Raw genomic sequence first — 288358 nt, 5'->3', positions numbered from 1 at the left:
CGTTTCTTCCATTCAGTGGTGGTACTCGGATTTGTCTAGGTAAATCGTTGGAAGTGATACCTTCAAAGAACGAATACTAACGATTCCTTTTTTCAACAGGCTGGCGCTACGCCTCATTCAGCATGAAAGCGGTGATGGTTCATCTGGTGAAGAATTTTAAATTCAGCTCGAAAATCAAGCCAGAAGATATTCGATTCAAACACGATCTGACGATGAAGCTGCCGTTCGAGCACTTGGTTCAAATTACCAAGAGAAACCCAGTAGCAAATTAGAATTGTATGATTGTTTATTTGTAATTCGAACAACTTTTTAGAATTTCAATTGTTGTTAACAAGTATGAGATTAAGAATAAATAAGCTAAAACAATAAAACATGATATCCTTAGCCAAATTTTTGAAGCCGTGTTAAGATTTAGATATCGTCGTTTATAATATCGGAGCTGAATTTAACATGACATTATCATGTTCGAATACCTCTTGCTCTAACAATGGCTTGTTGAGGTGGGCCCAGATAGCCGTAGCGGTAAACGCGCAGCTATTCAGCAAGACCAAGCTGAGGGTCGTGGGTTCGAATCCCACCGGTCGAGGATCTTTTCGGGTTGGAAATTTTCTCGACTTCCCAGGGCATAGAGTATCTTCGTATCTGCCACACGATATACGCATGCAAAAATGGTCATTGGCATAGTAAGCTCTCAGTTAATAACTGTGGAAGTGCTCATAAGAACACTAAGGTGAGAAGCAGGCTCTGTCAAAGTGGGGACGTAACGCCAGAAAGAAGAAGAAGAAGGTGAGTATTGTCAACATAAAATTTGTTCGATAAGAATAATTAATTTAATAACCAAGCGGATTGGATTACCGAACAGCTCAATATAAGCGTTAATTTAGGAAATTGTTACTATCAGCTCTGAGATAGTTGAAATTTTAACAAGAAATACATTATATGTTGAGAAACAATTGTTTTTCTCTAAGAGCATGCAGAGGTCTCTGCAACTCTCGTCCACGCTTTCAGAGAATGTCAGATCGTTAAACAATTTTTATGTACGCAGATTTTGCGTAACAATCAGGCGAGTATTCTGCTGGGTGTAACTAGGTATCTGGTCAATTATTCTTGTAAATTATCGGATGCGTCAATTTCGTCTAAGAGGCAGATTTCTATCAAATATGTGTCTATGGTAACTGATGAGAAGGAGGCAACCCTCATATAATGGTCTTGGGCTGGGCGGGAGACACCGATACTACACACTAAATATGCAATAAACTTCAAGATAATTCTAGCTCGCCAACGACAATCAAGGCTGGCTCAAGGGTGGAGGGCGGCTGTCAAATGGGAGTAAAATTGAAAAGCCACCAACCTAAGTCCAGAACCAGTTTTAAGGCTTAATGCGGAATAGTAAAAAATATTATTCTCAGGATTACAGGTAATAAATGCGTCTGAAGAATATTGTTTGCTAGCAATTATTTGCTAGTAGCACGTAACTACAGTGCGCTGTTGGAAACTTAATCAGAAAATTCTGCTGAGTTACCAAAATGGATGTTTTCGACAAAATTGATTACGCCTTTACCATTGTTTGGTCGTAATTTTGTATAGTTTACAGTTTAGAACCAGCTACACGTTGGGGTAGCGATAAAGAGCCGCCAGTACCACCCTTGGGCTGGCTTGGTTAAAATCACCAGTTTCGTTTTGATGTGTGCCTTCGGTCTATCCGGACCACATTTCTCTATGCGTTTAATTTCACTTATTATAGAAAAAGGACGGATTTCACGCCAACTCGAAACGCGATTGGCAGCACCCCTTCAGAATTCAATGAAACTTTCTGGGTGTGAAGACTATGCGAAACTAAGATACTTTACATACTTCGTTTTTTCAAAATCGATCTAGACTAACATTTGGAAAGGGTCAAAATTTTTTTTACTTTTTTTATAAACCCGTATAACTCGAAAACGGTAAGACCTACAAAAAAGTGTTGTATGGGGGGCTGTCGTGAAATTTCCTGACGTTTTAGAAAAAAATGTTGAAAAAATAAAAACACATTTTCTACACTGAAAAAAAAGTATGATTCAAAACTTAAAAGTCGATTTAAAAAAAAAACGGCCATTTCAGATTTTGATCATCCTTAAGCAAAAAGTTTCGTAATTAAATTTACTAAAAGTCGTCCATACATTGCAAATTGGGCATATCTAAGGGAAAAAAGTTTTTCTAACAACGAATTTTTCAAGTCCAAAACTGATTTTTTTTTTCAAAGATTTTGTTCTAAACCGTCAAATATGATCGTGTTTTCAAGTGATAAATGAGTTTGAATCAGAAATAAATTGTATTTTTTATTGAGAATAGTTAAAAAACGGAATTATGCAGTGATTATGTTTTTTAAATGAAGGCAATCTATGGATTTCGCCTCTGCCTATGAGAAAATCAACTCCGTCTAACAACCCGACGGATTTTTATGGTTCGAAAGATTGCAAACATTGAAAAGGAACAACCTGATCCATACCCCATTAAATTTTCTTCTAGAAAATACTACTAAACGTACCTGTGTTACAAGCCAGATGAATAATAAATAATGTTTGTATTGTTATCTACCTAAAATGTCCGTTAACGACCTGAGTTACTCAACAATCACCGCGTGAGTGTATAGAAAGATAGGTATTTAACTTATAATTGTCGTTCTACCTATGCATATAACTATTTAAGCTTGATGTCAATAAAACTCTTTTCATTTTATCTAAGTCATTTGTGAATAGAAGTTAAAGATGGATCAACAAGATTTATCGCGCATTAACATTTCGAGATGTTGCGCCGGTATAAACAATCCTAAGTGCAGGCGTAGCCAGTTGCGAAACTTGTCACCCACCAACAATGATCGAACACATACGTGCTATGGGATATAGGGTAGAAGCGCCGGTTTTGGCCATACGCCTGTTGTAGCCATAGTGGATTATACACCGTTTTACATAAGCAATCAGCATGAAACCTTTTGTGTTCAGTAGATCACATTCATATGATAGAGCTACATTCATTTACTCGACGAAATTGATTCAAAACATAAGAAAAACAATTCATTTTCATTATAATTATAACTCCCATACACCTAATTTGGCCAGGGCACTCCTAATTTGGCCACTCTCATGAGAAATCAATGCAATTGGCCAATTTGGGAACCGAAGTTAAATCTCTGGCCGAAACTGGTTCCGTTGGCCTATATTGACCAACAGGATTTTCAAAACTAAAAAATGGTTTTAGCTCAGTTTTGATATTTTACACACATAATATGGAATGAAAGCTTGCATTTGACATATTTCTAGTATAAATATAGCTTCCCATTTAATTTTTATTGACATTTTCTCTTAGGCTTAGTTAGTAAGAACGACTGATTGTTTTTTTCGAGAATGTGAAAAGTGTAATTCCAAAGAAAATATTACAGGAGAACTAATCTCGCTTTTAGAGGAAAGCGACAAAGAAGATGTAGTTTTTCAGCAATGGCTCACCACCGATCGCTGTAATTTAGAAACTATAATAAAGCCTGTTGAAGAATTTGTTACGTATTTCGTGGAGAAAGTTGATAAGCTAATAACTCATGATTTTATTTGCAAAGAACAGTCTTCTTTTCTACGAAACAAAAAAAAAACTCCTTAAAACAAGTTGAAATACTGGTAATTAGCGACTTTTATGAAAATTATAGTTTTATCATACATAACGCTGCTTAAGGATATCACTGGAATAATTCCCAAGCAACGATACACCCATTCGAGATTTACCATAAAAAAGATAATAAATTGGAAAACGTTAGTTTTATTATAATATCAGAAGTGTTGATGCATGATACAGTAGCAGTTCAGCTATTTATTTCAAAATTGATAAATTTTGTTTAACAAAAAATAAATTTCTCAAAAGTTATTTTTATGTCAGATGGAGCTGCAGCTCATTATAAAAATAAAAAAAAAAATTGCCAGCTTATGTAATTTCAAGAAAATATATGGATTGGAAGCAGAATGGCACTTTTTTGCCACATCCCACGGCAAAGGCCCCTGTGACGCTATTGGTGGCACTCTCAAGCGAATGGCAAAAAGAGCAAGTCTTGCAAAAGACTATGGAAACACAATCGCAACTCCGCGAGAACTATTCGACTGGGCAGTGAAACAAACTGATACATGTATCACCAAATTAAATGTCTGTTATATATCTAATGAACAGTATGTTAAAATGTCAGAGGAATTGATGGAATTGTTTGATGAGGTTAAAACTGTCCCTGGTACCCAAAAATATCATTGTTTTATGCCTATTAGTGATACACAAATTGCAGCCAAACGGTATACCAATTCAGAGGATGAACCAAAAATATTCAATTTATTCAGTAAAGCCCAAAAATAATGTAAATATTCATGTGCAGATACTACGTTTCAGGATATATAGCAATAATAAAAATAATGATGCATGATAAAAAAAACACGACTTTTTTTATAAGCATAATATTGACCCTTTCCAGACACCTGTTAGGATTGGCTTTGACCAAATAAGAAATAAAATATTATTGTGATATCTTTCCAACCATTGCAAACCCATCAGATTGTTAGACGGAGTTCATTTTCTCATAAGCGGTTTGGTGCGAGATCAATTGTATTTAATTAAAAAAAAAACTCTGTATAATTCCGTTTTATTTCTTTTAACTACTCCCAATAAAACAAATATAATCTATTTTGTGATTAAAACTCATTTATCACTTCAAAATATGAGCATACTAAACTATTTAAAGCGAAATAAAAATAAATAAAAAAAAAATTTGGGTTCAAAAAATTTGTTGTTAGAAAAACTTTTTTCCCTAAAATATGCCCAATTTGCAATGTATGGACGACTTTTAGTAAATTTAATTACGAAACTTTTTGCCTAAGGATGATCAAAATCTGAAATGGCCGTTTTTTTTTTAAATCGACCTTAAAGTTTTGAATCATTGTTTTTTCGGTGTAGAAATTTTTTTTTTATTTTTTCAATATTTTTTTCTAAAACTTCAGGAAATTTCACGACAGTCCCCCATACAATACTTTTTTGTAGGTCTTACCGTTTTCGAGTTATACGGGTTTATAAAAAAAAAGTAAAAAAAAAAACTTTGACCCTTTTCAAATGTTAGTCTATATCGATTTAAAAAAAAAAAACAAAATATGCAAAGTATCTTAGTTTCACATACTTTTGACATCCAGAAAGTTTCATTGAATTCTGAAGGGGTGCTGCCAATCGCGTGTCGAGTTGGCGTGAAATCCGTCAAAGAGTAAAAATATGCATATTTCACTACTGTTTTTTTAACCCTCTAATACCCAACCCCGCCTTTAGACGGGGTACACTTTGGAATTTTGTGTATTTTTTCGTAGCTCGGAAATTAAAATGATTTTATTTTTGGCCTAAACCTTGACTCATAACACGCATATAAGAAAAGTTTTTAAAAATTTTTGAAACTTTTTTGTATTTTTGAAAATTGTTTGAAAAATTGTATTCTTATATAACCTACAAATGCCTGGGATTCATTTAACGTGTATTATGAAAAATCGTACCTTTTATATTTTTCTACGATCCATCTATTACAGAAGAAGAGCCTGATGGTATTGAAATGATTTCAAATTTGTTTTTCCGTTAGTTACACGGAAAATAAAAAATGTTCCAGAAAAAAATTAAAAAATTCATATTTTCAAAAGTATAGTAAAAACTCAAATTTTTATTATTGTCAAAAATCAGTAACCAGAAGAGGCTTCAAGAAAAAATTGAAAAGGATAGGGATGTTCAAAAATAAAAATAATAAAAATCAAAAACCAAAATTCAAAAATTTGCGAAGAAAAATAAATCATTGCCCAAACCGTGTTTAGAATGATTTTAGATATCGAAAAATAATATTTAGATCGAAAACAAAAATTTGGGTATTAGAGGGTTAATTCAAATCAAAAATGCTATTGTGACATTGCTTTTGGATGTGTAGAAACTTTTTTGTCGCTCTCAACAAAATGCAAAAATATGCTTTTATCATGTTAGTCCATTGTTTTAGTAGGTGGCTCACACTGACAGTTCGTGACACCAGAATCTCGGCTCACCTTGACGCACACAAATTTCGTATTGGTTTCTCCCTCTCAGGTCTAGGGTTGTAGGTACTAAGGACTGTTCATTTTATAAAGTGGACACCTTGTGCATGCTGTATCTTTTTAATTTATCAATGAACTTTCAGTCGGTTTTCTGCACATAGTTCAACTAGTATTGTACAATGTTGTAATAATAAAAATTCTCCAAAATAATTAAATTTCACACGAATATGGAACAACGATTAGAACGGTCGATTTTTGGAGGTTATCATAATCAGTGATTGTCAGAAATTGGCTGGAAAATTCGACAATTTATATTTTTTATTTTCAAAAAAGGCTTGTTCTTCGAAAGCATTATCAATCAGAAACCTGATGGAAAAAATCAAGTTATTTTTGGAGTAACAATTTTCAAGATATAGTTAAATCATTTTTTCCCTATATTTTTTAGAGAAAAATATTTAAAATTTGAAGGGATCTGATATGAGTAGAATTTTTTGTGTAAAAGTACGTCCTGACGGAAGTGCTAATATAGTATTAATATGAAAAATGACTTACGCTTTCAAAGAGTCCTTATTTAGTTCCCACGTTACATTTGAAGCACAATATAAACACAATTGCTTTATTCTTAGAAGACCTTTCAAAGTACATTCACAATCTTCAAAACTGGCAATACTGCTATAATAAAATCGATTTTATTTTCCACATATTATCTTCATAATATGTTATTCTGAGATTACCAATTAAAATATTCGGAGAAAACCATTTACAATTTGCTGTAGATCGATAAATATGCGTAAATGATTTTAAAAGTATGAGATTTTTTTTAGTAAAACTACTATAAAGAGTAAAATTTATACCTAAGACTGTGGTTTAAACTCACGATTTAGCTCTCGTTTGTACAAATAAAGATTCTTTAGTAATCCAAACTAGTTTTGAACACGCTTTTTACTTTTCTCTTTTGCTGGGAGTGAAAGGATGGTGTATCAGCAAATTTAGCCAGAAATGGGTAAATCACTAAAGTTACGTCATGTCAAAGAAAGGTGGAATATAATTGTTTTTTTTTTTTCAAGCTATTAGCTGTAGTAGAATAATAAAGGATACAAACATACAATTTGTTTATAAAAAATTGGGTTTTTGTTTTGCGAAAAATAATTGTAAACTTCGACTAACAGCTTTTCTTAGGAGTTTTTCGAAAAACTTTTTAGCTCTTCAACCAAAAGCATTTTCTGAGATCGTATATTTTTGTAGCATTGTAGAATAATAGTAGAACGATGTACAGAAAACTGACTACGATTTATCAATAAATAAAAAAGATATAGCATAAACAAAGTGTCCACTTTATAAAATAAACAGTCATTACCTACAAATGTTTAATGCTTATGCCAGTGCTTATGCTAAAACCTCACAATTGTTTTCTATATATATTAGTTTATGATATATCGGAAGGAAATATCGATATCACCGATAGGGTGATGTGCTAGCATCCATCGTATTAAGCATTGATCAGTGAGAACTGTAATTTTCCCAGTATTGCAGTGAAAGATGCTGATACAAACCGATGCCAAACAATTCTTTCTCAAAACGGCTTCAGCATTGTACAAAAACATTTTGATAAATCTTGATCTCTTTTTGGAAATAATGCAAAGAAAATGCATCTTACCGTATTCTCAATCCGTCGTATCGTTTTCAACTCCGTCGCAATCAGTTTCCAGATTCGTCTCACAACTTACGACTCACTGTGATGTATTGAGTGGTTAAAATACAATATATCAACGCTATAATAAAATGTTTTACTAGAATATATAGATCTACGGGCATCTCTCTCCATTCTTTCAGCATGGTGGAATATACTAATTTCCTTTGAAATTAATTGTTCGTCATCAAAATTCATCCCAAACATATGAACACAATTCCTTTTGACCGTACAATTATGGCATTTGCTCACAGTACAGCGACAACAACACAATCAAAGGAACCGTATTTTTACGTCGAGCGTCGCGCACACATTGATTCGCACAAGCTTTTTTTTTCTCAGTACGACGAATTGAACTTTGTTTACATTCTCAATTAAACGCGGCGGTTGAGGAAATTTCGTAAAATTTGGTGATTTATTGAAGTTTTACGGCATGTGATTGGAATGAAATCCTTCAATGAAGAAGTACGAAGGTTTCCATAGTGAAAATAAGTGCCTGGCGAAGTAAGTCACCCACGGGGGCGGGAAGAAACTTGTGTTGGAAAGTGGTGTGGCTCAGTCGATCGTTAAGCATTTCTCTCAAATTCGTGTTCGTCCATGCGGTTTCGATGAAAAAGTGCAAAGTGGATAATTGAACTACCGAAATACAGTAGTTTTATTGCATTTTTGGTGTACAAGTGTACAAACCATAACAGCTTTCACAAAATTGCACTTGAAATGAATCTATGTTGCAGGTAAGTTGGAATATCCGCCGTAGTGGAACATTTAAAGTTTGATACGACGAATAGTAGTGCTTACGACGATGTAGAACGAAACCCTATATTGAATAAAAAATATCGATACCAAAATATCGAACAAGCAAACTAGAATAATAACATACCATTCTGACGCGAACATGAACATACGTCGTGATAAGTTTCCAATGGATTCCACGTCACGGTTCACAGGACACATTAGCTGCGCTGAAGACTTTGCGTGTCGCATGTAAATGTTACCGTAGAGCACATTTGCATGCTTCAAGATTTAATTATACAACACGATATTCAACTGTCTGGTTGTGTTTGAAAATATAATTGGCAATTTTGAAGGAAGTTTAGACTGAAGGACAGTTCAACTGAATAAAATAATGTTAATGTACTACCGTTAGAAAGAATGAAAAAATGACTGTATTTTAAATTTAAAAAAAGTTACATCGTTAATTCAGGTTAATTATGAGAACTCCAAGTCTGCAACACTTCATGTAAGAGCTTATGTTCCTGTAGACAGTATTGTGCGACCAATAATGTACAACATTTTCATCTCTGACTTAGATAGGTTAACTCACGAATGTCAAAAATCTTTGTTTGCGGATGACACAAGCCTCTTCGTCAAAGGACGAAGCCTGCGTGTCATCTATAGTAGATTGTACAAATGTTTTGGAGATTAAAAAATAAGAGATACAAATTATTTAGATTAAAATTGTTGCAATCTTTCATCGCCACGATACGCTCCTAATGTAGGTTAGTTTAGTTATAAACATTTTTTTCTCTTCCAAAAATATCTGCTACGACAAATGAAATGTTGTATGTTGTTAACAAAATGGTAATAATAGCTTAATCCAATTTTGCCGAACAAGGATAATAACGTTATCCTACACAGAACAGGTAGATGTGAATATTGAATGTAATGTTTGAATTGATACAAATAAAAATTGCCAAAGAAATTTCTTAATTCATAACTGTGAAAGCGCATCGTGGTATTTCTAGCTGAGAAGCAGGCTCTGTCCCAGTTGAGAAAGAGGAAGAAAAAGAAGAAAAGGTTTCTATAGTTTGAAATTCTGATTGTGAGACTTTAAAAAAAAGTGCCTAGAAAGTTCACCTGTGTTGGATTAATTGATATCCAGAAACATATTCCTGAGTGCTTTTTAAATTGGATTCAAACACTCTGAATGAAACATTGGGTGTATTGGCACTTTGTTCCGTCATCAATGCAAATCAATAAAAAGTCATAGATATGCCTACGATCAATAAGACTCACGAGCCAATCGTCACATAGGCAGATTTGTTTGCAAACTGGTCGTGCCGTGAAGATCTAATTAGTTGGCACACATTCGATTGACGGTTATCGCATTATCGCACCCATGCTGTGAGTCAACGTGCAAAAGTCTTCCCCCCACGCTCAACGGCATTATAGTTCCGCAAAATTTCCACCGCCAGTGGCGATCAGCAGTTGGGGAGGGTGGATCAAAATGCACAATTTACGCTTTCTCAAGAGTTGATGTCATTATAGCGCAAATTTATGTAACTAGTGAATTGGCATAGCTAGTTCCAACGGGAGCATTTGTGGGATGGACAAAATTTCTAATTTCTATAGAAATCGACACTTTTTCGCAAATATCGCACATTTTGATGTGTATTCTCCAAAATAACTAAATTTTGCAATGCCACTATTATTTGTAATTATGTTTTATTCTGACAAATGACCCTGGGGTGACTGTACCATGCATTTTCGAACATTTTTTTTCTGATACACCTAATGATTTTTGCAAAGCTTCAGCAAACGATCGCATGAAACATTTTGCACCACCACCGCCCGATACGATCATCATCCCGATAAGCGCATTTCCGTATTGATATCGACTTCGTGCCCCGCTTAATAGCTAAATTCAATTACCAAAAAACCCACATCTTCCACTACTGCGGGGGACAGGTTTGCGAATAGTTGCCCCATGGCCCTTCCATATTGTTGACCTAGAGAAAACGAACGTAAAAGAAAAATCACTTCCCGCCTAAATGCCACAGTGCGTTGAATGTGCGGAGCTGCGGGACATAAAACTGGAAGACCAAGCGATTTCAGTTCCTTGATATGGAAGGGGAAGTTGTTCTTGATCGAGAGATCTTTAATTGACGCAAATGGCACTTAATATACGCATAATCGCAAAACTATCACAGGCGCCAATTTCATTATTTTCCATGAAAAACTTACAAGTTCTATTCAAATCACAGACAAACAGACATAACACTGATATTTAAATCACCTTACAACAAAATAGTACTCAATTCTAATATTTGGTAGTGTTTCACATGCTCACTCGTGGCGCTCGTATTGCCTTTGTTAGAGTTTGACGTTTGTGCACTACCGCCACCTAGTTTCCGTAATGCGAAAATCAGTATTTTCAGCATTTGTTGTTAAAGTTCACGGTATTATTTCTTAAATTGATTATTGTTCTAACTGTTATGTCTGTGCTTAACTTGCTCATAATGACGTAAGAATTTATTTTCAAATATGTGTCTTTTTAGCTGCAAAAGTGACTTATACGCCTAAATGCATAAAAGTCGCATTATTTTCGATTTTCCAATTTCTGATATTAACCCCTCTACCGGCAGCTTCATTTTTAAATATTCAAAGCTTTATAATTTGTTTGTTTCTTGATATGCACCATTTTTTCACAAGTTCTCAAAAATCTCTTCTAGTTTAAGAATCCATGTTGATATCTGTCATTGGTGATTGAGTTTAAAAGATATTAAGATATTCATTGGGGGACTGACATGCTCCATATAAGATGTCTTTGCCGCCTTTTTTTTACGTCAATTTATCAAAAAATAAAATGTGGGTTTGTATAGCTAGATGATAAGGAGCTACTCTGAAAAATCATACAAATCGGTTAAGTATTCTAGGAGATATCTGAAAATTACGATGTGAAGTATTTTGAATTGTTTTAAGATCTTCATTTGGCCAGGATATTCGGAAGCACACCTGGAGGAATCCAAATGGTGATATTTGCAACCAGATAGACCATATTCTGGTGGATGGCCGACATTTCTCAGATGTCATCGATGTTAGGAGTTTCAGGGGTCCTAACATTGACTCGGATCACTACCTCGTTGTCAGTAAAATTCGAGCGCGGTTATCAACTGTAGCGAATTCAAGACCACAGCGAACAATGCGATTCAATATCCAGTGTTTCTCAGCAGACGGTGTTACAGCTGAATACCACCAAAAGCTGGACGAGCGGATAAGTGAGGTCAATGTGAGCGAAAACCTCAACAATCTATGGGATGCAATCCATGGAGTGGTGAGTGAAACAGCGCGAGAAGTGATAGGTACTGCTCGAAGACGCCCCAGAAGCGGATGGTTCGACGAGGAGTGCCAGAGGGTGACGGATGAGAAGAACGTGGCCAGACGTCGGATGTTAGTGTCTGGTACCAGGCTGAACAAAGAGCGGTACAGGGAAGCAAGATCAGCCGAAAAGCGAATCCATCGCAGGAAGAAAAAAGAGTTTGATGAGAATGTGATAGCCGAGGCGCAAAACTGTATGGAACAGAACGATATGCGACGATTCTATGAAACTGTCAATGGCGTGCGGAGAAAGTAAGCGCCGTCTCCCGTCATGTGCATCGACCGTGAAGGTAATTTGCTGACAGATAAAATGGTGGTGGCTGCCAGGTGGAAAGAGCACTTCGAAACTTTACTGAATGGAGGGAACGATAAAGCATCGAAGAACAGATGTTCATACATCGACAACGACGGTCAAGCTGTGGAGCCTCCATCTCTAGATGAGGTTAAGAAGGCGATTAAAAAGCTGAAGAACAACAAGGCTGCTGGGAAGAATGAGCTCCCGGCCGAACTTCTCAAGCACGGTAGTGAGCAGCTGCATAGAATAATTCACCATATACTACTAAGGATATGGGAGGAAGAAGAACTACCTGCTAGCTGGATGGATGGCCTCATTTGCCCTCTCTTCAAAAAGGGCATAGATTGGAGGAATAACACTCCTCAATTCGGCGTACAAAATAATGTCACGTATTCTGTTCAACAGATTGAGACCGCTTGAAGAGTCCTTCGTCGGCGAATACCAAGCTGGTTTTCGTGAGGGCCGATCGACGTCGGATCAAATGTTTACCCTGCGACAGATCCTCGATAAATTCCGGGAGTACAACTTGCAGACTCATCATCTGTTCATTGATTTCAAGACCGCGTACGATTCAGTTAAAAGAAACTTGTTGTGGGAAATAATGATGGAACATGGCTTTCCGACGAAGCTGATTAGACTGATTCGTGCAACGTTGGAAGGATCGAAATCAAGTATACGTGTTGCGGATGAGATTTTCACATCCTTCGTAACCTTAGACGGATTGAAGCAGGGCGATGCACTTTCAAACCTATTGTTCAACATAGCGTTAGAAGGAGCAATAAGGAGAGCTTGCGTGCATAGGAGTGGCACTATTATCACACGTTCGTATATGCTCCTTGGTTTCGCGGACGATATCGACATAATCGGGATTTATCGCCGAGCCGTGGAAGAGGCATACGTGCCTTTTAAAAGGGAGACAACGCGAATTGGGCTCATTATCAATACCATGAAGACAAAGTACATGGTCGCTGGTAGACATCGTGGACCCATAGGTGATGTTGGTAGTGAGGTGGTGATAGGTGGTGATATTTTTGAAGTAGTTGATGAATTTGTGTACCTTGGAACTCTAGTGACTTGCGATAATGATGTTACCCGCGAGGTTAAAAGGCGTATTGCAGCTGCGAGTCGGGCTTTTTACGGACTTCGTAACCAGCTAAAGTCCCGCAGCTTACAGACGAAGACCAAGCTCGCGTTGTACAAGACTCTAATTCTTCCGGTAGCTCTGTACGGCTACGAATCTTGGACGTTGAAAGAGGTCGACCGGAGAGCTTTTGGGGTCTTTGAACGTAAAGTGCTGCGAACAATACTCGGCGGTAAATTGGACAATGGCATCTGGCGGCGTCGCATGAATCACGAGTTATACCAAGTCTATAATGAAATGGATAATGTTAAGCGTATAAAACACGACAGGCTGCAGTGGGCTGTGCATGTAGCTCGCATGTTGGAGGAACGTCAAGCTAAACACATATTCAGCAGAGAACCAGGGAGAGGCCGTCGCCTCCGTGGAAGGCCGCGCACCAGATGGCTTTTTGCAGTTGAGGAGGATTTAAGGTCGCTTAACGTTCAGGGCGACTGGAAGCGATTGGCCCAGGACCGGGTCCAATGGAGAAGGCTTCTTCATTCGGCGTAGATTCAACGCAATAGCAAGGAATTGTTGCCCATCAAGTATCAAGTAAGTAAGTAAGTCAGTAAGTATTTGGCCAGCATGGTACCAGACACATGAATGCTCATTATTCAAAGACGAGTGCACCAAATTGCTTCATTTTTTTCACAACATACACAACATTAACATATTGTTCCGAAGTGTGAATATCCGAATACGATAAAAATTTTGTAGCCTGAAAAGGATGGAAAAAATCGTCTCTAGCGGCAAACAATACGGTATTTGAACGGTCTAAGAGGGCCGTCGCTCTTGAAGCAGTATGATTTGAACACCTCATCACGCGTGCATTGTACCGGCATATGGAGCATCTGATGCATTGTTTTTCGCGGGACAATGAGTTTATCGGATGTTATTACAAGTAGCGATCAACTTGAATCATGACGCATTCACGCTATTATTTGTTACTAAAACCATGCCCGAATGATTTTAGACTCTCAAACAATATATCTGAAGGGAAATCTACAGATAAAAATGGAACAATCCTCAGAATGATCAAACTATGACTCGCGAATGCTTAATCACTAGCACACATGCAGAACGATGCATTAATCGCGGAGCGTAGTTTGTTGTGATATCTTAACGACAAAAGGTTAATCGTTGTTGCTACGATCGCACGACAAAGAACAACCGCGATGCATCGTGGATTTTGTCATGATCACTAGATTCCCATCCTTGAGCCTGAGATATTTACGTGGGTTGTATCTACGCGTCGGTCCCCTAAGGAGTTTCGGAATATCTCAGGATCCTGTTGACCAATTATCAATATCGAGTTTTTTGATAAGTTGTGAAAAAATGGTGCAAAAATATCGAGAATCAAAAAAGTTATCGAGGATTGAATATTTGTATTTCGGTAAAAAAATGAAAGAAGCCGGTAGAGGGGTTAAAATCGAATAACATATCGACAGTAGCATTTAAAATATTATAATCTTAAACAAACATCCTGTCTGGAGTATTGTCTGGTTCAGTCAACATAACAAAGCCTTACAAAATGTATTGAATTTTATCGCAAATAATGCATTTTCTGACTGATGATTAGGAAGTATGCCTAAAAATAATCAAAAATCTCGTTGCAGATAGTCGGAAGTCGGCAGAACTTTTTTAGTTGTTCATCAAAATTATTTGTTATTATTCCATAAGATGAAAGCCTCTCGTAGCGGCCTTTCTTAACCGAGTGGTTCTCCAGGATCTTTTCGTAAAGGAAATTTCCTTGACTTCCCTGGGCAATAGAGTATCATCGTACCGGCCACATGATATACGAATAGGAAAATGTCAACTTTGGCAAACGAAGCTCCCAGGTAATAACTGTGGAAGTGCTCATAAGAATATTAAGCTGTGAAGCAGGCTTTGTCCAGGGAGAAGCCTCTTGTACTAGTTAAAGAGAATGTTAAAAACATGCGACAAAATTCATTTGTTGCTACTCCGACAGCTGTTACTTTTGACGCTTGTTATAATAGTTGTGATCTAGGAGGTGCGAACTCGATATCAACAAGTAGCCAGGCTGCTGTCAAGCTCAAATTTTCATCAAAAAGATCCGAGTATGCCTAGAAGTGTGCGATCATTATTTCTTCACGCTGAAAAAAATGTTACACATTTAAATGAGATAGAAACAATCAACTGTTGATAAAACGTTTTACTTGGTCTTATTCATGCGTAATTATGCTAGCATACGGTCAGAAACCATATGTTTCAGCTGATTCATTGGACTCATTGCCCTCATCAAATTGCAGAAACTTAGTGTAAAGCATTTTAAGTGTGCCCCTTGAAAATGGTTTTCTGCGGTACAAGCAAACAAACAACGGTTAGCACTGGTGGAAAAAATGTGTTCAAATTGAATGATCAAAATGTTCAAGACCGCACCCCTCAGGTTGAGATGCTTTGTATAGCTTACCCAGAATCTCAATATAGCCTTATGGTGGCCTTAACAAACCGCAATTTTAGCGTCCTTTATTCAAAGCTCATTATTTAAATTGCACAAGTGTGCGAGAAACAGTTCAGGTAAATATCAACAATTATTTTTGGAAGTCTAGAGAGCCTTCTGTAAGAATTTACCATCGGAATTCGAAGTATAATGATAAAGTTTAAGTATCAACTAAAAATTAAAATATACAGTAAAACCTCGATATGACGTAGCTCGTTTTTAATTTTCATTACGTTATAATTAGGTAACGTTACTTCGATTTTTTTTCTAGTTTTCATTCAATATGTATTGTTGAATGAGAAAATGGGTTTGACATTGATATTATAACATATCAGGCATTTTCAGTCTTTCTTACATATTTTTTTTATGTTTATAAACACAGATTTTATTCTTTTTTATTTTCATTCTTTTTTAATTTTTACGTCTCTATCGCAATAATCCTTAAAGAAGTGTATTCCGAAAAAATCTTTTGAGAAATTCTTGAACAGTCGGAGAAGATCTAAAATAATTTTTTAAATTAGATAAAAAAAAATTTAAATTAGAAAAAGGTAATGCTGAGCAGTCCGTGAAGCAGTCAATTATGAAACTTTAAGCATTTGGTTAGGAGGAACTTGTGGTAAAATTCTTAAAACAAATCCTTACGTAATCTCTAGACTAAACAGAAGAATGACTGTCCCAAGAATTCATTAAAAATGTATAAGGTAACTCATGAAGAAACCACTAGAAAACTCCATTAATACAAGAACTATCCTTGAAGGATTTTCCATGGAAAAGTTTCTGAACGAATACGTGGTGAGATTATCGGCAGTATTCTAGGAGAATCATCTGGGGGATCTGAAATTTTTTGAACTTGTAATAAAATAGTCCATAGAAAAATCTCTAGACGAATTACTTGGAGAACTAACTGAAAAAAAAATCATAGAAAACTTTCTTGAGAAATTCCTGATGGAAACTATGAAGGATTTCGTTCCACATAGAATTCTTGAAGAAACTTAAATAGTACATAAAATGGTCCTTGCTTAAATATTTGGAGAAAGTTCTGCAGAAATCCATAATAATTAATGCGGAAATTCACATTCCGAGAAATTTTTTTTCCTGGTTGTTAGACGAATACCTGTATATTTTTTTTTTGGAATAATTTGTCCAATAATCAATGTCAATAAATCCACAAAATTCCTACAGAGATTCATATCACGGTGCTCCCCTAACCGTTATTATCAGAAAAAAATCTCCATCAAATCTGTGCTCACCAGTTGTTTCCTATAGCTAAGCTGCATGTCTGGGCAAAATTTTAAAAAAATCGAAGGGCCCGTTTTGAAGTTACGCCCTTTTGATTGTTTAAGTCCACAATTTCAAAGGAAATCGGAAATATTTAAATGGGGTTTCATTCACCGTGATTATCAGAATAAATATATTGCTATAATTTGAATCAAAGTTGGTTTATATAGTTATTTATAACTTATGGGCGAAGTTTGGATAAGAAAACCCAAAAAATTTGGAGTTACGCCCTTTCGGAGGTGTAATCATTAAAAACACTAATGTGAAATAGAATTATCAGGCATTCTAATATCGTTAATCATGTTCAAATGTATTCAATGACACATTGTACTTATATGCCGCCAAAGTGTTTCACAATTAGCTGATTTTACTTAGGCTCAAGTGCTATAAGGCATTACGGAGCCAATTTCACAATGTAACCAAATTAGTTTTTGTAGCACAATATTCTGGCTAGTTTGGTGAACCCATATACTTACGATTTAGATTAGTTTTCATGGAAATCATTGGTACATGTTGTGTAACGAAACGCATGTATACGTACAGTGGGGGACCGAAATCCGTACAGGCTCCGAATACTTCATACAAATAGTAGGCGTAATGGGTAGCAGTAGTAGAACAAAATTTACAACGTAGAAAGCAGCGATACAAAATGAAAGAAAAAAATGCAAAGTTTAGAGCATCCATTATCATTTTGTTTAATGGAATTTAAAATCGCAGCACTTACAGAGCTTAATTATAATTATTTTGTCTTCGTCAGCTTGGGAAAGTTTGGGTCGCGCCCAAAGTATGATTTTTGTTTGTGCAGGGTTATAGCAGCTGGTGAGTTTTTATATAGAAATCTTCAGTTTGTGTAGGATTCAAATCATGTTATGATTTGTAGACCAGCAAGTAACCAACAGGGCCACAGAACAATTTACAATTTTTCGGTAACCTATACTGGGATTTACGCAGAATTCACGAAGAACTCTGTTTTTACCATATGTTATAATTTTTTTTTAAATATACCCCTTAACTTTGAATTCCATTACCCCAAACACTATAAACCTGAAGACCATCACATTGGGTTCCAGTTCGTTGAATGGTATTACTTCGAATTCCATTATCACGGGGCATTTCAAAGTATTTATATATTCCGGTCAATAGCATTCAGCGTAAAAGTGCGTTCAGTGTGATGTCACTTGGATTAATGATATTCGGGGAAATGAAATTCGAGGTTAAGTTATAGAATCATCTCAAGAGAGTTTTGATTGTTAAGGTAGACAAGTAAAATAAGGCTTTTACTACTGTATTTATCTAGGACTTTTACGTGTTTGTGTAATTGGAAAGACCGGGGAACATTTATGTAAAGTTGTAGATTTGTGAAAAATCTAAATGAATTTGTAAAAAATGCTATAAATGATAACATAAGTATTGAAGTGGTCTTGAGTGACATAGTTTGGTCAATGCTACATTACTCGGCAATTGAAGTTTATGTTCTGGGGTAGTACAAAGTTAGCCGGAAAAGCCGATGGGATAGCTAGTTGAGCAGTTCATACATACACAGACAAACATACGTAACACTCTATTTTTTTCATTACACAGCAGAATAGCGCCCAATTCAAATATTTTGTAGTTGGCCGACGTGCCAATCGTGGCGCTCGCATCACTTTTGGTCGTGTTTGACGTTTGCTCACTACCGCCACCTAGTTCGCGGTTGGCCATATGAAGTATTGTTAGCATTGGCGTAAATGTTCACGTGACTATGATTTAAATTGAACATTGTTCTTATTGTTACGTCTGTTTGTATGTTGTACATAATTGGCTCCGTAATGCCTTATAGCACTTGAGCCTATGAAAAATCAGTTAATGGTGAAACACTTTTGCTGCATGTAAATGCAATGTGCCATTGAAAACATTTGAACATGCTTAATGTTATTAGAATGCCTAATTATTCTATTTAAAATTAGTGTTTTTAGTTATTACACCTCCAAAAGGGCGTAACTCAAAATTTTGTTGATTTTCTCATTCAAAACTCCACCCATAAGTTACAAATAAATAAATAAAGCAACTAATTACCACATTTTGATGGTATATTGCTTCTGGTAGTCACGGCTAATGAAAACCCGTTCAAATATTTCAGATTTCCTTTGAATTTGTGGAACTAAACAATCAAAAGGGCGTAACTTAAAAACGGGCCCTACGATTTTTTTTAAATTTTGCCCAGACATGCAGCTTAGCTATAGAAAACGACTGGTGAGCACAGATTTGATGGAGATTTTTTTCTGAAAATAACGGTCAGGAGAGCACCGTGCATATCAAATGGCTGGAAAACTCCTCAGGAATTTCTATTTAAGACATGTTTTCAGGGAGTCCTCCTAGGATTTATTAAATTTATTAGTCCGTAAAACAAATGTTTCAAGCCCACTAGCGCCGCCTGGTGGTCAAAAGGCCCTTGAGCTACTGAACAACTTTGCCGAAGACTCCATCTACCTAAGTAGTCATGCTCCTGAGATATCTGCAAAACAAAAATTTCATGCTCACTAGCGCCGCCTGGTAGCAAAATTTTGAATGAACTTGTTGGAACAACGATAGCCTTTGGGTCACTGAACAACTTTGTGTCGAAAATGCCATCTTTCTAGACGGATAGACTCCTGAGATATCTGCCAAACAATAGTAAAAGTTTCATGTACCCTGGTGCCACCTAGCGGTCAAATTCCGAATTAAATGAGGTACCATCAGACAGCGCTCCACCTCCAGAACAATTTTACTGAAGACCCCATGTTTTGGAATTACCGGGGGTACCCCCGTTTGTTTGACCACATTTAATCTGGATACTTTTTAATTTGTACCCCGCTAATTTGCACATCGCTCAGATTAAAAATGGTTCAAACGTCATTTAGCTCATGGAACGCAGTAAAGTGAAATGGAACGCTGTGGAACGGAACGCAAAATCAAAACAAAACAGTAAAAAAGGGTTTCTGGTAACACGATTTTAGGATCACTAGATGTTCAAATTGAAAATGAACTCCGATAGTTTGCATGAGGAACCGTTCAAATTAGCGGGGGTGCACGGTATTTCGATTTTGAGATACATCGGTTTCAAATTGTAGTAAAACCGAATATAGTGCGTTTATTATAATGCGACTTTTATGTACATTTGTTGATTTTATCGCATAATAAAGAGTCATACTGTAAACAAAAACTGTTGAGTATTGTACCGTAATCCGGGGGCAAATTGAACACTGGAGTGAATTTGATCAGGTCGGTATCAAATAGCATTTTCATTCAAGGATGCTTAATACTTCCTTCTCATCACAGACATTCCATGTTTTCTAGTTCATGGATGTCTAATGATGATTACAAACTATTTCTTTTTTTATCAAAGTCAGTTTTGCATTGAAATATCCACAGCTTTTGAATGTGTATGCAATACTGTTGGAAATGTCGGTACTTAATAATCTATGTTACTAAGCCTGCATTGAAACTTTGGGTGTTAAAAATCGTGTAATTTTGAGTGTGAATTACTGAACTCATTTTCAAAATCGTACAGCATTTCAAGAATAGTTTTATTTAGGGTGTCCCAGAAAGTATAAGCACGACTTTGATAATGAGAATCATAACATTTTTCAAAACACATACATATTCTTAAATTTTTGTATTTTTCCTTGGGGCATTTTAAATGCAGTCTGTGAAAATTTTGTTTGATAAAATAACCTTTTACATTGAAATTTTTGATTTTAGAAAATCAATTCTTATCTATCCAGCACAGACCCTACTTTTGTGTTTTGTTGAAACGTAACCAATAATGAATGTTTTTTATCTAAATCCTTCGATGTCGTGAGTTCAAGTACATTGTACTAATATGTTCTACCAGAATTTTTGTTTCAAGTTTTATTTGGTTTTGTAGAAAACATTTGACAAAATGGTAAAATTTTAAAATATCACTAGTTTTTCGCCCTACATAGAATGATTTTTCGAAATCATAGCGCCTCATGTTTTTTCGATATGTATTAAATTAACTCATTTCAGATTTACTTATGTCAAATCCATACTTTTGGATACAACAATTTTAGAATTTTACATTTTTTAAGGTAAACAAGCACTTAGTTCTAATCCTTGCAAAAATCAACCACAGTTGAAAACGGATTTTAGTTTTCATTCAAATTTCATAAACTTAAGTAGCATTACAATAAGTGATAGGCTGATTATAAATCGTATCGGCAATGATAAATATATTTATTCAGATTTTTATTGTATACACTTTTCGTCCTAGCATAAATTTCGTACAACAAAATCGTTCAAAAAAAACGCGATTTGTGCAAAACTGATAAGAGGAGCTTCTAGAAATGTAACATTATCAACAAACAAGTCGCGAAAAAATATCGCTCAAAATTCAAAAACTGCTCTTGATAAGTGGAAGAATAAAATGTGTAAAATCAGATTTTTTATCTAGACTCAAAATACCAGTATGCTAAAGTCGTACCCCTACTTTCTGGGAAAGCCTGTAAGATCGTTTATTGTTAAATAACGTGCATATATCAAGGGATGTATGCAATTTTGGCGTATTATGCAGATTTACAAAGTTCAATTTTGGAATAAAATGATGATATACACGAGTTGTAAAAAATTTGACATAATTTTTAGATTTAGGAGACCCAACTTTAGTAGATAGGAAAATTTTACATTCTTAAATATGCTTCACTATATAGTGATCAATTTCGACCCAATGTGTCATTTTTGATTTTTGGTTAATTTTTGATATTAAAACTAATTTTATGTAATGTTAAATTTTATTTCATAAAAAATCGGTAACATTAACTAATACAGATCAACGAATCAACGAAACTGATTTTAACGAAATAAATTTGACAATGTTTGGATTCCAAAGGATAACATGACAAAAAGTTGTGAAATAGTGAACAATTTGCCCCCAGATTTTTGAGAAATACATTTTTGTTTGTCGTCGATAGATATCTTTGTTGTAAAATGATAGCACATAAACCACAGCTGTTGTATGAAGTAAGTAATTTAACTTTTTACTGTGACGTTGTAGAGACTTGAATGTTCGGCAAAGCTGTTGAAAACAGTAGGCTGTGGAATTTTGACGTCTTCGAGAGAGTTGTTTATTTTATCAAAATTAACAGCTTTGCCAAACATGTCAAGCCTACAGAACGTCAGAGTAAAAAGTTAGATTGTGGCGCCACCTATTCGGACGATTTACGAACTATCCGTTCATGTCAGTAGATGGTCTTCATTGTTACAAAAAAACTTTGCCGAAAACACCAAATGCAGGAAATGCTTCCTTACCCAGTTATTAATTTTGTCCCGCCAGATTACGTCCCTGGCCTATTTTATTGTTATATTTTATTTTATAGTGCATTGTTACTAGAGTCCGAGTATACCTCTGCATATCTATAGTTGTCATGGATAGGATATTGGGTTAGTGGGATAAGGTTAAGATCTGGAAATCACCATTGCAATGCTTGGTGATGCGATCCATGATATAATCACGCCTAATCTGATTTGCGATATAATTCGATAATCGCATTGTGCGCCGAACAAGTGATCAGCACTCGCCCAATCAAGAGCAAGCGACGCGATCAATAGATCAAACACTACTAAAGATTCGCGGCGCTTTTTCATTTCACTACTCGACCGATGTTTGATCTTGCGACATGTTTGATCTTGCCCTCATCGCCCGCCCCCACAGGAGCCTAGCATCAAGGTCGAAGGATCAAACACAATTAGCAGATCGCGGCACTTTTTCGATAATTGGTTAAAACTGCTCATGGCAGATTACTGTAAAGTCCTAATTACTAATAAGTAATTTCTTGGAGAATTTTTACTTAAAGCAATCTTAGGAGATGTTCTGACTGATATTCCTGGTTTGGTGTAAATTTTGTAAAAATAATCTCTGGAATAATTCTAAAACGATTTCGATTCGATAAGTTGCAGGTTGAATTTGATCAAAAATTTCTAAAAAAAATTATGGGAAAGTGGATTTTAAAGGCCTTTATATGCAATAACCCAAGAGAGTCATCAGGATTAATATCTAAAATTCTGTGTGATCACTGAAGGTGTCTGAAAAAAAAAACTAGACGAACTGTACGAGGAACAAAAGTTCCTCGAGTTCGAGAGGGATTGCATAAATCAAATCTTTAAGAAACATGTAGAAGGATTCCCGAGGGTGCCATCTTAGACTAGTACTTGGACGAATCCCTTTATAGTTTCAAGCACATTCTTTGCTAGAAATACTAGAACATCTCCTTGTATTTTGAACAAAAAAGTTAACAACATCTGTTTCCATAGATGAATTCTAAAAGGTGCCCTGAGAGAAATCTTTTGCGATTTTTTGTACAGATTTAGGAATGAATTTATGGTTAAAATACTGGCAAAAAATTGAGAAGCAGAATGCTATCTATATTGAAATATTGCTGAGGACTTGATAGAGAAATTCGAGATAGGGCGATGTGCTAATTTCCATCTTATTAAATTTTGATCTGTGAGACCCTGTGTAGTGAATGATGCTGATGTAAACCAATACTAAAACATTCTTTCCCAAAACGGCTTTTGCATGTGAAACAAGATTTTGATCAAACTAGCATCGTTTATTGGACAGTTTATTATCACTTTCCGTTGCATATATCCGTTGCATCCGTCCTCACTGGGACAGAGCCTGCTTCTCAGCTTAGTGTTCTTATGAGCACTTCCACAGTTATTAACTGAGAGCTTACTATGTCAATGCCCATTTTTGCATGTGTATATCGTGTTTTTTTTTATTTATTTATAGTAGGGTACAAAAAAGCTTCAAAAGCCTGGCCTGTTGTGTGTTGGCACGGTGTGGGACTCACGTTAGGCGTGCTTAACCACTAAAAAACTTTCCCTACTGCTCCTGTGCCTCGATCCCCCCCGGAACTACATCAGGCAACTTCATCGGGGGAGGGCTGTGCTCATGCACTTCTTCAATCTCAGCCTCTAACTGTTCTGCTAGTTCGCTGTTGGAGCGTTTTGCCCAATTGGCGGTTGATCATCTCGCCGGGACTTTGGACAGCTTTCTGTGCGACGACGCATACTTCCCTTAGGCTGGCCTCGCGTCAGAGCTCTGTTGATCTTCTACTGGATGCTCATGTGCACTTCGTTGCTCTACGACGACTCGTTCTCCGCTGCTGCTGTTCGAGCTCTCCTTGTTGACCAACTGGTCGGTCGGTCCAGCGACTCCGGTTGGAGGATGACTTCCGGTTCACTGGCGCCCAGACGACCCAAAACTGGTTTGTGACGATCGATGCTATTCGGCTTAGTCCCCGACGGTGGAGCTAGCCTACTCCGGCTACGCGCTTCTTCATGATTCGATACTGGCCGGTGGAGTGCCGAAGTCGGTCCAGCGATTCCGGTTGGAGGATGGCTTCCGGTTCGCTGGCGCTCCGACGACTCTAGCCGGTGATACGCTACGTACTACTCAGAGTAGTCCCCGGCGGTGGATCTATCCTACTCCGACGAAGATTTCCCCGGCGGCGGAAGATCTCCCGAACCGATGCTATCCGGGCAGATGCCGAGGTCGGTCCTGCGATTCCGGTGGAGGGAAGCTTCCGGTTTACAGGCGCCCCGACGATCATTTGCCGGTGCAACAACGCGATCTACTCAACTAGTCCCCGACGGAGGATCTAGCCTACTCCGATCGCGACCCGGAGCTCTCTGGTCTTCACGCCATCTCCTTTGCAGCAACGACATAATCGCTGTTATTCCCCTGTTCACCGCATTCCAGGTGCTTTCATGCTGGCACATGTTCTGCACGATGTTGTCCGGATTTAGAACGCTTGCGGTTTCTGCCATCATCTCGCTTCGTATATCCCTGAATCGAGGGCAGTAGAATATAACGTGCTCCGGTGTCTCTTCGATATTTGGACAGGCCGGACAATGTGGAGATTCTGCGAGTCCGAATCTGTGCAGATATTTCCGGAAGCATCCATGGCCTGACAGAAACTGAGTCAGGAAGAAGTTAACTTCTCCATGTTTTCTGGTCGTCCACACCGACACGTTAGGAATGAGCCTGTGGGTCCACCTTCCTTTCTCCGAGTTATCCCACTCCTGCTGCCACCTGGCCATTGTGTCCAACCTAATGGTATTCCTCACATTACTGGTGTCCCTTTGTTGCTAACATGCGATGTCCTCAGCCAGAGTGATGCAGATGGGGATCATTCCGGTGATAACGCACACTGCCTCCGATGATATAGTGTGGTAGGTACTCGCAACCCGTATAGCCATGAGCCGGAACGTACCTGCCAGCTTATCTCGATTACGTTCGGTTCCCAATGCTGCAGCCCAAGCCGGGACTCCATACCTCAGTATAGACGCCTCGTGCTGCTTCTTGGTCCTCCAATGTTGGGCATGATCCTGGCTACGGTGTTAGCAGCTTTCGCTGCCTTTTCGCAGGCATAGTCTACGTGGCTGTTGAAGTTTAGCCTGTCGTCGACCATTACTCCGAGATGCTTTAGAGAGCGCTTCGATGGGATTGCGTGCCCTCCGACGTTGATTTCCAACTGCTGTACCGCCTTGCAGTTGCTGACCAGCACCACCTCCGTTTTATGATGAGCCAACAGCAGTTTGACTCCAGTCATCCACGATTCGATGGTGTCTAGCGATTCCGCCGTCAGCATCTCCACCTCCTCCGCAGTCTCACCAGTTATCGCAAGAACGACGTCATCTGCGAACCCGACGATCACGACTCCATTCGGCAGTGACAAGGTTAGCACTCCATCGTACATCATGTTCCACAATGTTGGACCAAGTATGGATCCTTGTGGAACTCCCGCCGTTACTTCAATTGACATCCGTCCCTGGTTTGTGTCGTAGACCAGTACCCGGTTCTGAAAGTAACTTTGCAGAACTTTACACAGATATCCGGGAACCCGCATTCTGTGTATATCGTGTAGCAGGTACGATTATACTCTATGCCCTGGGAGGTCGAGAAAATTTCCAACCCGAAAAGATTCTCGACCGGTGGGATTCGAACCCACGACCCTCAGCATGGTCTTGCTGAATAGCTGCGCGTTTACCGCTACGGCTATCTGGGCCCCTAAAATGTTTACCTAGAGTATTTAGATCTTCGGACAGTACTCACCGTTCCCAGAGCATGATGAAATATGTGGATTTCCTTTAGAATTCATTGGCCCCATTTTAATACAGCCAAAACATATATGCATAATTGCTTCTGACCTAGCAAATGCATGACGGCTAACAGTGCAGCAAAAACGATCACAATCAAAGGAGTCGTTTTCTACGTTGAGTAGCACGCGCATATTGATGCGCACAAGTTTTTTTTTCATCTCAGTCCGGATTAGACTGGCCTTAGCCTCTTGCCCAGCAACTCCTATCCCTATCTCCTCGCGGTACTGGCCGGGGTACGAGTAACCTTAGGGAAGATCGGGTAACCAACCCCCGGTGGGAACTTTGGTCGTATGCTGACAGGGAAGGGGGGTTTGCTTCTGCAAACCTTGAGCGTCTGCACTCCATGTTAGGAGCGGCTCACAACAGCGTCTGTTCCCCATGTCAGGGGCGGCTGATCATCGTCCGAGTGCCAGAGAAGGACTCTAAGCTAAACTGCGCACTATGGCCCTCCGAACATTTAGGGGGAATGGTCCTCCGGAAATCTAGGGGGTTGGTGTCAGGCCCTGCAAGCCAACCGTAAAAACACATCAGCACAGGAACGTCAACGAGAGAATACGGACCGGAACAATCGGCAAAGACCACAGCGACGGAAATGGACTAGCGATTGGAAACTCGGTACGTGGAACTGCAAATCTCTCAACTTCATCGGCAGCACAAGCATACTCTCCGATGTACTGAAGATCCGCGGTTTCGACATCGTAGCGCTGCAGGAGGTGTGCTGGACAGGTTCGATGGTGCGAACTTTTAGAGGTAATCATACCATCTACCAGAGTTGCGGCAACACGCGTGAGCTGGGAACAGCTTTTATAGTGTTGGGTGATATGCAAAGGCGTGTGATCGGGTGGTGGTCGATCAACGAAAGAATGTGCAAGTTGAGGCTCAAAGGCCGGTTCTTCAACTTCAGCATCATAAACGTGCATAGCCCTCACTCCGGAAGCACTGATGATGACAAGGACGCATTTTACGCGCAGCTCGAACGCGAGTACGACCGCTGCCCAAGCCACGACGTCAAGATCATCAGAGGAGACTTGAACGCTCAGGTTGGCCAGGAGGAGGAGTTCAGACCGACGATTGGAAGGTTCAGCGCCCACCGGCTGACGAACGAGAACGGCCTACGACTGATAGATTTTGCCACCTCCAAGAACATGGCCATTCGCAGCACCTACTTCCAGCACAGCCTTCCGTATCGATACACCTGGAGATCACCACTGCAGACGGAATCACAAATCGACCACGTTTTGATCGATGGACGGCACTTCTCCGATATTACCGACGTCAGAACCTATCGTGGCGCTAACATCGACGCTGATCACTATCTAGTGATGGTGAAACTGCGCCAAAAACTATCCGCCATCAACAATGTACGGTATCGACGCCCGCCTCGGTATAACCTAGCGCGACTGGCCCAACCGAACGTCGCTGCCGCATACGCGCAGCATCTCGAGGTAGCGTTGCCGGAAGAGGGCGAGCTTGACGAAGCCCCTCTTGAGGACTGCTGGAGCAACATAAAAGCAGCTATCAACAACGCAGCCGAGAGCATCGTCGGGTACGTAGAAAGGATTGGTTCGACGAAGAATGCAGGCAGGTTTTGGAGGAGAAGGATGCAGCGCGGGCTGCAATGCTGCAGCAAGGAACGCGACAAAACGTGGAGCGATATAAAAGAAAACGGAAGCAGCAAACCCGCCTATTCCGGGACAAAAAGCGCCGCCTGGAAGAAGCGGAATGTGAAGAAATGGAACAGCTGCGTCGTTCACAAGAAACGCGAAAGTTCTACGAGAAGCTAAACGCATCCCGAAAAGGCTTCGTGCCGCGAGCCGAAATGTGTAGGGATAAGGACGGAAGCATCTTGACGGACGGACGTGAGGTGATTGAAAGGTGGAAGCAGCACTACGATGAACACCTGAATGGCACGGAGAACACAGGCGACGAGGATCACGACAGCAGAGGAAGTGACTACGTCAGCACGGCTTCCGTCGTCTATCACCAATAACAAATGAGTTTGTGGGAAGTTATCAAGTTGGTTTCATCAACGGTCGCTCGACAACGGACCAAATCTTCACTGTACGGCAAATCCTCCAGAAATGCCGTGAATACCAAGTCCCAACGCATCACCTGTTCATCGATTTCAAAGCGGCTTATGATAGCATCGACCGCGAAGAGCTATGGAAAATCATGGACGAGTACAGCTTTCCCGGGAAGCTCACAAGACTAATAAGAGCAACGATGGACGGTGTGCATAATAGCGTGAAGGTTTCGGGCGAACATTCCAGTTCGTTCGAATCCCGCCGGGGACTTCGACAGGGTGATGGACTTTCGTGCCTGCTGTTCAACATCGCGCTAGAAGGTGTCATGCGGAGAGCCGGTTTCAATAACCGAGGTACGATTTTCCCAAGATCCAGCCAATTTGTTTGCTTCGCGGATGATATGGATATTGTCGGCAGATCATTTGGAATGGTGGCAGACCTGTACACCCGCCTGAAACGTGAAGCGACAAAATTCGGCCTGGTGGTGAATGCGTCAAAAACAAAGTACATGCTGATAGGCGGAACCGAGCGCGACAGAGCCCGCCTGGGAAGCAGTGTTACGATAGACGGGGATACTTTTGAGGTGGTTGATGAGTTCGTCTACCTCGGATCCTTGTTAACGGCTGATAGCAACGTTAGTCGTGAAATACGGAGACGCATCATCAGTGGAAGTCGCGCCTACTATGGGCTCCAGAAGAAGCTGCGGTCGAGAAAGATTCACCCCCGCACCAAATGTACCATGTACAAAATGCTTATAAGACCTGTGGTCCTCTATGGACATGAAGCATGGACCATGCTGGAAGAGGACCTGCAAGCACTTGGAGTGTTCGAACGAAGGGTGCTTAGGACGATCTTTGGCGGAGTGCAGGAGAACGGTGTGTGGCGGCGGAGAATGAACCACGAGTTCGCTAGGCTCTACGGCGAACCAAGGTTGCGAAAGCCGGAAGGGTGCGCTGGGCAGGGCATGTTGCAAGACTACCGGACGACAATCCTGCAAAGATGGTGTTCGCGTCGAATCCGGTTGGCACAAGAAGGCGGGGAGCACAGCGAGCGAGGTGGCTTGATCAGGTGCAACAAGATCTGGGGCCCAGATAGCCGTAGCGGTAAACGCGCAGCTATTCAGCAAGACCAAGCTGAGGGTCGTGGGTTCGAATCCCACCGGTCGAGGATCTTTTCGGGTTGGAAATTTTCTCGACTTCCCAGGGCATAGAGTATCATCGTACCTGCCACACGATATTACGCATGCAAAAATGGTCATTGGCATGGTAAGCTCTCAGTTAATAACTGTGGAAGTGCTCATAAGAACACTAAGCTGAGAAGCAGGCTCTGTCCCAGTAGGGACGTAACGCCAGAAAGAAGAAGAAGAAGAAGATCTGGAGAACGTGGGCCAAAATCGAGGTTGGAGAGACACAGCCATGGACCGAGTAAATTGGCGTAACATCGTTAACGAGGTTTTATCAAATAAATTGATGTAACACCAACTAAATAAATAACAGTATGGGAGAAAAATAAAGTTGTATGATTCCACGGGGCACCCTCCAGGATTATTTCTTGGGGTTAGAGGAAACCTTTCTGAAAAATTTAGCTCATTTGGTCGTTACATGAGCTGGCGCATTTGAATTGAAGTTAATATGGGATTTTCAGCTCAAACATATGAGCAACAGCACATCATCTTCTGTTTGGTTCAGGAAAATTGATGATCGCGTTCAATTGGACCCAGAATTTCAAAAACACTACTTGATATAATAGCGAAGAATATTGTAGAAGATTGTACCATGATCAAAATTAATAAAGTTGGTGTTTTAACCATCTGAAGTATATCACGCAATGCTGCTTGTCACGGTGCCCCAATTACCGTTATTATCAAATAAAATATAACATTCAAACGGCAGTCAGCAGTGGATTCCTGACGTTGTTCTGCACCTCTGGGTCGATTTTGAAAAAAATCCTTAGTCAGAATTTTGAGTTACGCCCTTTTGAAGTTTATATGATAGTAATCACATAAAATATGCCATTTTTACTTGTTGTTTTTTTGTTTGTTCGACTTTATAGCGTTGACAGGTCTGTGAAACGAAGCTATGCACAGACACCGACGCCAGCTCATTATGTCAGCCTAGTCCTCGACCAGTCGCATTGCAGAAGTCTTTTGCATGAAACTTGGTGATATGATATTTCGAAGCTTTTATCAGACTCTGCTCTTCCCAGCTCTCGACAACCCAGACAACCAAAATGTATAACGAAATCACCTGGAGGCTTTGTATGTGCAAAATTTCACTTATAAGATGTCGCGAAAAGGCCTTCTACGTACAAAAGTGGAGGCGATATATGTGCATATATTATGTAATGAGTAATACCATACAATGCGAGTGTATAAATTTTTCTACCGAACAAACTTGTGATCTTATGCGACTTAACTTATGATAACAAATGGTGATTTGACAGCTGCTACGGATTGATTCGACTAACCTTGTACGAGTGTACGTGACGAAACGAAATGTTCAAATGAACTCAGATAAAAAGCGTTTTATGCAAGGAAACTCATCAATCTGACGATTGTATCCACCGTGCTTTGCGGGTTTGATGTAATTTGTATGGATAAACGAGTTATTACGTGAACTTTGATGCGATTTCTGGTTGTCTGGGAAACTTGTTCAAATTACCTTTAAAACGAGGATCCAGCTCAAATGAAAAGCATTTAATACAACATGCTTCAGTTCCTTAAAATACATAAAAACTATCATATATAAGTTGAAACCCTTATTTGCACTTCCTGTGAAATTATAATTCAAATCTTCATTTTTATGGATGATATAAGAAGCACGCATTAGGAGTCAGAATCTGGGCACAGCATTTTTTTTTTGCAGAGCTGTGAGCGCTAAAAAGCCGTACAAATATCGAAAGTGTACCGTTCAAATATTTTGCGCGTAGTTGTTAATTAATACAGTGTCCATTTGTAGAAATATATATAAGAACAAGTAGGGGGGATCAGAGTAGAATAAATTTAAGTAGAGTATACATAAATTGAATAGAACAGATTAGAATAGAAAACAATTAAATAGAATGGAATAGAATACAGATGTATAATATAAATACAGATAAGTGATATTCGAGTGTTTCGGTTAACTTTGATACAGTCATTGTTCAGCTATATTGAAATGTGTATATTTCAATTATACTTTGGTCCTTTTTCAATGTCAGTATAGACAATATGTGTACGTGTAAATTTGGAATCGTTCAAATATTACGTAACGAGGGGGTTCGGTACTGTTACGGTTCATACATTGTCCATAAAAAAGCTGTAAAGTGGGGAGGAAAGGGGGTCTCAAATTGGAAAATTCTGCGTTACATTATATTTGAATCATTCTTTCTGTGCAACTTGCTAAATTGAACGAAATAAGAACAACCGCAAAAGTGTAATGATTATGTATGCACCTAGCTAATCGTTGATTATAGATGAAGCAGAATCCACTATATTCCATATTCTTTCCATACATTTCAAAAGGGCGTATCTGCATATCCTGTCCAAGAATTTTTCATACAAATTTGATCGCTTTGGACAATTTCCCAAAATCACTCCCAGGCGTTAATTTGGTAGATATCATTTTTCGTGTATTGGCTTATTAGTAATAACTAAACATAGCATTGGCCCTTTTCAAAAGTCGGTCGAGCAATATTTTTGAAAAATGTATTTTTTAATATCTAAAATAATATGAAAAATTAAAACTACAGAATTTTATTTTAATCTCTTTGTTTAAACAAGTTAAAGTGGCATATTTCGTGTGATTTCTATCATATGAACTTCAAAAGGGCGTAACTCAAAATTCTGACTAAGGATTTTTTTCAAATTCGGCCCAGAGGTGCAGAACAACGTCAGTAATCAACTGCCGACTGCTGTTTGGATGGTATATTTTATTTGATAATAACGGTAATTGGAGCACCGTGGCTTGTATTTCTTCAACATAGCTTGGAGGTAACCACTAAGCGCATCATAGTCGCCTATGTCGCTGGGCGAGCTGAGGCACATGTCGCATGCATATAAGTGACTGTACGGGAGTACTGATCTAAGCCTAACTTTCAACAACTGAAAAAGTAATGAAAATGAGACTAAATTCAGATACAACTGTCTGCAATTATGTTTATTAGGGTATCAACTAGTGTATTTGTCATTCTGGGCTTATTTGAACGCGAACAATTAGTATACGGAACGAAACAGTGACATAGGATCAATTTTCAATATATTTGAGACGAATATCCCACACAAACTTCATATCGATTGCGCCAGCTGGTAGAGCAACCAATTGAGTTGAAATTTTGAGAGAGCGTTTTTCTTACCCTAAGGCTCATATTTAGGGGGTGCCCCGTTAAGTTTAACATTTTGTTGTTTAAGGGCCAGTCTAGTCCGGATGGATGAAAAACTTTGTTACCGTTCTCAAAAACATGCGGTCGTTGAGGAAGTTTCTCAAATTTTCGTGAATTATAAAATTTTTACGGCCTGTGACTGGAATGAAATCTTTAGTGAAAATGTACGAAGGTTTTTCATAGTATAAATAAGTACCCGGTGAAGTAAGTCAATGAAGAAATGATCGGCGTTAAGTCAGAGGGGACCAAGTACAAAACTTGGGAAAATTGGATTATTCTCTCATTAGACGTGAAATTACTTTACCTCCGTTGCACTTTGACCAGATTTGACGAATGCTGTAAACTGCGAGAGATATGTAACAAATTTACTTTGAATGATCAATAAAAATCGATAAAAGTGTGCAGTCAGTGTGGACCAAGTACTTATTACCATAATAGCATAAATGATCAGCGCACTGAGGAACGCGAGGAAATGAAAAACATTTCAAGAGATTTGTCAGATTTTTCGACATCGAATGATTCTTCGACTTATCCATCAAAAGAAATTTATAATTATTACTTAATTCGATGCATTTGATTTTGATTTTTGACCATTTACCATATTTGGATGGGTGATCAGAAATTGCAACAATTTCTGTGCAGACAGAGCGGACCAAGTGTTGAAAAGCAATAAACTGATTGATTATTGCAATTTTTGAGTCAATTTCAGAGTTCCATAGAAGTTTATGGTAGTTCTATGGTGTATGTATGGGATGTGCTAGAACCCGCTTACTGGGGCAGTATATTTTAGTCGGTACTCAAGATTTTCACTTGGTCCACTCTGACTGAACACATTTTTGAATTTTTCTGGTCTTCAATGCCTTGACCCTACAAAACCTTAATTTTCAAGCTACCATAATGCCACTGATTTCGGTATTGGCGAATGGATTATTGAAGAATTTACGATACTGGTATCGAAAGGTCTTGATAATCTGCTTATCTTAGAGATATGCACCCAGTTTGAGCATGCAAGTATTAAATGATTGTTATTTTCCTAGAAATTGTTCAGTCAGAGTGAACCAACTCACTGAACGGTGGTCTTTAGTTCAGTCAGAGTGGACCAAGTACACATTAGAGTGGTTCAAAAAATCGTTTTTGCTCCACACCACTCATTCGATTCTAGATCAAATTCTAAGTGTCCTCCCAAAATTTGAGCTCATTCGGATGAAAACTGAGACTGCACAAGCCATTTAAAGTTTATATGGGAATTACTATGGGAAAACCAAGCAATTCATTCAATCGATCATAGTGTTTGCCCATGTGCTCTTGGGGATTAGAACTACGTTGATACTGTGAGATACATTCATCTACTACAACTTTGCCGAAGACCGTTTCCAAATCGGACGCCTCAGTAATTAGTTATTGATTTTTGAATGTGTTGTAAAGCTTTGGCTATAATTATTGGACTGTTCTGCAGGCATCTCTGGTTATATGCAGTAAAACATAGTAGCCATGAGCAAAAACGGTTTTTTGAACCACTCTAGTACACATAGTCCATCAAAAAATCGTTCTATCAGAGGTTTGGATTATGATTTTTCATGATTATTACTTCACATTATATTGTTTGAAAGTAATACAAAGATGTGGAGAAATATTGAACCAAAATTTAAACGAGTTCAAAAATTACAGAGCGTTATACTTTAAACCCATTTTTCTCAAAATATGAAAAATGTCACTTGATCCACTCTGACTTAACGCCGACCAAATAGTAATCGTAATGTGGCGTGGCTCAGTCGATCGCGAATCAGATTTCACTCGGTACGTCTTCGTACATGCGATTTTGGAAAAAAAAAGTGCAAAATGGATAATCGAACTGAAGTTATTTATCGAATTACATTAATTATATTGCATTTTTGGAGTACGAGTAGACAAACCTTAACAGCCTTCACAAAATTTGGAAAAGGAATCAACGTGGCACGTACGTTTGAATATTCGCCGTAGTGGAACATTTTAAGTTCGACGAATTTTAGCGCTTGCAACGAAGTAGATCGGAACCCGACAATCAGGAAACATAGTGAAAAATAGAGAGAAATCTCAGAAGGCATCGCTTGCAAACATCGGGTTCCTCGATTTCGTGGATAAATTTATTTCAGCCAGGAATTTAACAGATGCTTGGATAAAAACCTTTCTTGTATGATCTTTTATCTTTTAGTTTTATTTCGTCTGACCCCCTCCCCTCCCCCCTTCTTGCCCCCTTCTGGCTACGACCATAATAGTAGATGACATTTATAAACTCTTTGGTATACTTATTATCGCCGAAAAACATAACATGAAATTTGCTTTTTGACTACGGAACAACGCACTGTGCATCGTTCTATTTTTGGGTAGCGGCAGGTTCATCACATTAGATGCATCTCTGGATGATAGCAAACTAGAATTTAGCGCAACGTAAAATAGATGTGCGTCGACTGCAGTTAGAATCTGGCATCCACCGGAATAAGAAGAGCTACGTGACTTTGCGACGAATGCTATCTGCAGTGCTCTGCAACCTATAAGTGGATGCAGTTTCTGCGTTAAATTTTGGATGTCCTTGATTACCGGCGTGAGTAATCTGCACTTACAGATAGACGTTCACGCGTAGCTGCTCTCGAGATCTTGAAAGGGACCGGTCACGGTATGGCCACTTCTAGTTGTCACGCTGCAGAAGATCGCGGAGGGAGTCAACTGTAACGCATAAATTGAGGGTTGCTTGTTTTTGGGGGCGAAGGTGGCGAAAAAAAACACTGTTGAGTTCATTGACTAGAGAGCTAAGTAGCGGTTGTGTCGTCTTCGTCGGTGGCTGTGGATTTATCTAAATTCTGACCGAGCGATCTTCGGATAGGTACATGTTGCGTTGTCATTGAATTTCACGTTATCTAGGTGAGTGCAGTGTTGTGAAAAATTTATGTGTAATCGCTACAGCTCGTCGACGGTTGATGATTAGCGAGCTGGTGTCACTGCGGAAGATTAGTTTTGCACGAGACGTCGACGGGATCGGATTTCGGAATGCTGTTAGTGCTAAGTGTATTCGTCGTTATACTCTGTTGTGTGCTTTTCGTGAGCCATCGACGGAAGTACAAATTCGCGGATGCTGTGCCAAGCTTGCAACCGGTGTACCCTTTGCTGGGAAATGCGGACATTATGTGGAAAAGTGATACCGAGAGGTTCGAAACTATCGTGAAGATATTTAGTGAGCATGATCGGATGGTGAAGGTTTGGGCAGGGCCGCAGATGTTGCTCTTTACGTGCCATCCAGATCTGGTGCAGCAGATTCTGTCCAGTAGTGATTGCTTGGAGAAGCCGTTCCTGTACAGCTTTGCCGGGTTCGAGAGAGGACTCTTTACATCGAAATGTAAGTACAGTGTTCAAGAGTTTATGTGAAAAAAAAAACCGTTTATAATCAATGACGCAGACTTATGATGTACCAAATTGAGCAGTTTATTCATATTAAACTGCTCAATTTGGTACATCTGAATTCCAACGATGAATGCATTCATACCTCTCGAGACGCATTGTTTGAAGCATTTTTACTGCATGTGAATAAATTCTCATTTTTAAAGTATCTACTTGTTTTTGAATTGACTTAAATCATTTACATTTGATTTCTCATTCGTTATTATACGATTCGAGAATCTTAATTTGACATCATTGCTAATCTCTCGTTTCAATTTGGTGCTATTTTTAAAAACAATTTGTAGAATCCCACATTAAATTCGAGTTCACTGCATTTTTTGTCGAGAAGTAACAATGAATCAATAAAAATAAAATCAAATAGCAGCTTAAAATATGTGTATTCGAACCACGTATAAAAATTTTAATTTGTGTCATATCATATGCTAGCGAAAAAATATGGGCAAAAATCAGTTCGGCTCGCGGGATGCACGAATTTGTCGACCTAATTGCATCGATAGTAGAGTGTCCATTTTGGTTGTCCCTGGATTCGGGACAAATATCGATACTTGTCCCGGGAAATCTCGGGATCCCGGGATTTCTAAGATTTTCAATAAAACTTTTTTTTTTTTTGTTGAAATGGAAGTGAAATTTCAAGGTAATGACGGTTTTTTCAATTGATACTGAAAAAATAGATTGTTGTACAAGATAAATAGTTGAAGTAAATGATTAATTACAACACAATTTATTCTTATGAAGCTCCTGAACAAAAATTAGTGATTAAAAGCTTTTTCCATACAAAATACCCAAGTTTGGAGAGCTTCTGGTAGTCTGTATAGCGTCTGCAGTTTTATTTATACTGAACTCATTGAATTTCATTCATTTTCCAAAGAGTTTCAGAGGGTTGTTCAAAGAAAAAAATGAGTAACAAAGAGAATTTTGAATTTAATTGAAAAAACAGTGAGTTGGTTAGTTTGTTCGGTAAAGTTCAGCACCTTAAACAGTTACACAAACTTGCAGAACACACTAACCACTCACAACTTACCACACAAAACTTCAGATGATTTGAAGTTCGTCATCCGAATTTCATACAATTCGGACTACCAGAAGCTGAGATACAAATCTCCAAACTTGGGCATTTTGTTTGAAAAAAAAAAAAAAACATCATTTGGGTACTAACTTTTGTCACTGACTGTAGGTTATGGAAGTTTACAAGTTCTCTATTATAAATGAAAGAACGGCATACATTAAATTCATAATATAGCAACAATTTGAACGATCTTCCAAGCAGAAGACAAAGCAATTCAAATCATTTAAGGTACTGTAGTGGATCATACTAGAAGTTAATTAAAGTTGTCCCGGCATAGGGTAAATTATGTATTATGGACAGGCTAAGGATATGTCTGGAAACAGCGATCGATTAACTACCTTAGATACTAATATTTTATTATGTTTTGATACTTATATGCTTAATGTATTATTTTTTTTCAGTTTCTGGAGAGAAAAAGCTTACAAACTGTAGCATTAGCTGCCAAAAAAGCGTTTTTTAATTGTCTGTCTGTTATACATTTCGGACATCAAATATATATATATATATATTGGACACCCTCATGTGAATATAATTTGGACAGGGGCTTTATCTCACTATCTATTCAATGGTAATCAACCGTAATCTATTTTGGACACCACCTGATTTATGCCTTACATACTCATGTTAAGATTTTAGATGAACTTAGCTTCAATTTTAGACATATTTTATCATATTGCCGCCTTTAAACTTTTTATAAAAGCCTATTCTGAGCGTTATTAGTGCGTTTAATGTATGTTCTTGAAACGTACATCCTCTTGCATTCGTAGGTTTCACAGGTGTTCTGTTGATACAATTTACAATTTTGATGTTTTTGAAGCCAATTTTTGATTGTTATGAAAACGGCCGTCATTAATAAGTAGCATAGTGTATTAATAATGCAATACATGGTATTCCGTACATAAATTCCTCATCATCTCATTGTAAATGAGCATAGAACAACTAGCCTGTCCAAATTATATGCATGTCCAAGTTATATACGTTACCCTACTTGGTACTGCCCAGTAGGCTTTTGAGTCGGCTATGGAAAATACTCACACAATATGGCAAATTTGTTTTGCCGTTTTTTTTAACTTTTTCGGTAAGTTTTTTACAAATAGAATTTTATACAAACACGTCGCAACTGCGAAAGAAGCATTTGAATCCGTTAACTCGTTTTGAGCCATTTCGTGACATACAAACACCATTCCATTTTTATTTATATAGATAGAATAGGAATTTATGGGATTAAAATAAGTCTCAGATTAGCTTCACATTAGCCTTTTCATAAAAATACCCATTTATTATTTTTCCTTCATGATGCTTTTATATTTTATCGAATAAGGATTGGCTCTGAAAAAAAAAAAAGATTTGACTTACAATTAACTGAATTTCATCAAATGTTACATTCATCTCGGGAAACCCGGGATTCCCGGGACGGCATAATTCAAATCCCGGGAAACGGGAAATCCCGAAATTTCTCAAATCCCGGGATTTTTTTCCCAGAATGGACACTAATCGATAGCATACAATTGTTGTACTCCGTTTGGCATAAAGTCATTTGGCAAAAGTCGTTTGGCATAACGAGTGATTTAGAATGAGCAAATTCAAAAATAATATACCATACCTTTGAAAATATACAAACTTTTTTCATTAAATATCGTCATTTTTTGAAGCCTTTTACCCAAATCAACAAAACTGAGCCTTATCATATTTTTTTGGTAGGTACTCAACAAGCGTGTCATTTGTTCAGAAATTTGCCAAGCCATGGATGTCAAAAATTGTTGTTACATTAAAGAGTATTACTGAATACAATTCGTGGCAGGTGTGATGGAAGATCTTTTAAGAATAATAATTTCACTACATCCCAGAACATATAGTATCTTTGAGCTTGTTGTGATATACATATTTGAAAATAGTAAATTGGCAAGGAAGGTTTACAGTTAATAATTAAGGGAAAGCTCATAAAACATTTCGCTGCGAATCAAGCTCTGTCCCAGTTGGGACGTAAAATTTGATGAAAGAAGGGAAAATTTATATATATATAAATAGAAATATATAATATAGGCAGTATGTTAACCAAACAGCAAACCTCTCTGCCATACCTTTCCCTCAACCCATACACTTCCGCATGAACTGTCGTAGATGCAGTCGGACTCCACGGTCTACAGTGGGCCAATATAAGTCCCAAGTGACATTTTTAGTTTATTCATTTACTCATTAACTGTTGTTACCACCATATCGTTAAAACTCATTTTAGAACTTATTAGTCTTAACAACCTTAATAAACCTTTGATAAAACTCCGTCAAGCCTGAAAAGGCTCACACTACAGGAGGTTGTTGAGACTATACCTTAAAGCCGTTTCTATACTTTTTAGTTTTGTATCGTATGAATACATCTACCTTTGTAGTGTACTAAAAAAATAAGAGCTATTGTATTGCCTTATTGAGATCAACTAGCGGTATTAAATCTTTAACGATATCCTAAAACACGGAATAAAACCAATGTTAAGAGCTTATGATTTGACAAACATCAACTAATAAGTTGTTTATAAACCATAACCTTTTTTAATGGACCAATGCACGAGTTCATTATTTGAAGGTTTAACGGTGCCGTGTTATTTATGTGGCCATGGAAACCAGTGAATTCGGCACCGCTCAAACGTCAAATTAGTGAACTCGTGCATTGATCCATATTAAAACCATCATGATGTCTGCCGACTCATAATAATTAATTGAAATAAGTAGACGAAAAAACCGAAATTAGTACTATACCATTTAATTCCACTAGAGTTTGTATTCTTTGACAGATACGCGTATTTCGACCTCAACTGTAAGGCCGTCTTCAGTGTCGTCTACTAGACTCGACTTCGAGTCGTTTTGTTCATGGTACATTTGGTGCGGGGGTGAATCTTTCTCATCCGCAGCTTCTTCTGGAACCCATAGTAGGCGCGACTTCCACTGATGATGCGTCTCCTCTCCGTATTTCACGACTAACGTTGTTACCAGCCCTTAACAAGGATCCGAGGTAGACGAATTCATCAACCATCTCAAAAGTATCTCCGTCTATCGTAACACTTCATCCTAGACGGGATCTGTCGCGCTCGGTTCCGCCTATCAGCATGTACTTTGTTTTTGACGCATTCACCACCAGGCCGACTTTTGTCGCTTCACGTTTCAGGCGGGTGTACAGGTCTGCTACCGTTCCAAATGTTCTGCCGACAATATCCATATCATCCGCGAAGCAAACAAATTGGCTAGATCTTGTGAAAATCGTATATCGGTTATTGAACCCGGCTCTCCGCATGATACCTTTTAGCGCGATGTTGAACAACAGGCACGAAAGTCCACCACTCTGTTGAAGTCCCCGGCGGGATTCGAACGAACTGGAATGTCCGCCCGAAATCTTCACGCTATTCTGCACACTGTCCATTGTTGCTCTTATAAGTCTTGTGAGCTTCCCGAGAAAGCTGTACTCGTCCATGATTTTCCATAGCTCTGCACGGTCGATGTTCTCATAAGCCGCTTTAAAATTAATGAACAGGTGATGCGTTGGGACTTGGTATTCACGGCAATCCTGGAGGATTTGCCGTACAGTGAAGATTTAGTCCGTTGTCGAGCGGCCTTTGATGAAACCAGCTTGATAACTTCCCACAAACCCATTTGCTATTGGTGATAGACGACGGAAGATAATCTGGGATAGTACATTGTAGGCGGCATTCAGGATAGTTTACACATTCCAGTTTGTTGCCCTTCTTGTAGATGGGGCATATGACCCCTTGCTTCCACTCCTCCAGCAGCTGTTCCGTTTCCCAGATTCTGACAATCAACCGGTGCAGACAGGCGGCCAACCTCTCCGGGCCCATTTTGATGAGTTCAGCTCCAATACCATCCTTACCAGCGGCCTTGTTGTTCTTGAGCTGGTTGATGGCATCCTTAACTTCCCTCAATGTGGGGGCAAGTTGGTTTCCTTCATCCGCCGTGCTGACGTAGTCACTTCCTCCGCTGTCGTGACCCTCGGCGCCTGTGTTCTCCGTGCCATTCAGGTGTTCATCGTAGTGCTGATTCCACCTTTCAATCACCTCACGTCTGTCCGACCTACCTCGCATCGCTACATCATGCGGCGGCGACGTTCGGTTGGGCCAGTCGCGCTAGGTTATACCGAGGTGGGCGTCGATACCGTACATTGTTGATGACGGATAGTTTTGGGCGCAGTTTCACCATCACTAGATAGTGATCAGAGTCAATGTTAGCGCCACGATAGGTTCAGACGTCGGTTATATCGGAGAAGTGCCGTCCATCTGTGGTCGATTTGTGATTCCGCCTTTCAAATTTAATTTTTTTTCCGAAGTTTCGATATCTTGCATAAGACAATTGAGATTTAGGAAGGCTCTAACATGGCTTAGTGCAGTCTTCGAAGTTTAATCTATGTCTTTATAAGACAAGGAAGAAGAGGTTTTAAGTATAAGTTTTAACAGACACTATTCAGCTCCTTCAAAATATAATTTATTATCAACAAATTTGCCCGGCAAATGAGATTTAATGGAAGCTCTTATAGATATCTTCAAAGCATTTTTAAAGTGGCTTTTTCCAAAAAGAACGTTTAGAACTTTTCAATGCTTTATTAAATCTGTTAGGAATGAAAGCAGCGCTGATAAAACCTCCATAAATAACATCAAAGATCAAAAAGCACTGAAATTGGTACTTGGGGTGCAACATCAATTCCTCTCCCTTCCCCTCATTGGTCTGCATTCTTACGTGGCAGGCGTCATTGTTGCATAAAACAGAAGGTCACCTGCACGTTTACACTGAGGGTGTCTGTAAGTCCCAAGCAGTCATCTAGTTGATTTCTTGTGTAAGTGCAGCTGATCTGGCGATACTGGAGTATACAATTTTATTGTAACACAGAGTCCCGAAGTCCTTTCTCATATATCGGACTATTACTGATTACTGATTACTGATTACTGGGCAGGCCTGTTGTATAGCTTGGCCGGGCTTTAGCGAGGGCTCTTCACGTCGAATCATGAACCAAAAGAATACAATTTTATTGTTACACAGAGTCCCGAAGTCCTTGTTTGGGACATAATGAGATTAAAAATTGCACAGTTCAATACCGATTTTGTTGAATTTTCGAACATGGTTGCAGCCTCTATACAAAATTCGTCTTTTTATACATGGACAGATAGATAAAAATACTGTTTTAATAACAAAAGTATTACAACTTCGTTTTTTTTTTTTTTTTTTTTTTTTTTTTTTTTTTTTTTTTTTTTTTTTTTTTTTTTTTTTTTAATTTCTTTATTAGTATCATTCCAAACATTACATTCATTTCTTATATATAGGTGTTCTGTGTTATTAGACAACACTATCATCCTAATTTGGTAAAACAAATTTAAGATTTAATTAACATTTTGTTAACAACATATTACATTTCAGTTGCCGTAGCAGTTCAGTTTTTTTACAGGTGAGTTGATTTCACTTGCTTATAAGAGAAAAAAAAAACGTTTTTAATATACTTAACCTAACTTAACCTAAACATATAACGCATTAATCGTGGCAATAGAAGATTGTAACGATTTTTGCCTGAAATTATTTATTATTTTATTTGACATTTGTTCCAATGTTTCAACATTGGATATTCTATGTAACTCATTGGTACTATACCAGGGAGGAAGTCTCAGAATCATTTTCAAAATTTTATTTTGAATTCTCTGCAGAGCTTTCTTCCTGGTATTACAACAGCTAGTCCATATTGGTACAGCATACAACATGGCTGGCCTGAAAATTTGTTTGAATATCAAAAGTTTGTTCTTAAGACAAAGTTTTGATTTTCTATTAATAAGGGGATAGAGACATTTTACATATTTATTACATTTGGCTTGAATGCCCTCAATGTGATTTTTGAAAGTTAAATTCTTATCTAGCATGAGCCCTAGATACTTAACTTCATCTGACCAATTTATTGGAACCCCTCTCATCGTGACAACATGTCTACTTGAAGGTTTCAAATAAAGAGCTTTTGGTTTATGTGGGAATATTATTAGTTGAGTTTTGGAAGCATTAGGAGAAATCTTCCATTTTTGCAAGTATGAAGAAAAAATATCCAAACTTTTTTGCAATCGACTAAAGATGACACGCAGGCTTCGTCCTCTGGCGGAGAGGCCTGTGTCATCCGCAAATAAAGATTTTTGACATCCCTGAGGTAACTCAGGTAAGTCAGATGTGAAAATATTGTATAATATTGGTCCCAAAATGCTGCCTTGAGGAACACCAGCTCTTACAGGAAGTCTTTCAGATCTGGAGTTTTGATAATTAACCTGAAGTGTACGATTTGACAGATAACTTTGAATTATTCTAACAATGTATGTTGGAAAATTAAAGTTTTTTAATTTTACAATCAAACCTTCATGCCAAACACTGTCGAATGCTTTTTCTATGTCTAGAAGAGCAAGACCAGTAGAATAGCCTTCAGATTTGTTGGAACGGATCAAATTTGTTACACATAAAAGTTGATGAGTGGTCGAATGTCCATGGCGGAATCCGAACTGTTCACTGGCAAAAATTGAATTTTCGTTGATGTGGGCCATCATTCTGTTCAAAATAACCTTTTCAAAAAGTTTACTGATGGAGGAAAGCAAACTGATTGGACGATAGCTAGAAGCTTCTGCAGGATTTTTGTCTGGTTTTAAAATTGGAACAACCTTAGCATTTTTCCATTTGTCAGGAAAATATGCTAATTGAAAACATTTGTTAAATATATCAACTAAAAATGATAAGCTACTTTCTGGAAGTTTCTTGATGAGGATGTAGAAAATTCCATCATCGCCAGGAGCTTTCATGTTTTTGAATTTTTTAATAATAGTTCTCACTTCTTCCAAATCAGTCTCCCAGGCATTTTCGAAAACGTTCTCTTGATTGCGAATATTTTCGAACTCCTGAGTAATTTGATTTTCACTTGGACTAGTGAGTCCCAAATTATAATTGTGCGCGCTTTCAAACTGCATAGCAAGTTTTTGAGCTTTTTCGCAATTAGTTAGTAATAATTTGTTTTCCTCTTTCAATGCCGGTATTGGCTTCTGAGGTTTTTTCAAGATTTTAGATAATTTCCAAAAGGGCTTAGAGCCAGGGTCCAATTGAGAAATCTTATTTTCAAATTTTTTGTTTCTTAATTGAGCAAAACGTTTCTTGATTTCTTTCTGCAAATCCTGCCATATAATTTTCATAGCAGGATCGCGAGTGCGTTGAAATTGCCTTCTCCTCACGTTTTTAAGACGGATCAAGAGTTTAAGATCATCGTCTATAATCACGGATTCAAATTTTACTTCACATTTTGGAATTGCAATGCTCCGGGCTTCAACAATGGAATTTGTTAAAGTTTCAAGAGCATTGTCAATATCAAGTTTAGTTTCTAAAGAAATGTTAACATCAAGATTGGAGTCAACATCTTCTTCTTCTTTCTGGTGTTACGTCCCCGCTGGGACAGAGCCTGCTTCTCAGCTTAGTGTTCTTATGAGCACTTCCACAGTTATTAACTGAGAGCTTACTATGCCAATGACCATTTTTGCATGCGTATATCGTGTGGCAGGTACGAAGATACTCTATGCCCTGGGAAGTCGAGAAAATTTCCAACCCGAAAAGATCCTCGACCGGTGGGATTCGAACCCACGACCCTCAGCTTGGTCATGCTGAATAGCTGCGCGTTTACCGCTACGGCTATCTGGGCCCCTAACAACAACGTTTCATATATATTCCAGTCGGCTCGTAAATAATTGAAAGTGGAGCTGATAGGATTGAGAATCGCTTCTTGGGATATTTGAAATGTAACAGGGACATGATCAGAATCAAAATCAGCATGAGTAATCAGTTGGCTACAAAGATGACTAGAGTCGGTTAAGACCAAATCAATCGTAGATGGATTTCTAGAAGAGGAAAAACATGTGGGGCTATCAGGGTATTGAATTGAGAAATATCCTGAAGAGCACTCATCAAATAAAATTCTGCCGTTGGAATTACTTTGAGAATTATTCCATGACCGATGTTTGGCATTAAAGTCACCAATGACAAAAAATTTTGACTTATTGCGAGTCAATTTACGCAAGTCAGTTTGGAGCAAATTAACTTGCTGCCCAGAGCATTGAAAAGGCAAATAGGCAGCTATGAAAGTATATTTACCAAACTGTGTTTCAACAGAAACACCTAAAGTTTCAAAAACTTTAGTTTCAAATGATGAAAACAGTTGATGTTTTATACGCCTATGAATGATGATTGCAACTCCCCCACATGCCACATCAAGTCGATCATTCCGATAAACAAAAAAGTTAGGATCTCTTTTGAGTTTAGATCCAGGTTTTAAATACGTTTCGGTAATAATTGCTATATGCACGTTATTAACCGTAAGAAAATTAAACAACTCGTCCTCTTTACCATTCAGAGAACGAGCATTCCAATTTAAAATATTTAAATTATTATTTGGATCCATTAGAAAAACGTAATCCAATAACAATTTGATTTGTAAATTTTACACCTACTTGGACAGCTTCAGTCATAGTGGTGGCTTTGAACATTGCATCAATCATTAGATTCAATTGTTCAGTTAGAAAATTAAAATCAGAGGCAGACATGTCATGTGATTTCCCATTGGAATTTCCGGTAGACGAAGAAGCGGAATTACCTGTGGCGGTAGGGTTTTTTCCATTTAATTTGAAACAAGTAGAATGGGTACCCATGGATCGAACAGGGGAGGAGGTAGAATTTCCTGCTACGATATCGGCAAAGGATTTACCGTGGGTAGATACATTCGAAATAGAAAGATTCGAACGGCTACCCGACGGATTAAAATTAGTTTGTGAATGAGCATGATTATGATCTTCCTGATGGGTATGATTCATGATCAAGCGATCGTTAACTGAAAAATGAGCATTGTTCGATACTCTACCAGGCAAATTCCGGAAACGACCGTTATCGTAACGGATATTATCTTTCATCTGCCTGGCACGAGCCTCAATGACCTTTTTGCGTGAAGGACAATTCCAAAAATTGGACTTATGGTTAGCCCCGCAATTACAACATATGAATTTGGTGGTATCTTCCTTCACTGGACAGACGTCTTTGGCGTGAGAAGAACCTCCGCAAATCATGCATTTAGCATCCATGCGACAATTTTTTGTACCATGACCCCACTTTTGGCACCGACGGCACTGAGTGGGGTTCTGGTAATTTCCTCCAGGTTTCTGGAAATGTTCCCATGTCACACGGACATCAAACAAAAGTTTTGCTTTTTCTAAAGCTTTAATGTTATTTAGTTCTTTTTTGTTAAAGTGAACTAAATAAAATTCTTGAGAAAGCCCTTTCCGAACAATGCCAGATTGGGTTCTCTTTTTCATAATGATTACTTGGACTGGGGAAAATCCAAGTAAATCATTTATTCCATTTTTGATCTCTTCAGGTGATTTATAGTCACTTGAGAGACCTTTCAAGACAACTTTGAACAAACGTTCAGTTTTGTCGTCATAAGTAAAACATTTGTGCTTCTTCTCTTCAAGATGTTTGAGAAGAAGTTCACGATCTTTAAGAGTTTCCGGCAAAACGCGACAGTCTCCTTTCTTTGCGATTTGGAAGGAAACCTTGATTCCCCTAATGGAGTTCAAGATCTCCTGCCTAAATCCCGCAAATTCGGAACAACTGACCACGATAGGCGGCACTCTTTGCTTCCTCACTTGAATCAAAGAGCCTGGGCTAGAGGCTGCATCAATTTGGTGTTCGGAAAATTTGTCTAGAGCATCGAACTGATTGCTCATTTCGATACAATTATTCATTTCACCCTTGGAAGAAAGTTCGCATTCCGGAGAAACGTCCTTTCTTCCATTCTTGCCACGTGTAGTGACAGTTTTAAAACCCACTTTTTTGGAAGGAAGTAGTGAATTCAGAGATTCACCCTTCCTTTTGTTAGTTGTTGATACCATGTTTAGTTAATAAACGAAAGAAGACGTGACCTTCGAGAGGTTTTTTCCCTAGACGGTGTCCAAGAAGGATTACCACCGCTAGCTTTCGCCAACGGGTCCAACGAAAAATCGAAGGCACGGGTCCAAACAAGGATCGTAAAGGGATCAATAGTAGAAAAAATAGTACTGAAAAGTACTGTTTTGGTAGCACTGAAAAGTACCGTTTTTAATTTTAGCACTGAAAAGTACTGTTTTTGTAGCACTGAAAAGTACTGTTTTATTGCTTTAGGTAGTTTTTAAGAAAACTTCCAAGAGCAGAGAGAATTCGTGTACGCACAGCACGAAGGTACGATGCGCACTGTTACAACTTCGTTGATTCTTATTCCTTAATACCTATAAACTGATTCCTTTATTACAATTGACATATAAATCAACATAAGAGAATGTAAAATTGCATGCAATCGATAAATAATACCATTTAAACAGTTAATATCTAAAAAACCAGACGTGCTCTGACATTGTTGAAAGCGGCAATAGATTAAACGATCTTATCTAAGTCAACAACAATAATTTTGTGCTTGGCACAAATACTTGTTTCACTGTGTAATCAATGACACAAATTTAGAGCAATTTTAATATGGTTTTCAGGAGCACCTTGAGCCGGGTGATGCTAAAATTAAAAGTGCTGCAATATTCAGTTTTGGAAGAATTTTTCAAAATGACCAAAGAGCCCTTAAACCCTTTCCAAAAACACATTTTTGATTCTGTTCAAACGAATCATCTTGTTTGAAACATCATTCATACATGGACCTTTTTTTTCTTATAGATTGAAACATTAGACAGAAATCGATAATCACTATGAGCGGTACCTCATGCAAACCGTTGGGATTCATCTTTAATTTGGCTGTTTTATTGTGGCTCTGCATTTCGTTTCACGACATCCCATTCCACTTCACTCTATTCCATGAATGACGTTTGAACCATTTTTAACTTGAGCGATGTGCAGATAAGCGAGGGTCATATTGAAAGTGTTCAAACCAACAGGAATATCCGATATATGAAAAGATTTTGATTATATTCAGTAAAAAATATAATGACTCTTATCATCTTTATTTGATTTCTTGGTCAGTAATGTTATAGATATTACGTTATAATTGCAGATCTTCTTTTGTCGTCATTGTGAATCACTGATTCAATGTGATGCTAATTTTTGAAAAGAGTGTGTAGATTGCGCATAAAGTTCGAGTTCAATGCTTGATAATTAACAATGAATCGATAAAAGAAAAGGCAAATTGGCGAATAAAACAGTGGAACAACCTTTTTTTTCTCAAGCATCAACATATATGAGTCAATTTGAATCGACTCATATACAAGTCTTCCTAATCGTACAGGGGATAGGAAAACCGATTGAGATAGGCACATTTTTGGCTAATGCGTCCGAAAAATTGATGAAATTGGATGCATCTGGAATAGACTGGCCCAGCTCAGTATGGGAGAAAAATAAAGTTATATAATTCCACGGGGCACCCCCCAGAATTATTCCTTAGGGTAAGAGGAAGACTTCTTGAAAATTTCAACTCATTTGGTCGTTCCATGAGTTGGCGCATTTGAATTGAAGTTAATATGGGATTTCCTGCCCAAGCATATGGGAAACAGCACATCATCTACTGTTTGGTTCAGGAAAATTATTGATCGCGTTCAATTGAATCCAGAACGTCAAAAACACTACTTGATACCATAGCAAACAATATTGTAGAAGGTTGCATCATGATTAAAATTGATAAAGTTGGTGTTTTAACTATCTGAAGTAGATCTGCAATACAGCTCTGTTTTTCTTCAACATATCATGATGGTTACCACGAGACGCATCATAGCCACCTATGACGCTGGGCGAGCTGCTGCGCAAGACGCATGCATATATGTGAATGTACGGGAGTTCTGATCTAAGCCTAACTGAAATGTTAATGAAAATGAGCTCAACATAAGATACAACCTTCTGCAGTTATGTTCATTAGGGAATCAACTAGTGTATTTGTCATTCTGGGCCCAATTGAACACGATCAATTAGTATTCAGAACGAAACAGTGACAAAGGGTAAATTTTCGATATATTTGAAACGAATATCCCATACAAACTTCGAATTGAATGCGCCAGCTGGTGGCGCAACCAATTGAGTTGAAATTTTGAAAGACCTTTTTTCTTACCCTAAGGCACATATCTAGGGAGTGCTCCATTGAGTTTTACAACTTTTTTTGTTTAAGGGCCAGTCTAATCTGGAAGCATTTCGGGGTAGTGTCATAGAGTCTGTTATAAATATCTCGGGTTTACAATTTGACTTCGTGGGAAACCAAATAAAATCATTTCCCGGGAAATTCCCAAAATGTGGGGATAAAGCTAATTTGATACATTTTGTAAAGTTATTCTTCGTATTTCATGTATAATATATTTTATACCCGTAAATTTTTCTTTAAAACAAAAAAGTTCTTAGAATAAATCTAAATTCTATGCAATAAAAATGAAAGTGCAGCTCATTCTTGAAAAATTATATAAAGTTGAAATTATAATTATATTTATGCTGCAGTGAAACGCAAGTCAGTCCCATCTGCATCTTCACAACCCATTTTCTCAATGCTTACTTTTTACAGATGGGACTGCAACAAAATCCATGAAGAACTTTATATATTTCTTGAGGAGAAAATATCCTTAAAAATATATGATTTTTATTGGTTAATACTTGATAAAGAAAAACAACAAATAAATACCTAAATATGAGATCACAATTGGCGATTTTAATATAATTTGTCTATTCTTCCAAAAAATATAACTTTCGGAAAAATATAAGAATCTCGGGAAGTACAAAAATTCCAGGAAACAAAAAATATTTCCCGGGAAACGGAAATCCCAGGAAATCTCATTTTCAGGGAATTCTTCCCGAGATTGGAAACTATTTTATCATCATCAGTTTCCGAATAGATTCAGAAACCACCAAAAGTTTGCCCACGATGTTCAACTTCAAATTGAGACGCAAATAATTACATATTACAGGTCGGACTCGATTATCCGGAGACTCGATTATCCGGTGACTCGATTATCCGGGATTCGATTATCCGGAATTTTCGACCCGATCATCCGGATTTTTTTTTATATTCTTGTTTTTCTATTTTTATGCATAAATCTGAGAAAATTTGGTATTGCAATATACAAAATAAATAGTTTTGCAGTTTTGAACGTATTTGGGTATGAAAAAGTGTTTTTGTGTATGCTGATCAAAAATATTTTTTCTTGTATAGACCCCTACTGTTCCCAGGGGCCCAGATAGCGGTAAACGCGCAGCTATTCAGCAAGACCAAGCTGAGGGTCGTGGGTTCGAATCCCACCGGTCGAGGATCTTTTCGGGTTGGAAATTTTCTCGGCTTCCCAGGGCATAGAGTATCTTCGTACCTGCCACACGATATACGAATGCAAAAATGGTCATTGGCACAGTAAGCTCTCAGTTAATAACTGTGGAAGTGTTCATAAGAACATAAGCTGAGAAGCCGGCTCTGTCCCAGTGGGGACGTAATGCCAGAAAGAAGAAGAACCCCTACTGTTCCTAGAAATAATTTTTGGCTACGACACCGCATCATATAAACAAAACAACGAAAAATGATAATATTTGAGTTCTTTTATCGAAGAATTCAATTTTTTTCTTAGTAATTCGAATATCCGGAATGAAATAAAAATCGATACTCCGGATAATCGAGTCCGACCTGTATTAAATTTTGATCTGGATGCGGTTATTTACGGTGTCATCTAGCAATATTTCCATTCACATATAATATTAAATTCATCAGTGAATTAAACTTTAAGATTCCAAACGCAAAGGGGTGTAAGTGACATTATGGTCAGTTTTGAGTTGACTATACTGAAAAACATTACTGGTTTCAAGTTTTTTAATAGTATTTTTAGGTGATTTCTTCGTCGAACAGAAAAAATGGCATACCGTAAATTCGGTTGAAATTGATCACCGTGTCATTCGATTTTATTTCTTCCTAATAGAGCACAAATATTAATACAACCTGCAGAGAATCAACGGTGTTTGTCGTAAATATTGTGTGTTATGAAGTTTTTTGTGTGGTAAAGTGGAAATAATGTAAAATTTAAAAATCATGTACGTTGTAGTATTGACAAACATCCATAAACTTCTAGTTCTAAACAAGGATTTGATCATTTTATCAACCTGAAAGTTTGTAAGGATGCTTAAAATATATCCCCGAGCCCGATTTCATTTTTTAAACTCGTACCGGTTGAAATAATTAAATTTCTGTTAGATATCAGGGGTTTTTCTTGGGACTACATTTAGGCGTTTTCATAGCAATTCTTGAAGTTAACTATTAGAGTGGTTCAAAAAATCGTTTCTGCTCCACACCGCTCATTCGATTCTACATCAAATTCTGAGTGTCATCCCAAAATTTGAGCTCATTTGGATGAAAACTGAGACTGCACAAGCCCTTCAAAGTTTATATGGGAATTACTATGAGAAAAGCAAGCAATTCATTCAATCGGTCATAGTGTTTGCCCATGTGCTCTTGGGGATTAGAGCTACGTTGATACAGTGAGATACATTCATCAGCTACAACTTTGCCAAAGACCGTTTTTAAATCGGGGGCGTCCGTAATTAGTTAATGATTTTTGAATGATTTGCAAAACTTTGGCTATAATTATTGGGCTGTTCTGCAGGCATCACTGAATATGTGCAGTAAAACATTTTTTTTTCTGTTTCTGTTCGGGATGAACCACTGCGACCAGTTTTCTTTGATCTTTTGTGGTATACCCGTGTCCTGTTGTTTGGCATTTTCAACATTATTGAAAACAGACAAGAAAAACCGTGAAAAATGATCAATTTTACCCGAAATTACGGTAATTCGTAGAAGATTGGCTTGTTTTTATTTTGCTCCCATACAATTTGTAAGGAACAGAAAATTACACCCCTTGGCTATTGAACCCCTCACTTTATTTCACATTCCGTTACAAGAAATTTAATTCAGTAATACTTAATTTCTTATTAGATCGTCCACTAATTACGTAAGGGTTAATGAGGTTGGAGGGGGTCTAAGATTTCTTACGCATCATACAATTAATTTTTAATTTTCATACAAAAAATCATACCAGAGTTGGTGTCTCTAACCCCACAGTTGCAATGCACATAAAAGCGCAAAAGACACGGTACAATAGTTGTAGGATATTCTAGTCCATCTAAACTGCCATCCCAATCAACAAAAAATGCGGATCAGTGCTGTGAAAAGTGAAAATAATACAAATCAAATGCCAGTAGCACTCTTTCAAGCCGAATATGAAATCAACTCCAATTGGTTGATTGATAGTAATATTGAAATAGTCCCCCAAAAAATGATATTTTATCGATCACATTTTTTAATTATTGTCAACGTCACGTAATATTCGTTTCAAAACACTGGTTCCGATAAAGAGAGCTTGTTATGGCACAGCTTATCAACGGATCATGGAGATCATTTGGATTATTCTATGTAGATTACTTTTTACGTTATTGTCCAAATTTTCAGTTCACGAAACGTTTCTTTGTGCTGCTATAGACAATGAATCAAAACGGTAGCATACCATGAAAGGTTTGTCTAAGTCAATGATATGATGATTCTTATGTCCTACCACAAGACTTTGACAGCTCTAGTAGAACTTTGCGGCTACCTCAGAACTGAAATTTCCTTAACAGACTTATGGCGTTATTGAACAACTGACAAGTAATAAAACTGTATTTCATGTCCACTGTAATTAACTTTCCGGTTCAATTGACCATCACCAAAACCATCTTGCTGATGCTTTGTGTACGAAATTGACGCTAAATTGGCGATTAAGTTCAATTTTACATCTGCTCTACATTAAGCCTAGCGAGTAATGCGAAGACGTCCAATCCGGTTCGTCCAGATCAAAGCCTTATCGAGTGTGGACATTTTTCTACTTCTTTGTGCTTGCCGCACAATACACGATTCCATGCGATGGTGGGAAGAACAGTCACTTCAATTGTAATTTGTTGAAATACTCATGAGAATAAGTTGAAATGATAGAGCCACTAAAATGCATAAAAAAAAGGAATGAACTATAGTACATCATCCTACGCGTTTCTCGAGCTTGAGCCATAAACCAAAAGTTTACTTAGCTCTTTGTACATTTTTACCGGCTACATTCAGCTGGTGACCTCAAAGTTCTCAATTTTTACCACCAATATGGAAGAATTGGGTTACAGTGAGAAATGTTTAATCACAGGAGCCATGAAATTCAAATTTATTACTTTGTGGTTACTCAGTTGCTCCATTACACAAGTGGTATGAGGGTTCAGGTCGTAATGGACACAATAAACAATTGTTTATTCTAGGACCATGCAATGGTAGTAGTTATCAGTTATCCACATACAGTCTTCAATTTTTTTTTTAAATTCAAGGTGCTGCATAAAATTATGTACTTGTTAAATAAAATCAAGTGAAATGTCAGGAAAATGTGATAGAAAATTGGATCCAAAACAAGACTGGTAAAAAAATCAGGGAATTATTAACACTGTTGTGGAATTAAGTGAAAACATATTATTATGTTAATAATGAATGTCAATTGTTCTGATATGTAGAAGAGCTGGTCCTCAATCATAGTAGCAAGAAAAAAAAAAGTTTATGAACTCATTACTTTGCTCAAATATTGGATTATTCCACAACCTTGCTTATATAGCGTAAAATATTGTGAAGTTGAACATTGTTGATTCCGTTCAATAAGATCTAGTGGGATACATGTATTATGGTTCAAATATTTCACAAATCAGTGGTGATTAGAGTGTCCATTTCTCGGTCATTTTGCTCGTCCCGGGATTCGGGACAAAAATCTATGCTTGTCCCGGGAAATCCCGGGATCCCGGGATTTATCAAATTTTCAATAAAATTTTCGGTTAAAATGGAAGAATAAATTTAACAATACATTTTTTTCCAATTAAATAAACAGATAATATAACTTTTTAAAATAATATGGTAATTATTTCTTAAAGTTTTATCTGAAATGTTATTTGCTACATTTCAGATAAGACTTTCTTATTTAGATTAAATAACCTAACAAAATTCAAATCATAGCTTGTAATTACGGGTTTGTTATGTATTTTTATTCAAATTTTCTACCGTAAGGACGCCATTCACCGCCCATTAAATTGTTTTGATAAATCTGAACAAATTTTCGCAATAAAAGTCATTAGCATCATTTATGAATGGAATGTAATGAAACATAAGTCATACTTTAAAAGCAATTTGCTTCAAAAATTTCAAAAGTCATAAAAACTTTAGAACAAAATAAACGATTGAAGATCATTGAAGGTATTGTAGATTATGCTATAAGTTAATTACTGAAAATCATTGACTAAAATTTACTGCCGTAAATCGCAAGCCAGTCTCATCTGCATTTTGGTCTAAATTAAGTTGATATCAGTTTTCATTTTATCTTCTAATAATTTCTCAGTTGCACTAACGAGAAATTAGTTTTTGTTCAGTAAAATTAGGAAAACTTGGTGTATAGTCAAATTGTCCTATAATGAAAAGTAAACGCATGTCAGTCCCACTGTAGATTTTCGCATCGTGTTACACAAAGAAGAATCGTTATTTGATCATCTTTATATGTTTCTTGAAAAGGCAACGAAGCAAAAAGCAAATTATGAAAGTTTCATTGAGATCGACACATGTTCCAATCTCTTGGAAGTTTTTGAATACTTGTATGGAAAACGATATTGAAAACCAATGTTGTTGAACAACGATCGGAAACGGGAGGCACGATGAATTTTCGTAGGCATCAAAACAGAATCTGCGGATAAACACAAACAACCGTTCGGGCGCTTCATTCGTTCGTGTTTCATTTTCGGATCGCTGTTTCTCCCGACGCTATCATCGGATGATTTTCCATCGCTCGGTAATGTGAACGATACGATCCACGCTGCCTGTTCTTCGCGAAGAGCAGGAAAATATTCATTTCGATCATCTTCATACGGGCTCGCAACAATCACGCTAAACTAGCTCCGCTCAAAAATGAGTGCCGAGCGCACAAAATTGGCCTCTTTTCATCAATTATTGCACAGATTCTGTGCAAAGGGGCTGTATACAGTTTTGTGCAAACGGTGGTAAACAAAACTAAATGAGTGAAATGAGCACAGAGAATGGAATGCGGAATTCACTTCCAATTTTAAAGTTTTTCAGAGATTTTTTCATTTGAATAGCCGAAGTGGAAGCAAATGGGGAAAAAACTTTCGCATTTGCAATCATCTTCCGGCTTTTCGCTAGAAAACATCTCAGAAAACTCCCCATCTTACCAACGGCCAACTGTTTGCTGCCGCGCGGGAGATCATTGACAGTTCCGTTTCCATCGATCCCCGCGCAGCCGAGGGCCAAAACGTCGGCAACTCACAGAATGAGTGCGACCTACACCAGGGTGTCGACTCAATTTTGAAAATAATATTCCCTGACTTTCCCTGACCTTCCAGTCATTTTCCAGAAAAGTTACAGACCACTGAGTTGGTTAATTTGAACCGAAATAAGTAAGATTTTTACAAGAAGATACATATTTGTTATGTTATAGGTCGTATGAATAAACTGATCAAAAGCTTTGTACCTGCCAGATGACATTTTTGACCGTTTATTCAAGTTGATATGATAAAACTGAACAACTGAGAATCTATTTACTTTTCAAACTTGAAGATCCGTATGAACAAGGATGTTCTCGGCTAGTGAACTACCTTAGACCTAATTTAAAATTTTAAGCATGAACGAAAATTTTGGACTCCTTCCTGATTATAACTTTTTTATACAAGAGGCAACACTATTACGATCATCCACCATACTTTTTTTTGTTGGAAGAAAGCTATCCTCAAATTTGGCTATTTCTTTTTCCAGGCTAAATTCTAGCCAATGCCATAGAACTTTCTTGGAGAATTGTTTCAAGGAATTCCACATAGATTGCTCAGCAATTCTTCTTGAAATTCTTAAGATATTTTTCCAGATATTCCTTAAATACTTCTCAATGAACTCTTGAAAGATTTCCTCTAGAAGCTCCTCATCTCCAAGATTCTCTAAAAATTGTTAGAGAATTTCTTTCAGTCTTAAATATTTCTAAAAATAGCATTTGGATATCCTAGAACTATTTCAGGAATGCTTATAAAAATATTTTCCAGGATAACATTTTTTTTTATATTTTAGGATTTCGATATGAATTACCCCTAGTTTTTCTCCCCGAAAAAAATATCTAAATATTCTTAACACAATGCATTCAGGGCTTGAACAATGCGCTGATTAGAAGGTTTCTAATGTTTCTCTTGTACTTGTCGTACCTTCAGCAATGCTCCGAGGAACTCTTCTAAGAATTCATCTACGAGTATCTCTAAGTAATATCACAAATTGCCAATAGCAGGGCTGGGCAAAAATCTAAAATTCACTCAACAGTAGCCAAACAAAGCCAATCACAGTTTGCGAAGCCAGTGAAACTCACGTCCATCGCTGTTGTAGGCAAAAAGCCTTGAAAATTGCAAAACACCCGTTACTAAGGGCAACCCAAAATTACGCTGCATTTCCCGCATTAAGAGCCTTCAATGACACTAACGTTTTAGAAAATTCATACACCCAACATAGGCTACTTGATGAGATTCACGTTTTTGAACTACTGTACTGGGAAAGCCACGTGATTTTCGCGAAATTCAAGCCTACTACTATTACCATTCCCAGCACTGGTCAATAGATTATCAAGATTATTTCAAATGATATTCCTGAAATTTCTGCATTTCAGTGATTTTCTGGATTACTAAAAATATTCGAGGAACTTTGAGAATCATCCTCAGAATTTCTGGAGAATTTTCTGGGTCCTGGTTCCTTAGTCGAGTGGTTAGAGTCCACGGCTGCAAAGCAAAGCCATGCTGAAGGTGTTTTGATTTAGCATGATCAATACCTTTGCAGACAATAAACTCGTTTGATGTTGTAGTATTGATATTTTTTCCCTTACCTCAAGTGAAATTCCCTGATTTTCCCTGACTTTCCAGGTCAAAAATAAATTTTTCCAGGTAGTCGACACCCTGTACACAGAATTTTCACTCAGTCTGCCAGTTCTGCATTGGTTGCCTCATTCTGTGTAGTTTTAATACATGCGCTGCGTGGAGCTGGCTTAGCGTGGAGTGTTTGCTTGACTTTACGAGAAGAAGCAACCTTGCAATGAATCACCAGAATGAACAGCGCGTTGATAAATGAATCCTACGAGTGGAAAGGCTTCGCGAACCACTTATCGGTGTGTTCATTTAGCTTCTTCGGCGCAGTGTTGCCACATTTTTTCCGAATCTCATCTGTGATTTCGGCCGAAAAAATCTTTTTTATCTTAGGTCAACCTCCAAAAATCTTGGTAAAAATCTGTGTCGTGCAAAAATCCAAAATTTATGTTTTTAGATTGAGAAGAACCTTTGCAAACGTATTACACGCTATGAACTAGACTGTCGAAATGCATACATTTTGCCTTATGCAAGGTGGAATGGTTATCGCAATACGAACGCTTTATGTATCGTTTTAGCATCAACTCACATCGAGGCGTCGTTAGGCGCGTTGTGTACGCACGGGCCTAACGATCGAAAGGTCCTTGGTTCGATTTCAGGTTGCCGCGAGAACATTTTATCAAAGATAGTTAGAAGGAAAAAGATAACCGACTCTCGTCTTAGGCGACATGAATAGTAGAGATGGTCGGGTTTCACATTTTTCAAACCCGAACCCGACCCGTACCCGACTTATTTTATTTTTGCAAACCCGGGCCCGACCCGAACCCGAGGCAATAATTGAAAAGCAAACCCGGACCCGACCCGAACCCGAAAAAAATTCGCTGTTCAAACCCGAACCCGACCCGAAACTCGAAAAAGTTTTATACGAAAAACCCGCATAAAACCCGAGTTTGAAAAGATGATTAATTCATCGTTTCTGATGCGTAGGGAAGCTTTCAGGTTGTTACTATGTTCACAATTCTCACACAAACCCGACCCAAACCCGATTATACCCGACATTTTTCAAGCCCGAACCCGACCCGTACCCGATAATTTTGTAACCTTCAAACCCGACCCGAACCCGAACCCGAAAATTTTAAAATTTTCAAACCCGAACCCGGCCCGAACCCGTCGGGTTCGGGTTCGGGTCGGGTTTCGGGTTTGAAAACCCGAGACCCGACCATCTCTAATGAATAGCGTCGCTCTGGTGAGTCAAAAGCCAACTAATATGCAACGTTCTCCTAGTGACCACCAGATGTTGAAGTGTTCGTTTATGACATTCACGCTTGCAAAAAGGTACGCAGCTCAAACGGGGATGTTCGATATTGCCAACCATCTCTAAATGGCAAAAAATTTAGAAAAAGAAGAAAAAAACAGCACATGAACATTTTTTAGTATGTATAAAAATTACTCAAATTTTGTGTTGGTCCAGAAAAGCCTGATGTTATGTGAGTCGAACTCACTTCTGTGTTACAATTTTCAACCGTGGTTGTTTTGATTTCTTCCACTTTTCGTTTTTTGGTTGCACGATGATTTAAATTCAGCTGAATATAATATTTACGCGCTTTTGACTCAACAGATGGCAGTAGTGTTACTTGAATAACGTGTCGTCGGCAAAATATATGACAAAATAAAGAGTCGATAATCTTTTTCCTTTTAACCATCTTTGATTTTATTGTTTTCAAAGTTTAGTTTCATAAGTGGTTCCTATGCATTTCGATAGCCCATTTGCCTGAGTGTAGTAATTTAAAGATACATTATTGCTTCTTAAAGTTCAAATAGTTAAATTTTTGAGAAAAAATAAACAGAGTAATGGCATTTCTGCTTTATATCTTCCAAAACTGGGTGCTTAACTCGTGAAATATCCTAAAATCTTAAAAATCTTTTTTATCCCAAAAATCTGTGATCTGTGATCACAGATATCTGTAGGCAAAAACAGAAAAATAATCTGTGTAATTACAGATAAATCTGTGTATGTGGCATCACTGCTTCGGCGTTGCATCCGTTCGCTTTTTGCGATGCTCTTCGTGACGCAAAAATGAAAAATAAATTTTGGCGAATGTTGGATCGCGAAGATGCGTCGATCATTGTTCACGAAGAAGATCCATCGCAACACTGTTGAAAACTTCTCAGTCGATTTTCTCAAAGCCTACTTTTTACAGATAATACTGACTTGCGGCAGTTCAGCTGTACTTTCCAATTTGTTATCTCAGCATAGGCTTATAAAAACGGCTAATGTTGAAAAGAAAAGCATTAAAACTTTGCAACTAGACAAATAAAAATATGTGGTTCTTACTTGGTAAATTGATCTTTTCATGAAAATAGTTACTCATTTATTCTTTTTTTTCATTATGCTTTTCTACTTTATCAAATAAGGGTGATAGTGAGTGTTGGAGCGCCGAGGGTGATTCAATCACGGCACTGATTTTTAGAGCAGATCGAAAGTCGGGTTTTTTGTTGATCAGCTTAAACTAGAATAGATTTATTAATAATTCAATTATTTCAACATATTACACTAGTACTCACAAATCTCAGTGCTTCTTTCCGCTGGGTTTCAAACCGCATATCCAACTGACCTATCACTACTTTACTACTTTACTCTCATCACCGATCTCCTATCTTTAACGTTCTTCCTGCTGGACTGTGTTTAGGGTTACCAGTCATTACTGCCACGCTAACATTCCCACCCCCGTAACACTACATAATAGATGGAGTTTTACAAAATTTCCAAGAGCGTGCATTGCACTGTAACCCTATCGATCTCTCACTTGATGCAGTGATGGATGGTGTAACAGCTGACATCCATCTATTCCACACTCGTATGCATTTGGGCAAACACTAGAAGAATGACGACTAAGACAACACCTACACAACTTCAATTCTCCTACTAATCGCCAACGGTTACAAACATCGTACGACTGAAATTGGTTACAGTTCTGCACACGGTGATTTCTTCCCCTACAAACAAAACAGTTGGTATTCTGGTTCTCCAATATCAACTCTCTTCTCGGTGTATCATTCAAAGATGTTTCTTCGTTGCGCGCTCGACTGAATCGAGCCCTTGAGCCTGTCGACGTAACTTCGCATGCCATTTCCACTATCTCACTCATAAAATCATTCAATGTCTTCAGTGAAGCTGGAGAATTCTGGCGCTTGTATTGGGCCCACTGCATTTTCATTTCACCAGGAAACTTCGCTTCTATCTCCTGGAGAAGTGAAGGATTTCGGAGGTGCTCTTGCTGCCTCATTGCTGTCATATGATCATACAGATTCTGAATTGCCATTCCATAATTAATTATGGTGTCAAGAGATTCCATCTCAGGCGGTGACATGGCTCGCACTTTGTCTATCATTGAATTTATAATTACTGTTGGTTTTCCATACAACATTTCCAGTGTGTCAATGACCTTCGGAACTAACTCAGGTAGAAGCAGTCGGCTGCGGACGTATTCTAACGCTTGTCCTTTCAAACACCTTTGCAACCTTACCAGATTCTCCGAGTTGCTGTAACCACATGCTGCGGTCGTATTCTTATACTGGCTATAAAAAACTGGCCACTCTTCTGGATCTCCTGCAAATGTAGGTAGGTCCACCGGCATTACCTGTCTAGCACACACTTGTTGGGGCGATGGTAAACACTTTGATGTCAATGGTGAGTTCATTGATGGCGAACTACTGATCGAAGGGGCATACTGGAAAGCATCAGGAGCAGGCATTTCATCTGAATTAATAGCAATATTGTCCTCGTGTACCTCATGTGCGGCATCTTCATCGAAATTGTTTTCACCACAATCATGTTTGAGTTGTAAACGGGACTTCATAAGGTAGTAGCTTTTTCGTGCTACTGCTAGCTCAACAGCCTCTCTATCGGCTATGGCCTTAAGTTTTATCGTTCGCTCTCGCTGTAAATATTCCAATTCAAGCTCTATTATTTCAGCAGATAGCGTAGCTACGGGATCCTCTCTCGAGGCATTGTGCGTCTGATCCTTCTTCTTAGGACCATTTTCATTGCGTTGGTCAACAGATTTCTTTTGTTGCTTTTTCATTTCGCTTTATATAGCGGGTGAAAATGAGATTTTTTAAGTTTGTTGGAGCGCCGAGGGTGATTCAATCACGGCACTGATTTTTAGAGCAGATCGAAAGTCGGGTTTTTTGTTGATCAGCTTAAACTAGAATAGATTTATTAATAATTCAATTATTTCAACATATTACACTAGTACTCACAAATCTCAGTGCTTCTTTCCGCTGGGTTTCAAACCGCATATCCAACTGACCTATCACTACTTTACTACTTTACTCTCATCACCGATCTCCTATCTTTAACGTTCTTCCTGCTGGACTGTGTTTAGGGTTACCAGTCATTACTGCCACGCTAACAGTGAGGAAAAATGTCATTGTTTTTCATTGAAATTTAGTGGTTTTCATCAAATTCTACGTACATTTCTGGAATTCCGGGATTCCCGGGATGTCAGAAATAAAATCCCGGGAAACGGGAAATCCCGAAATTTGTCAAATCCCGAGAATTTTTGTCCCGGGTAGTCCCGGGATGCACACTTTAGTGGTGATTGGAAGTTTAATGAAGCGTGAACAAAATTTTGACAAAATGCTATGTGAAAACAAGTTTTAAAAATCAAAAAGTAAAGTTTTTGATTTCGGGATGAAATGGTCGGCGTTAAGTCAGAGTGAACCAAGTGCAAAACTTTGAAAATTTGGGTTATTTTTTCATTAGATGCGAAATTACCTTATCTCCATTTCACTTTGATCAGATTTAATGAATGTTGTAAACTGCGAGAGATATGTTACAAATTTACTTTGAATGATCAATAAAAATCCATAAAAGTATACAGTCAGAGTGAACCAAGTGCTTATTACCATAACAGCGAAAAAGATAAGCGCTCTGAGAAATGCGAGGCAACAAAACACATTTCAAGTGATATGTAAGATTTTTACATATCGAATGATTCATCTTCTCATCCATTAATAGAAATTCATAAATATTACTTAATTCGATGCATTTAATTTTGATTTTTGACCATTTACCATATTTGGATGGGTAATCAGTAATTTCAACAATTTCTGTGCAAACAGAGCGGACCAAGTGTCAAAAAGCAATAAACTGATGGAGTATTGCATTTTTTTAGTCGTTTTTGGAGTCCGATGGAAGTTTTTGGTAGTTCTATGGTGTCTGTATGGAATGTACTGGAACCCGCTTATTGGACCAGTATATTTTGGCCGGTACTCAAGATTTTCATTTGGTCCACTCTGACTGAACGCATATTTGAATATTTCTGGTCTTCAATGTCCTGACCTTGCAAAACCTTAATTTTCAAGCTATCGTAATGCCACTGATTTTGGTAGTGACGATATGGATTATTGAAGAATTTACGATAATGGTGTCGAATTGTCTTGAAAATATGTTAATCTTAGATATGTGCACTCAGTTTGACCATGCAAGCATTAAATGATTGTTATTTTCCTAGAAACTGTTCAGTCAGAGTGAACCAACTCACTGAACGGTGGTCTTCAGTTCAGTCAGAGTGGACCAAGTACACATAGTCCAACAAAAAAACTTTCTATCAGATGTTTTGATTATGATTTTTCATGATTATCACTTCACATTACATTATTTGAAAGTAACATAAAGATGTGTAAAAATAATGAACCAAAATTTAAACGAGTTAAAAAATTACAGAGCGTTAGACTTTGAGCCCATTTTTCTCAAAATATGAAAAATGTCACTTGGTCCACTATGACTTAACGCCGACCAAATAGATCAATTACGGCGATAGGTTTTAAAACATAAGTAGATATGCCACGAACTAAATATGGGGTCACCAAGTCTGAATCACGTCTTGAAAATTTAACAATTTGTTGATAAATTGGTAATTTCACAACATTTAATTACAATGTTGTGAATAGCAAAACAAACCACAATGAACTCCTAATGGTAGGCAATTTACTTTGAATTTTGTGACGATGTTCGATGCTTCAAATAAATTTTCCGAGTAACAAATAAAAACAACCTGGTACTAGTTAAACCTTTTTAACTAATTATGTCAGAAATTTGCATAAGACATTTTAACAATATTTGACCACAAAAAATAGTGCTCAAATCGAGAGTGCCTACTTTTTGCACCCTCGCACAGTGTAGAGGAACTGCATGCAACAGACAACCGATCGTAAAGATGGATCGGCCACGATATACAACACGCTTCATTTCGCGCTACTGTAGGTTTTGGGTGGCGATGTCTGTAATATATGCAGAGTCACTTTTAAATATTTATGGCCCGAGGCAATTGCAATAAAATCTATCACATACTGAGATTTTTCGCACCTTAGACCTGTGATGTTGCCGGAGATAGCGACATTGTGCATTCGGAAATAAATTATTTCGGAGCAATCTTGTTAATTATCACTTGTGGAATTTTTGATGAACGATCAATTGTTTCAATAGCTGCAGAACAGTGCACTGTGCATGCGCATCACACACTCGTGCTGTGTGTAGGGTAAGTAAGTATTGCTTTTTGCGTTTGAGATGCAAAGCTTGGCTAAACGTCCTCCAAATACTGTAACAAAAAACAATCAAAGGACACCTATAGGCGAAAAGCACTAATTTTCGACCTACAAGAATTCTGTGCCAATTTTCGGTTTTTCATACAAAGTAGGCTAAAATCGTATGAATGGGTCGAAAATTGGTGCTTTTCCCCTAGTAACGATTTTATGAAACACCACCGCCCTAGCAAGAAAAATCTGTCATTGACGCCGCATTTCTTGTGAAACATCTAACCGCGTATTGGGTGATATTTGCATTTCAAACGCATGCAGCAATATAATACGCCACCCTAAGAATAAATGGAAAATCTATCCATAATTTCAACTTTTGTGATTGCCCATCACGCAAACGAATTATAAAGCTGGTACCAGATAGATGAATTGAAACGTTTTCTATTAATCAACTTTAACAAAAGTTATCCTAGTAATGTTAATGCTTTGGGTAATGCAAAACTTGTGTTATTTTTGTCCGAAGATATCGCAACTATTCAAGAAGCCTAAAGGTGAATAAAATTTGTGAAAGGAGATACCAAAAAGGTTTTATGTCAAAAATGGCAATCATAAATCTATCTTTTGGGATGGCCTTTTACGCAAACAAATTGTAGAGACTTTTACCTGGTAGATGAACGAGAACGTTTATCATACCCGTAGTTCTTTAGGTAAAATCTCCAAAAAATCTTATTCTTCAATTGACGATCGCAATCATACACGCTAAGAAAATAAAATACTGGATAAGTTAAATACCATTCTAAAACCATATTTGGTCTATTCACTCATTGGAATGAATATAAAAGCAATATGCATTGCTAGTATAATCGCTCATTATATTTGAGCATGCTTATATCAAGAATAATCCTTCTGGCTAATAAAGATGAAAAAAACTATGAATTTGATAAAAAACTGTTTTTATATCATTTTGGACACATGAAAACAAAATAACAAAAATGAAAGTGAAAGAAAACGATAATTTTATTCATAATTATGATGTAAAGCACCTCTTGCTGACACGAACATTTAATTATTACATATTGAACTATGCCAGTGAAGGCGTTAAGGACGACCCAACTTGTTCCACTCGTCTACTCTTGCTCAATAAAGTAGTTCGGTAGTTCCGCACCATTCTTATTATCTGCTTAATTCTGCCAGGCAAAATCCTGTCGGCAACGTTTCCGCTGGTGGTGTCCGTCGTTGCACTCCAGATCCAATGGCCGGAACTTTTGGGTAGAATTCTGAATGAACAAAAATGTTTCCTAATGATGCAATTACGGAGCCGCTGAATCAAAGAACTTACCTATAGCAACACATGCTAGTTCCATATGAACAATTTATTATACTTTTCACTTTTTTAAGGGAAACAATTATTAATTTAGTAACGCACGATCACCTGGCTTGAGGACAAGCGAAAACAAAATGTCTGAATCGAATTGGGTGATGTCGGTTATTTCATTAAGTCCCCAGACTAAAATAAGCCGCATAATACGCATTGAAAATAATAAATTATCAAAAATGTTTACAAATGCATAATAGATATTACTGCAAAGCATATCCTTTATTCGTTACAATGAATAAAGATGTGTAAAGATTATAAAGTAATATATATTACACTAATTAGCATTTTCCATTTTATCCGTGTACATACCGCCGGGTAATTTTCTTTAAATCATGCTCATCGACAACATAATATTCGTTCGATTTTATTAACTTCAACACAGCCTCTTCACCAACGGAAATCCAACGAAATGTACACACTTAATTAAGAATGCCGAATCTCGGCTTATTTTAACCGAGATCCGCACAGCCGAGTAGTCGGCAAACAAATTTCCTGGGATCTCAGCAAATTAAAGCCGAGTATCAGTAAATCGTGCTTCGTTGCTAAGCAACCGGACAATTTGTGAGCTGAGTCTCGGTTAAAACCGGGAAACCGAGATTTTCACAGCCGAGCTCGTGAAAAAAATCTAAGTGTGTACATGACTGCCTATGATTTTGATTCCTCAACTGAACAATTGAAACAACTGATCGATGCTGTGTTCATAATCACAACTGTGGCTGAAGTAGTACTATAGTACATCACGGATCCGAGAAATTTCGGGATTTCTTGTTTCCCGGAAAATAAGTTTTGACATCCCGGGAATCCCGGGATTCCCGAAATGATAGTTAAATCCGATGAAAACTGCTAAATTTTAACGCTAAACAAAGATATTTTTCCTCAAACTCAAGCTATATTCGATAAAATACAAAACCAACATAAAGAAAAGGAAAAAAAAGTTAATATTTTCATGAAAAGAGCAAATAAACAAACTTGCATAACATATTTTTATTTGTACAGTTGCAATGGGTGTTTTTTGCGTTTCTCTACATCGTTACTCATTTTCATAAGTCTGGACTGAGAAAGCCAATCTTAAAGTGTCTTAAACTTCTATGAATAATATTCAGTAAGTACCTTTTAGCAAGATCCATTACAATACCTCGAAGGATCTTGAACTGTTTCTTTTGTTCTTCAAAGTTCATCAAGACTTTTCGAATGTCTGAAGCAAACTATTTTAACATTATGTACTAAAATGTTTGCCACACATCCGTTTCTATTGCAGAGACTTTGGACAAAAAAATGCCTGAAATTGGCCAAGATGAGCTTTGAGCTTTGATTATTTACTTCATGAAAGTTAAAGTAAAACATGTATAAAGTACAATTAGTTTTAATTAACTTTGCATCTTGGAAAATTACGTTCTTTTTATGTTTTACTGTAAAAACATTGTATTGTTGGAGTTTTACTTCCATTTCAACAAAAAAAACTAGTTTTATTCAAAATTTGATAAATCTAGGGATCCCGGGACAAGCATCAATTTTTATCCCGAATCCCGGGACAATCAACATGGCCGGACACTCTAAGCAGTACGATATGAAGCATCCCAAGTAACAATGAAAGCTGAACAGCAAGAGTATTTGCTGAATCTTGGCTGATCAATGGTGTACAAGGCTGAACACCGTGACAGCTGAACAATAATTTGAACAAAAGCTTATTAAACACTCTTATTCAGCAGTATACTGAAAGCTGAATATTAAGTTGAACAAACTATTTTTCATCTACAGTTTTAACTTTTGTTCAGCCAACCTGAATGATATTGATTAAAGGTTATTTAAAGCTTTAATCAAATCAACAGCCATTGTCGAAAAATCGTTCACCTGTATGTTGATAAAAATATACATACCGAAATATATACCTACATTGGGTCGAGCACTAAATTTATTATTATAAAACTGTTTCATTGAACAACAAATTTTTCACATCTCGAAGCAGACATGCTGTAAACGCACACGGGCCTATCATTTGTCGAAAAAAAAATGCTGAATCCGGCATCGATGACCTTGTGCAACAACAAGATAGAACACTACACTCGATGACGCAGATTTCTTCGTTACATTTTTAATTAACTGTACGAAATCGAAATCATTACCAACTTGCGTTCACAACAATTGAATAGCAGAAATAAAAAATTACCGAGGATTCTATTTTGAAACAAAAATCACAACACACTTTGACAGCTAACTCAAGTGTTTTTGCATAGCGCTGTTATCACTTCTTCAGCCTCAATGCAGCCTTTAAAATAGCCCTTATTCAGAGAAAACAATATGTTGGTCCCTTGCTGTTGATGATGTTCATACAGTCTCATGTGGAGCAGATGTCAAGGTAAGTGGTTATAAATCAGCGAATCCCAGTTCAAATCTCAATGGCACATATTTACTAATATTCATCTTTAAATTCCAGCACTTGTCTACACTATGTGTTTGAAATTGTTAGTTGCGTTGATAAAACCCAAAACTATAAACCTGTAAATACTTTTTATTTTTTTTTTGGTTAATTGTTGAATAATGGATGAATAAGCGATTGTTAAGCCTCCGAAGGTTGCCATCTGTTCTAAAAATAGAAAAAGGTTATTGAAAGAGGCCTGAATAAGCGCATGCTAGACCTTTATTCAGCCTTCTATATAGCTTCAATTAAGCTTAAGGCTGAATAAAATCGCCAGAATTAGATGTTTAACAGCTGAACAACAGTGAATGCAGGCTATGAACAGCTTTTGTTCAAACAAAGGCTGAATTGAATTAGCTATAAAAGCGTTTGAGCAGCTTCAAATTGTTACCCCGGGATGTGGTGGAGTGGCTATCATCATTCATAGGCGTATAAAACATCCCCTATTTCGTCATCTGAAACCAAAGTTTTTAAAACTTTGGGAGGTTCTGTTGAAACACAAGTTGGTAATAGTAGTTTACGAAACAAGTTGCAGAATGATGATTTTTATAGCACGAGTCGTAAATTTATCCTACAAGGCTTGCCGTGTAGGATAATTACGACGAGTGCTGTAAAAATCGAGTTCTGCAACGAGTTACGTACAACATTTTTTGCAATTTCGTAGAAGACCACTTATGGGTATCAGAAGTGATATCGGAATGCATTCACCTTCATTTTACAATTTCTGAAAATATGTTGTGTTATGATTCATTACGCAACTCAAAACAGTTGCGTAATGAGAAAGCGTTTCGTAATGAATCATTACAGCACTGGTTTCAGTTGCGTAATGACTTTTCCCGCACTGCATACTTCAGTGCAGGAAAGTAGGCCATTTCATGACAGCTTGACGTGATGAAAAACAGCCTATTACGATGAGAAATTGTAAAAAATTCTATTCCATAGCTAACTATTGAAGATGGTCGGGTTTCACACTTTTCAAACTCGAACCCGACCCGTACCCGACTTATGTTATTTCTTCAAACCCGGACCCGACCCGAACCCGAGACAATATTTAATAATCAAACCCGGACTCGACCCGATCCCGAATATATTTTGCTGTTTGAACCCGAACCCGACCCGTAGGAAAAACCCGAGTTCTAAAAGATGATAAATTCATCGTTTCTGATGCATAGGGATGTTTTCAGGTTGTTACTATGTTCACAATTCTTACCGAACCCGGCTCAAAACCCGACTCAACCCGACTTTTTTCAAGCCCGAACCTGACCCGTACCCGATAATTTTGTAGCCTTTAAACCCGACCCAAACCCGAACCCGAAAATTTTCAAATTTTCAAACCCAAACCCGACCCGAACCCGAATCGGATGTCTGCTCATCGACAATAAAACCTCCGTCAAAATGGATTACGGACAGCTACCTGGCGATGGCACGAGATGTTCCTGCCAATTTTAAGTTTGCTTTTACAGACAAAACCGAGTATTTAACGGAAAATTTCAAAAGTATATTTATTTTTCTTTATTCTGCTTGCAGTGAATCTGCTTCAGAAGGTTTCAGGGAGACCTTCAAAGACTATTACGCGATATTTTCACAAAATTTTCAGGAATTGATTTCTAGATTCCTCAAGGAAAAACTTCAGGAATTCTTCTAGTGATTTCTTCAAAGATCTCTTCAGGTATACTTCTGGGATCTCCTTCAGAAATCTTATTATTATTCGACCACCAAGTCTCCCAAAAAAGCATTACAACGCTTTTCTTGACTTTTTCATCATCCCCAGTTGTAACATTAGAAGATCTTCCAAAATGTAGATGAAAAAAACCGAATTTAGTACTATACCATTTAATTCCACTAGAGTTTGTATCCTTTGACAGATACGCGGATTTCGACCTCAACTGTAAGGCCGTCTTCAGTGTCGTGTACTGCCGTTATACGCATAATTGTCCCATGTTCCATGCAATCGAGAAAAACGCGTTTAAAGATTTTAACACATTTAGGCCTCGTATTGACCAGGTGTGTGGTAAATCAAATTAAAAATCTTTACAACAGTATAAAGAATAGCGTGTTCATTAGAGTCAAGAGTTTTTATTATGGGAATAAAGCAAATTTAGCTACGAAATTCAAAGTGGGACTGTTATGCCTAGAAATACAGGATTTTTGGTGAATTTCTACGCATAACAGTCCCACCGATATTAGTGACCAATTATGTGCTAAGCATAATGCTGTAGATGACCGTTCTTACGTATAGATTGTACCGAATGTAGCGGACGTATATCCTCAAGACTATCTTAAGGCATCTAATGACGGCTTAAGTGACATGTGCCAAACGGAGCCGCGTGTGGGGAAGTGAAGAAATACGATTTTATAGAGAAAGAAAGAGTGGATGAGTAAGTTAGAGAGTTGACCCATAACGCGGGTAGATCACCTTTTCGTGGTGCATTATGGGGTAAAGATCTACCAGTGAACCCTAGTCCTGACTGCTTCAAACGAAGAGAACAGGATATTATAGTAATCAAAGGAACATTTTTTAGTCCTTGTTACATTTTTAAACCTTGTTGAAAGTGACAAGTCTCGGTTTTCCCGGTTGCCGAGAATGATCTTGAGACAAGGGAAAAAAATGAGTCGAATACAACAATTTGTTTTCTAATCTTTTATTTATTTAGTTCTCTAGTTTGAAGAAGTAAGGACTAGAATTCTGATGCATGGACAATATCGGTGTAATTTCTTGGCTTTATCAAGGGATCCGATTTTGACTGATAAAGGGGCGCGCCTGTGGAGAGTGTACTCACCACATTCTTCAAAGGATATTAAAAGCGGAACCTTTCAATTAGAACCCTTTCCTGCGATCAAGTTAGGAATTACAACTGTAAGAAAACCGAAAACTTTATCACTTCTCAATAGTGATAATGTAACACGACATGCACTAAACAAAGGACACGGGATATACTACAATAGATCAAATATTGGTCGCAGTGGTTTATGTTCCGAACAAAAAAAAAGTTAGAGAGTTTATAAGATGTTATAAATTAATATATCGACTCTTCCAGCTGCAGGCTTGACAGAAACTCATCTGCGAATTCAAGGTTATTTGAGGAGTAAATATTTAACTCAAAATTCACGACACAAATCTTCACACGATTTGACATTTCTTTGGACTTGGTTTGCAAAATCATGATTGTTGATACATCGCAAATAAAGCTTCAGAACCATCAACATATTTGCCACTTGCATCGAAGAACCAATTACCCAGAATAACCCAGTATGTGGCCAGGTCACCCAAAACCTCTTGAACTATTCTTCTTTTGACATGACTTTGACTTCTTCTTGACTTCATCAAGTTTGATGTGTCGCAAAATAGGTCTCAGAATCGCCAATATAATAACCACCTCTTCTAGAGAACAGGGTACCCAAAATAACCTGGCATGTTATCAAGTTATCCAAGAACCTTTGAATTACCCTTCTTTAGCCTTGATTTGGGAATTTATGTAGTTTGATGTTGCCAGCTAGGTTTCAGAACCGATGGTTTAGAAGCCATTTCCCCCAGGGAACTGGAAATTTGGAACAATCCGACATGTGGTCAAGTTATTCAAATACATTTGAACCACCTTTAGACATGATTTGCAAATTCATGAAAATTGATATGTCGCAAGCCAGGTTTCAGATTCGTCAATATAATATGGCCACTTCCATCAATGAACCGGTATTCGGAACAACCCAGTATGTGGCCAAGTCATCCAAAAACATTTGAACTATTTTTATCTAGACTTGGTTTTCTAAATCATGAAGTTGATTTGTCGCAAGCCATGGACTCGAAAATAAAAAAAAAACAGGTTGTGTTCCACATGGGATGTAAAGCCAACGTAAGAAGGTGTTCAAAAAACGATTTTCGCAAACACCAGCTAATCCAAAACTGCCTACTGACTATTTTGTTCGAGATCAGCGCAGCGAATTGTATAGTGTGACAGTTATGCGTAGAAATACAGTAGTGGGACAAATTGACTTGGCTTGCTTTTCATTGAGTTTCCGAACAAAGTTAATTTTTGGTATATGTTTTCTAAAACTATACGTAAAAATAAACTGTTTAATGACAAAAAGTCAAAATGCACAAAAAGTAACATGGGACAATTATGCGTATAACGGCAGTATACTAGACGATCTTCCAAAGTTTCCTTCAGGAGTTCTGTGAGGAAAAAAAATCATTTTACTGTTCTTAAAGAAATTTATTTGACTATTTTTCCAGGAAGATCTACGAGAAGTCCTATGCCAGTTTCTCCAGTTATCCTTTCGGGCATATTGATATGGATATCTTCGAGGATTCTTTCACATCTACTCTAGGAACTGCTCCTAAAATCATCCGAGAAAATATATTTAATACTCTTCCAGAAATTTGATCTGTGAGTCCTCATGAAGCTTTGTTTCAGAGAACTTTGTGGTAGTTCATCAAGAGCTACTTTTAAACTTATTCAAGTTTCATCAAATGTCACTTTGGGATTTCAGAGTGCTTCGTGAAGCCAAGCAGGACAGTTCGGTTTTGCTCCAAACCTCTTGCTGGGTAGTGCTTCGTGAAGCCCAAGCATGACAGTTCGGTTTTGCGTCGTCCGATAGATTTTGCTGACGGTTTCGCGCGTGTTTTCGTCGCCGGAGATTTTTTCCCCTGTTTTGGAGCGTCTTGCTGGGTACGTATTTGGGAAGGCCCGAGCAAGACGGTTTATTTTCGGGACGCCAAGAAGTTTTGCTGTCAGTGTCAGTTTTGTGTTCAGTCGAGAATGGATTACCAACTGGTGAGTTCGTTTCATGCTTATGATAACACATATTTTCTTGAAAGCGTAACTTTTATGTAATATTAAAACAAACTTTGTATGGTTTGTCACTATAGGTGTCGGCATTATGCTTTTTTCTTATACAATTTGAATATACATATATTTTTCTCTTTTTGACATTATTAAAAATTATCTTTTAAATTGTTCGACATTGTGAATGTTGACGTATTCTTTAAAAACTTCTACCATATCGAGACAAAATGCACAGTAATATTCATATGTAATTTTCAAACAAACTATGTATGGTTCGTCACTACAAGTGTCGGCATTATTCCTGTTTCATATAAGTTAAAATATATACATGTAATTTTCAGTTTTCGTCATTAATAAAAACGTCTTTTGAATTGTTCGACATTATAGATGTTGACGTATTTTTTCCAAAAACTTCTCGAGACAAAAATACAAAACTAGCTTTAAATACAAGTCGTATATTTCCCCCTTGTCCATGGATCGCATCACCGACCAGAGGTGACTCCCAGATCTTTTCCTCCCTCACTAATAAACACCCTTCCCGTGGTGATTGTGGAGATGCAGAGGTATTCTCGGTCTCTAGAAGCAACAATCATTACACCCTAACATTCCTTCCCTATCCCAACTGACTGTAAGGACTTGGCCGGCGCCGTTATTGATCAATAATATTAGATCTGCTAAAATTGCACTTCAAGAGTAAGCGGAAACTCCCATGCCTTATTCATTTGGATCGTAGTGCAATTCTTACCAGTTCCGATCAATCACGGAGTAGCAACCATTGACATGTACAGTCAGTCTATGCTATGCTATGCTATGCTATTCAAGTTTCATCAAATGTCACTTTGGGATTTCATTCTGAAATACATCCCGTAATTTTTGAAAATTTCACCTGAAATTCCTGAAAAAAATTCTTGATCTTTTTTCTGTAGATATTCCTGGGAAAATGATTGGGGAAATTCTTTGAAGACGTCTTTGGGAAATTTCTCTAACAACTTCTAGAAGAATTCCTTAAAGAATCTCAGGAACGATTTCTGGAGTAATTCCTGAAGGAATTCTCTGGATGAAATCTAAACGATAATTTTGGAGGAAATTACAGAAAATCCATGGAGAAAAAACTAGTTGCAATCTTGAAGATATTGCAAACGGGACCTTGGTAGACGCATTAAAAAAATGGTGGTAAAATCAATGGATATAATTTTGGAGCACTTATGATTTCCTTGAAAAAAATCTGAAAGAATTTATGATGGAATCTCTGAGGTGACTTCAATGGTTATTCTTAGAAAAATTCTGCTTTTAATTTTTGAAGGTATCTTATTCCGTTTAAGAAGTTCTTAAAAATTACAAAATGAACTTCTGAATAAAATCTTTGGATTTCATTTGGTTTGAATGTTATTTGAAGCAAATTTATTAATTTTTAAGGCAACTCATTTATCAAGAATTTAAAAATAAATCCCGAATCAAAAACAAAAAAATTAAGAAATGTTAAAATTAAAGCTGTATACGAATCATTTTTTTCAAGAGCAACTTCGCCAGTGTATATTTACTCTTCCATGGCAATTCACTGGAAGCCCTCTCGATAATTTTCAGTAAACTAGGGTAAAAGCACTATATTTCGACCCATGAAACCAGCATATGAGTGGAAAACTCCCAAAAACCCTGAAAAAAAGCATCAACTAATATTTTAATTTTGCAGTCGAATAGAAAAACATATTATTTGTTCATGTATAACTTCTATTAGATGATATTTCATTGCATTTTTTGTATTTTTATAGATTAATGACTTTATCTTTTTGTGCTAGTTTTCGACCCACTGTTTTATTTTTCGACCCATGCATGTGCTAATTTTCGACCTGTACCAGATTGAAACAATATAGGTATATTGTATGAAAAAAACTTGAAACTGTTGAATATTCTTCGATGATTTATTTTTTAGAATTACATTCCAGTGGAAACAGTGTATGTTTCCCATTTCCGTAACGAACTTTATGATAAGCAGTTCAACAGTTATTATCTGATAGATCTATGGAATGCTCCTGAATACCATAAATACTGGTTTTGTATCCCTGTCACATCCTTTGAAGATATTGAATGTAAAACGTTTCGTCAATAGTCTAATAGTTTATTATAGTAAAAACTCAAATTCTTCTCTTAGCTCTCGACTTTGACTGCTTTTTTGGGCTTTGACTTTTATTTAATGGGTCATTTCGGTACATTGTTTTCTTTTTTTTTTCACTATAAATTTTGTTCGAATCGTTTTGCTTCAGCGTGGTCTTGTTTCTTCATTTCGGACTCTCTCTTCAACTCCTTTCTAAGAATATTGCGATATTATTTATCTTGCTCTGTCAATTCACCTGGATGGTTGTCTTTAAAATAGTTTTGCCTTTCAGTAGTATCAAGAAACCCTTCAACATGCTCCAACATTGAGTCACGTTTCACTAGCCATCCCCGTCGCTGACTGCCGAATATTAACTCTTCAAATTCGGTCTCCTCCTCCATTGTGGTCGGTCCAGGACGAATAACGGACTGATAGATATTTCTTCGCCAATGTTGAATTGAATATGTATATGAAATTTCGGAATTCCATAATCGAGTTCTTGTTGACTACCTTAGATGCTATTTATTGGATGTCGGCTTCTGCGTAGACTTGTCTGTACTTTTCTGGGCGCTATAATATGTTAATCCATATGATTTTGATAAAATTGAAGCAAGATCAGTATTTTTCTTACTGTTTTGGTTAAAAACCGTTGAAGCAAGAAATTCAACTCCACGAAAGAACAACCACCACTATGAACGATGTTTACTTTTGATGAAGGGTCGAAAACTAAAACACATCACCTGCTGAAATCATGACATGCTTTTTCGACCGGTCGAAAATTGAAACTTGGTGTTTTAATTTTCGAACAATTTCAAACGCGTAATAAAATTTATTTTCGCTTATGGATGCACAAAATTAATTACAATTTGCTTAAATTTTATCAGGTTTCACCAAACTTTATCGATTAGGCATCACTTTGATCAGTTTTTATACTGATTTGAGCCTCTTCAATATGTGACGAATTTTCATCAATGGAAGAAAAAGGACTGAATCAGACACAAGAAAATCAGGATTTATCAATTTAGGATTAAAACTCCGTTATATAGATACAATTTTTATTGGATCATGATAGATATAACAGCAATGACATATTCTAGTGATTTATAAATGTTTGAAAATCTCAAATAGTAGTTAAAATAACGTTTGTTTTATCAATGGGTCGAAAATAAGCACTGGCTCGAAAATTAGATCCCTTACCCTAAGATATTCCTGAACAAGAATTTAGAAAAAAAGAACTGTAGGTTCATTAATTGACATTTTTGCCATTAAAATTTTTTAACAGCATATCACCGTAAGTTCCATCACTTCAGTCATAGTTTTACAAAATTTGTTCATTGTTTATTTCAAAAGTCGATTCAACATTGACGCCCTTAGTAGATTTTCGCACCGGGCAAAAAATCCTAGCAGCTCTACTAAAAACATCAAGAATTGATACGTTATGTACATTGACGTTGCTGAATTGACCTGGGCATTTGTTTTTGTTCACGACACACCATGAAGTTTGATATGTCGCCTATCTGATTTATAAAGCATTTGGGAATTAGCAACATCCGCTAGGGCATTTGGAACATGTCCGGTGTGACCAGGTAAATCCTGAATGTTCGTTGAACTTTCTAATGACCATTTCCACTCATTATCTGACAAATTCATGGAGTTTATCGCACGAATGGTATGACTGACCGCCTCTCTCAGGGTTTTCGGAACATATCTGCCACAAGTAAACGGATTTCGGTTTCCGTATAGGACACAAACTTGTATATGGTTGTACCAAAGACAAATTAAAGACCTCCATGTCCCTTGCAGCTGCCCAAAATTTTATGGCTCATAAGGTAATCTAGAATGCCGTGTAAAGTGTACTGCGATCTGTCAAACTTGGGTACCTTTTGTACTACCGAGGGACCAAATGCAGTACTAGAAGTGGTACCCAATCTGAGCCCGAGTGTGACGAACCTGGTTGTACGGGGTAATCCCCCAGTACCGGACAGCACCCAATACCGGAAAAAGTTGAAAATTGATAAATCATGGTCCAATCAAGATTTTAGGATTAGAAGAAAAGAGAGCTATATGGAGAGTAATGTTTGCGTAGATTACCACATCCTTGGACATCGTCCTGATGATGGGCAGCATCAAGCCCGAAACCGGTCGTTAAAAAAAAGGTAATTTATATGTCCTTTAAACGTTTGTAAGAACCATAAGTGTTGTGTCCTGTCTCGCGTCGCGTCGTGTGATTGTGATATAGTTCTTACGTTGCACAAAACCAAAAATAATGAGTATGCATGCCTATTTGAAAAAATAGAGACGTTTAAAAATCGTTAAAAAGTTGAGGTGATAATTTGAGCCTAATTTGTAATTATTTGGTTCCCGTTTGGATCCGCAAGCATGATCGAATATAATCATAATTTGAAAGTATGAATGTATTTTGTACCATATTTTAACTAAATGTGATCAATGTACATTTTTGTCAAGCACCTTCTGCCCCACAGTTTCGGACAGCTTGATTTTTTATAAGATATCTTTGTAATTTTTGCACTAGTGTCTCAATTTACATTCATTTTGCATGGATTCCATCGATCATGATATCAAATATACAATAAAACAAAAAGAATGAGGATTCAGAACAATATCGTTATTTTTCATCATACATGAAAGTGTCATACAGTGAAACCTTTATGAGTCGATATTGAAGGGACCATCGACTCATGGAAATATCGAGTCATGGAACAGCAATCCTTTGGAAAGCTGCTTCTATGGACCATCATAGTAAGCATGAAATTTCGTTCTTAGTATGGTTCCATGAGTCGATATCGAGTCATGGAACATCGACTCATGGAGGTATCACTGTAATAATATATTTTAGTTTTGCATTCGTTTCGCTTAACAGAATACCAGAAATTATGATATTTCTTTTAGCATATGGTGGGTAACACACTATCAAAGTTACCCGCATGATCAAAGATACCCCGTTTTACGGTAGATATAAGAAACGAATGTAATGATCGAAATGATAAAAAAATATTGGTTACAGAAAGCACACCTATTTCTCTACCTAGATTATATAGATTTGTTGTATCTAAGCTAGGTGACAAACTGAAAAATTCTAAGCCAATATCATGGTTTCAAAAGGATTAATTGGCATTTATTCGTCAGAACGGCACCTGAGTTTGGATAGTTACCACGCTACAAATATGACAGACAAGCGTCTCATTCAACTGAAACGATATAGAGTTCAATTGTTCGCCAATTCATCAGTAACAATGAAAGGGCGTGAAAACACTCATGACGAGTTGACATCAACGCGAAGTTTCTCTGTGTAGACTGATTAGCGACTATGTAAAATGTCTACGACCAGTCAGTATGATAATCGCAATCGATCGGTTGGCAACATGCTTCTAGCGGTGACGGTGATCGCGGGACTGATAACTATATGGCTGTTTCTAAGCCAGCGGCGCCGATACAGATTTGCCGATAGTCTTCCGCAGTTGAACCCATGGTTTCCGGTCGTGGGCAATGGCGCGCTGATGTTCGGGAAGAGCGATGTGGAGCGTTTCGACGTTTTGGTCAAAATATTTCGCGATTATGATCGGATGGTGAGAGTGTGGGCTGGGCCGAAAATGTTGCTCTTCACGAGTCATCCAGATTTGGTGCAGCAACTGTTGACGAGTCCAGCGTGTTTGGAGAAACCGTTCTTGTATAGCTTTGCGGGCTTCGAGCAGGGGCTGTTTACTTCAAAGTGTATGTATGATAAATTCATTTATTGATTATAGAACAACGATCTACCCCATCACATCGAATGCCATCACCCTGAATTTTACAGCACTGAAAGCACATTTTTATTCACATTCTATTACCTCGAATGTTGTACCATAATTTATACTTTTTTATGTCTGTTTCCATGATACAAAAAAAATACCGAAACATATTTTTGAGTGATTTAAGACCGGTGTCCGGGATTCAAAGCATCCGGACACTTCGAACGAACACGGTAGAAATCTCATTTTTATAAGCTTATAAATATAAGAATCAGAGGCACCATTCATGCATGTAGAATGTTTCTACGAAAAATGTAGATTCAAACTTTTTACGAGCAAGGTTACTCCGGATTACGGTGCTAAAATATACTAATCCTTTGTTGTTGTGAACGTTTCCGCTGAAAGAGCAATACCAATGAGACACCAGTTAAGGAAGCTTAATTTCAATGACCAACTTAAAATGGACAAATATTTGAACATGAATGTGCCATGTTTTTGAGGGCTTGACGCCAAACCTTTAACCAGGTAATTACCAATTAGAGACGGGAGCGAGGAGATAGATGTCACGGAAAAACGTCAATATTCTGTTCAATCTACACGGCAACTTACACAACGTTTTTTTTTCCTCTGAAGATAGCGAAAAGTTATTTTCAGATACCGTAATCCGGGGCAACATTGATCAATTTTTAGAATATTTCTTAAATATTTCATCCAAAAATGTAAATGTCGTGAGTTTTATATTTTTAAAACAAGTACTGCCACCCATAGCTCGTGACTGCATACTGTATTTTGTTTTTTGAATGATTTAAGCATGTTTACAAAAATGTCTTATGTGATTCCTTCATTTAGCTGATATGGGGTAACATTGATCATCCATGTAAACAACGTTCGATAATATTGAAAATGTCGTTACTTACATACACACTTAGATTAAATTACTGGGGTCGGTAAAATTTGACTGGGTTTTGGAACTACCGAAGAGTCAGTAAAATGAAAATTGTCGCCACGCGTAATTGAAAAGCAAATTTTACCATGTTTTATTTTTTATCGATATATGATATAAAAAGAAAGCTCACTGCAAAATTTCAGTAAAAAATCTCTGTTTTTCGATTTTTGACATTTATTTTTAGTTTACTGACTTTTTCGGTAGTTCCAAAACCCAGTTATTTTTACCGAACAGATTGAGTGTGTAAATCATGGCCCCTGAAGTCGAATATGATGTCCAAACGCGTACATCTCATTTACTTTTTGAGTTATTTCAAAATTCAAAACACCTCGAACAGTGGAATACGCCAAAAGGTAGGCAACTTCCTAAGGGAAATCTACATTTTTAACAGTAATTCGTTAATGTTGTGTAATTGAACATACTTATAAAAGTGTTGACAGCGGAATCATTTTTGGCGATGCCAGTTTTAGTGAGAACCGCATTTTCCTTGCTTATATCGCTTGCAGAACTTTTGTGAGACATGAATTTTCGGTAGTGTCATCCTCAACCATTGAAATCATTGTTTCGTAAACTTGACAAATTTACGCATAAAGTTAACGCAAAAGTCTTAATTTTTAATAGCTCATATATATAAGAAAGAGAAGCAACATTCATGCTTTGGAAATGTTTCATCAATAAATGATGATACCAACTTATTACGAGATGAGTCATTCCGATCAATATTACCCCGCTGATCAACGATACCCCGGATTACGGTATCTTCTTTAGAACATGAAGAGATTTTCCGGAAAGTTCTAGAACATTCTCGAACATTCTGTACACAGCATTGCATACGTGGATTTCTCCCTCGATTTTGAGTTATAGCAGCACCTCTTGCATTGCGTAAAATCAACGTTGGATAGTTCATTTATTTTTGGTTTACTCGTTTCATAATTCAAATGCTTATATATTTCTTGGAAAAGTCCATCTTATTTTATAAAGCGCCTATTTGAATTTATTAATTCTAGCCTTTTGATAGATCAAGTACAATTTACTACATTACTGTTTCATTAAAAAAAACAATTCTCATCAAATATCTTTTCAATTACGTAACCCTCCATTTACGTGAACTATCAATCTATTCAGCACTGTTATCATTTATAAAACGCGTATTTGTTATCTGCCCATTGGAAATAACATGCCAACTACAGTGCCCCCAAAGTGACGGATAACCTGCTTTTATGAATCAATGTTGAATTTGAAACAGAATCTCTCATTAATATGATTTCCATTTACCGTAATCCAAGAAAACATTGATCTCTATTTTTTATAATTCCCAAAATTTCAATTTGAAAATGCAAATGTTGCACTTTTTTATTATTAAAACAAGAATCTCCCTGGTACTCATCGCTTCTGACTATGTACCGTGTTTCCTTTTCTGAAAGTTTTTTATCATACTAAAAAATGTTTTATACAATATTTGGAAATTTTGAAAATAGTGTTACAATCCTAGCCTCTAAAGCCGAATATGAAGGCAAAACTCTTACAAGTCATTTAGTTTTGAGTTACTTTAAAATTTAAAACACCTTAAACCGTGGAGTACGCCTAAGGGTAGGCAATTCTCTTAGGGAATTCTGTATTTATAAAAATTCCTTAATTTTGCTGAATTCAACATACCTACATGGAACCCCAAATCAACCTAATGTTGACTTCTTTTGACTCAATTCTGCTGTTCCGTGGGATAGCCCAAATTTGGGTTAACCGGCATATAGCTCTCAGTAGGTAGTTTTCGTTTGACAACAGTGAAAACATTAACTCAGTGCCAGCGTTAGCTTCGAAGTTTCCGCAGTGGGTTAAAACAACTTGAATTTAGGAAAACTCGAGAGAACCCTAATTTAGCTTATTCTGTTGTGTTTAGCTCGAGTGGGTCGAAATAATTTAAGAATGCCTGATCTGTGAACGCATTCCGGTGTAAAATTAAGAACTGGCAACATTGTAAACTACAATATCGAGAGTTGTTGAAATGATTAAATGAGGGACCGAAGTCTCATTCGTTTAGTGCAGGCCTGCCCAACGTACGGCCCGAAGGCCGCATCTGGCCCGCTGCTTCATTTTGTACGGCCCGCGAAGAGCTCTGAGATCTTCCTCATAACTGGCCCTTTTGCAACTCTAAAAACTTGATATTAGAACATTTCAGGACTGATTGTTACAATTTTAGATTCTTTTAATAGATTAAGCTATTGTTATGAAGATTCTTCAAATTAGTTTTTTGATACTTCTAAATTTTCTTGCAGTAATTGATTTAAAAAGTTTCATTTAAAAAATAATGGACTTTTCTTCTTCTTCTTTGTGGCGTTACGTCCCAACTGGGACAGAGCCTACTTCTCAGATTAGTGTTCTTATGAGTACTTCCACAGTTATTAACTGAGAGCTTTCTTTGCCGATTGACCATTTTTTCATGTGTATATCGTGTGGCAGGTACAAAGATACTCTATGCCCTGGGAATCGAGAAAATTTCCTTTACGAAAAGATCCTCGATCAGCGGGATTCGAACCCACGACCCTCAGCATGGCCATGCTGAATGAACTTTTATGAGAAGTAAATACAAGAAATCTTGTTAATAACTTTCTTAACAATCAAGAAACGAAACTGATTTTTATATCAAGTTCGAACAAACATTGTCAATTAAAGTTTATGACCGAACTGAAATTCACTGAATCAGAAGGTTGCTTCTCACTATATCTTGAACATAGAAAATTATATCAAATATTAGTCAAATTAATAGCCCATAATATTTCATACAGAATTCACACAAATTTATGTGGAAAACTCGGACACGACTCTCACAAAAAAGGTAGAACAAGATTTTATTTGAAATCCCAGGATGATTACACAAAATCCTAGACATGATTATCGGCGAATATGGGTCATAATTTTTAGAAAGGTCTTCACATAATTGTTAATGAATTTCTTTCAGAATTCTGAGCAGAGTGGACTTTATAGAACTTTACAGACTTTATAGAAGTTTATAAAACAAAATTTTAAAATGTGTATATGGTTGGGTTCTGACGAAGTGCTGAGAACAGTTTTCGAAGAGTACAAAAACAGGAAAGGATTCTCAAATAATATAAGATTAGATTCTGACAAAATCCCTTAAACATGTTTGATTGAATTTTAAGAATGATTTAGTTCAGGGCAATTTTTTTAAAAGAATCCTGGGTTGGATTCTGCCGTAATCAGGAGCAGAATTCTCACAGAATTTAAGTCTAAATTATCTCGTTTATTAGGAAATTTTCAATTCAAGCGTGTGACAGAATAAGGGCGTAAGTCGGTGACAAGTGCGGGTTTGCTAGCATTTTTCACTTCAGGACACTAGGCAGCGTTGCAATCTTGCGTCCTGTTGTGAAAAATCCGACAAACTTGCGTCTTGTAACCTTTATTCACAGAAAAGAGGATTGATGAAAAGAAATCGATCATGCGACTTACGCCCTTATTCTAGCACACACTTGAATTGCTGTATTAAAACAAGTTTGGCCCGCCTCGCGATATTGTTTCTTAGATTTGGCCCGCGATTCAAAAAGGTTGGGCAGGCCTGGTTTAGTGAATACCAAGTAATTCAAATCGCTTTTCCTAAGAGGGGAAAATACCTCCAAGTTTGACCTAGGCTCGGGATCTAACAATTCCACGCACATTCGGTTTAGAGCGTCTCTTTCTTTTTTGGACAACATCGCAAAACAACCGAATTGTGGGTAAAAAATAAATGCAGTTTACTCAAATTCGAAGAAGAAGTAGAACTTATTTTTTTTTGCGTAGTCTGATTTTCCCGTGTATGTTTTGGCGTATCTTTCAGAAAGAACCCTTATCTTCTATTCATAACTGTGGTATTGTGGCGCCAGCACTAGATAAAAGTCGTTGGTAAAATAATTTACTACACGTAAAACATATTGTCGGAAGTAGTGCACTGTAATAATCATCAAATGAACTGTTCAGCGCTTCCAATGTTATGTTTAACGTTCAGAAACAGCAGCGGAAGTCAACGATCGGAAATCGGAATGTAATTTAGTGCTAGATCCACAATATGGTTTTCAAAGTGCTACAGTTATGAATCAACGCTTGTACGAATATTGTTGACATTTCATTTCCGACGGACGGAGATTTTTATTTGAATTGCGATTCTGTATAGATTCATGGTTCACGTAGGTAAAATATATTCTGCGCACTTGCAACTCTATTTGATGAGATATTCTCCGTTTAATCCAGCTCTAATCAATATCTGTGTGCTATCCATAACTGTGGGGCAACTGTAGCTGTAGTAGTTCTGACCATAATGAATTCAGACAGAAATTTAATCTTGACGGAACCGAACAGATTCTAAAATGCTGGTAACATCACTCGTTCCCTTGTTTTCCAAAATACCCGGCCATCATCGATAATTGTCGGTCACAAGGTAATGATCGATCCTTACACATACAAACATGCCCGGGGGCAGGAATTTGTGGAGGTCTTATTCAGAAATATTCTTAACACTGTTTAACGTACTAAAAGAAAATTTCCATAGGAACTTTTCTGTGTCAAGGTAATTGCCTCAAATCACTTATACACTGCTTTGAAACCTTAATTAATGTTACTTGGGCTCATAAGCAAAACCAGGCTTTAAGATATTATTGAGTAATAAAACTTTAAAACTTGGAATGCACCATTGTTTGATTTTAGGAAAAGATTAATGTCGTGCATACAATTTTAAATTGAAGAATATTTTACAGTACTGGGCTGAATAAAGTACGCATTGATCGTTTTCCTTTACGAAATGGTAGTGTTTTGGATCTCGACTTATTTTTCTTCAATTGATTTGAATTTTTCACTGCAACTTAAAAGTACGGAATCGGATCCTATTCTTGGCACTTTTGATTCACTTGGGCAGTGGGTTTATTTTTCGGAAGCAACAGGGCTCATATTTGGCCACAATATGCGTCGTACTGAAACGCTTATTATTGCAAAGTTTCAGACAATTCGGTCGAGAAAAACCCTACATGCCTAAGTGAATCATGCAAGTCCCAAGTAGTTCTGCACCCTAACTTCAGATTTGTTAAGCTGGAAATTTGGAGCATTTAAAAAACCTCTGTGTGCAACCTTGGTAACCATAGAATAACTGCTCGCTGTAAGGTGCTCGTTTAAGCGAAGTCCGCGGACTCCCTTTTTGAGAAACGTGGGCACAAACAAACTTTTGAGTTATAGGAAATCTAAAATTTTGACAAAAATTCTAATTAGAAATAATTTATAAATGGAAATAGATAGAACAATATGCCCTTCTAGAAATCGTGAAATTCGACGAGACACATCGCATGACGTTTCTCAGTAAATCTTAACTGTTTTAATAACGTTTACAAAATAAATTTATGCCATTTTTTGCAATTAGAAGATCTTCAATCATTTTAAATTTTGTGTAATAAATATTGTGGTATTTCAGTTGAGTAAAGTTCATGTTGTTTCTGAGCTACGGTCAAAATTTATAATTAATCGGACCACTAGAACCCGAGATCCAGACTCCCAAACATGACCATTTTGTATGAAATATGGCCAATGCGTACTATCTTCTGTCCAGTAGGCCCTTTCATCAAAGGTAACATAGTACCGTTGTGTCTCAAATTCCGAAAATGACTCATATTTAGTACAATGGCGATTTCAAAGGTTGAGATTGATATTTTCATAACTTTTAAATGTAGAGGATTTGAATTATTGACAGAGGCGTCCCGTGAGGAATTTTAGTACCTGTGCACTGATTCGCACAAACCGTTAAATTTAATTATGAATATTATTCAATTGAATTTTTAAAATGTATTTTAGTACCAAATTAATACACCTTAAAATGTAATTTCCAATACTGGATGCAATCTTGAAGTGTCTCGAAGTTATTATATTCGTTGCTCATTAGACGTATTTATTTTTATTTTATTTTTTTTTATTCCAATTACTAGTTGTAAGTTTTGAGAATTTTGGAAGATTTTTTATACAATGTTTAGGAACAAGGCACAATGGTCCGAAACCTACAACTTTGCTGAAGGCCGTTAACTTTAAAATCTTGTAAGTTACAGGCGAATTTCGAGTTTTTAAGTGTATTTTTGAAGTGAATTTTCTTAATTTACAAAAATTACGTTCTCACAGTTTTTGCAGCAAAAGTTACCTATTCTATGACCTTTCGATTGCCGCTGAAAGAAAAATTTTATCGAACCAACTCCATAAGTTATGGACATCTAAAAATTTCATATTTTTTCACTTAAATGTGCTTATAACTTCAAAATTACATGATGACAAACATGCGTTGTTCAGCAAAAATGAGTATCATTATTTTCTCTGCAACTCTTCTGAAGACCACGTTCACGTTAAACTGAAAACAAAACAAAAAAGTTAGATCAAAGCAACTGATTTTCGTATTGATTTTGAAAGTTTTAACTTAGGGTGCTAAGTTAAAACTTTCAAAATAAATTCACTTAGCTCAAATGAAAATTAGATTAAAAGTGTCTTCGACAAAGTTTTTCAAAACAATATTTTCTAAAAGTTTGCAGAAGAGCGCGGCCACAAATTTCATCAAAGTTTGAGTCTAAATTTAAACTTTAAGAAGGGCCACCCTATTCAACTTTTTTCTTAGAAGATGCAAAACTCAATTACGGAGCAGTGTTTGATCCTTCGACCTTGTTGCTCGCTCCTGCGGGGGCGGGCGACGAGGGCAGGATCAAACATGTAGCGCGTCATCGCGCACTAGTGAAAAAGTGCCGCGAGTGTCAGTAGTGTTTGATCTATTCAACGCGTCGCTTTTTTTCACTAAAAAATAGCCTTGGTAGTCAAAAAAAACTTGTGGCATATTGAAAAATCTTTCATCGGCATAAAATTGGAAAAAGTAGATTTTTATATTTTTGACTTTTTCCCATGTATAGGAGTTAAGTATTGGGCTATAGGAGATCAGTTTTTAAAAAGAATTAAACTTATCACTTCCACGATTGAATACAGCTTAAAGAACACTTAAACATATCTTGAACACCAATGTATTGTCAGGAATTTTAAATTGAGCATTATTTCTACCTTCACTCACACAATATGACCAGCCCATTGTGCTATGCCGTTTTTGTCGACTTCACTAATTGACATTAAGAGAAAACATACTGCACTTGCTGATTGCTGATTTAATCTTATAAATGTTTTTAATTCTACTGAATAATTGGAATCATTGGAATTCGTTGAAGCTTTCTTAAGATAGTATACTAGGAATGTTAATGAAATTTTATAATAACATACAGCTATAAAAATATACATCTATACAATTATATAAGGCACTGCACTGTTCTGATTTTGTATGACAGAGCGACAGATAAAGTAAGACTTTTAAGCAGAGCTCTATACGATATGTATATATTCAAAACAAGAGATACAAATATAGTAAAATATTGTTACATATACAGAAAATTTAAAATTTCATATGTATATATTCAAAACAAGAGATACAAATATAGTAAAATATTGTTACATATACAGAAAATTTAAAATTTCAAAACAATACAATTGTTTGTTTTCTTATATTATTTAACAATATTATGCAGTATATGTAAGCCTTTATGTAGAATTGCATTGCAATCTTACAGCCGTTGGTTCGAAGCATTTTCCAGAAACTCACATCATTAACCCATCCATATATATTCACCTTCCTAAAACTAAATACTAAAATTTATGTTTTCATGTTAGTTATTAACACTTCAATCGTCACGCTGTTGTATTTTGTACAACACTGTTTGTACAACACTGTTGAAAAAACCTCGCTTTTCGTGTACAACAGCAGCGTGGTGGTTCTGACGGTGACAAACCGCGCGACGACTGGAAGGTTAAAATTGTTTTGTCTGTTTTGCAAACTGTGCTCGCCATAAGTTTGAAGTCGTGCGGAATAACGTCAGATCGATTTGCTATCTTAACCGCATTTACTCTTCATCTAATGACAAATGATTGCATCGAAGACACCATATCGATCCGACGTAATACCGCTTTTTCGTTAAAAATCAGGCACTTTAAACCCCAAATATAATGTACGCAATGCGAAATACATGAGTAGATTAGTGAATGCATAACATTTGTATCATGTTTAGCTTTTTTTTGTAAAATCTAGCTTGAAAATATATTGAGACTACATATATAATAATCGTGTTATAATGAACCCTCTTTCAAGACTTTTGCGTATAAGCACATGAATAAAGACTATATACTGCCTTGTGTAGCTCATGTGTGTCCATTTCTGGGATTTTCTATTCTGATTGGAAAACTCTGCCTCATACGTCAATATATAAGTACTGATCTGGTTCAGATTTTTTGATCAGTCCCATAGGTATGGAATCAATCTAGACACCTGATGAAAAAAACATTTATAACTTTTTAACTACTACATAAAATGTTGTGTTCTTCGTAACTTTGGATATTCGTCGCAAATAATGTTTTAATAATCGTGTCGCTCCTGACAAGATAATTCTTGTGAAGTTTTTTTTTTTGAGTTTAACACAGCATGTTTAATAGCTAACTATTCTGAAGTGAAAAGTAAAATTTTTGATTATATAAAATGCGGCATATCATGATGGGCTGGTTATATTGTGTGAGTGTGCGTAGCAAATGCTACTCATTATAAAGCGGTCGAAAATTCATTTGTGCTAAAGATGTGTCAAACTGGTCATTAAACCGTTGAAATTTGTCAAAATTAGTGTAACTCTATTATTTTCCTATAAAGCCGGCTCCTATAAGGAGCCGGATCCTATTCTTGGCACTTTTGATTCACTTTGGCAGTGGGGTTTTTGACAGCGCCATAGCTCATATTTGGCTACAATATACGTGGCACTGAAGCGCTTCTAATTGCAAAGTTTCAGACAATTCGGCCGACAAAAACACCCATGCCAGAGTGAATCATGGAAGTGCCCAAGTGGTTCGGCACCTATATAAAAAAGGGTCAAAAATACAAAAATCGACTTTTTTCAAATTTTTGCGATGAAAGATTTTGAAATATGCCGCAAGCAGAGTCTATGAATGGAGAGTTGCGCGAAGAGACTTCTTTGAATGGTTGTTCTTCTTCGTCTTCGAAAATAGCCCCTATCTGTTTTGCTGGTCTGCTCGATAGGTAGACGGTTTGACAGTTCGATAGGTAGATTTGGTTTCACTCTTCGCGCAACTCTCCATTCATAGACTCTGGCCGCAAGCTTTCTTTGACTATCAAGGCTAACTTTTAGTGGAAAAAGCAACTGCGAATTTTACGGTCATCTGTGCTCATGCTCAGAAGATGCAAAACTCAATTACGAATAACTTCTCTGAAGACATCGAACGTCTAAAATCGACGAGAACAGGTAAAACACTTTTTCCTGCTAAATGGTCGATTCGGACCATTGTGCCTTGTATCTTAACATTGTATAAGGAATCATCCAAAATTCTCAAAACTTATAACTATGATGTAATGCCCGGATGACCGGGCTTTTTCTTACTTGGGACTTCGATTGACGAAGGCGGCTGATGGTCGGCTCAGGTGATCGGACTAACTAGTGATCCTTTATATGAGAGATTAGCGGAAGAAAAATGGAATGATTTGGCAACAGACCAGCAGTGCTGAGTTTGCTCGGCGTCGAGAATAATATTATAACACGGACATGACTTTCTCATTGCTAAAAAGTGTATTTTGTTTCGTTATAGATCTTTGAGCTACATTTCCAAACTAATAAACAGCAGAAAAAAATACTAACTAAATATCGCATTGACAAACATTCAAAAGAGGTAAATATTTCATATTTTTTGCTCTATGCAAAACAACTTTCACCGAAATAATTTCAAGCGGATTACATTACACCTCAAGAAAAGTTCAAAACAAACATAACGCATGTTCGTTTGGCTCACGCTTTGACAGCTCTCGCTGCTCGATTGGCTCACACTTTGACAGAAATGTCAGCTTCCCCGTATCTCTCTTATAAAGGATCACTAGGACTAACCAAACATTTTCCTCACTTTTTCCATATGTATTTAACGGTCACTCGAGTGAAAAATACCAGGAGTAAAATTCAACGATCTTGCGGTGATGACGGTCCGTATTCTACTACCATTCCTAGTCGTTCCTCTTTTTCTCGTTCTCCTTGTTCTATCATTTTCACCCCGAATATGGGGTTACCCTCGTTGAATTCGTCCTCCTCTATAGATACGTTAGGCGTTATGCATTTGTGGAACATTATAAACGAGGGGCACTACATGCGAAGTTTCACAACTTGTGGGATAAGTCTTTTTTGGTCATTCATGTAGACCAGTTGATCCATTGTTACCGTAAATGGTAACACAGCATCGAATGCCTCTGCTCTTCTGCTTGGATGCTTTCTGCGCGAACCCGATTACCACCCGAATAGCATCCACCGCCGAGGACTTTTGTCCGGAACCCGTACTGCCTGCTGAAGATAACTTTCTCCAGAAGTTTGCCTAGAGTATTTAGCAAGTCTCGAAAACTTATTCATACAGACTCAAGTCAAAAAAGGTATACAAACTATTTTATCGATCCTACGTGTTTCGCAGACGAAATTCTACACGTTTTGCTCTGAACCAACTCGAGTTTTTACTTTTGGAACGTTTAATTTCCGGATTTACAAAACGACGAAAGTAAGATTTTCAACTTTCGCAACCTAACCACTACTTTCGCCGCCCCGCTGTATGGAGAGACAAAGTGACTTAACCACGAATCAAAACAAAACACTACTTGAGTCGATTTTACACTGGTAGAAAAACGTCGCAAGTAACTGAATAAAACGGCTTATAACTTTGTCATAAAATTCTTGTGTGAAATAATAGGAACTCCATAGTTTTTGAACGCGAGCTCATTGTATGCAAAATTTAAGCAATGTACACGTCGAAAAAATGTTTAAAAGGTGATTAATTTTAAAACAGTTTTAGAAGACAGGTTGTGATTCTTCTCAATTAATTTTCTCAAAACCGTATGGAAGTTACTTACGTCGATATGAAAAAGTAATCGAGAAGTATTGCGAATCTTTACTTTAATTCGCAGACTGTCCAACAAGTTGCGCGCCGGTGGCCCATGCGCCGAGTTGTGCGCCAGCCAAAAAGTAAATAAAGAAATGTCAAAATATCTCGCCGAGGAAGTGAATCACTTTTAGGGCTTCAGTCCTAAACTGGACAGCGAGCATAATTGTTTAATCGATAAATAACATATGGAATAAAAATGTTCGTACCTTCTTGTTTTCAAGTAGCAAGCGTTTTAAATCGTTTTGATTGATCACAACCAGAGAATGGCAGAAAACTCGGAGCGGTGCAAAATATGCATGTGCTGCACCCAACTTTTGCGTGTGTCTCCTGTTTTTGTTGAGTGACACAAAAGAAGGTGCGAGTATTGCCCTAACTGTGTGAGAGACAAAAGACAGCTCCAGCTCTACTCTTTAAAACTCATGGAGTAAAGCACAATGCGTTTCGTTTGGTGTTTTTCATTGAATCGAGAACGAATGTGACTGACGGCGGTGTTGAATCATTTTTTGCTTGCTCTTCACTTCAAAATCATTTTGGGGTTTATTCACAAATTTCATAACGCCGAAAATGGCAGCACCCCCTCGTAACGCATTTTGTATGAATATTTTTCGAATTTTGTATGAGCTGTAACATCTTAAGGACACCCACCCACTCCCTTCAGCGTTATGAAATTTGTGAAAGGGTTCTTAAGTAGAAAGCACGTGCATTTGAAACTAGGACGTAGGACATTTCTTACAATGTTCGGAAATTATTTTGTAATCAGAGGCCGTTCATTAATTAAGTAAGAAGTTATGTGTAGGGTGAGTCATGTGGAGGCGGAGGAAGTTGTTTGTTACGTGCCAGACAAATTATTTTTAATTTCATACAACAAATCTTCCCTTGGTAGAGGGCTGTCAAAAAACCAACAAAACTCTTGACACTTCCGTGGAAAAGCAATTCTCGACTTCGCCTTCCTTGTAAAAAATCTTATCGCGTTTGGTCTCCCCGCATTTGATATTTGCGTTTCAAACGCACACAGCAATAACATATGTCGAAATCATTTTTAAACCTAGGTTGAAACTGGCGCAACCCGTTCTGAATCACAGTTTCAATTCCAACCCGATTCAGGTTCGATCGAATTACAATTTGCTTGAAGCTATTTTGTTTATCTGTTGATCACCGACCCAGTTCCTGAAAAACAAAAACGACAATTAACACAACGATCACGCGAAAATTTTGTTAGATATATTGAATCTAATCAAAGCAATCGTTTGTTCAGGAAATTGTCAAAACTCCTGGTCAACACGAAAAGTATACCGAAGTCGTCGAAATTATCGAAGTATGTGTGAGGCGAAATCATGTATGATTTATGAAGTAAACAAACGTTTGTGTGGTTCGTTTGAGAGTGGCGTCCACCCGTACTCCGTCATCAAAGCAAAGTGATGTTATTTGAGCGAGCCTTGCCTAATGCTCAGAGAGATTCTCAGCAACGGCACATGGGAGTTTTAGCACACAAAAATGAATGGGTGCAACACAATTCATATTGCACTAGCACGTCTCTTTCAAATTGAACGTGCTGTCTCCCGGCAGCGCGTGCTGCACCGAAAGAGTTTTGAGTCGCACCCTATCCCTGATCACAACTCGGCGCATGAGCGATCGGCGCGCTACTTATTTGAGGGTCTGCGGTTTTCAGAAAAGATTCGCAAAGTGCCCAACTAGTACCAGACCCTGGCGCGTAACACAAGAAGTAAAGAGAAAGTGATCGAAATGCTAAAAATTCTCGAGAAGCATAATATTTAGATCTATATGAAGCAGGATCTCTTGGAGGTTTTCCCGGTTTTGACAGCAGTTCCAGCTGCACATCTACCATCTGTCTGGGAAGCAGTTATCTTCTAGAATCTTCTACAACGCTGTCATGAATACACCTAGAAACGCTAAGATCGCTACCGTTAGTGCTATGTTAGGGATGTCATCGAACGCAAACGCATTCGTAAGAAGCGGAAAGATACAACTTTGACCAGTGGCAAAGCAGAATACTATCAAAGCCCATCGTTCACATCGAAATCAAGCAGTAGCATTAGCCAGGAAGGCCTAATGTGGAATTAGAAGTTGATGGAGCCCAAAAAGAAGGTCAATGAACAATACGAGTACATGAAGGATAGGACTAATGTGCATCCCTGAATTTGAAATCTAGTAATGAGAGCCGAGGCAGGCTGCCAAATGCTAAAGAACAAACAGTTGCTGACGCGCTTAAATCTCCCAACAAGCCGTCGAAGAAGCGTGAAATAGACACAACAGAAGAAGAAGCGGGCTCGTAAAAACAGAGAAACAAGCAGGGTAACTACGTGCTAAATGAAGCAGGGATCGATGAAGAATGGCAAACCGTCAAGAGCCCGAATAAAAGAAGGAAGAAATAAGGTGAAGGAAGTGAAATGAAAAAGGAGGGTCGAAGAAAGTAACTAGCCGCCCGCGGCGTGAGTGGTCCAATAGGCAAACGACCAAACCACATACGCAGCGATTCTTCTTAAGGTTAGAGATGATCAGAAGCTCTGAAAGACGTAGGAAAGAACGTAATCAGAACGAGGCGTGCTCAGAGAGGAGGAATGATCTTCGAGCTGAAGAACTATCCGATGATCAAGAGCTCGGCCTACCAGGGGTTGATTGCTGAGTCGTTGGCAAACGAGGCAAGCGTCAAAGCTTTAACTCAAGAAGCAGTGGTTGAGTGCAGATATCTGGACGAGATAATATCAAATTATTACCTGCAACACGAGTTGCGATCACAATGCGATATTGGCCATGACATTCCGACTTTCAGAGTCATACGATGCTACACAGTTCGTATACGATTCGGCTTCCAGTGGCCGTATCCGGGCAGAGGAGAATAGCAAGAATAACAAAATTTACTATTAAAATAGAATGTTTGAATAGCAAAATTTGTTTGTTTGAAATAAGAGATAAAATAACAAAAAAAAAAACTGGGTTTGTATGACATAAAAACTTGAAGCCGTTGCTCCATTTTAAATTAATTCATTCAGTTAGACCTACAAATAGGTAAGGTTGAGGTACGCCAAAGCTGACTTAAATAACGACTTACCTAGGTGCCAAAGCTAGGAAATCAGCCATAAAAGCTCATAAGCTCTGAAACGGCCATGAAGGAGTTCTCCGAAGGCCAAGTAAATTTAGAAACTCCGGAGAAAGTAGGGGAAAGAATGAGTCGCGGCCGAAGCCGAACTTGAGCGACCATTCAACATAAACCGTGGCACTCCCGAATTATTTCGAAGAAGTTCGTGGGAAATATCGAACTTCCGTCGAGTTCGGTCGATGGCACCTTCCCTAATCTGAAGATCACGGTTTCACCTCACTTTCGTTCGATCCGCAAATAAGTGTAGAAGTGTCGTTAATAGTTTGTTGAACAAGTCGTTATATGTAAGTGATACTAACGTGGTGATATTTCTGTAACCTAAATTGTTCTTTGTTCCCTTTGTCTCAGTGCGTAGTACAAAGTTCAAGTTAGGAAAAAGTGCGTTAGGGCTTGTGCGTTGCCAAAATAGCAATCAGGTAATGTGCTCGTTGTGCTCGTCTTTAAGACACCCGCGGCTATCTTCTTCCCACCAGCGACGCTTCTCTGCCGTTCGAGTCGGAAATTTCTGGCGATCCAAAACCCGCCAAAGGAAACGGTCCGCCACTACGCCGTTTCGAGCCACAGCCGTGGTCGTCAATTGCCACTGGGTGGCCGCCATCCCGAAGGGACACCTTTCCACGTGGACCCGCTATCACACGTGGGCAAACGCTTGATCCACTGCCTCCGTCGGCGCGACTAACTAGGAGCGCAGGATCACCAGCAAGCAACAGCAATCCAGCGAGGAACCGCAGCCGTCGCCAGTGATAACTCGGTGAGTCGATTCCATTTCGCATCGCTTTTTTTTTGTGGAGTGGGGCGTCCGGTGAGGACGCCTCGGAGTTGTTTTTTGCCGACCTAAGGTCGAGTACCATTTGGACGTCTGGCCAGTAAAGCGTCCGTAAAATGTTGAGGTTGGGTGGATGCTAAGGCCCCAAAACGTGCGCACGTTATTTATTACCGGCCCACCCAACCCTATTGTGTAAGCCACCCGGGTGCAACAAGCTTGCCGCATTCTGCTTGTCGCATCGTCGAGTGAAACCTTGAATGGAGACGAAACAACACTGATAGAGCACATCACGCTAAACTTGTCACGCTCAGAAATGAGTGCCGAGTACACAAAATCAGCCTCTCTTCATGCAGCACAGATTCTGTGCAAAGGGGCTGTACACAGTTTTGAGCAAACGGTGGTAAACAAACCGAATTGGTGATCTAACGCAAAGCTGAAATGCGTAGATGGCGCTGTCCTAGAATGAAGATTAGTGCATCTTAGTCAAAGTGACTTGTGATAACTTTGGAAGAAAAATCACCACAATTATTTTACTGATTAAAAGTTGACAATTTAAAGCACAGGGAAGCGTGAATATTCATTTGAAGTTGCAAAACTTTCGCAACATAACCTCACATTTGATCGCCAATGAGTGAAATGCGCACAGAGGAGGAACGCTTGGAATGCGGAATTCGCTTCCATTTTTGTTTTGCTTCTGAAAACATTAAAAAAAACATTCAAATTTTCAAGTTTTCAGAGATTTTTTCATTCGAATAGCCGAAGCGGAAGCAAATGGGGAAAAAACTTCCACATTTGCGACCATCTTCCGGCTTTTCGCCTGAAAAAATCACAGAAAACTCCCCATCTTACCAACGGCCAACTGTTTGCTGCCGCGCGGGAGAGATTGACAGTTTCATTTCCATCGATCCCCGCACAGCCGAAGGCCAACACATCGGCTACACACAGCATGAGTGCGACTTACACAGAATTTTCACTCAGCCAGAGAGTCCTGCATTGGTTGCCTCATTCTGTGTAGTTTTTACACAGGCGCTGCGTTGAGCAGGCTTAGCGTGAAGCCAGAGTATTCAGAAAGATTAGGCTGAGCAAGTCTAACTGCTTCAAAGAGCTGTTCCGAGCAGCTGATCACGCTTGGCCTGCTCAACGCAGCGCATGTGTAAAAACTACACAGAATGAGGCAACCAGTGCAGGACTCTCTGGCTGAGTGAAAATTCTGTGTAAGTCGCACTCATGCTGTGTGTAGCCGATGTGTTGGCCTTCGGCTGTGCGGGGATCGATGGAAATGAAACTGTCAATCTCTCCCGCGCGGCAGCAAACAGTTGGCCGTTGGTAAGATGGGGAGTTTTCTGTGATTTTTTCAGGCGAAAAGCCGGAAGATGGTCGCAAATGTGGAAGTTTTTTCCCCATTTGCTTCCGCTTCGGCTATTCGAACGAAAAAATCTCTGAAAACTTGAAAATTTGAATGTTTTTTTAATGTTTTCAGAAGCAAAACAAAAATGGAAGCGAATTCCGCATTCCACGCGTTCCTCCTCTGTGCGCATTTCACTCATTCGGTTTGTTTACCACCGTTTGCTCAAAACTGTGTACAGCCCCCTTTGGACAGAATCTGTGCTGCATGAAGAGAGGCTGATTTTGTGTACTCGGCACTCATTTCTGAGCGTGACAAGTTTAGCGTGATGCTAATCATTGGGAGAATGCCTACCGAGTGATAATGGCGAAAATCGTTGACACAAGTCGAATCGTGTGCGGACAAACTGAGAGTCATCGTCAAGGGTCTATTCCTACAGCATGACCCTACAATGTGACAATGGTTATGAAGAGGAAGGAAATGCCGAAGCTCTTCAGGTCTCCAACGATGAGCTTACAGCGGCGGTGAGAACGCTGAAACTGAACAAGGCCCCATATCCGGACGGAATCCCCAACGTGGCACTTAAAGCAGCGGTCCTTGCGTATTCAGATGTGGTTAGGAAGGTTATGCAGTAAATGCCTAGTAAACGCTTTGAACGGGTTATCATCAACATGGTGATGAAATGCACAGAGAGCGAGAACGGACTATCAGAAAGGCTGTTTGAATTCCGAAAAGGAAGGTGACCGGTGAACGCAATTCGGACGGTGCTGAAGAGGGCCGAGAAAGTATTGTTACTGTGTCGTGGTCACGATAGATGTGCAGAACGCGTTCAACAGCGCCAGCTGGGAGGCCATTGTCACAGCGCTGCACAGAATGCGGGTTCCCGATTACTTGTGCCAGATTTTGAAGAGCTACTTCCAAAACCGAGTACTGAGGTTCCATACTGGGTCCAACGCTGTGGAACGGAATGTACGACGGGGTCCTATATCTGGATCTACCCAAGGGGATCGAGATTGTCGGCTTAGCGGATGACGTTTTCCTAACGGTAATAGGTGAGACGCTGAAGGAAGTAAAAATGCTGGCAACGGAGGCAATTGGTCTGGCCGAAGATTGGATGGAAAGAGTGAAGCAGACGATAGCCCACCACAAAACGGAGGTGCTACTTGTTAGCAACTGCAAAGCAGGCATGCTCGCCGAGATCCTTAGTGGGAGGCATGCCATAGCATCACAGCGAACGCTGAAACACCTTGATGTAATGCCAGACGATCGGCTAAACTTCATCAGTCACGTCGATTATGCATGCGAGAAGGCGACAAAGGCACGCCGCTTACAAGAATTGAGCCCAACATAGGTGGCACTAGAAGCAATTCGCGATGACGAAGGCAATTACCACAGTTGACCCTATGTGTGAAGCTCCGATTTCTTTACATGGCAAAGCAATGGAAGTCAATTTTCAAATGCTTCTAAAAAATTCTAAACATAACTTAATTAAATTCTTTGAAGTGTACGGGGTTAGATTTATGATAAGCTGATTTTATAGCAGAATATTGAGAAAAAAAAATATAAAAATCAAAATAATGTGTCTATAATATAGCCCATCAAAAGTGTATCACTATGTACTGATAAGATTTTAAATAGCTATTGTAGTTAATTTTATATAAGCATTTGGAATTTCACTTCCTATACCTTGCCGGGTAAAATTTTTGACACTTCACGCACAAAGTGAACTTTTTTCAGATGGCAGCAAACGTACCTTCTTTAAAGCGAATAAGAGGCGTCTGAGGCGCGGCTCTACAGACCAAGCGGAATCGGGAGAAGTTAATCCGTATAGGCCTGAGTGAAGGCAAAAATTCTAAAACCCTCACCACTCAGAGCATTCTTAATGGATTCAAATGATTTTTTGTCAGTATACTGGTACACATATCTAGTTTCTAAAAGTGGTCAGAGGAACGCGGAAATATTCCTATGGTCGGAGTGATTCCGGTGGATCACTGGGTCAGGTCGGGTGAGAAGGGTACTGTGCGTTTGTGCCCCTGGAGGTAGGCGAATTTCAAGATACAGATAATTTCCGGAATCGGTCATAATGTGGCCACTATATGACGGAATTTCAAGAAAATTGCGTCAGTGTAAACCTTTTGAGAAACGATTGAATCGGATAACTATGAGTTTTGCATTTGATTAATCATACAAATGACCATTTTCGGGTCCCGGGACGCTTCAAACTCACGATAAAGAGGCCAATTTGTATCTGAACATCTGTGTCAAGCTTATGGGAACGCATTTGAGTGCACAATTACGTTTGATTTCTACTTTTCGAGCATTGAAACGGTTTAGTATCCAACGAATCCATAGCCGGTTCTTCCGGGCATTACGTCCGAATGGCCACATCCGGTATATTTTAAACGGTGCAACACTCTTAATTCATAATGTTGAATATCAGATCTTAATGATTTATGCAAATAAAAATGATTGTCAATGCAAATAAATAAAGGTAACTTGGCATGTCCCAAAAAATACCCCTTTTTTACCGGACTTAACCCAGAGACCCACCGGAATAACTCCGGCCACAGGAATATTTCCGAGTTCCTCTGGCCACTTTTAGAAACTAGATATGTGGGCCAGTGAACTGACAAAATATCATTTGAATCCGTTAAGAATGCTCTGAGCGGTGAGGGTTTCAGTATTTTTGCTTTCACTCAGGCCTATACGGGTTAAGATCAAGAGTTGGCTCCAAAGCCATGCTGAGGCTGGTCTCCTTCAACAATGTTTAAGTCGGCCTGGAGAAACAGTTTGCCGAGGCTGCTTCTACTTCATGTGTAAAAGTGTCCATTTTCTAGTTACAATGGGCACGTTGTTGGAGAGCTTAACACTTATTAGGCTAGATCGTGTACGGAATCAACGCCGAACGGCCTGACGAACAACCAGTTAGGATTCAGGAAGGTAAATCTACTCTGGACACTATCCAATCTGTCGTTCAGACTTTCGAGGTGATTATCGAGTATAGAAGAAAGGTATCCATTGCTGTGTGGTTGTCGTTCTTGATTTGAAGAACACGTTGAACAGTCTCCAAGTTTCGGTGTGTAGATAAGTGAGTTTCAAGATTCCTGCCTGATCTTTACTTGCGTCAAATAAATTACCTCATTGAAGAATATCCTCTATATTTAACTTTTATTGACTACAGACTTATTCTCATTTTCCAGACAAACTATGGCGCAGTATGCGCAAGCGGCTCAACTCCAGCTTCAACCTGCGCATTCTGCACGGGTTCATTCCCGTGTTTGTGCAATGCGCCCGCAAAATGGTGGAGGACCTGAACGAAAACCCGGATGGAACTGTGGTCAGTATGCACAAATTCACCTCGGTTTGCACGCTGGAGATGGCTTGTGGAACGACTCTGGGCAGCGACATAACCCGGCGGGAAGGGAAAGAGGAATTCGTGCACGGTTTGGACATGTCTGTTGCAGTGCGATTCGTTTTACTTGGATACATACTCAATGAGCATATTGTTTGTTTGCAGCGCATTTGGCGAAGCGGCCAGAAGAATGGTGAGCGTTCATCTCTATCCGAACATCGTGTACCACCTGACCAAATACCATAGAGAGCTTGTGCAAGCCCGAGGAGTCGTGTGCGACTTTTTTAGCAGGGTGAGCTTGTTTCCACCATTTATTGGGGCAAGCGTGAGACACATCATTGATTGTTGCAAGTTTTATTTTCAGCTTGTAACCGAGAGACGAAATACAATGAGTTTGAATTGTAACAAAAAAAGCAACGAAGAGGAGTTGGATTTCGATCGCAAACCGAAGATTCTGATCGACCAATTGCTGAGCGTTAATCGGGATGGCAAATCCTTCAGTGATACCGAAATCGAGGATAACATCTACGCGGTTATCACCGGGGTAGGTTTAGAAGGATTCGAAGAATTGCGTCTGTAATATTTTATTTGACTTCCCTTTAAGGCTAATGACACATCCGGACTCCTGATTGCCCACGCCTGTTTGTTCCTGTGCTTCTACAAGGACATCGAGGAGAAGCTGTTCACCGAAATCATGGAGTTCATGCCGAACGAAGAGTTCGAAATCAACCCGGAAAGTCTTAAACAGCTGAGCTACTTGGAGAAATTCCTGAAGGAGTGCCTTCGCCATTGTCCCGTGGCGCCGAACATTTCCCGCGAGAACATGTCCGAGATAGAAATCGATGGCATGAAGGTACCCCCAGGGAACATATTCATCATGAACTTCTACGCCTTGCACCGGCGGAAGGACATCTGGGGCCCGGACGCGGACAAATTCGATCCGGAACAGTTTTCGGAAGAGCGATCGCGAAATCGTCATCCATTTGCGTATCTGCCCTTCAGCGGAGGGAATCGGATTTGCATCGGTGAGTATTTCCATTAAGAATATTGTTAACTAATGGTATCATTCGGATGGTTTTGTAGGATGGCGCTACGCGATGTTCAGCATGAAGGTTATGCTGATCTACCTGATTCGGAACTTCCAGTTCGAGACGGAGATTCGGCCGGAGCAGGTCCGCTACCGGCATGATCTGACCATGAAGCTCCCGTTCGAGCACATGATTAAGGTGACCAGGAGGAAGCTAGAGGGTTCGACGGTTATGAGTGATATTTTGAAACACCCCGAGCTGGTGCCGAAGGAGGGTAGGGAATAGGTTTCAATGTGGGTTTCGTGGATGCTTCTATTTTGTACATAGAATATTACGTTTAAGTAGTAAATTTATTACGAAAACATGAAGGTTCCTAATTTTGTATACTAAAACAATCCAAATGAGAGGGCCAAAACTCTATTTTGAATTTGTTTTCAAAATTTTTGAACACATACATTGCCGTGAATTGCATAATCAGTCCCATTTGCATTATCGTAAATCGTTGGTTTCCACTGTCTGCTGTGCTGACGTAGCCTGACATTATGTGCCTGTGTTCTCTGCGCCATTCAAGTGTCCATCGTAGTACTGCTTCCACCTTTCAATCGCCTTGTAGGTCGCTGGCTTCTCCTTTACCAACATCACCGCGTTGACGACGTAGTCTACCAACCGTTTTGACAGTATGCCTCGGGTGCTGCGCTTCTGCTCTTTTCCTGTCGCTCCTGTTCATCATCCCACTCGAAGAAAGTATTTTCCTCGGATTCCGGAGATTGGTTGTTTTGGGATTTCTTCATCCACACACATCTTCGGACGGCTGCTAATGGATTCTACCTCAAAAAAATCATCTCCAGCCGATTGTGGACCACCAAGCACAGGTGTTTTCTTCTCGTGAAATTCTACAAACCGAGCATATGTAGGCCTCCCTGTCACTGCAATAATGAGCGATTCTACCGCTCGGCCACTCCTTTGTGCTGAGGGGAGTAGGCTTCGGTGAACTGCGCCTGAATGCCTTCCTGCTCATAACACCGCTTGAAATCATAACCGGTGACCCCCGCCGTCTGGTGTTATTACTCAAGGAGCCCGACCAAATATGTTATTGACGTGCGCTACATATTTCTTAATGCAATCATCAGCTACATCGCTCTAACGCTTCAGCAAATACACGACGGTGTATCTACTATAATCATCAATGATAGTCATTAAATAGCGAGCACACCCTGGCGTTAGGTTTACGTTACGTTTCAATGCAAGGTTTGGGGGACCTTCCTTAGCCAAGTGGTTAGAGTCCGCGGCTACTAAGCAAAGCCACGCTGAAGGTGTCTGGGTTCGATTCCCGTTCGGTCCAGGATCTCTTCGGAATAGAAATTTCCTTGACTTCGGTGGGCATAGAGTATAATCGTAGCTGCCACATGATATACGAATGTACAAATGGCTACATTTGCAAAGAAAGCACTCAGTTAATAACTGTGGAAGTGCTCATTAAACACTAAGCTGAGAAGCAGGTTTTGTTGCTTTGTTCCAGTGAGGACGTATTGCCAAGAAGAAGAAGAAGAAGAAATCTCGCAAATATTTCGCCAATTCACTTGGTTCATGGCTGCTTCTCTCCATCCTCGACTGCGACCCACATTCTCCAGGTCCTGGCGCACCTGGTCAATCCACGTAGCTCGCTGCGCCCCACGCCTTCTTGTTGTGATCGTATTCGAAGCGAACACCATCTTTATAGGGCTGTTGGCCAGCGTATCCAGCTTTAGCCACCTTCAGGATACTGGGTTCGCGAGCTCGTGATTTATGCACGTCGCCGAAACCTTAGCACTCCGCGTTCAAAAACTCCAAGAGCAAGTTCTCCCCGAGCATAGTCCATGTCTCATGCCCGTAGCAGTCTTTTAACTTCTAGTGATGATGCGCCTTCGTATTTCCCAACTAACATTTTTGTCAGCCGTCAGCAAGGATCCGAGGTAGACGATCTTGTCCACCACCTCGAAGGTATCCCCGTCTATCGTAACACTACTTCCTAGGCGGGCCCTACCGCGCCACGTTCCGCCGTTTTTGACGCATTCACCACCAGTCCGACTCTTGTAACTTCGTGATTCAGGCGGGTGAACAAAACTGCAACCGTTTTAAATTTTCTCCCAATAATATCCATGTCGTCCGCCGCGAAGCAAACAAATTGTCCGGATTTCGTGAAAATCGTGCTTCGACTGTTAAGTCCGGTTCTCCACATGACAACCTCAAGCGCAATATTGAACACGGAAGTCCATCGCCCTGTCGTAGTCCCCACCGAGACTCTAATGAACTAGGGTGTTCACCCGAGATGTTCACGCAGTTTTGCACACCGTCCATCGTTGTTCTAATCAATCTTGTGAGCTTCTCGGGAAATCTGTTATCGTCCATGATCTTGCATAGCTCTACACGATCAATACTGTCGTATGCCGCCTGGAAATCGATGAACAGGTGGTGCGTATGGCATTTCTGGAGGATTTGCCGCACGGAAAAGATCTGGTCCGTTGTCGAGCGGCCGTCGATGAAACCTGCTAGATAACTTCCCACGAACTCGTTTGCTATAGGTGATAGACGACGGAAGAGAATCTGGGATAGCACTTTGTAGCCGGCGTTTAGGATAGTGATTGCACGATAGTTTTCACACTCCAGTTTGTCGCCCTTTTTGTAGATGGCGCATATAACGCCTTGCTTCCACTCCTTCGGTAGCTGCTCCGTCTCCTAGATTCTGACTATCAGCCGATGCAGATAAGCGGCCAACTTCTCCGGGCCCATCTTGATGGGTTCGGCTCCGATGCCATCCTTGCCAGCAACAATGGCATCCTTAACTTCCCCCATCATGGGTGTTGGTTGGTTTCTACTGTCCGCTGTGCTGACGTAGCCATCGCCTTTGCTGTCCTAATCTTATGTGCCTGTGTTCTCTGTGCCATTCAGGTGTTCATCGTAGTGCTGCTTCCACCTTTCGATCACCTCGCGTCCGTCCTTCGAGATGCTCCCATTCTTATCTCGGCACATCTCAACTTGCGGCACGAAGCCTTTGCGAGATGCGTTGAGCTACTGATAGAACGTCCGCGTTTCTTGTGAACGGCACAGCAACTCCATCTTTTGGCATTCCACCTCTTATAGGCGGCGCTCTTTGCCACGGAACAGGCGGGTTTGTTTTTTTTTCAGCATTAGTCTGTATTGTTCCACGTTTTGCCACGTACCATGCTGCAGCATTGCAGCCAGCGTTGCATTATTCTCCTGCAAAACATCTTGGCACTCCTCGACGAACCAATCGTTTCTTGCACTCCGTTCTACTTATCCGACAATGCTTCCGGCAGCGTCGTTAATGGCTGCTTTGACTGTTCTCCAGCACTCCTCAAGAGGGGTCCCAGTGAGCTCACCATCATCCGGCAACGCTGCCTCAAGATGCTGCGCTTACGTGTTGGTGACATCTAGTTGTTTCAGTTGCGCTAGATTGTACCGAGGTGGGCGTTGATACCGTACATCGTTGATGACGGATAGTTTTGGGCACAGGTAAACCATCAACAGGTCAACAGGATTTTCCTACTTACGATTTAACAAAAACGAGATCAGCAGAGAACTTTAGAACTAAATTAAACTATTTATCACCTGTTCAATATACATTCAAACTCGATGAACATCGTACTTATGGAGAATGGAGGACACGATAAGGTTTTTCATAGTTTTTCATGCCTTGTAAAGTGGTTTGAGCATGACCTTCTGGCTCGTGTGAAAAACGAATGAGAATATCTAGGGTGAACATTTTGGGAAACTAACTGTAAGAATTGTAACAAGAAACTTTAATCATTAGAAAAAAATGTAGTATCCTCTATGGCATTTCTGAATGAATTAATGAATAGTTTCTTAAAAATATCAACGACCAACCCTGTATATGTTCTGGGACAAATTTCTGTGAGCATTCTTTAAAGTAATTAATGAGAAGTTTTTGGAACATCCTTAAAGAATTATCGGAAGACTCTTGAATAATCTTTGGAAGAGATTATACATTAATCTAAGACCAGTCGCATTGTGTTATATAAAGCACGAGTGTGGTGGTACTAGCGATTTCTGGAATGCGATCACTCTTGATATAATCTATCAAAGCATTGGTAAACCTCTTGACGATTTTCAGAACAATACATTATAGACCTTCCTGAGTGTCAAGAAGTTCTTGGCTTATTCAGAATTGCAGTAGAAATTTCGGGAAGTAGCTCTATTTCATCAAATTCCCATTGATATTTCCCGGTCTTAATTTTAATGTAAGTCTCTAAAGTCTCTTTTTTCCCTTATTTTTCTTGCATTGGGTCCTGATGTAAAATTATACAGGCTCCTGAGAAACTTTCAAAGATTATATCGGGCTTCCCCGAAGAAAAGCTTCATAAATTATTATAGTGATTTTATTTAGAATATTTTTGGGGTCTCCTCCTAGAGGGACCTCTTCTAAAATTCTTCTAGAGATTTCTCTGCCAATTCTCCCAGAAATTCTTTCAGCGAATTTTCAAAGCATGCTTAGAAGAATTTCTCCAGAATTTGCTTCAGGAAATCCATGAGAAATCCAAAGCTGATGTCTCCAGTAATTTCTTCAGGCATTGTTTTGATTTTTTTCAACTATCCTGGAATTTCCTCCAGGTAAATTTTCACTAATCCTTCAACCGAATTTTCCAGATTTTCCAAAGATTTCCCAATTTTTCTCGAGGATCGCCACAAATGTGTATCACAGAGTTTAAAAAAATGCCTAAGGGGGTTTTTTTTTTCAAGAGACCCTGCAAGAATTGTTCTGCCTGATCATGTGGATTACTTCAAGAATTCATCCACGTTTCCTTTCTGGGACTCAGGAATTCCTTGAGGAGTTCTTCGAACAATTTTTTATGAGGATTTCTCTAGCATTTCGTTCAAGTATTCACCAGCATTCAATCCAAATATTATCATTGCAGTTTTTCCAAATATTCCTTAACATGATTCACAAAACATTCCCATGCAAGCTTCAAAAGTCTATTTAAGTTTTCACATCAGTTAATGCTACAGCAATTTTCGCAAAAATTCCTTTAATCATTGCGGCACAATTTCTTTCGAGATTCTGCCCAAAGCTTTTCGAGAAATTCCATTAGTAAACCAGGGCAATATTACCCCGAGATTCGATGGATTTCTTTTTATTATCTCAGCAAATTATCCATGAAATGTTCCAAAACGTCCTCGTAAGTCCAGGAGTTCCATTAAGGATGGCTTTGAAACTTACGCAGGTTTTATCAGAGGTTAATTTAAGATTTTCTCACTGATCAATGGAACACGTGTACACAGCAGTGGAATGTCAACTCAATGCTACTTATCAAACTCTTTCACGAACCGTTCATCTCAAAAGCTGTTCGAAAACTCAAATTTCAGCCAACTCAAAGGAAGACGAGGGTTGATTGCTTCGTTTTGAGCACGGAGTTACGACAGTCAAAACAAGTTAAGCTTATTAACTCAAGGATGTGTCTTTTAACCTTCGGGCTGTTGCGCTGTTGTACTTTGTACAAAAGTTGTGATTTATATGCTATAATTTTGCAACAAAGATATCTATCGACACCAAACCAAAATGTATTACTCAAGAATTTTATAAATTACATTACTCGACAGTTTTTATTTACAGTAAGACCATTTACAATACGGTAAAATCAACAAATTAAAAAAACAGGGTTCGAGAAATACTTTAATTTTATTTGTTTTAAACAAACTAATGATAAATGTTAAAGTGTTTTCGATTTGATTTAATATCTATTTATACATTTATAAACATTATTTAAAGCATGCTAAAAGCTATTATTAGTTATAATACTAATACTAAGTTTACCGATGTATTAGCAAGCAATCGTACAGTTCGGACCTACAAAAAAGCCAAATCCTTAAAAATATTTTAAATTGAATGATTCGTGTTAATGGTCATTTGCTACATATTTGAGTAGATATTCAATGATGTTTTACGAGATGGATGGATTGATATCTTCATTTGAGATTTTCTCTCTCCGAGAATTTTCCTAAGGGATTCCTCCAATTTTTGTATTGTTTTGAATATATCTAAAGGATTTTTCCAAAAACTAACACTAAGAATACCGCAGGGCTTTCATCAGAAATTTCTTCATATATTATTTCAGATATTTTTCGAAGAAGCCCTTAGTCCTCTAGGATTTTATCCGGTAATTCTCCAAATTGCTCCAATAATTCTAAGAGGTTTCACAAGGAAGTTTAAAAAAAATCTCAAGCATTCATCCAGGAGTTTTCTCCAAGTAAATCAGAGTAAAATTTTCCAGAAAGCTGAGAAATTGTTGAGAAAAATTCGTGACGTATTCCTAGAGCAAATATGTTGTCTTTTGTACTCTTAAAAACAACTATATTCAGCAGTACCAGGGAGGTGATTTTGTTTTGTACAGCTTTACCATGTTTTTTAATCATAATTTATTCAGGAAAATGATCCTTGTTTGATCCATAACTGTGGGGTGACTGTACATGGAAATTGCATAAATAAGTCCGCTATGAAATTCATTCACCCGTCATCTATCAAATTAAACTAAATAATCAGATTCCTTAAATGCATCTTCAAAGGCACGTAATCATGAAATGTGTGAAGTTTGTCTTTGAAACCGGAAAGTTAATTAGCGTCAACACGTTGATTTGGAATAATTTCGCTTGGGATTTACATTAGACCATTTCACAAAAATCAAAATTTCTACCAGCTAAATTTTCATCCAATTTGGAGAAGATTAAAAGGTGCCTTAAGGCCTTTTGGTGCGTCATCACAAAATGGCTTCTTCCAAAATCATTAACATATTGTTATGATAGTATTGGTAATTGCAACATCGATGAAATATAACTGCTTTTCACCTGATTTAATAGATAATTTATGCGAAGAAAAATGCTTCAGGTGGTATTTCAATATTAATTCAACACTTTCAGATACAGCATTATCAATTTAGCGACAATATACATGAGAATTATATTCTCAAAAAAAATCTCCGATTTCATGCCGCATTTCATTGCCTCACACAACTACACTTGTAAATAGAAGGTGCTTACCTTTTCCATTGTAATTCAGCAGCAAGCATTTGTGTTTTGGATTTCATATTGCGTTCACTACACTTCCACTTAACAAATATTTCATTCACTTTCTTTAAAGGAACACATTTCAAACGGGAATCAAATATTTATAAAGTTTTATCAACCGCATCACTCAAAACTATTATGGCGATGGTTTTCACTTGCTGCGAATCGACGCCACCACCGCACACTGAGACATGACTGTGTTCATAGTCTAAAATATCGAACTTTTTTTTCTGTTGTATTAATTTTCAGTGCGGAAAGGTTGGACAAAGCTTAGAAACTTGAAACTCATACGTTGTTTGTTTTTAGATTATCTTATATTACAGAAACCATCTCTACGAAGCATAAAATCATACCAAGTGTTTATCAATTTGGACCACCCAAAATAATTGAAAAGCTCCACAGTGCGATGCGTCGGGATGCGTCGGGACGCGTCTATCGTGTGTGCACAATCATCGCGATCGTTGAGCGCAGTGATGTCAGAGTTACTATCTGTTAAATCATAGCATTTCTAGAAAGATTCGCGAATCAGGCGAAACTGACAAAATGTACACAATTTAAGAAAATATAGCGTTGAAATTGTAGCTCGATTGTCTATTCACTGCACTTGAACTTTTCCCCTATCGATAATTTAACTATTCAAAAAACGCAAATTTGTAGAAGACGAAACTTCACCTCATGCCAAACTACACACTTTATTGGTTACGCCTGTGTTTTTGTTTATCAAAGTGATGGGCGCATCTGAAATCGAAATCAAAACACGGCGAGAGTAAACGGCGACACTGCAAACAAAAAATAAACAAGGCGTACATGGCGGGCTTAATTGAAACCAGAATGTAAACACGGCGCAAAGTAATAGGCGACACTGAAAATAATATCGATTACAGGCTCATAACATTGGGCGATACTGGCATTCTCGAGAACGTTTTAGGCGAAACCTTTAAAGATTTTTTGAGTACGAAATAGTTAGGGGAATTGTAGGAGATGTGTGTGGTATTGATGAGGATTTTAAAACTTAGTTTATGAAATATGTTTTAATGTGAAAAGGTTAAAGTTTGAGTATATTTTCTCCAATTGGGATTTAAAATTGCACATGAAAATTTCATTGATTATTTTCTCATTGTTATTGATTTGTCAGATAGGCCCTAATCGCGAATTCCTCTAGATTTAATGTGGATAGATCACAAAAATCATTGAAATTTTATTGAATCAGTGATCTTGTGATGGAAAACTATTTGCAAAATGATAAGTTTTCATAATATGCAGCTAATGTTCCGAAAACAAGCATATAACAATTGCTAGAAAAATCTGTCACCAATCACCAGGCAACACCGTCATCCCTTGCAAACATAAACCGTACCGATGCATAACAAAAATATGCGATAAATCTAATAAAAAACAGAGAAATTCCATTGCCCTTCATTGAATTGTAATGTTTTCTTTTGATATAAACGATTGAACAGTTAATTTTGATTTCCAATACTCGTCAATCTACTAAATTTCCCATGTGTTTACATAAAAATATGCTTAACACAAATGTTATATATTTTGTTTGTTTGTTTTGAAAATATACATGGAAAGGCGACACTACTACTATTGCATTAATGATGATTCTAATGATTCTTTGAGTTACACGCCGCTTCACCTTAAGTCGAATTTGTGTTTTTTGTATCTATTTTACATATAAAAAATTCTAACGAGAATTTGGAAAAACGCAAATTAAAATAAATACCACCAGTTGAACGTATTATTAGTATCGTAAAATCGGGTGTAATTGATCAGAAGGGTGAAATTGATCATCGTATCACACGATTTTATTTATGCGTAGTGGAGCACAAATATCAATGTAAGCCGCAGTAAATGAATGTTGTTTGTCGTAACTATTGTCGAATTGTGTGTTGTGAAGTTTTTTGCGTTGAAGAATGTTTATTACTATGAAAATAATGTAAAATTTCAAAATCATGCACGGCACAGTATTGACAAACACCTATAAACTTCTATTTCTAAGCAAGGATTTAAACATAGTATAAACCTGAAAGTTTGTGAGGACGCTTGAGATATATCCGCAAACCAGATTTCACCAGCAAAACTCGTATCAATTAGCTCAAATGGTTGAAATAATTGAATTTCTGCTAGATATCATTGATTTCCTTAGGAAATTGCATACATTTAGACGTTTTCCGCGTAATTCTTGAAATTTAACTATTCTTTATTTATATAAATATTGCATTGTTAAGATTTTGACAAGTATATTCGGATTCAGGATGCTCAAATTTATAATGTAGAGTTGTTTTGAAAACTAACAAAAATGGCACTGACAAGTGATCAATTTCACCCCGAAATGAGATCCCCTGATTTTTTATTTTAGAGATATTTGTTAAAACTAAAATGACATTTGTTGGAAAATTTCGGTACATGAGTCGATGAGGCTCACCTTCGTATTTGTTTTCCTGCATTTAGTTGTTTGGCATTGTTAACATTATAGAAAATAGACTAGAAAAACCGTGAAAAAAGATCAATTTCACCCGAAATTACGGTACTTCACAACTTTTGAGAACAGTGTATGCCAATTGGAGATGGTTTCGACCTAATAAAATTGATTTCTGTTCATAGAAGTACTTGTAATCGATCCTCAAGATCGGAAGTCGAGAAGCTGAACTTACTTCATGGCCGCTCGGTTCATGGCCGCTTCTCTCCATTCTCGACTGTGACCCACGCTCTCCAGGTCCTGGTACGCCTGGTCAATCCACCTAGCTCGCTGCGCCCCACGCCTTCTTGTTCCGACCGGATTCGTAGCAAACACCATATTTACAGGGTTGTTGTCCGGCATTCTTGCAACATGCCCTGCCCAACGTATCCTTCCAGCTTTAGCTACCTTCACGATACTGGGTTCGCCGAAGAGTTGAGCGAGCTCGTGGTTCATCCTTCGCCGCCACACGCCGTTCTCCTGTACGCCGCCGAAGATCGTCCTTAGCACTCGGCGTTCGAAAACCCCAAGAGCTTGCAAGTCCTCTTCGAGTATAGTCCACGCCTCATGCCCATAGAGGACTACCGGTCTTATGAGCGTTTTGTACATCGTGCATTTGGTGCGGGGGTGAATCTTTCTTGACCGCAGTTTCTTCTGGAGCCCATAGTAGGCACGACTTCCGCTGATGATGCGCCTTCGTATTTCCCGACTAACATTGTTTTCAGCCGTCAACAAGGATCCGAGGTAGACGAACTCGTCCACCACCTCGAAGGTATCTCCGTCTATCGTAACACTGCTTCCTAGGCGGGTCCTGTCGCGCTCAGTTCCGCCTACCAGCATGTACTTTGTTTTCGACGCATTCACCATTAGCCCGACCCTTGTTGCTTCGCGTTTTAGGCAGGTGAACAAATCTGCCACCGGTTCAAATTTTCTCCCAATAATATCCATGTCGTCCGCGAAGCAAACAAATTGTCCGGATCTCGTGAAAATCGTGCCTCGACTGTGAAGTCCGGCTCTCCGCATAACACCTTCAAGCGCAATATTGAACAACAGGCACGAAAGTCCATCGCCCTGTCGTAGTCCCCGCCGAGACTCGAACGAACTGGAGTGTTCGCCCGAGATCTTCATGCAGTTTTGCACACCGTCCATCGTTGCTCTGACCAATCTTGTGAGCTTCCCGGGAAAGCTGTTCTCGTCCATGATTTTCCATAGCTCTACACGGTCGATACTATCGTATGCCGCCTTGAAATCGATGAACAAATGGTGTGTAGGGACCTGGTACTCACGGCATTTCTGGAGGATTTGCCGCACGGAAAAGATCTCCGTTGTCGAGCGGCCGTCGATGAAACCTGCTTGGGGGCGGTCCATTAATTATGTAAGGGTTTTTGGGGGGAGGGGAGGTTTGATATTTCCTACTCGTCATATAAATTCATTTTTAATTTTCATACAAAAAATCTTACCATGGGGGAAGGGGGGTTGAAAACCTCCGAAAATTGTCTTACGTAGTTAATGGATCGCCCCTTGATAACTTCCCACGAACTCGTTTGCTATAGGTTATAGACGACGGAAGAGAATCTGGGATAGCGCTTTGTAGGCGGCGTTCAGGATGGTGATTGCACGATAATTTTCACACTCCGGTTTGTCGCCCTTTTTGTAGATAGGGCACGCCTTGCTTCCACTCCTCCGGTAGTTGTTCCGTTTCCCATATTCTGACTATCAGCCGATGCAGACAAGCGGCCAATCTGTCCGGGCCCATCTTGATGAGTTCGGCTCCGATACCATCCTTGCCAGCGGCCTTGTTGTTCTTGAGCTGTTGAATGGCATCCTTTACTTCCCCCATCGTGGGAGCTGGTTGGTTTCCGCTGTCCGCTGTGCTGACGTAGCCATCGCCTTCGTTGTCCTGACCTTCTGTGCCTGTGTTCTCTGCGCCATTCAGATGTTCATCGTAGTGCTGCTTCCACCTTTCGAGCACCTCGCGTCCGTCCGTCAAGATGCTCCCATCCTTATCCCGGTACATCTCAGCTCGCGGCACGAAGCCTTTGCGGGATGTGTTGAGCTTCTGATAGAACTTCCGCGTTTCTTGAGAACGGTACAGCAACTCCATCTCTTGGCATTCCACCACTTCCAGGCAGCGCTTTTTGTCCCGGAATAGGCGGGTTTGCTGTTTCCGCTTCAGTCTGTATCGTTCCACGTTTTGCCGCGTACCATGTTGCAGCATTGCAGCCCGCGCTGCATTTTTCTCATCTAAAACCTCCTGGCACTCCTCGTCGAACCAATCGTTTCTTGAGCTCCGTTCCACATTTCCGACAATGCTTTCGGCAGCGTCGTTAATGGTTGCTTTGACTGTCCTCCAGCAGTCCTCAAAAGGGGCTATATCGAGTTCAACCTCATCCGGCAACGCTGCCTCAAGATGCTGCACGTACGCATTGGTGACATCCGGTTGTTTCAGCCGCTCGAGATTGTACCGGGGCGGGCGTCGGTACCGTACATCATTGATGACGGATAATTTTGGGCGCAGTTTCACCATCACCAGGTAGTGGTCGGAGTCAATGTTAGCGCCACGATAGGTTCTGACGTCGATATTCAGTACATCGGAGAATATGCGAGTACTTCCAATGAAGTTGAGAGATTTGAGGTTCCACGTACCGAGTTTCCAATCGCTAGTCCATTTTCGTCGCTGGGGTCTTTGCCGATTGTTTCGGTCCGTATTCTCTCGTTGACGTTCCTGTGCTGATGTGTTTTCACGGTTGGCTTGCAGAGCCTGACACCAACCCCCTAGATTTCCGGAGGACCATTCCCCCTAAATGTTCGGAGGGCCATAGTGCGCAGATTAGCTTAGAGTCCTTCCCGGCACTCGGACGATGATCAGCCACCCCTGACATGGGGAACAGACGCTGTTGTGAGCCGCTCCTAACATGGAGTACAGACGCTCAAGGTTTGCAGAAGCAAAAGCAAAAGCAAACCCCCCCTTCCCTGTCAGCATACGACCAAAGTTCCCACCGGGGGTTGGTTACCCGATGTTCCCCAAGGTTACTCGTACCCCGGCCAGTACCGCGAGGAGGTAGGGATAGGAGTTGCTGGGCAAGAGGCTAAGGACCGCACAATGGGGTCTATTTTATTCCTGCAAGTACGCGAGGTACCAATGGTACGCCATGCCCAGCCATTTACCGCGCCTAAAGAAGCTAAACATCATGGCCTATCATGGCTAAATCACATATGTAACTGCTTAAGCTAAGTATGCTGTTCCGCTGAAGAAAAGTAAAAATTTCTGCCCAAGAAATTGTCAAGAAATTTCCCACAGTGACCTCCATTTGAATTGACATTTCTTTTCAACTGCGTACTGCGATCAAATAAAAATGCTTTTCTTGAGCATTTCTTGCAAGAAATTTCCCACGCATCGAGATAGGCGATTACTTTTCTGTTGAAGTGCATACTTCGCATTAGCATCAAATGCGAATGTTGTTTGAACCACGACTGCATTGATGACATTTGCTAGCTGTATGTTCAATTTTGGAACATTTAAGTGATTGCGCCATTCGGCAGCAGCTCTCAATGTCGGGAAATGAGGAATGTCGTTTTTCTGACGATTTTTTACAATTTATTCGGGTACGAAAATGATGTACTACAATAATGTTCAGAAAAGGCAAAGGAGTATCGTAGTATCGGTTGAATTTTTATGATTGGACATGGGGTTAAGAATTTCGTAGAACTAAAAATTGTAGAGGAAAGTATGTGTTACAGGTACTTCTATGAACAGAAATCAATTTTATTAGGTCGAAACCATCTCCAATTGGCATACAATGTTCTCAAAAGTTGTAAAGTACTAATAATACGTTCAACTGGTGGTATTAATTTTGATTTTCGTTTTTCCAAATTCTCGTTAGAATTTTTTGGATGTAAAAAAGAGCCAAAAACACAAATTCGACTTGAGGCACCTCCTAATCTTCTCCAAATTGGATGAAAATTTGGCTGGTAGTTTATTTTAGTATTGCATTTAGGACTAGGGGGTGACTGGTTGAATCCCAGAAATTTCGATTTTTGTGAAATGGTCTAATATACATTCAAGATATTGGGCCTAATCGAGAAGCCACACGGATCCCACTAATGTGTTACCTAATCAAACATCGTCGCCTTAGGATTTCTACTGGCTTGTCCCGGTTAAGGGGAAAAACTTGTTGCAACGTTGTATACAATCGCAAAATTTCTACAATCTAGTATGTATGGAAAGATGGTCTATAGTGAGACAGCAGAAACAGTGTCAATTTTATTGAAGCGAAGATCCTTATTTGAATAATTTTCTTATACATTCAATCAGACTCAATTGAAGAAAAGACACGAGTCCTATGATGATTTATAGAAAAGAGCTTTTGCAAATTTAAAATCGTTAAAAATCATTTATCACAAATTGTCTAACTTCAGAATGCCTGCCCCTAATCGCACCGGTACTTGCTTTTATCAAGGTAAATTATCAAGAGAGCTTACCTCAAATCAATTGCCTCTTTTGCAGTCAACCTACACAAGACCCATTCAATAACAACGTCTTGCAAGCTTTTCCTTCATTTTAACGTTTCATTTTTCCAAGCTAGAGTTATTTTTCCGCCACTCATGCCCACGGCGTAATATATGGATCCACTCTCTTCGGTACACATTACAAGGACCGATTTGAAATCCAGAGCGATAGCAAGACGATGAATCCAAAGGCATGGCAATAAGTGTCATTAAAAAGAGCTTTGAGAGGCTATCGCGTGACGGAGGGAGCTAAACAAGATGATTGATTTAGTACGAATCCAGGCGACCCGCGTTACTGTGCTGAGAGGCTTGATTCTCACGGCAACATCCAGCAGCAGCAGCTTCTGGTGAAGGGCAGGATTTTCTGCAGCCTACACACCTTGATCGTGTTTACCATATGGAATCGTCTGCCTGCTGCAAAGTGCTCAGAAATAGCTTTCACGGAACAGTTAGAGGCGTGAAAGCCGTGTGCAACTCGGGAAGGTTGGTTCCTCGATGCAACTGTAGGTACGAGAGCTTCGGAAGGACATGGCCATCGACAACCTGCTGCGCTTGGCAAATGCGTTTTTTTTACTACACTTGTGAGACGCCTACCATCATAGCGCACCTACGTCAATAAAGCACTACATACATATAGGGTAGGGCGGTATAACTTTGTTACACGAACACTATGAGCTTCGGAGCTTTCCTATTGAGCAGTGATGTTTGATAGCTGAGACATAGGCGTTTGCAGAATGAACTATGATATTTCTTCGATATTTGTTTTGATGTGAAATTTACCACTCTCTAACAATGACGGGGTTGGTGGTCTAATGGCTACCGCTTCTGCTTCATGGGTCATGGGTTCAATCCCAGGCCCGTCCCTTTTTTCGTACTTTGTACAGTCGCCTCTCCACATCTCGATATCGAAGGGACCATCGAGATATGGAGAGATCGAGACAAAGAACAAATTTTTGATGAATACTAGATTGAAAAATACTCCATTTCCAAGAAAGTAATACACTAACAAACGTCATTTTGCGCTACTAATTTGTTTTGAACCCCAAAACTTTGGTCTAGTAACCTTCGATATTGGTCATATCGACATACGGAGAGAAAATTGAGAACGAAAAATGAACAGAAACACATCGAGATTAGGAAGATATCGAGATATGGAGAGTTAAAATGTATGCAGACTGAAGGGACTTATGAAATCATCGACATAGGGAAATATATCGAGATGTAGAACATCGAGATGTGGAGAGTTGACTGTAGTTGTATCTCTCACTTACTTCTATCTTCCACTCTCAATCTATCACACTCACACCCTACTCGTTCATAGCAAACGCTAGAACCAGAAACGGACAAAGAAACCGTTTCTCTACACGGAGACGGAATTCAACTCAATTTTGGGTTGTTCCAACGCAATTCCGTAGTTGAGCCCAATAACTCAATTTTGGCTAAATTTCCAAGGTCCCCACTAGGTAGTTTAGCTTTAATTCCATTAGAAAAATATACTCATTTTTGGTTTGATTTTTTTTTGAGTTCTTTCGACCCAAACATAAGAAAAGTTGCATTTACCCAAATTTGGCTTATTGGGCCAAAGTACCCCCATTGGGTAGATGCAGCTCTCTCTATTTTTGACAACATTCGTGTGGGAGAAAGAGAAAACCGAGAGATTTTGGGTTGAAACTATAATCGATATACTTAATTTTGGGTAAAGTAAACTCAAAAAATAAGGAAAAATATTTTTTTGTGTACGCTTTACTTTATCATCATTATGGCATGCCTTTCCTTACGCCTGATACATAGGCAGTCTGCTAACCAAATAGCAAACCTCTCTGCCATGCCTTTCTCCCAACCCCTCCGGTATGAACTGGCGTAGATGCAGTGGAATATACGGTCTACGTGGGAACCAGTTCAATGCATCATCAATTCCTCCCCCTTTCCTACATTGGTCTGCATTCTGACGTGACAGGTGCCATTGTGTGTGTGTAATCCAACTAACACCCACTGTCCGGCAATGATATTATGGAAAAAAATGTTTCTGCAATGCTTTTTGATGCTCTTGCAGAAAGCTTTAGTCCAGGAGTTAGATGGTGATAGCACTATTGCAGATCCATGACCCATTTCAGAATGGCTGGAGAGACACGTCCATTCAGAAGTCACTTTCACTAACAATATGCCCTGCATGTGTGCATTACCGTTATCAAATGGATAATGATAATCAGGCATTGCAGGATTCGCTCTCATTTGAGTATGGAGCACGATCAAAGCAAGCAAAGAAAAACATCCTATCTGTTGCGGTCCACGATCGTCATTGTATCGCAAGGTGTAACAAGTCTGATAAATGGAAGCAGCGATCGAGAGCCCCAAAGAGAGAGAGAGAGAGAGATGATAAAATCCATTTTTCTCGCTTGTTTACCGTTGGGGATAGGTGTTTTTCTTCACTTGCACGATAAACAATCCACGAACTTCCAATAGCAATAGTGTCCCCCAGGCTTGGGCTTGTTTAGAGGGGTTTTATCATGCAGTACTATCCCCTCAATCTGATCAAAGTTGTAGCAGTATACGATAAACATTCTCTCCTAATGTGCAGCATGTTAGGGTTTGTTCATATATTTCATAACGCTAAAATTGGCCATTTTGGACACCCACCCACCCCCCCTTGTAAAGCTTTTCGTATTGACACTTTTTTATTTTTGTATGAACCGTAACAACTTTTGGACACCCACCCACCCCCTACAGCGTTATGAAATTTGTGAATGGGCCCTTATGATAGTTACGGAGAGCGATACGTGAGAGATACTCTCAATATACTCAGGATTCAATCCCTGATTATAATACAAACACACTTCCAAATCCAAAGAAATCTCGCGGAACATTACTAAAGGACCTATGTACAAATGAGAGATTCTCTCCTCTCTCGTTCTCTTTCGATTATAACAGTGGAATACTAAAGATTTTGGGAAGTTTTTCACTATAGATCGAAAGTCAATTTCCTTGACTAGCGTTTCATACAAAAAGCGCAACAGTAGAGGTTAATGTGACTCAGTTATTAATGAAAGAGAAAGTAAACAAAGAGAGCCTCTCAATGTTAGATAGGTCCTTTAGTAATGTTCCGCGAGAAATGCTCTTTGGAACTGGCACGTATTTAGTTTATTTTGGTAACAATAAAGATCGAAACAATCTCACCAAATTTATCCAAGATGCCTACGACGCTGTCTACCCAACAATTCTAAGCACTTTCTTCACCTTTCCACGTAGTATACAGACACTCGGTCGTCCAAACGGTATTATTGTGTAACTGTTTCTCGGAAAACAACGAGACAAACATCAATCGTGATACACAATTTGTCTCAGAGCATGCTTCGGATCCGGGTGGCATAGTACCATCCAAAAATAGAAATATAAGTATTAGAAAGCTAGTGGCGCTGTTATCACAAAATAGAATTATTTTATTAATACTTACTCTTTATGTTTTTGATTGTTTGTTTATTGCTTTGTTGTAGAGAATGTTTTATTATGGTTGAAAAATTTGATTTGACACTTATAAGCCCGGTACTCAGACTGTCAGAGCGTGGCAAACTAGATGTTTGTCACACGAACAGTCGCGACATTGGCCTTCTACGGCTCATGCTTCTACTCATCCAAACCACCAACCGCAATCGCAAAACTATAACTTGAAAATCATTCTTACACCAACACAAGACACTACCGATCACTAAAAACTTAACTGATTGACCATCTTCACACGCTGTTATCAATCACAAAGCAGCACTTTACTTCTAAAATGTGTGTCGCGTGGCATAGCACCATCAGCCATTTTGCTCTTTCATCAGTCGAATCGAAAACAACGCGAAACCGAGATAAAAGTGACAGCGAATTCAAAGAAGCAGCCGCTCGTGCGCACGGCCTGCTACGATATCCTAACGTGGCAGGTGCCATTGTTGCCTAAAAATAGAAGATCACCAGCACTTATACACTGAGGGTGTCTGTTAAGCCCCACGCACAATGTGAGCGGCAGCGCGGTACAACGGCATAACGGCAAGCCCATCTTGAGCTACACTCTACTTGTCAAGTCAATGTTGAAAAAAATTAAGTAAACATGGGATTGATAAGTAAAGTGTAGATCAAGATGGGCTTGTCGTTATGCCGTTGTACCGCGCTGCCGCTCACATTGTGCTTGGGGCCTTAGTCCCAAGCAGTCATTCGGTTGGTTCCTTGTGTAAGTGCAGCTGATCTGGCGATACTGGAGTAGCAACCACGGGCACCAATCAAGCTCAAGCTCAAGCTCAAGAAATTTACCACTCTCTAACAGTCTAACATAATCAAAATACCAAATGGCGTCTGCTCTGGCATTCAGAACTGAGTATGAAATGCTGTATATAATTACGCTTTAAATCGGAATGTAGGAAACCATCATTATACTATAGTATATTAGCGTTTCGGATATCGAAACAATAATAAATCTATTCGGATTTTATGCGCAAATTATTAACCCACAAAATGAAAAGTTAAAGCCCTTCAACTCTTCACACAAGCTGTATTCAATCAACCACACAATTAATCACACTGTGAGTCATTTAATTTAGCTCAATCAAGTCCACTGACGTTTTGCACTAACGCAAAAACATCAAATAGAACGTGTCAAGTTTCATAACAGCTGGTGAACGTATGGTGATCTATATGTGTTGTGTATATTTATGAAGTATGGAGCTGGTGAGGATTACTTTTCAAGGTTAAATCTATCAATGCCATGCAAATTCTTCCATGTGTGACAGTTATAATTTATGGGCAGTGAAAACTATACACCCGAACGATTCTATTATGTTTCACAATGTTACATCTCAATTTGTCCAAATTGACTTTTGTGTCTACGACCTTCAGGTTTTTAAAAGGCTTTGCGAAGACCCAAGCTGTCCGAATCATTTTCGCTCAGAGTGTATTTCGGTGGCTTCGTTCGTTTGCCCGGTACTTTACAGAGGCCAGAGCAGAGTGCGTGGTCTTTTGATTTGGTTGCGTGTTCCGATGGAACGTGCGACGGGATCAAAACATAGCGTGTTCGGTTCGCGTCATTCGAGTGCGGACAAAAAAAACGACAATAGTGCGTGGTCTTTTGATTCGGTTGCATGTTCCGGTGGGACGCGCAACGGAGTCAAGACCAATCGTGTTCGGTTCGTGTTGATCAAGTGCGAAAAGCTTCGTGTTCAGCCGAGGACGAAGTACTGGTGAGATCGTTTCATGCTTATGATAATTCATTTTTATCGTTGCTATAAGTAGCTTTTATTTTATTTTCAAACAAGCTATGAATGTTTCGTCACTACAAGTGTCGACTTTTTCGCTTTCAAAATAACCTTTGAATAGTTCGACATTATGAATGTCGACGTAAGACATTTTTTTTGTTGCAACGTAACTTTTTTTTTTTTAATTTTATTTTAATTTTCAAACATACTTTGAATGGTTCGTCATTACATGTGTCGACAATACCCTTATTTCTGTTACATACACTTTTAAAATACGCAATCCTTTTTGTCTTCGTCATTACTAAAAATAATCTCTGAATAGTTCGATATTATGAAAGTCGATTTTTTTTATAATTTCTCTCAATATATTTTTACTGCGATACAAAAATGCAACACTAGTTTTAAGTTTCGTATTTTCCCTCCTAATCCATGGATCGCATCACCGACCAAAGGTGACTCCCAGATCTTTTTCCTTCCTCACTAATCAACCTGTCCCGTGATGATTGTGGAGATGCAGAGGTATTCTCGGTCTTTAGAAGCAACGATCATTACACAATAACGTTCCTTACCCTTCCCAACTGACTGTAAGGACTTGGCCGGCGCCGTTATTGATCAACAATATGAGAGCTGTTAAAATTGCACTTCGAGAATATGCGGAAAATCCCATCTCTAATTCATTTGGATCGAAGTGCAATTCTTACCGGTTCGGATCAATCACGGAGTAGCAACCATTGACATGTACAGTCAGTCTATACTATGCTATGCTACGACCTTCAGGTTTTTAAAATGTATAAGTTTTGTATAAGCCAAGAAAATAGCCTCAAATCCTTTTTTTAGGTAAAGGATGAGAGAGGTAATTAATATTCAAGGTGTATTGACCACCCCCTCACCCCGAATTTTGAATTTGCTTATAAAATTTAGAAGGTTACAAATATTTTTTTTTTGAATTTTAACGATTTTTGAACTCTAATGGATTTCCATAGTCTTCCGTCATAGTGCTTTCCGGATGTAATATATTATTTACTTTGGTTACCAACTTTTCTAGAATGCAACTGTTAAAAATGCTAAGTAATTTTCATGTTTATAATGCTTTTAGAGTCCGTATATTTTTACAAATAGATTTTAAAATATTTTTAAGATATTAGTTGCAGAACATATTATCTCTAGGCTCATTGTACAGATTCCATTGGATTTAATCTAAATTTCAACAGTTGAGCAGTTTGTTGAAGGATGGTACACAAATTATGTCACGCTTATATTAAACTTTCGATCCCTTTTTTTGTCACGCTTTTTGTATGAGTCCTCCGTAAATTTTGTTAGGATTGTCACGCCTGGCTTGACCACAGGACTGAAACGGCTGTCGTCCACGAACAACTGGAGTGAAGCCAAAAATATGGATTTGGTTAGAATTTGGTGTGGATTTGACAGCTCGTCCATAAATACCGTTTTAGACACGAGACACACTAGTTGTGAAATGCGACATTCATATTTTACCTATAATTCTGGTGTTAAGTGCGTATTATACTTTATCCAGTTTTCTGTAATTACTAGATATTTTAGCCACATATTATTAGGCACAATGATAAATGATAATCAATAGTATAATTTTTATCTCATACAGCATTTGTCGCTTTCTTGCGGGGTTTGATGAGGACAAAGCCTAAATTTGTTTACTCAGCACTAGCGCTACAAAGATGGTTGGTTGGGCTTGAACCCCTCCCACATTTGGAGTGTGACATAATTTGTGCATGGGTATGAGCATGAGCATCGATGACCACTTCGTAGTACCACCATAACTCTTTAAGTCTATGGTACCACTCCGTGATTGACCTAAACAATCGAGGTTGCACAGAGATTTAAAGATTAACCAACCGTTCTCAATGTGTACAAATCGAGAGTTCAAATTTTAAAGTCAATAACGGCACAAGCCACGCTCAATGCGGTTAGCGGGGAAGAAAAGGAATGTTAGTTAGACAACCATTGTTACTAGAGACCGAATATACCACTGCATCTCCCTAGTTATCATGGGAAGGATATTGGGTTAGTGGGATAATTGTAGGTGATGCGATCCACGATATATTCATGCCTAACTGCACAGTACCAAAAAATAATGTGATTTACGTCTTTTGGGATGCACATAAAAGAAGCGAGCCGAATGACGTAAATTTGAGTCCAATTTCAAAAACGTTAGTGTCTGATTTGGGAAATGTCGATCACAGTTCCATCGTTTTCGTATCCTTTAACATGTAAAATTACATTTTATGTTCAATACATCTTCAAGGACACGTTTTTGTGTCGTTCCATCACTTACATCATGTGTCATTCAGTCATAACCAGAATTACGTCCAGAGTAATTTTCATTATTTTTAAGAGTGTGGATTCCCGATGTTATTCGAGAAACGCATTGTACGCTGAGCAAGAGTAAGCGATACGAACAAAAGATCAAACACTACTAACGCGATCCACCACTCTATTTCACCGTACTACGCGAGCAACGCGCAACACGATTGATCTTGCTCACATCACTCATAATTTGTGCATTACCCTTGAACTGAAATACCGTTATTTTGTATCATTTAACAAATTGAAGTGATTTTTGACCGAAAATTGTGAAAACTTACAGCACTACGTTTATATATCGATCTGTTCAGCTATTAAGATTTAAGAAGAAGTCGTAATAAAATGTATTAAGTTTTAATTTCGAAAGATGACAACAGCAGCACAACCCACACCGAGACGGGATTCTACTCAATTTTGGGTTGTTCCAACGCAATTCCGTAGTTGAGTCCAATTACTTGATTTTGACTAAATTTTCAGGTCTCCGCTAGGTAGTTTGCCTTTTATTCCATTAGAAAAATATACTCAATTTTGGGTTGATTTAACGAAAAATTTTGTTTTTTCAACCCAAAAATAAGAAAGTTGTATTTACCCTATTTTGGCGTATTGAGTAGATGCAGCTCTCTCTATTTCTGATAACATTCGTGTGGGAGAAAAAGAATATCGAGAATTTTTGGGTTGAACGTATAAACGGTGAAATGAACTCAACAATTAGGAAAACTTTGTTCCTCGTGCAGCGGATGAATTGACATTTTGGGAGCGAATGGAATCCACTAAAATTTACCAAAGTTAAATGTGAAAATTAGCTGAGCCGATTTGGTTGCTTAGAATAGTTGACTTTGTCACTAAATTTCGACTAGATACATCGTAAAAGCGCAAAATATGTGCAGGAAAAGCACAGACAAACAGACGTAACACTTAGAACATTTTTCTGTTAAAAACCATCGCCACTTCACATCGTCATCATCTAGTGAGCATAAGGCGCTCGCACCCTTTTCTTTCCTGCAACAAGATCAAATGGGATTTTTTGTTTGTTGTTTTCATACGAAAACGGTATCCGTATGAAAACAATCCATATTCGTGCGTGAGCAGGAAACAGAAGGGTGATTAAACGTCATATTGCCTCCAGCGACGTTCGTCGTAGTGCTGCTTCCATCTTTCGATTATCTCGCGTCCGCCCGACAAAATTTTCCCATCTTTATCCCTGCACATTTCGGCGCCGAATGATTCTACAGCAGATTCTCATTTGACACAATCCCACATGCGCATCAGTTTGTTTTTATTTGATTTTGACGACAAATCAGTAAAAAAACTACAACTACTAAACAGTCAGTAAGGCTGATACAAATATTAATTTTCTTTTATGTCACCCCCCCTTCGAAAATCCGAAAACTATGAATGGGAGAATAAAAAAAGATTCATCATTTTCTTGACATCAGTTAGGTTTTTTTTTAGTTTTTAAGGAAAAAAACAAGTAAAATAATGATCAAGAGGACGATTGAAAAATGTTTAATAACTATCATTAAAAATAATAATTAGAAAAAATTACTTGTTTCATTTTAATATTTTGGTCCTAATTTATTTTTAACAACCCCCCCCCCCCCCCCTCGTACCTTCCAAGTGGTCTCGGACATAAAAGAAATTTAAAATTTGTTGTATCAGCCTAATTGTTTTTACTGACTTTTCGGTCTGTTCGGTAATGTTGCAAAATTGGGTCTGACAGCTACCGTAGTTCAGTAAAAAGTAAAAATTATTACTAAACCTCAGATGTTTTCAATCAAAAAGCTGAAAATTCGGTATTTTTTATGATTTACATTTTCCCAGTATAAAAAATTACCGAAAAAGCAAATCGTTACAGTTTTACATAAAATACATGTATTTTTAAGGATTTCGTGTTGCGTTTACAAGATACAGAATTTTTCGTCGGTTTGCTACCTTTTTTTTCCTGCTGTGAGATGTTTTAATATAATAAAAAAAAATAATTGTGAAATAGTAAATGATTAATTTTGTAGATTGTTTTTCGGTAAACTGTCTCAGTCGAGTTTCGAAAACTATAATCAAAAATTAAACCCTATTCGCATCCCATGAAAAATTATACCAATCACGCCTATGATTCGCTTCCCGAAAAGTGTAGGCTGAATGAAACGATCCGCACACAGCTGCTTCCTCTTCCCAGCGACGCACGTCCGGAAAACGCATGCGTCCGGAGAGAGAGCAAAAGAGATTGGGCCCGTGACCGTCAGGAGCGAACCTGATAAACATGTGGTGAAGCTCTATCGATCGCCGTGGAAAAATCAAACTTTCATTTCCCACACGCTTAGAAACAGTTACACAGTGGATGTGTAAGTTTTATGCGGTTGTCAAAATTTCTTGTATATTTTCACGCAATTTTGCATAAGCTTAGATTTACAAATTGATCATGCGTAGATCTACCCTGACGCAAAATTGCATAAAAATACAAAACAAATTTCGGCAACTGCGTAAAACTTCCACATACACTATGTAACTGATTCTAAGTGTGAAAGTTGAGCCTGAGACAGAGAGAGGAAGAGTATAACTTTTATGGTTTGTTCCATCCAGGGAAGCACGACCACGCAAGCACCCCCACTAGGTGTGGAGCGGAAAAGCGGAAAAGCGCAACAGAGTGTTTCGAATCAGCAGCAGCATCGCAAGCAAGCACACCCACCCACGCACAAACCTTGGTGGCTAGTCCAGGGCCGATATAATTTCATTCAGTTTTTTCCACAATTTGAGAGGCGTTGAGGTCGGCGGGAAGCAATCTACGTCATAGCCTTCGGGATCGTTGAAGACCACCACGCTAGGGCACCCCCTCAGGGTTGAACAATCGCAGCCTGGAACCGGAACAGAGCAGACGAGATCCGGACACTGGACACGGGAACTTTCTACGTTCAGTGAGTTCATAGTGCAGAGAAGCAATTTTTGCCTTGATAGGACGAACACTTGAAGGAGAAAAGTTATTGCGATACTTACACACTTATCTGTGATATCGTGGGTGACGTGAATCGTGAATTACCAGGCAGCTCCATGAGTGTTTTATTATCTCTCGGGTCGATTCGATAGAGCCTTCCATCTTCTCTCAGTGCCGTTCTCGCAGTTGCCGTCGAAGCTTATCTATCATTACGCGGAGGATCTCCTCCGAGGCAGAGGGTCTTGAGTTAGTCTTGAGCAGATTTTTCTTCTGGAAAGGTGAAGTGAAAAGCATTGGGACAAACATATTGTCTCTGATTTCACCTGGGAAAATTTCCTCCATTTTTTGGTTTTTCAGTTCTATTACCAGTGAATTTTAGATTTCATTGCATCGAAAAAAGAAAAAAAAAGCACCCAATAGTGGCGGAGAAGTGAAGTAAGTGATTTGGACGGGTGGGGGCCGTCCCTCTGTGGCAAAGTGACAGTGGCTGGCAGGCTGGAAAAGTGCAAGTTTCCAGCGAAGACGATGGGATTAATGGATTCCTGCTAGGCGTTCGCTAGCTTTTGCCTAGGAACGAACAACCTCACAAACGTAACCACACTTGAAGGGAGGAGAAATCCTCGCAAAGTACGTCAATCAGTCGCGAATCCGCTGGTATCTGATTTCGGTAAGTACACTATCCCCTATTGTTGAAGCCCGGAGCCATTTGTTCAGATCCGTCAGCAAAACAGAAGAAGTTGACCTTTTCCGAAGTTCCACCCACGCTAATGGCTGTGGCGACTATTTCTGGTGATCGTCATTGTTCATTGTCTCTATATGACAAGATGGATCCCGTTTCGATAATCCTCTTCCTGCGAGTGTGGCGATTTGCTGATTGAACCATCCCACCTGCTGCTATCGTTTTTCCGAAGTAGATATTTTCCATAACTGAGCATGGATCAAATGGTGGAAAAGCACCAGCCCAGAAGAGTGAGGTCAAGTGAACTGAACAGTTAGTGGGTTATCTATGGTAGTGGTGCTCAAACTGCAGAATATTGCGGTCCAAATCACATTTTCTTATCAGAGCTGCTGGCCGCATGGGAAAACCTACCGTTTTGATTCATGTTACGGACACTTGCGGGTTCAGTGAGGTACAAGTCGACATAGAGCGTATTAAATAAATTATTCTGGATAATTCCTCAGTGTTATCAAGTTTTCGAAATACTTAACTTTCGATTGATGAGTAAAGATTACGTTTCAGTAACTTGAATAATTTTAAATAAATCGGAATGTGTGATTTTTTCATGATTTTTATTCCAGACGTCTCCTTACTTTTGCCTCATAATTTGGACACCTTGATTCGAATTCCGAACAGGTAATGAAAATAATAATTAGAATGCTACAGTCATTGATATTAGAGAGACATCTAAAGTTTAAAATTTTCAGAAATATAAATAGAATAAGGATTATTGAAGCGAGCTTTCAAATTGGAAACTTGTGAAATGTTTTCCATACAAAGTAGAGTGTTCGAAATTTGAAACTATTCGGATTTCGAATCAAAACGGTAAAAAGTTTTCCAAAATTGCATAACTTAAATTCAAAATTGACAGACAAAAATTAAATATTTATCAGAAAACTGGAGTTGCTATTTAAAAATAAATCTCGCATAAATTGGGGAAACACATTGGTAACCAGGTGTGTAGCAAGTTGTTTCTAGCCAAATTAATGAACTAACATTCAAACCACCATCACTGATATATGGACAAAGAATTTTTCTTAATTATAGCGTTGTTGAATAGCTTGTACGGCCAGTCATATGCTCAGAAATAACGAGCTATACATTTGGTTAATAAAAGCTTTTTGGGCGTAATCATAAAATAGACGAGAAAAATACAAACAATGTTTGACTCACCCAGTTTTTTGTTGAAATGGATTAATATATATTTTTTCTGGTCACTCTTAATTTCTGCTTAATGCTTAACACAATTTATTGTTTTATTGCTACGCAAAGAATCAGAAACATTTTCATATTAGTTTTTAGATTCCAATTTATTTAATCAATGAAGATGTTCGGTGTCAATGATTATTAAAATAACAAAATAATTTAGTATTATGACGAACTAATTGTCCATGCATACGTTGTATTGTCAAGTAGGCCGTGCAGTACGCTTAAAAAAACACACACTGCGTGGCTTACAATTTGCATTTTCCGATTTGTCAATTTTCTCGGTGGATTTTCATAAATTTTATTCTAAACAAGCCCCTAAAGAGATAAGATTCTAAAATATTTTTAAAACAGCCAGATTTAAATTCACGATTGTTTTGGGATTTCTTCTAATCTAAATGAAAAATATTCAGAAAAGAAATAAATATCCCATAGCAAATCTTCGACAAATTGATTTAAATTTTGCTGTTTGCTCATGCATAATTGTGTCAAAATATTTACCCAATTTTAGTTAAAACAGTTTTCAAATCTATTGTTTGAAATGAACTTCAAACCTATCCTTCACTGACTAAATCGAAAAATTTCGATACTTTTATGACAGGAATAATTTACAAAACTTAGATAAAACTTGATTTGTTTGGACATTTTACATATGATTAGGCGTATTTCGAAAATTTTTAAGATAATGAAAACGCCTTAGCAAAATAAACGCCTTTTGGTAGAAGTCCACGGCTTCAAAGCAAGACCATACTGAATGTAACTGGGATCGATTACAGATCGGTTCAGGATTTTTTCGTAATGAAAATGCCTTGATTTTCTTGTGGCCATAAGGTACCAACGTGCCTGTCACCCGATTTACGAATGGGAAAACATCAACTTAGACAAAGAGAGCTCTCCATTAACCTCATTTCTGTGCGAAAAAAAGTTAGGTTTATGTGAGTGATATTGAACCCACTGTAACTAGATCTTAGAATGGTTTTAAATTGATGTCTTCGGCAAAGTTGCCCATGAGTCCAAAGGCTTAAGCTAAGTATGCTGTTCCGCTCAAGAAAAGTAAAAATTTCTGCGCAAGAAATGGTCAAGAAATTTTCTACAGTGAGCTCCATTTGAAATGACATTTCTTTTCAACTGCGTACTGCGATCAAAGAAAAATGCTTTTCTTTACCATTTCTAGCAAGAAATTTTCCACGCATCGAGATAGGCGATTACTTTTCTGTTGAAGTGCATACTTCGCTTTACTCTACATGTTTGCTTAGTTCAACATTCTACAATTAGGAGGTGCTATATTTTGAACAGTAGAAGCAAAGACAAATTAAAGACCCCCATGTCCCTTGAAGTTGCCCAAAATTTTATGGCTCATAAGGTAATCTAGAATGCCGTTCAAAGTGTACTACGATCTGTCAAACTTGGGTACCTTTTGCACTACCGAGGGACCAAATGCAGTACTAGAAGTGGTACCCTGGGAGGGAGAAACCGATACGAAATTTCTGTACGTCATAGTGAGCCGAGATTCTGCTGTCACGAACTGTCACTGTGAGCCCGGATTTCAAACAATGGACAAACATGGAAAAAGTGCGTAATTGATCAAAACATTTTTTGGCATTTCATCAAATGTGACAAAAAATCGATTGATAAGCTATTCATGCCTATTCAAAAGTAATGTCACGATAGCACCTTTTATTCTGATTGAATATAAAGTACTTAAATACGCATCATTTTACTTTTTCTAATAAAAACGAAAATGAAATGCATAGAAAACTTTGGCCCTTTTTCAATGTTTGTCCGAAAAGGTGGAAGGTACACAACAAAAGAAAACTAGCGATTTTCATCAAGTCTGCCTTGATTGTCGTTGGCAAGCTGTAGTTTTCTTGCAGTTTGAAAAAAAAATCATGTCATATTTCGTGTGTAGTATCGGTGCCTCCCTCCTAGGTGGTACCCAATCTGAGCCCGAGTGGGACGGACCGCTAATGTCGCGACTTTTCGTGTGACCAACATCTAGTTTGCCACGCTCTGACAGCTTGAGTACCGGGTCTATAAGTGTCAAATAAATTTTTTCGACCAAAATAAAACATTCTCTACAATATGGCTTTAAACAAGCAATCAAAAACTTCAACAATAAGTTTTAATAAAATAACTCTATTTTGTGATAACAGCGCCACTAGCGTTCTACTACTTATAATTCTATTTTTTAAACTCACATATCTCACAATATAGAACATTTCGAAAGTCGCTGTTTTCGGCAAAGTTGTTCGTTAGGTTTGGGACTATGTGCTACATGCTTGGGTGGTTCGGTATTTTATAACTAGGGGATGGTACACAAATTATGTCACGCTAAATTTCGACTTTTTCGACCACCTCCCCCCCCCCTTTGTCACATTTTTTGTATGAGTTTGTAAGGCTTGTCACGCTTGCCTTGACCCCCCCCCTTGGAGCGTGACGTAATTTGTGCATGACCCCTAGGAGGCGCTTGCGAGTATTGAAAATTTAAACATTAGTCAATGTAGTTTTGATCTGAGAGAGAGAGGAGATAGCTGGCATAAATTGCGAGCTCCCAAAAGTCAAGGGAACCTGTCATCAACTGTTGTCTACTAAATATAGTTGTGTGTTGCCAAACTGCTATTAATTGTATATATTCATATCGTTCTTCATAATGAACAACAAGAAGTGAATATTATTTTGACCAAAAGAAGTTCATATGACCGTTGTGTACAATCCAATAATTAAGGAAAGAAGTCAAAGAAGGCAAGAAAACATGCCAACTGGCAGTGTGCTGTCTCCTCTCTCTCAGGTTTTGTTGTAAGAAAACTAGCTTACCCAACGTGGCTAGCCACGTTCCAACGAAATTTTATAGCGAAGAGGTATGCATAATCTTTCAAAGCGCATGACACTTATGCAGAGCAGTTAAATGATGTCACGTGACTTTTACAATTGAATATTGCTGATATCACCCTTCTCTGTAAAAAATGTCATCAGAAAATGTTATTCCCGGTGACCTTTTCCGTATTACTGTGGGTTGGTAATATTTGCTGATGCTATATTTCGCATAGAACAGTGCAGTAAGCATTTGAATTTTTCCAAAATTTTTACATTTAAAAACACTGAACTAATGCCCGCAAAATCGCCTAAATTTATGCTTTGACCATACTTCATGGGAGCACGTGGCCTTAATGTTCTAATCTGAAATTATATTTAATGCTGTTGTAGTGTTTCATACGTTATGAAACATTTCAAAAGTTCCAGTAGATTCTATTGAGGAGTAGAATCTTGCTGAAACTTCTACAATATTCAGCTTTATAATTCATTATCAACTTGAAAAATCACAGTTGTGATGAAGTGACATCGACTACTTCGATTTATGGAACGGGAATAGTTTGGAAAACTGTTTTAAAGGAGCATAAGAGTAACAATAAAATTTGTTTTTTAAAAGCATCCATGAGACGATATCGAGTTATTGAACATCGACTTATGGAGGTTTCACTGGATAAACGGAAAAAAACTCGAATATTTGGCGCACATTCATCTCATATCTTGTCTGCATATGTCGAACGAAGTTCTTACTACACTGTGAAAAACAATGTTTCTGAAAACTGTAGAATATGCTGTTGTAGTGCTCCTCAAATTGTAATTGTAATGGACTAACAATAATTTCAGATTGCTGTTGTAGTGATCAATGAAACTCTTCGGTGAAACATTTCAAAGCGTTACTGACAGACAGACAACTCTGGGATTTTATATACCGTAAAACGGGGTAACTTTGATAGTTTTTTCGAAGAAAACTTCAATATTTATGCATGCTGTTTCAAAGAATTACAATTTATATTTTAAAAACAAGTACTGATATCCTAGCTATCGATTGCACTTGATAGATTGTCAAATGATTTATTCTGAATGGATATATAATTTTTCATATAATCGACAGTCGGTTTTCTGTTTTGGGGTAACTTTGTTAATGGAGTAATCGAACAAGATTGAATGAATTACGGAACATTTATAGGGCGTTGCATACCTCTAGGCGTTTAACGCTATATGGAAATTTCTGACTTAGATTACAAAAATGGTCCCAGTGTGTAAAAATGGTTTTCGCTAAGAGATTTGAGACCGAATTCATGTTCTACTATAACTAGGCTATCATGGGTAAGTGACGAACTCATTATGACTTTATCAAATAGTGGTCGTAGAACAGATTGTTTGTAAGCGTTGCAAAAATGCTAAAATCTTGTAAATTTTTCATATTTGCATAAAAATTCTCAAATGCACTTGATTCCAACGAAAATAGCTTTGAAATGAAGTGTCATGTTAATACTCTTTACTTTTGCATTCGTTTTTCTTAACTAGTTGACAGAAACTTCGTTATTTCGTTTAGTATGTTGGGGGTCTCGCACTACCAAAGTTACCCGCATTATCAAAGTTACCCCGTTGTACGGTATATGATTCAAAAGAAGCGTGGTTCATCGCGGAGAGGGGCTTTTGTGAAAAAATCCAAAAACAACTATTTTGGGTGTATATCTTAGAAGCAGTTCTGTGCTGTTACTTCAATAGGGCCTTACTGATATTAGCGATTTCTCTTCATCGATCCTCTTTTTCGCTAATAACTTCGCTAAATTGAATAAATCTGTAATATTTCTTGTTAATGAAGCAAGATATAGTGATTATTCAACCTAAAGCACAAACATATATTCCGGAAAGAGAATCAGTTTTCTGCAATACTTAATGCAAAGAGAGCAACGATGAAGAGAAATCGATGAATGCAGATAAGCCCGTATGAAAAAAAAAACACAGAGTTATACAATGAGAGTTTTGTGGTCTAATGGCTACCGCTTCTGCTTAGGAAGTAGTTCGTGGGCTGGATGAGGAAGTCGTGGATACTAGGTCCGAATCACGGAGAAGAATCATTCATTATTCTCCAACAGTCCGCGGCGAGCGTCTGAAAGTCAAACCACCAGACGGAAATCTTAATATCAATTAAGAAAAATGGTACGTCATGGCAAGTCCCTGCACTGGTGGTGACTCTAAATCACAATACAATACAATATATCTTAGAATCAGAAGTTATACACACTAAATAGCCCGTCATTCGTTTTAGCAGCCATGTTTACTTTACAGCTCATGTGATAAAACTCAGGGGCCCAGATAGCCGTAGCGGTAAACGCGCAGCTATTCAGCAAGACCAAGCTGAGGGTCGTGGGTTCGAATCCCACCGGTCGAGGATCTTTTCGGGTTGGAAATTTTCTCGATTCCCAGGGCATAGAGTATCCTCGTACCTGCCACACAGTATACGCATGCAAAAATGGTCATTGGCATAGTAAGCTCTCAGTTAATAACTGTGGAAGTGCTCATAAGAACACTACGCTGAGAAGCAGGCTCTGTCCCCACTGGGACGTAGCCGTAATGCCAGAAAGAAGAAGAAGAAGTGATAAAACTCAGGCCCCATTGTTAATATTGATTCAGAAAAGTATTGCTATATACGCTCACATGCAGAAAGTATGCTGATACTTTTTCAGTTATGTCAGTGCAAGGCCAACAGATTTTCTTCAATTCGTAATCCTGTATTTTAGCTGCTATCATCAATGTTGTGTACTAACATCAATGACGGTCTACTTCGCCTTAAGGAAGCAGGATCCGTCATTGACTTCAGAATTTACAAAAGCAGTCTTTTCGTTTAAAATCAAATTAAATTGCACAAAAATGTGTTCACTATATCCTGTTCTTTAACCGAAATACAGTGAACACAATTTCATCGAATAACTTGTCTTGAAGTTTCGATTACGTTGACGGATCATTGAACGTTTAATCAGAATGCCGATCTCAGCTGTGCAAATCTCGGTTAAGGCTGAGTATCCCGTCATTTGTTTTGGCAGCCTTGATGATTTTGCAGCTTGCAATTTCAAAGTGATAAAAATCGTAGGTAATATTGAGTCAGAAAAGTATCACTACTTGCGCTTACATGTAGAAAGTATGCTGATACTTTTTCAGATATGACAAGTGATTTTCTCGATTTGCAATCGGTAGACAAATTAGCCACAATCATCGACGCTCAGTACCAATTTCAATGACGGCCTCCTTCGCCTTAAAATTCATTTGCTTTATTTCAGCAAAAGTGACGTTTGATGTCAACGGCACCCAAAGATGCTGTGTTTAAACAAATTATTTTTAGCTGACATATCAGTTAAAATTCAGTTGCTGACTGCTCGGTTGTGCGGATCCTGGTAAAAAGAATGATAATTAGTCGAGCTCAACTGAGTGTATAATTTCTTCGGTGAAGATTTGTCAATATGGCCCCAAGACACAGACAACGTACTATTTTCATGAATATGATTATAGAACAGTTATTTATGCAACAAGTTTCAAAATGATGAGTTTTTCAGCACGAGTCATACATTTATCGAGTTTTATAACGAGTTGCATACAAAAATTGCTATTTGTTATTACGAAAAAAGCCATGTAATCGGATTGTATCTAGGAGCTAGCATATTTCAAGAAAACCCACGTGGACATCCATGCTTCGTACAGGCTCAATAATTTTCAATCAGATAGGTTGGGATACCTACATAGGGGGAGATCCCCCAGTACCGGACACTTAAGCCACTATATTCATAATTCCAAAAATATTGGTTTTATTTGCTCGTGTTACCCATTTATGATAAGTAGGGAAAGTGTACCAGTTATGGCCATAGTGGTTCCCTATTTGGCCATATGCAAAATTTGGAGAACTTTTATATTTTTAATCTTTTTGAGTGTTTTAACATCAAAATTTATTCTTTAATTTACTGCTAAAACACAAAAGATTTTTCAAAATGTAAAGGCATTCGAAATATCACGTATGGCGAAATAGGGAACCACTATGGCCATAACTGGTACACCTACCCTATTATCATTTTTATAGTGTACAAAAAAATATTTGAAAATATAAATATGAATTTTGACATTGCATTTTGATAATGTATTTTATTACCAAATTGATCGATCTTGAAAGGTGGCACACAATACCGGACACGATGTGGAAACGCCACAAATTCTGTAAATTTGAACATAATTGAATGCTTTTGGTTTACGAATAGTATATTAGTGCCAATTCAGTGCATTTGCAACATTTACAAGAACAATTTGAGTTTTTATTCGTTTGCAAGATGTGCATCAAAAACGTGTTTCATATATGATGAAAAATAGCACATTTTACGATGTTGTTCTGAATGCTCATTCTTCTTAATTTTAATGCATGTTTTATACCATGATCGACGGAATCCATGAAAAATGAATGTATTTAGAGACACTGGTGCAATAATTACAAAGATATCATATAACAAATCAAGCTGTCCGAAACTGGGGGACAGGAGGTTCTTAACCAAAATTGTAATTTGTCCATATTTAGTTCAATTATGGTACAAAATACATTCATACTATCAAATTAGTATTGTTCAATCATGCTTGCGTGATCCAAAGTATTTTTTCCATGTTCAAAATAATTACTAAATAGGCTCAAAATTAAGGCGATACGTCAAATTTGTTAAGATTTTCAAACATTTCTACTTAATTAAAAATACATACATATTTCAAGGATATGTTATTCTACGCAAACATTAGTCTCCATAATAGCTTTCTTTTCTTCTAATACACCATCTTGATTGGACCATGATTTCTCAATTTTTCAACTTTGTCCGGTATTGGGTGCTGTCCGGTACTGGGGGATCTCCCCCTATATACCTGAGAGAGAGAGGAGACAGCTAGCTTTGATTGCAAGCTTCCAAAAGTCAAGGGAACCTGTCACCAACTGTCACTGGAAAACCGGCACATTCGAAGAGCAGAGCGTGAAAATCCGTCAAAATTCAAGTAAACGTTATTAAAATTTCTGGGTGTTTTTCGATATTTTCACATTTTAAAACATTGAATACCTAAATATAAATAAGTTTGCCAAACTTCTATTGATTTTTTTTTATTTTCTCATCCAAAATTAATTTCTCATTGACCAAAATAAGTTCATCTGACCATTGTGCTCAATCCAAGAATTCAAAAAAGAAGTCAAAGATAAGGCAAGAAAACATGCCAACTGTCAGTGAGCTGTTTCCTCTCTCTCTCTCAGATACATACCACATGGCTGTCACAAATTTTCACGCTGAATTGATAAAAACGTGGAAGCTATCAGACATTCGAGGACAGGTCAGATAAGATGCCGCATTGAATGTTATACCTCATTGTATACCCGTTATACCTGTTATACCTAGATATAACCCGATGTCAAATCAGAATCGCACACACGACTCGTATTCGGATCGTCCAATGGCTTAAGATCAAGTAACTAGTAATAGAAAATACAGTTGAAGAATGGCTGTAATAGACAATCAGATATTTTGTTGGGCATTCTCAAAACAGTGCTGAAAAGTAGCACTTTTCTTTTTCGTTTGTTAGGAAAAGTAGGCCTTTACACAGGAAAAAATCCGTTCTCGTGTCCGTGAACAGCAGTCATGAACACGTCAACAAGCAAAAATGCACCGTTAACTAGATCATGTTTATATGAACGCGTTGCCTAGTTCCGAGAACGTTCATGTAAATAGGGTGATACCTCACGGTGTATTTTTGACAGTTTACGGTTTTCATAACTCTTTTTTGAGCGTGCTATATTGCTCATTTTATTGATGAAAAGTACGCTAATGAGAAACGGAATAGCTAATCACTTTAAAATGGAGGAATTCTGTGAAAACACTTTGACGTTGAATGTGAAGGCCTTATTTTACCATGGTGTTCCTGAATTCACCACCTCTCATAAGAAATCAAAGTAAAAACATGGCCAATACTGGTGCAGGTGATTTAGTATTCGCTACCCCTGCATCCTGACCAGTGAATAAATTTGTTCTGCTAAACATGAATAGAAAGCTTTTGTCTAACATATTACAGTAATAAAAGGATTTTTCATTGATTTAAATCTTCCCTTGAGGGCCTACCCTATAAATTTTAGACATTTTGAAAGTTTTCCTGTGAGGTAATAGGGAGCCGTATTCCTATTCTTGGCACTTTTCATTCACTTCGTCAGTGGGGTTTTCTGAAAGCTACAGAGTTCATAGGGTGATGCACTAGTATTCATCGTATTAAGCTTTTATAAGTGAGAGCCTGCAATTTTCCCAGAATTGCAGTAAATGATGCTGATACAAACCGATGCCAAACCGTTTTTTCCAAAACGGCTTTCGCATTATGCAATTAGATTTAAAAAAAAAATCGTGATCGTCTTTTTGGAAATAATGTAGAGTAAAGTAGGGCAAAAGTTCGAGTGGGGCAAGAGTTTCTTTTTAAGATTTCTAGCTCAATTTGAAACAAAACTTATAAATGTTATGGTGGTTTGAATGCTATTCAAGTAAGAGATTAAGATTAGAAAAAGTTATGGCTATTTGTTGTTTTTTGACGTAAATATTGTAATTTTTGGTCGAATTTTCGATGCATGGAACGAAATATAGATAAAATCTTATTCAATAATTTATGTGAGGGCGTTTCTAGACCCATCATAAGGATGCTTTGAGGTGTATTAGTTTTTGCATAAATGCTTGGAATCAATGTTTGGCCCATAGTGGGGCAAAAGTTCGAATCAGCGGGGCAAAAGTTCGACCCATGTATAAACTCACGGAAAATCTTGCAAATTGTCTAAAATCCACATTTTATCTTTAAATTTATCGAAAATCGCCTGATTGTGCGAAAAAGGTAACCAAAATATAACATTTTCACTCAGTTTTGCGAAAAACTGCTATTTTTAGGTATATTACGATTAATCCTTTTTTGGAAAATTTTTTGATGAAAATTTAGTGTGTATTTTTCGGTAAACATAAGTTTACGGCTAATATCAAGTATGCCTGTCATAAAAGTATCGATATTTTGTGGTTTGGCCAACGAACTTTTGCCCCACACTTGATTGGAACTCTTGCCCCACCGGTGGGGCAAAAGTTCGTTTATGACAATCAATTTTGAAACTGTTATAACTAATAATGGGTGAATATTTTGACATAAGTTTGTTCAGCAAAATTATGGCCAATATGTTAGAGACTTACTGTATGGTATTTATTTTGTTTCAATTGCTATTGTTTTTCTGGAAACTTTGATTATACCACTAAGGTCGAACTTTTACCCCACCTTACTCTAATGAAATACTCTAATACTCTTGCCGTATTCTAAATTCGCGTATCGTTGTCATTTCTGTCTCAATCAGTTTCCAGATTCATCTCACAACTTAAGGTGTGTGTGGTCAAAACTCAACTCATAGGGGTAATCAGGGTAAAACCGACACGGATTACCGACAAGGATTGAACTTTGTTTACATTCTCAATTTTACGCGGTTTTTGAGGAAATTTCATAAAATTTCATGAATTATAGAGCTTTTACGGCGTGTGATTGAAATGAAATCCTTCAGTGATGAAGTACGAAGGTTTACATAGTGAAAATAAGTGCCTGACAATGTAAGTTGCACAGGGGGACGGAGAGAAACTTGTATTCGTAACTGCAGTTATTTATCGAAATACAGTCGTTTTATTGCATTTTCGGTATACAAGTGTACGAACCATAACAGCTTTCACAAAATTACACCTGGTAAATTAATCTATGTTGCAGGTAAGTTGGAATATCCGCCGTAGTGGAACATTTTAAGTATGATACGACGAATAATAGCGCTTACGGGGATATAGATCGAAACCCTATTTGGCCGCAATATGCGTCATACTAATGCGCTTTTCAGTGCAAAGTTTCAGAAAATTCGGTCGAGAAAAACCCCCCATGTCAAAGTGAATCATGGAAGTGCCCTAGTAGCTCTGCGCCCTATATGGCTCGAACTTTCGCCCCGCTGATTAGAACTGTTGTCTCACTACAGACCAAAAATGATTTCTTAACGTTTATGCAAAAAACGAATAAGGCAATCCATGAGACAGCTGCGATCGGGGGCACGACGTTAGGCATAAGTACGATAGGCATAAATACGATAGGCATAATGGACGTTTGGCATAATAGATGTTTGGCATAATGGACGTTAGGCATAATGGACGATAGGCATAATTTTCAAAATGAAAACAGAAATTGTTTACTGGAAAAGTGTACTGACTTTTTTGATATATTTTTTTCTATATTTATTAACGAGATTTTAAGCCCTGGGCTAGTTCATCTCGGGACCAACGGCTTTACTTCCCTTCCGAAGAAAGTCGTTACTATGACTTTCACGTCATAAGTGACTATCTCGGGGATGGGATTTGATCTCAGGTCCTCGGCGTGAGTGGCGTGAGTTCTAACCACTATACCAGGCCCAGCTTTAAAGATCTAAAGCGTGTCCTTTGAAATGCGATTGCCTTGCAGTCATCCCATAGTTTTGAATCCTTTGAGGTCAATTTCTAGGACAAAACTTGATTAAACGATCAGCATTATGATGCTGTAAAAGGTCTTCATTACCTTTCTGGCAACTTCTGCGACCATAGAGCAAAGCCATGCTGAAGGTATCTTAGTTCGGTTCCTAGTCGATCCAGGATCTTTTCGTTTTCTTCACTTTCTTGGCCATGAAGCATAATCGTGTATCGTGCACAAATGAGAAAGCCAAGAATAAGAACGACGCTGTACATGATATGTTGCTCATCTCTTGGGTTTGGTTTTACACATATAACTGGCAAATTTTTCATCAGAGATTATCCCTTCTTTAAATTGAAGGCTGTTCTTTATAGTTTTGATGCCAACAAAATTATTGGAGTTAGTGCTGCTAATGTCTCAATCAGAAAATTTCCCTTCTTCTATAAGTAAACTGTTCTTAATTAAACGGCTGGAGGAAAAGACTGTTTGAGGAATCACCTTCTTCCAATATATGTTGTTATTTGTATTCTTGTTTTTCTAATAGTTTTTGGAATTGTAGATGTAAATATTTCCATCCGAAATTTTCGTTTCGACTTGCTGTTGATTGATTATGAGTAACACTGGGTAATCAGATAAGTTGTAAGTGCTCTATGCAATGACATTGGGAATATCATTTTGCTCCTAAATGCATACTGTGCTATGTTGAATTTGAACTTGACTTTTGTAATTAAAATAATATTTAATCAAATTTTACTTCTCAAACTCGACGAATTTCGAAGAAATTGATTGAAAATCATTGAAAATTGTTTGCATAAGTAGCAAAGGAACCGTTCTCACTACATTTAATTGATGAGCAGACTCGAAGTAGCAATATAACGCCAAGAAGATAGTTGCCATACTACCAGAAAATTATTGCTGAAGATAATATCACCTATCATAAATTGTTGACTTGCCTCTCGATTATTGTCTTCAAGGTACTCATTTGCACTGTAAGTATTAATATTTATATGGAAGATTTCCCTTCTTTAGAATTAATTCAATTATGTAAGAGAAATATAACAAAAAAATGGCATATACTCATTAAAATAAACATCTTTAGAAACAAATAACACTTTGATTGCACATCGCAAATTTAAATTGATACTTACAAAAATGGATTGAGCTGGATTTTAAAATGATAACAATGACAACCAGTTTTCTTCCATATCTGTCATTCAGTTTATGGTCACATTTCATAGAACCGAAAAAAGTCATTTAATACCAGCCAATCAATCCACCTCCTCGTAACGCTTTTTGTATGAACATCGCACTTTTTTATGAGCTGTCACACCTTAAGGACACATACCCACCCCCATCATCGTAATTGAATTTGTAAAGGGGCCCGAAAATTTTTCAATATAAGACGAGTTTCAAATGGCACAGGCGCAAGTTATTTTATGCCAAACGTCAATTATGCCTAACGTATATTATGTCTAACATCCATTATGCCTTATGTCTTTATGCCTAACGTCCATTATGCCTAACATCCTTATGCCTAACGTCCTTCCCAGTGTGGCATCCTACGGTATTTAGAAATATTGGAGAAGGTCTTTTCTTTGTAGAGTATCCAAACTATGGTGAGCTCGAGAGCTATCACCAGTAAGGACTCAATAAAAGTCGAGACTCCTTTCCCAGTTTCTGGTTCGTAAGAATCTGTTTATTATTTCGTCGTTTCTGGGTTTATATCTTGTTACAAAAGCTTACAATGTTTAACTGCTTAATCTATTTTCTATTGGTGAGAATGAGACAACTGGAGTCCATACTTAAAAATTATTCATCTTTGCAAATGTGGCATTTTGTATGCCTAGGTGGTCCGTGCCCAAAAATGTGCATCTTGCTATTTCGGCAATTCGTATCTCGGTGGTCCGGCCAGGGCGATGCAATTTGAAACCTTTCGATTTCGTTTGCCCGTCCGTGTAGGGCTCACGCGGAGGAGGGAAAAAGGAATGGAAATAATTCTGGCACTTGGGGTGCGGTTGTCGCATATGGTTGTAATTTCAATATCTTACACTTTTCGAGTGCATTGGTCGGTTTCAGGCGGATGGCCTTTGAGTTTGTTTATGATTGTGGGTTTCGGTGATCAGTGGTTCTCAACCCACGACACCAGACAACCAAAATGTACGTATAACGAAATCAACTGGAGGCTTTGTATGTGCAACATTTCACTTATAAGATGTCGCGAAAAGGCCTTCTACGTACAAAAGTGGAGGCGATATGCGTGCATACATTATGTGATGAATAATAACATACAATGCGACTGTATAAATTTTCTACCGAACTAACCTGTGATCTTATCCGACTTAACTTATGATAACAAATGTTGATTTGACAGCTGCTACGGAGTGATCCGATTTTGTTTGTACGAGTGTACGAGACGAAACAAAATGTACAAGTGAACTCAGAAAAGAAGTGTTTTATGCGAGGAAGGTCATCTATCTGACGAGTTTATCCACGGTGTTTTGCGGGTTTGATGTAATTAGTATGAATAAACGAGTTGTAACGTGAACTTTCATGCGATTTCTGGTTGTCTGGGTTATGCCTAACGTCTTTATGCCTAATGGGGTATATTCGCTGCGATCAGCTGTTTTTTTTGTTTACCATGTGCTTTTGACGTTTCGCGATCGGAGTGACTTTTCGATTACAAAGGAAAATGTAAAGCTCCGATAATACTCGCATGATTTGTTTACTCTTTCATTTCGGTTGCATTCACACTTTTAGCTGTCAGTCCTATCACGAAAACTTCTCATGGATAGCCTTATACACCTCAATACATTCATATGTTAGGCTTAGCAATGTCCTTTCATGAAAAACCAAATCAGAAATATTGCACTCTTTCTGAAGACTTCTTCTTCTGTTTGGCACTACGTCCTCACTGGGACAGAGCCAGCTTCTCAGCTTAGTGTTCTTATGAGCACTTCCACATTTATTAGCTGAGAGATTTCTTTGCCAACGTTGTCGAGTTCGTATATCGTGTGGCAGCGTGACTACAACAGTGCGTAATGGGTAAAGTCATACAGTAATGTTTAGATAGTCAGGCTGCTATTAAAACTTCGGCCAACTCAAGACCGAAGCTTGTTATCACATGTCGAACTCATATTGAGGAACTGAATTCAGTCAACTCTGCTAACATTGTGTGGGTACCTGGCCATTCTTCCATCACTGGAAATAAAATGGCTGATGAGATAGCTTACAATGGAGCATCGCATGACTTCATTGGCCCTGAGCCAGCTATTCCGATTTCGAAGCTTCAGATCAATTCTGTGGCGGCAACTCAGCTCAAGCAAGATTGGAATAGTTTGGAGTCGTGTCGTCAAACAAAATTGTACATTACTGAACCATCTCCAAAATTTGGGAAGTATTTAACAACTCTTTAAAGGCAGAATTGCAGTCTCTTGGTCAGAGCGTTGACTGATCACTGCCGACTCAGCTATCACATGGCATATATTCAGCATGCTGACTCATTTGTGTGTTTGATATTTGCGAATTATGGGGCCTTCCTTAGCCGAGTGGTTAGAGTCTGCGGCTACAAAGCAAAGCCATGTGTCTGGGTTCGAATCCCGGTCGGTCCAGGATCTTTTCGTAATGGAAATTTCCTTGACTTCCCTGGGCATAGAGTATCATCGTACCTGCCACACGATATACAAATGCGAAAATGGCAACTTTGGCAAAGAAAGCTCTCAGTTAACAACTGTGGAAGTGCTCATAAGAACACTACGCTGAGAAGCAGGCTCTGTCCCAGTAAGGACGTAATACCAAGAAGAAGAAGAAGAAGATATTTGCGAATCAGATTATGGAACTAAGTAAAACTGATTTCAGGAGCCTGATTCCATCGGGTAAATGTTGAAATAGGCTCTAAAATGGCGATGGCACAAACTTCCAAATCAGCGGGAAATGTGTTTCTGGATCCAGCCTTCTGTTTCACTTGACGGAGGAGAAATCCTCGTAAATTACGTCAATCAGCCGCCCATCCACTGGTATCTGCTTTCAGTAAGTACACTATCAAAGTATCTATTGTTGTAGCTCGAAGCCGTCAGCAAAACCGAAGAAATTGACCTTTTCCGAAGATTCACCCACGCTAATGGCGGTGGCGACTATTTCTGGCGATCGACATTGTGCATTGTCTCTATATGACAAGATGGATCCCGTTTTGATAATCCTCTTCCTTCGAGTGTAGTTGGGAAAAGCTCAGAGTAGATTTGCGGGTTGAACCATCCCACCTGCTGCTAACGTTTTTTCGAAGCAGATATTTTCCATAACTGAGGATGGATCAAATGGTGGAAAAGCACCAGCCTAGAGAAGAGTGAGAGGTCAAATGAACTGAACAGTTGGTGGATTATCTTTCTCCCAACCACTAATGCTGTTATCTTTCTCAATTGCGCCTGGGGGGGCTTCCTATTGCCATGGCCGTGATCTGATATTTGCGGAAAGCTTTCCCGGAAAAGTACTGATGGATTGAAATAGAAGTGGAAAATAATTAAAGCAGTATAATTAGAAGCTAGCTACGGTTTCGTTCGAAATAGGCGTGAACTTCCAAAGCTGTAGAAAATTCGACAATCCATTCAAATTTCACGAAGTCATCGCGTTTTGAATTTTGAAACAATATGACCCCTAGTTACAGACAATGTACTACCTTAAGAAATCCATGCGCAAATAAAAAAAAGTGGTGGAAACTCAACAACGTATGTGACGAGTAGTAATATGTCACGATACAAAAGACGTGCTTCAAGAGAAAAAAAAAATCATAGGCAAGTGTCAATCGCTGAGTCAAAATTGACGAATAATTAATGCAACAAAAAAAAAATAAAAAAAAGAGTTTAATAATTAACTACACTACTGTTCTTCTACGCATATTTGTCCCACGGCCCATATAGTTTACGTGAGACAAGTAGGCGTAGAAGGGCAGTACTTAAACTCAGATATTTTATACAATTTAGAAAAGATTCAAAACCCATGAAAACGGAGCATTTTACTCCAGTTCTACAAAAGCGTTTCTGAACAAAAGTCCATAGAAATTTTCCCAGAAGATAGTTAGATGCCCCCCTCATTCCCCACCACAAGTCCATTCCCATTAGATGAGTTTCATCAAAACGTGACAAAATGTCAGCGGGTAGGTATGACGTGTTGAACATTGAATGTGCATTGAAATTGTAGAACAGAAATTCAAAGTTCATGCCGTTCACACAAAGTGTGTGCGTGTGTGCCATTTTCCGCATTAGAGAAAGATGGGAAAATCATCACCACATTCAGCTCCGTTGGTGGGCGAAGGAACCATGGGAAAAGTAGGTATTCTGCATAACTACAATGCTTCTCGTTCTTATCGTCATTCCCAGCCATCACTATCTAACACATGGGTCTACGTGCTGTGGCGTTGTTGGGATGCCTCACTGTGCCGTCGGACAGAGGTCTAGGTTTCTAAAAAGCTGGCATTAATCAGATTTTCAAACATATTTTAGTTGAAAAACACGGTTAGATATCCATCTAACATCTGATAGTTAAAACACATACGAAAATTTCAAAAGACAATAATTTTCCTTCATGTCACGTGACTGAAAACCTTAATTTTTGGTGTAAAATCCAACATTTTTTTTAAATTTAAGCTCGTTTAAATTCAGCATGTGTTTTCCGGTCGGTGACTCATTTTTATCTAGATTCAACTTTTCCGGAAATTAACATGTTTTATCTATAGTGACCCTTTAAAAATAACAACTATTATTGTAGGGGAACTTACGTATTGTCGGCAGCCTAAGCAGCTGAACTTTTAAGAAGGCAATTTTACACAACACTAAAGCACAAAAATGAGCAGGAGACACCTGAACTATACTTAAACACTCTTCATTTATTAATTATTATACACAAAACACTATTTTGTTCTCTAAATCATCTATTTGTCCTCACCAAAGTCACGAGGCAATTGTTCTTTTATCGGCAATGCAATTACTATTGTCGGCAACTAAAATGTTCTCTTCGGCAATCCAAAACTGTACAAAAACTAGGTTATGTATTGGTAACTTTTCGTATTTGTTGACAATGCCTGAAATAAAACGTCACTCATTATGTTCTACTCGTTGAAATGCCAATGCAGAAAAATACAAAATACACTGAGAACAGAATTGCATATATTATAGGTATTCTACTAAACAGGTCGAAGATTTATTAACAGAATTGCAGTTATGAATAGAATAGCAGAGAGTCAAATTGAATACACAACGACAGACTAAGGCGCCGTCCACAAATTACGAAACGCTCTAGTTGCGGAAGGGGGATTGGTCGAAAATTGTACATTTTAACGTTACGTCATAAATGGACGCTGCCTAATTTCGTTTTCATTTATTTCTTCCATTTTTTTTGTTGTATTCAATCTCACTATGGCAGCATTTCGGCTGTAAAAATTGCCATGTCATTATTATAAACTTGCAGCAGGTGCGAATCCAACCAAGAAGTTGCAACGTGACGTCATGATTAATTGATTCATATTATTGTGCTCTGCAATCCACGGAACGTGATTTTCGGATTACTTGATTTTTAGATACAAAGGTATCGACCGTGATAATTATATTTTGAATTTGTTTATTGGCATATCGGTCTATTTTGCTCGAAGTAAGAGGGAGCATGGAGAAGAAAGCAATGAATACTATATGGATAGGTACTGTAAGGGAACTGCGAGAGAAATTGGATTAGATGTTGAAAAGGGCATACCATATTAAACAGTATTACTTGAAACGTCCTTCCTTGTGGCTAACGTCCCCTATGGGAACGGCTTAGGTGTGTTTTGCGAATGACACTACCAAGCAGCCAGAGAGATTTTTAGAGTAGCGTTTGAATGGGTTACATGCATGCCCTTATTCGCTACTCGCACATGCGTTAGTGTCTATTAGGGTGCAGCTTATTTTTCAAAATTTCTCAAAACCAAAAGTTCGTGTACTCTTATGAATTCAAATCATATTAGAAGAGAAACCTGAAAGTTTGAGCTAAAAAATTTGGAATTTAGAGGTGGCGCAAGCGTCTTGAAGGTGAATTTTCAAATTATAAAAAATGGACTTTAGTGAAATCACCATAACTTCAGTAATTTCTAACCAATTTTGAAACTTTTAGCACCATTATCTACAAAATTGAATTTATGAAAACTTTGTAGAACATCAAATTTGTCTTAAATCGAAACTAGTCTAAGTTAATAGTAGTTTTCTCAAAATGTTTCCTCATAGTACTCAAAAATTCATATTTGTTTGACCATAACTTCATAAATACTCAACTGATTTCAAATATTTGAAGGAAATTTAGTTGTTTCCAAACTGTTCATACAACATATTTTCAAAAAAATTGTTTTGGCTTAGTTTTGTAACAACACTAAAAAAAAAAAAATCAAAACTAGCTTCAATAATAAGCAGTTTACTCCAAATTTTTCCTCATTTTACTAAAAAAATATCTTAATTTGACCATAACTTCATGAATACTCAATGGATTCCAAAAATTTTGTATTATTTTGAAGCTTATTTAATTGTTTTCAAACTTTTCATACGCCACATTTCGCTAAAAAATGTTTTGACCAAGTTATTCAACAAAAATCGCCAGTTTTTTTTTCAAATTTTTGTCAGTTAAACAGCTGAAACCGGTTTTCTTCATTTGTTAAATCTTTGAAAAGAAGTTGGCAACAATTTTCAAATAATTTTGAAACAATAATATTTTTGCACTTGTTAAAAATATATGCATTATACAACTCGTTAATAAAGCAAGATGCTTTATAAACTTAAGTTTTATAGGAAAAATGTAATTTTTGCGAACAAACTTAAACAATCCAAAGAAATTCGATTTTTCTTTAAAAAATCATGTTTTTGGGTAGTTTTTTGTTACAAAACTAAGCCAAAACCATTTTTTAGAAAAATATGTTGTATGAATAGTTTGGAAACAACTAAATTTCCTTCAAATATTTGAAATCAGTTGAGTATTTTTGAAGTTTTGGTCAAACAAATACAGTCAAACCTTCATTAGCCGATATCTGAAGGGACCATCGACTAATATGGGCTCAGATAGCCCTAGCGGTAAACGCGCAGCTATTCAGCAAGACCAAGCTGAGGGTCGTGGGTTCGAATCCCACCGGTCGAGGATCTTTTCGGGTTGGAAATTTTCTCGACTTCCCAGGGCATAAAGTATCATTGTACCTGCCACACGATGTACGCATGCAAAAATGATCATTGGCATAGTAAGCTCTCAGTTAATAACTGTAGAAGTGCTAATAAGAACACTAAGCTGAGAAGCAGGCTCTGTCCCAGTGGGGACGTAACGCCAGAAAGAAGAAGAATCGACTAATGGAAATATCGAGTCGTAGAAACAAATGCCTTAGGTAACTGTTTGTGAGGACCATCGCAGTAATCATGAAATTTTGTTTTTAATATGGTTCCATGAGTCGATACCGAGTCATGGAACATCGACTCATGGAGGTTTCACTGTATGAATTTTTGAGTTCAATGTAGAAATATTTGAAGAAAACTACTTTTAACTTAGACTAGTTTCGATTTAAGACAAATTTGTTGTTCTGCTGCAAAGTTTTCATAAATTTAATTGCCTCAGGCTGAAAGTCTCGTTAATAAAGATAATAATAATAATAAATTTAATTTTGAATAAAATAGTGCTAAAAGTTTCAAAATTGGTTACAAATTACCGACGTTATGGTGACATCACTGAAGTCCGTTTTTTATATCTTGAAAATTCACCTCCAAGACGCTTGCGCCGCTTCTAAATCTTATGGTGGGCTTCGTAGCCGTGCGGTTAGCGGCGTCAGTCGTTTAGGCGTATTGTGCTACGGAGTGTGGGTTCGATTCCCGCCCCAGTCGGAGAAAACTTTTCGTCAAACGAAAAATTCTTCACTGGTCCACTGGTCATTCCGTGTGTCCGTTGTCTAATGTTAGTTATGTTCAGTCTGTGCAGCCTATGGCTGAAGACGGTGTAAATTGTCTTTTTTAAATATTGTTGGCTCAAACTTTGAGGTTTCTTTTTCTATTGAATAATAAGCCGCACTCTAGTGTCTATGCGCAAAAAAACGCTAAAAGGTAACGCGAAAAATATTTGTTTGGCGAAACACATCTAACGAATTATTTCTCAAATTTGGGAATTATTTTCGAAAAAATATTTGGTATCGGTTGTAGGGGAATTCGGGGCATAATGGACACATCAAGCAAATTCTTTTGTTAAGACCATACAATGAAATTTTGTTCAAATTACTCCCGGCTTGTTTTCAAGTTTGATATTAGTACGACGTGCTATATTCATTCATGGTAATAAAAATTATATCATATGCCAGAAAAGTGAGATAAAAAAAATTACTTCCAAAACAAGGTTGGTGAAAAGGTATCCGGGCAAAATGAACAATTGAATAAAATTTAATTATTTCAAACTATTTAACGTCCGTCAGTCGCTCCGATGTCTAAAAAGGCTCTCCTGCTATCATAAGAGCTAAAAATAACCTTTCTGTTTTCATTATTTTGCTCAAAAATTAGATTCTCCCACGGCCTTGCTTATATGCCACTTTGAAGCAGAAAAAAACTTAAAGTCAAATTTCAAAGGACAATTGAAGCAAAACATAAACTTTTTTTACCGTCAAACATTTCAAATGCAATACAGGTTTCATGCAGGGTATGAACTTTTGATGAAGTATGCATATTCTCAGAGATTGAGGGGGTGTCCATTTCGCCCCGGGTGTTCATTATGCCCCTAATCCCCCTACGTGATGGTAATGACTATCACGCCTACCAAATATTTTTTTCGATTAATGTTTTAATTTACGAGAAATTTGTAGTTAGATGCCTTTCTCCATACAAAATGAAACGAGAAAACTTCTGGTGATCAACTGCTGACAAGAGCACAGCAGGTATTCCGTGGACCAATGCACGAGTTCACTAATTTGACGTTTGAGCGGTGCCAAATTCACTCGTTGCCATGACCACGTAAATGACACGGCACCTCTCAAACGTCAAATAGTGAACTCGTGCATCGGTCATTGCGCGTAAGGGCTCGGCCAGGGTAGACGCGAATTGCGAAGCGAAGCGAAAATTACACAGGAAGGAATAACAATTATTAATAATGAAGTGAGTTTGGGCCAGTGTTTATTTTTACGTTCATATTATTCTCAGTGTATGAGCAAACCAGAATAGACCCTTTGCAAATCAATTCACTTGTGATTTGACACAAATACATCATCCTCTGATTGCCTGTAGAACAACAGGAGTGTTGCCAAAAAAGTTAACCTATTGAAAGACGTATATTTTATATGTTTTACGGTATATTGAAGTTTATGCGCTACATTCTTCAGATAAGGAAAGCATTGAAAGGCTCAATTATTACTAATGCATACCAAATACACCGCAATTGAATATGGCTTTCTGCCAACCTACTCTTGTAATAAAAAGTGATTGCCGAGGAGAACAAAGTGCAATAATATGAATTTGTGATTTGAAGCATAAATATTAAGTATTTTCGAGTGCTTTATAGACAAATCAAAAGTTTAATAGAGCATAAGTGATCAGTGCGTAGCATTTGTGACAAATTGGCATTTTAATCGGAGAATTGGACCTTTAATAGTGGTCAGTTTTTCTTAAGCTCTTCTTGTGTTGTTTTGTTCGGCAGCTCACGAATGACTATAATTTCGTAAGCATTTATTTCATTTAATGATAAAACCCATGTTATATAATATTTTTGTGAAAGATGAGATTTACATGGAAGATTATAGTTCAAGAAATATATTGAGTACATTGCAGGTAATTCCTGTTCCGTACATAAATTTTAACAAGGACGATACGTTAGTGCTGCCGAAAATACCCTCAGGGTGCCGAAGAGATAATTTACCCTATGTCAAATAATAAAAGGACAGCATATTCTTATCATAAAATCATAAAAAATTAGGCGCCTCAATAGCATGGAAAATAACAATTTTGATAATATCTTGTTCTATGAAAACCAAAACATGACGACTAGGCGACTATAGCCAAAACAGGGTCTACGACCCTTAGACATGTTCCACAACACTTGTCATGATCAAATAATCAATATATCAAATAATGAGAAAACGTAATGTTTGTCACGATGTTCAATATCTGTACCAGTGTGCATCGCCAATCAGCTGCTGGTAGCTTTTGTGATAGCTGTTGCTTAGCCAGGGTGTCATAATAAGGAAACGAGGCGCCCAAGGTTGCAAATTTCAAAGGTCCCCCATGAGCACCTCCCCTGTCCCAAGCATTCATACTTCGGGAAGACCCAATAGATAGCATTTTCTCACTATATGTGTTTCTTTTTCACATGGGGGACGATAGTGAAAGATGCACCCAAGTGGTAATTTTTTTTTTTGCTTTGAATACAGATATAAACGGGTCAAAAGCAAATATCGTATACTTTATATTACAGCGAAGCTTGCAACAACACATCTCAAATATAATAGTTATTAATTCTATTTGATAGTTATGGGCCGTTTTGTATCCAATGCCGTGTACTCTGTTGTGGGCATTCAACAGTTCAACATGATACGTTTCTTTTCTCGAATGAACAACTCTAGTGAACATACACATGCACATCGTGTGACACTATCGAAGAGAGAACGGAAGTATTTTAGACAATCAACATCACTACACAATGTGTGACCAGTAGGCACCCATGATAAGTACGTCGATAAAAAGGATTCAGCAAGTGATATCGATTGATTACACTTGTGTGATAACATTCAAGGAATGTACTTAATCAACTGTAATAAAGCCCAGTTTAGGCAAGATGCATTTAAAGAAATTCAATGATATTTATGTCAATATATGGACTGTGTCCACTAATAATGTAGATCTTCTTATACTTAAAATAAGAACTTTCTAATCAATTTTTTCCTTAGCTTCTGTAAAAAGGTGTTATCACAGTACTTAATTTTCCTACGGTGTTCGGGTCAATATGACCCGAAATGCACTTTTAAAGCGTCAAAACTTTTGTTTGTCACTTCCTATTGTTATGCAATTTGATGACTTTAAATCTTTTGTGGAAAACAAGAGTTTCACGTTTGATAAAATTTTGTAGGACAATTCTGAAGGGCTGGACAAAATAAGTTACTAAGGTGTTCGGGTCATATTGACCGGATTTAACATTCGATTTTCGCTGCCGTTTTTTCACCAAATATAAATGTTCTTGCACTCAAAATTATCGTCAAGGCTTATATTTTGTGAGTCTGGCTAAAAATCTTGCTGTGGTTGGACTTGGCCGCTCAGAACCGGTGCCAAAGGACCAAGGTTTGACCATTTTTGCAAGAGCATTTGTAAGAGCAAAATGCATTTGTTGTGAATTGTGAAACATAGTATTTTGCATAAAATGCATGGAAAATGGTATCTAATCAACTGGTTAGATTTTCAGGGCACTACTGGTTACCAAGTGGCCAAGGGGCCAATTCCGGAGGCCATTAAATGGTTCCCAGGGCATCCGGAGTGGCCTATTTATGTTTTCAGTGGAACCAAGCCGTGCGACACATAAAAGGTTGCAGAATTTTGTAACAGATTGATCCAAGACGTTGCTATCTGAGTATGGCAACATTTCCCATATGGATTCCCATGGCAGATTCCCTGGAGGGTCATGGGAAAGTGGCCAATTCATTCATTTGATAGAACCATATCATGCGACCTATCAAAATTTTCAGAATTTCACACAGTATTCATTAGAGATGCCTTCGTCTATCTAAGGTAGCGTTGGCCACCTATTGGTTCCGTAACCGATTCCGGAATTCCCGGAGAAGTGGTCAATTCATTCATTTGTTGCAATCATATTATGCGACACATCAAACTTTTCAGAATTTCATACGTAATTCATGAGATATTCACTTAGTTATCTAAGTCCATATTGGTCAACACAGTGGTTCCGTAACAGGTTCTTGGATTCCCGGAGAAGTGGCCAATTCAAGCATTTGATAGAACTGAGCCGTGTGACACATCAAAATTTTCAGAATGTTATTTTTAGTTATCTAAAGTAACATTGGCTACCTAGTAGAGATGGTCGGGTGTCGGTTTTCGAACCCGAAACCCTGACCCCGGGCTCGGGTCGGGTTAGGTAGCGTTTGGGTTTTAAAATTTAAAATTTTTCGGGTTCGGGTCAGGTTTGAAGGCTATAAAATTATCGGGTTCGGGCTTGAAAAAAATTGGGGTTAGTCGGGTTTGGGTCGGGTTTGGTGATAATTATGAGTAGTACCATCCAATAAAAATTACGCCCCTTTAATCAATAAATTATAACTCTTATCCGCCCACTTTTTATTTTAGCTTTTAATTAAATAATATAAAATGCGCCCTAATGATTCTGGAGACATAACCTAATTCTATTCACTACTCAAAATTCTTCACCAACCGTCTCGTGCAATAGAAATTGCGCCCCATAGGGCATCATAGTTCAGGAATAGTTTCAAATTTATCATTCACTCCCATAAGGGTTTCATAATTTTATAATAATTACGACCCTATTATTCAGGAATTAGGACAACTTTTCTGCTCACCTACTCTTATTGAATAGTATTGTATAACGGAAAATAAGCCCTTATGATTCTGGTATTAACTTCTCAAATATTGCCCTCAAGTTCCAGAAATTATGATTTTTTTCGCTCACCTCCCAATTGTATAAAATCATATTAGGAAAATTACGCTTCTAGGGGTCAAGGGTTCTGATGATTTATTTCATTCACCTCTCACAAGGGTACTCTTCCAATGAAAATTGCGCACCGTTCATTACACAACAGAGTGCTGTTACGGAATGAGAAGTACTCCCCTGTGATTCAGGAATTATGACATTTTTCCGCCCACCTTCTTAAGTTGTATCATATAATGGGAATTGTGCCCTTATGACCTTTGCTCCAGGTATTAAGTTTTTTCATGTTATCATGTTACACAAATTGCGCCAAAATAATCCGGGAATTATGGCATTTTTTTCGCCCATTTCTTTATTCAGTATTATCGTGTAATAAAAATTGCACTCCTATGGTTCAGAAATTATAACATTTTTTTCAGGTCAAATCCCGTTATTGAATATTATCATGCAATGCAAGAAACGCCACTGTGATTGAGTCAAAGGGTTCTTTTTTCTAATAAATTGTGCACCCTTATGGTCCAAAGATAATGATTTTTTGATCACCTACTTCATTGAATTATATAATTTTATGCAAATTGCGCCCCTTTAGGTACAGTAATTTTTTCTTTTTTTTTTTTCAAAAAAAGAATTCATGACATTTGGTCGAAGGGACATTTGGTCATTGCTTTAGGAAGCATATGATATTTGATTCAAATGATTTTAGTCGAAAATATAGTCAAACAAGGTTTTTTTTAGATTATTTTACAGTGTGTCATTTGTTATCAACCGTTTGGGTAACAATGAATTTGTGTAGTGGAAAGGCAAGCTGATGGTTCAGATTAATTTAATTATTATATATTGTTTATTCTGTATTGTAGAAATTATTTATTATATGTCTAAGTGTACGACAAACGTTTGTCTCCACGGTTCAGTGTTTGAGTGATGTTTATTTTACGCTGAGTAGCTGAAGGTGTCTTAATTTATTTATTTTGTTGTTGATTCCGATTGCATTTTATTTATTATCTTTATTATCTATTTATTCATTTGTTTATTTACTTATTTAATTATTTATTTATTTATTTATTTATTTATTTATTTATTTATTCATTTATTTATTCATTCATTTTTGTATTAACAAATTTATTTATTTCCCTGATTTTTTATTTAAATTATTATTCAGATTGTTTATTTATTTTCATATTACATAAATTTCATATGAGGGGATCGCAGCAAGCCGTGCGCGCGGGCGGCTGCGTTTTAAATTTTCTGTCACGTTTACCTCGGTTTTGAATTATTTTGAATTCGGCTGGTGTTAAACAGAATCGGCTGATGGTGCTATGCCACTTGCCGATGTCCTATGGATTTTTTTTACGTGATAAAGGTGTTTTTCTTCGCAGAGTTTTAATATTTAAGATAATTTGTGTCGTTCTGTGTGAAAAAAATTAGGTGACTCTGATGGCTCGACCGGTGCTACGCCACCCGAATAGTTTTTTTCCGCATCCTCGTATTTGGAATCTTTCAGAACTTAGCTTGTGCTTTGAAACAATTTTTTCAAAACAAAACTTTGCGTAGTAAAATTTGTAGGTAAAAATCAACATTAGTGCAAAAAATGTGTATCGGCAAAAGTGGAATAAATGTGCATCTGACGTGTGATCGATCGTGAGCGTTTTCTCGCATGAGTGAAAAGGGATGGAGGCGCAGTAGATGGAAGCTTACAGGACGATGACAGCTCCACCGTGGTCTTCGATAAACTTAGTGAGATTTCTCTGATTATTTTTGTTATTGTTTCAAGTTTTATTTATATATCAAAACAAATAGGGGAAAGTGGTCCAAAATGCCACTTTGAGAATTTGTGGCGTTTTCACGTATGTTCGTTGTGGTTCACTAACATACACTAGCCTAGGCTTTAGAGCCAGGACATACGGGAGAAATACCTGTGTCCCATCCTAGGAAAAAGACAAACAACAATGGAGTGCGCATTAACTTTCTTAGCAACGCCACTCCCAACGATTTTGCCTATCTCCTTAAAAGAAACGGGTTGGTACGGTTGTCCCCGTTTCTTCCCTCACAATATTTCATTTTTTCTTCTGTCTATCATGTTATTCATTCGTGAATAATCTGATCGCTGAAAATTTTCGAATTACCTTCAAACCCCAAGTCTGCACAGTGGGCCTGGCCATTTTAATATTTGTATCAAATCATTGATATGCTGCAAATATTAATGATGACAAGAAAATACTGGAAGAAATTTTAGTATTTCTAGGATGCTTTTCAATTTTGGCTGTGCAAGCACTTAGAATAGAATAGAATAGAATATTACATAAATTTCATATGAATTTATTTACAAAAAAAGGAAAACAAGTGTAAGGTTAAGAAATGTTAAGGGTTTGCATGTAGCCCAATCGGAATTTTAATTTTAAGAATTTTGTTGGTCACCTTGATAACTTAAACATGTTTAGCGTGTAAGAAACTCATCGCTACCAAGACCCACTCATCATTAAAAAGGAAGACGACCCTCTGGGGGTCGCGACCCACAGTTTGGGAACCTATGATCTAGTCAATTCAAAAAAAAAAAAATCCGATGCGTGCAGATAACTTAGCACATGAATAGTGAGTGTATAATTTGGTATAAAATTGCAATCAGCATCTTACCTGGCATGTCCTCGAATATCTGTTAAATCTTGATCACCTCCACGCTTCTATCAATAAAGCGTGAAAATATGTGACAGTCATGTAGTACGTACAGTGAAACCTCCATGAGTCAATATTGAAGGGACCATCGACTCACGGAAATATCGAGTCATGGAACAGCAATCCCTTGGAAAGCTGATTCTAGGGACTATCATAGTAACCATGAATTTGTTTTCAGTATGGTTTCATGAGTCGATATCGAATCATGGAACATCGACTCATGGAGGTATCACTGTACAGTCGCCTCTCCACATCTCGATATCGAAGGGACCATCGAGATAGGGAGATATTGAGACAAAGAACAAATGTTTTATGAATACTAGATTGAAAATCACTCCGTTACCAGGAAAATAATAAACAAGCAGACGTTATCACGTGTTCCAACATTGTTTTGAATCACTAAAACCTAGTCTAGTCACCTTTGATTATGGTCATATCGACATACGGAGAGGTAATTGAGAACAAAAAATCAACAGCTTCACATCGAGATATGGAGATATCGAGATAAGGAGGATATCGAGATACGGAGAGACAAAATGTATGCAGATTGAAGGGACCGAAGAAATCATCGACATAGGGAGAGATATCGAGATATAGAACATCGAGATGTGGAGAGTCGACTGTATATGTATCACAGCCTACCTGATTGAAAAATATTGAGCCACGTAACTTCAAAAACAATTATTTTTGGAGTCTCTCCAATGGACCAATGCATGAGTTCACTAGTTTGACTTTTGAGCGGTGCCAAATTCACTAGTTACCATGGTCACGTAAATAACACGGCACCGCTTAAACGTCAACGAGTGAACTCGTGCATTGGTTCATGGACCGATGCACGAGTTCACTTATCTGACGTTTGAGCGGTGCCGAATTCACTCGTTTCCATGGTCACGTAAATAACACGGCATCGCACAGAAAGAAAAATCCTTGTAAATTTCAGCGTAAAATCATGCACATAAAGGGAATGCCAGATATGTCGCAAATTTACATGTCACATCGTGTAAAAGTACAATAACATCATGTAAGTTTCCGCTACACATCGTGTAATCTAGCATGGACTCTAACCGATTACGCGACAATTCGCTTAAATTTACATGATGCTGATGTAAGTTTACACGATGTGTCATGTAAATTTGCGACATATCTGGCATTCCCTTCATGTGCATGATTTGCGCTGAAATTCACATGGATTTTTCTTTCTGTGCGCTCGAACGTCAAATGGTGAACTCGTGCATTGGTCCATATCATCCAAAATAACTTAATTTTCAACATAATGGGGCTAGACGGCCACCGATAATCATTTTTCACTGAAAACGTCTACCTACGTTCCATCTGCTTCTGCCCAGAAGCTCATTCCCTCGTTTCATGGAAAACGATACTTTTCTGTTTGCTGAGCTATGACCTTCCACTTGATCCGTTGCAAATGGCTGGCAATAATCCTCGTGACTGCTGACTGCGAAGTATAATTAATTTTTACCCTTGTTTCACTCTCGTCTTTCCATATTTTTCCTTTTCAGGAAATTGCAACAGTATCAGTAGCGGCTCAGATTATTAGCTCTAGGTAGTGGATACTACAGACGGCAAGTTCTCTTTTGGATCGTACAACAACCTCGCAAGCAGCTCAGCTCTCGGTAGCTCAAATTCGGAACCAGTTAGTAGTCCCCACCCACTTTCCTACCAAATCCCCAACCTCCTTCGCCACTTCTTCCTCGAATTTCCCATAAGAGCGGAGGTCGGGTCACCGGATCCCCCCCTCAGTTGCGAACCACCCACACGTGCCATCGAGAGGGGAGCAGCATAACTTTAAAGTGATGTAATAAAAGCACAATGTCAAATATTGACATATCGACGACAGTAGCATGGACAAATACTTGCCAACAACTGGTACGACGACATCTAACGGTGGTAGCGGTTCTGATCCTGGCCATCCTCGGAAGTAGCACCAAGGAGCTGGGCGTCTCGGCCGAGGGCAATATCGGTGAGTAGCTTTTTCAATCGCAATCGCAATCGTAGAAATATGGCGTTTGATCTGAGGTGGATTGTTTCTCGAGACGCAGCAGTGCGCCTGCTCCATTTCCGTCCGAGGAGTTTACTGGAATTTTCAACAGCAACAGGTTACACCGTAGGAAAGACCGAGAAAATTCAGATTGAGCAACATGATATGATTATTACATTTTCCACCGTGAATAGAACGAATGGCATCAATTTACAACTTGTCACTCCCAACCTACATGGGGAACCCGGGTATTTGCTCCAATATTCTACAAATTTCTACGTGATTTCATGTGAGATACAAGGCACGAACCGTGACTATGAATATTACCTACAAGGCGGCAGTGACGACGATGATAACGGTGAGGACGACGACGATGACACGGTAAAACCTCATCAATTATTCATCTCTTGCTCCAGAATGGCGGCATGCGTACTGTTATGCGCCGCTCTGAATAATTAGACTTCATCATCCTATCCGTCTTCATTTTCCCGGTGGAGAACATCGTCTCGTGGCACTGGAAATGGCTAATGTTTGCCATACAGAAGGAGGATTTTTTTCACATGAAGACTTGCATAATCTGATTTTTAAAAACGATATTCTTCCTGGCGTTGCTTCCCAACTGGAACAGAGCCTGCTTCTCAGCTTAGTATTTTTATGAAGTCCATGGTTATTAACACTTCAGTCGTCGCGCTGTTGTATTTTGTACAACACTGGTGAAAAAAACTCGCTTTTCGGTCACAACAGCAGCGTGGTGGTTCTGACGATGGCAAACCACGCGACGACTGGAAGGTTGACTGAAAGTCCTGGGAAGTCGAGAAAAATCGTTTTATGAAAAAAAATCCTCGATTGACTGGATTTGAACCCACATCCCTACGCTTGGTTTTGCTGAATAGTTTAAGGCCCCACTTTACGGTTCTATGAAAATCCGCAACATCTATTCCACCTCTTCATCAACGGAAAATCCCAACGGAAATCATCAGAAAATGCAACTATTTCTAGTAACATGTCTTCCTCTAATTTTGAATTTTTAACTGAGAAATTGAATCAAATGATTGACGCAATGTTCTAAACCACCACTACGGCTAATGCTGTCCAAGTTGGTGTAAAATTTATTAATATAATTTTCTCTAATGTATCCAATTTTTTTTAGATGGACTGCTCATTCTTTGACTGGTAAAGAGTACGAGCTGTTTAATTTTCTTACAGCTAATAACACACATATAGCAGTTATTACTGAAACTTATTTAAATCCTCGCTTAATTCAATGTAATCATCATTTATAGGCGTATCAACTTTTTTCGTTATTTGAAACCAATTATTTTGAAACTTTAGATATTTCTGTTGAAACACTGCTTGGTAAATATATATTCATAGTTGCCTATTTGCCTGTTCAATGCACTGGGTAGCAAGTTAATTTGCTTCAAACTGACTTGCAGAAATTGACTCACAATAAATTGACTTTCTCATTGATGATATTCACGCAAAACATCGCTCATGGAATAATTCGCGAAGCAATTAGCTGCCTTTCCCAAACTGTAATTATTAATTTTATTTATTTATTTATTTATCACCGTCTTGAATTAAAAATAAATTCCCCAGACTGTATCTTACTCTAAGTTCCGTATTCTATTTTTAAAATCAAACTTTGAAATATTGAAGTCGAACACAACACTCACATTATTGAACGCACGAATGCTGTAATTAGTAGTTGCTTAGAGAAGCCTGAAGGGTATTATTCTTTATGGTAAAAAAGATAAAACTTTGTGATGTTTCCATATGCGGAGAAAACGAACAAAGAAAAACTAAAGCCCTAAATGGTTTGATTTAATTTGGTTTTTATTAAAAACACGATAAAGATTGTTTTGCATTCATTTTGGTAAATTTCCCTGCTCAAATAACAGCTTATTTAAAAATGAACTTATGTTTAAAAAATATACGATTAAATTTCAACCTTTACACTTTTGTTCATCGTTTTAATGTCAGGTCAAATTTTCAGCTCATTTGATAAAAATTTCAGTATGCTTCAAGTTGAAAATGTGTTTTTGGGCTTATTTCAAGGTTTGAAAAATCATAACTAGCATGTGGAAATTCAAAACTACTTGCTATTACCACTATTTGAAAGCTAATTCTATTCTGTTAAAGTTTGTCGAACACGCTAACAAGATTAAATTGAGTTTTAACATTGTTTGATCCAAATTTGTACTCCGTAGTACCCAGAAATTACAGTTTTCTCAATATACATGGAATATAAAATATGCATTGGTATTATTTTTTCAGGCCCTAGTCAACGGGAATCAAACATAATACATTTATGAATTCATTGACCATCATCAGATTACATGTTGCTAAACTTTAGCAGCTAAAGGCAATAAATTACAATAAATGCCCAAAGATCGAGCACCGCATCGCAACCTGATGATAGTTAAATCATGCATGACACATGTACCGGAAACGAATGAATTGAACAAGTTAGCATGGACCAATGCACGAGTTCTTTTTCTGACGTTTGAGCGGTGCCGTGTTATTTACGTGACTATGGCAACGAGTGAATTCGGCACCGCTCAAACGTCAAATTAGTGAATTCGTGTATTGATCCATTGCTTTTTCTTTCCGAGTGATGATTGTTTTGATAGCATTTCACTGATCATTTGAAACGATTTGAAAACAATCATCATCATCGACTGAACTGAGAAAAGGCAGTGCTAACGTGTTCATTTTTTGTATTCATTGAAGCTCACGGTGGTGCTCTTGGCTCACCCACAGTGGATTTACAAATGTGCTTCATAAATACCTATTTTTTTACAATTTATTTTCGTAAGATAAATGGTTACTTTGAACGGGATTGACTTTTAGATATGCATTGTCATCATGTCTGGAAATTAAAAATCCAAAATTTTCATTTTCAGCCTCAACCAAACTATGTTAAAACTTGCTCCAATCATAAAATTGTGTTCGGCAAAAGTTCGTAGAATTGGATAAACTACTATGTAGAAGTATTTCCGATAAATTTTGAAGTTTCGTTCGGTAGTCATGATTTTTTAAAGCTTGAAAATAGCCCAAAAACACATAATTGATTTGAAGCACAACTAAATTTACTCTAAATTGAGTGAAATTTTGGCCAGAAGTTCATTTCGCAATTAAAAATCAAAGTATTGGTTGACTGAGGAGTTTCCAGACATTTTTGAAAATATGAATAGGTCTAGTGTACACGATGTTTTTTTTATGAACGGTCCCAATGTTTACGTTTCAAAACAACCCGGGCAATATACCCCTCCCATAGAAAAAAGGTCCACAGCGTTGTAGAAATGTTTCCAAGGAGAATTCCACCACCTGTTAATCTTATACAATAGTAAATAATGGGCTTCATCCCCCCTGAGGCTTGCTTATCAAAAGCAAAATTTTAAACTAAAAACCTGATTTTCGATATTTTTAGAATTTCTATTGATTGAAAGAACATATATGCGCAACATCATTTTTTCGCGAATATTTAAGATATGTAGTCGTATTTACGTGTGGAAGAACCCTCAATCCCGTGAAAATAAAGAGGGGCGTATTGTCCCGTTGGGGTGTATTACACCGAGTTACCCTAACAGACGAAAAACAAGTGAGAACCTGTGCAAATTAATTTCTTTAGAACGAAACGCAAGTCATGCATTGAAAGTGTGTGCCATGGTGCGTTTCCTAGGGTTACCAGACGTACTCTTTTTAGACTACATGTACTCTTTTTTGCCTTAAAAATTTGTGTACTATTCTTTTTGCCAAATGGGCTAAAGTGTACTCTTTTCTAGTTATTACTGACGATCGCCGAGTAAATCAAATAATCTTTTGAAAAAAACAGATGTTTCTCATAAAAAACAGGATATCCTACGATTTTCGTTAAATAATAAAGAAACGAAAAACCAAATTTGGTACTATACCATTTGATTCTGCTAGTTTGCATCCTTTGACAGATACGCGTATTTCGACCTCAACCTTCAGTGTCGTGTACTAGACCCGAATTACGAGTACACGACACTGAAGATGGCCTTACGGTTGAGGTCAAAATACGCGTAACTGTCAAAAGGATACAAACTCTAGCGGAAATCAATGATGTAGTACTAAATTTGGGTTTTCGATTATTTATCGGCATAGAGATTTATTATCGTTAAATAATAGCTGAATTGGATTGGAATAATTAGCTCAAAAATGATTAGAATGTATTCAAAAGTTCATATATCTCACTAAATATAGAAACAAGAGACTAGCGGTTATAGTTTCCTGTACAAACAAATATTGTTCTACATTTGTTAAAGAAAATTCTTACTAAAGTACCAACAAAATATTTGATAGACTATAATTTTGCCAAAATTTGAACGGCTATATGTGTGATATTCGTAATCATAAAAAATATATAAATAATTCACTAAGTATCAATGTCCAGTATAGTAATCAAGCATATTATGGGATAAGCGAATGAAATTTAGATTATAATACGTGAAATCTACTTTAGAAAAGTAAGACAAACTTAACTGTGAATGTGGGAAAATTGACTTTGAATGTGATTCTGACATTTGTTTGCATTATTATGGTGAAAAAGACGTATTTAGTAAATATTTCCAAAACGTTGGAAATTGCACTTTTTTCGACAATTAAGTTAATGTGAGCAACGACTTAAGATTTAAACAACACAAACATTATCAAAGCAAATTAAGACAAACACGTTAGTTAAAAATAAGTAATTTCACAATTTGAAGCTTTAAGGATAAGCGTACTCTTTAGTACTCTTTTCGAGTGTTGAAAAAATGTACTCTTTCCGGTGAGAGCAAATATGGTAACCCTAGCGTTTCCCCACAATCACATTTTAAGCATTGACAACAAAAAAAAAACAAAACTTTGAACTGTTTTAGTTGGTCTTCAACACATGTAGGTAGAACCAGGGTTGGGAAAAAATCTGAAATTCACTCTACAGTAGCAAAGCAATGCCAATCACAGTCAGCGAAGCCAGTGAAACTCACGCCCATCGCTGCTGTAGGCAAAATGCCTTGAAAATTGCAAAACACCCGTTGCTAAGGGCAACCCAAAATTACTGTAGAAAAATGTTCTATTTCCCGCTGCATTTCCCTCATTTAGGCATTCCCACGTGTAAACAACGATTTTCCATCAAAACATGTGTCGTCATTCTTATCGTCAAGCATGAGGCCTTGAGGAAGGTAAAGGAGAGCAGGCCTTGCTTTCTTTTGCACTCGTTCGAGTTTGCGATAGGAATGACGTCACTGCCAAATGTCATTTTTCGGAGTATAATACCTTGCTTCTTTTTACCGTGGATTTAGAAAATTCGTGCACCCAACAGAGGCTACTTGATGAGATTCACGTTTTTGAACACGTATATGGCAACCCCAATCCCACCTAATGGATTTGACAGCAGCCAAGATCATTTGAGTATCCGCATTGAAATGCATTTGAGTATCCAACGGTTGCTAAGAACATGTGGGATTCGAAAAGATGGCGACGCCGCATACTGCTGTTTTTGAACTACTGTACTGGGAGAGCCACGTGATTTTCGCGAATATTCAAGCCTGCTACTATTACCATTCCCAGCACTGCACACTGGTCCAGGAAGCTAATTTAGGCGGACATGAGGTTTTCGTCTAGATTTATTGATTTTAGAGCCATAGTTTCTTCTGAGAATATGTTCAGAATTTTCAGTACTACAAAATGTACGAATCAAAAATTTTTTTACGGTGATCGCAAAAGTAACTTATACGCCAACTTTTTTTATTTTAACGAATCGTAAGTTGGTATGTTCAGCAAAGTTGTAGCAAATGATCATAGAAACAACTTTGCCCAACAAACTTTTTCTCGGTTTTGCTTAAGAGCCGAGATAATTAAGTATTTTTTTATTAAAAAATCGTTTTTTTGCTCTTAAGTGTTTTATTTTTTAGTTTTATTGGCCTACTATGTTCTACAAAGTTTTTATACTTATCATTTGCTACAACTTTGCTGAACATACCAAACTTGTATTTCTTATGGTTTTCATGTTATTTGAGTTTTTCATCTTAAAATTAGCTATTTTGTATGCCTTGTATCTTAACTATGAGCACCTCAAAAAAATATGTCTTTCCACCAAATGATTTTGCAGTCTTTCGAGTACATGTGAGCAAAATTTGAAGAAGATGATATTTTTCTACCTCGTTTAAAATCGATTTTACTAATAGACGATATGAGATAAATCCATATTTATTGAATACTAGTGGTCCCGGCAAACTTCGTCTTGCCATCAAGTAGGCTATTGAAAAATGTCCCACACAAATTGACAGTTTCATCCACGCTCGTTTTTTTCAAATTTCCCGGTAAATATCCTGGGATTTTTATACACACAAACACGTCGGAACTCTTAACGAACAAAACGGAGAAAGAATCATTCAGATCCGTTCACCCGTTCGCAAGCCATTTCGTGACATACAAACACCATTCCATTTTTATTTATATAGATTCATACATGTTCAACTCACAAAAGTCATGGCTACCTAAGCACATCAAACCAAAGGAAACACGTGTATTTATGTAGAAAGATAAAGTACATCGTTTTTCAGTTGTTTTCGACTAACTTGGAAGCTTCTGCAAGAAATTTATCGTCTTTTCCTCTACCAATATATAATCTATTCCTAAGCAAGATTATCCGGTTGGAAGTCAACATAAGCCGTATAAAATACATATACAAAATTTACAGTCCGATTGAATTCTGTGGCATGATTTTCCCAGAATCTTCTGATGGATTCCATGTTTCATGTTTTTCTTTGGTAATGCCGGACAACACCAACCCAGTGTGCACTGGGTAGAACCTGAGACGAGACTCGCGAAGACGGTCTTCTTTTTCTGTGATTGCTGAGTTTTTTTCTTATTCCACTTTGTGTTTATACCAATTATGCGCATACTGTTCAAATCCACACATGAATCTCTCAGCAAAAAATGATTGAGTTTGCATCACATCGAATCATAAATAGCCGTTTGTGTAAAATTTCATGCCAGCAAACGTAGCAGACATTAGAAATAATTGATCTTCTGCTAAGATTTATCAGCAACTTTGGAAAAAACTGCTCCACCGACTGAGGTTTTTAATAACAGTTCACTTTGAACACAATACTTTTCACTTTTTCAGCCATAAAAACGGTGGGCTGCATTTGACGTTTCGTGAGAGGGGAATCTGGGCTGCATACTCCACTGCACTGTGACGTCACGCATCAATTTTGACAGGTACTGGTCCTGTTGTTTACAGTTTGGACTTAGTACTTTTTTCGAATCATTCTTAATTTCGTGAAAGTTTGCTGCGAGGAGAGGTCAAATCCACTGCAGATACCCACGGATCGTATTATTCTATCTTTCTACCGTGGAAAATTGTCACCATCAGCATGCTGGTGATAGAAATGCGAAGATAAAAAAATGAAGGAAAAAACGACTAAGTCCGAAACGTAAACAACAGGACCAGCAGCTGTCAAATAAGTGAGGTTAGGCTCGTCATATGCAGCGCTCTATATGACTTTGATATTTTTCCTCTTCGTGAGTCTCTCTCAGGGTAGAACACATACATTTAAGTTTTTCAGTCTATATTTTTTTTAAATCGTTCGTTTTCTGGAAGCTTCTATTGGAATTATGAAATCTTTTTAAGTGGTTTTTACAGAAAACAAAATTTCCAACATGTACCAGATACGACGAAATCCTATGCTAAGGAAAACCAAGGAAACCGACCGGCAATCGAATCCAGGCTTTTTCAGCATTACATTGCTTTGTAGCCGCGGAAGTTACCACTACGAGTCATAGAACTACATAGTACCTACTGCATGCAGGGTAATTTTTCAAAATTGCTGGATTTTGTAACAAAAAATCCGTTTGGAACTGGGGTGGTGTGTTGTACCACACTGCATTTAAAATCATTGGCTATGGTTTCATTTATTTTAAATTTAATTTCTTAGATACAATTGCCTCCTCAATCCAATGAATGTTTTTAATAATTGTGAGCTTGTTCATGCGTCTTCCCTGTAATAATAATGTTTTTGACGAAACTCGCAGTTGAAATTGAGTTTTTTTTTTCTTAGCGGCCACCTAGTCCTCACTTAGTTTAGGAATGTGCGGACATCGGTGCTCCACTGTATCCAATTTATGATCGTATCCTAATACAAGGCTAGCGTCGTTTTATCGCATGGCATTATTTTGCGTTGTATACAAAAAAATGCCAACTTTGTTAGGCAATTTCCGCACATAAAACAAATCTCATCTAATCTTCCAGATTAGCAACACCATTTCCATCGCCGCCAACGCCGTTCGAAGTAGGTATAATGGCAAATTTCTGCTAATGATAATATGTATCGCGGTGTCACACTGAAGCACCCTCATCTCATAACGGCTTACGGAACCACCCAAGAGTGGCGGAATCCGAACGAGAGCTCGTTTGCCACAATAGCCTTCATTTATTCAGTGTGAGTCAATAGTTGTTACACTCTGGTGAAACCCGATACCGACACGTGCTTCCTCGTTCGTTCATGGGTTGGTTGCAGCATCGCCATTTTGCGCCGTGGCACTGCAACAATGTGTCCTGTCTGTAGGCCACACTTGATCCTGGGCCGATGGTTTGGTTATGTTCACTCCCTCGCAAAGCTTTTATAGGCTGTAGGCGGCCGGGTTCCACTAGGCAATTCCGTATGGAGCAAAGCGTGCAAATGGCCATTCTCGTGCTTCGTGATTGATATTGAGTAATTTTGAATGGCCGACGGCTCACAATTTTCATAAAGCAGAATGATTAGAGGAAGATGCCATCCTTTTCTCATTAAGTTGTAGGAGTTTTCTATTTAATTACACATTTGTATTAAATCATCACTCAGTAAAAACACCTGTAATCCCACGGACAAGCTCACGATTTCCGCAGAGCTTATTCGTGTGGGCTAAATTTTCCTAATCCTCTCAGCCCAGACGGTTTTCCGCACATGAATTTAGTCAACATGGGATCGCCGAAATATTATGATCCCCGTAGAAACCTCCAGCTAATATACCTACCCAAACGAAAACCATCACTCATCCCGGCCGGGTCACAAGTTCAACCCACGCGTTCTTCCATGATGGCTGCTATCAGTTTCCCCACACAGAAAGCGTCGTTTTCCCCTTGTCATCATCAGTCGGAGCGAAACTGATGATCCATGTATCTTAATTTCAGCCAACGAACGGTGGAAACAAATTGATGGAATGCTCTCTATCAGCCTACCACACAAGATGGGGAAAACAGCTTCGGGATGAAGTGACGTAAATGCTATATTTAATGTCAAAGTCATGTGACACCTTTCACAAGACTTGTCAGACAGTTACTTAAGGCAAATGGATTGAAGTGTGTTTCTTAAAGACGATGCCTTTTGTTTGGTATTGCTTGTAGGTGATGCAACCTGTTTTTTGTTTTTTTTTGGTATGAATTCAATTGTGACGGATTTCACGCCAACTCGACAAAGGGTTTGGCAGCACTCCTTCAGAATTCAATGAAACTTTCTGGGTGTGAAGACTATGTGAAACTAAGATACTTTACATACTTTGTCTTTCAAAATCGATCTAGACTAACATTTGGAAAGGGTCAAAGCTTTTTTTTACTTTTTTTTAATAAACCAGTATAACTCGAAAACGGTAAGACCTACAAAAAAGTGTTGTATGGGGGACTGTCGTGAAATTTCCTGAAGTTTTAGAAAAAAACATTGAAAAAATAAAAAAAAAAACATTTTCTACATTAAAAAATCAATGATTCAAAATTGTAAAATCGATTTAAAAAAACGGCCATTTCTGATTTTGATTGTTCTTAGGCAAAAAGTTTCGCAATTAAGGCCCAAGTCAGTGGAGGATCTGGAATCAATCGACAATTTGAAGTTTATTGAATGAACATCTTTACCGAAATGAACTAATCACCAAAACATGCGCAAGAGAATGTTTCTCTACCGGAAAAAGTATTGTAATCCCCCACATAAGGAAATGCGACAATATTATGAATGTTTATCCACAATATTTAAATATGTACCAGTACCACTCGGCTCTTAAAAAAATGGCGTTTTTTAATACTTCTATATTGCAATCCAAGGCACCATGGTTTATCATATAAATAATGCACATAGAGGATAGTGCCACTTCATAATTGCATTCCAAGGATTCAAATATCCCGTCAAAACTTACTTTACTTTTGCTGGCTCTACGTCCTTCAAGACATGACCTGCGCCACAATGTTACGCCAACTAACTCGGTCCATGGCTGCTAACCTCCAATTCCTCGATCGCCCCACACTTCCAAGATCCTGCTCCACTTGGTCAAACCACCTAGCTCGTTGCGCTCCTCTTCGTCTTGTACCGGCCGGATTTGAGTTGAACACCATTTTTGCGGGATTGTAGTCCGGCATTCTCACAACGTGTCCCGCCCATCGTACCCTTCCAGCTTTGGCGACTTTCGTGATACTGGGTTCACCGTAGAGTTGCTGCAAGCTCGTGGTTCATTCTTCTCCTCCATACGCCGTTCTCACATACTCCGCCGAAGATCGTCCTAAGCACACGTCGTTCAAAAACTCCTAGCGCTTGCAGGTCCTCTTCGAGCATTGTCCATGTCTCATGCCCGTAGAGGACTACCGGTCTTATTAGCGTCTTGTACATGGTACACTTAGTACGGAAGTGAAGTTTACCAGACCGCAAGGTCTTGTGGAGTCCATAGTAAGCACGACTTCCGGCAATGATACGTCTTCGAACTTCTCTGCTGCAGTTGTTATCCGACGTTATCAATGATCCGAGGTAGACAAATTCGTCCACCACCTCGAACTCATCCCCGTCGATCGTCACGCGTCTGCCTATGCGAGCTCGATCGCGCTCGGTTCCTCCAGCCAGCAGATATTTCGTCTTCGACGTATTTACCTTCAATCCAACCCGATCTGCTTCACGTTTCAGCTTGGTATACTGTTCAGCAACCACCTGGAATGTTCTTCCGACAATGTCCACGTCGTCAGCGAAACAAATGAACTGGCTGGATTTGTTGAAGATCGTGCCCCGCATGTTAAAGACCGCCCGTTTCATAACGCCTTCTAGCGCAATATTGAACAGGAGGCAGGAAAGACCATCGCCTTGTCGAAGTCCTTTGCGTGTTTCAAACGGGTCCGATAATGCATCCGATATCTTCACACAGCACTGTACACTATCCATCGTTGCTTTGATCAGTCTAGTCAGTTTCCCGGGAAAACCATTCTCGTCCATAATCTTCCATAGCTCTTCGCGGTCGATGGTATCATAGGCCGCTTTGAAATCGATGAATAGGTGGTGCGTAGGGACTTGATATTCGCAACACTTTTGGAGGATCTGCCGCAACATAAAGATTTGGTCTGTCGTCGATCGCCCTTCCACAAAACCGGCTTGACAACTTCCCACAAATCTGATTGCCAGTAGCGATAGACGACGGAAGATGATCTGGGAAAGCATTTTATAGGCTGCATTAAGAATGGTGATCGCTCGATAGTTCTCACATTGTAACTTGTCACCCTTTTTGTATATTGGGTATATTATTCCCTCCTTCCACTCCTCCGGTAGCTGTTCTGTATCCCAGATCCTGGCTATCAATCGGTGCAGACAAGTGGCCAACCTGTCCGCGCCCATATTAATAAGTTCCGCTCCAATACCATCCTTTCCAGCTGCTTTGTTGTTCTTGAGCTGTTTGATAGCATCCTTAACTTCACCTATTGTAAGAGTTGGCACGTCTCTCTCATCCGTCGTACTGATGAAGCCATTCCTCCTGCTGTCTTGATCTTCCTCCTCTGCGCCATTTAGGTGTTTATCGTAGTGCTACTTCCACCTTTCAATCACCTCACGTTCGTCCGTCAAGATACCTCCATCCATATCCCGGCACATTTCGGCTCGCGGCACAAAGCCTTTGCGGGATGCATTTAGTTTCTTGTAGAACTTTCGTGTTTCTTGAGAACGATACAGCTGCTCCATCTCTTCGTACTCCAACTCTTCCAGGTGGCGCTTTTTATCCCGGAATAGATGGGTTTGCTGTCTTCGCTTCTGTTTGTATCGTTTCACGTTTTGACGGGTGCCTTGCTGCAGCATCATCGCCCGCGCTGCATTCTTCTCGTCCAAAACCGTCTGACACTCCTCGTCGAACCAACCGTTCCGTCGATTTGCTTCCACGAACCCAATGGCACCTTCCGCTGCGTTGTTTATGGCTGCTTTGAGACTACTCCAGCAGTCCTTAAGAGGGGCTTCGGTGAGCTCTCCCTCTTCCGGCAACGCAGCTTCAAGGCTTTGCGCGTAATCAGTTGCGACTTCGGGTAGCTTGAGCCGTTCCAGGTTGTACCGTGGCAGGCGTCGGTACCGAATGTTGTTCACAACGGAGAGTCGTTGGCGCACTTCAACCGTCACTAGGTAGTGGTCCGAATCGATGTTTGCGCCGCGATAGGTTCTGACGTCGATAATGTCCGAGAAGTGTCTTCAATCAATCAAAACGTGATCGATTTGCGATTCAGTCTGTTGGGGTGATCTCCAGGTGTACCGATACGGGAGGCTGTGCTGGAAGTAGGTACTACGTATGGCCATGTTTTTAGAAGCGGCGAAATCAATCAGTCTAAGACCGTTTTCGTTCGTAAGCTGGTGAGCGCTGAACTTCCCTATAATCGGTCTAAATTCCTCCTCCTGGCCAACCTGAGCTTTGAGATTTCCGATAACGATTTTGACATCATGGCTTGGGCAGCCGTCGTATTCACGTTCCAGCTGCGCGTAGAAAGCGTCCTTATCGTCATCGTCACTTGCTAGGTGAGGGATGTGCACGTTGATTATGCAGATATTGAAGAAACGGCCTTCGATCCTCAACTTGCACATTCTGTTGTCGATTGGCCACCACCCAATCACGCGCCTCTGCATTTCGCCCATCACGATAAAAGCTGTGCCCAGCTCATGTCTGTTGTCGCAGCTCTGGTAGATGGTATAACCATCCCTATACGTATGTATCGTCGACCCTTTCCAGCAAACCTCCTGCAGCGCTAAGATGTCGAACTTGTGGACCCTCAATAATTCGGAATGAATGCGGGTACTTCCCAAGAAATTGAGAGACTTACAGTTCCATGATCCGAGTTTCCAATCGTTAGTCCGTTTTCGATGCCTGGGTCTATGCCGATTGTTCCGGTCCGAATTTATATTGTTTGCATCCTGTACTGATGATTTTTACGGCTGGCTTGTAAGGCCTGCACCAACCCCCTGTCTTGCCGGAGGATCATCGTGCACAGCACTGTTTAGAGTCCCACGCTGGCACTAGGACGATGATCAGCCGCTCCTAACATGGAGAACAGACGCTCTGATAAGCTACACCCTCAGAAGAGAGGAGCCCCCCTTCCCTGTCAGCATACGACCAAGGTCCAAGTTGTACTGCATCTCTGGGCCGAATTTGAAAAAAATCCTTAGTCAGAATTTTGAGTTACGCCCTTTTGAAGTTAATATGATAAAAATCACATGATGTATGCCACTTGAACTGATTTAAAAAAAAAACAGATTATAATAAAATTTTGGAATTTTTATTTTGTCTTGTTTTAGATATTGAAAAATACTTCTTTCTAATATTTATCTAGATCAACATTTGAAAAGAGCAAATGCTACGTTTAGTTATTACTAGTCAGCCAATATACGGAAAATTATATCTACCAATCTAACGTCTGATAGTGATTTTAGGAAATTGTCCACAGCATTCAAATGTGAATGAATAATGCTTGGACAGGATATTTAGATACGCCCTTTAGAAAAGTATGGAAAGAATATTGCATGGTGAATACCGTTCCATCTATAATCAACGGTTAAGTGCATACATAATCATTACTAGTGATCCTTTATATGAGAGATAAGCGGAAGTAAAATGGAATGATTTGGAACAGACCAGCAGTGCTGAGTTTTCTCGGCGTCGAGAAAAATATTTTAACACGGACATGACTTCCTCATTGCTGAAAAAAATACACTTTTCGTTTCGTTATAGATCTTTGAGCTACATTTACAAACAAATAAACAGCAGAAAAAATCAACAACTTAATATCGCATTCACAAAAAATCAAAATGGAATATATTTTATATTTTTTGGTCTATGAAAAACAACTTTCACTGAAATAAGTTCAATCTGATTGCATTACTCCTCAACAAAAGTTCAGAACAAACATAACGCATGTTCGTTTGGCTCACGTTTTGACAGTTCTCACTGCTCGATTGGCTCACACTTTGACAGAAATATCAGCTTCCGCGAATCTCTCTTATAAAGGATCACTAATCATTACATCTTTGCAGTTGTTCTTATTCCATTCAATTTAGCAAGGTAATGAAATTTACACGTACACATATTGTCTAGACTGACATTAGAAAAGGGTCAAACTGAAAAGATGTTCGAAAATTTTATTAATATCAGCGCTATAGCTCATCATCTGAAAAGATGTAATCAAGATCAAAATGAGTTCTTTGACATGGAATAAAACACATTCGACAGCAATATGGCGGAACTGAACAGTGTGACGTCAGGACAACCTCTAGGAAGTCTCAGACAGTGAAAAGCTTATTTTCGTGATCTTCAATCTGATAGGCATAGCCAATTGATTTGCATCTCTGTTAGATCTAAAGGTAGAGAGTTTGATCCTGATTGCTGGCTTTTTGATTATTTTTATTCTTCGTCACCTGTCAGATCAAATTTTGATTTTGATTTGTTAATTAATCAATAAACTTGCCAGATATTGTTTTGATCTTATAATATCTTAACAAGATGTTATTTAATACTTCTTCATATTAATTTTTGATATTATTTTTGATCTTTTATCTCTTATCTCCAACAAACCAATATCTGATTATGATCGTCAGAAATTATTTTAGAACTACAAATTATGATCTCGGTCAGCTTTTTCCACCTGCTCGGGTATCCAGACACCTGCTAAGATTGGCTTTGACCAAATAAGAAATGAAATATTATTGTGATATCTTTCAAACCGTAAAAAAACCCATCGGTTTGTTGGACGGAGTTGATTTTCTCATAAGCGGTTTGGTGCGAGATCAATTGTATTTAATTAAACAAAAAAACAGTATAATTCCTTTTAATTTCTTTAAACTACACCCAATAAAACAAACATAATCTATTTTGTTATTAAAACTCATTTATCACTTGAAAATATGATTATACTAGACCAGGGCTGCCCAAGGTACGGCCCGCAACTTCATTTTGTGCGGCCCGCGGAGGCTTCGAAGATTTTTTTCATATTTGGCCCGTTGACTTTCCTACTAACCCGAAGTTAGAACATACTAACACTATTTAATTTTCAATATAGTGTCAACCTAATAATTTAGCTTGGTAATTATTTAAATTGTTTTTTTTAATCATCTTAGCACTTAATTTTATAAATCATTCAAATTCTAAATCTAAAATTCTGGATGTATCAACAATGTTTGTACCGTGACTTCCTTCGGTATTCAAAAATGCAGCCTGAAAAAAACTTATGGACAAAAGGCTAAATTTGCATACACAATTTTACTGAATCATAAACTAGTATGCTCTCAGAATCCTGGAAATAAATTCTACCAATAGCTGAGACGCAGAATCCTTGTCAGGATTATAAAATAATGGGTTTTCACAAAATCTTGAACAGGATTTTTGAAGAGTTCTGTAAACGAATTTCACGGATAACAATGGCAAGAATCTTACACAATTTTTACCAGGATTCCATAGTCTTCTAGTAAGAATTTTCAATAATTAATTTTCTGAAATCCTGGGCAAGATTACAAAACATAGAAGACCCGATTTTGCCAGCGTTTGCAAAGCGTTTTTCAGCAGTCCTTTGAAAAGTAAACAAGTTATCAGAATTATTTCTTCACTAAGTTATGCATTTTCTTAATAACTTTAATTGAGTTGAATTAGATTTGGAGAAAATTTGATAATGAAACCGTGAGAGCAAAAAATTCTTCGCGAAAAGGGGCTGACAAAATCGAACGCTATGGAAAATTCGGTAGAACCTTAAGCGAATTGATTATGAAATTTAGAGTAGGTTTCTTTTGACACACTTTTTTCAAAAATTTCAAGGTTGCATTTCGAGATGATTATTCAGTGAGCTTTTGAAAGAGTACTAGGCACGATTCTTGTAAAATCCCGGACATTTCGACCAAGATTTTCGTAAAAGCTGATCAAGATTTCAGTACATGTTGGGCCATGCCGGTAATACTAGATCAGATTTTAACAAAATTCGAAGTATGATTTTAATGGAATCCTGGATATCACAGGATCTAAAATTTCGGGTGGTAACTTCTTGAAAATATTTAGGAAAAGATCATTATATAATTGTTAAAGGAACTCTCACATTATGCAGCAGGATGCTTAGCAGCAATTATCTATTTTTTTTTAATTCTTCAAAAACTTCATTCACTGATATTTTTTCAGATTATATGAACATTATTCACTGACTTTCGTCAGACTTCATGCGAATATTTGTGCGTTTTAAAATGTGGCCCGCGGCACAAAATTGTTTCTGCGATTTGGCCCGTGGTTCAAAAAGGTTGGGCAGGCCTGTACTAGACTATTTAAAGCGAAATAAAAATAAAATAAAAAAATCATTTTGGACTTGAAAAATGCGATGTAAGAAAAACCTTTTTCCCTAAAATATGTCCAATTTGCAATGTATGGATGACTTTTAGTAAATTTAATCATGAAGCTTTTTGCTTAAGGATGATCAAAATCTGAAATGGCCGTTTTTTTAATTGACTTTAAAGTTTTGAATCATTTTTTTTTCAGTGTAGAAAATGTTTTTTTTTTAATTTTTCAATATTTTTTTCTAAAACTTCAGGAAATTTCACGACCATACAACACTTTTTTGTAGGTCTTACCGTTTTCGAGTTATACGGGTTTATAAAAAAAAGTAAAAAAAGCTTTGACCCTTTCCAAATGTTAGTCGAGATCGATTTTGAAAAAAAAAAAACAAAATATGCAAAGTATCTTAGTTTCACATATTTTTAACATCCAGAAAGTTTCATTAAATTCTGAAGGGGTGCTGCCAATCGCGTGTCGAGTTGGCGTGAAGTCCGTCTTGCACTATGGCTTATCAGGTGGCCAATAATCAAAAAAGTGATGTGCCCCAAATTTCAATTCTTGTTCGCCATTTCGTTGTAAACATGTCTGCTAAGAAATCTCCAAAATATTAGGGCATGATTTGCATTACACACTCAGATATGAGGTGCCAAAGTTGAGCCTATGGAGAAAAATTTGTTTTTATTAACAAAAACTATGGTTTACTCAAATGAATATAACTTTTTTTCTATAATACTTACGTAAAATGTTTGAAAGCTTAGCAAAAAAGGCTTCCTAGAAACAATAAAAAAAATAAAAAAAAAAGCCTTAAAATAGTGGCTTTTATGATGTATTTTTAAAAAGCGTTTAAAAAAATCGAATAAGCTTATAGTTAACACATCGAGTACTTTTTTGTCCCAAGTTGTCCCAGGCTTAAATTCAGTTCCAAGGGTACTTTTAGATGTAAACTAAAGGATCGTGAAGAATTCAGCTGCACAAATTTGCACTTTTTTGATTTAAGGCTTTTTGAATTCTTCCAATATGTTTAACCATTTTCTATTGAAAACAGCTAAAAACTAATTCAGAAAAAAACTGAATTTCGCTAAATCATTCATATCATCATTTCTATGTAAGTTTTAATATTTATGATGGTTTGCACAACGTTAATCGCATAAATGGCTTATATGCATTATAAGTAATAAAGTTTAATATTTCGCTATAGGCCCTATTCAAAAGTTAGTCTCGAAAAATTGTTTTTGAAAATAAAACATCAAATTTGTATCAAAAAACTCATAAATACGACATGAGATGGAAAAAATATATTTGGCCGCCAGTCTGTATGGAAACCGCCCATAGTGTCTTGTGGTGCAGGTATCCTTTATGCGTTACTCAAAGCAATGGTGCAGGTGACTTTTCGAGATAAACTGTTTCCCTTCTTCAGTTTCGACTTCCGGCTTGAGGATGTGGTTATGGCAATAAAGATTAGGGCAATGGCTGAGATTCAAGCTCTGTTCCAGTAGGGACGTAACGCCAAGAAAAAAAGAATAATAATAAGAAGAGGAAACCTGTTTTCAGCGGTAACATCAAAATTTAACAATAAGCTGAAAAACTCTTTCCACTACTTAAAATGGCGTCAAAATCCAAGATGGCCTCCAGATTATTTCACTCAAAATAATACTCCTCTTCTTCACTCGACTAAAATTCAAAATTCATTTATTTTTTTAGCTTCAAATGAAAGCTACATCTTTTCTCTATACAATGACACTAATTGTGTTTTGCGTTCCAAGGGAAATGAGACATACCTACCACGTGAAGAAACACTTGAGTCAATCAATTCGAGAAAACCGAAACGACCACCCTTTAGTTTTAGCGTATACTAGCGATCAGTGACATAAAATTGGAATGCTATTGCTCCTCTGTAATACTTGTATGGGTACCTGGCCATTAGACTGAAAACTTCCCAGCTACAACTTTGCCGAAGACCACATTTCGATGGGACGTAAGGATAATTTGTTATTTTTGATAACAAAGTCTAAATCATGCTGAGATGATCATTCAATTACTTCCAGAGCAACACTGCTCTTTTGCTGTAGGGGAACTGGGGGTAAAATGAACACTCTAAGCAATTGCTTATGAATTGTTTTCTTGCTTATGAAGCTGTCAGATTCTTCTTCAATTGCTCAGAATTGAAGAAAGATATTTATGCAATGTAACAAGTTGAAATATTCTGATGGAAGTAGAATTTTATCAACATTATTATAGTTTTGAAAATGTTTTTCCACAGAGTCAATGTTCCAAACATGTGGGTAAAATGAACATACCATGGGGGTAATATGATCATATACTTGGGGGTAAAATGGACATACAATGGGGGTAATATGAACATATACTGGGGGTAAAATGAACATGTAGTGGGGGTAAAATTAACATCATTCAAATTGAATGGGTTGCGGCATGATGCTCGGCATCTGGTACAGTTCAATGCTTATTTCACGGACAATCCGGAATCGATGGAACGTTTAGCCGCGACCATTTGTATGGCTGTCCATGTATATCTTTGTGTTTTCTCCGGAAAACTCTCGGCATCTGAAATAGAATCCGGTAGTATTCACCCTGCGATGGTGTTCATATTACCCCCATCTCGAGTGGTTCATTTTACCCCCAAAGAATCAACATCTTCAAATAATGTGTTCTAAGAAATTCTTAGATAAAAATACTTTCAAATTCCGTCTACTTATCATAAATACTTTAAAGATATGATGTGCTACGCAGTTAAATAGATTTTTAATGGTTTTAGTCATAAAAACCTTAAATTCCAGGAGGGAAAATTTACATCATATGAGAAAACGGAGAGGCGTACTTTGTTTTTTTTTTTTACTTTTCCATCTTTTGACAGTTCTAGATCGCGCTAGAGTTGTCGAAATAGTTCCTTAGTCTGAGGACTAAGGATGGTGCAAAGTTTTGCATATATTTATAGCATAATTACTGTAAAACACAAACCTGTTCATTTTACCCCCCCTGTTCATTTTACCCACAGTTCCCCTAGAACATAGTAGCCTGGATTACTTTGATCTATTCTTCCCGCAAAGAGCACCATTGTTGCCTGCCGAACAGTTGGTGAAGCTTACTAAATGCAAACCAAATTTATGATGATGAATAACAATTTTTCCTGAGGTCCAATCAAAAAGTGGTCTTCGGCAAAGTTGTAGCTGGAAGGATTTCATATTAGAAGAATTTGTTCACTTTTGCATAAAATATTATGACGAAAAGATAGAGGGCTGAACACAAAAGATTGGCGTTTTCCATAGTAATCTCCATATAAACTTCAAATGGCGTGTGCACAGTCAAATTTCTTCCGAATCACTTCACACTTTGGGAAGATGCTATTTACCATAATGAAAATCGTTTGAGCATAGGGGAGCAAACATTTCAAAATTTGCATCACTCTACTGGCCATTCTTACCTCGCAAAAAAGAATTGGTTTAAAAGTTAGCTTCTAATGGATCATCCTGAGCCGGCTATTTCAATATCTTACTGCTGGGTGAAGCCCCAAACGAACAATATTTTATGTTTTATAAGTCATGCTTGTCAACTAGAAACCTTATAAAACCTATAAATTTTTCAAAACTATACAAGGCCAGCCTAGCCGATAAAACACTTGACCACATTTTTTTTAGACGATAAAGCTCTTGACCTTACATGTCGATTTTTTGCGTGTTCCATTCAACACGTGTTAGCTTCCAGACTGTAAGTTCGTCGGATCGTTAGCGTCAGAAGGAAACAAATTTAATTTGAAAAATATATTCTCATCATGCGAACCAAACCAACCAGGACGGCTCCACCACCAGGCATGTTATTAAGCTCATATTTAATGAGATTTTCATACGTTTTTTTTTTCGTCTCAACGGCGTGCGGACGGCGTAATGTAGGCGGATTATTTTGGTGCAATGTGATCGGACGGTCTTGGTCAGTAATGGCACAGTACGGGCACTGGTATTAATCCATTATGATGGTATGTTATCGAATGGGCGGGATTACGACAATTACGAACGGAAGGTAAACAGAGCATAAATCGCTATCTTGCTTAGCTACATAGATAAATTGAGAGGGAGATGTGGTCATATAATCGCCATTGATGGATTGGCAGTCCCGAAAATACTTGCTTGATGTTGGGTGTGTATGGTCGCTTGTTACAATTTTGACAGTTTCGTTCCTTTAGTAATAGGGGTATGTAGGGTAGCTGGTCCAGTTTTATTTTTATGTGTATTTTTCTTACCTGGCTTGTTAAAATGATGTGAATGTGTATAAAAATCTTTGAAATTAGTAAGTAAATAGTAGAAAAACATTTGAAAAACCTTAACTTTTCTGCTTTTTAGCACCAGTAATACTGGGAAGTTCCTTTGATAGTAAATTTCAATGGGAAATCAATGTAATCCACTATTATAGGAACAGAAGTTAGCAAATAGAGTAAGGTGGGGCAAAAGTTCGACCTTAGTGGTATAATCAAAGTTTCCAGGAAAACAATAGCAGTTAAAACAAAACAAATACTATACAGTGAATCTTCAACATATTGGCTATAATTTTGCTGAACAAAATTGTGTCAAAATATTTACCCACTTTTAATTATAACAGTTTCAAAATTGATTGTCTTATTCGAACTTTTGCCCCACCGGTGGGGCAAGAGTTCGAATCTAGTGTGGGGCAAAAGTTCGCTGGCTAAAACACAAAATATCGATCATTTTATGACAGGCATACTTTACACCAGCCGTAAACTTAAGTTTGACGAAAAATACACACTAAATTTTCATCAAAAAATTGCCCAAAACCGGGTTAATTGCAATATACTCAAGAATAGCAGTTTTTCGCAAAATTAAGTTGAAATGTAAAATTTTGGTGACAGTTTTAACTCGATCAGACAGATTTAACTAAATTTGATTTTAGGCAATTTGCAAATTTTTCCGTGATTTTATACATGGGTCGAACTTTTGCCCCGCTGATTCGAACTTTTGCCCCACTATGGGCCAAAAATTGTTTTCAAGCATTTATGCAAAAACTAATACACATCAAAGCAACCTTATGATAGGTCTAGAAACGCCCTTACATAAAATATTGAAAAAGATTTTATCTTCAATTGGTTCCATGCTACGAAAGTTTGATCAAAAATTACAATATTCACGTCGAAAAACAACAAATAGCCATAACTTTTCCAAATCTCAATCATTTTTTATGATATTTGGATTGAAAGTCCCTTACTTGAATAGCATTCAAACCACCATGACATTTATAAGATTTGTTTTGAATTGAGCTAGAAATCTTAAAAAGAAACTCTTACCCCACTCGAACTTTTGCCCCACTTTACTCTACCATACTGGAACATGTTTCAGTAATGGAGGATGTGCTTTTTTTGAATTATTCAATGATTTTATCATTCTAAGTTTTTTTTACGTGAAATATCACTGGCACAGACGCCCTACTATTGCGCCCAAAAGTTGCACCGGCCTCCTGAATCAGGACTCAAATACCAACTGTTAGGTGTTGGATGAGCCAATAAAAATGTTTATTTAAAATTGTTTAGTATTGATCTAAGGCAGGCCTGTCCAACCTTTTTGTCTCTTTTTCGACATAAATGGTTGGTGCGTTCGCAAGAATAGACCGATATGAACGAAATTAGTCTCAAATGAAAGTTTTGTAGTATATCTGTCTAATGCATGTTAAGAATTTCAAATTTATATCAAACTCTTCGCTAGCGATGCAAGCAAAGGAAACAGTCAGTCCGGGATCATTTTTTGGACTTATTTGCATCGGTAGCAAAGAGGTTGCTATACATTTTATATTTCCAGCGTAGATTAAACAAATTTAGTACCAAGCTTTCATTTGAGACTAATTTGGTTCATATCGGTCTATTTTTGCGAAAGCACCAACCATTTATGTCGAAAAAGAGCCAAAAAGGTTGGGCAGGCCTGATCTAAGGTGAAAGTATAGAACATCATTTTGATTCAAATGCCGAACACTGTGTTCATTCTGTCTCATATTTCGAACACCTTGATTCAAATTCTGAACAGCACGAATAAATCGCATTCGAATGAATAATTTCGCGAATGAATTTATCTAAGCTAGTTATGCTGGCCTCGAACTAGAGAATCATCACTACTCCCGAGATATAAAGTAGTTTTGAAGATGATTAAATTGAATTGTAATTGACTGCCATTTCCTAGTAATTTGATGACATATTTCAGCGAAACATTTCAACCACACCGCCAGACAAAAACCGAGTGTTCGAAATATGAGTCTGTTCGGAATTTGAGACAAAACGGTATCTGAATCATTTGTGGATCCTTTGACTGAGCAAACAACGCTACAGGAGTATAATAACCATTGTTGGCGTGCCTAGCAACCAACAATGTTTTCCTTTCATTGCGAGTTCACAAAGTGCGTGTCAGTATCTAGTCAAAGCTAAGTATGCTGTTCCTCTCAAGAAAAGTAAAAATTTCTGCCCAAGCAATTGTCAAGAAATTTCCTACAGTGAGCTCCATTTGAATTGACATTTCTTTTCAACTGCGTACTTGAGCATTTCTTGCAAGAAATTTCCCACGCATCGAGATAGGCGATTACTTTTCTGTTGAAGTGCATACTTCGCTGAACAAATAAAAATTCCCTGCTTCTCTAAATGGTGCTCCTGATGTTCTTGTTTAGTATCAGTTGATTTCGTAATGTGTCTTAACAAGATGCCAATGTAATCTTTTTTATTACAGCCACAATCAGTTTCAAAGGTTTTTCCTGAAGAAAATGATGTAGGGTACAAAAAACAAACAGCAACAAAAATAAAGCATAAACAGCAAAACTTTCGGTCCTAAGAGGTCTTATAAAGTTCTGTAAGCATGATGGTTTTAAGGCAAATGAGCGCACGCGAAGCAGCCACAAGATATGATGTACAGTGTACAGTCCATAGTTCGATAATGAAGGGACCATCGAATTAGGGAGATATCGTGTTACAGAATACTAAAACAGTGCAAATATGCGATTCAAGGGATCATCGAGTAAGGGAGAGTTGACTGTACTCAAGAACACACTTCAACTTTCGAGCTGACAAAGAAATTGTGAAGAACTGTAACTGCCGTGAATTGCAAGTCAGTCCCATCTGTAAAAAGTAGGCATTGAGAAAATGGACAGAGAAGTTTCCAAGCTCGAGAAAATGAGGCAGAGAAAGTTTTGGTGGTAACCTCTCGAAGATCACGTCTTCTTTCGTTTATTCATTAAAGATAGCATCAACAACAAACAAAAGGAAGGGTGAATCTCTGAATTCACAACTTCCTTCCAAAAAAGTGGGATTTAAAACTGTCACTAAACATGGCAAGAATGGAAGAAAGAACGTTTTCCCGGAATTCGAACTTTCTTTCAAGGGTGAAATGAATAATGTTGATAATTGTATTGAAATGAGCAATCAGTTCGATGCACTAGACAAATTTTCCGAACGCCAAATCGAAGCAGCCTCTAGCCCAGGCTCTTTGATTCAAGTGAGAAAGCAATGAGTGCCGTCTATCGTGGTCAGTTGTTCCGAATTCGGAGGATTCAGGCAGTAGATCTTGAACTCCATTAGGGGAATCAAGGTTTCCTTCCAAATCGCAAAATGTCGCGTTTTGCCGGAAACTCTTAAAGATCGCGAACTTCTTCTCAAACATCTTGAAGAGAAGAAGCACACATTTTTTACTTATGACGACAAAACTGAACGTTTGTTCAAAGTTGTCTTGAAAGGACTCTCAAGTGACTATAAATCACCTGAAGAGATCAAAAATGGAATAAATGATTTACTTGGATTTCCCCAGTCCAAGTAATCATTATGAAAAAGCGAACCCAATCTGACATTGTTCGGAAAGGGCTTCCACAAGAATATTATTTAGTTCACTTCAACAAAAAAGAACTAAATAATATTAAAGCTTTAGAAAAAGCAAAACTTTTGTTCGATGTCCGTGTAACGTGGGAACATTTTCAGAAACCTAGCATAACCCCACTCAGTGCCGTCAGTGCCAAAAGTGGGGTCATGGTACAAAAAATGGTCGCATGGATGCTAAATGCATGATTTGCGGAGGTTCTTCTCACGCCAAGGACGTCTGTCCATTGAAGGAAGATACCACCAAGTTTATATGCTCTAATTGCGGGGTCAATCATAAGTCAAATTTTTGGTCTTGCCCTTCACGCAAGAGAGTCATTGAGGCTCGTTCCAGGCAGAAGAAAGATAATATCCGTTACGATAACGGTCGTTTCCGGAATTTCCCTGGTAGAGTATCGAACAATACTCATTTTTCAGTTGACGATCGCTTGATCATGAATCATACCCATCAGGAAGATCATAATCATGCTCATTCACAAACTAATTTTAATCCGTCGGGTAGCCGTTCGAATCTTTCAATTTCAAATGTATCTACCCACGGTATATCCTTTGCCGATATCGTAGCAGGTAATTTGAACTCCTCCCCTATTTGTACTATCAAATGAATCCACTTCAAGTGATATATCTGCCTCTGATTCTAATTTTCTAACTGAACAATTGAATCTAATGATTGATGCAATGTTCAAAGCCACCACTATGACTGCAGCAGTCCAAGTTGGTGTAAATTTGACTAATCAAATTGTTATTGGATTACGTTTTTCAAATGGATCTAAATAATAATTTAAATATTTTAAATTGGAATGCTCGTTCTTTGAATGGAAAAGAGGACGAGCTGTTTAATTTTCTTACAGCTAATAACGTGCATATAGCAGTTATTACTGAAAAGTATTTGAAACCTGGATCTAAACTCAAAAGAGATCCTAACTTTTTTGTTTATCGTAATGATCGACTTGATGGGGCATGTGGGGGAGTTGCAATCATCATTCATAGGCGTATAAAACATCAACTGTTTTCGTCATGTAAAAATAAAGTTTTTGAAACTTGGTTTCAAGGTGTTTTAGTTGAAACACAGCTTGGTAAATATACTTTCATAGCTGCCTATTTGCCTTTTCAATGCTCTGGACAGCAAATTAATTTGCTCCAAACTGACTTGCGAAAAAAAAATCTGAAAATTTGAACGGTTTTGTGCAGCGAAATAGTCACACTTCCAAAATAGCTTAGCTTAGCTTAGCTTAGACCGACTACACATATCAATGGTTGCTATTCCTTGCAGTCAGGTGGGTTGGGGGAAGGAATGTTAGTGTGTAATCTTTGCTATTTGGAGACCGTGTTTGCCTCGCATCTCCACAAAGGTTACTGGGAGGGATGTTTGTTAATGAGGAGGATCGTTGGGTCACAGGATTACAGTTCGAAGCGATTAGACCATGATAAATACTTATTTGTGAGATATATATATATATATATATGTTTATATGTAAATATAATATTTTCATTTGATATTACAATTTCTATGTGGAGGAAAATTATGCCGACACTTGAGGTGACGAACCATTCAAAGTTTGTTGAACAAATACCTAAATGTAACATTCCTAACACTCTTATTCTTATGCCGACACTTACAGTGACGAACCATCCAAAGTTTGTTCAATAAAGTGAACCTTTTGCAAGTCTACACTTGTAGTGTCGAACCATTCAAAGTATTTTTTAATTTCAATAATAAAGGTAAAAAACTTACTTACTTACTTATTTGGCTTTACATCAATTATCTTGATAAAGCCTCGCCAACAATATTTCGCCAATTCCCTCGGTTCATGGCCGCTTCTCTCCATCCTCGACTGTGACCCACGCTCTCCAGGTCCTGGTGTACCTGGTCAATCCACCTAGCTCGCTGCGCCCCACGCCTTCTTGTTCCGACCGGATTCGTGGCGAACACCATCTTTACAGGGTTGTTGTCCGGCATTCTTGCAACATGCCCTGCCCAGCGTATCCTTCCAGCTTTAGCTACCTTCACGATACTGGGTTCGCCGTAGAGTTGAGCGAGCTCGTGGTTCATCCTTCGCCGCCACACGCCGTTGTCCTGCACGCCGCCGAAGATCGTCCTTAGCACTCGACGTTCGAAAACCCCAAGAGCTTGCAAGTCCTCCTCGAGCATAGTCCACGCCTCATGCCCATAGAGGACTACCGGCCTTATGAGCGTTTTGTACATCGTGCATTTGGTGCGGGGGTGAATCTTTCTTGACCGCAGTTTCTTCTGGAGCCCATAGTAGGCACGACTTCCGCTGATGATGCGCCTCCGTATTTCCCGACTAACATTGTTGTCAGCCGTCAACAAGGATCCGAGGTAGACGAACTCGTCCACCACCTCGAAGGTATCCCCGTCTATCGTAACACTGCTTCCTAGGCGGACCCTGTCGCGCTCAGTTCCGCCAACCAGCATGTACCTTGTTTTCGACGCATTTACCATTAGCCCGACTCTTGTTGCTTCGCGTTTCAGGCGGGTGAACAAATCTGCCACCGTTTCAAATTTTCTCCCAATAATATCCATGTCGTCCGCGAAGCAAACAAATTGTCCGGATCTCGTGAAAATCGTGCCTCGACTGTTAAGTCCGGCTCTCCGCATAACACCTTCAAGCGCAATATTGAACAACAGGCACGAAAGTCCATCGCGCTGTCGTAGTCCCCGCCGAGACTCGAATGAACTGGAGTGTTCGCCCGAGATCTTCACGCAGTTTTGCACACCGTCCATCGTTGCTCTGGTCAATCTTGTGAGCTTCCGGGGAAAGCTATTCTCGTCCATGATTTTCCATATCTCTACGCGGTCGATACTATCGTATGCCGCCTTGAAATCGATGAACAAATGGTGCGTAGGGACCTGGTACTCACGGCATTTCTGGAGGATTTGCCGCACGGAAAAGATCTGGTCCGTTGTCGAGCGGCCGTCGATGAAACCTGCTTGATAACTTCCCACGAACTCGTTTGCTATAGGTGATAGACGACGGAAGAGAATCTGGGATAGCACTTTATAGGCGGCGTTTAGGATGGTGATTGCACGATAATTTTCACACTCCAGTTTGTCGCCCTTTTTGTAGATAGGGCATATAACGCCTTGCTTCCACTCCTCCGGTAGCTGTTCCGTTTCCCAGATTCTGACTATCAGCCGATGCAGACAAGCGGCCAACCTGTCCGGGCCCATCTTGATGAGTTCGGCTCCGATACCATCCTTGCCAGCGGCCTTGTCGTTCTTGAGCTGTTGACTGGCATCCTTAACTTCCCCCATCGTGGGAGCTGGTTGGTTTCCGCTGTCTGCTGTGCTGACGTTGCCATCGCTTTCGCTGTCCTGACCTTCTGTGCCTGTGTTCTCTGTGCCATTCAGGTGTTCATCGTAGTCCTGCTTCCACCTTTCGATCACCTCGCGTCCGTCCGTCAAGATGCTCCCATCCTTATCCCGGCACATCTCAGCTTCTGATAGAACTTCCGCGTTTCTTGAGACTGGTACAGCAACTCCATCTCTTGGCATTCCACCTCTTCCAGGCGGCGCTTTTTGTCCCGGAATAGGCGGGTTTGCTGTTTCCGCTTCAGTCTGTATCGTTCCACGTTTTGCCGCGTACCATGCTGCAGCATTGCAGCCCGCGCTGCATTCTTCTCCTCTAAAACCTCTTGGCACTCCTCGTCGAACCAATCGTTTCTTGAGCTCCGTTCCACATATCCGACAACGCTTTCGGCAGCGTCGTTAATGGCTGCTTTGACTGTCCTCCAGCAGTCCTCAAGAGGGGCCCTATCGAGCTCGCCCTCATCCGGCAACGCTGCCTCAAGATGCTGCGCGTACGCATTGGCGACATCCGGTTGTTTCAGCCGCTCGAGATTGTACCGGGGCGGGCGTCGGTACCGTACATTGTTGATGACGGATAGTTTTGGGCGCAGTTTCACCATCACCAGGTAGTGGTCGGAGTCAATGTTGGCGCCACGATAGGTTCTGACGTCGGTTATGTCGGAGAAGTGCCGTCCATCGATCAAAACGTGGTCGATTTGCGATTCTGTCTGCTGAGGTGATCTCCAGGTGTACCGATACGGGAGGCATTGCTGGAAATAGGTGCTACGAATGGCCATATTCTTGGAGGCGGCAAAATCTATCAGTCGTAGGCCGTTCTCGTTCGTCAGCCGGTGGGCGCTGAACTTTCCAATCGTCGGTCTGAACTCCTCCTCCTGGCCAACCTGAGCGTTCAAATCTCCTATGATGATCTTGACGTCGTGGCTTGGGCAGCGGTCGTACTCGCGTTCGAGCTGCGCGTAAAATGCGTCCTTGTCATCATCAGTGTTTCCGGAGTGTGGGCTATGCACGTTGATTATGCTAAAGTTAAAGAATCGGCCTTTGATTCTTAACTTGCACATTCGTTCATTGATCGGCCACCACCCGATCACGCGCCTTTGCATATCACCCATCACTATAAAAGCTGTTCCCAGCTCGCGTGTGTTGCCGCAGCTCTGGTAGATGGTATGATTACCTCTAAACGTTCGCACCAATGCTCCTGTCCAGCACACCTCCTGCAGCGCTACGATGTCGAAACCGCGGGTCTTCAGTACATCGGAGAGTATGCGAGTACTTCCAATGAAGTTGAGAGATTTGCAGTTCCACGTACCGAGTTTCCAATCGCTATTCCATTTTCGTCGCTGTGGTCTTTGCTGATTGTTCCGGTCCGTATTCTCTCGTTGACGTTCCTGTGCTGATGTGTTTTTACGGCTGGCTCGCAGGGCCTGACACCAACCCCCTAGATTTCCGGAGGACCATTCCCCCTAAATGTTCGGAGGGCCATAGTGCGCAGTTTAGCTTAGAGTCCTTCTCTGGCACTCGGACGATGATCAGCCGCCCCTGATATGGGGAACAGACGCTGTTGTGAGCCGCTCCTAACGTGGAGTACAGACGCTCCAGGTTTGCAAAAGCAAACCCCCCCTTCCCTGTCAGCATACGACCAAAGTTCCCACCGGGGGTTGGTTACCCGATCTTCCCCAAGGTTACTCGTACCCCGGCCAGTACCACGAGGAGGTAGGGATAGGAGTTGCTGGGCAAGAGGCTAAGGACCGCACAAAGGGGTCTATTTTATTCCTGCAGGTACGCGAGGTACCAATGGTACGCCATGCCCAGCCATTTACCGCGCCCGTAAAAAAGGAGCGTTTAAAAAAAATGATTAACGTAAATAATTCATGAATCAGAGTTTATGTCGACACTCACAGTGACGAACCATTCATAGTTTGTTGAAAAATCATATTTACGATTAAATGTGCAGTCATATATAGTTTATGGATTAGAAATAGTAGCATGAAACGATCCGTCATCCTTGACTGAGCAGCAATAATCCACTTTCAGCTTCACTTGTTTGCTCGGCAATATAAAGCTCTCAGAGCAAATAGGCGCGCGGCCCGAGAGGGAAAACAACTGACGAATTCTCGGGCTTTCTTGATGCACTGGCCAGGAGCAAGCGTCAAGATCGAAAGATCAAACACTACTAACGGTCGAAATAGTCACACTTCCAAAATAATACACAATGGTGCTGAAATCCTTACAAGATCTAAATCGAAATCGTCTCAGGATTTTAATAAGAATCGTATCCGGATTCTATTCAAAAGCCTTTTAGAATTCTCAGAAGAATCCTCCCAGGATTCTCATAAGTATTTTCTCAGGTGCTCATCAGTGTCCCCCTCCTTCTGGATTGTCATCAGAATCCTCTTAGAATTCTCTTCACAATGCTCTCAGAATTCTAATAACAATCCTCACAACACCCTGAAAGAATTCTTATAAAGATTCTGAAAGAGTTATTGTAAGAATCCTGAGTGAATTTGGCTCAGGACCCCGAGGTCTTCCAATGAGAATTCAGAGAGTTTTCTGACATGAATTCTGAGAACATACTGATGGATATTTTTACCAGGAGCAATTCTCGCTGAAACCAGGCCGCCATCGGCACCCATCGTTAGAATTCCAATTTTATGTCTCTGATCGCTAGCTTTCGATCAAACTTAAGGGTGGTCCTTTTTGTTTTCTCAAATTGGTGGACCCCTCGTACGCCAGCTAGCTAAACAGTTTGCAAAAAAGCCCATTTTTTGATAAATCTTGGGTATTTCTTCACGTGATATGTCTCATATTTCCCTTGGAACACATACCAAACTTAATGGCATCGTATAGAGAAAGGATATAGCTTTCATTTGAAGTTAAAAAAAATCCGGCGGCCATTTTGAATTTGGCCGCCATCTTGAATTTTGTTAGAAAAATCGTTTTTTCACCATTAGCGCACCGCTCGTTTTGAATTCTGAGATCACCATCAGAAAGCTGAGGAAAAATTGCGTAAGATAGGCTACAGAAACTAGGTGTGCAATGGTATTTACCCTGTGAAATGAACGATTTTCTAAAACATGTTCCACGATTTTGACGTATATGGCGAGTGCAATCAATGCAAACATCATTTTTGGTACAACAAAGATACAAGTTTTCAATAGTTGGTGTATTTTTCGAGTCAGATGAAGAATAGGAGTATTATTTTGAGTGAAAAAATCTGGCGGCCATCTTGGATTTTGACGCCATCTTGGTTTTAAGTAGTAGAATGAGTTTTCACCTTGATAACACTCAACACGTTGAATTTTAATGTCACCGTTACACTTACTATTCTTCTTGTTCTTCTTTTTCCTGACGTTACGTCCCTACTGGAATAGAGCCAGCCCCTAAGCTTCAAAAATAAATTAACAAGTAGAATTTTTTAACGCTTATTTGCCACCTGAATGATTGTTCTGCATATCTGCGAGTTGAAAAATAGCATTAATTCTTTCATTTATTTGGTCTAAAACCATTGATAGAAATGAACAATCTGTTGAACAGCTTAAATAAGATAAGAAATAAAGAATCTGTTTGTTTTTTAACGGAGATCTTTAATTAATTAAACATGAAGAGCGCTGAGATGGTAAAAAATCATTCTACTGCTAAAAACTAAGATGGCGTCGAAATCCAAGATGGCCACCAGATTTTCCAAACTCAAAATGATTCACCTGCGTTTCGGCATTACGTCCACATTAGAACAAAGCCTGCTTCTCACCTTTCAATTTCACTATTTTCCACATGCATGTTGGGTGTTAGTAAAAACAATACTTTATGATTCAGAAAATCAAGGATTTTTTTTGCTTAAAAATTTAAGATTTCCATTCTAAATTAATTCACTTTTGGAAATGTTTTACGTTAAAACTACAGATATTACCACAAAACTTACTAATGTCCCAACGCACAATTTATAAACTTCATTCGATGACAAAAAAGCATATGGTAAAACAAAAATTTATTTATTTCAATCAATGTTTTCGGACGGTTTTTATTCATTAAATTTATTTATTCATAATAACTGAATTCAAAGATATGTCGAAGAAATATTCTATTATTAAAAATCGTATTATAAAAGAAAATTCCTATTTAATAACCTGTATTTATAACTAATAAAGCTGAGTATCAGGCTCGGTTCCACTAGGGACGTAACGTCAGGAAAATGAAGAATAATAAGAAAAAGAGTATACGTAACCTTGTTTTTATTGGTAACCTCTAAATTCAACATGCTGAGTGCTATCAAGGTGAAAAATTCATTCTACTAGTCAAAATCAAGATGGCGTCAAAATCCAAGATGGCCGCCAGATTTTATCACTCTAAATAATACTCCTATTCTTCATCTGACTCGAAAAATACACCAACTATTGAAAACTTGTATCTTTGTTGTACCAAAAATGATGTTTGCATTGATTGCACTCGCCATATACGTCAAAATCGTGAAACATGTTTTAGAAAATCGTTCATTTCATAGGGTAAATACCATTGCACACCTAGTTTCTGTAGCCTATCTTACGCAATTTTTCCTCAGCTTTCTGATGGTGATCTCAGAATTCAAAACGAGCGGTGCGCTAATGGTGAAAAAACGATTTTTCTAACAAAATTCAAGATGGCGGCCAAATTCAAAATGGCCGCCGGATTTTTTTTAACTTCAAATGAAAGCTATATCCTTTCTCTATACGATGCCATTAAGTTTGGTATGTGTTCCAAGGTAAATATGAGACATATCACGTGAAGAAATACCCAAGATTTATCAAAAAATGGGCTTTTTTGCAAACTGTCTAGCTAGCTGGCGTACGAGGGGTCCACCAATTTGAGAAAACAAAAAGGACCACCCTTAAGTTTTATCGAAAGCTAGCGATCAGTGACATAAAATTGGAATTCTAACGATGGGTGCCGATGGCGGCCTGGTTTCAGTGAGAATTGCTCCCAGATGGTTCTCAGAGTTTTAATCAGAAATAGAATTCTGAAGAGAATCCTGAGAGATTATTCTAATCAGGTTGTTTTCAGGATTTCCATCAGATTTAAAATAGGTCTATTGGTATCGTTAACGTTTTGCTTCTGATGGTCATGTATTCATTGTGCAACAAAGTGGACCACATCTTTTAAGGGTGAGCTGAGAAAAGTTTGCAGTGTGTGACAGAGACGCCAGTTTGCGACATAAAAAAACGCAATTTTGTATTCAGGGCCCCTTTTATGAGATGGGCCCGAAGTCCAAATCCGTCACTGTATCTTACTGTTTCTCATAACGAAGAACACAAAATTGCCGAATATATATACACAGGCTCCTCTTTTCATGAAAATGAAAATGTCCAATTTAGATCAACTCCCAACTTTTGCTCGGTTGATATATGCTAGTGATCCAAATCATTGAAATTCACCTGCGATACGAGGAAAAGTTCTGTCTCGAATTTTCCCCAGGGAACGCCATCAGACAGTTAGAGCCCATCGTTTGTGCGTGGGTTGACGTTCACAGGTCTACCTTTCGGTGGTGCTCGAATAAGAGGACCTCGGTGCAATAACATTTTCCCAATGTGTAGGTACTTGTTGAGGACACACAATTTACCTCCCACCGGCAGTCGTCTCTTTGGTTTCCGACAGTGGTACTTGATGAAGCTCAAAAGAACTCGATGTTTCAGCATGATGCTATTTTTAGCAACCTCCCCATCCTTACAAGTTTCACTCAGTTCTCGACCAGCGTTGCGACGCACAACAGAGAAAGGGTTCTCTTCCGCCTTCCAGGGGGAGGCAAAACCATGCTCTTCAGGGTTAGAACTCGCGTGGGTGTGGGCGTGTGTGTATGTGTGACAAGGCAAATGGCAAACGAAGTTACGTTCTAAAAATAGAACCGCACTGCCGGTCGAGGAGTGTGAGCTTTCCCAGTCATTGCAATTCCAGCTTATATTGGCAGCTGGACGACAGGTTGGATGGCTGGCACTGAATACGAGAGGAGCAAAACCATCAATGACGAAAATCAAACAAGTGAAGGAGAAAAGCGAGACGGCATCTGTGGAGGTAAGAAAAAAATTGCGCAGGAAAAGTTTTGTGTCCTATTGAGGCAAACATTTCTACTGTTTCAGCAGCCAGCTGTCGCAACTTGTTCGTTCTATAGAAAGTTGTGATTATGGGGGCTGTTGGAATCAAATAATGTACGTTGAAGGAATAAAGTGTTGATCAAAATGTGGAAAATTAAAAAGGCTTCAAGTGCACGTGCTCAAAAGGTTGCGGCTACAAATTTCGTGTGGTTTTTATGACTCAAAACACATGCAAAGGAAAGTTTTCGAATTTGAATCAAAACTATCTACGTACCTTGATGGCTACAGCGTTGCGTCACGCCATTCCCGGGCGTATTGTAGAGCTTCATTTTCGTAAGTCTTGGGCGATACTTCTCTAGTTTCTTTGACGTTGAGAGTTCCCAGGTCCTCTTCTACTGCGTATAGCAAGCGTATTCGTGGTCTACCTCTAGGGTTTTGTTCTTCTTCGTCGTAAGCGCTACTATTCGTCGCATCAAACTTTAAATGTTCCACTACAGCGGATATTCAAACTTACCTGCAACATAGATTCATTATTTAAGTGTAATTTTGTGAAAGCTGTTGTGGTTTGTACACTTTTACACCAAAAATGCAATAAAACTACTGTATTTCGGTAAATAACTTCAGTTCAATTATCCACTTTGCACTTTTTCACCGAAATCGCATGGACGAACACGATTTGAGAGAAATGCTTAGCGATCGACTGAGCCACACCACTTTCCAACACAAGTTTCTTCCCGCCCTCGTGGGTGACTTACTTCGCCGGGTACTTATTTTCACTATGGAAAACCTTCGTACTTCTTCACTCAAGGATTTCATTCCAATCACACGCCGTAAAACTTCAATAAATCACCAAATTTTACGAAATTTCCTCAACCGCCGCGTATAATTGAGAATGTAAACAAAGTTTAATCCGTCGTACTGAGAAAAAAAAGCTTGCGCGCATCAATGTGTGCGCGACGTTCGATGTAAAAATACGGTTTCTTTGATTGTGTTATTTTCGCTGTACTGTGAGCAAATGCCATAATTGTACAGTCAAAAGAAATTGTGTTTATATGTTTGGGCTGAATTTTGATAACGAACAATGAATTTGAAAGGAAATTAGTATATTCCATCATGCTGAAGGAATGGAGGGAGATGCCAGTAGATCTATATATTCTAGTAAAACATTTTATTATAGCGTTGATATGTTGTGTTTTAACCATTCAATGCACACAGTGAGCCGTAAGTTGTGAGACGAATCTGGAAACTGATTGCGACGGAGTTGAAAACGATACGACGGACTGAGAATACGGTAAGATGCATTTTCTTTGCATTATTTCCAAAAAGAGATCAAGATTTATCAAAATGTTATTGTACAATGCTAAAGCCGTTTTGAGAAAGAATTGTTTGGCATCGGTTTGTGTCAGCATCATTCACTGCAATACTGGGAAAATTGCAGTTCTCACTGATCAATAAATAAATAAATAAATCAATAAATCACTTAATACGATGGATACTAGCACATCACCCTATATGGTTCCCTGCTGATAATATTTTTCGCCCTTCTTTCTTCTAGCATTCTCACTAAGTGACAAGTCCAGTGAAATCTTCAGTGCTGTATACGATTAATATGCGCACATGCGTCTGCGTTTCCCACCGATTATTATTGCGGCGCTCATTTTAAGTCCTCATCCAGCGGCGGCGGTAACGCGCAGATAATATGCGCACAATTCAATCACAACGTCAAACATTCAAGTAGGCTTGGATTTTTTTTCGTTCTTCAAAAACGCGACGGTATATCGTCATTTTCAGATAATCGCTTTCCGTGGACAATATCCGCAGCGGAAAAATCATTGTCACAGGTTACAAGAATTCCGAGATAAACAAATCCATCAACAATTCAAACACATCTCCATCAAACACTACCTCAGCCCTACTACTAGGCACACCTCTATCTTTTTTTGACGTTGGATAACGTCTTACGGCAACATACTGGGGTACAATTTCGAAAAACAAAAAATCGCTCGCGTCACGAAAAGTGGTTAGATTTTGACTGTTAATAACTTACTAACGCCCGGATAGATTTTCAAGATTCTTGCACCAATCGATTGGAAATCTTTCTACGAATCTACTCCAATAATGAAAATTATTGATTTTCATGAATAAACTATTTTAAAATTGGGAAATATAGAGGTATGTCTTATTTATTTATTTTTTTTTATAGAAAAGCACATTTTTCTTGTGTTTTCCTGACACAGACATCATTGCGAGATATCTTAGCCACTTTCGTCATTCAAAGGGAAACGCCCCTTTCGGTTTTCTTCTTCTCTTTATTCTATCGTGTTCAGTCGAAGCCAGCCAAACTCCAATCAGCCACGTGCGCATCAGTCAATTGTCGACCAGCAACCGGAGAAGAACTCCTATCGGAGTAAATTTTACACGTTCGTCGCACAGGACTGAAACGGCTGTCATCCACGAACAACTGGAGTGAAGCCAAAAATTTGGTGCTGGAGAAGGTGCTGATTTGACAGCTCACGGAAAATGTAGAATTAAGCACCAAACATACGCGTTTCCTAGACGGTGCGAATGCGATATTAACAGTTCACTTGTTATTCTGGCGTTTAATTTGCATTTGATAAACTAGTTTTTAACGAGTTGGCTTAATGTAAGAATAATATCAAGTTTAGCACAAAATTAACGTTAATAAGTTGCATTAGTTTTTGCTCATGCGACACATGTCGCATACGCGCGTGGTTTACTATGCACAAAGCCTCATTTTGTTTACTCCAGCACTAGCGCCACACAAAAGGTGGCTGGCTTCAAGAACTAATGCCTTCTTCAGGGGGTTGGTTCGTCGCTTCAATGCAGTTGTTTATTCACAAGCTAGAAGCTGTGGGTTCCGCGAAATCGCTCATCATGGGCATGCATCTAGCCCATCGTAATCGTGGCGAACGCGTCCAGAAACCTTGATAATTGCCGTCGTAGGAGTGAGCAAACCATCGAATCCAAAAATTGACAAGGAAGCAGAAAATTACCGACCATTTTAATTTAATCGTCTTCGGTACTTGTTTGGTGTGTTTCTATCTAACAGTGGAATGAAAACGCAGTTCGATCGACAGTGACTACCCCCAACCGTCCTTTTCAGGACGACCATTTTATTTTGGAAGAGTTCTGAAAATTTTCCTCGGTGAAGAGTGACATTACTGGTGATTGGCTGTGATTGATTCAGATTTTGGTTAGTCATTTGCATGCAATCACTCATCATGGCTAAATAATGTTTTTCGAGAATCACAGTGCCAAGAAACAAATTTTGTACCGAGCGCGCGGGGCAATCGTCGACAGTGTGTGCATGATAATTACGGACGGCAGAAGGAAGAATGCTTCCCGGTTTGCCTCGCATTTAGCGATGATTGAATAATGCCGTTGTCGTCGTCGCTTCCTACATGCATGCTAGAGCGATCAGTATCAACATGTCGAACAAAGAGCGAAAACTAAACATCAACAGCTTGACGTTTTGATTTGGTAAGAAATTGTCGATCGAATCGAAATACGCACACATAGAAGACTGCAAAAATGCTACCACCGCCCAACCCGAGCGTCTAGAAGCTATGTAAAACGTTGTTTGCCATTTCTCTCCGGTGAAAACTAATCAACCGAAATTATAATTGATAATAAAATAAATTGATTAATCAGTTACTAATAGCTTAAATGTCTCTGGTTGTAACTCTTTTACGTCGAATACATTCTTGTGGCCCTGAAAAGGGCCGTTTTGTTTGAAATTGTGCTTCAATTCAATTAAAGCGCGTTTGTGTCATACGACGAGCCAGCTGGATGTCCTTCGGCATGATGGTGACACGCTGGTTGGTATCCTCAAACAGACTGACCAGATAGACCTCGCTCACTTCCTGCAGGCTTAGGCAGGCGAGCTCTGGAATCGCAGATCGGTTTTGATGTCCTGAGCGATTTCACGGACCAGGCACTGGAATGGCAAATCGCGAATCAGCAGCTCATTAAAAGCGACCGTTCCCGGTCGATATCGATACGGCTCCTTGACACCTCCGGTTGTTCACCCGGAAGATTTGTTTGGAGAACAAGAGTTGTCGCTCATGCTTCTTCTTCCATCGACCGATTCTATCCGGTCCGGTGTGAAGTGTTAACCGAACCGACCAACAAAGAAACCAAACGGCCCTTTCAGGGCCACGAAACCAGTAGAAAAGAGTTGTTTTGAATTAATTGCTTAAAATTAACAAGCATTAATAATGTCTACAATAGATCAGAATTGGCATGGAACAAATAGTGTTGAAAATTACTTGAATTTTTATCAGTAGAAAACATTCATAAGTTCGCGATGGTCTTAAGCCAGGAAATAGAATATGCTAATGTTATCCAACGTCAACTTGGCGGTCATATCTAGGAAACAACCTGTTACACGGGTAGAAATCAGAATCCAAAATCATGTTTATGCACCCGGATATCATGATTCCAGTGTGTTTTCATCTTATGAAAATACACCATAATTGGGATTCACGATATCATGAGTCAGATTGTCGTAATGCGACACAAGTTGCAGCTGAGTGCTCGAAATCATGCATCGAATGCTCGAAAATCATGATTCGCGCATCCATTTCGGATCTAAAACGAAAAAAAAAACAAAATATGGAAAAGCAAGATTCGAACCAAGAACCTTCTGATTGAGAGCCACGTACTTTACCACAGTACCAGTCTATCGTGATGAATGATGGGTGATCGAAGCGAATGACTTGAAGCAAAGTGCACCGCTTTGTGTTGTCGTTCTGGATGTTGCGTTAATGAAGAACAGGGTTCTGAATTTTCGTATCAATGATGCGAAATCTACGATTTTTCGCACGTAAGGAGAATGCTTTTTTCACTTCCTCACGTGAACATCTTTTATCGCTCACACTAATTTTCCCTGGAGCTACGATGTTGGATAATCGAAAATCACTCCACTCTGGGGATAATTTATTTTTCACTCCATCATATTTTCGCTCACCAACTGCTCCCGAGAATTATCACTATGTGGATAAACAAAAACTACTGCCGGCGACGGGATTCGAACCTAGAACATTGCTAAAAACAACTTGACGAAAGGAGTGGTTAAATTGATGCATAAAAGCAACTGCTGCTTGTGGCGATGGATACAGGATAAGTTCTCCATTAATCGGAGAAAGAGAAAACAAACTTATCACAGCTGCGGAAATGTGCAAGGCAGCTAATCGCTGAGAATTGCTGTGAGGGATAAATCCATTATCGTGAGAGTGAGTGAGAATTTGGAAGCCTGATGAAGAATCATGATTGTGGCTCCAGGAACCATGATTTGTCGTCCTGATATCATGGCCTAACCAATTTATGAATTTCATGACTTGTAAATCATGGTGTGGGAATCAGATTTTTATCCGTATACTTTTTGTAGTAGGGTACAAAAAAGCTTCAAAAGCCTGGCCTGTTGTGTGTTGGCACGGTGTGGGACTCATGTTAGGTGTGCTTAACAACTAAAAAACATTCCCTACTGCTCCTGTGCCTCGATCACCCCCCACCCCCCCCAACTACATCAGGCAATTTCTTCGGGGGAGGACTGTGCTCATGCACTTCGTCAATCTCAGCCTCTAGCTGTTCTGCTATTTCGCTATTGGAGCTTAATGTCGTCAAAAACGCTGATCAATACGACATTTCTACGGTGTCTCTGCGACTACTCGTTTTGCCCAATTTTTTTTTTAAAAGACAATTTACACCGTCTTCAGCCAAAGGCTGCACAGACTGAACAATCACGAACATTAGGCAACGGACAACACTGAACACCCATTGGCCCAGTGATGGATTTTTCGTTTGACGAAAAGTTTCCACCGACTGGAGCGGGAATCGAACCCACGCTTCGTGGTACAATACGCCTAAACGACTGACGCCGCTAACCGCAAGGCCACGAAGCCCACAATTGGCGGTTGAAGATCTCGCCGGGGCTTTGGACAGCTTTATGTGCGACGACGCATACTTCCCTTAGGCTGGCCTCGCGTCAGAGCCTTGTTGAACTTCTTCTGGACGCTCATGTGCACTTCGTTGCTCTACGACGACTCGTTCTCCGCTGCTGCTGTTCGAGCTCTCCTGGTTGACCAGTTGGATGCCGAAGTTGGTCCTGCGATTCCGGTGGAGGGAAACTTCCGGTTCACAGGCGCTCCGACGACCATACCATACCCCCGAGGCATACCTCTATCTCTCCCTCTTCAGAGGCATGAAGGCTTCCTCCAATGATCTGTTATCCATTCCTATGAGGTCGACATTGTGCGCAATGCCAAGAAGCATATGCGACCATGTGATGATGTCTCTCAGCACACCAGATCTCTTTAGAGCACCCTCTAATGCGATGTATGAACGGTGAATTCAAAAATACGGCTCTTTGCTTCAATCCGTCTAACGTAACAAACGAGTTATTTTGTTATGGCTATGTCGGTCATGCGACTCAAAGGTAAAGTGGTCTGTAGAAGATTTTTACAAATGATGAATTGAATAGGTGGATAGGTGTCGCAAGGAAGTGACAAGATTGAAAGTTTATTATGTGGTGAAAATTGAGCAAGCCATCGTAGAGTCAGTAAGCATCGAAGCGTCCTGTATTTTGCCCACCAAATGAAATTTCAATATTCTCGCTCCCTTGCAACGCCTATCCACCTATATCCATTTCATCATTTGTAAAAATCTTCTACAGACTCCCTTTACCTTTAAATCGCAAAACCGATATTGCCATAATAAAATAATATAAAACAATCACGGTCGATATATGTTACAAACGAGGTTCTCATATTCAAACCGAACACTTCAAACCATCCAGCGTTGCACGTATCAGCCTTATGGGTTTTGCCGGAAAGCAGTGTTCTGATCAGATATGGACAGCAAGAATCGGAGTCGTTGACAAGATACGGATCTCTCACAAGAACGAGTAATCTCTGGGCGAGAGTCGGTTCATTTGATCAGCACGGATTAGACATAGGGGAACTGGGGGTAAAATGAACACTCTAAGCTATTATCATGTTTTCTTGCTTATGAAGCTGTAAGATTCAATCTAAATTGCTCAGAATTGAAGAGGGATGTGCATGCAATGTAATAAGTTGAAATATTGTGACGGAAATAAAATTTTATCAACATTATTATAATTTTGAAAATCTCTTTCCACAGAGTCAATGTTCCAAACATGTGGGTGAATTGAACATGCAACGGGGGTAATATGAGCAGATGCTGGGGGTAAAATGAACTTTTTTCAAATAGAACGGGGGACGGCATAATCCTCGGAATTCGGAACATGATCAATGCATATCTCACAAACATTCCGGAATGGATGAAACGTTTAGCCGCGACCATTTGGATGGCTGTCCATGTCTGTTTTTGTATATTTCTCCGGTAAACTTTCGGCATCTGAAACAAAATCCACAGGTATTCGCCCTGCACCGGTTCTCATATTACCCCCATCTCAAGTGGTTAATTTTACCACCACGAAATCAACATTTTAGAATAATCTGTTTTAAGAATGTAGAAGATAAAAATACTTCCAATTTTCGTCTACTAATCATAAATACTTTAAAGGCATAATGTGCTACGCAGTTCAGTAGATTTTTGATGGTTTCAGTCATAAAAACCTTAAATTCCACGAGTTTTAATTTACATCATATGAGAAAACAAAGAGACGTACTTTGTTTTTGTTTACTTTTCAAGCTTTTGACAGTTCTAGATCGCGCTAAAGTTGTCGAAATAGTTCCTTAGTCTGAGAACTAAGGATGGTGCTATGTTTCGCATACATTTATAACATAATTACCGTAAAATACAAACCTGTTCATTTTACCCACAGTTCTCCTACAAGTGACCCGGAAAAAGAACGAACCGATTCTTTTTCCATACTCTCCTTCGTTTGTTTCCCTGCTTTATTATAACACTTGACACGTGCCTTGCATTGTACGCCACTTCAAACATGCATACACAGTTTGCAGCAGCTCTGCACTCTAAGAATACACAGCCAAACAACTAATTTGCCCCGCCCACTTGCTGAGGGGTAGATGAGAGATAGAGAGAAACAGTGTCTACTTGAATATCAATGCACATAAGGCAATCTGACGTTTGATCACTTTTCTCTTTCCGGCACACGCACACATATGGATTGTTTTCATACGGAAACCGTTTCCGTATGAAAACAACAAACAAAAAATCCCATTTGATCTTGTTGCTAGAAAGAGAAGGGTGCCAGAGCCTTACTTTGATTCTTCCTTTTTGGACAATCTACTGAATGCATGAAAACAAGTACGACGGTGAGCCTCATTAGCTCATGTACCAAAATTTCTATACAAATGTGATTTTACTGCACAAAATCACCGCTAAAAAAAAATCGGAGGATCCCATTTCGGGGTGAAATTGATCACTTGACAAAGCGATTATTGTTAGGTGTGAAAACTCTACATACTATTTTGGCTCCCTGAATCCAATGATGCATGCCAAATTCTTAACAATGCAATATTTATGGAAATAAGAAACCATTTAAATTCAAAAACACCGCAGAAAACGCCTGAGTGTAGTTAATTTCCAAAGAAATCTGTCGATATCTAACACAAAATCAAAAATTTGAACAAATTGAGCAAATTGGTATGAATTCCGATGATAAAATCTCTTTTAGAGATATATTTCGAGCATCCTCCTAAACTTTCAGGTTGACACCATGTCTATATCCTGGTTTAAAACTACACGCAAACAAATTTTGTTATATAATCTACCGAATCCATGGTAGAATTAAGAACTGCACCAACGATTTTCAACCGACTACAAAAATCTGTTAAGTTTACTATAATCTGGTGAAAATCACTGAGCAGTGCAGTAAATTTGACTATGTCCATAGTAGCATCCACTACAAAGCATTGTATTTCAATCCGTGACACCCACCATACAACACAGTGTGGTCAAAAGTATGATGCTACAACTCTGGTTAAATCACTGCTGAAGAATTTGTGACTGTATATAAATCATTAATTAATTACTGAGGAGTCCGATTTGAAAACGGTCTTTGGCAAAGTTGTACCTGATGAATGTATCTCACAGTATCAACGTAGCACTAGTCCCCAAGAGCACATGGGCAAACACTATGACCGATTGAATGAATTGCTTGCTTTTCCCATAGTAATTCTCATATAAATTTCAAAGGGCTTGCGCAGTCTCATCCAGAATGAGTTTTCATCCAAATTTCAATAGTTTTCATCCAAATGAGTACAAATTTTGGGAGGATACTCAAAATTTGATCTAGAATTGAATGAGCGGTGTGGAGCAAAAACGATTTTTTGAACCACTCTATTCCATATGTTCCTATGTCCCTAACGTTATTCAGATGCTCGTTGAACCCCAGCTTCCACCTTTCGTTCACTTTAGATCAATTCGAGAAGTCAATATATTGAAAAACATAGTTTTCGTTCTTTTGTAATTCATGATAATAGATGGTTGAGCCCGAAATAGTTATTTAGAGAATCATTACCAACAAATCGTTGGTTGTCATTCGAATGTCAAGAGCACAATTATCCTGAAGCACAAACTAGATTATATCTGTAAACTTCTTGTACCAACGTTATGAGAAACTGTATAACGAGCAGAATCTAGTTTCGATTCAGCAAGTTTCAACCGTTTACCTCGAGGACCCAAAGAATACGAAAATAAAACGGCGTCAGAGGAAAATGGTGCAAAACCGACTTGCAAGGCAAGGCGACTTACAATGGAAAAGTTTCATTCGAATCTTCTTTCGTGTTCCATGTATCTCTAACAAAAAACTCCAAAGAAAATCAAGAGCAGATTTAGTTCTTCAGTTTTTTTTAATTTTCCCGTAATGCCTCATTTTATCTTCACCACTTCTCCTGATATGACACGGATTCATATCTGAAGAAGTTTTGGTGATGCATTCTAAAACATTCTCCCCTACAGCTTACAAGTGGATACCTATCATTCCACAACATCGTCATCCGTTATAAATCGTTGAAGTTCTACAACTCGACAGCTGAATTCGCTCGAAACACCCACAGCATTACGATTCTCCTCTCCTCTCTCGTACACCCATCGAAGAAGGTCCCATCGTTCTGGGTGAAAAACGAACTTTTTGCGCTTTGACGTCATAGCCGTTGTCGTCACAGACGCCGCCACCAGTTGTTCGATGTTTTTCCATAGCACGCAATCGCTTTTCATACAGAAGACTGCTCTTCCCCCGTTACTGAATGCTGAACTTTGGGCTATGATATTCCGGTTGTTGAATTCCACCGCCATCGCTCAGGTATCTACGATACTCTGCTATGAGGTGGGACCAGAATCAACACGGTTCATTTACTGGTGTTTGCTGAGGCAAAGCTCTCAGCAGCAAGTTGTTGTTAATTTGTTTCAGCGTGAGAAATGTAAAAATCGATTTGGCCGCGGATCAGTACCGTTTTGACTCATATTCCGAATACGTAAGACCAACAGCGATTTCTAATGCATCTGACAGGCATAAATTAGCTAAGATTTTCGAAAATTTTAATTTCTTCGTAAAGTCTAACTGTCAGCTGTTGGGTGCGGCGATAAAAATGTTTGTTCAAACTTGTTTAGTATTGTTTTACGTAAAGGTACAGAGCACCATTTTGATTCAAATGCCGAACATTGTGTTAATTTTGTCTCATATTCCGAACACCTTGATTCAAATTCCGAACATCACGAATAAACCGTATTAAAATGAGTAATTTTGCAAATAAGTTTATCTGAGCTAGTTTTACTGACCTAGAACTACCCAGACAACCAGAAATCGCATAAAAGTTCACGTTATAACTCGTTTATTCTTACTATTTACATCGAACCCGCAAAACACCCTGGATGAAATCGCCAGTTTGATAAGTTTCCTCGCATAAAACGATGTTTCTCTGAGTTCATTTGTACATTTTGTTTCGTTCCGCACACTTGTACAAAATAAGTCGAATCAATCCGTAGCAGCTGTCAAATCAACATTTGTTATCATAAGTTGAGTCGCATAAGATCACAGGTTAGTTCGGTAGAATATTTCTACATTCGCATTGTATGTTATTATTCATCACATAATATATGCACGTATATCGCCTCCACTTTTGTACGTAGAAGGCCTTTTCGCGACATCTTATAAGTGAAATTTTGCACATACAAAGCCTCCAGTTGATTTCTTAATACGTACATTTTGGTTGTCTGGGTAGATAATCATCACCACTCTCAAGGTACAAAATAGATTTGAAGGTGGTAAAATTGAATTGCAATTGACTGCCCTTTTCCAATATTTTGATGACATATATGTTACATATGTTACAAGTTACATATTTGAATATATGAAATTGTGGTTTGGAGCAATTCCACCGAACATGACGAACATTTTTTTTAAATTTAATTTTTGTATTTTTTGAATCGCCTGAAAATTTGCATACAGATTCTTTATGACCAAAAATGCCATTTTGCACCTTCAGACCGCCATGAACCTCGCCTTATTTTAGAGAAGGGCGTATCGGAAAATGCATAGCAAATCTTTAAAAAACTGTAACTCGAAAACGATTTGTCCGATCGATTTGAGATCTTCTACAAAGTTGTAGGTATTGCTTAGGACTATATGGAGAAAAATATGCACGGTAAAAAAAGTAACAGATTATTTTTTATTTCAAAAACAAAATTTTAAAATCGATTTTCTCCAGAAAAGCAGTTTCGATTTTTTTTTATTTTTGGATATGTTTAATAGAAGAATTATGGACGAAAAAGTTATGATTTTTTAAAAAATTACAGATTTTGAAAAAAATTGAAATAGAGGAAATCATTTTTTTTGTGATTATTTGAAAGTACAGAAAAATTGCAATCGAAAAGTACTTAAGTTAATTTTTTCTAGGTTGAATCAATTTCGAGATATACTCATATTTATATAAAATTTTCAAATAAAAAAGGTAAAATAGGCCCTTTTCAAACATATTTTGTGTTTCTCCATTCCAGAAATATTTAATTTTGATTGAGTGAATCGTAGCTGAATGGTTTATTGTTTGATCAAAACCTATATACTAAAGTATTTAAAAAAGTATACACGGTAAAAAAATATAAACGAAATTTTCAAATGAAAATTTGAAGTTCATTGTTCTTAAAAACCGCAAAATTGATGCTTTTAATTTTTGGATATGTTTTGCAGCATATTGTTTGTAATTTCTTGCACAATGCCTCAAAACGGAAAATTTTTGAATAAAAAATAAATTATTTAAAAATATAAATAAAACGAATTTATGTAAAACAATATTTTGGTGCGTTTTTTTTTATTGAGTACAGAAAAATAACTATATATTTTTAAATATGAAAAATTTCTATCGAAAAATACTTGACCGAGGTCATTGACGGTACAGTTACCAAAGACTCCTGACTTGGGACATTCATTTCAGTATCAGAAGTTACATGTTCATCACTGCTCGATGAGTCATCGCTACTAGATAGTTGAGTACAATTAGACAGTTTTAAACGACAAGAATCGTAAATTTTAAGTTTACTATTTAATTTATTCTGTTCAGCAAATCCCAACAAAACCAATTACATCTTGAACTGATATAACTCATGGCGAAAAAAAATGATATTTGTACAGCTTCACGCACAGCAAAAATAAATACCTCTGTAATCCACAATATAATGCTGTATCTTCTTTCGTAGCACGTCAATTTCACAGGCAAATAAACGTCACCTACAATCACTGAACAATCACTGTTGAAACAACCAGAGTTGCCTAATATCAATCATATCAGCTAATGGCTGATGGTCTAAAACTATCAATATCACTTGCGAGCTATCAATATCACTTTGATTTGACAACCAACAGCAGTGATGCGACATCGCACTCTAGATCAAAATCACTGCAGAATGAGTGATCACGTGGTCATTATCCATGCTATTAATGTTTTTCAGTGACCAACACATAGTTTCAATCTATCTGCAACACTGTCGAAAATATCGTACTGATAAATTGACATTTTATCTGCTTAATTTAAAGCTAAACTTAACCCATCAGTGATATCCATAGTATATCGCCATCAATGCACTGGTGATGGAGTAGACAGCATGATGTTGATGTGATATGGAATGATCCGATTTGTATCGCAGTCGGCCTGTACAAATCAGCAAATTTTAAGCAATGATAGTGACATCGAGCAACTCTGGAAACAACACTAATGCTCTCACGGTTTCAGACTTACCTTATATACTACATAGGTACTTCACACCACGAAGTTTTTGTACCGCATTTTTTTCAATGATGATTGCTACAGTGATAAAACTTGACAACATAGCGCATTATTTTTGTACCTATGAAGTACGTTTAAAAAAAGCATCGTTTTTCTTTTATTCACTTACCATGCCCAAATGTATGGGTATGGGAAAAACGTGTTTGTTCATCATACCTACTAACACAGGCAAAAGTGATGAAAACCCTTGTGGAGCCTGTTTAGTAGAGTGCCTGTAAATATACAAAATGATGAGTAGTACTGTTCCTTTTAATTCTGCTATTGTATCCTTCGACAGATACGCGTATTTCAACCTCAACTATAAAGCCGTCTTCAGTGTTGTGTACTTGACTTGACTAGGTTTGTGTTGTTGAAATCAAAATAAAATTTTCCAGAATGGAGAAACACGAAATATGTTTGAAAAGGGCCTATTTTTCTTTTTTTATTTCAATATTTTATATAAGTATGAGTATATCTCGAAATTGATGCAACCTAGAAAACTTTTACTTAAGTACTCTTCCAATGCATTTTCTGTACTATCAAATAAACACATAAAAATATTGTTTTCCTTTATTTCGATTTTTTTCAAAATTTGTAAAATTTTATAAAATTATAACTTTTTTGTCCATAACTCTCTCATTATAAAACATTGTGCAATAAATCACATAAGTTGTCCTCTAAAACATGTCCAAAAATAATAAAAATCACAGATGCATTTTCATAGAAAATCGATTTTAATTTTTTTTATTAAAAAATCTGTCATTATATTTTACTGTGCATATTTTTTTCCAAATAGTCCTAAACAATACCTACAACAACCGCAAAATATATCAAAAAATTAAAAACATCAATTTTGCGGTTTTTAAGAACTATTAGCTTCAAATTTTCATTTGAAAATATCGTTTATATTTTTTACCGTGCACTCTTTTTTCAATACTTAAGCATAAATGTTTTGATCAAACGATAAACGATTTAGCTACGATTCGCTCAATCAAAATATTTTTTTTTTCTGGAATGGAGAAACAAGAAATATGCTTGAAAAGGGCCTATTTTTCTTTTTTTTTATTTGAAAATTTCATATAAATATGAGTATATCTCGAAATTGATGCAACCTACAAAAAAATTACTAAAGTACTTTTCGATTGAAATTTTTCTGTACTTTCAAATAATCACATAAAAAATTATTGTTTTCCTCTATTTCGATTTTTTTTTCAAAATCTGTAATTTAAAAAAAATATAACTGTTTTGTCTATAATTCTTCCATTTTGAAACATCTATATAAATAAAAATGGAGTGGTGTTTGTATGTCACGAAATGGCTTCCGAACGGGCCAACCGATTTGAATGATTATTTTTCCGTTTTGTTCGTTAAGTGTTCCGACGTGTTTGTGTGTATAAAAATCCCAGGATATTCACCGGGAGAGTCGAAAAAATGAGCGTGAACGTAACTGTCATTTTGTATGGGACGATCCATAGCGTTTTTCAAAAGCCTACTTGATGGCAAGACGAAGTTTGCCGGGACCACTAGTTGTGTAATAAATCACATAAGTTGTCCCCTGAAACATATCCAAAAATAAAAAAAAATCGAAACTGCGTTTCTGGAGAAAATCGATTTTAAAATTTTGTTTTTGAAATAAAAAATAATCTGTAACTTTTTTTACCGTGCATATTTTTCTCCATTTAATCCTAAGCAATACCTACAACTTTGTACAAGATCTCAAATCGATCGGACAAACCGTTTTCGAGTTACAGTTTTTTTTAAAGATTTGCCATGCATTTTCCGATACGCCCTTTTAAAAAATAAGGCGGTCTGAAAGTGCATAATGGCATTTTTGGTCATAAAGAATCTGTATGCAAATTTTCAGGCGATTCAAAAAATACAAAAATAATCGGGTTTGCGAAACGGCGTGGAACCGCTCAGAAGTGGAAGCAGCAGATCCGTCTGCTCGAAGGTTTCATACCGCGAGCTGAAATGTAATAGTATAAGTTCTCATTGTTCGTACGAAGGCAAGGTGATTAAAAGGTAGAAGCAGCACTACGACGAACATTTGAATGGCGCTGAGGGCACAGATATGGAGTTTCGAGGCAGTGGAGGAAATGACAACGTCGAAATGTTGAAAAAAAAGCAACCCACCACCTCCCACTTGGAGGGAAGTTTAGGATCCCATTCTAGAGTAACTAGGCAGTACCCGTAACGCCGGTAGATCACCTTTTCGTGGTGCGTTACGGGGTAAGATCTACCATATTGTACTCTAGTTGTATCTGTTCTTGTGACTACTTATAAGTTACGGTCGGTAGAGTATAAGAGAGTAACAAGCGACTAAGACCCACCTATTTGTCCTAGATGATGAGGAGGTCGAAGTGGAAGAATGGCTCAATCAGCATCTGAGGTTGGTTTCATGAGACAAGTACTTTCCGAGTTCAAGAGTTTATCTTTCGATATCTAGGAGGGAAACGATTTCGAATCAGTGGAGTAGCAGACCTCCTAACATCTAAAATAAGCTTCTTGTTTCAAGGAATCTAAATATCTCATGCGATGGAACCTGTTCACAGTTTCAAAAAACGACTTTGAACCTTATAAGTAGAAGCAATAATTTGATACGCTAGAGTACCGATGCATGGTCAAAATCAGTATCATTCAACCAGCTTAGTGGCCGAACCTGATTAAGGGGCGCGCATTTGAGAGTTTAATGGCGATAAACTGTTTTCTCCAAAATGTATAAATAGCGGTATCTTTTTCTAAAGAGGCTCTATGCAAAATGGTAAAGAATGATATTTGTATATAAACGACTACTTCATTATTTCTCAATAGTAATGGAGTAGAACGACATGCACTAAACAAAGGACACGGGTATACCACAAAAGATCAAAGAAAACTGGTCGCAGTGGTTCATCCCGAACAGAAACAAAAAAAAATTAGGCAGTTGTAAAGTATGGTTTATGAGTGGATCTTATCAAGATGGTCCTGGAAGAGTTGGTCGCTTGACTGTATCGGCTGTAGTTTCAGAATCTAGGAGACATAACAGTGCCGGAGACGTGGAGCCAAGGGTTACAAAATGGTCGAGTGTCTTGTCTATCTATCTATTCCTCTATCTGTAATTCTTGTATAAAGTATTCCAAGGATTTGCAGATACTGAAGGGTGATAGAAGGAAAGAAATAAAAAGAGATAATATAAGACAGTCGATAATTAGTAACATTAGGCTCTTGGGCGCATATTAACTCGTAAAGCGAAAACGATTGACATTTTGCTTAACTTAAAACAGGTTGGATAATGTAGGATAATACTTTCGATTCGATACTTAACAGACGTATAAAGCGCGTGCGGGGTTATTTCAGCGAAATGGACCTACACAGATTGTCATTTAAGGTAAAGATGCATCGAAGCCATACCTCAACACATCAAAATCACAAATCTAGAGATTGGTGCTTTGAAAGTTATACATCGATACATCTACACCTTAAACACATGCAATCAAACTACGTATGTGCTGCAGATAAGTTCAAATGACCATTTCCATTCTTATTTGAGCTGTTAATGTTTTCCATAGAGGTTAAGCTGATGTCTTTATTGAACTCTTTGTAAATTCTCTAAACTTTAGAAAAATCTGTTACAGCCAGCTCTCATATTAAACAAGGCGCACTTTTCTACCACCACTGTTTCTTAACTATTTTTTATCGAATGATCCTGTTTTATTTGTTCAAAGTTTAGTTATAATTTAAGCTTATCGTTCACAAAAAGTATCATATAAAACTGCTACAAAACAGTTGAGCAATTGTAGTTGGTGTAATATGGGTGGCAGGGTATGGTAGGAAACCTAACTGAATGACCGTATGTATTATTTTTGAGTTTTTACGATGTATTGCCATCTTGCATCATCATGTAATGTTTTCATGTCTGAATCAAAATCTTAGTTCACTTCCAAATAACAAAAAGCTTTTTATCATTATAGAGGTGCAGATTGAAGTTTTTTTTTCGGTGTTAATTAATTAAAAATATGCACAGTTGAAAATAAACAAATACATCCAAAATCCATCTCAAACCATGCAAAATAACTTTGTTGTTCCACGACGGATATTTTTGACCTCATACCAACTTTTTCTGGTCTCATTTAGATCTATCAAATGATATATGAGTCATCTGTGTACATTCCAGGCCCGGATTTGCCCAATCTTCTTTACCTATTTTGAGGTGATGCTAAACTTTTTGGTGGTGTTTGAATATTTCACTGGGTGTTGCAATACTTATGTTAGTGAGTCCGTATTTATGACGGGTAGTGTATGTACAAAAGACCACGAGGAGGAGGGTCTGTGTCAATACTATCGAATATTTGATACATTGATTTATAGAACAGGAATGATCTTGAAAGCTTCAGGGGATTTCAGGGGACCTGGAAAACTCGGCTTTAATGTGGTTCAATTATTCGATATTATGTTAAAAATTTACAAGTTGAGGTTAAATGTTATTTCATTCAAAAAAGAAATAATGAATACATACGGTCATATCAAACAGGCAGCTTTCCGTTCTCTCAATTTTATTTCGACAGTTTTTTTGCGATCAAAGAAAAATACTTTTCAAAAAAAAAATTACCACGCAGTGAGATAAGCGATTAGTTTTCTTTTCAGGTGCATAGTCCCCATTAATAGAAAAATGTTTTACTACTGTCGTTATTACTGTAGGCGCCTTCAATAATAATTACATTCAAGTCAAAATATTCGGATTATCCTTCATGACTCAACTCTGACTGTTACCCTTGAATTACATTTTCACAACCTTGGACTAATCTACAAAACCAATAAATAAAAGCTCCAGGAATAATACGACTCCCAAACATCAACTGCATGCTTGTTTTATGCGCATATCCCATTTTATCCCTGTTTTGCCGAACAACTTGCTCCCATCTGGAAGCCCTTTCACTCCACTCTCCCATTCCAACATTGTCCAGTTTGTTGACAACCTAACCTAATTTCCCTGTTGGCCTCCACGCTTCAACCCCCACCACCCTGCCCAGCCGAATCGATTGAGCTTTTCCACCCCATGTGTAATTTACCATGCCAAATCTAAAAGTCATGTTTTCTCGGTGTCGTACCACTGCTGTCGCTATCCTAGTACAGTGCTGTTCATAATAATAGCAATGCTTAATGGTATTAAATTTTCATGCAAAATAGTCAACATGTTGTAGCTGTACTACCAAAATGTGAAGTATAATTCAAATCCGTGTTTGCAGACGAGGATCTTCAACTCTTGACCCGTCTTAAAAATGTGAGGGGAAGGTAATTTCAATTGAAAATGAAAATAATATGGCAGGATCAGCAAAAAGAAATTAAAAAAAGGTTTTATTCAATAAAGAAATAAAAAGTTTGAAAATAAAATTTGTGAATTGAACCCTAAGCCCTTTTGGAAATTTTCTAAATAAAAAAAAATCAGGAGCCAATTCCAAAATGAAAGAGGAAAACAAATTATTACTAACAAATCGCAAAAAAAATGCTTTGAAATTGGAAAGCGCTCACTGACTCACTAGTCAAATTGAAAATCAAGCTACTTGGGATTTCAAAAGCAATCTCAATCAAGAGAACGTTTTCGAAAATTCATGGGAGACTGATTCGGATGAAGTGAGAACTATTATTAATAAATTCAAAAATATGAAAACCCCGGACAATAATGAAATTTTCTATACCCTCATTAATACTTTCAGAAAGCAGTTTATCATTCTTGGTTGATAATTTAACAAATGTTTTCAGTATGCATATTTTCCTGACAAATGAAAAATGCCGAGGTAGCCACGGAAAATTAAATGTAATAAATTGTTAATAAAATTTTAATGGAAGCCTTATTTATTTTAATCTTATTGGGCTGACAGTGTTGTCTAACACAGAACACCTAGATATAAAAAAGAATGTAACGTTTGAAATAATACTTATAAAAAAATTAGAAAAAAAATCAATTAGTTAAATTTCAATGCATAACATAACATAACAAGCTGAAGAAAGTGTTTAATTAGAAATTTTAACATATATGTGCTTTTTAACATGTTATTTGTAGTTCAGCTTGATTGCTTGTCAAAGTTAACTAGTTTGTATGAAAATTGACTTGTGCTGCTATTATTCCGAACAGCACTGTAGATAACAACACACAGCACTGTTTTCAAGGCCATCTTTAGGTTCCTCTCAATCATCATTGGCGTATGTAGTTGTCGACGTCTTTTCGCGGATCGAAGATGAAAAGAAATTTGACTTTCATTACGCTCCATGGGAAAACATTTGCTTTGATTTTCGATTGAAACTGCGCGTCTTCTCTCGCTGACGATGATGATTGTGATAAATGTCAGTCAAACGACGGCATGGGCATCGGAAACAAGAGTCTGTTTTTCATTCAGTTCGATGTTTGTTTCGTTATCAAAGAAATTGAAGAAAGTGGATGGTGACGAAATGAAGGATGTCATGCGCGGTATTTATGGAAGCGTTGTTCGCCGTCTATGACAATTCGAAGCGGATCCACGCGTCGTGAACTCATTATAATATTCTAGGATGTGATGTAATGTTGAGAGTGCAAACTTGTGACTTTTTCCTGGAAACTGGAATCATGTGGGACACACACAGTCTTTTTTTATCATGATGCGAAGCGCGAACTCGTGCTACAAAGTATATTAAAGTTTGTTAGTGTCGCTTTTTTTCTCCAAATTTATTTCCTATCTAATGAAATATAACTTTGTCATTTCTTTGAAATTTATTGTCTTATGGGGCCCATAATAATCCAAATCAAATGACAAGGAAAGCTCTAATTTAAAAAAATGTGGAAGTACTCGTTCAACACCAACCTGAGAAGAAGGCTCTGCTATCTGTAGAGAACCCATTTATCTTCTTCTTCTTCTTGGCATTACGTCCTCACTGGGACAGAGCCTACTTCTCAGCTTAGTGTTCTTCTGAGCACTTCCACAGTTATTAACTGAGAGATTTTTTTTGCTAAAGTGGCCATTTTCGCATTCGTATATCGTGCAGCAGGTACGATGATACTCTTATGCCCAGGGAAGTCAAGGAAATTTCCTTTACGAAAAGATCCTGGACCGATCGGGAATCGAACCCAGACACCTTCAGCATGGCTTTGCTTTGTAGCTGCGGAATCTAACCACTCGGCTAAGGAAGGCCCCAAGGTCTGACGGAATTTATCCAAAGGGCTATCCATTAACCACATGGTCTGGGGTTCCATAAACCACGGAGGAGGGCTTCTGCCCAGCCCCAAGAGCTCTTCTATAAATATTTCCAAGAGTAAATCCAGTACTAGATTTTGAAGTTTACCTAGAGTATCTACAAGAATTTACAGAGGAATATGCCTAGCGTTTTTTTATAATTTTTGTCGACTTTAGGAATAACTCCAGCAAATTGCTCTAGGATTCATTTTGGAGAGTTGATTGAGATTATTCAAACAGTTTTTTTTTCTTGAATGTACATACCTTAGAGTGATTCTCCGAGTAAATACTTTGAGAAATATCTGTAAAAGCTTTTGCATCGTATAATACCCATAGAAGTCAGAAATCCAAAAATCTTCAATATTGACGATAAAAATTAATCTAACACAGATTCTATATGAAAATTATCCGATGTTAGATGACATTTATATTGATGACAAAATGGAAACTGATCACATAAATCATCAAATCGTACAACCACTCAGCACTCAGTCTGAAACATTCCACCTCAGAGCACAAAGTCATAATCATTCCCATCGGAGCGCGAAATCGATCCGAGTTGTTATCAAGTGCCACAACAAAATTGATTTCCATTCCCATGTCTTTCCATACTTCTAATGATGTCTCGTTTTCTTCTTCTTCTTTTATTTGCTCGAATCATCCACAGGTTGCCTCTTTGCCGAGACGCTCTGCATGGAACATCTGGAGTGGTGCTACGACGGTAAGTTTTTGCCCCAGCAGTCGACAAAGATGAAATCCCACACTTCACTTCTGAAAAGGAAGTTTATTTCATTTGTTACGCGCGTGATGAATTTGCATTTTTCTATTTGCGATGATTGCAATTCCGCCCATCATCATCGCTAGCAATACACTCTAGTGCAAAAGTTTGGGGTCATCCACTGGAAAACATGCACAAGTGTTTAGAACATTATTTTGGGATTCAACGTCTTATTGAAACTCTCTATGGCTCATTCGAAACGCAATCCTTATTCAAAAACATTCTAACAAAAATGTTTTTCAAAAAATTACGCTTATTATAACTTATTTTCTCAACATTGGATCGATCAAAATTGTAAACCAGTAACAAAGTAAAAATAAAATCGCATAATCTTTAAAAAGTACTTGCAAAATTTTGGAAAAAACAATTCAAAATCACTGAATCAATCATTCACCAATGTACGTCCTATTATTTATGTTTAAACAAGCTATGAATTGCTAAATTGGTTGGAAATGGCATATCCAGAGATATTGACCAGTATGATTTGCATGCGGTACAAACTTTTGTACGATGACTTGAATGATCGTTCAATTAATTTTCAAAAATTTTCAGATTTTTCCACCAAAATTTTGCGAAAAGATATTATGGTATTAATGGCATATTGATTTGAAATTTTGGTCGATTCAACACTAAAAAAATTAGACATGTTTTTCTCAGAGAAATTTTTGAAAAATGTTGCATCTGTAAATAAAAATTTAGTAAACAAAATAAACAAAATATTTTTGTCAAAATACCTACGAAATAAGATCAACACAATGATCCATAAAGATTTTCAATTAAATTTGTTTTCAGAGAGATATGGGCATGTTCACAAATTTCATAACGCTGAAGGGGGTGGGTGGGTGTCCTCGTGACGTTACAGCTCATAGAAAATTTGTAGAATATTCATACAAAAAACGTTACAAGGGGGTGGGTGGGTGTCCAAAGTGCCCATTTTCAGCGTTATGAAATTTGTGAATGAACCCTATGGGTACAGCACATTTGTATATTTTTTTCTAGAGAGTGACCCCAAACTTTTGCACGGCGGTGTAAATGGCCATGACGGACTGCGCGCAGGAAATTGCATTTTTATCCGCTGCGTGGGTCGCCGAACGATGGCCGGTCCAGATGCGGAACAGAAAACTTTCTAATTGGTCATTTTACTTGTCGACAGCGATCATCATTTTAATACGATTATGAATGCATCGTGGCGTGAATTACTTGATAATACGATGATAACTTGAGTCATTCTCGCTGAAACCAGGCAACCATTGGTAGATACCATTTTAAATTTAAATTTAAATTTGCATCACCGTTCGCTAGAATATGTCAAAACTAATTGTGCTACTTTTCCACGAATGTCATTTCGCCAAACGAAAGTTTCGCGAATGACCCTTCTCCCTGAATTCCATTTCCTCGAACAAGCCGTTTGTCCGAAAAGTCATGCAGTTTAAAAAATGCAATAATAACCTTCAGCGGTAGGGTGGTGTATTAGAAATAACAATAAGAAAGCAATAGTCATTTGTTCATTTTGTTCATTTTAAAATGTTGAGAAGGCTGAAACTCAAAAGAACCGCCTATCAAATAAAGAAGGGTGCATATCAGGTGATCTATGAATCACGTAAGAGATTATGGGAGGCAAGAGAGGCTTTTGATTTCTAACGTGCCATCAGGCTTTGGAAAATTTAACGATCATTGACACACGAGCCATAATTTCATCCCATTTAACTGCCTGCATTCATGCAACACGGATAACATTTATGGTTCGTGGAAGATAACGAGTCATGAACAAAAACAAGACAGATACACACCACCCACTGTCTGGCGCCGATCACTGTGTGTCAACACTTGTAACATTCGCTGACCCACTCTCATTCTGATCAAGAAACAGAGGCGAATATTTTTTTTTATATTCTGGGCTAGGTTTGCAACCAAAGGGGTATTCAATGGTCCAATAGATTATAATTAGGTGGTTAAAGGCTACATTACCAGAAAATATGGAAGTTATTACCAATTTCATGCAAAATACAAATCACCCGAATGGCTCGATACTGTTGCAGTCTGTGAGAGTTACTGCTCTTGAACGCTCTCGTGCCACGTACCAAACGAGAGGATGAATGTTTACATTCATAGGGCTCTCCGAAAGCGATGTGCCACAAACTGTTATGGTTCGCGAACTGTTACACTCTCCGAAAATGGTTCGATCGGCTTATTCGGATCAAAATCCAAACACTACGCGCCATACAAATTATTTCGAATTTGTCTAACGTATTTAATGGACAGCCCCTTATCACCTTGAAATGTATAAAACTATGGCAATTAGGAGTGCCAAAAATAGGCTATCCCGGGGGAATAGGCTATTCGTGGATATGGGATACTTGGGGAACTGGCGTTCGGCAGAAAAAAGTAGCACAACCGTCAAAACTAGAGTGGGGTTCTGGCAAATATAAAATGATGGACCTCTCGTAAGCCAGCATAGTAAATTATTTGCAAAAAAGACGATTTTTTAATGATTTATAGATATTTTTATCTCATATCTATGTAAGCGCATAGAAAACTTGTAAGAAAGATATAGCTTGCAAATGAAAATGAAAAACAGGGGCCTAAGCGGTGGTGAAGAAATCGCTTATAAGAGCAGCAATGGTGTAGGTAGGATTTATTTTCTGCAAGGTACCCAGGAATGGCTATAATTTTCTAATGTCACGGAAGTAATATCAGTCACAATAATTATAGGTTTCGCGAATCTATTAGTTTTCGGTTCTTAGTCATTGCATTTTTTCATGATTCCCTCGGATTTATGGTTATTTTGTGTTAAAAACGCTTTACACGTTCAGAAGTCTTCATAAATTTCAATTTTATCGTGGGAATTTTCAGAGGTTTAAACCGTAATTCTTTCAAATTTATCTTCAGGAATGCCTCGATTATTTTTTCGAGGGAATTCTCATGCAGATTTCTTCAAGAGTTTACGAGTTTCATAGACAAATTCCATCAATTTCTTTATTATTTACTTGAGAATTTTTACAGGGAACAGATTCTTGGTACAAAATTTCATAATGGAGATTTTTTTAACAGTTGTTCTTAGAACATCATTCGGTGGATTTTCAAAATTTTGCCTTTTCGTCGAAATAAATACTGTCTGATGACACAATGAGAATCTTGAAATAATCGTGAACCAAAATGATTACCATCGCTTTTCTGGCAGTTTTCAAGGTATTTCAAGTTCAATGCAAAATTTATTAATTAAACAATATAAAAGGCCATTTCCATAAGTTATTCGTGATTCTCCACATGAAAATAACAATAAATCAGTAGAGAGAGATATATGTCCTAGGCTCTTGAAAACCTATGGTTCTTTGTGGAGAATCGCGAGTAACTAGTAAGAAGGGCCCATTTTTATTAATTAATCAATTTTTTTTTGCAGTAAACTTGAAATACATAACTCGTATATAGCTACTATTAGAGAGGTGATCATGGTTATAATTAAGCGTTATAATAATTCTAATATTCTTATTTTGCCATCGAAACGTATTTATCTCGGTAAAAAAAAAACAAAATTTTGAAAATCGAGGTAGGATTGTGCTTAGACAGCTTTTTGATTAAAAATTCCTCCATCATGAGAGTTTCTCTCAAACATCTGTTTCGTTTCAAGATTTTATGGTGAAAGTTTGAAAAATCGGGTTTTAATGTTATTTAAAGTTTTAGGTAAATATATTTGAATTTTGCATGATAAAAAAATAAAATATTCTTTCAGACATATATTTTCCAACGAAATTTAATGGTTCACTACTACTTTACAATAGATAATAGAACATTTTTCTCTTAAATTAACATTTTCGGGACTTGAATAAATTGCATGCAAAAAATCATGGGCCATTTTTGAAGATGTCTCTACAAATTCTAACAGAAATATTATTACGTACTAGTTGACCCAAAATACTTTGTTTTGTCCCGAAAGTAGGCTGCTTGATAATATGCAACAAAACAAAACTGAAAATGCGTCTGTTTTCATGTTCTGTTTTTCTTAGTTTTGCAGTGAAGTTTTTAGATGTTTTAAACATTACCACGTCGGAACACTTTAAAAACCAACTGTGAATGAATCAGGTTAATAAGTCGACTCCTTCTCAAGTTATTTCGTGACATACGAACACCATTCCAGTTTTATTTATATTGATTGCGCCGTTTTATTCCTCCAAAATTATCTTTTATTTTCTTTAAATTATCATCTTTTTCGTTCTAAGATTCTTCCATACGTTCCACCATGGATCAGAGACGACTTTTTTTTATTATATTGGATAATTTCAAAAAAATATTTTTCTCGAATCCCTGTCGGGATGATCTAAGATTTCTTAAGAAATTTCACAAGGCCGTATTGGCGGTATATCTTTGAGATTTTTTACTGATGGAATTCAAAAAGGCATCAGCATGAAAATCCCAAGAGTTTATTTTAAATAAACTTTTTTTTTAATTATTTTGATGGATTTTCTCAAGGATATTGCCAAATATTTCTTGTGTAAAAATTCGTAAGGGAACATTAGACAAAATGCTTACAGTTTTTGTGACAAACTCTCTTAAAGTTTTCGAAAACATATCTAGGAAATTAATATGAGAAATCTGATTCGTAGTTCTTGAGATAGCATGGAATATTCCTTTATGAATTGTGCTGGTGTTCGCATATGAAGTGTCTCTTTGAGAAGTTCTACCAAGCATTTCTTACATTATAACATCCAAAATTACTAGGGGAAAATCGTCAGTGATTACTTCTTGAACTCTGACTAGATATCTGCAAAAAAAAAAACCTGTTTTGAACTTATGGGCTCTCCATGGATGTAAGAGGGTTGTTGATGCATTGCACTAGAACGTTATTTCAAAGAGTCCAAAAAAATCCTGAAAAATCCAAAGAGAAATTTTTAGTCGTATTTTCTGAAGAAATTCATTATTGAGTTGAAATTGGATCCATTGTGAATCTAAAACAATTTTCCACAGAAAAACCGAATCGAAACCGAAAACCGAATCGAAACCGAAAACCGAATCGAATTTTTTCATGGGATTCTCCGACGGAACACTTGAACGATTTTAGCAGGAACTAAGGAAGCATTGCTGATACACCTTTGATTGTTTTTAAAGTGAGCTTTCTCTAGATATGTTTTTAAAAATCGATGAGCAAGAGAAATGAAATTGCACGGAGATTTTATCACAAGAGCTGTCAAAATTTTGTCTAATGTTTCCTTGTACAAGAAATAATTTCCAAAATCTTTCAGAAATTATTATTTATCAAACTATTTACAAAATAAATTTTCACAGAATATCAAATAAAATTAATGGCCTAATTTATTGTTGTATGCCTGATAAATTTTTCAGAAATTTAGTAATTTTCTGGAAGAACTGTTAAAAGTTGTTTGTGAAATTAAGGAAAGTTTTAAAACAAAAATACTGAAAAAACTCTAGAAGAAATACTTAATATACCTGAGGAAGTTTTTGACGAATTTCAAGAAAAATGTCCAGTAAAATAAAGATTTGTAAGATATCTTCGAAATACGCATGGAAATTGTGGGTTGACGTCTTTCTAACTGCATAATCGTTAATGTTACCACAACAACACTTAATGTTGGCTCACATATCTATATCTTAAGGGGCCTTCCTTAGCCGATCGGTTAGGGTCCAAGGCTACAAAGCCATGCTGAAGGTGTCTGAGAAGTAGGCTCTGTCCCAGTGAGGACGAACTGCCAAGAAGAAGAATCTGAATCTGCTGATACCGAATACTTTCCCCCAAAAAAAATTTTTTTTATTCCATATTGAATATTTAGAAAAATTTCTGGAGCCGTTGTTAGGTGAGCACTGTATTTAACCCTATGAAATGTGAGATTTTCCAAAACATGTTTTACAATGTTGACAATATGGCGAGTGCAATCAATATATATCGAGTTATATCGATTATTTCGAACAAAATGTCTGTGGAAAAATATGATTAGGACTAGATTTTGTCTCAAGAATGGTCCCACACGAAAGGATTTTTTTTTCTTTTGCTCTTCAAATTAGCGATGAAATGTTCTTCAAAGTTGCTCTTTGTTCAATTTAAAACAACTACTAATGGTGTCTTCAGCTTTGTAAGTCTATTGTAACCCTTGCCATGGTGGGTTTATGGACAAAAGGTCGAAAGACAAAAGGTCGAAAGGACAAAAGGTCCAAAACGATTTGCATGGTGGGAAATTTTTCCTTCTTTGAAAAAAGATTTTCGACCTTTTGTCCCCTCTTTTTTGTTCTTCGACCTTTTGTCCTCACGACCTTTTGTCTTTCGACCTTTTGTCCTTTCGACCTTTTGTCTTTCGACCTTTTGTCATAGATTCGCCATGGTGTATCAATGATTCAGAATTGGGTGGAGCTTCAAAAAGTGATATTTTGACCCTAATTGTTTTATATCAAATTCTTTTAAAATTACTAAAGACCAAATTTTGCATAGTTAGATCAATGATTATTTGATGCAAACAAATTCCGATTTCTTAACTGTCTATTGGCCGTGTAGAAATTCAAACTTTTTAAAAGATTGGTGTATTTTATACGATGTGATACAAATGAAATCGTGATCGCTACGCTCATTTAAAGTTTAAATGTCAATAAGCATGCATTGAGCCTCATATGGTGGCAGTGTGAGTAGTGTCCAGCCTAATTTGCTTGAGGCACATAAGAGAAATTGCTTTTGTACTCATGCGATCATATCCAATATCGTATATAACAGGTCCGGTTCATAGTATGTGTTTGCTTGTATTGGTCACGAAAAATATGTAAATAAAATGATCAGCTACTGTTGACGACAAGCCTGCCAAAAATTTTGTTCACAGTCTGCCAAACATGACGTCACCTTCGGCAAATTCGTGAACTTTCGACTCGCTGGCATTGCACTAGGACAAGACGTGCCAGGTAACAGTACAAAAATGAAACCAATTGCCTGTCATAAAAGACCACTTCTCATTGATCTACTTCCACATCGTTGAGTTGAATTGCAACAGGGCACTTTTGTCACTAGCGAGGCCGTGTTGCTAGTTTATAAATTAGAGTTTTCGCTGAAAGTTTGAACATTTTTCATGAAATATTTTTGTTCCAAATTTAATTATATTCGATGTTAAGTTTACTGCATGTGCTCATACAATGCTAAAATAAATACAATATACTTAATTGAGAGCAAAACAATAGCAATTGGATCAATTTCTCCAAACATATCGCCGGTTTTGAAAATAAACCTGATTATATTTTAATCTAGCCTCCTCTATTGCATTAAATGAATGAAACGTGCAAAAAAAACCTACCAAATTACGAACCTTAATAATTAAATTTGTTCACAAGATTTGCTTAAAAAAGATTCTGGTAGCACTGGCTTTTGCATCGTCAAGGTTATCGACTGTAAAACTACGGGGCAGTCTTAGTTGAGTTGTCACGTCCTGTCCTAAGCATTGCAAAACTACCACTTTAAAACTGAAGTTATCACAAATACTAATTTCATGCTTCGACCACATCTTTTAATACTCCACATCGGATTCCATCCCCATGTGTTTTCATATGTGGAGACCACACAATACTACCATATTATATAACTGATCTTACGGAAGCAATATACAAAGTTCTAATCGTGTATAGATCCCGAAAATTGTAGCTTAAACGCTTAATAAAGCTGTTATAAAGTTTGGAGGTTTTGAAGTTTACATATTACGACGAAACACATGTCAAATGTACAAACTTTAATTGACACTGCGAAAAGAAACCACCTTCTCTGGTGGGGATCGAACCCACGACTCGCTATTCGCTAGATGAGTGCTTCAAGCTGCGGAGCCCCTTGAGAGACCCTGACGCTCGGAGGCGAACTGAACACGATTACCCCAAATATACATCTCATACATTCGAAGGATGTTTAGACTGCGAAACGATGATTCCATGTGCTTTCGAATTGCTCAAATTTTGTGATAATGAAATTGAGCATAGTTGAGGTTCCCTGTAAAAACATCATGCTGATTAGAGTAAGGTGGGGCAAAAGTTCGACCTTAGTGGTATAATCAAAGTTTCCAGGAAAATAATAGCAAATGAAACAAAACAAATACCATGCAGCGAACCTTTAGCATATTGGCTATAACTTTGCTGAACAAACTTGTGTCAAAATATCTACCTATTTTTAGTTAAAACAGTTTCAAAATTGATTGTCTTAAACGAACTTTTGCCCCACCGGTGGGGCAAAAGTTCGAATCTAGTGTGGGGCAAAAGGTCTTTGGCTAAAATACACAATATCAATACTTTTATGCCAGGCATACTTTATACCAGCCGTAAACTTATGTTTGCCGAAAAATACACACTAAATTTTCATCAAAAAATGCCCAAAACAGCGTTTATTGTAATACACCCAAAAAATAGCAGTTTTTCGCAAAACTGAGTGGAAATGTAAAATTTTTGTGACATTTTTCGCACGATCAGGCAAATTTCTCTAAATTTGAAGATAATATGTAGATTTCAGGAAATTTGAAAAATTTTCCGTGGGTTTATACATGGGTCGAACTTTTGCCCCGCAGATTCGAACTTTTGCCCCGCTATGGGCCAAAAATTGATTCAAACTATTTATGGAAAAACTAATACATCTCAAAGCATCCTTATGATAGGCCTAGAAACGCCCTAACATAAAATATTGAAAAATATTTAATCTTCATTTGGTTCCATGCATCAAAAGTTTGACCAAATCTCGATTACTTTTTCAAATCGACGTAAGTAACTTTTAAACGGTTTTGAGAAAATTAATTAGGAAAAATCACAATCTATCTTCTAAAACTGTTTTAAAATGAATCATCTTTTTAACATTTTTTTTGCCGTGTACTTCGCTCAAATTTTGCATACACTCAGCTCACGTTCAAAAACTAGGTAGTTTGTATTATTTCCCACAAAAATAATTATAAGAAAATGATAAGCCGTTTCATTCAGTTACTTTCGACGTTTTTCTACCAGTGTAAAATCGGCTCAAGTAGTGTTTTGTTTTGATTCGTGGTTAAGTCACTTTGTCTCTCCATACAGCGGGGCGGCGAAAGTAGTGGTTAGGTTGCGAAAGTTGAAAATGTTACTTTCGTCGTTTTGTAAATCCGGAAATTAAACGTTCTAAAAGTGAAAAGTTGAGTTGGTACAGAGCGGTACGTGTAGAATTCCGCCTGCTTAACACGTAGGATCGATAAAGTAAGTTTGTATACTTTTTTGACTTGAGTCTGTATGAATAAGTTTTCGAGAAATATTACAATATTTACGTCCAAAAAAAACAAACAGCCATAACTTTTCCAAATCTCAATCGATTTTTATGATATTTGGAGTGAAAGTCTCTTACTTGAATAGCATTCGAACCACCATGGCATTTCTTAGTTTTGATTTGATTTGAGCTAGAAATCTTGAAAAGAAACTCTTGCCCCACTCGAACTTTTGCCCCACTTTACTCTACTCATAGGGAAATAATATTACAGCCTGCAAAAGTTGAGCATTTTGTACGAAAATTGGCTTTCACTACTATAATTCTAAATACAACTGTATGAGCAAACCATTCATTCCGTACGGTAAATTCTATTGCTCACCTAGCTTTTGTAGCTGCTCTTCCTCAGTCTTTACTCAGGGATGGAAATAACAATGAGCGGTGCGCTAACGGTACGAAACTTTTTTTTTTTTTTTTTTGATCAAATTCAAGATGGTGGTCAAAATAGAAATGGTCTTCCAAATGTTTTCAACTGTGATTTTGTGGCTTTTGCGGTCTAAAATCAAAACGAAAAAGTTTCGTTTTTGATTTAAACCTAATACCATGTGCTTAACCGTCGGGCAAAAAAAAACCAACAAACACAGTGCTCGTTCGATTTTGGCAACATGCCAAAAATTTTCATGTTGCCTAAATCGAACGGTTATTTGTATTGGACCTTTTAACACCGTAATAATGGCCATGAATTAGATTTATCTAGTTTGAACCTGGTAAAGAATTTCGTCTTTCAAGGTCTCCAACAAGGATCTTTCTAGAAATTCTCCCAGAGATTTCACTACCAATTTTCCTAGAAATTATTCCAACGACTTTTCAAATTATGCTTAGAGGAATATCCTCAGATTTGCTCTAGGAACTGAGAACTCCGATTTTTTTGCCTAAAAGTATCCTAGAATTTCCTCCAGATATTGTTTCACTTATCCTTCAAGCGAATTCGGCAGTTTCCGGCAGATTCGGCAGATCTTCCAAAGATTTCTACGGAATTCCTTCCGAGGAAACCCACAAAGGTTTTTTCCATAGATTTTCTGGCACCACTGTTCTTGCAACTTGTGTTGTTTTTGTGTCGCTCCATCAATTTTTCGATTACTGCCGTCGTACATCTCAACAAATCATCGCCGATCATCTTTCTGGCTCCTGACTCATCAATTACTCGCCCGCATTGAAACCACCCTCAATCTTGGACAGGTAGGATAGTGATTTTGAAATAATAAAATCCGAGCCGGCTAGAGAGTGGATGTTTTGCCCGCACCGCCATTGCCACCCGCTGCATTTTTCCCACCTCGCCGCTCTCCTCCTGCTTCCACTGTATTCATCCAACACAAGTAAGCCTCATTCAAGCACTCGCAGCCAAGCACCGTGTATTAACACCACCACACTGGCGCTATCTCCGATACTGCACGGAATTTAATAACTCGGACTGTACTACGCTTATCAAGACTGCTGGATAATATATCCCCGTTTGCTGTCCCGTCTTATTACTTTGACACATCCGAATGCCCTTCGCATAACCGCATTGGCCTGTTCCGCATCCATTCGTACCCAGGATCCACCCAACGTAAGTCGAGTCATTTCGCCGTAGTGTTAGTTGTTGACATACATACGTCCACTTAAATCGCTCACGCAACGGAATCAGCTGATACGAGCAAGTGAGACGTGAGTTACATTCATCATCTCACTGCGTTTCTTCTGGATCATCATCTAGCCATCTCATCGATCGTATTGGATCGGCCATCTACCTGACACTAGCGGGAACTTATCCAGTGTTGCTTGTTCCACTGAAATGGCTCAAATCTGCGAAAAATGTGCGAACGAAATCAGCGGTGAAACTGTGACATGTGGCGGTTTCTGTTCTTCGATCGTATGCCTAAAATGCTCCGCAATTTCTGACGCAATGTATGCTTCTATTAAGGCAAACATGCATCTGGTATGGATGTGCACGTGTTGCAGAAATTTGCTTTCCAAAGCGCGTTTTTCCAACTCTCTGGTTTCGGTTAACAAGGCTAGTGAATCTGTGATCGAGTCCATGAAGGCTGAAATTCGTGACAGTATTCTGGCGGATATCAAACATGAAATCCGTTCCAATTTCAAGACTCTCATCAATTCCGTTCCACGTACGCCAGCATCTCATTATCGAACACCGCTCGTTGCATCATCAAAATCGAAACGACCACGTGAGAACGATGATGACGTCGACAATCCCGCTAGTCGACCAGCAAAGAGCATGTGTTGTATTGGCACTAATGCTGCGGATACAAACCTGGTTGTTCCAGAGGCTCCAACAGAAGATTCCAACATGTTCTGGTTGTATCTATCTGGAATTCTTCCAGAAGTTCCAGATAGCAAGGTGACCGAATTAGCAGAGTCGAAGCTGAATTCAACCAATTTGCGGGTGGTTAAACTTGTCGCGCCTGGTAGAGACATCAAATCGCTGACTTTCGTGTCGTATAAAATCGGAATGCCGGCGGATCTTAAACCTACTGCGCTTTCGACAGAAACATGGCCCCGTGGAATTCGCTTCCGCGAGTTTGAAAACAAGGGTAGTAAGAAGCAGTTTTTTTGGAGGCCGACAGAACCAACGCCCAATCAATCAGATTTAACCGAAACACCGAGAGCATCCGGTCAGAGTCACTTCCAGCGATAAACTCTGCAGTGGTTTCCCGTATCGAAGGTGGTTCTCCCACAGTTGATCACAACGTTATCAATCACTCACCAAACGCCACCATCACTGTATCTCATTCAACTCCTACCATTGCGCCGTCTCCGATAGCCGATCGGTATACTCCTCGTTCGTCAAATACGCCGTTGACTGTCTACTACCAGAATGTCGGTGGAATGCGAAGCAAAACCAACGACTTTTTCTTGGCTACTGCCTCCTGTGAATATGATGTTATCGTTCTGACTGAAACGTGGCTTCGGAGCGATGTGAGCAACACCGAACTATCCTCCGATTATAACATTTTCCGTTGCGACCGTAGCAGTGCATCTTGTCACTTCAGCAGAGGTGGGGGAGTGCTAATCGCTGTTAAGAAGGCTATCTCAAGTCTCCCTGTTCGACTCGAAAGATGTAACTCACTCGAGCAAATTGTGGTAAAACTCCGCCTCCAGTCAAAGTCTGTTTATGTCTGTGGGATATACCTCAGGCCGAACAGCGATCCCGACAAGTATGCCACTCATGCTGACAGTGTGCAACAAATAATGCAAAAGACTTCCGACGGTGATTCTGTGCTGATAATCGGTGACTACAACCTGCCTCATCTGCACTGGGCATATGACGACGATTTGGATTCACACCTACCGACGAACGCGTCTTCGGAGCAAGAACTAGTGTTCACAGAGAACATGATTGCCAGTGGTTTATTGCAGATTTGTGACGTACGTAACTCAAACGATAGACTACTTGACTTGGCCTTCGTCAGCAACAGTAGCGAAGTTGAATTGTTCGAAGTGCCATTCTCGATTTTACCTCCTGACCGCCACCACAAACCGTTCGTTTTACGTTTATTCACAAGTGAATTGGAGGCTTCGCATGCAGTGTCGGCCCAGCACGATTTCAACGATTTCAACTTTAACCGTTGCAATTACAATGCTGTAATCGAGGAGCTGAGCTTGTTTAGATGGGAAGAACTATTCCAGGAGACCGATGTTAACGCAGCGGTTGCCAATTTCTACAACGTGGTTTTCGGGGTAATACGCAGACACACTCCTCTTCGCCGATCTTCTCCTCGCCGCCCTAATAGTTTACCGTGGTGGAACGCTGATCTTCGTCGCCGGCGAAATGTCCTCCGCAAAGTGCGTCGCCGTTTCCTGCAACACCGTTCCGAAGAAAACAGATCCCTGCTACGTAGACTCGAGGCTGAATACAACGAGTGCGTCTCTTCATCATTCCGTGAGTACATTTTCCGCATCGAAGATGAGGTTAAGGCGGATCCTTCCGTGTTTTGGCGTTTCTTCAAAGAAAGGAAAGGGGCACAATCACCCCCATCGGAAATGTCTTTTGGTGGCATAACAAGTCACAGCCCTACGGAATCAGTCGAACTTTTTGCTGATTTTTTTAAATCAGTGTACAATCCCTCGTCTCCTTTGATATCTGCGGATGCGTTGGATTTGTTACCATCTTTCGATATTCATTTTCCGTGTCCGACGTTTTCAATAGCAGATGTCACCGAAGCCCTGAACGCCATCGACTCATCGAAAGGTCCAGGATCAGATAAACTTCCTCCTGTTTTTATCAAACGTTGTGCTGAGGTACTCGCAATACCTGTTTGTCGGTTATTCAACTTATCCTTGACTGAAGCAATTTTCCCAGACGCATGGAAGTTATCTGCAATTACACCGATACATAAAGCTGGAAACCTTCACAAGATTGAGAACTATCGACCGATTTCGATCCTCTGCTGCTTAGCGAAGACTTTCGAATGCTTGATTCACGACAGAATGTATTCGGCTGCCAAGCCCCTAATTTCACAGTATCAGCATGGCTTCATGAAGAATCGCTCTACTACTACCAACTTGATGGCGTATGTTAGTTCGCTGAACCTCAGTATGGAAAAACGCTTCCAAGTGGATAGTATTTACGTGGACTTTTCTAAAGCGTTCGACAAGGTACCGCACGACTTAACCCTAAGAAAGCTCGATAGACTAGGTTTTCCTGATTGGTTCATTAACTGGTTGAGATCGTACCTGCGTGATAGAACCGCTTATGTTAATTTAAAGTCTGTTGAGTCTACGCGCTTTCCAACTCCTTCGGGTGTCCCACAAGGTAGCCACCTGGGACCCTTGATATTTATAATTTTCGTCAATGACTTAATCGATCGAATCAATTCACATCGTCTCATGTATGCGGATGATTTGAAAATATATCGAATTATAAGCTCGTCGATCGATTGTGCCGCGCTACAGCAAGACATCGACACCGTATCTAGTTGGTGTGTATTGAACGGTATGGAGATGAATGCGATAAAGTGTAAAGTGATTAGTTTCACCAAATCGCGGGCGCAAATGAGATTCGACTATAGCGCGAATGGAACGTTGTTGGACCGCGTAAAATCTATTAAAGATCTTGGAGTTGTTATGGACGAAAAGTTGAATTTCAACGAGCACGTTGCTGCGACCACTGCCAAGGCCTTTGCTGTACTAGGATTTATTCGACGAAACGCATCCGAATTCCGTGATCCATATGCTTTAAAATCCGCTTACTGCTCGCTCGTAAGAAGCATCCTGGAATATGCTGTTCAAGTATGGGCTCCTTACCACGAAACTCAAATCGCTCGTATAGAAAGAGTGCAACGATGCTTCGTCCGATATGCCCTGAGGAGATTACCGTGGTCAAACCCGATCGTGCTGCCTGCGTATGATAGTCGGCGCCAACTAATAGGGCTGGAGTCACTACGCCATCGAAGAGTTTACCTTCAAAGGATGTTCGCATATGACGTAATAAGTAGCCGGATCGACTGCCCAGAGCTTCTGCAACAGGCGAATTTCTTTGTCCCAGCGCGTCTTTTACGTCAACGTTCTTTAATCAGGATAAGTCGACACCGTACTGTTTTCGGCCAAAATCATCCACTCGAAAAATGTTTTAATCTTTTAAATGATGTAGATATTTTTGATTTTACTATTGATAGAAATCGTTTTAAGAATATTGTGAGACAAATTTATTAGTAAGATAAGGGGTATTCAGTCTGTACAGCAAAGCTGAAGACGGTGTTAAATAAATAAATAAATTTGAAAAAAAAAGAGTTTTTTTTTAAGAAACCCTGCAAGAATTCGTCCACCTGTTAATGTGGATTTTTTAAAGAATTCAGACACGTTTTCTTCAAAATTCTTCAAGGGTCTTTTTTTATCTCCCCAGCATTTCATTCAAGTATTAATCCTGCAGGTTTCTCAAAAAAAAATCCCAGCGATCTTCAGGAGTTTATTTGATTTTGTTTTCACCATTTTACACTAGGATAGGTGGTGGTAAAATGAACACCTTGCTTTTTATCGAAAAAAAAAAACAAATTTCGATGAATTTTTATCACGCACGGACGATTTATATAAAAAATCAGAGTGTTCGAGTTAATACGTAGGTCAAATGAAGTGAAAATATTATCGAAAACTAAGATTTTAGAAAACCACGTTTGAAAATTAGAACTGACGTAACTATCAGCTCGGAAGACGTGAGATTTTTCAGTGAGGTGAATATCGTTATGATATGAGGCCAAATCTGATACCTTTAGCATTCTTTTTGAATGGGTTAAAATCATTAATGGATATTTTTTCGGTAGGGCAATAAAAAATTTCAAAAAAAATTGTTTTGCTCACGTTTTTTGCATGATGTTCATTTTACCACCAATAGCTGTTCATTTTACCCACATAGTGCAGGTAAAATGAACATTTACATCGTTTTTTGCTAGTGACAAAAATATGTGAAAATTCAGCAATTTTAATCTAAATTCATGTCGCTGCTACAGATATTATCCCTGTTTTTGATGTTACTATACTATACTATACTATACCGAGATTCGATTGATGTTTTTTTCGACTATTTTAGCAAATTATCTAGGAAATCTTCTAAAAATTCAAGATCCCAGGTTTCATTTCAGAGATCCTTGTTCACCATGGGTGATTTTAAATCTTACACAAGTTTTATCAGAGGTTTTTTTCAGAAAAATTTCCTTGGCATTTCCCTAGAGACATTCCTGGAAAAAACCCAGAATTAAAAAAAAAGTCAAGTCTTACTTGGGAAAATCTCAAAGAATTACTGGAGAAATTTCTGTAAAAATCTTAGAAGAAATCTCTGAATTGCTGAAGGTATATTTAGAGAAATCCCTAGTTGAAATCTTATAAAAATCATAAAAGGCCATTTTAAAGGAAATCCCTTGAAATATCTGGAGAGTTACTGATTGAAATTCCGAAGACGTTTTAACCGGTAATTTTGGTGGCTATTTTAGGGAAATCGATGGAATAATCACTGGATAAAATCTTGGAGGTGTAAGGACTTTCTTGAAAAAAAAAATCCTAAAAAATTTTTGGAAGATTTCTGAAATAATCTTTGGGGGAATTCATTTCTGAGGTTCTCTTTGGGAAAAATCCTAGTTGAATTTTTAAGGTATCTTAAACAACATTCTTAGAGAAATTACCTAGAATCGATGGAGAAGTTCATTCAGGAATACTCACTAAATGAACTTCTTTAGAAATTGCCGGAGTAAAAGCTGAACATTTGGGCAAATACTTGAATGAATTTCTGATGAACTTTCAATGGAAATTCAAGAAAAACACGTATGACAATGTTATCTTGTTAATATAATAAAACTTGTTGTCACGAAGATTTTAATTCTTATATCTAGGTGTTCTGTGTTATTAGACAACACTATCATCCTAATTTGGTAAAACAAATTTAAGATTTTATTAACATTTTGTTAACAACATATTACATTTCATTTGCCGTAGCAGTTCAGATTTTTTACAGGTGAGTTGATTTCACCTGCTTATAAGAGAAAAAAAAACACGTTTTCAATTTACCTAACCTAACCTAACCTAAATATATAACGAGTCTTGTGGTAATGATTGACATGAAAATGAGGAGGTTGGAAGCAAAGGAGTGTCAGTGACAAAACCTAGTTTTGAGAAAATCTACTCTGAAGTTCTTTCAGCAATTTTTTTATTCTATACAAATTGTATGGGAATCAAAAAATCAAGCCAATCTTCAAAGAATTATGGTATTTTTTTCTGTAAAGCAGGAAAACCAAGTGATAGTATCGTTAGAATGCTTGAACACAGTAGAATTTCCTCAACTCAACTCAAAACCGACCAAAATGTAATATACACCCCTTTACGTTTGAGCTCCTCATACATTGTAACTTTCATTTTCCTGTTCAGTTCAGGGTTAAACATTGCCTTAGCTTCACTTTGCACAAAATATTTGCCAACGGTTTGTCGTACCTATGGTTTTGAACGTGGACGCGTGGATTTTTAAATCTAGCGATTTATGTCGATGATGTTTTAGCGCTGGTTTCGTACTACTTATTCTATTCCTTTTTTTTTTGCAGATTTTGCATTCGGAAAATGTCTTCCACAATATGGACTGGAGCCGGAGGAACTCTTCCGGGAACCTTTGGATGAGGAACAATCTCGATTTCTGGCGGTAATGTTGGAGGACCTTCAAGGCGCAGGGCTAGGGTGGGAACATCCCTTCACCCAATGCCGGATGCAAGGTGCTCTGTTTGCGATGCGAACCAACTCGGAGATACCTCGGAGTCTCTGCGCAAATCTTGCCCCCGATCCGGAAGTTCTCGATCCCCAAAGTCCCCTAGCCTTCGTACGATTTACTCCGCCCAACGATGAATACGCCGATGAGGTGTATTTCCCTCCATTGAAGAAATCCCAAGTTCCCAACTCCCGATCATCGATCAACGAGAAACGCTTCTTCGTCTCCGCGAGGAAACCCGCTAAGAAATCCTCACCTGAATTCGAAGTCCTTGCTGAACCTCTAGTGCCGATGTATCCTAAAAATCATCACCATCCACCGATCGTGGAGGACATGCAACCACTCCCGCTCCCTATCATCGACCGGCAATCAGAAGAACGTGAAAGAAATCGACTACGTGACAACCGGAATCGAGCCGCATTCAGACGCCTCGTAGAACAATTCGAGTCCCGTTACCCTCGACCAGAGTCCTATCCAAGTCCGGACGTCACAGATTACCTGGACGACCAAGCTCCCAACGAGGTCGAACCGTTTCAATTCAGAGTAAAACCTGAGGCCTCCTACAACGAGAAACGTGACCATTCTCTCTTCAACGATCAGAAACCGATGGACGTCGATGAGGAGAAGGCGCTGAAGAAGCTAGTCGAAAAGCTGACACCGATTGACGTTCCGGATTACACCTTCATCAATCAGAAGGCCTCCTCATTCCGAGAATACGCCAACAAGCATCACATCCCCAAGATTTCGAACTTTGCCCCGGAGAACGTCAACAGCGTAGGGCACGGAAAGGACGCTTCCAAGTTGGACAAATTCTACAAGAAGCCTCACCACCACCTGAACGAGTTGAACGAGATCCCCAGTACCTTCCGCGAGGATGCTCAGTTCGCTCCGTCGGAGGCCGGTCTCTACACCGAAGGTGGTTTCGTGTTCGTACCCAAACCTGGCACCTCCAAAGGCAAAACCGAGGCACGGGCCTTGCTGGACAACATCCTTGGCTTCACCCGGCATGAGCGGTTGGATGTGAAGAAACCTGGACCACCGGCCGCTCCACCACCATCTTCGCAAACGCCCAACGAACTGCCAAAGGAAGCTCTGCCCATCGAAAATGGGGACGATACGGATGCCAAGAAGCCCAAATCCAAGAAGGAACTCCACCTGCACACGGACGATGATCACGCACCGCACTCGGTGGACACCGAGTATGCCCATGTCAACCTGAAGAATCCGTGAGTTTGGTGGGGAGAGGGATTAGAATGAAACTTACAAATGTACCTTTTTCAGAATTGACAACTGGAAGGATGGTGCACGGATCGTGACCGCGTTGGCTGAGGTGCTTCATCTGCAGGGTTACTTCACGCATCCAAGGTAATTTTGCAAACCTCTCTTATCTCGATTTCTTTCATAACCTTCTATGCAATCCAGAGTCGACCGCCACGAAGTATCGTTCCGCGTCGAGTCCAACCCGGAGAAGAAAACCGCAGCGGACATTGCCAAGCAGATCAACAACGACAGCCGCGTCAAAAACAATCTTCTGCGAAGGTACGGCGTTCTGGTAACGCAGGCCGGCGTCGGTGACAAGACCAAGGACAGCGGAGATGGAGTTTCGTCGGAGCGACGCGTCGAGGAGGGACCCGATGTAACGCACGTCATGGCTTTCATGTTTGCAGGTGAGTAGGCGAGCGGACGCCATCTGCCGGTGATGATGGAGTGGTAAAGTGTGGGCCTTTTCCGTTTCAGGAGCTGGTGCCGCTGCAATCATTGTGATCGTGATCACTTTATTTCTCATCAAGAAGCATGATAAAAAGAAGGACAAACTAGGTGGGCTACAGGCGGGACTCTCCGGAGCGGATAGTTGCAGCAAAGACTACCAGGATTTGTGCCGTGCGCGGATGGCGGGCAAGGCGGGAAGTAACGACTCACCGGGTGGGCGAATCACTTCGCTTGCGAAGGAAGCCGAGCGACCGCCGTCGTCTAGGTCTAGTACGTCTTCTTGGTAAGTGCGAATGAATCAGACCCTCCATAGACGTCAATGTTCTAATTCGGATCATTATAGGAGTGAAGAACCGGCGCTAACGAACATGGACATCTCTACCGGTCACATGGTTCTGTCGTACATGGAGGATCATTTGCGAAACAAAGGACGACTACAACGAGAGTGGGAGGCTCTTTGCCGATATGAGGCGGAACCTAATGCACGGGATGCTGCTTTGCAAAGTCAGTGTGCTCCGCTGAATCGACCTGGTGCTCCGCTACCGTACGATCACTCGCGAGTTGTACTGAACCACCTGGCCAACGCGGAAGGAATGGACTACATCAACGCTTCTACGATTGTAAGTCGATGAATTCAACCGAGAACAATGCGAGGTTACTAGACTGACACAGTTCTTTCCCTTCCAGACGGATCACGACCCTCGTGCACCGGCTTACGTGGCTGCCCAAGGACCGATGCAGTCCACCCTAGCGCACTTCTGGCAGATGGTGTGGGAGCAGGGTGCCGTAGTACTCGTAGCTCTCTGCAGACTACAGGAGAATGGTGAAGCGGCTTGCGCACGGTACTGGCCCGAGGAAGGTGCCGAGGTGTATCACATCTACGAGGTGCACCTGGTCAGCGAACACATCTGGTGCGACGACTACCTGGTGCGGTCGTTCTACCTGAAGAACCTTCGAACCGGGGAAACGCGAACCGTGACGCAGTTCCACTTCCTGTCGTGGCCCCAGGGCGGTGTGCCCATGTCGGCCAAGGCGCTGCTGGACTTCCGGCGGAAGGTGAACAAGTCGTACCGGGGACGGTCGTGCCCGATCGTGGTTCACAGCAGGTTAGTGTTGAATGAATATAGAGCAGTTATATGTAGAACCTCCAGAGGAGTTCTTAGCTCTTAGCAAAATTACTAGCTGATTTCTTTAAAATGGTTCTAGGAGTAGTTAAAAAGATGAGGAAATGGTCATACAAACTTCATAAGTTTATATTAAATTTATGGAATGTCTGAGAAACACCTGAATGAGTCATTAGAAGAACTCCTCGAAGTATTCTGGAAGGTTTTCTTGGAAGAAAACCTGCACAAAAAAATCTTTCGAAAATGCTATAATCACTGAAGTGTTGAAAATCCCTGATGCTAGTTCTGGAAGTGAATCTGGTGCAAGTTTTGAAAAGAATGAAATAAATCTTAAATATTTAGAGAGTTTTATCCAAAAAAATATGGAATTAACTGGAAGAATTTCCTGCAGGTTAGCTGGAGCTGGAGCTTGATTGGCCACCCGTGGTTGCTACTCCGGTTTCGCCAGATCAACTGTACCAGGAACTAAACAGATGACTGATTGGTTCTAGCAGACACTCTTATAAGTGGTTTCTTCACCCCCGCTTAGGCCTTAAACCTGGGTAAGCGGGGCTTACGGCTTAAGCGAAGGTGGAGAAATCGGCCCTTAGTGTATAAGTGCTGGTAATCTATTTTTAGGCAACATTGACGCCTTCCAGGTCAGACCAATGAGGGGAAGGGGGAGGATTTGATGTTGCATTTATAAATGGTCTACAGTAGACCGGATATACGCTTACATCTACGCCAGTTTATGCGGGAAAAAATAGGGGTAAGCTTATATGACAGGGAGTTTTGCTTTTGGTTAGCAGAGATTAAGAGAGGAAGAGCAAGTGAAAGTTACAACTACAAAGTACGAGGAAAGGGACGGGCCTGGGATTGAATCTATGACCTTCTGCTTATGAAGCAGAAACGAACCCCATCATCTCGAAGAATTTCCTGCAAATGATTAAACAGAAATTCTTAGAAAAATTTTAGGAAAATATCTTTTAAAATCTACAAAATAATTTTGGTAGTATACTTTTACTAAGGCCTTGAAGAAACACACAGGTAAATTCTGTAGTGGTTAGAACTCACGCCTCTCACACCAAGGGCCTGAAATCGAATCCCATCCCCGAGATAGTTGATAGAGATCGATGACAACCTCCCCGAGTAACACACATGTTATAATTGTGTACTATCAACTTATATATGACTAGTTTTGGTCATATATCAGTTGATAATACACAATTATAACATGTATGTTGCTGGGGATCGTCGATATACCTTGCAGATAAATTTGAATTAGGGGCCTGTTCACAAATTTTATAACACTGAATGGGGTGGGTGGGTGTAATCAAAATGTTAGAGCTCATACACAATTTCTAGACTATTAATGCAAAAAGCTTTACGAGGGGATGGGTAGGTGTCAAAAACGACCATTTCTTGCGTTTGGAAATTTGTTGATGAACCCTTACCTCTTTTATTTTCATGCACCTGGCGTGCATTTGTCATTTCACTATTTAACCTAACGAACATCATCCTTGACATCATCTCAAGTAAATTCGTTTCATTAAATACTTTACGGTCCGTTTACTCCAGTTCTGCGCATCTGCTGGTCGTTCCAATCCTTCAGGTTATGGGCGCCAGGTTCTTGGGAGTGTAAACTTTGACCCTTTTTCCATGTTAGTCCCGAAAGATCGAAGGTACACAACAAAAGAAAATTATCGATTTTCAACATGTCTGCCTTGATTCGAGACTACAGTAGCAGAAAGAGATTCCACAAAGCACTCGCGCCAACGGAAAACCTCATAAGGAACTGTCATCGTGTACGTGAAAAAAAGCAAAAAAACATCTCTCTCCTTGTTTTTTCTCACACAAAACCAAAGAAAACATCAGCAACTTCGTAGTCGCGAATTGTCGTTGGCAATTTGAAGTTATCTTGCAGTTTGAAAAAACATGTTGTCATATTTCGTGTGAAGTATCTGTGCCTTCCTCCCACGTTGCTGCAACAGTTGCGCTCGAAAAATTTGTGTGAGGGAGGAAACGTTGAAAAACCAACTCGAAGAGTTTGAGTGTTTGTACGAGCGCCTCGACAACGCGGGAGTGGAACTAAGTGAACTGTTGAGAATCATAATGATGTTGTGCAGTCTCCTATGGACCAATACACGAGTTCATTATTTGACGTTCGAGCGGTGCCATGTTATCTATGTGACCATGGCAACGAGTGAATTTGGCACCGCTCAAACGTCAAATTAGTGAACTTGTGCATTGGACCATTGTCGTACAACAGTTTTGTGACGTCGTTGGAGAATCGGCCGTAGGAAGATCTCACGATGGATCTAGTGAAACTCGATTGCGCGATGAGTACCGAAAGCGTGCCGGGAATAGTTCACTCGGTGATAACAGTAGTGAGAGCGCGATGAAGGTTTCCGATAAAGCGAGAAGTGAGAAGAAGTGTTTCTATTGTTCGAAACCAGGGCATTTCAAGAAAAATTGCCGAAAGCTTCTCGCATTAGTCAACCGACGGGTTCGGATCAAGCCGTTAAGCAAAAAGCAAAACGAGCCCAAGCGGAAAGTGATGGTGGTGGTCGGTCGAAGCACGCCGTAGCAGATGATATTGTCCGTGACACGGTGTGCTTTATGGCCGTTATTCCGGGAGTGTGAACGATTGACGTGGCTGTACGTGCCATATTATGACGAATGAACGCGCGTTCTTCGTGGAATTGAAGTACGGTGTTGTCGTGGATATGACTCTAGCGGATGGTGTGAAAACAAAATCGACCGGCGTTAGTAGTGGTGTGATCATGGGTGTGAATGATAAGGGCGAACGCATTGCAATTTATTTCGAAAACGTGTTGTCCGTTTCCTCACTCGAAGGCAGTTTGGTGGTTCGGAAACTCGCAACGAAGGGCATCACATGCGACAGGTTGTTCGATCAAATCAGTGGATGATTCTGTATTGGCCGTCGGTGAGTTAGTCGGCTGCCAGTACAAGCTAAAGCTGGCCGAGCAGTGTTTAGCGGTTGCGAGGAACCATAGCGTGAACTGCCAACACACCTGGCATTGGCGGATGGGTCATCGAGACATCAATGCTGTGAATGCGATCGTGGTGCAAGAATTGGCAGACGGGATTGAGCTGCAGATTGAGGAGAAGGGATCGTGAGCGAGTGTTGCTTGAGGGGTAAGTTGGTCCGAAAGCCCTTTCCACAGGCACAAGAGCGGGAGTCCAAGCGTCCGCTTGATATGCACACCGATCTCTGCGGACCGATGGAGCATCCGACGCCCAGCGATAATAAGTACTTCATCACACTTATCGACGATTTTAGTCGGTTTTGCGTAGGTTTCTGTTGAAATCGAAAGACGAAGCTGCCGAAAAGATTGCGTACTACGATCATACGGAGGAGCAGAATACGTTGGCGAGAAGTTAAAGCAATTCTGCAGATCGGAGAACATACAGCAGCAGTTTTCAACTCCATACACTTCACAGTCAAACGGAGTAGCGGAGTGAAAGAACAGGTCGCTTTAAGAAATGGCCAGCTGTATGTAATTAGATGCCAACCTTCTCAAACGTTATTGGGGTGCAGCGATTCTCACAGCCACGTTTGTCCAAAACTGACTCCCATACAGAGCAGTGGATATTGCTCCTTTAGAATCTTCGAATCTTTGGATGCGAATCGTATGTTCGAATACCGGACGCCAAGCGCAAGAAGTTTGATCCTCGTTAGAAAAAGCTTGTGTTTGTGGGCTACTCTGGATGCTACAAGGGATACCGCTTCCTCGATGTCGAAACCAATCGCCGAATTCCTGGAACTGACTAACGGTTCCGAGCAGCAGGAGGTGGCAAGTGTACTTTCGGAAATGCAGCGCGAGGTGCGAAGCGTTCCAGATGATCCAGCGACGGAGAGTGAAGAGGTGGTAGTGTTTGAACACAGTGATAATGAAGAAGCGTTAGCAGAAGAGCATCATTCTGTATACGAAGATGCAGAAGACATTTTTGAGCGTGACTTTATTGGCTTTGAAGAACAAATTGTTGAACGGGAAGTGTCAAATGAATCGGTGTTAAATCGCCGATGCAGGCGAACGCGAGGTGTGTTACCAAACAGGTATGACAACTTTATCGTTGGACAAGTGTTACATTGTGAAGAACCGGATGACATTCGCGATGCGTTAAGTGTACCTGTTTGGCAACGCGCAAGGCGTGAAGAGAATGAAGCACACAAAGTGAACAGTACGTGGGAACTGGCGGATCTGCCCCCGGGCAAGAAAGCCATTGGTGCGAAGTGGGTATTCAAGATAAAACGGGAGTAGCGTAGTGAAGCATAAAGGCCGTATCGTTGTTTAAGCATACTCACAGTGTTTTGATGTGTTTTTTACGGAAGTGTAAGCACCAGTCACGCGGTAGGCCACGTTGCGTGCACTGCTGGGGGTTGCAGGGAAGAAGCAGTTAGCTCTGAAGCAGTACGATGTGTGAACGGCCTACCTCAACGGTACTGTCGAAGATAAGCTGTATACGCAGCGGTTCCAGGTCACGAGCAAAAGGATGTTAACTCCATAAAAGTATATACGGGCTACGCCAATCTGACAGATTCTGGAACCAAGCATTACACGCCGTATTCCTCGAACTGAAGTTTAAGCCAAGCACCACAGATCCATGTCTCTACATACGATATGAGAAGCCGACAGTCATCATTTTGGTCTACGTAGACGACTTGAAGATAGGTAGCGCAACTGAATCCGAGATAGACAAAGTTTACGAGAGTCTCCGTGAGATTGAGAAAGAGGGAAGCTACACTTTTGTGCTTATTCTGCGCGGCGTGTTAGGTGAGACGAGTCGAATAAGGTGACAATTGGTCGGCGTTAAGTCAGAGTGGACCAAGTGACATTTTTCATATTTTGAGAAAAATGGTCTTAAAGTCTAACGCTTTGTAATTTTTTAACTCGTTGAAATTTTGTTTCAATATTTCTACAAATCTTTATGTTAATTCCAATCAATATAATGTGAAGTGATAATCATGAAAACTCATAATGCAAACCTCTGATAGAACGATTTTTTGATGGACTTTGTGTACTTGGTCCACTCTGACTGAACTAAAGGCCACCGTTCAGTCAGTTGGTTCTCTCTGACTGAACAGTTTCTAGGAAAATAACAATCATTTAATGTTGCATGGTCAAACTGGGTGCATATCTCTAAGATAAGCAGATTAGCAAGACCCTTAGACGCTGGTATCGTAAATTCTTCAATAATCCATTCGTCAATATCGAAATCAGTGGCATTGCGACAGCTTGAAAATTAAGGTTTCGCAGGGTCAGGGCATTGAAGACCAGAAATATTCGAATATGTGTTCAGTCTGAGTGGACCAAGTAAAAATCTTGAGTACCGACCAAAAGATACTGGTCCAATAAGCGGGTTCTAGCACATTCCATACATACACCATAGAACTACCATAAACTTCAATTGGACTCTGAAATTGACTCAAAGAATGCAATAATCAATCAGTTTATGGCTTTTCAACACTTGGTCTGCTCTGTCTGCACAGAAATTGTTGCAATTTTTGACCAAATAAAAAATAATCAAAAATCAAAATCAAATGCATCGAATTAAGCTATATTCATAAATTTCAATTGATGGATAAGTAGAAGGATCATTCAATGTCGAAAGATCTGACAAATCTCTTGAAATGTTTTTCATTTCCTCCCATTTCTCAGCGCGCTGATCAGTTTCGCTATTATGGTAATAAGCACTTGGTCCACTCTGATTGCTCACTTTTATCGATTTTTATTGATAATCCAAAGTAAATTCGTTACATATCTCTCACAGTTTACAGCAATCATCAAATCTGGTCAAAATGAAACGGAGGTAAGGTTATTTCGCATCTAATGAGAAAGTAATCCAATTTTACCAAGTTTTGTACTTGGTCCCCTCTGACTTAACGCCGACAAATTGTCGACTCGCTCCCATTTGATTAACATTCGTTGTCTCACGTCACTCGCGGTGAGAGCGACTCTTCTCGACTCACACGCCGCGCAGAATAAGCACATTTAAGGCGAAACTGGAGGCTTTTCCGTTGGGATTAACATAGCCAGCTTTCAAATTCAAATTTTCTTGGTAGTAGTGAGCTCATCCAAGTTCCGCTATGGGGAGTATTGTAATTGCGTGTAATTCAAATAACGGAAAATATAAGAATGCCATAATCGGGTTGACATTAACAAAACAATTACTCAAGGAACTGAAATAACTTACTTTAGGCTGAACGACCTTGGTAACCTGTCACAGTGGGGCAAAATATCATAATTTTCAGTCGATTTCTCCATAGTCATAGATATGAGTTTTTGAGAATTGTTATCTTCGACGAACTATAAAGCATAGATATGAACTATATTTTGTGGATCGAAAATTTGATCTACATGGCTTTGAAATCATAAAGGCTAGTTTTCCATTCCAATAGTATCAAATAAATTGTAAGAAGTATTGCAAAACGTTTGATACAAATTGAAAAAAAAAAAAACAATAACAATTTGTGGGCAAACAAAACGTGAACAACATTTTTTTTATATCTTTTGCATAAAATTTTAGTGATCATGGGTTCGATTTTCAGCACCTCCACAAAATACTTCCTTTTGCCATCGAAAGAAACCACATAGCGGTGAAGACCATTCATTCTCCATCAGTATCCCATTGTTGAAACATAAAATGAATTAATTGAGAACCAAAGATAACTCTCAGATTATTTTTGCATTGTTGGTGAATGCTTTGCTATTCTGGGAGATTGTCTGGACATATTGGAAATATGTGATATTTCTTGTTCTGATTTTTCAAAGCAGATTTCGTTAGTATTTCAGAAATATTTACAAATGCTTAGGAAATCTGTGAGAATTTGTGGACATATTTGAATGTTGGAGGATAATAAGAAAGGGAAGAAAAGCTCTGAACTTCACAGAGCACTATAAGATTATTTTGGTTTTTAAAATTTTGGTTATTTTGAATAGATGTTCCGAAAATCCATTTTTTATCGATGTTGGGAGCACAAAAAATCGATTGAATCAATTTTCTTCATTTGATTTTTTGTTTCGATTCAAGAGGAAGAAATTGATAAGTACAGCGCTGTTCTGAATATTAGCAGCGCATGTCGATTTTCATACAAAATGCTCAACTTTGACATGCTGTAGTTTTGTTCCCTTTCAAGCAATCGAGTTGAATTTTCTCCACAGAACTACAAATATGTTCAATTTTGTAAACACAAAATTTCAAAATTTTCTAAGATCCTGCCGGAAAGTGAGATACTAGGTGAAATTGTTCAAAAAAATAGCAGTTTTAAAAATTTGAATTTCGGCTTGACATTAGAGTTTTAAATTGTATATCACTTACCATTGGAACAATCTCCTCTTACTTATCAAACCTACACCTAAACCGAAAATGTTTCAAATATTTGTAGAAGAAAAATTTTAAAATGAATTTAAAAATGCTATTTATTCGAAAGATTTCACCTAGTGTCTCACTTTTCGGTAGGAACTCAGAAAAAACTGAAATTTTGTAGTTACCAAATTGATCATATTTGTAGTTCTGTGGAGAAATTGTCAGCTCGATTGATTGAGAGGGAACAAAACTACAGCATGTCAAAGTTGATCATTTTGTATGAAAATCGACATGCGCTGCTATTATTCAGAACAGCACTGTATATTTTAATGACTTGATAAATCATAAACCTAGTTTTGAATTAGCCTGTAAGTGTTTCATATATAATTTTTTGTATCAATCGTTATTCAATGGAAAGAAATAACAAATCGTGCGTAATTGCATTTGGTTGTATTTTAGGAGCAAACATCGGTCAATCGATTCGACATGTTGAATTTGAATCGATTCAGTAACATCGATGTTGGGATCATATTTGCCCTACGCTTCTCACATCCCATATTTATCAATTTCATATACACACAAGCGCGTAGAGCGAGTGGAATTTGGTTACCAAATACCTCAATATACATGACAATATATTTCTAAGTTTTTTCTCAATACTTATTTTTGATTCATTGGTGAATAGTTTGGAATTCTGAAAAAAAAATGTCTGGAATGATGACGCATAACGAGGAATTTTTAGATTATTTCTGAACTAATTGAGGATTACAGAGAACTTTAAGGTCATTATTGATTTTTTTTTAATGTTTCATATTTGTTGATGAATACTCTGGAATACTGAGAGAATCTCAGAATGAATTGGGGATGTTAAAAAATAACCAGAAATTGATAGATTAGTTCGTAACCAAATGAAGATAACATTAAACTCTTCGAATATTTTTGAAACGATGATAAATACTTTTGAATTCTAGGATAATTTCTGCACAGATTGGGAATGCGGATAATGGCAAGAAATCCTGAGAATCGCCAAGAGTTATAAAAATATGTTTGAATTGTTATTGAACACCTGGTATACTTAGAGAAAGTCTCAAAAAAAATTGATGTAGTCAGGTAACGACAAATTCATGGAATATATCTGAATCGATCATAGATCACGAATATATTCTTTCTGAAAGTATTTCAATATATAAAGACGAAAAAACAGCGTCTGAATGCTTGTTTTTTCTAAAGATAATCAGTTAATTATTATTTTTTTATTTCTGAATATATGGTGATTAATTTAAAATTCTTATAGATTGTCTGAGCAATTTGGAAGCGTTGCTAACAACGATAAATTTCTTGAAAATATCTTAACTAATTGAGAATCACAGAGAATTGGTAAATTATTTCAAAATTGTTGTTGAATATTTTGGTATTCTGAGAGAATGTCTGGACATTTTTGGAATGTTAATGATTAACGATAGAATCCTAGATTGTTTCTCAACAAATTTAGGAGTACAGAATACTCTAAGATCAGTATTAAATTTGCAAGATTATTTTTGAGATCAACAATTTACTTTCAAAATCCTGGGAGAATGTTTCAACGATTTTGGAATTTTCAAAGATAACCAGAAATACCTGGAAAATTGCTCAACTTATTGAGCACCATAGACATCTATAGGAGAATTTCTGAATTGTTTGTAATACTTTGAAATTCCCAAAGAATGCCCAGGCAAATCGGGATTGATGATGGTAACGAAAAATTGCTTCTTGACGATCTCAGAGAACAATAAAATTACTTTCACATTATCCACAATTTTTCAATTGATGTTGAATAATTTGGAGAATTGAGATAATGTTTTAATTGAGAATGTTGAAGGATAACGATCAATTCATAGAATATTTCTGAACCATTTGAAGATCACCGAGATCTCTGAGAGTATTTCTGAATTGTTGGAAAATACATTGAAATTATGAGAGAATGTCTGGACAAATTGGAAATGTTGAAGGATAGATAACCTGAAGGTTAACATAGACCTCTAAGATCTTTTATGAAAAGTTGGTAAATACTCTGATAAGAATAACGAGAACTTCTCAAATTATTTCTATTTTTTTTTTCAAAATTGTTGAAAAATAATTTGTAACTCTCGCTCTGGACTAATCGTAAATGTTGAAAACTAACAAGAATAACCTAGAATATTTATGAACTAAATGAAAATCACAGAAAATGCAAAGATTATTTCTGAATTTCAAGTGAATATTTTGGAATTCATGAAGAACGCCTGTACAAATTTTGAATTATCGCGGATTCAAGAGATTCCTTGGATATTTCATAGCTAGTTGAGGATTACAGGAAACTTTAAAATTATGTTTAAACATGCAATATTGATTTTGGATACTTTGGAGGATTGAGAGAACGTCTGAAAAATTGAGAATGTCGAAACATAACCAGAAATTCATAGAATATGAAATGTTGGTAACTACCTTAAACTTATGGGAGAATGTCTGCGCCATTTGGTAAAGTTGAAAGATATTGAAAAAAATATCAGAATATGTTTAAGCTAATTGAGAACCACATAGATCTTTTAGTATTTATGAATTGTTGGTTAATACTTTGAAATTCAGACAAATTTAAAATGTTAGATGATTGTTTAAATGTTGGTAAATACTTGGGAATTCTGAGAGAATGTCTGAACTCATTTGGAAAGTTGTACATAACGAGATATTCTAAGAATATTTCTTAACCAATCAAGGATTGCAGAAATGTTCAAGCATATTTCTGAATTGTGTTTATAAACTTTGGCAATCTGAGAGAATATCCGTACAAAATGGGAGGAAACGACCATTTCTTGTGTTTGGAAATTTGTTGATGAACCCTTACCTCTTTTATTTTCATGCACCTGGCGTGCATTTGTCATTTCACTATTTAACCTAACGAACATCATCCTTGACATCATCTCAAGTAAATTCGTTTCATTAAATACTTTACGGTCCGTTTACTCCAGTTCTGCGCATCTGCTGGTCGTTCCAATCCTTCAGGTTATGGGCGCCAGGTTCTTGGGAGTGTAAACTTTGACCCTTTTTCCATGTTAGTCCCGAAAGATCGAAGGTACACAACAAAAGAAAATTATCGATTTTCAACATGTCTGCCTTGATTCGAGACTACAGTAGCAGAAAGAGATTCCACAAAGCACTCGCGCCAACGGAAAACCTCATAAGGAACTGTCATCGTGTACGTGAAAAAAAGCAAAAAAACATCTCTCTCCTTGTTTTTTCTCACACAAAACCAAAGAAAACATCAGCAACTTCGTAGTCGCGAATTGTCGTTGGCAATTTGAAGTTATCTTGCAGTTTGAAAAAACATGTTGTCATATTTCGTGTGAAGTATCTGTGCCTTCCTCCCACGTTGCTGCAACAGTTGCGCTCGAAAAATTTGTGTGAGGGAGGAAACGTTGAAAAACCAACTCGAAGAGTTTGAGTGTTTGTACGAGCGCCTCGACAACGCGGGAGTGGAACTAAGTGAACTGTTGAGAATCATAATGATGTTGTGCAGTCTCCTATGGACCAATACACGAGTTCATTATTTGACGTTCGAGCGGTGCCATGTTATCTATGTGACCATGGCAACGAGTGAATTTGGCACCGCTCAAACGTCAAATTAGTGAACTTGTGCATTGGACCATTGTCGTACAACAGTTTTGTGACGTCGTTGGAGAATCGGCCGTAGGAAGATCTCACGATGGATCTAGTGAAACTCGATTGCGCGATGAGTACCGAAAGCGTGCCGGGAATAGTTCACTCGGTGATAACAGTAGTGAGAGCGCGATGAAGGTTTCCGATAAAGCGAGAAGTGAGAAGAAGTGTTTCTATTGTTCGAAACCAGGGCATTTCAAGAAAAATTGCCGAAAGCTTCTCGCATTAGTCAACCGACGGGTTCGGATCAAGCCGTTAAGCAAAAAGCAAAACGAGCCCAAGCGGAAAGTGATGGTGGTGGTCGGTCGAAGCACGCCGTAGCAGATGATATTGTCCGTGACACGGTGTGCTTTATGGCCGTTATTCCGGGAGTGTGAACGATTGACGTGGCTGTACGTGCCATATTATGACGAATGACCGCGCGTTCTTCGTGGAATTGAAGTACGGTGTTGTCGTGGATATGACTCTAGCGGATGGTGTGAAAACAAAATCGACCGGCGTTAGTAGTGGTGTGATCATGGGTGTGAATGATAAGGGCGAACGCATTGCAATTTATTTCGAAAACGTGTTGTCCGTTTCCTCACTCGAAGGCAGTTTGGTGGTTCGGAAACTCGCAACGAAGGGCATCACATGCGACAGGTTGTTCGATCAAATCAGTGGATGATTCTGTATTGGCCGTCGGTGAGTTAGTCGGCTGCCAGTACAAGCTAAAGCTGGCCGAGCAGTGTTTAGCGGTTGCGAGGAACCATAGCGTGAACTGCCAACACACCTGGCATTGGCGGATGGGTCATCGAGACATCAATGCTGTGAATGCGATCGTGGTGCAAGAATTGGCAGACGGGATTGAGCTGCAGATTGAGGAGAAGGGATCGTGAGCGAGTGTTGCTTGAGGGGTAAGTTGGTCCGAAAGCCCTTTCCACAGGCACAAGAGCGGGAGTCCAAGCGTCCGCTTGATATGCACACCGATCTCTGCGGACCGATGGAGCATCCGACGCCCAGCGATAATAAGTACTTCATCACACTTATCGACGATTTTAGTCGGTTTTGCGTAGGTTTCTGTTGAAATCGAAAGACGAAGCTGCCGAAAAGATTGCGTACTACGATCATACGGAGGAGCAGAATACGTTGGCGAGAAGTTAAAGCAATTCTGCAGATCGGAGAACATACAGCAGCAGTTTTCAACTCCATACACTTCACAGTCAAACGGAGTAGCGGAGTGAAAGAACAGGTCGCTTTAAGAAATGGCCAGCTGTATGTAATTAGATGCCAACCTTCTCAAACGTTATTGGGGTGCAGCGATTCTCACAGCCACGTTTGTCCAAAACTGACTCCCATACAGAGCAGTGGATATTGCTCCTTTAGAATCTTCGAATCTTTTGGATGCGAATCGTATGTTCGAATACCGGACGCCAAGCGCAAGAAGTTTGATCCTCGTTAGAAAAAGCTTGTGTTTGTGGGCTACTCTGGATGCTACAAGGGATACCGCTTCCTCGATGTCGAAACCAATCGCCGAATTCCTGGAACTGACTAACGGTTCCGAGCAGCAGGAGGTGGCAAGTGTACTTTCGGAAATGCAGCGCGAGGAGCGAAGCGTTCCAGATGATCCAGCGACGGAGAGTGAAGAGGTGGTAGTGTTTGAACACAGTGATAATGAAGAAGCGCAAGCAGAAGAGCATTATTCTGTATACGAAGATGCAGAAGACATTTTTGAGCGTGACTTTCTCGGCTTGGAAGAACAAATTGTTGAACGGGAAGTGTCAAATGAATCGGTGTTAAATCGCCGAAGCATGCGAACGCGAGATGTGTTACCAAACAGGTATGACAACTTTATCGTTGGACAAGTGTTACATTGTGAAGAACCGAATGACATTCGCGATGCGTTAAGTGTACCTGTTTGGCAACACGCAAGGCGTGAAGAGAATGAAGCACACAAAGTGAACAGTACGTGGGAACTGGCGGATCTGCCCCCGGGCAAGAAAGCCATTGGCGCGAAGTGGGTATTCAAGATAAAACGGGAGTAGCGTAGTGAAGCATAAAGGCCATATCGTTGTTTAAGCATACTCACAGTGTTTTGATGTGTTTTTTACGGAAGTGTAAGCACCAGTCACGCGGTAGGCCACGTTGCGTGCACTGCTGGGGGTTGCAGGGAAGAAGCAGTTAGCTCTGAAGCAGTACGATGTGTGAACGGCCTACCTCAACGGTACTGTCGAAGATGAGCTGTATACGCAGCGGTTCCAGGTCACGAGCAAAAGGATGTAAACTCCATAGAAGTATATACGGGCTACGCCAATCTGACAGATTCTGGAACCAAGCATTACACGCCGTACTCCTCGAACTGAAGTTTAAGCCAAGCACCACAGATCCATGTCTCTACATACGACTTGAAGATAGGTAGCGCAACTGAATCCGAGATAGAGAAAGTTTACGAGAGTCTCCGTGAGATTGAGAAAGAGGGAAGCTACACTTTTATGCTTATTCTGCGCGGCGTGTTAGGTGAGACGAGTCGAATAAGGTGACAATTGATCGGCGTTAAGTCAGAGTGGACCAAGTGACATTTTTCATATTTTGAGAAAAATGGACTTAAAGTCTAACGCTTTGTAATTTTTTAACTCGTTGAAATTTTGTTTCAATATTTCTACAAATCTTTATGCCCTGGGCTTGGGATTATATTTTCCAGGGAGCGATGAATTTTGATAATTGATCGCTGTTGTTAGTAGTTTTGATTAGATGTTGGGTAAATTTCAAAGCAATGGCAACCTTTTTATTACAAAATTTAGATTTTATCTTCTGACCTAAAGATTCTGGTTAAACTACTGTACTATGCAGTTGGGCTGCACTACGCTATCACTCATCAAAATTACTTTCACTTCGGGAAAATATAATTTCAAACTGGCGAGAAGATTACAGACTGAGGGTGGGTTAGGAGCACAATCAGACCCTTGAATGTGCAATGTGGGGTAGTAATTGGGAATGCCATTGACGGTTTGTAATCTTGTACGAGGTTTTCGAAAACCAACAGGGCGCGTGCACCGGGTTGCGGATAGGAGCAAAGGGAGATCAATAGCATCTACCTAAAATAATAGAGCAAAAAGCCGTTCCATGATTAGGTAATGTTAAGCGATCTTCTATGGTGTTCTAGTACTATAAAATTCTTCACTCACTGGGAATTCTGGCCTTCATAATATCAATAGTGTTAAAAACATAAAATAATACCTAATACTTAATAAGTACAATGTAGCTTTAATGTAGTAATAAATGAAATAAAATCAATTTTCTATACTTGACAAGGTTTTGAAGACAATCAATGAGTGAAAGAACTACCTATTAGAAAAGCCACATCAGCTAAGTCTATACATATACAAATGTTGGTCATAGGGTCATGGCGAGCATTCGATATGTATGTCTATGACTGATTCTGATCTAATAGGGGCACTAGAAGACCACGCGGACAATTTCGAAACAAATTATTTTTATACATCGGTCTTACGTTCCGAAAGGCTCAGCTATGCTGCAAAGTAATTTTATAAGTTATTCATTACTGCTGTTTAATTGTTTATAATTCTAACAAAACTACATAATTAACTCATTACTAATCACTGTTCCTATATTCTCTTTTTCTCTCCTTCTTATCTGTTGCATGATTATGAGCATCACTAATATAATGCATGAGCATGCACAATAAGAATAATTTCAGGATTGAAAGCAGTACATGGATACCTGGATAGAATAGCTTCGAAAAGGGCGCTCAAAATATAATATTTCTGGTCAGGGAAGTATTTCATCAAGGGTATGTAAAATTTTTCCATTATTAACACCTAGATCACATAAACAAATGAACTAATATCAAATATTTTTTAAATATTTTTATATAAATCAGCATCGTCAATCAGTGTAAAAACAGATAAAGTTTGTAAAGCTATCACCATCGATTAAATTGCGCTCTGTATAGTAATGTTCATTCAGTATCAAAATCTCCTAAAGCGTCGCATTGTGCCATCAGCAGCCCTTAGCATCACTCTCATATTGTTATTATTTTGTTGTTTATACAATTTCTAGAAAGCGATCAGCATATTCTTTCTTACTTGTACAATGGCCGATCTATTTGGAATTTTAATAAGTCAAATCAAACTTCAAAACTCAAATTAAATTGCTTTCAGCACATTTACATTTTGCAGCATTAATCGCATTACTGTGTCAAGTCTTCTCCATTCCCTATACCCTACCCCAACCCTTCTTATCCTTTCCGATGGTGTTCAAGTGGTCCGCATAGACTATTACGGCCATTACCTATCCCTTACCCCGGCTTTGGACTGACTTGCGCTCTCATTGCCCCACCAAACGCTGCAAAATGAAAATGAAAATGAAAATGAAATATTTCTACAAATCTTTATGTTAATTCCAAACAATATAATGTGAAGTGATAATCATGAAAACTCATAATGAAATTTTGAAATGTTCATATTTTAAACGTAACACATATAAAAAAATTGATTTTCGGGTTATCACGTTGTGGTATTAAGGAGACAAAATGGTATATAAACTGAAAAAAAACTACCGTTTTGATTCATATTACGGACACTTAAGGCTTCAGTGAACTTCAACTAATCGAAACATATATAAATTGAATCGTTCCCTATACAACTTTAGCGTAATCAGGCCTTGCAAACACTTGAATTTCGAATGCTGGGTGAAGATTTGGATTCCACAGCTTTAATTCACTTTATTCAACAAAAATGTTGGCCTCTTCATGATTTTTATTCCGGACACAATCACACTTTTGCTTCATATTCCGAACACATTGATTCGAATTCCGGACAGCTCATGAAAAACACAATTAGAATAGTCGAATCATTAACTAAACGCACTAATCCGTTAGAAAGACGTCAAAACTAGTTGAACATTGTAAATTTTCATGGATTGCTATGTAAAATGTTTATAAAAACTTTCTGACTGCCCATTTTGAAACATTTCGAGTGAAATCTTTCCCATACAAAGTAGAGTGTCCGGAATTTGAAGCTGTCCGGGATTCGAATCAAAACGGTACAGCCAAAGCTCTTCTCTTTGACGCAATTTTGGAATCCAATGTGGCGACTTCCGGTTTGTGAAAGTCACTTGAAACTTGGGTATTTTTGGAACGGGACCGATGAGTAGATGACGGAATTTTGGAATCCAAGATGGCGGCTTCCGGTTTGTGAAAATCACTTGAAACCCATGCAATATGGATATTTTTAAAACGGAACCAATGAGTAGATGGATTTACGGAACTTAGAAAAGTGTCTAAAGGCTTTTTATATCCACATACTATATAATAACCATACAATACACAAGTATTTTTTCGCAAATTCATGTCTCAATTTGTCAAACAAGCACACTGTATTCACGAAATGCGACGCGAGACAAGACATAACACTTATAGTTCCTACAAACGTCAAGAAAGTTTAAAAAATTACCTTTCTGTCGACCGGTTTCGGGCACGATGTAGCCCATCTACGGGACAATGTCCGACTGACTGCTTCTCGTAGGGTTTCGTTCTACTTCGTCGTAAGAGCTACTATTCGTCGTATCAAACTTAAAATGTTCCACTACGGCGGATATTTCAACTTACCTGCAACATAGATTCATTTTCCATATGTAATTTTGTGAAAGCTTTTTTGATTCGTCCACCTGTACACCAAAAATGCAATGACACTACTGTATTTCGATAAATAACTTCAGTTCAATTATCCACTTTACACTTTTTCACCAAAATCGCATGGACGAACACGATTTGAGAGAAATGCTTAGCGATCGACATCAGTCACACCACTTTCCAACACAAGTATCTTCCCGCCCCCTGTGTGACTTACACCGCCGGGCACTTATTTTCACTATGAAAAACTTTCGTACTTATTCACTGAAGGATTTCATTCCAATCACACGCCGTAAAACTTCAATAAATCCCCAAATTTTACGAAATTTTCTCAACCGCCGCGTATAATTCAAAATGTAAACAAAGTTCAATCCGTCGTACTGAGAAAAAAAAGCTTGTGCGCATCAATGTGTGCGCGACGCTCGACGTAAAAATACGGTTCCTTTGATTGTGTTGTTTTCGCTGTACTGTGAGAAATTCCAGAATTGTACGGTCAAAAGTAATTCTGTTCATATGTTTGGGCTGAATTTTGATGAGCAACAATTATTTTAAAGAAAATTAGTATATTCCATCATGCTTAAGGAATCGAGGAAGATGCCCGGAGATCTATATTTTCTAGTAAAACATTTTATTATAGCCAGGCATTGCAGAATTCGCTCTCATTTGAGTATGAAGCACGATCAAAGCAAGCAAAGAAAAACATCAAATCTGTTGCAGTCCACGATCGTCATTGTATCGCAAGGTGTAACAAGTCTGATAAATGGAAGCAGCGAGCGAGAGCCCCAAAGAGAGAGCGATGATAAAATCCATTTTTCTCGCTTATTTACCGTTGGGGATAGGTGTTTTTCTTTACTGGCACGATAAACAATCCACGAACTTCCGACAGCAATAGTGCCCCCAGGCTTGGAGCATGTTTAGAGGGTTTTTATCATGCACTACTATCCCCCCAATCTGATCAAAGTTGTAGCAGTAAACGATAAACAGTCTCTCATAATGTGCAGCATGTTATGATAGTTACAGAGAGCGATACGTGAGAGATTCTCTCAACTTTCTCAGGATTCAATCCCTGATTATAGCGTTGATGTATTGTGTTTTAATCACTCAATACATCAAAGTGAGCCGTAAGTTGTGAGACGAATCTGGAAACTGATTGCGACGGAGTTGAAAACGATACGACGGATTGAGAATACAGTAAGATGCATTTTCTTTGCATTATTTCCAAAAAGAGATCAAGATTTATCAAAATGTTATTGTACAATGCTAAAGCCGTTTTGAGAAAGAATTGTTTGGCATCGGTTTGTATCAGCATCATTCACTGCAATACAGGGAAAATTGCAGTTCTCACTAATCAACGCTTAATACGATGGATACTAGCCCATCACCCTACGTTGTTCGTACGCGTCCGAAGAGAAATGTTACTGGATCGTCGTATCTACCAAACTGAACAGAAACGACGATATGGGAGGATCAACTTCATTCATCAGGGTCATTCGTCGTTGCTGATGAACATAGACTCCCATGCGTTCAAGTGCGAAGTTTTTATTACGGTTTTTATAAGTTTCGCACTTTCCCAATCTTGGAAGTTATCGCATGGGCTGCTACACTAGATTCACTGATTAGCCGGTACTGCATTTTTGTGTTCTTTTAATCTAACTTTAACTTTTCGGCGGGTTGGGCCTATGTAGTCTGCTGGGTAATCCTAACAAGGGATCCGGTAAATTCCAGATTGCTCGTCCAGTGGAACCTTGTCTTTAAGGTTGCACAGAAGGTCACGTAGGGTCTTATCGCTCTTGTGTACCACTTGTAGGCCTTGTCGATGGAGAGTGCTTCTGATAGGGTTTGTTATTTTCGGGAAGAAAGGCAAACTGATCCTCCTTACAGTATCATCATCCGATCGTAGTGTTGTTATGTTTCGTCTGTGTCTTTTGCGTTTCTGTAGAATTTTGTTTTGAAGAATTTTGTTCACAAATGCTCGGTCATATACGTTTATTTCGGCGGCCACGTGGATTTGGTGTTCTTCTTTGTTAAATTTGTCTTGTTCCATAGGTATGTTGTGGAGACGATGTGCCGTGGAGTGAAATGCAGCTTGCTTTTGCGCACCGAAGTGGTTGAAATCGGAGGTAAAACAGCGATCAGTGGAAATGGGTTTGCGATAAATGCCAAATTTCAATGTGCAATCTTCTTTTCTGCTGATCATCAGATCAAGAAAACAGTAGATTTCCCTCGACTTCTTTTTCAACTGTGAAATTTATTGTGTTGTGTTTGGAATTTAACATGGTCAATGTCTGCTCCAAATATCGCTCTTTCATAGGAGCAAGCATGTCGTCTACATAGCGCCATCAGACGCTTGGAAACAATTTTTCCTTCTGGGCGTCGACCTCGAAGTCACTCATGAAGACGTCTGCTAGCAAAGGTGAAAGCTTGCTGCCCATGCTCAACCCAAACGTTTGCCTATAAGTCTCCCCTTTAAATGTGAAATAGTTCTGGTTCATACACACCTGAGCAATCGAAAGATACGCGTCAATGTGGTTCGGTGGAGCTCGACAGCGTTCCAAATGACGACGGAGGCTATGCAGGGCTTCGTGACAGGTACGCTTGGAAATAGCGCTGCAACATCAAACGAAACCAGAATCTCACCTCTTCTTATCTTGAACCCTTCTAGTTTCTCCACCAAATCGACTGAATTTTTCACGCCTTTTCCATGCTTCACAGGGTATTTCTGCATTTCCTTCACGAGCCAAGCTGCCATTTTTTCCGTGGGAGTTCGGACGTTAGAAGAAATAGGGCGCATTGTAGTGGGATCTTCGCGTTTCGTGAATGTCGTGTTGTTCTTACGTTAGCAAAGAAGCAATCCTGCTGAAAGCACATGATTTTGTTAAAACGTAAACAATTTTCATTGGCGTGAAACCCATTCACTGCCTTTTCTTGTCCGCCAACGGCGAAAACAATACGTTTGACGTTTCCGCACTTACGAACCCGCTCGCACTTATGAAGTGCGGGGTCCAGTAAGGTGGGAACTGCGCGATATAGAAGTCCATACAAAACATTAACACGTGATTTTGAGAACATGAGTTTTTGGGGTTTTGTTCAGCCGTGCGCCCAAAGACAAATTAAAGACCCCCATGTCCCTTGCAGTTGCCCATAATTTTATGGCTCATAAGGTAATCTAGAGAGCCGTTCAAAGTGTACAGCGATCTGTCAAACTTGGGTACCTTTTGCACTACCGAGGGACCAAATGCAGTACTAGAAGTGGTACCCTATCTGAGCCCGAGTGGGACGGACCTAGTGGGTTGCATGGCTTCTGATAGCTTTTAATATAAAATTTTGAGAGTAAACCAATGCAGAGCCACTTCACTCGAGTCGAGTATTGTCACCTCTCTAGACGAGACCGACAATTTTCATTTCACGCCACTCGTAGAATAAGCCCAATTTTCATAAATGTTTTGGATGATAGATATTAGAGATGGTCGGGTTTCACATTTTTCAAACCCGAACCCGACCCGTACCCGACTTATTTTATTTCTGCAAACCCGGACCCGACCCGAACCCGACCCGAACCCGAAAAATTTTCGCTGTACAAACCCGAACCCGACCCAAAACCCTAAATAGTTTTTAAAGAAAAACCCGAGTTCGAAAAGATGAAAAATTTATCGGTTCTGATGCATAGGGATGGTTTCAGGTTGTTACTTTATTCACAATGCTCACCAAACCCGACTCAAACCCGACTAAAACCAAGCTCGAACCCGACCCGTACCCGATAATTTTGTAGCTTGCAAACCCGACCCGAACCCGAACCCGAAAGTTTTTAAATTTTCAAACCCGAACCCGTCGGGTTCGGGTTCGGGTCGGGTTTCGGGTTTGAAAAATGTGAAACCCGACCATCTCTAATAGATATCTCAAATTTGAATACAATACATGAAATACTGAAAATATGAAAATAAATAAAATAAATAAATATTGGTAACAATTTACAATAAAATACGTTTTAAATCCTTTCCTTTCAGTAATGGCTCCGGCCGAACAGGAGCGTACATCCTGCTGGATCTGGTCTTGGGCCGCATGAACAAGGGCGCTCGCGAGATCGACATAGCAGCCACGCTGGAGCACCTACGTGACCAGCGAGCTGGCCTGGTAGCCACCCGGCAGCAGTTCGAGTTCGTGTTGATGGCCGTCGCCGAGGAAGTGCACGCAATACTGAAGGCCTTACCGCAGAATTCCAACGCCGGCAGCGGCGAGAAGCGACCCAACGATCCAACGACGACCTCGACGACCATAGCGGAAGGCAAGGAATCGACGGCCCCGGCAAACGGTAAGGACCAGGAAGACAACGACGCCAAGAAAAAGGATAGCAAACCGCAGGCGGAGAAGTAGATAAAGTTAAGTTAATTTTGTTTGAGATTTTCTAGATTTTTCTTAGGATGAAATGTGAATAGTCTGTAGAAAAGCTTTCTGTTGTTTGAGGTTCGGTTTTTGCCCCCCAAAAACTCGTTGCTCAAAGTGAAAAAAAGTATCCTTTGGTTTGTTCTGAACGATTTGTTGGTTGAGTTGCTGTTGAAAAATTGTTAGTTTTTAATTTTTTGTTTGAAGATTTTCAAGATAGTTACAAACTTTGAAATTTGAGTTGAGATTATACGAATATTTCAGTTGACGGAACCTGAATCACACGATACTGGAAAACCAATGCAAACGTCTTAGGGAATTTTGAATGACACAAGATGAAAACCAAACCAAACTATAAGACATAACCGTTATTTAATCGATCCTTATAAGAGTAATGGAACAAAAATGCATAAAACATAATTATTATCTGTCAATTTTGCTGACTAGTACTAGAGGAAAAAGAATTGACAACACATCCAAACCAACAAATTTGAGGGTGGCGGGCTTTTCCCCGCTCAGTTTCCGGGAAAAGCCCGCCGCCTGGTATTCAAAGTTTTTTCAAGCATCTATTGGGAAACATTTAAGAAAACAATTGACAAACCAACAATTCACGAAGATCAAAGTAGGCCGTCGTCAGCCGTACCGATTTTAACATCCGCCGCCAGCCAGCGCCCGCGGACGGTTTGACACGTGAGATCCGGAAGTTACCATCCTGGAAAAGAGAAAAAAAAGAAGCAAACAATGAAATCCTAAAACAAGAGTGTGTGTACACAAATATGCATAGACAAAGAGATACAAAGTAAGATATCATCATTTGATTAGTTCTATAAACTGTCATACGAGACAACCAACATAGTAACGCAACCTACTACAAAACACAAAACTCATACATATGAAACAACAAATAGCGCAAACATTGACATCTAACCACATACCAAGTTCACATATGTACCTCTAAAGAGAAATTTTTTATGACAAAGATGAATTTTTAAAATGACGTTAGCAATGAAGATAACCGAATTGAAAAGTATATATTTTGACGGGAAGGGGAGGCGGAAGGGCGGTAGATATCCATAGTTTGTAAACTATCACGCTTGGACGAAACAGATCAGACGCAACCAGTACACATCATCCACATACCTGCGTAGTAGGCCATGACATTCACAATAGAAGAGCGCCATCCGGTGGCAGATTAGAGGAACTAATGACAGAGCAGCTATTAGATTAGGGGAAAGAAAGAGAGTGAGGAGGAAGGGCGCTTTTGACGTTTTGCGAACTATGTACACAAAACGAAGACGTTGGACAAATTTGACAAAATGTATATTTTTTGATTCCGTATTGGATTTGACGACGCGCAAGGAAAAGAGAAGACTTCACACTTATTTTTCAGTACTTGTCACGGCAGAAAGTTTAAGAAATGTAGGCAAATATAAAGAATCAAGCGATTGTTCGATGAAAAGGATGAACGATGATAACCTTAAGTAGCTTTTAACGGTAAAAGAAATGGCTCTTCACGCATTTCGCAAATATTAAACATAAAAAAGCAGAAATATATTAGAGTTGTAAGACACGTAAATTTACAGCTAATGGTACATTTTCGCACGTCTCCAACAGCAAGATGTATTAATATATTAATGAATATTGAATATTAAACAAAGTATGATGTAAACATGCACGCAAACATAACACAAATATATATTGGCTCATACATTCCTGTCAATGTACCCTAAACTATCCAGCCAGTTTAGGTTAATTGACAGGAGCAGAACTTTTTAGCTATTTTCCCTTTCAAAGAGTAATTCAATGGTTCGGCACACGGGTGGAGACAAATTTTACGCCCTAACATTCCATCGTTTGTTTACATTATTTGTTTTCGGGGGCCATACCGAATGCTTAATAACAATCCATCTCCTCCTCGCAAGAGCGATGAAATTTGTCTCGCACTCGTTGTCAGGAACCGATCACAGCAGGCGCAACAAGAAGATTAAAAATAACTTTAAATACAAAGAAAAGAATGAAAACATCCAATCGAGGCAACTATTTATTTACACATTTAAACTGTCAAACGAGTTATGCAGAGACTGACAAATGTCTACTTTTTGTACACCTGTTTGATTTTTGCTACTAGACTATTGTCCTGCTGTCCTGGACAGTGCAACTATTGATTTGAATTCGACAAAATGGAAATACTGACATTTGATTTTTCGGAACTTTCACTAACCGGAACTTACCTTTCCTCTCAAATTATAAGGAAGATACCTTACAAAATATTCTGTGTCACATGTTTTAAAACCAATCGAGGTGTAAAACTTTTTAATTCCCTATTCCTACTAGATGTATTATATATATATATATATATACAATACAGAGAGTAATATACATAAATAAAACAAAGAAAACGATTATATACAAAGTTATCCTAATAACACAAATCACACAATGGGGCTTATTCTTATACATTAATCATTGTTTAATCAAAAGTATCTTATTAAAATCACAATCAGTTGACGGTGAATATTTGTTGTTTAGTAATATATGCCACCCTGCGGTAGCGTTGGGAGGTTCCGGCGCAACGGTCAGCTGTCAAATGGCAACCGCCTAACTGGCAACCCTGTCAACGCAACTGTCAGAGTGTGCTATTGCTGTGAGAAGTGAAACATTGAAGGTGTTGAACAAAATTTTAACCAGAAAATATAACCAAAACCTAACCGCATAGGGCAATGGTCGGAAATTTATAGACACTCTATATATTATGTGGAGAAAACAAGCAAAGATAAATATTCATATATTCTTGTGTATAAATGTCCACACAAAATAAAATAAACTAATCTTATCAGACAACCAAGAGCAGCAGACGAAGCGCAGAACCGGCCATGAAGTAAAGTGTATATCAGCCAGTCCCGTGAGGATAAATGTGCGAAATGTGCTTGTTACTAATGGACTAAGTATGAAATTTTATGTACTATTCAAATTATGATCCACACACAGAGAAAACCCCTTTACCATTCGAACAAAGAATAAAGAACACGAAGAGAGAAATATTTGACATTTTCATTTATCTTGGCATACCAGTTCCACCACACATCAGTCCCCACTCTATTCCTCTCAGCTTATCTCTGATACAATAAAACGAAACAATGGCAACGCAACAAAGGACTAACGATATGAACCAAAGGCAAAACGGAATCGAACGAACTGCATTCGTGTAGGAAAAAATCACAAACATTAATATTGATCACACAAATACCGCTCTCTTTCATAAAGTTTACAATGTTTCTATTCCAAAAAAAAATCTATTACAAACAAGAAGCCACCCACTGAAGATTTAGAGCAGAAATTTCGCCAGCATGTCAGCAAGGAAAACCAACCCTAAATTAGCACCGGAGAAGAGGCAAGACACTAAAAAAATAAATATCAAACTTTGAACTTAATCTCGTCACAGAATTGCGGGCAGCACTGGCAACACTGAAGGGTGTGCAGCAAAATATGTAAAATGAAACAAAAAAAATCTAATCTGTCCTCTGTTGTGTATTGGCATCATTATACAAATTATACAAAAGTGAACCCATCATAATAAATTAGCAGCAAATAAAGAAATCCCCAATGGATTATGAGTCATAAACTGCATTGAAAACAATTAACACGTACATGTGATTCTCTTTAATCTGATTTGAACAAAAAAATAATAATTCTTATGATGTAGCTTAACAAAATGGAGAAAATTATTGAAAAAAAGCGGAGCGATTACCAATATGGGGAGGCAGATAAGAAATCCGATTTGCGGGGCAGAGTTATTGTTGTATATCCCGATAATGTGTAAAATGTTGTGAAATACCTTTTTGCCTGAGATAGCGATCCAATACACTTGCACACAACACATCTATCAAACACAAACACATATTGACACGAACAAATGCATTAACACACAGAACATCACATCACAAATACCACAAAACACAAACAAATGAAAACAAACAAAATATACTGAGAGCAAAGAAGCAAAATCGTAAAGAAGAATATTAATGGGAACGGAAAAGAAGGAAAAGATTAAATCATCGTCACATACAACCAATGATCCACGAAAGGAAATGGAGCCGGATTTTGGACCTGAAATGAGCTGGTTAAGATCTAGGGGGAGGACTTAGTGAAACATTTGGGTGAAAATGGAAATGGGAAGCTTGAAGGAAATAAATGGAGTCCAATTATGACAGTCGAGAGTAACAAAAAAACGTCGTCACTGTCCGTGGCGGTGGTTGTTTTATTTCATCTTTATTTATCTATGGTTGTTTGATATCACAAAATGGATTGAAGTGAGTATTTTGGAGGGCCCAAGCAAGATGCTTCGTTTTCGGGACGCCGGAGTTTGGTTTTCGTTTCGCGTGTTTTGCTGGGCAGTGCTTCGGAAAGCCCAAGCAAGACGGTTCGTTTTCGGGGCTCCGAGAAGTTTTGCTGTTCGCGCTATGTGAGTGCGAAAAGATATTCGTGTTCAGTCGAGGATTACCAACTGGTGAGCTCGTTTCATGCTTATGATAACATATGTTTTTTTTTATGTAATATTCAATCAAACTTTGTGTGATTCGTCACTACAAGTGTCGGCATTAATGCCTATTTTGTACAATTCTAATATACTTATACAATTTTTGACATTACTTAAAAAAATGTTTTTGAATTGTTCGACATTATGAATTTGACGTATTTTTTAAAACATCTACCAAACACTTTTCTTTTTGAGACATAAATGCACAGCAATACTTTTATGTAATTTGCAAACAAACTATGTATGATTCGTCACTACAAATGTCGGCATTATTCCTGTTTTATATAATTTAAAATATATGCATATATTTTTCTCTTTTCACCATTAATAAAAACTTCTTTTGAATGGTTCGACATTATAGATGTTGACGTTTATTTTAAATCTTCTACCAAAAACTTTCGAGACAAAAATAAAAACAACTAGCTTTAAGTATAAGTCGTATTTTTCCTCCTTATCCATGGATCGCATCACCGACCAAAGGTGACTACCAGATCTTTTCCTTCTCCACTAATAAAAACCCTTCCCGTAGTGATTGTGGAGATGCAGAGGTATTCTCGGTCTCTAGAAGCAACAATCATTACACCCTAACATTCCTTCCCCATCCCAACTGACTGTAAGGACTTGGCCGGCGTCGTTATTGATCAATAATATTAGATCTGCTAAAATTGCACTCCGAGATTAAGCGGAAACTCCCATCCCTTATTCATTTGAATCGTAGTGCAATTCTTACCAGTTCCGATCAATCACGGAGTAGCAACCATTTACATGTACAGTCAGTCTATGCTATGCTATGCTATGTTGTTTGATATCACAAACTGGATTGAAGAAAGATGTAAGCAAGTGGAAATCTGTAAGTTTAATCATTAGAACAATAACACAGCGTAACAAAAATGACATTTTCGCGTGTCTCATAGATTAAATTATGTGTCTCTAGTATATTTGGGGTCGTTGAATCTGATGCTGTTTTCAGAAATGTCCCTGCAAGTCACAATTGTTAGCTACAGGTTGCTAAATTTGCATAAAACACTGGTTTTATTGATGTTTCCATGAAATTTAAAGCATGATTTATTAATATCTGTTTTGTGATCTTATCCAGCAAGCATGCAAAATAAGACTACACTGCCGTTATACGCATAATTGTCCCATGTTACTTTTTAAAATTTTTTGGTTTCTGTAGCCAAAAAGTCTATTTTAACCTATATTATTGAGAAAAAATTTAAAAAAATATACTTTGTTCGAACACTCTGTCTCGCTACTAAATTTCTACGCATATCTGTCCCACTATGTATTTCTTAGAACCAGTTTCAAATAAAGTGCTAAATGTTATTTCCATTTCCTTCATTGCCTGTGAAATTTGTAGCATATTCAATTTGAAATGATTGTTAAGAATGTGGTCGATGGAAATTTCGTCAGGGCAACGTATGCAGGTGGTTCAAAAAATCGTGTTTGCTCTACACCGACCATTCAATTCCAGATTAAATTCTGAGTGTCCTCCCAAAGTTTGAGATCATTTGGATGAAAATTGAGATTGCTCAAGCCCTTCAAAGTTTGTATGGGAATAACAATGGGAAAAGCAAGCAACTCATTCAATCGGTCATAATATTTGCCCACGTGCTTTTGACGGTTAGAGCAACGCTGATAAATAAACTACTGTTAGATAGACATAAGACAACTACAACTTTGCCGAAGACCGAATTCAAATCGGACGTCTCAGTAATGAGTTATTTTTTTATAACCAATCGGAACTTCTTCAACAGTGCTCATTTATATTCTGAACAGGCATCATTGCTGCATCTGGCGCTAAAGATATCATGCACAAATCATGGCAACTATGTTTTACAGAAAAAAAATGAACCGATGCACGAGTTCACTATTTGACGTTTGAGCGGTGTCGAGTTATTTATGAGGTCATGGCAACGAGTGAATATGGCACCGCTCAAACATCAAATTAATGAACTCGTGCATTGGTCCATTGGTTCTCGTACCCGTGAACAGCAGACGTGAACTCGTCAACAAGCAAAAATACACCGTGAACTAGATCATGTTTATGCGTAAACATTATGGTAGTTCATGGTGTATTTACTTATTGCTGAGGCGACCGATTATCTGAGATTCCGGTACGATTACCGTAGGAATTTGAAATTTTCGTGTGAATTTTGGCAACAACGATGAATAATGTCGGTGGTAGGAATTCATAGAGTTAATCTGAATATACCGTGAGAATTATGACATCCCAGATTCTCTGATTTCCTTTGGGATCCTGAAATTCCTACGAGGAAGGATTCCTGCAAATTGTGGCGTTTATCTTTGGTATACTGTAGGATTTCAGAGGTAATTTTTAATTCTAGTATAAACTTTTTGAATGTCGGTAAATATTTACAGAAGTTTGATGGGAGCCATAGAGTTTAAGGGGGATCGTCATTGAATTTAATCAATTACTACTGGATGCACTACAATTTCCACAAAAATTTCAACATTACTGGATTTCAGAAATTCCACCAAATCGAATTGATAGCAAGCTTTCTCGATTACTCGAATCGATTGAAATACACTTTCATAATAAATTTAGCTGGAACAGGTCTCATAAAAACTTTCAATAGAGTTAACAAAAAATATTCCTCGAGATTCCAGAGTTCTAAAAATTCCTCCAATCTCTGATTCAAGAATTCAAGAGATCCTACCAAAATAACGAGAATATCACAGGAGTACTTGGAATTCCATATTTATCGATGGAATTCATTCGTACTACATGTTTGAAAAGTTGTTTATTCATACCAAAAGTCTAGTGAACTCTGTGGATTTTGTTTTCGAGTAGATGCTACATATAGTAAAGCAATGAGCTTTTTATTCATACCACCCATTGAAATGAATTTTATGGGAACCTGGAGGAGGATTCTATTCTTACAGAAACTTCAACCGAATCCTTAACTGGATTAATATAGAATCTGGGACATAATTTTCACCAAATTTTGGGCAGAGCAATCACATATTTCAGGAAAAATACCAAGAGAAACCTGAGATTGATTTAAAATCCTGGTAAACAATTCTCATCTGATCCTATCCGAGCAGAAGAAAATAACTACTGAATTCCAAACTAAGTTATTCTATTCTAGATAATATCCGATACTTACAACCTGAATGAGGTATAAGTGAGCCCTGCATAAGAGGTAAAATACCTCAAGTAATACCTTCTGCATATTCTACAAATACCAAGCTGATAATTAGATCAGGTTTTTTAATACCGTAAAATCGGGTGTAATTGATCAGAAGGGTGAAATTGATCATCGTATCACACGATTTTATTTATTCGTAATGGAGCACAAATATACAATGTAAGCTGCAATAAATGAACGTTGTTTGTCGTAACCATTGTCGAATTGTGTGTTGTGAAGTTTTTTTTGCGTTAAAGTATGTATATTATTATGAAAATAATGTATAATTTCAAAATCATGCACGGTGCAGTATTGACAAACACCTATAAACTTCTATTTCTAAGCAAGGATTTGAGCATGGTATAAACCTGAAAGTTTTTGAGGATGCTTGAGATATATCCCTAAACCAGATTTCATTACCAAAACTCGTACCAATTAGCTCATACGGTTGAATTAATTGAATTTCTGTTAGATATCATTGAATTCCTAAGGAAATTGCAAGCATTTAGGCGATTTCCGCGTAATTGTTGAAATTTAACTGTTCGTTATTTATATAAATATTGCATTGTTAAGAATTTGACAAGCATATTCGGATTCAGAGAGCTCAAATTTATCACGTAGTGTTGTTTTGAAATCTAACAATAATGGCATTGACGAGTGATCAATTTCACCCCTAAATGAGATCCCCTGATTTTTTATTTTAGAGATATTTGTTAACACTAAAATGACATTTGTTAGAAAATTTCGCTACATGAGTCGATGAGGCTCACATTCGTACTTGTTTTCCTGCATTTAGTTGTTTGGCATTGTTAACATTATAGAAAACAGACTAAAAAAACCGTGAAAAATGATCAATTTCACCCGAAATTACGGTACCTAAATAATACGTGATGGATTTTAGCGTTAGCGTAGTTACGGTATACTTCGTAGATTGGATATTAGTAACATTCATATTTCTTTTTGATAATCTCATTCAGACTGCTTTCAAGAACAAGGATGGGGAGTATTCCTTGATCCAATCTTAAACAAGAGTACCAAAATTATGAATATTGCTATTCCCGGCCACGCTCATCTTTACCGTAACTTGGGATAGTGTGAGGAAATGTTGATATAGCACTTACGAAATAATACGTGATGGATTTTCATATAAAAGTGAAATTTTTCAATAGCAGTTCAATACCTTCAACAGTCCAAAATAGCTATCGAATACCCAAATGAAGTATTCTTAATTGTTTTAAACATTTTTTTTAATACTTTTTCAATACCAAAACGAGTTATTGACATCTGAACATCTAATAATGGTATGATACCAAAATATGGTATGCATAACCTATTGCGAGTTAGTCTTGCAAAATTTTGATGGCATTCTCAATCAATTCTATACATGATTCTGTTAATATCCTGTAGGGACTCTTAGGGGTACAAACCTTTTTGGATCTTTGGCAAAATTTTGAGAAGGTTTTTTAAAATCTTGAGTTTTCTGTCTTTAGCAAGAATAATTTTTCAGTTTCTCCAAAAGAAGCTTCTTCTTCTTCATGACGTTAACGTCCTCTCTAGAACAGAGCCTGCTTCTCAGCTTAGAGTTCTTATGAGCACTCCCACAGTTATTATCTGAGAGCTTTCTTTGCCAAAGTTGCCATTTTCGCATTCGTATATCGTGTGGCAGGTACGATTATACTCTATGCCCAGGGAAGTGAAGGAAATTTCCATCACGAAAAGATCCTGGACTGACCGGGAATCGAAACCAAACACCTTCAGCATGGCTTTGCTTTATAGCTGCGGACTATAACCTCTCGGCTAAGGAAGGCCCCTAAAGAAGCTATTTTCATTTAATTGAAATCACGAAAATGGATTTCTTTGTGCACTACAAAGAATTTAGCGCGTCACCAAATACTTGATTAACAAACTTTGAACGGTTCGAAAATGAAAGACGTGGCCGGCGCCGTTGATTCTAACCTAAGCTAACGATTACCGATGACTTCCCGACCAGAACCACATAATAAAATTATAACACATTCCTATCAGCAGCAGTTATAAAGATTAAATGTTGTTATCAAGATGGCTTTGTTCTCAACTTGTTATATTTTTAGTAACACATTTATAACAACATTTGTTGTATTTTTGACATCGCATTTATAAGTTTATTGCAAATAACATCAAATGTCATAAACAGCAACATAGTTTGCAATAATTTTGTTATTTTGTAACATCCTTGCAACACATTCTGTAATAATTTTGATATAATTGTAACAGGGTTTGTTATATTTGAGTTCAATTTGGTATAAATTTTGTTAGACTTTTTGTTATTTTAACTACTAACGGTACATGTTTTATAACAACTGGTGATATAAAAAAATCATATCAGGGGAACACATTATGTTATAATCTTGTTTCTTCCGTCTGGTCGGGGTTGATATATTGAGATGGAATATTTGGGATCAATACAGGCCATAAAACAACCCAAAAACTTGTTGATTTATTTGATCCAAGGTTTATATTTTTATTTTTGAAAGATTGTCTTCAGAATTCATACATAATTGTGAGGAGACAAACTTTTTTTCTGAAATTTCTGCTAAAAATCAGACTTCTGTCAAAGATCTCACGGGGAATATGCTAAAAATCTATTATGGAACTCAAAAGAATTTTGGTACGCAAGTTCGAAGAATCCGTCAAGGAACCCAAAAAGGAATGACTCCGAGAATTTTCCAGGAATTTCTTCTAGGGTTTCTCTTCCTTTACCTCTAGAATCTTTAGATTCTTTAAGGGACATCGTCAATAATCACTCCAGAATTTATTTTTGAATTGGATTTTCAAGTTCCTTGGACATCAAACCTGACCAACGATCCTCAGAAATATCCCAAGATATATATCTGCTTCCAAACTTATTTGCAGAAGGTTCAAAAATAATCTCTAATAAAATGTAATTTTTTTTTTGTTTATAGAGACTTTACCCAGAAGGGGCATTCGTCTCTTAATTAAAAGGGTTTTATTATCAAAAGTTATTTTGTTTTACAATTTGACTTATATACTACTGAACAATCCAATCCTTTTTACAAATCTTATTACCTTGTCTTCTGCGTCTTTTTCATTGCTAAGAATTTCAGCTAAATTGTTGTTTATTCCTAGCTCTTGTCTTTCAGAATCGTATCGCTGACACGCAGCAAGTACATGATGTACTGTTACTTTTCTATTACATAACGTACACACTTCAGGTTCTTTTTTCTCAAAAATATGCTTCTTATTAAAAATTGAATGACCTAATCGTAATCTAGTTAATACTATTTGCTCCTTTCTGTCCGTTCTATCTGTTAATTTTCCAACACCGTTTTTAACTATTTTCAAGGTAGTCCTGGGATTTTGACTCCATGTGTTTTGGTGGGCCTTCCAGATCATCTTTTGTATCCATTTGCTGGTATCCTGACAAGGAACTTCCTCAGTTGAAATTGATCGGTTTCTCCCACATCGTGCTGCGTCGTCGGCTTTTTCATTTCCTGGGATTCCTGAATGTCCGGGTATCCAACAAAAACGAATGTCCTTCCCTTCAATATCAGCTTCAATAAGTTGGATGTAACAGTTCTTCGATTTTCCAGATTCCAATGCTGCTAGGCAACTAGCTGAATCACTAAAGATGACTGATCTGTTTCTGGCATGTTTGGTTGCTTGTGATAGTGCCTTAGCTTCCGCAGTGAACACCGAACATTGTTTCGCTAGGCTGGCTTCTAATCTCGTGTCTGGTCCTACAATTCCGTACCCAACTTTTCCTTCGGCGAGGGATCCGTCCATGTACCAGTGAGCATATCCTTGGTATTTTCTTTCTGTCACCTCTCTGAAAGCAATAAGTCCTAACATAGGGGGCTGTCCAGCTCTTACCTTCGCTTTTACGGACCAATCGATGCAAGGGACCGCTTTTTTCCACGCTCTTGGGTGTATTGTTGCGAGCTTGCATATTTTTGGTATTTCTTCGCCTGTTAGGTTTTGAAACGCATCTTGAGCTCTCCTCCAAATATGATTAGAATCGTCATCAGATTTTTCTATCAATGCGCATGCTTTTTTGCTAATTGTCATTATAGCCATGAGTTCAAATGGTAGACATCCAGATTCTACCACTAAGGAAAGAATTGGGGTAGTTCGAAGTGCACCAGAAGCTATTCTAATAATTTGGTTGTACATTGGTGCAAGTTTCTCGATGTTTTCTTCGCGAAGTATCTCTAACCCGTAGAAAAGTTTTGAAGTTACTATGGAGTTTCCTATATACAATAGGGTCTTACGGTCTGCTCTTCTAGAGATTGCTCTAAGAAGATTTAATCTGCTTCTACAGTCTTCTTTCAGATGTTTAGTATGTTGGTTGAAGTTGCATTTTCTGTCAAAGGTGACTTCGAGGATTCTGGTTGTCTTATTTTTGGCTATTTCCTTTCCATCTAGAAGAATTTTAGGTCCTTCAAGGTGCCAATTACGATGCTTTTTGAGCTTGCAGCAATGCATAGTGGATGATTTGACCGGTGATAATTGAAAACCAATACTTGAAGCCCAATTTTCTACACTCTCTACAGCCTTCTGAAGTCTACGTCGCAGGTAGCTTACGCGTTTGCCAGATGCAATGATGACAATATCGTCGGCATAGAGAAAAACTTTTACATTTTTCGGGGCAAACTTGAAGACTGAATTCATAACTAGAAGAAAAAGAGACACTGAGAGCACGGAGCCCTGTGGGACACCGTTTTCTAGATGTATCAATTTTGAGAGGACTCCAAAAAAGCTAACCCTCGCCGATCGTTGCTGCAGGAAGTTATTGATGAATTTATTCATGTTCGTACCGAGATCACAGTCAATGACGGTTTCCATGATGTGCCTATGCCATACCCGATCATAAGCTTTGCTGATATCAAGGGTAACCATCTCACAATGTTCTCCTCTTTCGGCTGCCTCGGCGATAGTTTCATATAGATCTGCTAAATAGTGTGTTGTTCCTTTTCATTTCCGGAACGCGTATTGTTGTTGGTTGAGTATTCCATTGACTTCTAGATGGTTCATCAGTCGGCGATTTACCATCAGGCTTTATTCTGCTCATCTGATAGATGAAGCGACCTCGTACGCTCACAACAATTATGAACCAGCATTCGCTGTTGGTTGAATAATCCGTGGCTGAGAGAGTGGAGAGAAACGTTGGCTCTATCCAAACGCACATCTTCCATTTGACAGCTCTAGCTTACTGCGAGGCTCTGCAAACACATCATCATTGCTTTTGGGATGAACTGAGGTTGGTTTCTCCGTCAACACAAGAGCATGATTTCGCTGTCCTCTTTGCCCTTTTGGGCAAAGAGCTACAAAGAGACAACGAAGAGCTGTCTGAAAATGCTCTTCCCCGAACTGAGATATGGGAAAACATGCTCTCCCCCTAACTGAGAAAGGGAGAAAATAATCTCCTTCTCTTTTAAGCACTGAGGTTGTCAAAACAAGCTCTTCACCACTGTGGGAATGAAAATAACAAAACATAAACGTGTGAACTCTTCATCCCGCAGAGCTCGTACGCTCAGTTTGTGTGTGGGTAAAATCGCTTCTCTTTTTTAGTTGATCATTAAAAGGGGAAGAAAGAGGATAAGTCAAGAGCAAGGAAGAAGCCTGTTTACCATTCGCTCCATTGTTTTGGCAACGCAGCTAATTAAAGATATTGGTCGGAAGCTATTGGATGCACAAGTGTTTTCCCCAGGTTTGGGAATCGGAATTATGATACTCTCTTTCCAAACAGAAGGGACATTGCCACTTTCCCAAATGCGGTTGAAGGCATTTAGTAGAGTCATTTTGCAGTGGAATGGTAGATTTTTTATCATAAGATACCCAATGTTATCGACTCCAACTGATGTTCCATTCGCGCTCTCTAATGCTTGAAATAATTCGTGAACAGAAAAATTCTCATCAATCGGGGTTACTCTATCCGACAAAAATGAAAGATTGTCTTCTTCTCGTGCTTGCTTTTTTTGAAGGAAGTCTTCTGGGTATGCTCCGTTGAACAAGTGCCTGCGAAAAAGTCCGCCAAGTGATCCGCTATAACGGATGGATCGTCGTTGTATTCTCCATCAATGGTGAGACCTGGGGCTCAACTTCGTCGTTTCCCGGATAACTTGTTGAAACTTTGCCACAATTGAGAGGTGCTGGATTTCTCTGTGAAAATTTCTTGGAAACTAGACCACGACTTCTTTTTTGCTTCTTCGATCAACTTCCTTGCTTCATGTTCAATTGTATTGAAATGTTGCTTCGCTTCTTCTTTATCTGGATCATCATTTTTTAGCTTTCTGAGTTTCCTCAAAGCCTTTCTTCGCGCCTTCACTACTTGATTGATTTTCTCATTCCACCATATTTGATTCCTCTTTGCCGGAAGACCTTTAGTTCTCGGAATTGATTCTACAGCTGCCTCATAAATGGCGTTAGTAATTTTCTCGATAGATAGGGCAAACGCTCCCTTAGTGGAGGTAGCTCCAATAGTGGAGGTAGTGTGTTTTGGCATGTTTCGCGCTAATAAATGATTATGTGATATTTTTGTATTATGTACGATGTGAAAATGATACAAGTAATCGAATAATATTCATGAAATTTAACCGTAAAACTATTTAAAACAATTATTTTGCTTAATTTTTTTGCTCCTTTGCACCTATAGTGGTGCATCAGTACCCATAGTGGAGGGTCCCATAAGAAATCAATGGTTTGCGCCACTAAAGGAACCATCCTTAAAATATACCTCCACTAAAGGAACAGTGTTCCTATTATTGGTGCAAGGCTTTTTGCAGGGAAATTTCAAATGAATCGTGATTTTTATACATTTGAATGATAGAAGGATTTGAGATCTATCGAATGATACGTTAAAATCATATATTTCATGATCTTAACACCGTGTTTTAGCAGTTTTCCCTTAGGTGCACCACTAATGGTACACTTGCCCTACCCCAACTAACATTCACTCATTTAACAAACAGCATTATGGCAGTTTTATCCAGCATCATGTTTTATAACATTTTAATAATTTCCATTGCCAACCTTTGTTAAAGCATTGTTCACACAAATTTGGAGAAACTTTAAAGCATGTCGTTGAATACCAACTTTATTTTTCGGCTTTAAAAACGTTTTACATTTAGTTCAGCTTTTATACGGCTGGTCTAAAAATAATTAAAGACTAATAAAAACAAAAAAATATTTTTCTAGACACTTTTAAATGTAGTGTGCACTATTATTATGATAGTATAACAATCTTATTTAAAAATCGCCTTATACTGGATTCGAACTCGAGACCTTCCTATCGTCAGCGGTATGCCTTGCCATCTGCGCCATCCTAGAATTGATGATTATATCGTCCAGTGCAATATATAAACTTCTCATAGCTGAATATTGACTATGTTCGAGCTTCTATTCGACAACGTCTAATCAACACATGGTACGCTAATCTACAACTGAACAAGCATATTATTCAGCTGCTGTTTAGTGCTGATCCTAGCTGAGTTCAGTCGGCTATTTTTAGCGCACAGTGAGAAAATTTATGTCGATGTTGGTCAAAATAATGTTTATTTACACAAAGTTAAAACAGTCTGAAATGATTAATCTAATTTCATAATAAGTTTTAGTTTGTTCAAAACTGATTGATTAACTTAAATAATTTTATAAATTATAGTTTGAATATTTTTTTATTTGTGTTTTTTATAAACCTATTACATATGCATTGAAGTAAAAGTTCTCTGTATGAATATATTTGAATCATTTGAAGGGTTAGTCCTCAGAACCCACCTGAATAGAAAAATATTCGAATACCTTGATACGATTTTTATTTTCGGAAATGTCCAAGTAAATCATTTTTCTTAGAGCGCAGTATTTATTCAGTTGTGAAGAAATGTCATTTCAAATGTAGCTGGCTATAGAAATTTATTTAATCAATTCTGTCAAAGAAATTTCCATTTTTCTTGTACGAAAAAACATCCCGAGCAGGCGAAAAAAAGATTAGCAATAGAAAATATAATATGGATAGCTAAAAGTGATATTAACTTGATAGATATATGATATAAAATATCTGGAAATGATATCTAAAATAAACTACTAGAACAAAATTGGCATGTCATATTTAGATTCAGCAAGATTTTACCAATAGCTGCGAGCTATTCATTAGATCTGCGTACATCAAATTTTTCATAGGTTTAGAAGTTCCAGGAACAAAATTTTAATATTGTCTTCAGATATTTAATCTCTTATGTCAATCAAGTCAATATCACGCTTTGTTTGTCAGTACTTTCCTCCTACTCGGAATACTTAGCTTAAATGTTTATTTTTGTTTTTCACAATAATTCTGCATTTCTGGAGACTGACCATGTTTATTTTCTGAACAGCTATTTCAAAAGTTTTAAGAAAGCATAATTTATGAGCTTTGAAATGCATTCGGAACTCAACACGAATTTCGGATATTTTGTCCATTTTATGAAATTTAGCTATAGTGTGATCGCTTTTACAAGGCTTATTTATTGCTGAACAATGTGTTTGTTAATCGTCATTTTGGCCTCTATTGGATCAACTGTTCTTATAATATACTGAAGCTGAATTAGGATTTTATAAGATACTTATTCAGCTCTTATTCATGCTTATGTTAAACATGTGGGAATAGCTGAAGTGCGACGCAAGTAAAACGTTAGTTCGCCTTCTGAATATCCTTTTATACATATACATTTGTTTAGTGGAATATTGGATTTTTAATTGGGGGAAACATGTCTTGTTCAGCTCATTTGTAGAACAATCTTGACTAGCCGAATGAGAATCTTTGGAAACGTTTAATAAGTGGCGATTCAACTTTTGTTCATTCTAATGCATAACGTTGAACATTGATCTAAGTTTGTGTTAAAAAAGCACCTTCTCAGCTCTTTATAGAGCAAATTTTTTATTCAGCTGCCATTACCATTATTGAACAATAATTAAACATGCATGCTTGTTTGTGGCTCTGAATTGTTAGTTGGGACATTACCGTCGCGTGGAATTTTTAAGGCAACAATTTTTTCGATTTTTTTTCCAATCTGCATCTTTATACAACCATCTTCTTGTTGTGGGGAAGATTGAGAGCGGATTGTTAAAACGAACAAAAAGTGGGAAGTGATCGCTGCCGTGTAAATCATCATCACAATACCATGAGAATTTGGATGCGAGATAATTTGTAGAGAAGCTTATATCAATAGCCGAGAAAGATCCAGACGACGCTTGATAGTGTGTAGGGGAACCATTGTTAAGAGCTACGAAATTGTTGTCAACTGCCCATTCCAACAAGAGACGACCACGATTATTGTATTGAGTACTGCCCCATACCTCGTGTGACGCGTTGAAGTCCCCACAAAGAAGAAATGGTGGTTCGAGGGATTGTATGAGATCAGTTAGCTTGTGTCATAGCTCATCGCCACTAGTGGCATGTGGTACGTAGATCGATATGATTGTTAGGTCATATGGTTTACCTATCCTAGCAATACATAGGGGAACATGATCCAAGACGCACTGATGGGGTAAAATGGCCCACGTCATTAAATCATTCCTAGATCGTTACAATTTGTATTCTTTGCCAAACGAAGTTAAAATATGTTTAGCTAAGAGTTTCCGCCACAACCCTTGGACATAAACTTATAGATTTTTCCTCAATTTTCCGTTAAAATTCAACATTTTTCCCTTTTTTGCCTAAACATTAAGGTTTTCCGATGATTTCATAAAGGAATAAGCGTTTCCATACCACAGAGCAAACTCATGGAGAAATATGGTTGCTAACTAGTAGTTCTCCATACTAAATGGCATTCTACCCCATCCATTTGGTCATTTTGAACCACCCCCATTTTTCAACCAACTTTTCTACACGATTTAAACCCGTTAAAAATCTCAAATTTGGGAAATGTTTTCATGATGGTAGCTAGCACATATTGTAAAGTTACTGTTAGGACTTCGAATGGCGTTAAAATGTGGATCTCATTAGGAGAAAACGACACAAATCCTTAAAGTGGCATTTTGGACCATTTTGCCCTACATGTAGAGTAGAAGTGACGTTGATAAATGCATGGGGAACATCCTTTCGGATGCCGAGGCCGCAAATACTGTTCCCCATGCTCTCTGGTCGGCTGTGGGTGATCCATCTGTAGTTGTCGTTAAGAAGGCCGTTTGTCCTATTCGTCATCATTTCTTGAAGACAAATCGCTACGGGATTGTTGTCGTCCACAATTTTACGAAATTCTGCATAGTTTCGCCACACGCTTCGCACGTTCCAGTGCAAAGCGAAGGTTTGAGTGCAATTTCCGGAGGATATCGATGAAACAGAGCTGGAAGATGGCTGCTGACTGTTGTTTTCTGTGGGAATTTCTGGGGCATCATTTGATCTTTGAGGATGGAGACTTGGTATGCTTGCCTGTTGTTCAGACAAGTTCCCTACACCGGCTGCCGCCACAGGCTCGGTCCAGGATGGGAACATCTGGGGTCAGGGCCGGTGCAAGGACTTGCCTGGGGTTTACGGACCCCTCTCCGAGAAGATGATGGTTTGGATTGCTGTCAGTTTCGCCGCATGTTTTGGTTCTGGGATGTTTTGGTTTTCTCGACGATATTTTCGACGTAGCGGTTGTTTCAATTTTTCGTTCACAAAAGATTCGTCGGAGGGAGGTGAGTTTACGAAGAAGCGATTGTATGTTTTATAGATTCACGTATTGAACAGATACTTGCAGGGTCAGAATTGGGAGTAAGGAACTGTGAGGTGCAGGAAATTGATGTACTAGGAGTGTTCTTGGTAGGGAGATCTTGAAGTTCAGTTGAGGTGTTGTTGATAGCAATTGCATTTGTTATTCTAGATGGACTACTACAACCGGCCGTGCAGTAGGGTGCATTGTCAACAGGTTGGGGTAGAACGTCCCGGACAAGTTCCCCAGTCTGCAACGCTTCTAAAGGAAGTAAGGGTGGTACTGCACTTTCCCACTCTTCAAACCGGTGAGCGAATTTATCTGTGCTGTGCTTTGGGCGATAACTTTTGATGTTTTGACTGGTGTGTACGGCAACTTTTGTAGGGGTCAACGACGCTTGATTAGTGTTGGTTTTTGGATGGTTCATAATCGATTTGATTGAGAAGATTCGTGTCATGCAAAGAGTCGATGTCAGTTGGAGTTACCGCGTCCTTTTGGTTTTGGCTTGATGTTGATCTAGTCATAATGGGACTTCTGTTGGAATTCGGTTGCTTTTTTTGGCGGGGGCGACATGTTAGAGCGATGATGGTGTTCAGTGGGGTTCTGTGATGTTGGTCGTTTTGATTTCGATTTAGTGACAGATGGCTCACTGCTTTGCGAGTTGGTCCTTGTTCTGTGTTGCATGTCCTCGATGTGTTTTTTCATGTTTTTGTTGTCAGCCTCGATTTTAGTGATCTTCTCATCACGATGCTGGAAATGCATCAACAGGTCCTTGATCGCGTTGTCTTTCTCTTCAATTCTTTCCAACACTTCGTTCAACTTGGCAAGCATCTCGCGAGAATTACGCTAAAGGTCAGCCTCAAGTTTCTCGATTTTTTTGTTCTTTTCGGCTATTTGAGCCGTAAGTGCATCCATTCTCGATTGATCCAACCGTGGTTGAGCTGCCACTTGTGCGTAGGTTCCGTTTCCAGCAGCAACACGCTTTCTCGCTTCTGCACTCGAAATGTTGAGGTCGATCTTGGTTCTGATTAAATCTGTCTCGATTTTGTAGATAGGACACTGACGGCTAGAAGGCCGATGATCTTTCTTGCAATTTCTGCAAAACGCTGCATTTTCGCACATTTCATTCTCCTCGTGGTCTTGTGAGCAGTTGTAGCAGCGCCTTGGATTGGTACAGGAAGAGCGAGGATGTCCGTATTCGTAGCAACCAAAGCAGAGCAATGGATTATGGTAGTATGGGCGCGTTTTAAAGTTGAGTACTCCAACTTTCACATTTTCGGGATACACGCTTCGATTGAACGTAAGGATCAATGCTGGTGTTCTTTCTTTGTTGTTTCTCAAAATCCTACGAGCACCAATAACCCCTTGCGAGCTCATTTCCCGAACAATTTCAGTCTCCTCTTTTTCCAAAGATCGTATGCAGAAATAACACATCGGCTTACGTTAAGTGTTGGAAGAGGTATGATTGTTACTTCCGTTCCGTCTATCAGTTGAGTCATTTTCAACAGCTTTTCCACTTGTGCGGGCTTTCCTCGTTTTGATAACGTATCGTGTACACTTGTTTCTCACTTTTCGCACTTTCAAGCGGACCAGCGCAGAGCTCGAGGCTCTTTCCGATGATCCATGGTTCAATAGGTAAGTTTTTGCCATCTTTTCCTGTCATTAACAACGTCTTTACGGCTCCAAACTCGTTACGTCCATCGAGATACACGGGTAGCGTTCTTCCGTTGGACCCTCCAGGGTCGCCTCCGCTAGTGGAGGCCATGCAATGCTAGAGGTTTCTTCAAACCGGTGGGATCAGAACCGTAGAATAAGGGTAGTGGTCACCCACTACCTACCCCGGTACGGTGGGAAAGGAAGAGGAAAAAGGAAACCTGACCCTACCATACAACGTGTCAATTCCACTCGGTTATCACTTTATTGGCTGTTGATGTCGCCTTGTTGCAAACACTTCGACACTAAGCACGGTAGTTTACTTCGATTCTACCCCATTACCCAGAATCCCATTACCCCCGAATGCCATTAACCCGAACGCCATTACTCCGAATTCCAAAACCCCGAACGACCCATCACCCCGAATGACATTACCCCCGAATTCCAATATCATGGAGAAATGTCATCAATATCATCATGTCAAGATAATTGTGATTCGGGGAAATAGCATTCGGGGTGATGGAATTCGGGGTAATGGTATATTCGGGGTAATGGAATTCGGGGTGATGGCATTCGGGGAAATGTCATTCGGGGTAATGGGGTAGAATCGTTTACTTCGTACCTTCTCCCAGCACTTGCACTATGCGGGAGGAGACGCTTGGTCATCACCCGCGCACGTAACCGGGAATACTCTTCTTCACTCGTATGCGCCCCTGGTGTAATGAGCGTGGTAACCCGCGAATATTTTCACGTTTTTGTCACTTCACTCGGTTGAGAAAAAAAAACTATTCCACCGGGAGGCGTAGCGCTAGCACTCTCGGATGTAGAACGAAAATCGGGAAAAAATATCCGCTCATTATCTGCGGTAGAACGACCGATTACTTCGGATGCTCAACGCTAACTGAAAATGTCAATAAGACTTTCTCTCAAGACTTTTCCAGAAATTCATTTATGAAATCCTGATAGAACTTTCTTAAAAAAAAAATGCTACATGAATTGTTTAAGTATTTGTAGCAAAGAACAAACAGTCATACCTCCATGAGTCGATATCCGAAGGGACCATCAACTCATGGAAATATCGAGTCGTGGAAACAAATTCCTTGGAAAGCTGTTTGAGGGGACATTAACAGTAACCCATTAAAATTTGTTTTTAGTATGGTTCCATGAATCGATATCGATTCATGGAACATCGACTCATGGAGGTTTCACTGTATTAGCAAGTTTACAGCGATTCCTCTATCTATTCGTCTAAGATGGCACGAAAAAATGAAAAGTTTTTGATTTATTTTTTTTTCATGTTAAAAAAAAACAATATATGTGAAATTTTATATTTTTCTTAAAAAGTCAAAATCTTTAAAAGCTAATTAGCTTTCATTTCGTCTAAAAAAAATTAAAAATTGGTCAGGCGGTTCAAAAGCTATGATTTCTAAAAACATAAAAATTTTGCGAAGTAGCGATTTTTCTGGTCACCGTATTTCGGAAATGGTCATACTAATCAAAAAACTCAAAAACACATGTATCCTTATTTCGGATAAAGAACAAAATAGCAAATTTCACGGAATTCGGTGACCCACTAGACCGGTTTTTTCATGGAATGGCTGTATAACAACATTATATCATAGGCTGTTTTGATAACAAGACATGATATAATTGTGTTTTATTGTAAGGCCTGTACTCGAAAAAAAATACACGATTTTTATGCGTGTGTAACTTTTTTGTCCGTGAGTAAAAATTGATGAAAATCTAGATTTGAGTGTATTGTTTACATGTGAAAAATTTGATAACAATCGGTTCGCCGGAGAATTTGGCGCGCCGTCATGGGAAATCCGACTGCGAGCTGTCTCTTGGGCGGTAAAATCTTTTAAGGAATTCTAAGACGACCGAGCCATCCCGCCGGATGATGAAGAAAATCGAAGACAGCTGACCCTGTGAAGGCCCGGAAGGTGTTGGATTATTTCAAGCGTAATCCGAACCTTTCCATTCACGACGCGGCTCTGGTTCCGCCTGGGCGCTGGGCTCCGTGTATGCAAGGTCCGGAAGGCACCGAACCGGCGTGATCAACAAAACACGGCGGCCAAATCCCGCGCAAGAAAACAGTATTGAGAGTGGTTAACGAAGCTGAAATGTGTGGCTATGGATGACGAAACCTCATACTCAAAGCAGATGCCGTAGCTAGAGTTCTACGTTGCCAAATCACGATTTGATGTTCCGGAAAAAAATGTACAAATTCGCCAAAAAATACTTGCTTTGACAGGTCATATGCCAATGTGGTAAGCTGAGTATGGTACACTACAACGGGTACCATCAATAGCGAAATTTACCGTACCAAGTTGCCTACAGAAGCGTCATTATTTTGGACGGATCTGGCATCATGGCATTACGGGCGATCGACGTTGGTTTGTACCAAAAACCCCCAACCCAACCCCCAAATTCACCGGAAATTCGTCCGGTGGAAAGATTTTGCACTATAATGAAGGCCAAAGTTCGAAAATCACCCAAGGTGATTAAAAACAAGCTGGAATCGAAGAAATTGAAATTGAAGAATTGAAGCATAAATGAAAGTGACCAAAATGGTTGGCTCCAACATTGCACAAAATGTAATAAAGGGTCTTAAGGCGAAACTGGAGGCTTTTCCGTTGGGATTAACATAGCCAACTTTCAAATTCAAATTTCTTGGTAGTAGTGAGCTCATCCAAGTACCGCTATGGGGAGTATTGTAATCGCGTGTAATTCAAATAACGGAAAATGTAAGAATGCCATAATCGAGTGGACATTAACAAAACAATTACTCAAGGAACTGAAATAACTTACTTTAGGCTGAACGACCTTGGTAGCCTGTCACAGTGGGGCAAAAATATCATAATTTTCAGTCAATTTCTCTATAGTCATAGATATGAGTTTTTGAGAATTGTTATTTCCGCACGAACTATATAGCATAAGATATGACTATATTTTGTGAATCGAAAATTCGTGTAGATCGGTTTGAAATCATATAGGCTAGTTTTCCATTTCACTAGTATCAAAATAAATTATAAGAAGTATTGCGAAACGTTTGATAAAAATTGAAAAAAAAAAACAATAACGATTTTTGGGCAAACAAAATGTGAGCAACATGTTTTTTATATCTATTGCATAAAATTTTAGTGATCATGGGTTTGATTTTCAGCACCTCCACAAAAAAACTTCGTTTGCCATCGAAAAAATCCAAAATGATTTTTTGTTTCGATTCAAGAGGAAGATATTGAAAAGTATTTTTTAATGACTTGAATAAATCATAAAACCTAGTTATGAATTAGCCTGTAAGTGTTTCATATATATTTTTTTATTTCAATCGTTGAATAGGAAAGAATTAAAAAATCGTGCGTAATTGCATATTTTTAGGAGCAAACATCGGTCAATTGATTCGACATGTTGAATTTGAATCGAATTCAGTAACATCGATGTTGAGATCAAATTTGCCCTACGCTTCTCACAACCCATATTTATCAAATTTAATTTACACACACGCGCATAGAGCCGAGTGCGATTTGGTTACTGAACACCTCGATATATATGACAATATATTTCTAAGTTATTTCTCAATACTTATTTTTGATTCATTGGTGAATAGTTTGGAATGCTGAAAAAATGTCTTGGACTAATTTGGAATGATGACGCATAACGAGGGATTCTTAGGTTATTTCTGAACTACTTTTGATATTTTTTTAATGTTCCATATTTGTTGAATTAATACTCTTGGAATGCTGAGAGAATCTCAGATGAATTGAAGATGTTTAAGAAACAACCAGAAATTGCTAAGATTAGTTCGTAACTAAATGAAGATCACATTAAAATCTTCGAATATTTCGGAATCGTTGGTAAATACTTTTGTATTCAAATGATACTTTCTGCACAAATTGGGAAATGCGGATAATGACAAGAAATCCTGAGGATCGCCAAGAATTATAAAAATATGTTTAAATTGTTGTTGAAAACCTGGTATTCTTAGAGAAAGTCAAAAAAAAAAAAATTGGTTGTAGCCAGGTAACGACAAACTCCTGGAATATATCGATCACGAAAATATTCTTTCTGAAAGTATATCAAAAAATAAAGACGAAAAAACAGCGGCTGAAAGCTTGTTTTTCCTAAAGCTAATCAGTTAATTATTATTTTCTAATTTCTGAATATATGGTGATTAATTTAAAATTATTATAGATTGTCTGAGCAATTTGGAAGTGTTGATAGCAACGAGAAATTTCTTGAACATTTCTTAACTAATTGAGAATCACAGAGAATTGGTAAATTATTTCAGAATTGTTTTTGAATATTTTGGTATTCTGAGAGAATGTCTGGACATTGTTAACGATTAACGAGAGAATCCTAGGTTGTTTCTCAACTAATTTAGGACTCCTAAATTAGGAGTACAGAAATTGAATTTGCAAGATTATTTTTAAGATCAACAATTCACTTTGGAAATCCTGGGAGAATGTTTCAACGAATTGGGAATTTTCAAGGATAACTGTATAATAAATGTTGGAGAATTTCTGAACTGTTTGTAATACTTTGAAATTCCCAAAGAATGCCCAGGCAAATCGGGATTGTTGATGATAACGAAAAATTGCTTCTTGACGATCTCAGAGAACAATAAAATTATTTTTGCATTATCCACATTTTTTGAATTGCTGTTGAATAATTTGGAGATTTGAGATAATGTTTCAATTGAGAATGTTGAAGGATAACGATCAATTCATAGAATATTTCTGAACCATATGAAGATCACCGAGATCCCTGAGAGTATTTTTGAATTTTTGAAAATACATTGAAATAACAAGAGAATGTCTGGACAAATTGGAAATGTTGAAGGGTAACCTGAAGGTTAACATAGACCTCTAAGATCTTTTACGAAAAGTTGGTAAATACTCTGTTAAGAATAACGAAAACTTCTCAAAATATTTCTAAATTGTTGAAAAATAATTTGTAATTCTCGCTTTAGACTAATCGTAAATGTTGAAAAATAACAAGAATTACATAGAATATTTATGAACTAAATGAAAACCACAGAAAATGTAATGATTATTTCTGAATTTTCAATTGAGTATTTTGGAATTCATGAATAATGCCTGTACAAATTTTGAATTATCGCGGATTTAAGAGATTCTTAGGATATTTCTTAGCAAGTTGAGGATTACAGGAAACTTTAAAATTATGTTTAAACATGCAATATTGATATGGATTGTTCGTAAATACTTTGAGGATTGAGAGAACGTCTGAAAAATTGAGAATGTCGAAACATAACCAGAAATTCATAGAATATTTCTGAAATTATTAAGGATGCGTAATTCTGAAATGTATTCACCAACATTACCTTAAAATTATGGGAGAATGACTGCGCCATTTGGTACAGTTGAAAGATATTAAAAAAATTCAGAATATGTTTAAGCTAATTGAGAACCACATAGATCTTTGAGTATTTATGAATTGGTTGGTTAATACTTGAAATTCAGACAAATTTAAAATGTTAGATTCTTAGGTTATTTCAGAACAAAATATAAAAACAAAGAATTCCAAGGATATTTTTGAATATTTAAGATGATTGTTTAAATGTTGATAAATACTTTGGAATTCTAAGAGAAAGTCTGAACTTATTTGGAAAGTTGTACATAACGAGATATTCTAAGAATATTTCTTAAGAAATGAAGGATTGCAGAAATGTTCAAGCATATTTCTGAATTGTGTTTACAAACTTTGGCAATCTGAGAGAATATCCGTACAAAATGGCAATGCTGAGAGGAAATTGTTTCGAACATTTTTGTTCCTATTGAGAATTTTAGAGAACCCTGAGTGTAAATTTGAATTGTAGTTGAACACTTTGGTTTTATGTGAAATGTCTAGACAAATTTAGAATATTGATGATAACGAGAAATTCGTAGAATATATTCAAACTAATTACGTTACACAGTGATCTATAAGAGTATATCTAAATTGTTAATGAATAATTATAATGAAATTCTTAGGGAGCGTTGAGAAAAAACGAAAACTTCGTAGTATATTTTTGAATGTATTAAGCACCACAAAGAATTCTTTGATTATATCTGAATTGTTGTTCAATATTTTGGAACCCTGGAAGAAAAAACAAATTAGGAATACTGATGATAACAAGCAATTCCTAGAACATATCTGAACTCACCAAGATTTCAGAGAATTCCTGGATTATTATTAAAAATTGTTGTTCGATACTTTGAGAATCTGAGAGAACGTCTGGAAAAAAATGTTATATGGAAAGATAACGAGGGATTCTCATGTAGATTCTAAACTCATTGAAAATAACAAAGATTGCTAAGATTATTTTTGAATTTGCAAGATGATTTTTTAATTGTCGATGAACACCTTGGAATTCTGAGAGGATATCTGAAAAAATTAGGCGTATTGAAGTATAACGAAAAAAACCCAAAATATTTTTTAATTAATTAAAACGCAGAAAAACCTCATAACGTATTTCTGAGTTGATGATGAATGCTTTGAGAATCCTAAGAGAATATCTGAATAAATTTGGGGACGTTAAGGGATTACCAGAAATACTTAGAATATATCTGAACTAATTGAGGACTACAGAAATCTCTAAGCGTATTTCAAAATTGTTGTTGAATACATTAAAATTCTGCAAACATGTCTGGGAACATAGGAAATGCTTATGATGACGAGAAATTTCTAGTACCTTACTGAACTTATTCAAGATCATAAAGAACTCTTGGACTGTTTCTGAATTGCTGGTCAATTCCTTAGGAACTCTGTATGAAATTTTGGACAATTTGGAAATGTTAATGATCCTAGACTATTTGTAAATTTATAAAGGATTTCAGATAATGCTGAATTATTTTTGAATTGTTGTTGAATACTTTGATTATCACAGAAATAAATTAAAGTATTTCTGAATTGTTGATGAATAATTTGGAACCCTGGGAGAATGTCTGAATAAATTTGGAATATATAAGCATTATCAGAAATACCTAGAATACTTCTTAGCTTATTCAGTATCACATAACTCTTTGAGAGAATTTCTGAATTGTTGGTATTTCTGCAAGAATGTCTGAGCACGTATGGATCTTTAATGGTAATTAAAAATTTCCGACATTTTTCTGAACCTATTGAGGATCACAAAGAGCACTTTGATTATTATTGAATTGTTGTTCAATAACTTAGGCATTTTTTCGACAAACTGAGAATTCAGATGATAACGAGAAATGTTTAGAAAATTTCTAAACTGATCGAAGATTTTAGAGAATTTTAAAATTATTATTAATTTGTTGTTGGATACTTTGAGAATCAGAGAGAACGTCTGAAAAAAAATTGGTATATTGAAGGATAACTAGAATTTCCCAAGAAATCTGAGCTAATTGAGTAGAAATCTATGACAATATTTCTGACTCGTTGTTGAAAACTTTAAAATTCTGAGAGAATGTCTGAATAATTTGAAGTGTTGAAGGATGACCAGAAATTTCCAGCATATTTCTAAATAATTGGAAAACTATACAGAACTATAAGATTACTTCTGTATTATTGGCGAATATATTGGAATGCTTGAAGAATGTACGGACAAATTTGGAATATTTACGGATAATATGATTCCTAAGTTGTTTCTAAACACAAGAAAGATTACAGAGAACTTCAAGTCCTCTGAATGAATTAATGAATTGTCTTTATTAACGAGACTTTTAGTCATCAAGTTCTCTTGTAGTTCTGAATGTCTGAATTTATTTGAAATGTTGAACATAACGAGACATTCCAAGAATATTTCTGAACTAATGAGGGATTGCAGAAATGTTCAAGGATATTTATAAATTGTTAGTAATTTGAAAATCTGAGAGAATATCCGGACAAAATGGGAAAATTGTAGGAAAATTTCTGATCCTATTGAGGAGTATAGAGAACCCTGAGGGTATATATGAATTGTAGTTTAATATTTTTGGATCATGTGAAAATGTCTAGAAAATTGAGAATACAGATAATACCAAGAAATTCCCAGAATATATTCAACCAAATTGCGTACAACAGAGATCCCTAAATGTACATCTAAATCTTTGGTGAATACTTTGAAATTCTGTAAGAATGCTGATGATAACGAGAAATTCCTAGAATATTCCTTAACTAATTGCGGGTCGCACAGAATTGAAGTATTATTTCTGAATTGTTGGTAAATATTTTGAAAATATTGAAAAATGCTTAGACAAATGTGGCATGATGACGGGACAAATTTGAAATGTTGAAGAGTAATCAGAAATTCCTAGAAATTTCTGAACCATTTGAGGATTATAGAGAACTACATGCTTTTTTCTGAGTTATTGGTGAATATTTTGTAATTCTTGAAGAATGCCTGGACGGATAACTAGATATTCGTATGTTTATTCTGAACTAAGTAGAGAATTACCTAAAATATTTCTAAGCTGAATTAAAACTACAGAAATCTCCGAGTTAATTTTAAATAATTTAAAATTATGCAAGAATGTTTGAATACTTATGGAATGTTGCTAAAAAATTTACAGTATATTTCTTAACTTATTGATGATCTTAAAGAACTCTTTGATTATTTCTGAATTGAGGAAATATCTGAATAAATTTTTAGAGTGAAAGAATAACCAAACAATTTAGGAATGTATCTGATTTATTTTAGGCTTACAGAGATCAACAAAATTACTTCTGAATTGTTGATATATAGTTTGGAATTTTGAAACAATGTCTGAATAATTTGAAAATGATGATTTCGCCTGGAAATTCTTGAAATATTTCTGAACTAATTGAGCTTAATAGAGATCTCTGAAGCTATAAATAATTTTTGTCAAATATTTCGAGATTACGAGAGAATTTGTGGACAAATGTTAAACTTATTTTGCCAGAGATCTGTGAGAGTGTTTCTAAATTGTTTTTGAATACTTTGGAATTCTGAGCGAATGTCGGGACAAATTTGAAATTTTGAAGGATTATAATGGATTCCTAGAATACTGATTAACTAATTGAGGATCACAGAAAGCTATAAGAGTAATTTAGAATTTTCAGATGGATTGATGGAATTTTTAGAACTTACAGATAAGTTCTCTTTGATTCTCAATAATATTAAAAATAAACTAAGAATATCTCAACATCCATCATCATTGCAAACATGTCTCGACATTCTTTCATAATTTCAATCAATAAATCAGAAATAATTTAAGAAGTCTCTATAAATCTCAATAAGTTCAGAAATTTAAGTATTCCTTCAACAGTCCTAATTTGTTTAAACATTTCCTCTATATTCCTCCAACGTATTTACTAACAATTTCGGTATTCTGTCAGAGTCTCTTTGACCATCTAGTTATTTGCAACTGACCCAAATTGTCCAGATATTCCATCAGTAAAACAATGAAACTACCAACAATTCATAAATACTCCCAGAGGTCTATGTGATCCTCAACTCTTTTGAAATAAATTCTAGAAATTTCTGGACATCCATCCACATTCCCAATTTGTCCATACATTTCCTCAAAATTTCAAAGTATTTTTCTTAAAATCTTATATACCCTCAGAGATCACTGTGATCCTCAATTGGGTTAAACATATTTTATATTGCCTCAATTTGTTTTGATATATCTTGGAAGTTTCTCGTTATCCTTCTTAATACTAAGTTTGTTTACGCATTCTCTCGAAAAAAAAAAAACAATCTTGAAAATACCAAAATATTCTTATAGCTCTCTGATCCTCAGGAATTCATGATATTCCTTCAAAATTTGAAATTCGTTCAGATATTTTTTCAGAATTCCAATGTATTCAAAAATAATTTAGAAATACTCTCACAGATCTCTGTGTTGCTCTATTAGTTTAACGTTTGTCCACAAATTTTCTCATAATTTCAAAATATTTTCCAAAAATTATTTAAAGCCTAAGAGATTTACTATTTGATTGAGATCTTTGTTATCCTCAATTGATTTAGAAATATTCCAAGAAATTCCAGGGGAATTCAACATTCTCAATTTATTCAGACATTGTTTCAAAATTCCAAACTATATATCAACAATTCAGAAGTAACTATGTTGCTCTCTGTAAGCCTCAAATAAATCAGATACATTCTAATTTTTTTGGTTACCTTTTATCACTTTAAATTTTATTCAGATATTCTCTCTAAATTACAAGGTATTCATCAGCAACTAAGAAATATTCCCAAAGATCTCTGTGATCCTAATTTGTTCAGATATATCGTAGGATTTTCTCGTTATTCTTTGACATTCAAATCATTTTCATACATTCTTTCAGAATTGGGAAATATTCACAAACAATTCAATTACAATCTTGCGAACTCAAAGGTTATCTTGAAGAACTCTGTATTCCTCAATGATTTCAAAACGAATTAGGAATCTCGTTATTCGTTTATTTTACAAATTTGTCCAGACATTTTCCAACAATTAGTTCTCTGTGATCCTCAAATGGTTCAGAAATATTCTGGGAATTTCTAGTAATCCAACACTCCAAATTTATTCAAACATTTTCTCAGAATTTCAAAGTATTCAATAAAAACAGAAAAAATTCTTATAGATCTCTGCTGAATAAGTTTAGATTTTTTTTAAGAAAATCTCGTTATCCTTCCAAATTTATCCCGACGTTTATAAAATATAAATATAACATGTATATAAAATATTTAAAAATAATCTAAGAGTTCCCTAAAATCTTCGATTAGTTCAGAAATGTTCTAGGAACTTCGCGTTATCAACTGCATTCCCAATTTGTCCAAAATTTCTTCCAGAGTACCAAAAACAATCAAAGAGTTCTTTGTGATCCTCAATAAGTTTAGAAATATACTGGAAATTTTTCGTTATCAGCAACATTCCAACAGTGCCCAAAGATTTTTGCAGAATTTCAAATTATTTACTAGCAATTCAGAAAATACATTGTAGATTTCGGTAGTCTTAATTAAGCTTTGAAATATTCTAGGTGTTTTCGATAATTCTTTAACATTCCAAATTTATTCAAACATTCTCTCAGAATTCCAAAGTATCCATCAACAAAACATAAATAATATAATTTATTTCTGTGATTTTAAAATAATTCCTCAATGTTCTAGGAAATTCTAGAAATACTTCAATATTTTAAGGAAAATCTTATTGGTTCACATATTTTTTTCGAAATTCCATAAACATTTATCAAAAATTCTATAAAAATCTAGTACATAAATAATTTTAGAATTCTCTACTTAGTTCAGAATTAACATACGAATCCGTCCAGACATTCTTCAAGAATTACAAAATATTCACCAATAATTCATAAGTTATATTTTAGTTCTCTATAATTCTCAAATGGTTCAGAAATATTCTAGGATTTTCTGATTATCCTTTCCTTTTTTATTCTTTCAAATTTGTCCAGTTGTATTTTAAGAACTGAATGTATTTATCAACAATTAAAAAAAAACCGTCATCATGCCACATTTGCCTAAGCTTTTTTCCATATTTTCAAAATATTTACCAACAATTCAGAAATAATCTTTAAATTCTCTGCGATCTTCAATTAGTTAAGGAATGTTCTAGGAATTTCTCGTTATCATCAGCATTCCCTATTTGTACAAAACTTCTTCCATAGTTCCAAAATATTGATCAACAATTCAGAAATAATCAAAGAGTTCTTTGTGATCCTCACTAAATTCAAGAATATACTAAATTTTCTCGTTATTTTCAACATTCCCTTACAGCAACATTCCATATGTGCCCATACATTCTTTCAGAATTTCAAAGTATTCACCAAAGATTTAGATGTACTTTTAGGGATCTCTGTTGTACGTAATTTGTTTGAATATATTCTAGGAATTTCTTGTTATCATCAAAATGCTCAGTTTATCCAGACATTTTCACATAATCCAAAAATATTAAACTACAATTCATATATACCCTATATATAGTATAGGCATCCCCCTTAATAGGATCAGAAATTTTCCTTGAATATTCCCATTAAGCCCGGATATTTTCTCACATATTCAAATGAATTTACCAACAATTCAGAAATATCCTCGAACATTTCTGCAATCCTTAATTAGATCAGAAATATTATTGAAATGTCTCGTTATGATCAACATTCCAAATTAGTTCACACATTCAGAATTCCAAAGCTTTCACCAACGATTTAAAAATATTCTTAAAGATCTCTGTGATGCTGAATTTGTTCAGATATATTCTAGGAATTTCTCGTTATCCTTCTACTATCAAATTACTTTTAGGCAATCTCTCAGAATTCTGAAGTATTCACCAACAATAAAAAAACAATCTTGCAAATTCAAAAATAATCTTGAAGTTCTGTTCTGTCTTTCATGAGTTCAGAAACAACTTAGGAATCTCGTTATCCGTATATATTCCAAATTTTGTCCATACATTCTCCAAGAATTCCAATATATTCACCAATAATTCAGAATGAATCTTATACTTCTCTTCAATGCTCAAATAATCTAGAAATAATCTAGGAACTTCTGGTCATCCTTCAACACTCCAAATTTATTCAGCTATTCTCCCAGAATTCCAAAGTTATCAACAACGATTCAAAAATAGTCTCATAGATGTCTGCTCAATCAGTTCAGATTTTTTAGGTAATTCTCGTTATCCTTCCATATACCATTTTTTTTCTCTCTGATTTTCAAAGTATTCCACAATAATATAATAATAATTTTAAAATTCTCTAAAATCTTCGATCAGCTTAGATATTTTCTAAAAATTTCTCATTATCATCTGCATTCCCAATTTGTCCAAAAAATCCTAGAGTTATTAAGCAACAATTCAAAATAAAATCGAAGAGTTCTTAGAGATCCTCAATAAGTTCAGAAATATATCGGAAATTCTTAGTTTCCATTAACATTCCATCCGTGCCCAGACATTCTTGCAGAAATACCAACAATTCAGAAATTCTTTTAGAGATTTATGTGATACTAAATAAGCTAAGAAGTATTCTAGGTATTTCTGATAATGTTTATATATTCCAAATTTATTCAGACATTTTCCCAGGATTCCAAATTATTCATCAACAATTCAGAAATACTTTAATTCATTTCTGTGATTCTCAAAGTATTTAACAACAATTTGAAAAAAATCAGCATTATCTTAAATTCTCTATAAGTTTACAAATGAACTTGGATCATCAGCATTTCCAAATTGTCCAAAATTTCATTCAGAGTCCTTAGGAACAGAAATTCAGAAACAGTCCAAGAGTTCTTTATGATCTTGAATAAGTTCAGAAAGGTACTAGGAATTTTCGTTATCATCAACATTTTTCATGTTCCCAGACATTTTTTTCAGAATTTTATTGTATTCAACAATAATTCCAAAATTCGCTTTGAGATTTCAGTGGTCCTCAACTAGTTGAAAGTATATCTGGTAATCCTTTAACATTCACAATTTATTCAGATATTCTCAAAAGATTCTCAAAGCATTCATCAACAAATCAGAAATACTTTATCTGCGTTTTAATTAATAAAAAAATATTTTAGAATTTTTTTCGTTATACTTCAAAACTCGTATTTCTTTCAGACATTCGATCAGCAATTGAAAAATCATCTTGCAAATTCAAAAATAATCTTGGCGATCTCTGTAATCTTCGTTAAGTTCAGAATTCACATGAGACTCCCTCGTTATCTTTCCATATAACATTTTTTTTCCAGACGTTCTCTCAGATTCTCAAAGTATCCAACAACAATTTAATAATAATCCAGGAATTCTCTGAAATCCTTGGTGAGTTCAGATATGTTCTGGGAATTGCTATCATCAGTATTCCTTATTTGTTTTTCTTCCAGAGTTCCAAAATATTGAACAACAATTCAGAAATAATCCTTTGTGATGCTTAATACATTCAAAAATATACTACAAAATTTTCGTTATTCTCAACATTCCCTAAGTGCCCAGACATTATTTCAGAATTTCATAATAATTATTCATTAACAATTTAGATATACTCCTAGAGATCACTGTGTAACGTAATTAGTTTGAATATATTCTAGGAATTTCTCGTTGTCATCAATATTATAAATTTGTCTAGACATTTTAAAATAAAACCAAAGTATTCAACTACAATTCAAATATACTCTCAAGGTTCTCTATAATCCTCAATAGGGGCCTTCCTTAGCCGAGTGGTTAACGTCCGCGGCTACAAAGCAAAGCCATGCTGAATGTGTCTGGGTTCGATTTCCGGTCGATTCATTATCTTTTCGTAATGGAAATTTCATTGACTTCCCTGGGCATAGAGTATTATTGTACCTACCACACGATACACGAATGCGAAAATGGCAACTTTGCTCTCAAATAATAACTGTGGAAGTAACGATGTGGATAACGAAAAATGTCCAGTACATTTCTGAACTTATTGAGGATCACAAAGAACTCTTTGATTATTTTTGGAACTCTGGAAGAAATTTTGGACAAATTGGGAATGCAGTTGATAACGCGAAGTTCCTAGAACATTTCTGAATCAATCGAAGATTTTTGGGAATTCTTAGATTATTTTAAATATTTTATATATATATATATATATATATATATATATATATATATATATATATATATATATATATATATATATATATATATATATATATATATATATATATATATATATATATATATATATATATATATATATATATATATATATATATATATATATATATATATATATATATATATATATATATATATATATATATATATATATATATATATATATATATATATATATATATATATATATATATATATATATATATATATATATATATATATATATATATATATATATTATATTTATATTTTATAAACGTCGGGATAAATTTGGAAGGATAACGAGATTTTCTTAAAAAAAAAATCTAAACTTATTCAGCAGAGATCTATAAGAATTTTTCAGTTTTTATTGCATACTTTGAAATTCTGAGAAAATGTCTGAATAAATTTGGAGTGTTGGATTACCAGAAATTCCCAGAATATTTCTGAACCATTTGAGGATCACAGAGAACTAATTGTTGGAAAATGTCTGGACAAATTTGTAAAATAAACGAATAACGAGATTCCTCATTCGTTCTGAAATCATTGTATCCTCAATGATTTCAGAAACAAATTAGTTATCTCGTTATTCGTTTATTTTCGAAATTTGTCAAGAGATTTTCTGAGATTTTTTATATATTCACCAATAATTCATAAGTTATATTTAAGTTCTCTGTACTCCTCAAATAGTTCAGAAGTATTCTAGAAATTTCTGGTTATCCTTCAACACTCCAAATTTATTCAGACATTCTCTCAGAATTTCAAAGTATTCAACAATAATTCATAAATACTCAAAGATCACTGATCAATAAGCCCAGATTTTTGTTTTGAATGTTTCGTTATTTTCCCGACGTTTTCTGAGATTATCAAAATATTTAATAATAATCTAAAAAATCTAGGAATTTCTCACTATCATCTGCATTCCCAATATGTACAAAATTCCTTCCAGAGTTTCTAAGTTATTCTACAACAATTCAGAAATAATCAAAGAGTTCTTTAAGATTATCAATAAGTTCAGAAATGTACTGTAAATTTTTCAGCAACATTCCATAAGTATCAAAATATTCTTGCATAATTTTAAATTATTTGCTAATAAATCATAAAATAACTCGGAGATTTCTGTAGTCCTAATTCAGCTTAGAAATATTTTAGGTAATTCTCTACTTAGTTCAGAATAAACATACGAATATCTAGTTATCCGTCCAGGCATTCTTCAAGAATTACAAAATATTCACCAATAACTCAGAAAAAAGCATGTAGTACTCTATAATCCTCAAATGGTTCAGAAATATTCTAGAAATTTCTGATTACTCTTCAACATTTCAAATTTGTCCCGTTGTACTCTCAGAATTCAATGTATTCAACCAAAATTCTAAAACAAACCGTCATCATGCCACATTTGTCTAAGCATTTTTCAATATTTTCAAAATATTTACCAACAATTCAGAAATAATACTTTAATTCTGTGCGACCCGCAATTAGTTAAGGAATATTCTAGGAATTTCTCGTTATCATCAGCATTCCCAATTTGTACAAAACTTCTTCCAGAGTTGCAAAATATTGATCAACAATTCAGAAATAATCAAAGAGTTCTTTGTGATCCTCACTAAATTCAAGAATATACTACAATTTTCTCGTTATTTTCAACATTCCCTAACAGCAACATTCCATATGTGCTCATACATTCTTTCAGAATTTCAAAGTATTCATCAAAGATTTAGATGTACTTTTAGGGATCTCTGTTGTACGCAATTTGTTTGAATATATTCTAGGAATTTCTTGGTATCATCAACATTCTCAATTTACAGGGGATAGGCAAAATGATTGAGATAGGCAAAATTTTGCCCAAATTCAAATGCTTATAACTTTATGAAAAATGAATGAAATTGGATGCATCTGGAAGCAGTCGACGGCAAATTTGGTCCAATTCTAAGAACTTCCTTGGCCATGCATAGTGGCCACTGGACACCGGAGATGTTCCGGATTTTCTGAGGTCATGTCCAAATGTCATTTTTTCTGTCGCTTGTATTTTTGTGTGGTGTAAAGTTAGATAGATGTTTGCAATTTTCCTAGAA

General features: G+C 38.0%; 3 protein-coding genes across 8 annotated transcripts in view; all 3 read left to right on the top strand.

Moving 5' to 3' along the window:
* Positions 1 to 371, top strand: part of LOC5566916 (probable cytochrome P450 313a4) — a 21097-nt gene extending 20726 nt beyond the window's left edge. Inside the window, exons 5-6 of the mRNA XM_021846034.1 lie at positions 1 to 39; positions 100 to 371. The exon at positions 1 to 39 is cut by the window's left edge and continues 388 nt beyond it. Coding sequence (XP_021701726.1) covers positions 1 to 39; positions 100 to 272 — 212 coding nt within the window. The 3' untranslated portion in view covers positions 273 to 371. The remainder of the gene's footprint in view (positions 40 to 99) is intronic.
* A 34620-nt stretch (positions 372 to 34991) lies between these two features.
* LOC5566939 (cytochrome P450 4c21) lies at positions 34992 to 99832 on the top strand. 2 transcript variants are annotated; one of them, XM_021846032.1, is made up of 6 exons: positions 34992 to 35895; positions 98285 to 98537; positions 98602 to 98728; positions 98801 to 98980; positions 99041 to 99461; positions 99520 to 99832. In XM_021846032.1, the coding sequence occupies exons 1-6, from the start codon at positions 35550 to 35552 to the stop codon at positions 99747 to 99749; spliced, it is 1557 nt and encodes a 518-aa protein (XP_021701724.1). In that variant the 5' UTR covers positions 34992 to 35549; the 3' UTR covers positions 99750 to 99832. The 2 variants fall into 2 exon arrangements, with proteins under 2 accessions (XP_021701724.1, XP_001651330.3); XM_001651280.3 differs by lacking the exon at positions 34992 to 35895 and adding an exon at positions 77463 to 77882.
* A 23883-nt stretch (positions 99833 to 123715) lies between these two features.
* On the top strand, positions 123716 to 255467 carry LOC5566917 (receptor-type tyrosine-protein phosphatase-like N). Of its 5 annotated transcripts, none has more exons than XM_021846029.1 (11): positions 123716 to 123988; positions 124363 to 124672; positions 155041 to 155501; positions 210417 to 210470; positions 227790 to 229173; positions 229229 to 229312; positions 229370 to 229614; positions 229685 to 229940; positions 230001 to 230277; positions 230330 to 230763; positions 251398 to 255467. In XM_021846029.1, the coding sequence occupies exons 3-11, from the start codon at positions 155351 to 155353 to the stop codon at positions 251762 to 251764; spliced, it is 3252 nt and encodes a 1083-aa protein (XP_021701721.1). In that variant the 5' UTR covers positions 123716 to 123988; positions 124363 to 124672; positions 155041 to 155350; the 3' UTR covers positions 251765 to 255467. The 5 variants fall into 5 exon arrangements, with proteins under 5 accessions (XP_021701721.1, XP_001651331.2, XP_021701722.1 ...); XM_001651281.2 differs by having other exon boundaries at positions 123716 to 124283; XM_021846030.1 differs by lacking the exon at positions 123716 to 123988 and having other exon boundaries at positions 123995 to 124672; positions 229688 to 229940.
* The last annotated feature ends 32891 nt before the right edge of the window (positions 255468 to 288358 follow it).

This window comes from Aedes aegypti, chromosome 2, assembly GCF_002204515.2.
Source record: "Aedes aegypti strain LVP_AGWG chromosome 2, AaegL5.0 Primary Assembly, whole genome shotgun sequence".
In the NCBI taxonomy this organism is placed as follows: domain Eukaryota; kingdom Metazoa; phylum Arthropoda; class Insecta; order Diptera; family Culicidae; genus Aedes; species Aedes aegypti.
Note: the sequence above shows the minus strand (reverse complement) of the source record. Positions and strands in the feature narration are given on the sequence as shown.

Excerpts from the sequence above, each read along its gene's own strand:
- LOC5566939 (XM_001651280.3), top strand. The coding sequence starts at position 77,486 with ATGTCTACGACCAGTCAGTATGATAATCGCAATCGATCGGTTGGCAAC. Across the intron at positions 98,538-98,601 it reads TTCGTGCACGGTTTGGACAT|CGCATTTGGCGAAGCGGCCA; the intron begins GTCTGTTGCAGT and ends GTTTGTTTGCAG. Across the intron at positions 98,981-99,040 it reads TCTACGCGGTTATCACCGGG|GCTAATGACACATCCGGACT; the intron begins GTAGGTTTAGAA and ends CTTCCCTTTAAG.
- LOC5566917 (XM_021846029.1), top strand. The coding sequence starts at position 155,351 with ATGTCAAATATTGACATATCGACGACAGTAGCATGGACAAATACTTGC. Across the intron at positions 155,502-210,416 it reads CTCGGCCGAGGGCAATATCG|GTTGCCTCTTTGCCGAGACG; the intron begins GTGAGTAGCTTT and ends AATCATCCACAG. Across the intron at positions 210,471-227,789 it reads TCTGGAGTGGTGCTACGACG|ATTTTGCATTCGGAAAATGT; the intron begins GTAAGTTTTTGC and ends TTTTTTTTGCAG.